Source organism: Poecilia mexicana, unplaced genomic scaffold, assembly GCF_051168715.1.
Source record: "Poecilia mexicana isolate PSO_F unplaced genomic scaffold, ASM5116871v1 scaffold_1, whole genome shotgun sequence".
Classification (NCBI taxonomy): Eukaryota; Metazoa; Chordata; class Actinopteri; order Cyprinodontiformes; family Poeciliidae; genus Poecilia; species Poecilia mexicana.
The window spans coordinates 20,117,349-20,377,217 of record NW_028263370.1 but is presented as its reverse complement, the minus strand read 5'-3'; the positions used below and the strand labels follow the sequence as shown (position 1 = coordinate 20,377,217).

Below are 259,869 nucleotides of genomic sequence, written 5' to 3'. Positions count from 1 at the left end.
AAACAGTCTGCTGCAAGTAATTCACAAAGCAGACAACGTTCGCACAAACCAGCTCTTCAAGTTCAACTTCTGTAGCATAAAACCAAACTTTGGGATTCTGCAGAAGCCAAAATAATTAAATAGTGAAGGAGTCCACTGTAACAACCTCGTTCTGAATGTGTGAAGCCAAAGCAGTTATCAGAGTCCAAGAGGCTTAAATTGGGTAAAAAAATAAAAAATAAAAAAAATAAAATACACAATATAGAGTAAATTATTTTTTGTACAATTTTTTGATCCAATGTTAATCCATTTTTTTATTCTTGCTCTGTTTTGTAACACAAGAAATTACAAGTGAGAGAAAATAATTTCAAAAAGTGGCTTTTATATCAATCAATTGTATGACAGAGTGTCATACAAATTCAGAGATTGTGTTTCATTACAAGAATATTCTCAAAGTATTAGAATAATATGCAATTTTACCAGAAAAAATGTTGTTTAATTAAAAAAAAAAATACAACAGTGCATTAGGGCCACTAAAGATAGAAAAAGTACCAAAAACTCAGAATTTCTGAGAATTATCTCAAACATTTTCTAGAAAAAACCCATAAATTTCTGAGCTCCAAAAGTCAAAAATTAAATTAGAAAATTAGAAGAAAGAACATTTCTGATATCAATCAAAAAATCTTTTGATTTTTTTGGTGGAAATGTATTCGGATTTTCTACCTACCATGGCCCAAATATGCCATTGTAAAAAATGTTTCAAGTTATCAAGACCTAATGTTAACACGATCGAGTCAAAGTCTTGCTGCTTATAATTTCATTCTACTGTGTTAAAGGATCCATTATTTCTATTAAGCATTATATGTAAAACCTACAGAGTATCACTTCACCAATTTATTTTGTGTTGGAGTTCTCACAATATTACAATTCTATTGTTGTATGACTGTATTCTTGTAATATTATGGCTTTAATCTCATCACAATAAAAAAACAAAGAATTTTTTTTTTCCATGTTTTAAAAGACAATTAAAATGTAAAGAACCACAATGGGAAGGAAAGTGAACAGCACTGAGGCCTACTAGCAGGGGGAGGGCAGTCCAAATGTGGGGAACTAGTTCCTAAACCAAATGAATAAATCCAAATAAATCACCCCAAGCACTTGTGAACAGACACTCGATCATGAAGAAATTCCAACACCGTTCACTCACACAGCACACAGATCCAGCCCCCCTCGACGCCACCCACCACCTTCAGCTCTCAGCCTGGAGACAAAAGGGTTGGGGTTAAACAAAGTAAATACAAAAAGAGAAAGACACTACAAGTTAAACATGAACAAGTGCTAAAATGAGGTTACCCCTAACCTCCGACATCAGCCATTAAAAATCAATGCTTTAATTAAGTAATCTAAAAAAAACAAGGCTGCCTTCTGCAGCAAGGCCGGAAGCCACAAAGAACATTAGAATAACCCAAAACAAACAAATTTAGACAAAAAGCACAAAACTAAGGAACCAAACAAAAAAAATTGAGAAAACAAAGCAGAAAAACAAATCAGCAGGGAATCCAGTGAGCTGCAGCAGCGTTATGTCTGCAATGAAGTTACAAATAAGTAGGTGATTTGGAAAATGGTAAAGGATGGAGGAAGCCATTGTCACCTACCGGAGCTGGATGACTCCACCCTGACCAGAGAGTCCCTTCTGGCCAAACAGCAGGAGAAACAGCTTGCCAGTACTGTTTTTTGTCATTTCAAACTGGAGAAACTCACACAGAGAAAATTATCAGTTAGAAAGATGTATTAGACTGCGTTCTTTTTGGCACTCAGGCCCAGCTGAAGACGTTGGTGCTGAGCATCATCAAGCGATTTGATGATCGGCTCAGGCCGGAGCTCAGGGTTGTCTTCTCCCCCGGGCCCGGACAAGGGTGGTGGAGAAGAGCCTAGAAAGGGGGGAACACGGAGATGCTCGTCTGGATGAAGGTGGAGATGGGGAGGAGGTGGGTCGAAGTGCAGCTGAAAAGATGAGGAGCCCGGCTTTGTTGGTGCTTTTGAAGGAACTCTTCCGAGGTGATTGGCTGGACTGGCTGTGTGCCGGTGCTTGTTGATTGAAGCGCGTGGGCGTGGTAATAGACCAGAGGGTATGCTCCAATTGCAGAGGGGTCACACTCTAAAGCCTACCTGGAAAGGTCTATTCAATGATGTGATCCTATTGACTTCATCAGGTCGTGATCTACAGCTTTCACTGGAGCAGTTCACAGCCAAGTGTGAAGCAGCCGGGAAGAGGACCAGTGCCTCCAAATCTGAGGCCATGGTCTTGAGCCGGAAACATCCATCTGCAACCTTCAGAAATCTCTCTAATTTTTCCAATCATCTGATCCCAGACCAGACATCTTTTTCCCCCTCAAGTAACCCAAACTCCAGTGACCCAACCTCTCCTTGTGGCAGATGAACCTCAATTCACTCAGTACGCTTCATTCAGACGCCTTCACAGTCTCATTTCAAACTCCCTTCTTTCCTCTCATCTCCCCTACCTTCAGAACTCAGACAATCCTGATCCAGTTGCTCCAGGACAAGAATTACACACTACACTCATTGTTCTATTCAAAATAAACTTTATTTATCTAATTTAATGGTCTCCAGTATGAGTTCTGTATGTGGTCAAGCTAATAGCTCCCATTATGACAATGTGTTGTGATAACATTTTAATGAATACCTTACTCCTAAAATGGGTGGGCCTTTGTGCTCTGGTTGGAATGAAAGTACCAGCAACCCTAGTTTATGAAGGAGGATTTAATAGAAATGCATGACAATAAAACAAGGCTTCATAGAAGCCTGGGGGATTATGGGTCAAATGAAGGAATATGTCTGAAACTTACAGGTCAACCAAGAGGAATTACAGATGAATTTAAACCACAACACAAAATTATTGCAGGATTTGAATCCATCTTACCTTGGGTTACAATTAACAAAATGTTGAATGGATTAACTATGTTTATTATAACCGACAAAGAATGATACATTTTACTGCTGAAGGATTTATGGCCCCAGGAGAGCAACTCCATGAAATGAGCAGAATGGCAAGACAAAACAGATGTCTAGCTAATTGAATTTTGGCTAACGTGGGAGGAGTTTGCCATATGTTCGCAAATCAATGCTGCACATATATTCCTATGCATACCCCACTAAAACACACATTTAAAATGGAAATGACCAGGCTTAGTAAACTGAAAGCAGAAGTAAAAGATAATGCGGGGTAGGGTTAGGGTTAGATAATAGAACCGTCAGACAAGGATTCTGCATGTTGGTGTTCCCGCTAAAGCCTGAATATGCCCAATTTGGGTTGTCTTGGCCCTTTTATTGCAGCCTATGGGGTTTTCCTTGACTGGGAATGAGAATGCAACCTGTTGAATGTGACAAGTAGCCAATCAGAAAGTGTGGTGACGTAAGAACAGAGGGGAATCCCAAACAGCTGACATATCGCGCAACTGAGAGTCCGGTGGATATCAGAGATGATATGTGGAAATGTTTATTGTTATATGTAAAGGTCATTATTATATATTATTATGTTGATTCAGTTAAAAATGTTAACTGAAAAAAACATATTCACCTCCAAATCATAGTGCAGCAAATAGAGTGGCTGCTCCCGTCGTCTTTTATCCACCGCCTTTTCTTATTGTTACGTCTTTTATCTCTTAAAATGAGTTCACAAACTATCACTATTGCTTCTACATCGTCATCCGTGTTTGGTTATTCTACATTCCCGCTATGTTGGGGTTTTTTACTGGATTATCCTCTGGAATCAGGATGTTCGTGACTGGAATCGGTTCGTGTGGTGTGTTGCTCCTGCCGTGTGGCTGAACATCAACTGATTGAACCTGTTGTACTTTTATCAGCTCTGTGGTCACAGAGGTTTGGAGAATCGGCCCACAATTCTTAAATCTTGCTGTCTAAACCAGACTTAAGACTCACAAGCTCTACTTATCTCCTTTCGACCACTGCCCAAACGCTCTGACTCTGGTCGCTATGGTAACGTTTACATATCCCGAGGCCTGTCACAATAACAAATTTTACTGAGCGATTAATTGTCTAAAAAATTATTGTGATCAACAGTAATATTGTTTCAAGACCTTTTGACACTGATTTAATGGAAATGACGCAGTTGATAAACCCGGTAAGTTTTCAGCTGTACTTTGTTAACGTGACATAAATAGGTTACAATGATTTTCATTCAGTCAGGACTTTACACTGACTGTAGCCACATGCCTCACAGGTAAAGCATTAATTAATGCCTGATTTTAAAATTAGCCATTGTAGCCATTATTTTGTGCCCATGTGGCTGAACACCACACGGTACATTGAACCCGATTGAACCGTTATACCTAGGATTTCTGTCGGCTAATGTGTCTCTCAGGTTTTGAAATTATGGCCCGACAACTCTTGTAGTGTCCGCTGGACATTACACTAAGGAAATGAGGAAGGAAGGGTCAGTGGAGAGACTGGAGTTGAGCCTTTTTTCATTCAGTGTCATCAAGAGAAAGAAAAAAAGGCAGGAAGAGACGATAAAGCTGATAATTAAAATGAGGTCGATAGATTTAACTTATTGTACGATTAATTGATTTATCGTTTATCGCGACAGGCCTACATATCCCTTAAAAATAACATACAGATGCGCCACAAAAACAAACATTTTACTTTTGTGAAAATTTGGAATTTCATTTCGTTTTCATTATCGTGAAAGCAATAATGAGTAATTGGAGCCCTGAGTTTGTTTCTCTGCAACGAGACGGTCCCATCTGGGAGTGATGAGAGACAATAACACCCGAAGTGTTGCTTATATCCACAGCCTGCTTGGTCTTTACGTGGCGAAGCAGCTTGAAGCTTCATTCCCTCATGAGCAGCCGGTCGCCGCATGTTACACAGAGTGGCTTGTAATGTTTGACTCACCTACCGGTCCGGGATAAATCCATCCTCCTTTCTCTTCTCTGAGCCTTTTCCCAGAAGAAACTTTCCAAAGACATCTGATCTGTTTCTTACTCATTTTGCTGCTTGTGGCTCAGTGTTGGCACGCAAGTAACCGAGAGAATCCGGTTAAAGGATTTTCGAAATAATAAATATATATAATAAATATCCAGACTCAAATAATACATAAAACGGAAATATTTAATTATTTCTTGCACGACCCGGTACCAATTGGTCCCGGGGGTTGGGGACCACTGAGTTAAATCATACGCAGAGATGCACAACAAATGGGAGATTTAATTTAATGCTGCTAATGTGGCTTTAGTAGCTCTTTCATTTCGTGTCTATTGAGTGTTTATTAGCTCCACAGAAAGTGTTTTGGTTGCTCAAATTTATGGGACAAGATTTTCAGATCTCTGCACGCATTAACTCTGGCTGACTAAGTCGGCTGATGAAAACGGAAGAATAATACTAAACATAATAATAAAATAAAATAAAACCAGTGTGATGCATGACTATGAGGCGAGTGCGAAAGCTCCTCACCGGACAGAACCTGCATGATGCATGGTTCTTTAAATAAGGCACCGGCCAACAGAGACCACATACATAAACTTTACAGGGAAGACAGAGCCACACACTGAGCAGCTTGTTGAGATGTAAATAGGAACACGTCTGTGAGCATGAGTGAGTATGAATGTGAGGAGAAACTGCTTGAAGAAGGAATACTGGAATTCAAATGGAACAGAAATACCATATGACGGATGGATAGGAGTTATTATCACCTTTTACCAAAATGATGTATCTAGAATGAAAGAAAAATTTGTCTGGGTCCCATCCTGGTTGCAAGCAGTAGCCTTGACCACCCCATCATTAACTATGTGGTTCACAGTTAGTGCTGGAACCCGAATCATGGCCTGAAGGACTAGCTATCAGTGAGCAGCTGATTCAGATTTCATGGCATGATAAGGGTAAGATTACAGTGACCGTTGAAAATGTAACTGACCATGATATTACCCTCTGTGGCCAAACAACATTTGGCCGAATGTATAATGTTGGTTCAGTTTCCCCACTAGAAACTAAGCCTGTGGAGGGTCAGAGACCGCTGCCATTGGACAGTGGTGCCACCAACCAGACAGAGCAGGTCAGCCCTCTAGCAGAAACAGAGCCATGGGATCCACCTGTAGATCTGAGTCATCTGTCAGAGAGTCAACAATCACAGGTAAAACAGATGCTCAGAGAAGAGTGTGATGTGTTTGCAAAACATGATGGGATACACGAATGATCAAAGATTTAGAGATGGACATTCAACTTAATGATAATGTGCCAGTTAAGAAATGCTATTCCTTGACACCTCTGCCAGGAAGTAAAAACATACATACAGGATTTACTCAACTGAGGTTGGATCCAAAAATCCTATTCCTTACAGTAATCTCCTGTGTGGTGTGTGTGAGGAAGAAAGGTGGAAGTCTTCGTCTGTGCATAGACTACAGACTGTTGAACTTAAAAACAGTCCCAGACCGTCATCTAATTCCTAGGATACAGGAAATGTTAGAAAACTTCGGGGGCAATTCCTGGTTCACAGTGTAGGACCAAGGGAAGGCCTACCACCAAGGTTTAATTAGTGAGAAAACCAGACCATGTACAGCCTTCATAACACCTTGGGGAATGTACAAATCTGAGGGAATCCCATTTGGACTGATAAATGCTCCCCAACTGCTTTTCAGCACTACATGGAAGGATGCCTGGGGTAATTCAGAGATAAAGCTTGTTTACCTTACCTGGATGATGTATTAGTGTTTAGTTCCACCTTTGAACAACACATACAACATGTAAGGCAGATTCTGCAACAGAGACAATGAAAGATAGTTAAGGCCAAAGAAATGCAACTTTTTCAAATGAGAAATCTGTTATGTGTTGCATCACATCAACTGACAACAGTTAATAAAGATGGCACAAACTTTGCAATATTGTAATATCTGTTAAATTACTTTCCTTGTTAATTTAACTTTAATCCTAGTTTTGTGGATATCGTTGTTCTGTATTGCTACAAATCTTAAAATGTTGTCAGGCAATTTTTATGTGGCAGGGGTTGTTGCAGAAGTATTTTATTTAAATTATTTCTATTCTTTAAAGTTATGGATAAAACACTATTTTATTCATTTATTTAATACATTGTATTTGTCTTATTAATTTTATTGTTTAAGACATCATGCCTAGTTATTTTTGTTCAAGCATAGGTTTTACAGAATTAGAGCTGCGTGCTATGTGACTTTTTCTGCAGCAGAAGCAGCATCAGTTTTAAGTTGTAACTAGAAGAAGAAACTAGAAGAAACTATGAAACATTTTTTCTGTGCACTAATGCCCCGGAAAATACACACAGAGTGGGGCAAATCTAGTTGTCAAATCTGAAGAACTGTCTGTTTTATGAGTGCAACACAATAAATTGACTGGATGCTTTGTACTAGTAAATACAGCTGGATGTTATAACCTTTTGACCTTTCTGAAGCAGGTGGCATAAAACTGCATTCATCACAGGAGTGACTGCAAGATCAAGTTATTTTCTGTAGTAAGTCAATGGCAGACTACACTAAGCACTAAAGGGAATATTTGGCAAATATCATTTTCTCAAACAGCCATAACCCACGTGTTTTATTTAACACCATTGACTCTGCTTAATATTCCACAGAATGCCTGTTTGGAAGCTTCTTATGACTTGTGTGATGATTTTCTGCGTTTCTTTATTGAAAAGGTTGGTAGTACCAGGGCTCTTATCACAGCTTCTGACTCTGACCCCTCTGTTTCGGTCCCTTGCTCTCCTGCTTTCACTCAGTTTGAGCCTCTGACTGTCTCACTTTTAGAGGACGTGGTTAGCCACATTAAGCCATCAGGTTTCCCCTGTGATCCTGTCCCTCCTCGATTTTTTAAAGATATTTTATCTAGCATAGGGCAGCCTGTTCTTGCAATTATAAATAGCAGTCTGTCCTCAGGTGTGGTCCCTGCTAGTTTTAAACATGCAGTAGTGCATGTTTAAAAAACCTGGCCTTGATCCTACTGTTCTGGCTAATTATCGGTCCATTTCAAAGCTGCCTTTTCTTTCTAAGGTTTTAGAAAAAATTGTTTACTGCCAGCTTACACAGTTTTTAGATGACAATGGCATTCTGGAGGTTTTTCAGTCAGGTTTTAAAACTCTTCATAGCACAGAATCTGCTTTAATAAGAGTTTTTAATGACATCCTTCTTGCATGTGATTCTGGTAACCATGTTGTTCTGATTTTACTTGACCTAACTGCTGCCTTTGATACAGTAAACCACGGCATTTTAATATCGCGATTACACCACATTGTAGGTATTGGTAGCAATGTTCTTAAATGGTTCCGGTCCTATCTGGAGGACAGAACATTTTCAGTGAAAATTAGTGACTCTGAATCACCTGCTGCTTCAATGCCCTATGGTGTCCCGCAGGGCTCAATTCTGGGCCCACTGCTCTTGGTTTTAAGGTGCACAGTGATTTTAAATTGGACAGCCAAATCAGAGCCGTGGTTAAGTCCAGTTTTTATCATTTAAGGCGATTGGCGTCAGTGAAATCTTTTCTTTCCAGGCAGCATTTTGAAACCGTGATCCACGCTTTTATTTCGACTCGACTAGATTACTGCAACTCACTTTATCTGGGAGTCAGTCAGTCGCTGCTCTCACGTCTGCAGCTGGTTCAGAATGCTGCTGCACGACTTTTGACAGGAACTCGAAAGAGGGAGCATGTGACCCCTGTCCTGGCCTCACTTCACTGGCTGCCTGTATATTTTAGGATTCATTTTAAAATTCTTATGTTTGTTTTTAAATCACTACATAATCTTGCCCCGGCTTACCTCTCTGTGTTTCTTCACCCTTACATACCTTATCAGTCTCTCAGGTCAGCAGATCAGTTGCTCTTGGAGGTACCGAGATCCAGAAAGAAGCTCAGAGGGGACAGGGCTTTCTCTGTCGTTCCATAACTTGTCGTTCCCCAAGTTATGGAACGACTTGCCTTTGCACGTTAGAGAGGCCCCTTCACTGTCCACTTTTAAAGCTCGTCTTAAAACCCATCTATTTTACTTGGCTTTCAACTCCAGCAGGATCTAGTTTTAAATTGTATGTTTGTTTTTAAACTGTAAGAGTTTTTATTTTTTTATTGTTATGTTGTGTTTTAATGTACAGCACTGTGTATCAGCTGTGGTTGTTTTAAAGTGCTTTATAAATAAAGTTGGTATGGTATGGTATGGTAAGCATTTTCATGAAGTCATATTAATACAAATAACATTACCTAATTAAAATACTGAAATAAATTTCAATTGCCATTACCTTGTTTCCTTATTGACTGAAGCTAATTTTAAGTTGCTTTTTATGCATTTTTCTGCCTTGCTATTAAACCTTTCCTTCATTGCAGTTCCAGTATAACTGCATGTCCTACTGGCACAAAAAGGTTCATTAGAACTGTTTGTTCTGTTAGCATAGATACTTTATACAGAATGCTGCCAAAATAAAAACCTGAAACATTACCTGCAGTTACAAGAAACAAAGTAACTACATCAATTGACCTTTACACAATGTTCTGTATGAATCCTTATCTCTCCAGGGCTGCTGCTTTATAAACCACAGTTTTCAGCTCAGCACACTTAGAAACATTGCTTGTTTCAGCTTCTTTTCGGTCTGCTTTGGAACAGGTAAGACTTTTTAATATGCTAAAGGAAAATAAAATTAACTGGGAAAAAAGAGTATCTTTGCTTAGAATACACTGCAGCAAATAAAAATATTTAGTGTTTATTGAGTTCTAAAAAATGTTTGAAGAGGACAATTTTCTGATGAATTTAATTTCACTGATGGTGGAGGTGTGTGGCTGTTTGTTGAAATCAAAGATCTGTGGATCTCCAAAGCTGAATTTGTTGATTAATTGCTGGGAATCAGAATTCTGGAAACCAAAAATGTTGTAGCAACCTCATAAGAGAACATCAAAATTATTGGGAATCAGAACTTGCTTTGACGTTTGTTTTATTTAATAACTAAAAATTGAAATCCATAATTTATTATTCATTATTAAAGCCAAGCTCAGTTTCTAATGAGTGAATGCAGAAACTTTACACACAAGGAATGATCACCGACATGCTTATTTCTAATCGAGTCTGAAAATGTATTAACTAAATAGCCCAACTTTACAGCTGAATTATTCTGTGAATAACTTATTTCTTTACCTGGCATGTAACCTACTATTTATAAGACAAAAGGAATATATTGAATAAGAAAATGGGAATTAAATCAGATTAATGAATGAGCTTCAATGTTTGTTTTTCCACATATATCTACTGGCTGAACCTTTTTGTGTTATCTAGAACTCTACTAATGTTTCACCATCATTAACTGCTGCTCCCATGAACAAATACGCTCTAACTCAAAAATGTGATATTTGCTTGCACTAACACATGCAAAAAATAACAGAGATACACAATGTAAAAATGTACATTAAAGTTGAAATGCATGTATGATTTAAATGTGTAATTGTTTCAATAAATATTTAAATGTATTTAATACATGTAATAATTACAATATGCTTAGGGTCAGCCAGACATTCCAAATTCAATGGGTGATAATGCTATACTCTGAAAATGAATGGCACTGTAAACAGATATTTACCCATATATTAAATACATTTAAATATTTATTGAAACAATTACACATTTAATTTATACATGCATTTGAATTTTTTTGTACAAGTCCCGAACACCTCAGGATCTAAAAATAAAATTTAAGGTGAACTATGGCACTGAGCTCAACAAGCTGACAATGAACCCACCTACCTCGGTTAAAAGCTCCATGCCCACGACGCGTGCCTGGTCACACACACTCCCAGAGAGCAAAACGGGAGCACCAGCACAACTACAATCCTGAACCCAAAGGAAGCACAATCACCACAAACTAATCTAAAATCCAACAGAAGGAAAATTACAAAAGTAACCTGAAGACCATTACTTGATGCTTGAGGAAAGACAGGATCACACAAGCTCACACAACGCCATCTCCACAGCTCAAAACAATTGTACGTGTGTGCGCACCCCACACACCTGGCTTTAAAGGGTACGTTGGTGCCGCCCACCACTCACCTTAAAGGTGAATCCGCACCAACATACCACCAGTTTAATTCCTTTTTTTCTCTATCATTTTGCTTCTGACTACAGCGATGCTCCCTCATTCAACTTCAGCTCTTCTTCTCCTAAGCGTTCTCCTTGTTCACTCCTCTGTTCTGTCCTGTCGGATCGGGACCCAAACAGAGTGTGATGCTGCTCCTTTTGCACCAGGATCCAACTTGGTGGGGGAAAGTTTTGATATAGTCACACTGGAGAGGAAAAGAGCTGATGTGATTGATGTGAAGACTTACCTGAGCACCAGCAAAACCTGTAAACTCTGCAGCAACCCTCTTCAAAACCATGTCCTCCAAAAAGTAATTAAAATGCATAAATTAACAGCTGCACATCTGACTTGAGGGATTAACAATAACGTGATTTTTCTTCATTTTAAGCTTCCATCTTCTGTTGTGGACTGGAGTTACGTCAGTCAATGCAGGTCTGACATCCACAGCAAACTTCACACCTCTCTCAGGTAAAGTATTTAAACCGGATTGTGAACACTGTAAAAGTTGAATCATACAATTAAACTAAGAATTACTGAATTTTTTTTTACATGTTACAATTACATGTTCCAATCAGCTGTGTATGTTTATTGGAACTTTATGTGGTAGACCAACACAGTGGATAATTCTGAAGTGGAAGCTAAATATGAAAAATGTGGTGTGCATTTATACTGATATTCTGATAATTATTAATATATTCAAGTGCAACCAGTTGACTTCAAAGGTCACCTAAATAATGTATAATTTTTAAACAATCAATAAAATTTACGTTTATTCTCAGTTAAGTTCACAGTTAAGGTTACAAACATCTTCATGAAGACCAAAGCAAAAAAATGTTGGTAAAGTTTGAAGCAGAGTTAAGTTGTAAGACAAAATCCCAAACACGTCTAGTCTGTCAGCTTAAAGATATCAAAGCTATGGAGGGAGTCTGAGGTTGTGTATTTACTTCTCTTTTCCTGCAGAGCACTGACCCTGTTCTGCAGAGCAGGTCAGCCTAATATACTGTAAAACATTTGGGCCACATTTAGTTGTGTCCACTAACTTCTACATTTAAAACAAGTCTAGTTTATTTTATTTTTTTTTAATCTAAAATTGTATACGTTTTGTTATAGATTTTTAACGTAAATGTGTGAGTTTGTGAAAGATAAACTTACAGCAGTAAGTCATAAGTCTGTTAGAATTTTATTTATTTTGTCAAACCTAAAAGAGTTGAATAAAACAAAGTTTATAAATTAGCACTAAAAACACTAAAAGAAAATAAAACACAGGAATGGGAACTATTTCCCAGAATGCTTAGAGGCATATTTTTGTATCCTGAGATGGACGTGTGTTACATTGATCTGACTCTGACGTATTATTAAGGCAAATGTTCATTTTAAAAAGTTGTTATTCTCTGCTAAAAGGTTTTGAGCAGAATTTATTGTGATCTTTTCTTGCATATTGTGAAATGATCATTTGGTTTAAATTCCAGTATTAAGTTGAAACTCACAGTTCAAGGTTAATACGCTAACAGAACTTAAAAAACAATGTTTAAACAACTTGTCTCTTGTTGTCAAATCAACTTTATGAACTCCAGTTTCTGAGTTAAAAGAAATACAAATTTCTTGTTGATTTTAATTGCATTTTAAAGCAGCAGATGGACTTTCACTTTTAAGTCACCTTCAAATATTTGTTAGACTATCTAGCTACGCTGTAAAGAGGGCGTTCCCTACTGTGTCACATCCTTTAATCTTAGCTTAGAGGGTGTTTTCTAACATGTCATTTCCTTTAGCTTTAGCTTTGCAACTAGCTAGAAGAGAGATAAGAAAAACACATAATTCTTTATTCTCAGCAGGTTATAAACTGTAAGTTGAAAATGTTCTGTCTAGTCAAACCATTTCTGTGTTTGGAGAGAGGGGTTCGTTGCATAGTTCACACATCATGTCCATTTCACTTTGTCTGTTGCAGCAGGACAACTTAACATCTTTAGTCTGTGCATATAAAAACCTGACTCTGACCCTAAAACCGACATGCACACACACACACACACACACACACACACAAACATATTCACACACAGAAAGGGACATGTGATCAAGGACCATCTTGCAACAATGAGTATCAGTTGGACTGTGAATAACTATAAATAATTAATTAGGAAAATTATTAACAAAATAGAAATTTTGATTAAAATTACCAAGGGAAAAAATAGGCAAATAAATACCCATTCACTAAATTAGAATATTATTGAAAAGTCCATTTGTTTCAGCAGTTTTATCACTAAATGAAACATTATATAGAATAATTACATTTATTCTATATAATCATTTATTTCTGTTAATTATGAGGATTTTGAACTTACAAGTAATGCAAACCTAACATTGAAAATTGGAATAACACAGCAAACCAATAAAAATATTTCATAATACAGAAGTACAGGTTTAATGAAAAGTTTGCTTAACACAATATGGAAGCATTTTCTAATTTATTGAATATAACTGTAGCTTATAAATACCTGCCTAATAAGGCTTAGGTATTAAAATAACAATAGTTAAATCCACAATTTCACTAAGCTAGAACACTTTATTACCTAATGAAAAATGAACTGTGTAGATGTTTAATAATAATTACGTCCTTTAAAATGTGCCAACAGCTCTCTGGTTGAGTCTTACACAACCCAAGATACCAATGATTGGTTGGTAAGAAACTGAACATTTCAGAATATTTTCAAATTCAGTTAGAACTGAAGTGAGTGGCATAGTGATAACAAAAATATGGCTTCTTACTTAACACCCTATAAACTACATGTGTTGTCTGTATTTCATCAGGTTGGCTTGAAGTTTGTGTTTGCCGGCCTAGTTGCGGGAGGAACCGGCTCCAAAGCCTACAAGTTTGCTTTACAAAGGAGCAAAGAGGATCGCTACACTTTCAGCATACACAGTGTCGCCTGCAGCCATTATGGGTAGAATGGAAATTAGACTTTTTTCATTGAGTTCTGACAGGTCATGGTTATTGAAATAATTGTCTAATTTTGTCTTGGTGTCTAGTTTTATATTATCAAACACACCTCCCTTAACCTTAAAATTCAAAAGACGGTTAGACATCCTTCCACCTCACTACAACTCCTCCACTAAGAACAAGTATAGAAAGTTCATAAACATCTATGGCACACACTACTTCAGAATGGTGAGAACTTTGGCACACATACACATTGTGAATTAGTTACAGGCATTTTTCTGCAAGAAATCATTTTAAAGAACTTTATACCTGTTTTAGGTTAATCTTGGAGGGCGACTGAGACGACTGATATCTTCACGAAGCTGTTTGTCCTCCCTGAATAGATTAAATGCAAGACAGGTAATAAAAAGCACAAAACAGCAGATTTTTATGTGATACTTCCATGATACTAACGCGCAGGTGTGAAAGTAAGCCAGTACGGCCCAGTATTCCGTAAAATATTCTGGGTTTCCCCACGTTGGGCACCACTTTGTTGTTGGGCAAAAACCCCCTCCCCTCTTATCTCTCTCTCTACTTCCCCTTCTGAGAGGAGGGAGATGTGCTTCCAAACTCCATCTAACGGGTCCGAGAAGCCTCTAACTCCTGAGTATTACTACAGATGAGAATATAGAGGACATTCTGTTTAAGCTGGGCACAATCAGCTAGCCCACAGTCAGCTAGTTTCACAGAGCACACCTGTTAACGGTCGCTCTTTCTCTTTATTACAACTTGCACTTGTTACTGAACCAGGTAGGTTTTAGTGACTTGGGCGAGTCCCAAGGGTGTTTTAGTTTTGGCTAAAAGCAACCTATAAAACATTTTCCACTTTTTCCTCCCAGAATCAAACTTCATAGCTATTTTACAACCATTAAAGAACTTTAAGGTTGTCATAATCGATGTGGTTGAGGTGGTGAGGAAACGCAGGTAGACCCAGGTAAAATGAGAATGATGAATTTAATAATGTAGCTCACAGTCTTGAACAGGCAGCACGGCAGAAAGTTAGCACACAGCTAATACCGGTAGCAACTGGATAACAGACATGTAAACGAGCTTAGGTCGATGCAGGACTTCACAGTTCAACTGCGTACGACCCATAAACAGACGTCAACTGACGGCACAGGGAAACAGTTACAAATGACGAGGATCTGACAAGGAACACAGACAACAGGTGGGGCTAAATACACACAGGGTAATCAGGGGGATACGACACACCTGGGGAGCAATCAACAGGGAGGACAGAGACTCACAGGGAACAGGACTACACAGGGAAAACAGGACTGAACACAGAAGAACTCAAAAATAAACACACAGAAACCCAGATCATGACAAAGGTGACTCATTAATTGAATGTCCACAACATCTTTTAGATTTTCTTAATGCTAATTATTTTATTAGTAAGGCAATTTTGCAAGGGTCAGTACAGCTTAAATCAGTAGCAGAAATAATAATGAAATAAGTAAAATCAATAATCTAGCCTATTTTCCCTAATTCTGACACTGTGAACTAAAAAGGGGAAACTTTGAGGGAGACGGACGGAGTTTGGTATCTTGAACCCCAGAACAGGCCTGATGATGAAAAAGGTGTTGCAGCAGCAGGAGGCTCCCAGTAAAGGAAGAGTACTGACTTAGAGCGGCAGGTCTCGGGTGTTAGGGTGACTTCCTCATGCGTGTAGCGGCCCTCTCCTTCTTGTCTTGCAGCTCTGTAGCTCCTTTCTCCTCGTCTCACGATCTTTCTGGTCCATCGAAATGTAGACGAGCTGATCTCATGGAAGGAATACACCAGTTCTTCATCTTTGCCTTTGTTCTTTATCTTTGTCTTTATCTTCATCTTTGCCTTGGTCTTTTTCTTTGGGGTCCCGAACCCAGCTGGTGAGAGAAATGCAATTTGAAGCCACATGTTGCGGGGCTAACGGGTTGGTCCCCATGCGCAGAACAGTCTTCGGCTCTGTGGCTCCGGCTCTTCTTCAGCTGCAGAGTTCTTTGTCCATCTCGATCTTGGCTCGAAACTGCCTGAAGGATCCAACCAAAGATTCCTCTTTTGCACCAACCTTATAAAGGGTTTATCCACCCTTTTGGTGCATTTGCATTGGCTAGCTTTGTTGCTGTGCCTGTCTCATTGGCTGACTGCTTGGACCGATGATCTCATATCCATCACTGTCTTGGAGACATTATGTCCTGATGTCTGTGCTAATGTCCCAAGTTGCTCAACAGTCCTCTTGCCCAAACTTTTCTTAGGAAAGGTTAAAGTTTAGCAATAAGGCCTTGGTCACCTCCGCTCTCCTATCAGTTCTTCTTTCTCCCTGACCTTTCACCTACCATCTACCTCCAACACAACATCAGTGATCTTTAATTACAGTTACAATGTTAAAATCACATTTATAACTTTTTAGTTTCTCTGATTTATTATTCATTTATAATTTTATAATAACTAGAGGTGTGCCGATCGATCGGTCACCGATCATAATCGGGCCGATTTTCGTGAAAAAGTGCATGATCGGTGATCGGCGATCATTGTCTCTTTTACCGATACCAATCACCTCATTTCGCAGCCTGCCTGTGCAGCTGGTCTCCTCTTTCCTTCACTGCGCAAACGCACAACAACAAATCCTAAGCGATGTGGAACTATAACGCACTGAGTGAATGGGGAAGTTTGCGTGTTGTGGGGAAAATTGAAGCACGTCAAAAATGCATCAACACGACGAATCTAATACGACATAAAAACAATGACATACTTGACGGAGTTTGGCTACATCGAGGCTCACTGCAGTAAAAAAGACATATGGAGGATCAGACAGCAGGTAAAGCAGCGCACTGCTAAAAACACTCACCCGAATTAGCATGACGGTCAGAAAACTAAACAAATAACCCGCAAAATTATTTAAGTCTTCGAGCTGCGATGTCAGACGCTGGTTCTGCTCTCCTGTTGAACCGCTGCTACGCTACAGGTAGTAATATTTGACAGACGGAGCTTCGCTTCTGCTCCACCTGGTAGTGACTCTCACACTGAACCTGCTTAAAGCTGCAGCATCTAACTTAAAAAAATACATTTTACCTACATATTAAAACTTTCGCTGTCCTAACATGAGACAGATAATCTCTAAAAAAAATAATCGATCTCCTCCCTGATCTGCATAATTACTCCGCTCAGTCAGAAAAAGCCAATCAGAGCTAGCAGTAACCAGCTAGCCGCCATGCTATCAGGAAGTTTTCATTCAGTAACTCTGGATTGTTTATTGTATGGATCCTGTTTTTGCCTTTGAATGTTAAGTTTTATACTTGAACTTTTTGGCAATGTTGAGAGGTTTTATTTTGGCTCTTTGCGTTATTTAGCCTCTTCAGAGCCTTCATATGTTTTCAGTCTGTTAAAGATAGTATTATCAATAGCAGTACAATTTGCACAAACCCTGTTTTGTTTAGTTTTCTTCTTGGAAAAAGTTATTAAAACAAGTTTTTGTCTAAATTAAGGTGAATTCATGGTTCCTTTTTCCACATAATGTAACCGGTAGTGTTTATGATAAAAAATAAATAAATAATAATTATGTGATCGGTATCGGTGATCGGTATCGGTGTATCGGCCCTCATGGGTGATCGGTATCGGTATCGGCAGGAAAAAACCTGATCGGCACATCCCTAATAATAACCATTACTTATTAGTTATTCTTATTATAATCATAATGTGTTATTACAGACATTAATGGAAATCTAATTATTTGATACCAAGTTAGTTACTTGTTTCACCTGTAAGTACTTCCACAAGTGTAAGAGTAAGTGCAAATATTTTTATAATCAAACCAAGATCAACCACTGGTTAAACCAATATTAATTATTGGCTTACTTATAAGTTATTATTATTAATGTAAGTATTTTACTCTGGGTTTTATCCAATTACTCAAAATGTTTAGATTTTATTCTTTAAACCTTTAATGCTTTGAAATGAGTAATCTGAACAATTTTTATTCATATGCAGGCTGGAAAATTCCTCCAGGAAACCTGCTCTTCCTGTTTCATGACTCTCTTTCTGCCTATGATTTGTTTTATAATTAAATAGAAAAAAGTAGAATTAAAGCAAAGTTTGCAGGACACAACAACAACACATACAACCAGATTAATTAGATTACAGTTTGACTCTACTGTTGGGGCTAGATGTTACCTATGTACTCAATTTTAAAGGTAACTTTATTCATTGTTATTATTAAACTAAAATCTCCAGCATCGGGAAGTGGGATGAGCTCGACTTTTCTTGACAACTAGGAGAACGGCTGCAATTTGAGTCAAAATAGCTAGTAATAGGAAGTTTGAAACACAAGTTAATCTGTTTGTAAATAGGTTTTTTCTCTCATTTCTTATTGTTTCTGAACTGTTGGTGCTGTGTGATGGAGCCTGTCCCTCTCTCTCTCCCCTCCCGGCGCTCGTAGGTTTCTCAGAAGCCTTCAAACGTTTCTCCGCTATAACGTCTGTCTGCTAATTACAAAATCTCCCAATTAAAAGCAAACAGTGATTATATAGTTGTGTTTCGTGTTATTTTGCTCAATCTGGGTTTCCCAGCCCCGGTCTTTCTGCATGGAGTTTGCATGTTCTCCCTGTGCATGCGTGGGTTTTCTCCGGGTACTCCGGTTTTCTCCCACAGTCCAAAAACATGACTATCAGGTTAATTGGCCTCTCCAAATTGCCCTAGGTGTGAGTGTGTGTATGCATGGTTGTTTGTCTCTATGTTGCCCTGCGACAGACTGGCGACCTGTCCAGGGTGACCCCGCCTCTCGCCCGGAACGATAGCTGGAGATAGGCACCAGCAACCCTCCCGACCCCACCGAGGGACAATGGTGTAAAAGAAAATGGATGGATGGATTTGAGAAAATATAATTAAAGTTTACAATTTATGTTAAAGCTGGTGGCTATACTTACATTTAAACTGAAGCATTAAATTCAGTGAGGGCTTTTATTTTTCTCAGAAGTTAACTTGAACTACACTTGACGGGTTTTCCCTCCGTCTTCCCATCCATGCATCACCATAAGATGTTAAATAAAAACAAAGCCAATGTTGTGATCCGTAGTTTTCTGTGTTTACTTTTGGGTTTTTTCTGTATTTATTCTGATCCTGTTCCCTGTGAGTCTCTGTGATGTCCTGTCCTCCCTGTCTTGATTGATCCCAGCTGTGTCTCATTCCTTGATTACCCTCCCAGTGTATTTAGTCCCACCTGTTGTCTGTGTTCCTTGTCAGATCCTCGTCCAACGTCATATGCTATGTCGCTTGTCAGTCAGTTTTCCTCAGTTGAACTGTGAAGTCCTGAGGTTGCTTGTTTCAGTGTACATTCTTTTATGTCAGTTGCTACCGGTATTAGCTATGTGCTAATTTGCTGCCGTGCTGCCTGATCCTGGAGTGTGAGTTTCTCATCATCATCTTCATCTGGGTCTCCGCGTTCATTCTCACCACCACCAACCACACCCCCTGACAGCCAAGAGATCAGTGTCGTTTTTTTCTGGAGTTTTCTTATGTTTTATTTTTATTCATTAATGGATATGACTTCAAATGTAACTGACTAACTTTAATCAAAACAAATTCAAGTAAAAGTAAAGTTCCGGTTTTGTAAACAACTTAAAGTACAAATTAGGCAAATTGTAAATACATCAATAGATATAAATGTAACTAATTACTTTCCACCCTGTATGGCAGAATATATATATTCTGGCAAGAATTTAAAACTACTTTCACCCCTACTTATATTATTACCAAATACAAGAAGCTGCAAAAATATGAAGTTTATCACTTCCAACAACCTACTTTAAGTATTTCTAGATGTGATTTTTTTTTGGTTTTGTTTTGTCCCTTTTAATTTCCAAGAATTTCTACATGAACATATTCTTCTCTGCTTGTGTCTGGGTCTTTATGTAAATATCTGGTGTAATGCAGCTATTTTTTTTTTAAAAATCTCTTTGCTGTTCTTTCACCCAGATCCACACCTGTTTATCTATGGGTGTTGCTGTTGGCTTGGGGAAGATGAAAATCTCTAATGTCGAGAAATCTTGCAGCAGTGTCCTACAAAACAAGGACTTTGCCACTGGCTTCAGCTCTGGTCTCCACCAACACTTCACAGAGGTTTCAGGAGGAAATGGTTGGTTGGGGGAGTTTTCAATTTTCCAAAATGATTCCATGGGCTACATGAACTGGCTAAAGAGCCTGAAAGAACATCCAGATGTTGTTTCGCACTCCCTTCGACCTCTCTATCAGCTCGTGCCAAATGAGCTTCAAAAGGCAGGGATGAAAGCTGCTATTGAGCAGTATTTGAAGGACAATGCTATGAAGAAATCACCCCAAGAGCCACACTGTGAGGGCAGAACTCCTAATGTGGCCTCTAACTGCTGTCCTCAGCACACCTCATGGGGAACTCTATCAGTGACCATTGTTAAAGGCTGGGATCTATTCGGAGATGATCTTTCACTAACAGAAAGGTGGGTTGATGCAAAGGTAAAAAACAAAGACCTTATGGAACCTGATGAGCACACCTTTTATATGGCTCCTCTTTTGTTCACAGCTATGCCAAGATGTTCTATGGTTCCATACAACGCAGGACCAAAATGATCGAGTCCAATGATCCTACGTGGAAAGCTGAGTTTAATTTGGGCAAGGTCAGTAAACGTCATCACAGATTAGCTGAAAAAGCTCAACAACAGACAAACTGATCCATTTATTCTGCTGATGCAGAATAATTTATAGAGTTAATACCAGCATCTATTTTTGCAAAAATAGACATTCAATTAACAGAAGTGAGGAGAATTGAGTTTTCATGCATCAGTCTTGAAAGAAAGCTGATCTATTCTTTGGTGCCACCAAAACTATTTGTTAGCAAACATTTCATATTGGGTCAAATATAATTTAATATCAGAAATGCATTGTAGTTTCAATTTCAACTAGATGATGTTAAATTATTGATTATGAACTAATTTGTCCTTGAACTTGTTGCTCACATGAACCAGCAGCCACAATGACAAGAAAAGAGCACCTCCCTTTAGGCCCGACTCGTTCTTGTTTCGGTTCTCAGAACCAACCTGGGTGTCTGTGGACATGCGGCTCCCACACTCACTGCTCTGCTTAACCTGTTGTTGAGACAGGAAGTGCTGACCCTCTCTTATTGCTTTTACAAATCAATCATGAGCATAAAAACTTGGCTTTCTAAACAACAAATGTACAAAATGAACCTTCAATGTCAAAGTAAAAACTTTTTTCCCCAATTCTTTTCTCTGTCATACTGATTGCTTAGTTTTTATTTTTAAAAACCCGTCTAAAATAAATAAATCAAATCAAATAAGACAAATCAAAGTATAAAATATGTAATGCAGACAAACTGCATATTCTGAACTTGGGGAATGGACAATCAACTCCATTTCTAGATCCAAGCCAGGCTGCAGACTCTTTATGTTTTGGGATACTGGGTCAGCACCTGCATGAAAAAGTATTTGGTTTTACTTGAATAGACCATGCACATTTCATGGTGTTTATGGTCGAGTACAAATAAAAGTAAAAGCAGAAAAAATCTGAAAATATTTGAACAGAAACCACTTTACACATATATTGTGTAAACAGACAGCCTAGCTGATGTATTTCATATCTTGACTTATTGTGTTTTGACTAACATTACTCTGCATATCAACTTCTGAGATGTGTGGAAAACATTTTTATTTTCTATATCACTAAATAATTTGACTTTGAACGAGAAAATATGCATCTTAATGATCCTCCATTAAAATTTTCTTATGAAGGTTGACACAAACCTGGCTCTGAAGATTGAGGTTTGGGATGAAGATCCGAAACATGACGACCTTCTCGTTCACTGTGAGAAGTACCTGAGCCCTGGCACTCACACTTTCACATGCAACGGAGAGCATGGAAACGTCGAGGTTAAATACACGCTGAAATGTGAGCCATATCTGACTGGAGAAATGTGCAGCCGTTATAAACCATCTCCCTTAGAGAAAGGAGATTGGTGAGTTTTGGGAATGAAAGCATTTCATTTCATCACATAAAATTAACTCACTAAATCTGTTAGAAACTCACAATTTATATTTAATTGCGCAACTTCATTAAAGTCCTAGCCAAATATGCATTTATCATACAATGAAAAAAAGTAAAGATTTTGTGTAACGTTTAATCACAAGAAATAACTATGCTTTAATATATACAACCAGAAATTGTGTTCCCTTTAATGACAATAAAAATGTTGAAACTGCTACAAGTTGTTGGCTTTGTATATTTTTGACAAATCTTGCATTAGTTGTATGAATTATGTGTTACTATAAGAGAGAGAGAGAGATGTAGTTACGTTATAGGATGTGTCACAAAACTATTTGTTCAAGACCTTCTGTATGTAGGAAAGCAAAGAACCAGGGGACAATTTTTCAACCTGATCATTGTTTCCTTACAGTTTTAGTGTTAAAATCAAGAGGTGCTGATGAAATTTATTAATTGGAATCATCTTTCATCATGTAGTCATGTTTGAAACAGTGAAGAGATCTCATGAGCCAGAATGTTCAATGTTTTTATATACATATATATATATATATATATATATATATATATATATATATATATATATATATATATATATATATATAGAATGGGACTCACCCTGAATGGCTAACTGAAGGGCGCACAATCCTGATCCAGAAGGATCCCTCAAAGGGTTCAGTCCCATCCAACTATCGGCCGATAACCTGTCTCTCTACAACATGGAAGCTCATGTCAGGCATTATAGCAGCTAAGATAAGCGGACACATGGATAAATACATGAACACGGCACAGAAGGGCATCGGCATAAATAGCAGAGGAGCCAAACACCAACTCCTTGTAGACCACACAGTCGCCCGAGACTGCAAAACCCGACACACCAACCTGTGCACCGCTTGGATTGATTACAAGAAAGCCTATGACTCAATGCCACATACCTGGATCATTGAATGCTTAGAGATGTACAACATCAATAGGACTCTAAGAGCCTTCATTGCAAACTCGATGGGGCTGTGGAAAACCACCCTTGAAGCCAACTGCAAACCACTTGCACAAGTGTCCATCAAATGTGGCATATACCAAGGAGATGCTCTGTCCCCACTGCTGTTCTGCATAGGCCTCAACCCCCTTAGCCAAATCATCAACAAGACTGGCTACGGATACCGACTCAAGAATGGGGCCACAATCAGTCACCTCCTCTACATGGATGACATCAAGCTGTACACCAAGAGCGAGCGAGACATCGACTCACTGATCCACACCACCAGGATCTACAGCACTGACATTGGGATGTCATTCGGACTAGAGAAGTGTGGCCGGATGGTTACAAAGAGAGGGAAGGTCGTCCGCACAGAAGGGGTCTCACTCCCAGAGGGAACGATAGCAGACATAGAGCACAGCTACAGGTACCTGGGAATACCACAAGCAAATGGCAACCTCGATGAGTTCACAAGGAAAGGAGCCACAGCCAAATACCTCCAACGAATAAGGCAAGTCCTGAGAAGCCAGCTCAATGGCAAGAACAAGATCCGTGCAATAAACAGCTATGCCTTACCAGTAATCAGATACCCTGCCGGAATAATTAGCTGGCCAATGGAAGAGATAAAGGCCACGGACGTTAAGACTTGGAAGCTACTAACCATGCATGGAGGGTTCCACCCCAAATCCAGCACCCTGAGACTGTACACAAGCCGTAAGGAAGGAGGCAGAGGACTAGTGAGTGTGAGAGCCACTGTCCAGGATGAAACATCCAAGATCCATAAATACATCAAGGACAAAGCCTCAATGGACGATGTGCTCAGCGAATGTCTCAGACAATGGGGAACAGAGGACGAGGTGCTGGAGGAACCATCATGGGAGGACAAGCCCCTACATGGGATGTACCACCGACAAATAACTGAAGTGGCTGATATCAGGAAATCCTACCAATGGCTGGAGAAAGCTGGACTCAAGAACAGCACAGAGGCCCTCATCCTGGCCGCCCAGGAACAGGCCCTAAACACCAGAGCAATAGAGGCTCAGATCTACCACACCAGACAAGACCCAAGGTGTAGGTTGTGCAAGGAGGCCTCTGAGACAGTCCAGCACATAACAGCAGGGTGCAAGATGCTGGCAGGGAAAGCGTACATGGAACGACACAACCAAGTGGCGGGCATAGTGTACAGGAACATCTGTGCCGAATATGGACTGGAAGCCCCGAGGTCAAAGTGGGGAACACCCCCAAAGGTGGTGGAGAATGACCGAGCTAAGATCCTGTGGGACTTCCAGATCCAGACAGACAAGATGGTAATGGCGAACCAACCGGACATTGTGGTGGTGGATAAAGAACAGAGGAAAGCCGTTGTGGTGGATGTAGCAATACCAAGTGACCACAACATCAGGAAAAAGGAGCATGAGAAACTGGAGAAATACCAGGGCCTCAGAGAGGAACTGGAGAAGGCCTGGAAGGTGAAGACCACAGTGGTGCCTGTGGTCATCGGGGCCCTCGGGGCAGTCACCCCCAAACTGGAGCAGTGGCTCAAACAGATCCCAGGAACAACATCAGACATCTCAGTCCAGAAATGTGCAGTTCTAGGCACAGCCAAGATACTGCGCAGAACCCTCAAGCTCCCAGGCCTCTGGTAGAGGACCCGAGCTCAGAGGATGAAAGAGACCACCCACGGAGGGTGAGAGGGGAATTTTTTTATAAAAAAAAAAAAAGACAAAGACAACAGGTGGGACTAAACACACTGGAAGGGTAATCAAAGAAACGAGACACAGCTGGGATCAATCAACAGGGAAGACAGAGACTCACAGGGGAACAGACTAATAAACACAGAAAAACCTCAAAATAAATGCACAGAAAACACAGATCACAACAAATATTTGTAGCCCTGACACAATGGTAGCATTGTTGCCTTGCAGCAAGAAGGTCCTGGGTTTGTTTCCCGGCCTGGGGTCTTTCTGCATGGAGCTTGCATGTTCTTCCTGTGTGGGTTTTCTCCAGGTACTCCAGCTTATTCCCATAGTCTAAAACATGACTATGTTTAATTGGACTCTCTAAATTCTCCCTAGGTGTGAGTATGTGTGTGCATGCTTGTTTGTCCTTTCTGTCTCTGTGTTGCCCTGCAACAGACTGGTGACCTGTCCAGGGTGTACCCTGCCTCTCACCCGAAATTTTCGCCAGTACCTCTCCCGACCCCACTAGGGGCAAGGGTGTATAGAAAATAGATGGATGGATGTTATGTGTGATAGTTTGATTGAGCCACCAGTTATTAGCAACTAGAAATTTATTTTATCAAGTCATATTTTATTGGATAAAATATGGCCTGCCTCTCAGACCTGGCAGGCCCAAAAGTATTGTGAGGGTCTGCGGTGAGCACCATAATACCCACGTGTGCCGATGTATAAGAAGGAAGAAACCTAACAGAGTGATTAAATCACCCATCCAGACTATCACAACACCTGCACCATTTGAGATGATCTCCATCAACTAATTGCACTTGGAGAAATGTAAGGGAGGTGAAGAATGTATACTTATTGTCATGGATCACTTCACTAAATACGCACAAGCATATGCAACCAAAGATAAATCTGGGAAAACTGCAGTCAGGAAACTCTTTGATGACTTTATCACACTATTTGGATTCTGTTACAGCTCAGATGACCATAACAAGAATCTTGGAGGACACAACATCAATAACCATTTTAAGCCCTTTAGAGGTATTTATTAAAGCAATGTCTAGGGGAAATGGGCGGCAGCCCAGGAACAGCTGCACCGGCGTCTGTTCCCTTTGGTCCTCCGTCTGGTGCAGATCTCAGTCATGGATTGGTTGGCCCGCTCAGGTCCCAGGGTCCACTCCCAGATACGATCAAGTGACACCTCCACATGTGGTCCATCTGAACTAGCTCCCACATTGTGTTGAGTGACCAACATGCCCCACGACGTGGCTTATAATTTCACTCTTCATGAAACAACTGGATTTTCACCTTTTTTCCATCGTTCTGGTCATGAGCAACTCTGCATGTTGACCTGATCTTTCCTAGGAGATAAAAAAAGCAAACTAATCACATTCCAGCTATGCTGAGAAGTGGAAAAAATCACTGCTGGAAGCAAATGCAATTGCGATGGAAAACATGAAAAAGGAAAACATGAAAATAAGTGCAAATAGAGGACAGAGAAACTGTAATTGTCACATATGGAGTTCCACCCTGATTCCAGATGATCATGTTTTGGTGAGAAACCTAACACCACCAGGAGGACCTGGAAAGCTTCATAGTTAATGGGAGGACATAATCTATGTTCCCAAAGCCCCGAAGTGGCCAAACAGCCCAGTATTCATCGTAAAACCACTGCATGGAACAGAAAGCAAACGAGTGTTACATTGCAACCTGCTATTACCTGGTGGAAGAGCCCAATATAAACAGTTCAAATCCTAAAGAGAAAACTAAAAAAAATAATAATAAAAACAAGAAACCACACAATGAAGATATCCAACCTGCAGATAGGGAAAGTTCCAATGAGGAAGACTACTACGTATGGACTGCAGTAAGACCAGCTGATTCAACTCTAAATGCAGAGGCTGAGTTAGACTTAAGATCTAACTGAGCCAAATGAGGTCTTGGAGGAAGGAGTACAGGAGATACATTCTCAAGAAGAGGAAGTTGATTCCGATGCAGCTGAATCTAATGATGGTCAAAGAGAAGAAGGAGCACCTGGAGAACGCCCAAGAAAGAGGAGGTAGCCCAGGAGAATCTATATTTATGACCGGTTGTGACACCTGACCTTTAAAGTCCTCGAGATCTGCTCCACCAGAGTATAGAGACTCTTGGAAAACAACCCTAACTATTCCAGTCAATCCTCATCCATGTATCATTTTTATGGCAGCACTTTAAAAGAAAGCAGTTCATGTTCATAATCATTTCGTTACTTTAACGGGTTAGTTAATATTGCAGCTTAATCTGAAAAAGATAATAATCCATTGAGATTTGTCTTAATTTATTCTGTCAGTGGTGAGAACAGATTTATGTTTATATGGACAGAGTTTAGACATTTATTTAGACATGAATAAACACCCTAGAGAGTTATTATATGAGAATAAAAGTTAGTTCAAACAAGTTGTTCCAGTCAGAAATTGTATGGTATGTTATTGAAATGTGTGACAAATCTGGGTATATTGGATAATTTCCTTGTCTTTGGTGAAGATTTTATGGGGCCCATCAATATTTCTATGGACTATTCGCCCTTTAGTACTGTAAGACATACATGCAGTATGGAAGATAAGAAGCAAGATGACAACAGTTAATGAAGATGACACAAACAAACACTGCAATATTGTAATATTTGTTAAAATACTGACTTATTAAATTACTTTAAATCCTAGTTCTTGTGGATATTGTTGTTCCGTATTGCTAAAGTGCTTAAAATGTTGTTAGGCAACCTTTTCTTTCTTTGTGGGTAATGTGTTGCACCCTAGAAGTATTTTATTTAAATTTTAAAGTTATGAATAAAACACTCTTTTACTCATTTATTTAATATATTTTATATGTCTTATTAATTTTATTGTTTGAAACATTATGTGTAGTTATTTTTGTTCAGGCGTAGAAGTTTTACAGAATTAGAGCTGTGACTGTTTTTGTACCGGAAGCAGCGTCAGTTGTAAAGTTGTAACTAGAAAAAGAAACTATGTAACGGTTTGTCTGTGCACTAATTCCCGACAGCTCCAGAAAGAACAATTCCAAGAAAATACACACAGAGTGGGTCAAATCTAGTTGCTGAAACTAAAGAAGAACTTCTGTCAGTTTTATGAGTACAACACAATTACTGAATTAAAATACTTAAATAAATTTCAATCACTGTTACCTTGTTCCGTTATTGACTGAAGCTACATTTATGTTGCTATTTATGTGTTTTTCTGCTTCGCTGTTCAACTTTTCCTTCATTGCAGTTGACCTGCCCTAGAACTGTTTGTTCCGTTCACCTAGATACTTTATACAGAACGCTGCCAAAATAAAAACCTAGAGTTTTCACAGCAGTTACAAGAAACAAAGTAACTACATTCAATTGACCTTTACACAATGTTTTATAAACCACAGTTCTCAGCTAAGCACACTTAGAAACATTGCTTGTTTCAACTTTTTTTCAGTCTGCTTTGGAACAGGTAAGACTTTTTAATATGCAAAAGGGAAATAAAATTAACTGGGGAAAAAAAGAGTATTTTTTGAATAGAATACACTGCAGCAAAAAAAAAATTGTGTGTTTATTGAGTTTTAAAAAATATTTAAAGAATATTCACAGACAGTAATGTGGTGGAAGTGTGTGAGTGTTTCTTGAAATCAAAGATCTGTGGATCTCCAAAGCTGAATTTGTTGATTAATTGCTGGGAATCAGAATTCTAACAAATATGCTCTAACTCAAAAATGTAATAGTAGCTTATGCTAACACAAGCAAAAATAAAAAATAACTGAACAGACATACATATGTAAAAATGTACATAAATGTTCAAATGCATGTGTGAATTAAATGTGTATTTGTTTCAATAAATATTTAAATGTATTTAATACATGGATAAGTAATATTCACAATATTTTTAAACAATATTTAACCATTAAGTCTGACTTGTATTCAATTCAGATTAAAGTCCTGTGTTAGCAGCAGATCCTGAATTTATTTTATCTGTCAGTCAGACCCTCTAAATTCAATGGGTGACTATGTGCTACACTGTTAAAATGAATGGTTGTGTAAACAGATATTTACCCATGTATTAAAAACATTTAAATATTTTTGAAACAATCCCGCATTTAATTCATACCTGCATTTGAACTTTAATGTACATTTTTATATATGTATCTCTGATCAGCTATTTTTTTGTTTTTAATTTGTTAGCATAACCCTTTCGGTAACTTTTATTTGATGGACATGACAACTTGACATTAACCAAGAATCGTCATCTGTCATAAATATGTCATAATAATTAATTATGAAAGTGTACAATGTTATGTATCTTTGTGTATTACATTACAAAATTTGGATAATTAATTGGTTAATGTCAAGTTGCCATTACAAAGACATTTTAAATAATGTCAACTTTGCATGAAAAGTGTCATTATTTACTGAATGACATTTAATGACAACCGTCATAAATATTCATGAAGACTCCTTAATGTTTATGGCAATGTCATGTCAAATAAAGTGTATAACTTTATTTGAAGTTATACACTTCAAATAAAGTGTATAACTTTATTATATGTTGTATATAAATAAGTCATAAAAATAACATAAATGCCATGCATTATGTAAAAAACAGTTAATTCCTTTTCTATCTTTTTGCTTCTGACTACAGCGATGCTCCCCGATTCAACTTCAGCTCTTCTTCTCCTAAGCGTCCTCCTTGTTCACTCCTCTGTTCTGTCCTGTCGGCTTGGGACCCAAACAGAGTGTGATGCTGCTCCTTTTGGACCAGGCCACAACCTGATGGGGCAAAGTTTTGATATAGCCACACTGGAGAGGAAAAGAGCTCACGTGATTGATGTGAGAACTTACCTGAGCCCCAACAAAACCTGTGTTCTCTGCACCAACCCTCTTCAAAACGATGCCCTCCAAAAAGTAATTTAAGAACCTTGTATTGCCTTGCTGCTGAAAATGTGCACTATAAATGAAATTAACTTTACCTTTAAGATGTATAAATCAACAGCTGCACGTCTAACTTGATAGATTAACAATAATGTGACTTTTCTTCATTTTAAGCTTCCATCTTCTGTTGTGGACTTCCATGTCATCCCTCAATGCAATCCTGAAATACACAACAGTTTTCATACTTCTGCTAGGTAGAGTATGTAAACGACATTGTCAACACTGTAAACATTGAATCACATAATTACAAGATTTTTTTTTCATGTTACAATTACATGTTCCAATCAAAAGTGTAAGTTTATTTTACCTTTATGAGGGAGACCAACACATAGTGCATAATTCTGAAGAAGCAAAGTATGAAAAATTTAATGTACGTTTATGCTGATACTCTGATGGTTCACAGTAAAAAATGCTGGGTTATTTTCATAACCCAATTTCTGGGTTGAAGCTGTTGGGTCATAGGTTGGGTTAGTTTGACCAAATATTGGGTCAAAATTCATAACTCATGAGTTGGGTCAGAAATTTATCGGAAGTCTACATCTTGCACACTTCTGTTGGGCCAGGAGTTGGGTGGGTAGATTTACCCAAACGGTTGGGTTAAAGATGAAACTTGGAAGAAGCCACGCCCCTCTTCACAAGCCTCCATTTTCAACATGACTGTGAACATTGCATAACGGACTTCTCCTCTACTTTGAAATAAGACATGGTAAGTAAAAAGAAGATAAAGTTTCAACGTTTATAGAATTTTATACATAAATTGAATTTATTTCAAACATGTTTGATATTTATTTTTATGGTTATTTAAAATGTTTATTACGGTAGGTTCCTCTGACAAAGAGCTTCGGTGTTGCTACAATAGGGATGTTGGGGAAAAAATAGATGAAGGGGAAGGGCACAATTTGTCAAGTAAATTAAATTCAGTTTTTAATATAACCTCAATCATATTTGTTCGTAACTTAACATAGTCAAATTTTTAAAAATCGATTTAGTTTTAAAAGAAAAGGTAGTTGACGGTTTGTCCCCTGATTTTTGCAATATGCGCGCGCATCCTTAGCGGGCTGAGGCTACGTGTTCGAACACCAGCAGTAATGGCGGAGGAGAGCGAGCAGAGCTTTAATAATGTGGGTATATTATGCTTTTTGAAAATAAAATAACTTTTGCAAAGTTATTAGGCGATAAATTAGTTGTGTAAACCTGAATTATGCGCTCGGTTTATTAACATATAGCTTAATTACAAACATGCTCGGACGTGTTCGCACTTATCGCTCCCCTCCAGCCGCCGGCTCGTCTCGCCCTCTGTCAGTTGACCGGGCGGAGCGGCTCGTTAAGCCGAGAGAGAACGACCGTCTCCCGGCACATTGCTTTCAAACTCCCGCTGGTTTTAGGCAACGAATTAAAAGCAAAACTAAGACAATATCTAATGTTAATGTTTGCTCATTTTATTATTATTGTTACTACGGTATTAATTACAAATACATTTATTTAAAGTTGGTGCTGAAAGTTATTCAGCACTAAGTTTGTGTTAAGTTTTACTTCTAAATTAAATTATATGTCATTTTATTTTATTAAGTGCTATATTTATTTTTAGGAACATAAAATTACTCTGAACATTTGAAATTGCTGGCTAATTACAAGTTATTTGCAGTTGAGACAGCTATAAGATTTAATTCAGTCATTAAAGTTTGATTTGTGATTTTGTCTTTTCTGATAGATTTTGTAATTTTACATCCAGGATCTTCAGGAGAATTAAGCGAAACCCAAACTCCTCGTTCTCAACGAAGACCTTCTGCATGACCAAGAACATGAGTCTGCTCCCTCAAGGTATTGAAGCTCAGAAGAAATGTTCTCTAAAATGTTGTCATGCTTTTTAGTTACTGTAACATTTTAACACTAACTTATGTTTGATACAGAAGATGATGTAGTCCTGCAGCTGCTGCCAGTACCCCTTCCTGCTCCACCTTACTAATTTGGGAGAAGTTTCAGATCCATCAACCTGGAAATTCAGATGTTTTCATTGATATCCAGCCTGTAAGTCAACCTTCATCTCTGAATAATGCTCAGATTGTTTAAGTGCATCACATTCAATAGTGAGGTTTTGTGTTAAACTAGAATCAGTCAGAAATTAGTTTTTGAGAATGTAGCCCTTTACCTTTAAATTCACTAAAGGCCTGTTTTTGTGCTTCTCTCTCTTGTTCTCAACGAAGATCTTTTGTATGGCCAAGAAGAGAAAGGAGCGGCCGTCTTCTCAACAACATGAATTTTCTCCCTTAAGGTATTGAAGCTCAAGAGATGTTTATAAACTGTTAACATTTAACATTTTAACACAAGCTTGTTTCCCATGCAGACAAGATGATGTAGCCCTGCAGCTGCTGCCAGTGCTCCTCCCTACTTACACATTTGGGAGAAGAGTTTCAGATCCATCAACCTGGAAGTTCAGAAGGTTTCATTGATATCCAGCCTGTAAGTCAACATTCATCTCTGAATCATGCTCAAATTGTTTGCTGTTTATATAAGTTCATCACTAATGGCCTGTTTTTTCTGTCTTCTCTCTCCATCAGGTTGGGACAAACCTGGTGGTGCATCTACAAAATGTGACAACCTGTATGTCCTCATGCAGGGAGACAGGCAAAATGCTAAAGTGTCGTTAAAAATGCTCCTTGTTTAATGGCTGAAAGGTTTACTTGTAGTTTGCTTTAAAACAGACTTTTTTTCATTAAATGTTTTCTAATATGGAGTAACAGATACTTCTGGAGTTGTAGCCAAATGAATTGAAGTGATTTAACTACTTATGTTTTGTAACTTTTGTAAATGAAATTGCTGGCTCTATATATGTATCATGTGGAAATAAAAGAAGCTTTAAATTCATATGTCTTTTAATCCTGTTTTTATATAGTGAAATTTAAAATAATTTTTTTTAACCCAACTATAGTGGTATAATAACCCTTGTGTTGGGTTATGAATTTCAACCCAATTTTGGGTCAGTTTAACCAATTTAAACAAGTCAATTTAACCCAACGTTTGGTTAGTTGCCATGACCCAATGTGCTGGGTCAAACCCTCAACCCAACCCAGTTGGGTTAAAACAACCCAGCGTTGGGTCGGTCCATATTTGACCCAGCGCTGGGTTACGTATTGGGTTATTTTTAACCCAGCAGTTTTTACTGTGTTATAAATATTTTCAAGTGCAACCAGTTGACTTGAATGGTCACCAATAGAATTATTACACACATTTTTAAAGCCTTAAGTTCTGTTAATTATGATGATTTTCAATTTACAAGTACAGTAATGCAAACCTAACATTGAAAATTGGTGTGGGACCCGAGTGGTAATATTCATATAGCTAAAACTGTAGCAAATGTGAGCAGGGTTTTAAAAAATGAGCCTGTTAAGATTGACAATAATTTACTAAAAAATAAGTAAAAAAAAAAAAAAATGCAGCGCAACGTTATGTAGCAGAGTCAATTAAAAAAATGTCTGTTGAAGGAAGTTGGAATGGAGTCTTAGGTAAGGGACGGGGGCGTGGCCTTCTCGCCACCAGCCAACCGATCCGCTGCGGCCACCAGCAGACGAAACTTGGCAGCAATCCAGCCACTCGGTCCTCCACAGCGACCCCCATTCCTGCAGACATACTAGTTCCTGCTCGTTCCAGCTGCTACCCCGGCACCCTTAGTTCTTCCGGCCCCTCTCTCCTTCAACTGCATAGCTACACTTTTTATTCCTAATTTATTGCCGAAGTGGGTCTCTCCGGCTGTGGGTGGTAACGCCACCTCAAAAATAAAACACAAAAAGTAAAAAAAAAAAAAACATGCAACACATGAAACAAAAATAACCCAAAATAAATATAATGGCAAAAGTAAATAACTTCAAAATATCGCAGCAAGCAAATTCTAAACAGTTATTTATTGAGTTATTTTTATGTCAAAAAACAAACAAACAAACAAAAAAACAAACAAACATAAAAATAACTCAAAAAAGGAGGCCACATTACCACACTGGAATAACACAGCTGTGTTGGCAGTAAATCTTCCCGGCCAGCAGGTGGTGGTGTTTTCATGTCAAGTTTGTTATTGAACAGTAGAATGAGTTCAGGAACACATGTATGTATGTATGTATACTGGCACAGGCAGTTCATCAGTCCTCAGTTAAGCATTCTTCATCCTGTTTTGTTGTTTACAGAAAGAACTGCTTGTAATATTTCGTGTTATTTTATTATTGAGGCAACATTGGGCTATATCTGTGGGGATTTATGTTGAAAAAGACTGATGTTTGTAAGTCTGATTGAGATATTTTATTTACACAGTATTAAATATTTGTGCCCTTAGTATTTGCATGATTTCACTACGCTTGTATTATAAATCATGTTTTTCATCTTTATTTGTCATTTCACTCTTTTGGCAGTAAAAGCAACGTCAATTAAAGTGACATACGCTTGTCAAACGTTTAAGAGTTTATCTATCTGCGGAAACACAGTGAGGGCAGAATAACAGGAAACCAATAAAAAGATGTTCTAATACAGAAATGCAGGTTTGATAAAAAGTGTTTAATATCTGTTTAGATGTTATTTTCAAAAGTACTTTTAATCTGAAAACCGAGCCACATCTGGAAGCATACTCTAATTTATTCAATATAACAGTTTATGAATACCTGCCTAATAATTTCTAGGTGTTAAAATAACAATAGTTGAATCAACAATTTCACTAAACTAGAAAACATAACTACATTATTAAAAATGAACTGTATAAATGTTTAATAATAATTACTTCCTTTAAAATGTTCCAACAGTTCTCTGGTTAAAGCTTACACATCCCAAGACACCAATGATTGGACGGTAAGAAACATCTCAAAGCTGAACATTTCAGAATATTTTTTCAATGCAGCCCTGAGTTTTGAAAACAACCCTAATAAAAACCTTGCTGTTTGATTTTGTTTCTTTCACCATTTCATTTCAGTTCATATGTGCTCTTCCAAGAATTTTATTATCTTTTTAGTTTGCATTCAGTTAGAACTGAAGTGATTAGAATAGTGATAGAAAAAATGGCTTCTTCTTTAACACCTTATAAACTACATGTGTTGTCTGAATTTCATCAGGTTGGCTTGGAAATTGAAAAGTTTTTGCTTGACAACTTCGATGTGGGAGGAACCAGCTCCAATACCTACAAGATTGTTTCACAAAAGATCAAAGAGGATCGCTACACTTTCAGCATACACAGTGTCACCTGCATTCATTATCGGTAGGATGGAAAATAGATTTTTTTCATTGAGTTCTGACAGGCCATGGTTATAGAAATAATTGTCTCATTTTGTCTTGATTTCTAGAATTGTATTATCATCCAAACCTCCCTTAAGCTTAGAGTTCAAACAGCAGGTAGACCTCCTGCCAAGTCAATACAACTACTCCACTAAGAACGAGTATAGAAAGCTCATACAGACCTATGGCACACACTACTTCAGAATGGTGAGAACTTTCACACACACACACACACACACACACACACACACACGCACACACACACACACACACACACACACACACACATTGTGAATTAGTTACAGACATTTTTCTGCAGGGAAGCATTTTAAAGAACTTTAACTTTTTAGGTTAATCTTGGAGGGCGACTGAGACGAGTGACATCTTCACGAAGCTGTTTGTCCTCCATGAATGGGTTAACCTCAAGTCAGGTAACAAAACAACAGATTTTTACACAACCATATGTGATACTTCCATGATTCTAATTTATCATGACCAAATACATGAAGCAGCACAAATATGAAGTTCATCACTTTCAACAACCTACTTTAAGAAATTTTAAGTGTTATGTTTTTGTTTTGTCCATTTTAATTTCCAGAGGATTTTTACCAGAACATATTTTTCTCTGCTTGTATCTGGGTGTTTTTTGCAAATGTCTGGTGTGAAGCAGCTTTTTTGAAAAATCTCTTTGCTGTTCTTTCACCCAGGTCCACAACTGTTTATCTATGGGTGTTGCTGTTGGCTTGGGGAAGGTGCAACTCTCTAGTGTCCCACATTCTTGCAATGTTGTCCTAAAAAACGAGGACTTTGCCACTGGCTACTACTCTGAAGTCCACCATCACTTCACAGAGGTGTCAGGAGGAAATGGTTGGTTGGGGGAGTTTTTAACTTTCAAAAATGATTCCATGGGCTACATGAACTGGCTAAAGAGCCTGAAAGAACATCCAGATGTTGTTTCGTACTCCCTTCGACCTCTCTATGAGCTCATTCCAAGCAAACAACAACAGGAAGAGATGAAAACTGCTATTGAACATTATTTGGAGGACAATGCTTTGTGGAACTTACCCGAAGAACCACACTGTGACGACGTGACTCCTAATGTGGCCTCTAACTGCTGCCCTCTGCACGTCTCAAGGGGAACTCTATCAGTGACCATTGTTCGAGGCTGGTATCTATACGGAGATGATCTTGGACCAGCTGACAGGTGGGTTGAAGCAAAGGTAAAAAAACAAAGACATTATGGAACCTGATGAGCACACCTTTTATATGGCTCCTCTTTTGTCCACAGCTATGCCAAGATGTACTATGGTTCATTTCAAGGCAGGACCAAAATGTTGGATCACAGTAATCCGAGGTGGAACACTGAGTTTAGATTGGGCATGGTCAGTAAACGCTATCATCACAGATTAGCTGAAAAAGCTCAGCAACAGACAAATTGATCTATTTACGCTGCTGATGCAGAAGAATTTAAAGAGTTAATACGAGCATCTATATTTGCAAGAAATAAACATTAAATTACCGGCAGTGAGGAGAATTGGGTTTTTATGGTCTAGAACAGAGGTCTCATTCTTGCGACCCACAGGACAATGACTTGTGGCCCCCACCGTGGTATGAAAGTATAATATTAGTGCGGCCCACAGGGTTAGCTGACCTCTGAAGGAAGTCCCGCCCGCTATTCTTCGTTATGGCTGACATTCGGTGCCTGGCTAAGGTACACTGACTTCATGCGCACTATGCTTGTAACAATAGTGTGGCGGATGATGGAACAGTCCAGTACCAGTTGCCATTCTGGTACTTTCTACCATTAACAAATGCCACGATCAAACGCAGAGAAAGGCGACTGCTACCGGGCTGCAAGTCATCCGCTGCGCTGTTGTGTAATGACGTCACGCTTTGAGACGTGCTCCATACTTTGTTAGCTGGCTAAAGACTAATGTGAAACGTAGAACAAGAGCGACGCCATGTGGAATAAACTTAGGGTTAGTGATGGGTCCGGCAACACCAATGCATCGGTGCATGTGTCAAGCCCACAGACCAAAACCCGTGTCGGTGCGCGTATTGGTTTCAGCAAGTCACATGACCGATACAGGAACTGTTTTGTAATTGCATTAAGGTGTCAAACTGTGTTTATAAGGAAGCGAATCTGTCAATCAGTCAAATGCATTTGCCCAACGAATTATTGATATTTTACGAACATTGTCAACTATGGAGCAGCTTCAAAGGAAAGGTGTCCGCAGTGTGGGACCATTTTGATCTTATATTGGAAAATAAATTTGTTTTCATTTTTGTTGTTTCATCCGGTTCTTGTCAATTTCTACTTGATCTATCTGCAGGGGCGCAACTACATATTATTCAGGTGGATGCAAAAATATAAATCAGCGCCCCCCCAAAGGAAGGTACATAAGGGTGAAGGAGCGTAGAAAACATACAGACGCTCTGTTGGTTTTTCAAAATTATTTCATATATAGTGATCCCACGCTATAATGCAGTTCATCTTTCACGGTATCGCTGCTTTGCAGATTTTTTTGTGCAGATTTTTTTTTTTTTCACAGTGTTCTGCGTCCTGATTGACCGTATGATTGGTAAAAACAGTTTCCTCGCTTCTTCTCTACCTGAGTGCCAATAAAGTTACAGTATTTAATACAGATATCCATTCAGGAGATGGAAACTGAAACTTTGAATGCCAGCTGAAAAAAAAACTGGCCAGAATCAGCGCAAAACCCGACCGGAGGCTCGCTTGATGAGATCCATCGCTTTGTCGTAGATACAGCTGTGAATCTCGCGGGGCAGATTGGAGGAGACGCTTTAATGACATGACTACGGACCACATTAAGGTCCGATTGATGCACACACACATCCGCTGATCTGAAAACAGGCTTTGTTCTTTGGTTTCAATGTAGAGTATTTATTTATGCTGTGTAATAATTGTAAAAACTAATTGTAAAAACTACTTCACGGATTTCGCCCATCACGGGTTATTTTCGGAACGCAACCCCTAAGAAAAACAAGGGTTCGCTGTAAATGTAGTGTTTACTACATTTTTTTCTACAGCAGGAGAAGTTTTGTCAAAAAAGCGTAACAGACTAAATTTCAAAATGTTGTAAAAACTTTTTTTTTCATAAGAATTTGTGGAAAAAGAAACAGTCCACGCATCTTCATTCCAAACACATTCACTTAAATTTTCACTTTATGGTAGATGCTCACATTATTTATTGACTGTATATCAAATATATTTTAAATTTAACTGAAGATATTACATAATACAATATATAATATTCAATAAATTATGAAGACTTAAATCTTATTATATAGACTAGGTCATCAAATTACTACGTTGCCTGTAGGAATTTTTAATGTCCAGCAGGTGTCACTATTGAGTGACACAGAATTGACAGTTTTGCTATGTGTCGATATGATACATAACGCCTCATCTACCCATCACTACTTAGGGTGTGTTCACACTGCAGAATAAAGTGACTCACTTCCGATTTTTGGACGTAATGCGACCTATATCTGATCTTTTCATGACAGTCTGAATTGCACAGGTTGGATTCTTTACGAATGCGACCCATATCTGATACGTATCCGATTCAAATGCGACCTAACGTCCAGGACCCATTCATCCGAATTGAACGTCACTGATACTCAACAAATCCTGCGTCCTGATACGTGCAAGTGGGAAGAAAAACAACTATGACGGACTATAATGAGGATTAAGTTGTTAATATGCTGCTCCAGTTGGACAACAACTTAAAATATGTAAGCTAAGCTCCACCGTTAGCCTCCATGTTTACTTCCGCAAACACTGAGCACTTCTTCTTTTTATGGCGGTTGGCAGAACACTTAGAATGCTGACGCAATTGCGCCCTCTACTGCGCATGCGGGACACTAAGTTTGTTTGCCCGTTCAGACTGCAGAACACATACAGGTCGCATATGTGTGGCAGTGTGAGCGGCCCGGCAAAAAAAATCCAATTTGACAAAAAATCGGAATTGGGTCACTTCAGGCTGCAGTATGAACGCACCCTAAATTTTGTCACACCCTCATCATGTCTTTGTCAAAGCCAAAGCCTGCAGTTCATGTATTGGAGAAATAATTAAATGTTGATGACATTTAAGGATATTTTTTAAATGTGTTTTGTGGAATCCTTTATGCGACCTAGCTTCACCCAGACTCTGCCTGCAGTGGCCCCCGGGTAAATTGAGTTTGAGAACTCTGGTCTAGAAAGAAAGCTGATCTATTCTTTGGTGCCACCAAAACTATTTGTTAGCAAACATTTCATATTGGGTCAAATATCACCGAATATCAGAAATGCATTATAGTTTCTATTACAACTAGATGATGTTAAGTTATTGATCATGAACTAATTTGTCCTTCAGTTTGCTCACATGAACCAGCAGCCACAATAACAAGAAAAGAGCACCTCCCTTTAGGCCCGACTCATTCTTGTTTTGTTTCTCAGAACCAGCCTGGGTGTCTGTGGACATGCGGCTCCCACACTCACTGCTCTGCTTAAGCTGTTGTTGAGACAGGAAGTGCTGACCCTCTCTTATTGCTTTTACAAATCAATCATGAGCATAAAAACTTGGCTTTCTAAATAACAAATGTACAAAATGAACCTTCAATGTCAAAGTAAAAACTTTTTTCCCCAATTCTTTTCCCTGTCATACTGATTGCTTAGTTTTGTTTTTAAAAACCTGTTTGAAATAAATAAATCAAATCAAATAAGACAAATCAAAGTATAAAATGATATGTAATGCAGACAAATTGCGTATTCTGAACTTGGGGAATGGACAATCAACTCCATTTCTAGATACAAGCCGGGCTGCAGACTCTTTATGTTTTGGGATACTGGGTCAGCACGTGCATGAAAAAGTATTTGGTTTTACTTGAATAGACCATGCACATTTCATGGTGTTTATGTTCGAGTACAAATAAAAGTAAAAGTAGAAAAAAATCTGAAAATATTTGAACAGAAACCACTTTACACATATATTGTGTAAACAGACACAGCCTAGCTGATGTATTTCATATCTTGTACTGTTGTGTTTTGGCTAACATTACTCTGCATTTATCAACTTTTGAGATGCATGGAAAACAGTTTTATTTTCTGTATCACCTAAATAATTTGACTTTGAATGTGAACATATGCATCTGAATGATCCTCCATTCAAATTTTCTCATGAAGGTTAACACAAGGCTGCCTCTGAAGATTGAGGTTTGGGATGAAGATCCAAAATATGACGACCTTCTTGTTCACTGTGAGAAGTACCTGAGCCCTGGCAGTCACACTTTCACGTGCACAGGATTGTATGGAAACGTTATGGCTAAATACACGCTGACCTGTGAGCCGTATATGACTGGAGAAAAGTGCAGTCGTTATAAACCATCTCCCTTAGAGACAGACGATTGGTGAGTTTTGAGAATGAAAGCATTTCATTTCATCACATAACATGAACTCAGTAAATCTGGTAGAAACTCATAATTTACACTTAATCGCTTAACTTTGTTAAAGACCTACCTAAATGTGTATTTATCATACAATGAAAAAAAATTCAAGATTCTGTGTAACATTTAATCACAAGAAACTACTATGCTAATATGCAACCAGAAAGTGTGTTCCCTTTCATAATAACATTTTTGAAATTGCTACAAATTGTTGACTTCATATATTTTCGATAAATCTTGTATTAGTTGTATGAATTATGACTTATATGCGTTACTGTAAAAGAGAGAGAGACGTAGTTACGTTACAGGACGTGTCAAAACTATTTGGTCAAGACCTTCTGTATGCAGCAAAGCAAAGAACCAGGGGACAAATTTTTCAACCTGATCATTGTTTCCTTACAGTTTTATGGTTAAAATCAAGAGGTGCTGATGAAATGTATTAATTGAAATTATCTTTCATCATGTAGTCATGTTTGAAACAGTGAAGAGATCTCATGAGCCAGAATGCTCAATGTTTCTTTTTTATTGTTATTTCTTACATAAAAAGTCCAGGCACCACAGTTTCACAGTTTTCCATTAGAAGACCTTGTTCTTAATCCTTTTGGAAGACAAAAATGGGAAAAAATCCTCATTCCCTTCTGGCCTGCAATGATTTAGAAAAGCAAAACAGTTTTCTAGCTGTTTGAAGTTGCTTTCAAATCTTTTATAGTGGAATGCATATTTTACTAAATAAATTAGTAGGATAACCACAGCAGCTTCCAGTCCTCTCAGTCCTACCTTTGGGGAAACAGATCCTTATTCTTAAAAACATCCAACTTCCCTTGCTGTTTGCTCCTATGTCACCTGTGTCCTATATTATCTGTAAAATAACTGTCCTAAAATGTTCAAAACTGATCTAAAGTCAGTCTGCTGCAAGTAATTCAAAAAGCAGACAACGTGCACACAAACCAGCTCTTCAAATTTATCTTCTGCAGCAAAAAACACAAACTTTGGGATTCTGCAGAAGCCAAAATAATTAAATAATAATGGAGTTCACTGTAGCAATCTTGCTCTGAGTGTGTGAAGCCAAAGCAGCTATCAGAGTCCAAGAAGTTTAAATAAAATAAGAAAAAATAATGTTGGCTGATGGTAGAAATTAGTGTAAATTTCTAATGGCCCTGCAGTAGGGCTGGGCAAAATAAAATATTTTTTTGTACTCGGTCCAATGTTAATCCATTTTTTTCTTCTTGCTCTCCTTTAAAAAAACAAATTACAAATGAGACAAATTAATATAAAAAAGTGGCTTTTATATAAATCAATTACATGACAGAGTGTTAGGGCCCGGCTACAGAGATTTTGTTTAATTACAAGAATATTGTCGAAATATTAGACAACTATGCAATTTTACCAGAAGAAACATCTCCAAATTAAGAGAAAATTTGTTGTTTTAATGAGAAAAAAATGCAACAGCATATTAGCTATTAGGGTCACTAAAGATAGAAAAAAGTAGTGATGGGTCAGGCAACACCGATGCGTTGCTGCAAAGTGTCCATAGACCAAACCCCGTGTCGGTACACGTATTACTTTCAGCAAGTCATGTGACCGATACAGGAACTGTTTTGAAATGGCATTAACGCGCCAAACTGTGTTTATAAGGAAGCTAATCTGTCAAACTGTCTGTCTCTTGTTCTCATTCAGAACACCTGTGGCTCACCTCCAGTTCTCACCTGCCTGTCCACCCTCCAACCTAGAAAGCAAGACCGATTACTACTCACCCAATCCACAAACAGGCAGCCAACCACCGGAGCTGTGGATGCTCCGTTCACCTCCCCTGCTTCATATTTTAAGACCCAGACTCCTTCCTCCGCATAACCAGTTATCCTGTCCTGCCCATTAATCATCTCCCTGTCTTCCAGTGAGGATCTGGTCCAGACTTGATGTTGACCTCCTGCAGAAACTATTTTTCTGTTGAATAAAACATTTAACCGTGCTTTCCGTGTTATCCGTAGTTGTTGCTTGCAGCAGAGTCATCATGACAAGGGCTGGATGATAAAACAATAAAATCAATCACGATACTGCAACTGAGTATTAGGACCAGGCTAAAAAATATAATTACGAGAAATAAGTCAGAATAAAGGCAAAATATGACAATTTTATTCTCATAATATTTTTGACTTTATGCTTGTGTTACTATGACTTTATTCATGTATTTCTTTGATTTTCTTCTCATAATGTTATAACTTTATAATGTAAATATTTTAACTTTATTCTGGAAATATTTAGATTTTAATCTGGGAATATTTTTGACTTTATTCTCATACCACTTTATTCCCACAATATTACAACTTTTTTGTCCTGTTGTATAATTGAAAGGTGGCTGAACTCTTAAATATAAATATAGGTAAAGTAATACCACAAGGAGACATATATTTTTCTGTTTTGGCCACAGGCGGGCTCGGAGATTTATTTCACTCTTCCACTGATATACTCTTCTCAGTTTCATCAGTATAAAAACCAAAAATCTCCCCGTACCCTTAACATCACCCTTTTTTATACAATCTCATTTTCACTGGTGTAAGTTGGAAAGCTTCAACCAATGGAATCGCACACCTTGATTTACGTAAGGATCCTGGCAACCCCCTACATTGAATGTGTATTGGACTTCCTTGAAAATATTCGAGACCTCTTGACCTCAAGACCTGCTCCATTTCAGAATTGCCGAATAAGCCAATTCATCAGAAATTGTTGCTCCTATCTGTCCTAACAGCATCCTTCCCAAGTCATATTTGGTCCAACTTTGTGCTTCGCATGCAAGGGAAGGAAGGGTGTCAGGTCAGTTTGACCCAACGAGGTGCCAAAAATCCTTTCATGAAAACAACTCCTTAAAATAGTATTTCCGCTCTTACATAATCCCCCTATTCCGCTTTCAAGTGGAATCCTAATTAACCTTAGCAGTTGTTTTTGTTTATTGCTATACTAAGTTTACTTGGTTTCCTGTGAATATAATTCTGTATACAAACCTTTTTAGAAATATATAAAAGTCACTTAACAACGGATTAAAATGAATAGTGGGGGTAAACATTGTTTTCATGAGTAACTTTAACTAATATAATTCCATTACATTGATTAAACACAATTGGTCATTGCTTCCATGATTGTTTTTCCATTTGTACAAGATCAAAAGACCCTGTTGACCTTTTGTTGATTTGTGTTATTTCAGGGAAAAAACTAAATTATGGTCACCCCCCTCCACGGGCAACCACCAGTATCACATGAAAATGGCACAAATGTAATATAATCATGGATCCACACCCAAATCATAGATATTCATGATAATGGTTACTAAATCAACATTAATACATAATCTTGATGACAACTTATGAAGAAATGTCCATAACACACATATAGTTCGGAGTGATTGTGTGACTGAAGTATTGAATCATAATAACCTAAGTCTTGGTAGGCATAATATTGTCGCTTAATGCTTGTGCTCATCCACGCACTCTCTTAAGCTCACATTCTCATTCATACTGTCATATTCATGCACACTCATTCATACTCGCATTCTCACTCATACTCACACATGCTCCTAGTGTATTAAAAATGTGTAGGCCACCCGTGTTATATTGTATATAAATTGTATATAAATTGTATATAAATTGTATAATAAGTATGTGTAGTGGTGTATACAAACAGTGTCTTTCCCATGAGTCCACTTTGTTCCAAACCAAATCAAGTTCTGTTTCAATTCCCTTGAACTCTTCAGACCATTCAACAAACCATAAGCACATTTAGTTCAGGCATCAAATGTCCTTGAGCTCAGCAGTCCGTAGAATTGGTCACGGGTTCACTGGTCCAGGCGGCCTTGTGCTTAATCCGTCTGATGTTCACCGTCCTTGGTCATCGATCTGTATAGAGTCCTCAAGATCCATGTCCTCATGATACGGAGCACACAACACACAAGCATAAAAATAACAATTAGTACTACTACTAGAGTTATTCCTATTTGGGCTGCTAAGGCTCCCCATTCACCTAAGATTTCCTCCAGACTTTTCCATGGCCAAGTGCTCTTCCCTGCATTTTCTTATAACCCTTGTGCGTGCGAGGACTGAGGCAAATGTGCTAGGACTGAGGAAAATGATACAGGTGTGGGGTCGGTTGGACCCCATTTGTAAAGAAAATGGTTAATTCCGATTTCAGTTTACTCAACTTAGTCATTACTGCTCTAAATGTTCCTTTTGGCGAGGTATTCATAGGGATATAAGTGCAGCATTCATCTGCAAACATATGGCAAACTCCTCCCATATTGGCAAAGATCCAATCTAATGCTTGTCTGTTTTTCCATTCTACTTGTTTCATGGAGTTGTTCTCCTAGGGCCATAAATCCTTCAATGGTAAAGATGATCATTCTCTGTTGGTTGTAATAAACATAGTTAATCCATTCAACATTTTTGTTAATTGTGATGCGAGGTAAGATAGATTCAAAACCTACATAGAGTTCATGTTGTGCTTTGAATTAATATGGAATTTCTCTTGGTTGACCTATAAGATTCAAATATACTCCTTCATTCAATCCATAATCCCCCAGGCTTCTATGAAGCCTTGTTTTATTGTTGTGCATTCCTACTAAGTATTTACTTCCTTCATACACTAGGGTCACTGGTACTTTCATCCGAACGAGGGTGCAAAGGCCTTCCCATTTTAAGGGCAACGTGTTGATTAAAACGTCATCACCATGCATCCAGTAGCTGTCTGATCACCTAGGAAAAACAGTGTGGGGATAGTCCTAGTTAAATTTTCACAATTTTGTTCTTTAAATTCCAGATTTTGATACCATACAGGTGTTGCAACAAATATTGGTGTCATTTTAGCATGTTTGAACCAAGATAAAACCCAAGTGACATTACATTTAACTGTTGTATTGCCAACATGTTTTCCTCCATTTGCAAAACATTCATATTCTGGATCATAATCTACCTCATAATTTACTGGAGGACCAGTCTATATAGAGCTAATATTAAATTCTGCACAAACGGATTCAAACTTGTAACCTTCCCATTTATCTAAGTAATGGTGTGAGTGACGTGAACTGTACATTAATCTGCAATTCATACCAGGCATTGGTAGTGTAAAGAATGAAACTACATCGGTTTCTGGAACAAATTTACCTTTCTTACATATTTGTTGTTGTCGTAGTGCACATTCTGTAGAGGTGTATTTCTCTGGAATAACAATTTTTGCTGCTCCAGGAGCAATAGTACAAATTATGCAGTCATTTTGTCTTAATTATTTTTGCAGTACACCATGACCAAGTCCACCATGTATTCTGAATTGCTCTTTGCCAAAGTGGATCTCCTCTTATCCATAAATAGGTCAATTTAATGCCCTGTAGTTTATTCATGGCTCTTGGAGTTACTTTATTGTCCTGTCTTTCATTATAAAATGAAAGACATGGTATTCTTTCATGGTATTCACAACAACCTTCTTTTTTCAGAACATCCATATTTATTTTAAATTGACATTTTAGCCATTTGGTTTTGTGCAGGTGTTTGAATAAAATCTAAATCTTCACTGCTATCGATCAATTCATGTGTTTTGATGACTTTATTAACTTTTGATGGTGCGGTGGTGTGTTTTACTGTCTTAAGCGTCACAATTTGCTCATTTTTGGTAATTGTATTTTTGTCTAGATCTTCTGATGTAAGATCTTTTGAGGGTGTTGTCATTTTAATGAAAGTTGTTGGTTTAGTGATTAGTTTTCCAATTGGGGTGGGTTTTGAAGGTGTTTGGGTGGGCAAGACTTTTCTTGTTAAGAAAAACTGAACTTGTGCTGCTGTTCCTTTAACCCTTGTGTGTGCGAGGACTGAGGCCAATGATACAAGTGATATGGGTGTGGGGTTGGTTGTACCCCATTTGTAAACACAAGGGATAAGAGACGCAGGTGTGACAACTTTGAGTGCATTATTTCCTGGTGGAAGTTTCTCATCATTTTTGATCTCTTCATTAGGTTTTATGGTTGTATGAGCTTCACTGGTAACAGGTTTGATTGTCTTAACAGTGGTAAATGGCTTCAGTAATTGGCTCCATGATTTGTCTCAAGTTTGAGATTTTGTGTTACAACTTAACTCTGCTTCAAACTTTAGGTTTTCTCTTTGTTTGTTTGTTTGGGTTTTTTTGTTTTGTTTTGGTCTTCATGATGCTTTTTGTAACCTTAACTGTGAACTTAACTGAGAATAAAGGTGAGAATAAGCAATTTTATGATGTCATATTAATACAAATAATATGACATCATTAAAATACTTAAATACATTTAATTTGCCGTTACCATGTTTCCTTATTGACTGAAGCTAAGTTTAAGTTATTTTTTATAAATTTTTCTGCCTTGCTGTTAAACTTCTCCTTCATTGCAGTTCCAGTATAACTGCATGTCGTACTGGCACAAAAAGGTTCATTAGAACTGTTTGTTCTGTTAGCGTAGATACTTTATACAGAACGCTGCCAAAATAAAAACCTGAAACATTACCTGCAGTTACAAGAAACAAAGTAACTACATCAATTGACCTTTACACAATGTTCTGTATGAATCCTTATCTCTCCAGGGCTGCTGCTTTATAAACCACAGTTTTCAGCTCAGCACACTTAGAAACATTGCTTGTTTCAGCTTCTTTTCGGTCTGCTTTGGAACAGGTAAGATTTTTTAATATGCTAAAGGAAAATAAAATTAACTGGGGAAAAAAAGAGTATCTTTGCTTAGAATACACTGCAGCAAATAAAAATAGTGTTTATTGAGTTCTAAAAAATGTTTAAAGAGGACAATTTTCTGGTTAATTTAATTTAATTTCATTGATATTAATGTGGTGGAAGTGTGTGGCTGTTTGTTGAAATCAAAGATCTGTGGATCTCCAAAGCTGAATTTGTTGATTAATTGCTGGGAATCAGAATTCTGGAAACCAAAAATGTTGTAGCAACCTCACAAGGTGACATCAAAATTATTGGGAATCAGAACTCGCTTCGACGTTTTTCTTATTTAATTACTACAAATTGTAATCCATAATTCATTATTAATTAATGAAGCCAAGCTCAGACTCTAACGAGGGAATGAAGAAACTTTACAAATAAGGAATGATCACCGACATGCTTATTTCTAATCGAGTCTGAAAATGTATTAACTAAATAGCCCAACTTTACAGCTGAATTATTCTGTGAATAACTTATTTCTACTGGCATGTAACCTAACTACTAATAAGACAAAAGGAATATATTGAATAAGAAAATGGGAATTAAATCAGATTAATGAATGAGCTTCAATGTTTGTTTTTTCACAAATATCTACTGGCTGAATGTTTTTGTGTTATCTAGAACTTTTTACTAATGTTTCACCATCATTAGCTGCTGCTCCCATGAACAAATACGCTCGAACTCAAAAATGTGATATTTGCTTGCACTAACACATGCAAAAATAAAAAAAATAACTTAACAGAGATACACAACATAAAAAAATGTACATAAATGTCGAAATGCATGTATGATTTAAATGTGTAACTGTTTCAATACCTATTTAAATGTATTTAGTACATGGGTATGTAACAATAATATGTTTAAACAATATTTAGCCATTAAATATTGTACCAGAACCAGAACCAAACGAGGAGAAGCAGCATTCAGCTTCTATGCACCACAAATTTGGAACAAACTTCCAGAAAACTGTAAAACAGCTGAATCACTGGGTGCCTTTAAATCTCAACTTAAACTTATGGTTAAATTAGGATTAGAGTTTGGGTTTTGATGTCTTCAATGTTTTTGATGTTTTTAATGTTTTTACCTTTACTTTTTATCTATTTATTAATTTCTTTTAAATGGCGTTTTAAGTAAAACTCTGAGGTGTGAGAATGCTTGTTAAATGGCGTTTTGACTACAAATCTGTAAATTCCGTCCTGTCAGGCGACGGGGCCTGAATAATACCCGTGTTAAACAGACGGCGGAGTCCGGCGACGACAGGTACTTAAATTCCTTAACAAAAGTATGTTTTAATTTTTTAAAATCTTTTTCTTTTGTTCTCTCTTTCTCTTTCTTACTGTTTATTCAGTGTCACATGCTGTTCTTATTTTTTTCTTTAATTATGTAAAGCACCTTGAAATGCCCTGCTGCTAAAATGTGCTATACAAATACAATTTGATTAAGTCAGACTTGTTTTCAATTCTGATTAAAGTCCTATGTTAGCAGCATATCCTGAATTTATTTTATTTGACAGCCAGACCATCCAAATTTTTTTATTATTTTTTGGCTCTGGCAGCCTTTATTTGAAAGTAGCTTGACAGATAAGAGGGTTATGAGAGAGGGGGAAGACATGCAGCAAATGTCGCCAGGCCAGAAATCGAACCTGCGACCACCAGCATGAGGACTAAGGCCTTAATTCATGTGTTGTGCTTTGCACCTGCCCCATCAAATTCAATGGGTAATCTTTTAATAATACTGTTAAAATGAATGGCGCTGTGAACGGATGTTTACCCATGTATTAAATACATTTAAATATTTATTGAAACAATTTTGCATTTAATTCATACATGCATTTGAACTTTTATGTACATTTTACATATGTATGTTCAGTTATTTTTAATTTTTGCATGTGTTAGCATAACCCTTTTGGTAACACTTTATTTGATGGACAAGAATCATCATCTGTCAAAAAAATGTCATAAGAGTTGATAATTATCAAAATTTAAAGTGTTATGTATCTTTGTGTTTTATTATATTACTAAATTTTGATAATTAATTGGTTAATATCAGGTTGTCATAACAAAGACATCTTGAATAATGTCAACTTCACATTAAGTGTCATCATTGAGCAAATGACACTTAATGACAACCATCAAAAATATTCATGAAGAATGAATCATGTTCATCACAGGTGTTATGTCAGTCTTATGCACACCCCTTCAAATAAAGTGTTAACTAATTTTCTTAGATGATGTTGTATAAATAAGTCATAAAAATAAGGAAAATGCCATGCATTATGTAAAAAAACTGTTTTTTTTCCCTCTATCTTATCTTCTGACTACAGCTATGCTGCCCGGTTCCACTTCAGCTCTTCTTCTCCTAAGCGTCCTTGTTCACTCCTCTGTTCAGTCCTGTAGGACTGAGACCGAAACAGAGTGTGATGCTGCTCCTTTTGTACCAGGCCACAATCTGGTGGGGCAAGGTTTTGATATGGTCAGACTGCACATAAAAGCTGATGTGATTGATGTGAAGACTTACCTGAGACCCAGCAAAACCTGTAAACTCTGCAGCAACCCTCTTCAAAACCATGTCCTCCAAAAAGTAATTAAAAATGCATAAATAAACAGCTGCACATCTGACTTGAGGGATTAACAATAACGTGATTTTTCTTCATTTTAAGCTTCCATCTTCTGTTGTGGACTGGAGTACCATCAGTCAATGCAATGCTCACATCCACAGCAGACTTCACACCTCTGTTAGGTAGAGTATTTAAACCAGATTGTGAACACTGTAAAAGTTTTATCACATAGTTGAACTAATAATTACCAAATTTTATTTACAAGTTACAATTACATGTTCCAATCAACTGTGTCTGTTTATTGGACCATTATGTGGTAGACCAACACATAGTGGATAATTCTGAAGTGAAAGCTATACATGAAAAATGTGGTGTGCATTTATACTGATATTCTGATACCGTATTTTCCACACTATAAGGCGCACCTGAAAACCTTCAATTTCCTCAAAAGCCGACAGTGCGCCTTATAATCCGGTGCGCCTCATAAATGGACCAGTATTGAGCCACAGTAGGTCTAGCAACTATGGTAAGCCTGGGATAGTTGTCAGAACGCTGGTTTGTAATCTATTTTTAAAGTTTGACTATCTACCTACCGAACGTCTAGAATCAGGTCGTCTGCAGGTCATTTAGCACCACGTTCTCCACGAACATGCTGTGCGCAAATGGAAAAGGGTCACCATCGTCCGGCCAGGCCCCGGCCCAGTCGCGGAAGGCTCTCCTCGCCGACTGTTTTGTTGATATTCCCTTTAGTGCAGCTCCATCTAGTGGATGCATATCATAACTCCAGCCTCTACTGTAGCGTCTATTCTATGCGCGTTATAATGCGGTGCACCTTATATTTAAAAAAAGTTTTAAAATAGGCCAGTCATTGAAGGTGCGCCTTATAATCCGGTGCGCCTTAGTGCGGAAAATACAGTACTTATTAATATATTCAAGTGCAACCAGTTGACTTCAAAGGTCACCTAAAATAATGAATAATTTAAAAAAAAAAAGCTAGCATGCAGAAGCTTAAGGTTGCTTATAATGACTCTGAGTATTCTGCTCAAGAAACCCAGGTACAGCAGTGCAAGTGAGATGTTTTGTAATGCACATGTCAGAACGTTTCAGGCACTCATGAGGAATGTGATTTACAAGTTTCATGCATCGTTTGTGCAGCTCATTGAACAGTCTTATTGTAATGTTTTCACATCCCTGTGTCAGTGCGCTAAGATTTCCGGCTCTGTGGAATTATTGGTATGTAAGCCTTTTATAAGATTTTTATTTTATATGTGTGTTATTGTGTGTTATGTCTTTGTGGACCACAGGTCTGTTGAATAAAGCTTTTCTCCCTCTGATACTTAATATATTCAAGTGCAACCAGTTGACTTCAAAGATCACCTAAAATAGTGTATTTTTTTCTAAAAAATCAATAAAATTCATCTTGATTCTCAGTTAAGTTCACAGTTAAGGTTTCAAACACCACCATGAAGACCAAAGCAAAAAAAATGTTGGTAAAGTTTGAAGCAGAGTTAAGTTGTAAGACAAAATCCCAAACACATCTAGTCTGTCAGCTTAAAGACATCAAAGCTATGGAGGGAGTCTGAGGTTGTGTATTTACTTCTCTTTGCCTGCAGAGCACTGACCATGTTCTGCAGAGCAGGTCAGCCTAATATACTGTAAAACATTTGGGCCACATTTAGGTGTGTCCACTAACTTCTACATTTAAAACTAGTCTAGTTTTAAATGTTTTAAAAATCTAAAACTATATAAATTTAGTTATAGATTTTTAACCTAAATGTGAGTTTGTGAAAGATAAATTTACAGCAGTAAGTCTGTTAGCATTTTATTAATTTTGTCAAACCTGAGAGAGTTGAATAAACTACAGTTTATATATTAGCACTACAAACACTAAAAGAAAATAAAACACAGGAATGGGAATTATTTCCCAGAATGCTTAGAGGCATATTTTTGTATCCTGAGATGGACGTGTTACATTGATCTGACTCTGATGTATTATTTTGCCAAATGTTCATTTTAAAAAGTTGTTATTCTCTGCTAAAAGTTTTTGAGCAGAATTTATTGTGATCTTTATTAAACTCATTAGCAAATCATAACTTTTGTTCTAATCAAGTTGAAACAAGAATTTTAATTATTCTAGTATAAAAATACGTGGTTACTTTAATTTGATAAGGTGAGTGAAAATAATACAGAAATATGTGTTTTTTAATTAGGTGAAGGCCGTTTTTTTCTTGCATATTGTGAAATGATCATTTGGTTTAAATTCCAGTATTAAGTTGAAACTCACAGTTCAAGGTTAATACGCTAACAGAATTTAAAAAACAATGTTTAAGCAACTTGTCTCTTGTCGAATCAACTTTATGAACTTTAATTTCTGAGTTAAAAGAAATACAATTTTCTTATTGATTTTAATTGCATTTTAAAGCAGCAGATGGACTTTCACTTTTAAGTCACCTTCAAATATTTTAGTGTGTGAAGAATTATCCTTTCTCCAGGCTCAATTCTTGATGTATGAAGTTGAAGAAGAGTCAGTGAGTTGAATTCATGAATTCCATTTACTTGTAAAATTCGGCTCCCATTAAAAGCGGAACTCACAAATACACACAAGGGGGATTACGTCACAGACACCAGGCAAAATATGTTACACCAGTTAAATGAGATGTAAATAAATAGCCAAACACTCAAATATGAAATTATGTTTACCTTTTGCAACAATAATTTATTCAAAAAACACGAACTAAGAAAATAATAATAGTTATCCTGATAAATAAATCAGTAACCAAAACTCTCTCAAAATAAGTTTAGGATAGGTTTAATCCACTTAGCTCATGTTAATAAAGAAACCCAAATGGTTAAATGTCCGAATATTCTTGATCCTTTTTAATACGAATATTGTCCACAAACGAGTTCCATATCATGGGAGAATTTCTCCCTTTTAATCCAAAGTCCCAATCCAAAACGAAAAATCCCAAGCGTCAAAAACCTCCCCCAAAAATGAGGAAAAGGACTGGTACCACCAAAAATCCCCAAAAAGAAACGTAAAGTACAGATCTCACCAGGAATGTCTTTCTTGGCTTCTCAGCCACACCTAAAAATCAGCATGACCTGCCCAAAAATTAGTTTTAAAAGTGGAAACTCTGAATAATTTTACAAAGAAATAACAGCAACTGTTATACCAATCCGATGATACATTTTCTCTTCAATGTATTTTATACAGGAAAAAAACAGCCATAGTGGTTATGTTACATACTAATATCAAAATACAGTTGGTCCATTTCTCATGCTACTTTTAGGAGCTAGCAGGACAAAATGGCCTCAAGCAACAGTAATTCTAATAGTTAGCCTCTATCTATCTACGCTGTAAAGAGGGCGTTCCCTACTGTGTCACATCCTTTAACCTAAGTCAAAAATGTTCTCTCTAGTCAAACCATTTCTGTGTTTGGAGAGAGGGGTTCGTTACATAGTTCACACATCATGTCCATTTCACTTTGTAGGTTGCAGCAAGACAACTTAACATCTTTAGTCTGTGCATATAAAAACCTGACTCTGACCCTAAACCCAGAACCTTCTTGCTGCATGGCAACAGCTCTACCAACTGCACCACTGTGCAGTCACACTATAAATAATTAATTAGGAAAATTATGAAAAAAATAGAAATTTTGATTAAAATTACCAAAGGAAAAAATAGGCAAATACAGACCCATTCACTAAATTAGAATATTATTGGAAAGTCCATTTGTTTCAGCAGTTTTATCACTAAGTGAAACATTATATAGAATAATTACACACCTATGAATTTTTAAAGCATTTATTTCTGTTAATTATGAGGATTTTGAACTTACAAGTAATGCAAACCTAACATTGAAAATTGGAATAACACAGCAAACCAATAAAAATGTTTCATAATACAGAAGTACAGGTTTAATGAAAAGTGTGCTTAACACCGGCTCAGAGGTTGTTATTTTAAAAAGAACTTTTAAATTGAAAACCGAGCCACATATGGAAGCCGTAGTTTATAAATACCTGCCTAATAAGGTTTAGGTATTAAAATAACAATAGTTAAATCAACAATTTCAATGAGCTAGAACGCTTTATTACCTAATGAAAAATGAACTGTGTAGATGTTTAATAATAATTACTTCCTCTAAAATGTCCCAACAGCTCTCAGCATGAGGCTTACGCACCCCTAGATACCAATGATTGGTCGGTAAGAAACATCTCAAAGCTGAACATTTCAGATTATTTTCAATGCAGACCTGAGTTTTGATAACACAAACGTGATAGAAACCATGCTGGTTGATTTTCTTTCTTTCAACATTTCATTTCAGTTCATGTGTGCTCTTCCAAGAATTTTATTATCATTTTAGTTTGCATTTAGTTAGAACTGAAGTAAGTGATTAGAATAGTGATAACAAAAATATGGATTCTTATTTAACACCTTATAAACTACATGTGTTGTCTGAATTCCATCAGTATGATTTTCTAAAATGTCTGGAGTCTGGCAAGTTAGAAGTGGGAGGAACCCACTCCAAAGCCTACAAGTTTGCTACAAAAAGGAGCAAAGAGGATCGCTACATTTTCAGCATACACAGTGTCACCTGCGGCTATTATGGGTAGGATGGAAATTCAACGTTTTTTATTGCGTTCTGACAGGTCATGGTTATTGAAATAATTGTCTCATTTTGTCTTGGTGTCTAGTTTTATGTTATCAGACACACCTTCCTTAACCTTAAAATTCAAAAAACGGTTAGACCTCCTGCCACCTCACTACAACTCCTCCACTAAGAATGAGTATAGAAAGCTGATAGACATCTATGGCACACACTACTTCAGAAAGGTGAGAACTTTCACACACAGACATTGTGAATTAGTTACAGACATTTTTCTGCAGAAAATCATTTTAAAGAACTTTATACCTGTTTTAGGTTAATCTTGGAGGGCGACTGAGACGACTGATATCTTCACGAAGCTGTTTGTCCTCCATGAATGGGTTAACCTCAAATGAGGTAACAAAATGCACAAAACAAAACATGTGATAACGCCAAGGGTTGAAAATAAGCCGGTACGGTTTGGTACTACCTACTGGTAAAAGATTTTGGGTTGGTACGCAGTACCGGGAGAACGGCTGCAATTTGCGTCAAAATAGCTATCAATAGGCAGTTTGAAACGTGAGTTCATCTGTTTATAGATTGCTTTTTTCTCTCATTTCTTATTGTTTCTGAACTGTTCATGCTGTGTGATGGAGCCTGTACCCCTCCAGCCGTCTCTCTCCCTCTGTCCCCTCCCGGCGCTCTTAGTTTTCTTAGCAGCCTTCAAACCTTTCTCCGCTATAATGTCTGTCTGCTAATTACAAAATGTCCCAATTAAAAGCAAACGGTGATTATATAGTTGTGTTTTGTGTTATTTTGCTTAATTAAAACAGCAAGGCACAAATCTGAAACAGCTGCTTAGTAATTTATGACCGGAAATTTCACTCGTATTAAACGATTGTGCATAGTACGCGTGTTATAAATCAAGGCGCTTGCTGATCTTATTGGTGCATTTGATTATTGGACTGGGACATTTACACAGGCGGTCCACAGAGACATCAAAAATGTCGCTTTCACTGGGACAGGGCAAACAATAAATCGCTTATCATTTTAAAATAAAATAAAAATAAAAACTGGGACTCTTGGAGTCCTTAGAGGGGGGTCTCCAGGAGTGCCCCTCCTGGAGACTCCCTTGTTCTACTGGGGGACTTCAACGTTCATGTGGTCAATGACAGTGAGACCTGGAGGGGCGTGGTTGGGAGGAACGGCTCCCCTGATCAGAACTCGAGCGATGTTCTGTTGTTGGACTTCTGTGCTCATCTCGGATTGTCCATCACGAACCCCATGTTCAGGCATAAGGGTGTCCATATGTGCACTTGTCACCAGGACACCCTAGGCCGCAGTTTGATGATCGATTTTGTCATCGTATCATCGTATCTGTGGCAGCATGTCTTGTACACTCGGGTGAAGAGAGGTGCGGCTGTCCACTGACCACTACCTGGTGGTGGCTCCGGTGGTGGGGGAGGAGATCCGCCCGGAGTTCCTTAAGGCTCTGGATGTTGTAGGGTTGTGTTGGCTCACGCGACTCTGCAATATCGCATGGACATTGGGGGCAGTTCCCCTGGATTGGCAGACTGGGGTGGTGGTCCCCCTGTTCAAAAAGGGGGACCAGAGGGTGTGCTCCAATTATAGGGGGGTCACACTCTTAAGCCGCCCTGGTAAGGTCTATTCAGGGATCCTGGAGTGCAGGGTTTGTCGGATAGTCGATCCTCGGATTCAGGAAGAGCTGTGTGGTTTTCGTCCTGGTCATGGAAGACTGGACCAGCTCTACACCCTCAGCAGGGTCCTGGAGGGTTCTGGGAGTTTGCCCAATCGGTCTACATGTGTTTTGTGGACTTGGAGAAGGCGTTCGACCATGTCCCTCAGGGAGCCCTGTCGGGAGTTCTCCGAGAGTACAGGGTACCTTGGCCCTTTGATGCGGGCTGTCAGGTCCCTGTATGACTGGGGTCAGAGTTTTGTCTGCGTTGCCGGCAGTAAGTCGGGCTCATGTCCGGTGAGAGTTGGACTCCGCCAAGGCTGCCCTTTGTCACCAATTCTGTTGATTACTTTCATGGACAGAATTTGTCCGAGGTGTTGAGGGGATCCGTTTTAGTGGCCTTAGGATCGCATCTCTGATTTTTGCGGATGATGTGGTCCTGTTGACTTTTTTTTTTAGCTGAGTCAAAAAGAGAAACTCTCGATTTACCGGTTGATCTATCTTCCCACCCTCATCTATGGTCAGCTTTCAGTCATGACCAAGAGAACGAGATCTCACGGATACAAGCGGCCGAAATGGGTTTTCTCTCCAGGGTGTCTGGACTCTCCCTTAGAGGTAGGGTTAGAAGCAGGGGTGCAACTACATATTATTCAGGTGGATGCGAAAACATAAATCGGCGCCCCCTCCCTGACTCCCCCAAAGGAAGGTACGTGAGGGTGAATGAGCGTAGAAAACAAACGCTCGCTCTATCCGTATGAGCGACCGTATGTTTACCCCCTGGGAACGCCTTAGGATTACCCCGGAGGAGTTGGAAGAAGTGGCTGGGGAGAGGGAAGTCTGGGGCTCCCTTCTCAAGCTGCTACCCCCGTGACCCGACCCCGGATAAACGGAAGAAAATGGATGGATGGATAAAAACCAGGAAAACAGCAGTCACTGAATATTTAATTCAAGCGAAATCAAGACCTGATAAAAGTGCAGAAAACAATAACTAATTTGTAAAAAAAAGAAATAAAACAGTGTGACTGAAGATGAAGTTACTGCACATGCTACAATATAAAATTGTTTAACAGTTTTTATACGTAATAATGTATTAATATTCTAGGCTACTCAAGTAAAACTACAGTTGTTGTTGTTAATGATACACATTTGCACTTAGTATCTTATTAAAATGTCACCTTAGTTACTTTATGATGAGAAAAAAAGTCCAGCTCATCACAAACAAAATGAAAATGTGTTTTTGTCACGCTGTAATGTAAATGAGCACATTTATAAATTAAAAAACAACACAAAATATGTGTATTTTTATTGGGACATTATTTTCCAACATTTTTACTCATCAATGGATATGACTTCAAATGTAAGTGAGTAAATTTAATCAAAACAAATTCAAGTAAAAGTAAAGTTCAGGTTTTGTAAACAATTTAAAGGACAATTTAGACAAATTGTAAATACATCAATAGATATAAATGTAACTAATTACTGTCCACCCTGTATGGCAGAATATATATATTTTTCTCATTGAGAAGTGTTTCTACTTTCTGTGTTATCCATACAGGTATGCAACAGTACAGTAAAATATTAATGTTTTTATTTGTTTTGATTTGCACAATGAGGCACAGATGATTTTCGTCATAGTACCAGCAAGAATTTAAAACTACTTTCATTACCACTGTTGTTATTACTAAATACATGAAGCTTCATAAATACGAAGTTCATCACTTCCAACAACCTACTTTAAGTATTTTTAGGAGTGATTTTATTTTATTTTATTTTTTGTCCATTTTAATTTCCAAGAATTTCTACATGAACATATTCTTCTCTGCTTGTGTCTGGGTCTTTATGCAAATATCTGCTGTAAAGCAGCTTTTTGAAAAATCTTTTTTCTGTTCTTTCACCCAGACCCACAACTGTTTATCTATGGGTGTTGCTGTTGGCTTGGGGAAGATGAATCTCTCTAGTGTCCCGAATTCTTGCATTAGTGTCCTAAAAAACCAGGATGTTGCCACTAACTTCAGCTCTGGTCTCCACCAACACTTCACAGAGGTTTCAGGAGGAAATGGTTGGTTGGGGAAGTTTTCAATTTTCCAAAATGATTCCATAGGCTTCATGAACTGGCAAAAGAGCCTGAAAGAACATCCAGATGTTGTTTCGTACACCCTTCGATCTCTCTGTCATCTCATGCCAAATGAGCTCCTAAAGGCAGCAGTGAAAGCTGCTATTGAGCAGTATTTGAAGGACAATGCTTTGAAGAAATCACCCGAAGAGCCACACTGTGAGGGCAAAATTCCTAATGTGGCCTCTAACTGCTGCCCTCTGCACGCCTCAAGGGGAACTCTATCAGTGACCATTGTTCAAGCCTGGACGCTATACGGAGATGTCGTTGGAGTAACTGACAGGTGGGTTGATGCAAAGGTAAAAAACAAAGATCTAATGGAACCTGATGAGCACACCTTTTATATGGCTCCTCTTTTGTTCACAGCTATGCTAAGCTGCACTATGGCTCCATACAACGCAAGACCCGAATGATTCAATCCGATGATCCTCAGTGGAACGCTGAGTTTAATTTGGGCAAGGTCAGTAAACATTATCACAGATTAGCTGAAAAAGCTCAACAACAGACAAACTGATCCATTTACTCTGCTGATGCAGAAGAATTTATAGAGTTAATAACAGCATCTATTTTTGCAAAAATAGACATTCAAATAACAAGTGAGGATAATTGAGTTTTTATGCATTAGTCTTGAAAGAAAGCTAATTTATTCTTTTCAAACATTTCATAATGGATCAAATATCATTTGATATCAGAAATCCATTGTAGTTTCAATTTCAACCAGATGATGTTAAATTATTGATTATGAACTAATTTGTCCTTCAACTTGTTGCTCACATGAACCAGCAGCCACAATAACAAGAAAAGAGCACCTCCCTTTAGGCCCGACTTGTTCTTGTTTCGGTTCTCAGAACCAACCTGGGTGTCTGTGGACATGCGGCTCCCACACTCACTGCTCTGCTTAACCTGTTGTTGAGACAGGAAGTGCTGACCCTCTCATTGCTTTTTCAAGTAAATCATGAGCACAAAAACTTGGCTTTCCAAACAGCAAATGTACAAAATGAACCTTCAATGTCAAAGTAAAAACTTTTTGTCCAATTGTCCTACAGATTGTTTATTTTTTGTTTTTAAAAACCTGTTTGAAATAAATAAATCAAATCAAATAAGACAAATCAAAGTATAAAATGATATGTAATGCAGATAAACTGCATATTCTGAACTTGGGGAATGGACAATCAACTCCATTTCTAGATCCAAGCCAGGCTGCAGACTCTTTATGTTTTGGGATACTGGGTCAGCACCTGCATGAAAAAGTACTTGGTTTTACTTGAATAGACCATGCACATTTCATGGTGTTTATGGTCGAGTACAAATAAAAGTAAAAGCAGAAAAAATCTGAAAATATTTGAACAGAAACCACTTTACACATATATTGTGTAAACAGACACAGCCTAGCTGATGTATTTCATATCTTGTACTGTTGTGTTTTGGCTAACATTACTCTGCATTTATCAACTTTTGAGATGCGTGGAAAACAGTTCTATTTTCTATATCACTAAATAATTTGACTTTGAATGAGAAAATATGCATCTGAATGATCCTCCATTCAAATTTTCTCATGAAGGTTGACACAAGGCTGGTTCTGAAGATTGAGGTTTGGGATGAAGACTCGTCAAAATCTGACGACCTTCTCGTACACTGCGTGACATACCTGAAGCCTGGCAGTTACACTTTCACGTGCTCATCACCGTATGGAAACGTTATGGTTAAATACACGATGACCTGTGACCCACATCTGACTGGAGAAAAATGCATTGATTATAAACCATCTCCCTTAAAGACAGAAGATTAGTGGGTTGTGGGAATAAAAGCATTTCATCACATAACATTAAATCACTAAATCTGGTTGAAACTCACAATTTATTCTTAATAGTTTAATTTTGTTAAAGACCTAGCTAAATGTGTATTTATCATACAATGAAAAAAAAATTCAAGATTCTGTGTAACATTTAATCACAAGAAATAACTATGCTTTAATATATGCAACCAGAAATTGTGTTCCCTTTAATGACAATAAAATTTTTTAAATTGCTACAATTTGTTGACTTTGCATATTTTTGACAAATCTTGTATCAGTTGTATGAATTATGTCTTATATGTGTCACTATAAAAGAGAGAGAGATGTAGTTACGTTACAGGACGTGTCACAAAACTATTTGGTCAAGACCTTCTGTATGCAGCAAAGCGGAGAACCAGGGGACATATGTCCCTTTTCCACCGGCTCTACTTCAGCAGCCCGGCTCGGCTCAGCTCGGCTCTATTTCGGAGTGACTTTTCCACCGGCCCGACAGCAGGGTGCCGCTTCCTGGTGGTGGGTTGGTAGAGCGTGCCGCCTCCATGCGCCTTAAGCTGTGCTTGCAACCTAATCCGAGTTGTTTGTCTGATACAAAAGAAGAAGAGAGAGCTGAGCTACTTTTTTATAACCTGATTTTTCTGATGAGGACAGCTTATCTCCATCTTGCTGCGGGAGGAAAGCAGATGGCTCAGACGAGCTAACAATGATTTTTGTATTAAACTGCTATGAAACTTGTAATAGTGCAAAATATACATAAGCTAATGTTAGTCAGGGTGTTGCAAATTACTTAAAAATGTCAGAATTCCTTCATAATATATTCCAGTGTGTTTTCACTGTTGGTAAACTGCTCCTGCAGAACATCGTGGTTGTTCGTGCTGCATCTCAGTTGTAGGATGTCTCATCAGTGTCCGTCTTCCTGACTGTCCTTGGTGTTTACCTTCAGGATGTCCAGAGACCTTCACCCTTTTGGGTGCAGGAATCACATGAGTTCAATGTGCTGATGAAACATTTCCAGTGGTGGAGAAAGTACTCAAAATATGTACTTAAGTAAAAGTACAAATACACAGACAAAAATGTACTCAAGTAAAAGTAAAAGTACCACATTAACATTTTACTTAAGTAAAAGTAAAAAAGTACTGGCTTTTAAAAATACTTAAGTATTAAAAGTAAAGGTACTTGCTGAATGCATTACCTAATCACTAATATCATTAAGATCGTATTTAATCGATCGTATTTAATTTTAGTACATCAGAAACATGCCATTTTAATAAACAATGCCACAGATAAAGCATGTTTTTATTGTGTATTATTGTGTTTTCTCTCTGGAACATAGTTTAGACTATGTGATTCTATGCATCATAATTTCAGGGATGATGCAACAGCAACAACCTTCTTTTTCAGAACATCCATATTTATTTGAAATTGACATATTAAGCATTTGGTTTTGTGCAGGTGTTTGAATAAATTCTAAATCTTCACTGCTATCAATCAATTCATGTGTTTTGATGACTTTATTAACTTTTGATGGTGCGGTGGTGTGTTTTACTGTCGTACACCCATCCAAAACCTGTCAGTCCTATAATGGATATATGTCCGATCTTCTAATTTCCTTTGCTGCATAATGTACATTGCATTTATTCTTGCGTTAGGTAAATGAAGGAAAATAACCTCATATGTATTAGGTATCAAACTTCGGCTTCTTTTTAAACAGGAGGTCTGGCCGTTATAACTTGTGTTAGGTTGGCCCCACAATATGGAAAATTTCTTCTTCACCAACACACTGCACCCTGTTCGTGTACTGCTGCCCTTGTTTACATTGTTAATAGTGTAATTCTGTAAAGACAAAATATGTCTGGTGGTCTAGCTCTGATTTACATACCTTGCTAAATTGCAGGTTTGAATATGGCAATACTTTCTCATAACAAAATAGATCTGCAGAAAGAAATTACTAATAAAATATCTTACATATGCATAGTTGTATACTTTATATAGAGATTTTCCTTAGCTTTGATTGTATAGCTCAAAATTTTATTATTTATCATTGTTTATTAAACTCTGAAAGCTGTGTGGCTTTAATATTCTGTCCTAAAATGCGGTTAGATGTGCCCCCCTTTTTATTTTGAGCACCTGCCTCTTTAGTGGTCTCTGCATGGCCCTGCTGTCTCAGGCGTCACAATTTGCTCATTTTTGGTAATTGTATTTTTGTCAAGATCTTCTGATGTTGTAATAAAAGTTTAATGAAAAAAACAACTTTAATGAAAGTTGTTGGTTTAGTGATTAGTTTTCCAATTGGGGTGGGTTTTAAAGGTGTTTGGGTGGGCAAGACTTTTCTTAAGAAAAACTGAATTTGTGCTGCTGTTGCTATAAGAGATGCAGGTGTGACAACTTTGAGTGCATTATTTCCTGGTGGAAGTTTCTCATCATTTTTGATCTCTTCATTAGGTTTTATGGTTGTATGAGCTTCACTGGTAACAGGTTTGATTGTCTTAACAGTGGTAAATGGCTTCAGTAATTGGCTCCATGATTTGTCTCAAGTTTGAGATTTTGTGTTTCAACTTAACTCTCCTTCAAACTTTATGGATTTTTTTTTTCCTTTGGTCTTCATGATGCTTTTTGTAACCTTAACTGTGAACTTCACTAAGAATAAATGTACATATTTAGATGTATTTAGTACATGGGTATGTAATAATCACAACATGGATGGACAAGAATCACCAACTGTCATAAAAATGTCATAATAGTTGTTTATTATCGAAATTTACAATGTTATGTGTCTTCGTGTTTTATTATATTACTAAATTTTGATAATTAATTGGTTAATATCAGGTAACATGTGTTGTGTCATGTCAGTCTTATGCACACCACTTCAAATAAAGTGTTAGCTAACTTTCTTGATGTTGTATAAATAAGTCATACAAATAAGGAAAATGCCATGCACTATGTAAAAAAACAGTTTAATTAATTTTTTTCTCTATCTTTTTGCTTCTGTCTACAGCGATGCTGCCCGATTCAACTTCAGCTCTTCTTCTCCTAAGCGTCCTCCTTGTTCACTCCTCTGTTCTGTCCTGTCGGATTGGGACCCAAGGAGACTATCATGTTGCTCCTTTTGTACCAGGCCACAACCTGGTGGGACAAGGTTTTGATATAGTCAGACTGGAGAGAAAAGCTGATGTGATTGATGTGAAGACTTACCTGAGCCCCAGCAAAACCTGTAAACTCTGCAGCAACCCTCTTCAAAACCATATACTCCAAAAAGTAATTAAAAATGCATAAATAAACAGCTGCACATCTGACTTGAGGGATTAACAATAACGTGATTTTTCTTCATTTTAAGCTTCCATCTTCTGTTGTGGACTGGAGTTACGTCAGTCAATGCAATGCTGACATCCACAGCAAACTTCACACCTCTCTCAGGTAAAGTTACAATTACATGTTCCAATCAGCTGTGTATGTTTATTGGAACTTTATGTGGTAGACCAACACAGTGGATAATTCTGAAGTGGAAGCTAAATATGAAAAATGTGGTGTGCATTTATACTGATATTCTGATACTTATAAATATATTCAAGTGCAACCAGTTGACTTCAAAGGTCACCTAAATAATGTATAATTAAAAAAAAAAAAATCACCTTTATTCTCAGTTAAGTTCACAGTTAAGGTTACAAACATCTTCATGAAGACCAAAGCAAAAAAAATTGGTAAAGTTTGAAGCAGAGTTAAGTTGTAAGACAAAATCCCAAACACGTCTAGTCTGTCAGCTTAAAGATATCAAAGCTATGGAGGGAGTCTGAGGTTGTGTATTTACTTCTCTTTGCCTGCAGAGCACTGACCATGTTCTGCAGAGCAGGTCAGCCTAATATACTGTAAAACATTTGGGCCACATTTAGGTGTGTCCACTAACTTCTACATTTAAAACTAGTCTAGTTTTAAATGTTTTAAAAATCTAAAACTATATAAATTTACTTATAGATTTTTAACCTAAATGTGAGTTCGTGAAAGATAAATTTACAGCAGTAAGTCTGATAGCATTTTATTAATTTTGTCAAACCCGAGAGAATTGAATAAACTACAGTTTATATATTAGCACTACAAACACTAAAAGAAAATAAAACACAGGAATGGGAACTATTTCCCAGAATGCTTAGAGGCATATTTTTGTATCCTGAGATGGACGTGTTACATTGATCTGACTCTGACGTATTATTAAGGCAAATGTTCATTTTAAAAAGTTGTTGTTCTCTGCTAAAAGGTTTTGAGCAGAATTTATTGTGATCTTTATTAAACTCATTAGCAAATCATAACTTTTGTTCTAATCAAGTTGAAAGAAGAGTTTTAATTATTCTAGTATAAAAATACATGGTTACTTTAATTTGATAAGGTGAGTGAAAATAATACAGAAATATGTGTTTTTTAATTAGGTGAAGGCCGTTTTTTTCTTGTATATTGTGAAATGATCATTTGGTTTAAATTCCAGTATCAAGTTGAAACTCACAGTTCAAGGTTAATGGTAACACAACTCATATAATTACATTACTAAATCAGAATACGGCAAAGTCTTTATTATTTAATATAAATTTTTCATTCTCTTAAGAATGTGGAGCTAATTAAATTATGTAAACAAGATCTTAAAGTGGCTCCAGTTTCTCTTGATAGCCAACCTGTTGAAACTGTGGCAAATTTTAAATACCTTGGATCTTAAGAACCACTGCTCCATTTCTGTGTTTGGAGAGAGGGGTTCATTGCATAGTTCACACATCATGTCCATTTCACTTTGTCTGTTGCAGCAGGACAACTTAACATCTTTAGTCTGTGCATATAAAAACCTGACTCTGACCCTAAACCCGACCTAAATTCAAGTCACTCCTTAGTCCTAAACTTAGTCAAAGACAGCACTTCTTATGGGGACTTACAAGGTGAGAAGTCCTAAAACACACACACACACACACACACACACACAAACATATTCACACACAGAAAGGGACATGTGATCAAGGACCATCTTGCAACAATGAGTATCAGTTGGACTGTGAATAACTATAAATAATTAATTAGGAAAATTATTAACAAAATAGAAATTTTGATTAAAATTACCAAGGGAAAAAATAGGCAAATACAGACCCATTCACTAAATTAGAATATTATTGAAAAGTCCATTTGTTTCAGCAGTTTTATCACTAAATGAAACATTATATAGAATAATTACACACATATTATTTTTTAAAGCCTTTATTTCTGTTAATTATGAGGATTTTGAACTTACAAGTAATGCAAACCTAACATTGAAAATTGGAATAACACAGCAAAACCAATAAAAAATGTTTCATAATACAGAAGTACAGGTTTAATGAAAAGTGTGCTTAACACCGGCTCAGAGGTTGTTATTTTAAAAGTACTTTTAATCTGAAAACCGAGCCAAATATGGAAGCATTTTCTAATTTATTGAATATAACTGTAGCTTATAAATACCTGCCTAATAAGGCTTAGGTATTAAAATAACAATAGTTAAATCCACAATTTCACTAAGCTAGAACGCTTTATTACCTAATGAAAAATGAACTGTGTAGATGTTTAATAATAATTACTTCCTTTAAAATGTGCCAACAGCTCTCTGGTTGAGTCTTACACAACCCAAGATACCAATGATTGGTCGGTAAGAAACTGAACATTTCAGAATATTTTCAAATTCAGTTAGAACTGAAGTAAGTGAGTGGCATAGTGATAACAAAAATATGGCTTCTTATTTAACACCCTATATTCTACATGTGTTGTCTGTATTTCATCAGGTTGGCTTGGATTTTCCAAAAGGTCGGGAGTCTGGCAAGTTAGATGTGGGAGGAACCGGCTCCAAAGCCTACAAATTCGCTTCACAAAGGACCAAAGAGGATCGCTACACTTTCAGCATACACAGTGTCACCTGCAGCCATTATGGGTAGGATGGAAATTTTTTATTGGGTTCTGACAGGTCATGGTTATTGACATAATTGTCTAATTTTGTCTTGGTGTCTAGTTTCATATTATCAAACACACCTTCCTTAAGCTTTAAATTCAAAAAGCAGTTAGACCTCCTGCCACCTCACTACAACTCCTCCACTAAGAATGAGTATAGAAAGCTGATAGACATCTATGGCACACACTACTTCAGAAAGGTGAGAACTTTCACACACAGACATTGTGAATTAGTTACAGACATTTTTCTGCAGAAAATCATTTTAAACCACTTTATACCTGTTTTAGGTTAATCTTGGAGGGCGACTGAGACGACTGATATCTTCACGAAGCTGTTTGTCCTCCATGAATGGGTTAACCTCAAATGAGGTAACAAAAAGTACAAAACAAAACATGTGATAACGCCAAGGGTTGAAAGTAAGCCGGTACGGTTTGGTACTACGTACTGGTAAATTTTGAGTCAAAATAGCTATCAATAAGCAGTTTGAAACGTGAGTTCATCTGTTTATAGATTGCTTTTTTCTCTCATTTCTTATTGTTTCTGAACTGTTCATGCTGTGTGATGGAGCCTGCACCCCTCCAGCCGTCTCTCTCCCTCTGTCCCCTCCCGGCGCTCTTAGGTTTCTCAGCAGCCTTCAAACCTTTCTCCGCTATAATGTCTGTCTGCTAATTACAAAATATCCCAATTAAAAGCTAACGGTGATTATATAGTTGTGTTTTGTGTTATTTTGCTTAATTAAAACAGCAAGGCACAAATCTGAAACAGCTGCTTATTAATTTATGACCAGAAATTTCACTCGTATTAAACGATTGTGCATAGTACGCATGTTATAAATCAAGGCGCTTGCTGATCGTATTGGTGCATTTGATTATTGGACTGGGACATTTACACAGGCGGTCCACAGAGACATCAAAAATGTCGCTTTCACTGGGACAGGGCAAACAATAAATCGCTTATCATTTTAAAATAAAATAAAAATAAAAACTGGGACTCTTGGAGTCCTTAGAGGGGGGTCTCCAGGAGTGCCCCTCCTGGAGACTCCCTTGTTCTACTGGAGGACTTCAACGCTCATGTGGTCAATGACAGTGAGACCTGGAGGGGCGTGGTTGGGAGGAACGGCTCCCCTGATCAGAACTCGAGCGGTGTTCTGTTGTTGGACTTCTGTGCTCATCTTGTCCATCACGAACACCATGTTCAGGCATAAGGGTGTCCATACGTGCACTTGGCACCAGGACACCCTAGGCCGCAGTTTGATGATCGATTTTGTCATCGTATCATCGGATCTGTGGCAGCATGTCTTGTACACTCGGGTGAAGAGAGGTGCGGAGCTGTCCACTGACCACTACCTGGCGGTGGCTCCGGTGGTGGGGGAGGATTACCGTCAGACCTGTTAGGCCCAAATGTGTTGTCAGGGTCTGCTGGGTACGTCTGGCAGAGTCCCCTCAGAGGCAGGGCTTTAACTGGCAGAACTTTGAACACGTTCCGGAGGAGGAGTGGCACATTCAGTCTGAGTGGACCATGTTCCGGGCCTCCATTGTTGAGGCGACTTATCAGGTTGTTGGTGCCTGTCGCTGCGGCAACCCTCGAACCCGTTGGTGGAGGAATGCTGTCAGGTTAAAGAAGGAGTCCTATCAGGCCTTTTTGACACTGTGGGACTCCAGAAGCAGCTGATGCGTACCAGCATGCGTACCAGCATGTGGGCTTGGGTGGTTGCTGAGGCAAAAACTCGGGTGTGGGAGGAGTTTGGAGAGGCCATGGAGAAAGACTTCCACATGACTTCGAGGCGATTCTGGTCCACCATTCGGCATCTCAGGAGGGGGAAGCAGTGCAGCACCAACACTGTTTATAGTGGGGATGGTGTGCTGCTGACCTCAACTCGGGATGCTGTGGGCCAGTGGGCAGAGTACTTGGAAGATCTCCTCAATCCCACCAACATGCCTTCCATTGAGGAAGCTGAGCTTGGTAACTCTGAGTCAGGCTCTCCATTCTCTGGGGACGAGGTCAGCGAGGTGGTTGAGAAGATCCTCGGTGGCAGGGCCCTGGGGGTGGAGGACATCCGCCTGGAGTTCCTTAAGGCTCCGGATGTTGTAGGGTTGTGTTGGTTCACGTGACTCTGCAATATCGCATGGACATTGGGGGCAGTTCCCCTGGATTGGCAGACTGGGGTGGTGGTCCCCCTGTTCAAAAAGGGGGACCAGAGGGTGTGCTCCAATTATAGGGGGGTCACACTCTTAAGCCGCCCTGGTAAGGTCTATTCAGGGATCCTGGAGTGCAGGGTTTGTCGGATAGTCGATCCTCGGATTCAGGAAGAGCTGTGTGGTTTTCGTCCTGGTCATGGAAGACTGGACCAGCTCTACACCCTCAGCAGGGTCCTGGAGGGTTCTGGGAGTTCGCCCAACCGGTCTACATGTGTTTTGTGGACTTGGAGAAGGCGTTCGACCATGTCCCTCAGGGAGCCCTGTCGGGGGTTCTCCGAGAGTACGGGGTAACTTGGCCCTTTGATACGGGCTGTCAGGTCCCTGTATGACTGGTGTCAGAGTCTTGTCTGCGTTGCCGGCAGTAAGTCGGGCTCATTTCCGGTGAGAGATGGAATCCGTCAAGGCTGCCCTTGGTCACCAATTCTGTTGATTACTTTCATGGACAGAATTTGTCCGAGGTGTTGAGGGGATCCGTTTTAGTGGCCTTAGGATCGCATCTCTGATTTTTGCGGATGATGTGGTCCTGTTGGCTTTTTTTTTTTTAGCTGAGTCAAAAAGAGAAACTCTCGATTTACCGGTTGATCTACCTTCCCACCCTCATCTATGGTCAGCTTTCAGTCATGACCAAAAGAACGAGATCTCACGGATACAAGACGCCAAAATTGGTTTTCTCTCCAGGGTGTCTGGACTCTCCCTTAGAGGTAGGGTTAGAAGCAGGTGGATGCGAAAACATAAATCGGCGCCTCCTTCCTCACCCCCCCAAAGGAAGGCACGTAAGGGTGAATGAGAATGAGGCTACTCAAGTAAAACTACAGTTGTTGTTAATGATACACATTTGCACTTAGTATCTTATTAAAATGTCACCTTAGTTACTTTATGATGAGAAAAAAAGTCCAGCTCATCACAAACAAAATGAAAATGTGTTTTTGTCACGCTGTAATGTAAATGAGCACATTTATAAATTAAAAAACAACACAAAATATGTGTATTTTTATTGGGACATTATTTTCCAACATTTTTACTCATCAATGGATATGACTTCAAATGTAAGTGAGTAAATTTAATCAAAACAAATTCAAGTAAAAGTAAAGTTCAGGTTTTGTAAACAATTTAAAGGACAATTTAGACAAACTGTAAATATACTGCTCAAAAAAATAAAGGGAACATTTCACTTTAATTCTGTGTGTGGCTCCAAATCCAGGCCTCCATTGGTTAATAAATTTGATTTCCATTGATGATTTTTGTGTGATTATGTTGTCAGCACATTCAACTTTGTACAGAACAAAGTATTCAATGAGAATATTTCATTCATTCAGATCTAGGATGTGTTATTTGAGTGTTCCCTTTATTTTTTTGAGCAGTGTACATCAATAGATATAAATGTGACTAATTACTGTCCACCTGTACGGCAGAATATACATATTTTTCCCATTGTGAAGTGTTTCTACTTTCTGTGTTATCCATACAGGTATGCAACAGTACAGTAAAATATCAATGTTTTTATTTGTTTTGATTTGCACAATGAGGCACAGATGATTTTCGTCATAGTACCAGCAAGAATTTAAAACTACTTTCATTACCACTGTTATTACTAAATACATGAAGCTTCATAAATACGAAGTTCATCACTTCCAACAACCTACTTTAAGTATTTTTAGGAGTGATTTTATTTTATTTTATTTTTTGTCCATTTTAATTTCCAAGAATTTCTACATGAACATATTCTTCTCTGCTTGTGTCTGGGTCTTTATGCAAATATCTGCTGTAAAAGCAGCTTTTTGAAAAATCTTTTTTCTGTTCTTTCACCCAGACCCACAACTGTTTATCTATGGGTGTTGCTGTTGGCTTGGGGAAGATGAATCTCTCTAGTGTCCCCAATTCTTGCATTAGTGTCCTAAAAAAACAGGATGTTGCCACTAACTTCAGCTCTGGTCTCCACCAACACTTCACAGAGGTGTCAGGAGGAAATGGTTGGTTGGGGAAGTTTTCAATTTTCCAAAATGATTCCATGGGCTTCATGAACTGGCAAAAGAGCCTGAAAGAACATCCAGATGTTGTTTCGCACTCCCTTCGACCTCTCTATCAGCTCGTGCCAAGCAGGCTTCAAAAGGTAGAGATGAAAGCTGCTATTGAGCAGTATTTGAAGGACAATGCTGTAAAGAAATCACCCCAAGAGCCACACTGTGTGGGCAAAACTCCTAATGTGGCCTCTAACTGCTGCCCTAAGCACGCCTCAAGGGGTACTCTAGCAGTGAGCATTGTTGAAGGCTGGAATCTATACGGAGATGTTATTGGAAAAACTGACGGGTGGGTTGAAGCAAAGGTTAAAAAAAACAAAGACCTTATGGAACCTGATGAGCACACCTTTTATATGGCTCCTCTTTTGTTCACAGCTATGCCAAGATCTACTATGGTCCCATACAACGCAAGACCCGAGTCATCGAATCCAATAATCCGTGGTGGAATGCTTGGTTTCTTTTTGGCAAGGTCAGTAAACATTATCATCACAGATTAACTGAAAAAGCTCAACAACAGACAAATTGATACATTTACTCTGCTGATGCAGAAGAATTTATAGAGTTAATACCAGCATCTATTTTTGCAAAAAATAAATATTCAATTACCGGCAGTGAGGAGAATTGAGTTTTTATGCATCAGTCTAGAAAGAAAGCTGATCTATTCTTTGGTGCCACCAAAACTATTTGTTAGCAAACATTTGAAATTGGGTCAAATATAATTTAATATCAGAAATGCATTGTAGTTTCAATTTCAACTAGATGATGTTAAATTATTGATTATGAACTAATTTGTCCTTCAACCTGTTGCTCACATGAACCAGCAGCCACAATGACAAGAAAAGAGCACCTCCCTTTAGGCCCGACTCGTTCTTGTTTCGGTTCTCAGAACCAACCTGGGTGTCTGTGGACATGCGGCTCCCACACTCACTGCTCTGCTTAACCTGTTGTTGAGACAGGAAGTGCTGACCCTCTTGTTGCTTTTACAAATAAATCATGAGCATAAAAACTTGGCTTTCCAAACAACAAATGTACAAAATTAACCTTCAATGTCAAAGTAAAAACTTTTCTCCCAATTGTTTTCTCTGTCCTACTGATTGTTTATTTTTTGTTTTTAAAAACCTGTTTCAAATAAATAAATCAAATCAAATGAGACAAATCAAAGTATAAAATGATATGTAATGCAGACAAACTGCGTATTCTGAACTTGGGGAATGGACAATCAACTCCATTTCTAGATCCAAGCCGGGCTGCAGACTCTTTATGTTTTGGGATACTGGGTCAGCACCTTCATGAAAAAGTACTTGGTTTTACTTGAATAGACCATGCACATTTCATGGTGTTTATGGTCGAGTACAAATAAAATTAAAAGCAGAAAAAAATCTGAAAATATTTGAACAGAAACCATTTTACACATATATTGTGTAAACAGACACAGCCTAGCTGATGTACTTCATATCTTGTGCTGTTGTGTTTTGGCTAACATTACTCTGCATTTATCAACTTTTGAGATGCGTGGAAAACATTTTTATTTTCTATATCACCTAAATAATTTGACTTTGAATGTGAACATATGCATCTGAATGATCCTCCATTCAAATTTTCTCATGAAGGTTGACACAAGCCTGGAATTGAAGATTGAGGTTTGGGATAAAGATCCGAAATATGACGACCTTCTCGTACAGTGCGCAAAGTACCTGAGCCCTGGCAGTCACACTTTCACGTGCAAAGGAAAGCTTGGAAACGTTAAGGTTAAATACAAACTGTACTGTGAGCCGTATCTGACTGGAGAAAAGTGCAGCCATTATAATCCATCTCCTTAGTGGCAGGAGATTGATGAGGTTTGGTTTGGGAATAAAAGCATTTCATCACATAACATTAACTCACTAAATCTGGTAGAAACTCACAATTTATTCTTAGTTGAATTTTGTTAAAGACCTACATAAATGTGTAATTTTCATATAATAAAAAAAAATCTAGATTCTGTGTAACATTTAATCACAAGAAATAACTATGCTTTAATATATACAAACAGAAAGTGTGTTTCCTTTAATGACAATAAAATTTTGAAACTGCTACAAGTTGTTGACTTTGTATTTTTTCGACAAATCTTGTATTAGTTGTATGAATTATGACTTATATGTGTTACTATAAAAGAGAGAGAGACGTAGTTACGTTACAGGACGTGTCAAAACTATTTGGTCAAGACCTTCTGTATGCAGCAAAGCAGAGAACCAGGGGACAAATTTTTCAACCTGATCATTGTTTCCTTACAGTTTTATGGTTAAAATCAAGAGGTGCTGATGAAATGTATTAATTGAAATGATCTTTCATCATGTAGTCATGTTTGAAACAGTGAAGAGATCTCATGAGCCAGAATGTTCAATGTTTTTTTTTTTATATTACTATTTATTACATAAAAGTCTAGGCATCATAGTTTCACAGTTTTCCTATAGAAGACCTTGACCTTATGATTTCTGGAAGACAGAAAATCCTCATTCCCTTCTGGGTTGCAATAATTTATAAAAGCAATTCCATCTCTCTAAAAGTCTGTGGAATAGGCAGTAAAAACCACAGCAGCTTCCAGTCCTCTCAGTCCTACCTTTGAGGAAACAGATCCTTATTTTTAAAAATGTCTAGCTTCCCTTCCTGTTTGTTCCTATGTCAGTTGTGTCCAATGTTATATTCAAAACTGATCTAAGGTCAAACAGTCTGCTGCAAGTCATTCAAAAAGCAGCCAACGTTCGCACAAACCAGCTCTTCAAGTTCAACTTCTGTAGCATAAAACTAAACTTAGGGATTCTGCAGAAGCCAAAATAATTAAACAATAATGGAGTTCACTGTAACAACCTCGCTCTGAATGTGTGAAGCCAAAGCAGCTATCAGAGTCCAACAGTCTTAAATAAAAAAAAGTAAAAAAAAAAAAAATACATTGGCTGATGGTAGAAATGAGTGTAAATTTCTCTAATGGCACTGCAGTAAGGGCTGGGCAAAATAAAATATTTTTTTTGTGCTCAGTTCTTCTTTCTCTCTTTTATAAAAAAAGAAATTACAAATGAGAGAAAATAATTTCAAAAAATGGCTTTTATATCAATCAATTGCATGACAGAGTGTTAGATTTTGTTTAGCTACAAGAATATTATCGAAATATTAGAAAACTATGCAATTTTACCAGAAGAAACATCTCCAAATTGAAAAAAAGTTGTATTAATAAGAAAAATTACAACAGCATATTAGGGTCACAAAAGAGAAAAAAGTAGTGATGTGTCAGGCAACACCGATGCGTCGCTGCATGTGTCGGTACGTATTGCTTTCAGCAAGTCACGTGACCGATACAGGAAATGTTTCGAAATGACATTAACGCACCAAACTGTGTTTATAAGGAAGCAAATCTGTCAAACTGTCAGATGCATTTGCCACATGAATTCTTGATCTTTTACAGTGCAGGATCAACTATGGAGCAGCCTCAAGGCAAATGAAAGGTTTCTGCAGTGTGGGACCATTTTGATTTTATATCGGAAAATAAAGTATAATCAGTGATTCTTGAGAATAGGGACAAAACAGGTCCTATGGATAAAGCATGAAATTTGAATAAAATATACACAAAATATATTTTTTTCAAATATCTAACTAAACTAACCTGGGTCATGTGAGCACAACAATGTATATTTTTCTTTTTTTTGCTGAATATTTTTTTATTTTAAACATTGTAGTCGGTGGATGATGCCTGTAAAAGCCCTTGTCTAGGAGCAGAACTCAACACATTCTTATAGTTTAAAACAATTAAAGAAATACTGAAATTATATATTATGACAATTAAGTATAAGTAGTCATATAAATAATTATAAAAGTATCGATAAATTGAATTAAAAATAATTTTTAGATATTTTCCAACTCCGTTAAAATTTGTCCTTAGTTTTTGTCAACACCGTCAGAAATGAAAAGAATGTAAAAAAATCAGGCATTATTGGGGGGCACCAGAACTTCTGAGGACCCCATGACGTTGTCTTTTCTCTTCCTTTGCTAGGAGGGCTAGTTAGCTCCGGTTAGCTTAAGTTATTCTTTAGTTTTTTCTTCTGTTTTATTCCTAAGTTGTTTGTCACAACCATGATGTGTCAACTCCATAACTGACAATTTACAAAACTTTGATGAAATTTTGCGAAATAAAAGCTTAATTTTGGTAAACTGTAAAGATTTCATGGACCTGACGAGCTACAATATGGCCTCCTTCAGAATAACATCATATAAATTGAGGTAGTTTGGCATTTCGTCAACTCCGTCAGATGTCAACTCCGTCAGAGTTTTTCTGACTCTTTCAGTGAAATTGTTGTCAAATCTCACTTAATTGTGCAACTAATTCATTTTAATGTATTTTACATGAATTGCATTACTTCACATGTACCAAGTTTTTCATTTTACTCACTAGTTTGTCACCACCTTCAGTTCTGTGTCAACTCCGTCATGCACTGTCAACTCCATCAGATGGACTTTTTCTTGTTTTTTGTTTTAAATAATATTTATTTTATTTCTTGAGAAGCATTTGTCTGTAAATTGAGTAAAAATATCACTAATGGGGTATTTTAAAAATCATTTTATATTTATTTTTGTCAGATGGTGATGACAAAGTTTTGGGTCAGGTCGATTAAAAATGTAATTTTTTTAAAAAAATTCGCAACTGGGAGCCTGTACCTTAGCATCTTCATATTTTCTAAACATTATTTGTCATATTTGCATACATAAGGTTGAGAAATAATTTAAAAAAAATATGGGAAAATTAAAACCCATTTTGTCCCTATTCTCAAGAATCACTGATTTGTTTTCATTTCGTTGTCGTTTCATCCGGTTTCTACTTGATCTATCTGAATCCAAATTCAGCTGAAATGCTGAGGCATTATAGGGCCAGGCATGAGAATGAAGTCCCAGATACACCTTGGATAAACTCAGGTACAGCCATTCTACAAATTACTCAATTGCTTTTTGTAAATTATTTAATGTAAATGTACCGTTCACTTCATTTTTTTCTACAGCAGGAGAAGTTGTGTCAAATTTTCCTGCGGCCTTGGGGGAGGCGGGGGCGGTGAACAGTCAGATAAGGCTTCTGCATGTTGGTGTTCCCGCTAAAGCCTGAATATGCCCAATTTGGGTTGTCTTGGCCCTTTTATCGCAACCTGTGGGGTTTTCCTGGGAACGAGAATACAACCTGTTGAATGTGACAGGTAGCCAATCAGAAAGCGCAGTGACGTAAGAACAGAGGGGAATCCCAAACACCTGACATATCGCGCAACTGTGAGTCCGGTGGATATCAGAGATGATATGTGGAAATGTTTATCATTACATGTAAAGGTCATTATTATATTTGTTTATTCAGTTAAAAATGTTAACTATGAAAAACCTCCAAATCATAGTGCAGCAAATCCCGTCGTTTTTTATTCACCGCCTTTCTCGTTGTTCTTTTATCTCTTAAAACGAGTCCACAAATTATCCCTATTGCTTCTACATCGTCATCCGTGTTTGGTTATTCTACATTCCCGTATGCTATGTTGGAGGTTTTACTGCATTATCCTCTGGAATCGGGATGTTCGTGAGTGGAATCGGTTCGTGTGGTGTGCTGCTCCTGCCGTGAGAGACGAACCGATCCAACCTGTTGTACTTTTATCAGCTCTGTGGTCACAGAGGTTTGGAGAATCAGCCGACAATCCTTAAATCTTGCCGTCTAAACCAGACTTAAGACTCACAAGCTCTACTCATCTCCTCTCGACCACTGCCCAAACGCTCTGACTCTGGTCACTAAGGTAACGTTTACATATCCCTTCAAAATAAGATACAGATGCGCCACAAAAACGAACATTTTACTTTCCTGAACATTTTAACTCATTTTAACTTGACTAACAGGAGCCCTGAGCTTGTTTCTCTGCAATGAGACGGTTCCTTCTGGGAGTGATGAGAGACAATGACACCCAAAGTGTTGCTTATATGCTGCTTGGTCTCCACGTTGCGAAGCAGTTTGAAGCTTCATTGTCTCATTAGCAGCCGGTCGCCGCATGTTACGCAGAGCGGCTTGTAATGTTTGACTCACCTACCGGTCCGGGATAAATCCGTCCTCCTGTCTCTTCTCTGGGCCTTTTCCCCTTTGCAAAGAAACTTTCCAAAGACATCTGATCTGTTTCTTACTCATTTTGCTGCTTGTGGGCTCAGTGTTGGCGCAAATAACAGAGAATCCGGTTAAAGGATTTTCAAAATAAAAGATCCTCCATACTCAAATAATACATAAAACGAAAATATTTAATTATTTCTTGCGCGGCTCGGTACCAATTGGTCCACGGACCGGTAACGGTCCGCTGCCCGGGGGTTGAGGCCCACTGGTCTTGACGTGATCAAATCAGACTGTCATCTACAGACTTATTTGGCAATACAGGCAACGTAGGGTAGACAACTACCCTACGTTGCCTGTAGGAATTTTTAATGTCCAGCAGGTGTCAGTATTCAGTGACACAGTATCAACACAGTATCAATACAGTTTTTGCTATGGGTCGAAACACGACATGGTGCCTCATCTACCCATCCCTAGAAAAAAGGAGTACATTTCAAGCAAAAACTCAGAAATTTTAATAATAATCTCAAATATTTTCTCGACAAAACAGAAATTTCTGAGATCCAAAAGTTGAAAATTAAAGTAGAAAATTAGAAGAAAGAACATTTCTTTGATTAATCTAAAATTTTCAGATTTTTTTCTAGCAAACTTTTGCTAGAAAAACATTTCAGTTGTGTAACTGATATATACTGGACATCCTGAATATATCTTTCTGCAGAGAAAGATTACACCGAGCATGCTCCAACTGGACCATTCAGCTACACAGCAATGGTTGTTATGCAGTGGTCCCCAAAGTCGGTCCTGGAGGGCCAGCATCCTGCATCTTTTAGTTCTCTCCCTGGTGGTAGTAACAACCTTTTCAGCATGTCAATGTTCTTCTTAGCCCTTCTAATGATCCATCATTTGATCCAGATGAGCTAAACCAGGGAGAGACCTAAAACATGCAGGATATGCCGACCGACTTTGGGGACCACTGTTGTTATGAGAATTTACCAAAGGCGTTTATAGCAGCTCCCCAGCACATGAATTAATTTGCGCGGTCTCGACAGGTGATTTTCAAGGTTTATTTATTTTCTTTGATGTGGATCATCAGTCACCACACCCATCTCAGTCACCATAGTTACCGTGAAAACTAAACAGATACAAATATTAGAATATAAACATAAACTTACAACACAAACAACAAAATAAAACGTACCTCGCTGCTTTCACCGGGGAACACTAAGTGTTAACAGTGCCAAGCACATCTCTGACGGTTTGTTGAAGTAATTCATGTGCCAGCTTTTATAGGGCCTGCCCTCAGTTAGCTACGGCAGCCCTTAAGGTACATAACAAAAACAACTTTACAAAGTGCAAATACAATTAAACAAAACAAAATACAAACCACCAACAGTAGTAATCAAAACAGACAAATATCATTAAACAACTTGCAACATCCTAAATAGTCTACAAATTTGAATAATTTAGATAACTTAATTTAAATGGTTCACTATCCATTACAGCGTTCATTAAAGCCACTATTTCCTGCCGGCTGAGCTTGAAGCCCTTCGACGGGCTGTGTTCTGATAAGTTCTGGATCTCCTTTTCAGAGAAGAGGATCTTCAGAGCCGTGCCCAGACCCTGAGTCTGCACGCAACAGAAAGCTGATTAAGTTGGCAGAAAAGGAAAACTTCTTACACTGAATAGAAGAAAATTATTGACATATCATCAAGTAAACTGTTTCTACAACCTGAACTCCAGAAACTTACATTAAAAGATGTTCCAAACACAAGAACCAATATTTCTATTCATTCTTCCAAATACTTTTATTCTAAACAGCATAATAAATGTTTCAACTGAAAAACTTTATAATACTTTAGACTAGGGCTGTCATATCCACAGACCAGAGTGCTGCTTGTTGGATGTCTGCTCTCTCCTCCTCCTCTTCCTCTTCTTCCTCTTCTTCAGAGTGTGCTGGGCAAGTGAAGCTTCCAGGTGACATGTATTTCCCTCATCAAGGAGCAGTACTTAGTGGAGTGGATTCTCAGCCACAGGTACCAAATGGTTTACTACTACTCATGGTACATTGCGGTCACTGTGTTGTCACAATTTATGATCTCTCTCTGACCTTCAATCTCCTCCTTCCTCGTAGGTTCTCAGTGCTCAGCTTCCATGCTGATTCTCCGGTCCGTGGATGTCCTCCCTTGGCATCTCTCTCTTGTCCTCCTCGCTGCTCCCATTCAGAACACCCGTGGCTCACCTCCAGTCCTCACCTGCCTGTCCACCCTCCAACTGTCCATCTCCTCTGGCCGAGGAACCTAGAACAAAAGACCGATCACTACTCACCCAGTCCACCAGCAAGCAGCCAACCACTGGAGTTGTGATGCTCCTTTCGCCTCCCCGCTTCATATTTTAAGACCCAGACTCCTTCCTCTGCGTAACCAGTTATTCTGCCCATTAATCATCTCCCTGTCTTCCAGTGAGGATCCGGTCCAGACTTGATGTTGACCTCCTGCAGAAACTTTTTGTCTGTTGAATAAAACATTTAACCGCGCTTTCCGTGTTATCCATAGTTGTTGCTTGCAGCAGAGTCATCATGACAAGGGCTGGATGATAAAATAATAAAATCAATCACGATACTGCAACGCAGTATTAGGACCAGGCTAAAAAATGTAAATACGGGAAATAAGTCATACTATTACAAGAATAAAGGCAAAATATGACAATTTTATTCTTGTAATATTTTTGACTTTATGCTCGTATTACTATGACTTTATTCATGTATTACTTTAATTTTATTCTCATAATGTTATAACTTTATAATATAAATATTTTAACTTTATTCTGGAAATATTTTGACTTCATTCTCACATCACTACTCTGACTTTATTTTTGTATAATTTTGACTTTATTCTCATTCCCACAATATTACAACTTTTTTCTCCTACAAGCTTATTCTCGTAATTTTATTTTTTTAATTTGTATATTTTTTACCCTGGTCCTAATACTCCTGCTTACTATACATGTCATCAATAGGAATGGAAATACGTCCAATAGAAATGTAAAGAACTCTTATCCAGAACCGCACAACATTCTGAGGGAGAGGAAAAGCTACTCAACCTCTCACAGCCATCTAAGAAAGATTAGTGGCATCAACTCACACATTTATTGGTTATCTAACAACAACCTGATGAGCGGAGTGAGCCAGAGAGAGACTGACCTACAGCTTTCCATAGAACTGACACTTCCTGCAGCCCACGCAGCTCATAAACCAGGAAATGTTTTTAAAATGGAGCCAGACAGAAAAGGATACACGGATGTTCAGAGTTAATTTATTAAGCTGGTTTAAAGTTGAGAAAGTTAAGGGGGAGGAACTTCTCATGATTGCTGATTATGAGAGAATTAAACAGTTAAAGACTTGCTGGTGTGGGAATTTCTGTTTTCAAAGAATGAGAACTAGAATTAGAGAAATAGAGAAAGATTAATCTTTGTCTTTGTCCCAGATACGATCAAGCTACACCTCCACATGTGGTCCATCTGAACTAGCTCCCACATCGTGTTGAGCGACCAACATGCCCCACGACATCTGACTCCAGCTCCGCCACTGGAGTTAGATCTGGCCTCTGGCTCTCATCTGCAATGAATGGAAAGAGCACTCCTTATTTATGGTCAAGGAGGACACGTGACCATAAGCGCCTCCGAAAATTGAAGACCTTAATTAAAGCATAGTTAACAGGCCACTATGCAACACAGCAGGAGGCCGTCACAGATTCCCATCCAGGAAACACCACGATCAGGGAAGGGAATTTGAAAATAGTCTCTTCAATAAACTCCAAAGTTTATGTGACGTCTGCACAGCTCACCCCTCACCTTATCATCCCCAAGCAAATCCTGCAGATTGTGTCAACAGAACTCTGCTTGGAATGTTGCAAATACTCATGGAGACACAAAAATCAAGATGGAAGGAACATTAAAACAAAGTGGTTCATGCTTATAATTTCACTCTTCATGAAGCAACTGGATTTTCACCTATCTTCCTTCGTTTTGGTCATGAACAACTCTGCATGTTGACCTGGTCTTTCCTAGGAGAGAAAAAAAGCAAACTAATCACATTCCAGCTATGCTGAGAAGTGGAGAAAATCAATGCTGGAAGCAAATGAAATTGCAATGGAAAACATGAAAATAAGTGCAAATAGAGGACAGAGAAACTGTAATTGTCACATATGGAGTTCCACCCTGATTCCAGATGATCATGTTTTGGTGAGAAACCTAACACCACCAGGAGGACCTGGAAAGCTTCATAGTTAATGGGAGGACATAATCTATGTTCCCAAAGCCCCGAAGTGGCCAAACAGCCCAGTATTCATCGTAAAACCACTGCATGGAACAGGAAGCAAACGAGTGTTACATTGCAACCTGCTATTACCTGGTGGAAGAGCCCAATATAAACAGTTCAAATCCTAAAGAGAAAACTAAAAGAAATAATAATAAAAACAAGAAACCACACAATGAAGATATCCAACCTGCAGATAGGGAAAGTTCCAATGAGGAAGACTACTACGTATGGACTGCAGTAAGACCAGCTGATTCAACTCTAAATGCAGAGGCTGAGTTAGACTTAAGATCTAACTGAGCCAAATGAGGTCTTGGAGGAAGGAGTACAGGAGATACATTCTCAAGAAGAGGAAGTTGATTCCGATGCAGCTGAATCTAATGATGGTCAAAGAGAAGAAGGAGCACCTGGAGAACGCCCAAGAAAGAGGAGGTAGCCCAGGAGAATCTATATTTATGACCGGTTGTGACACCTGACCTTTAAAGTCCTCGATATCTGCTCCACCAGAGAATAGAGACTCTTGGAAAACAACCCTAACTATTCCAGTCAATCCTCATCCATGTATCATTTTTATGGCAGCACTTTAAAAGAAAGCAGTTCATGTTCATAATCATTTCGTTACTTTAACGGGTTAGTTAATATTGCAGCTTAATCTGAAAAAGATAATAATCCATTGAGATTTGTCTTAATTTATTCTGTCAGTGGTGAGAACAGATTTATGTTTATATGGACAGAGTTTAGACATTTATTTAGACATGAATAAACACCATAGAGAGTAATTATATGAGAATAAAAGTTAGTTCAAACAAGTTGTTCCAGTCAGAAACTTTATGGTATGTTATTGAAATGTGTGACAAATCTGGGTATATTGGGTAATTTCCTTGTCTTTGGTGAAGATTTTATGGGGCCCATCAATATTTCTATGGACTATTCGCCCTTTAGTACTAATGGACTGTAGACAGTTCTGTAAGACACAAATGCAGTATGGGAGATAAGAAGCAAGATGACAACAGTTAATGAAAATGACACAAACAAACTTTGAAATATTGTAATATTTGTTAAAATACTTGCCTGTTAAAATATCTTTAATCCTAGTTCTTGTGGATATTGTTGTTCTGTATTGCAAAAAATCTTAAAATGTTGTTAGGCAACCTTTCTTTTTCTTTGTGGGTAATGTGTTGGACCCTAGAAGTATTTTATTTAAATGATTACTCATTTTAAAGTTATGAATAAAACATTATTTTACTCATTTATTTCATATATTTTATTTGTCTTATTAATTTTATTGTTTAAAACATCATCCCTAGTTATTTTTGTTCAGTCGTAGAGGTTTTACAGAATTAGAGCTGTGACTGTTTTTGTACCGGAAGCAGCGTCAGTTGTAAAGTTGTAACTAGAAGAAGAAACTATGTAACAGTTTTTCTCTGCACTAATGCCCGGCTGCTGCACAGAGAACAATTCCAAGAAAATACACACAGTGGGTCAAATCTAGTCCTGTCTGTTTTATGAGTCCAAAACATTTACTGAATTAAAATACTTAAATAAATTTCAATCGCCGTTACCTTGTTCCCGTATTGAAAGAAGCTAAATTGCTTTTTAGGCATTTTTCTGTCTTGATGTTCAACAATTCCTTCATTGCATTTCTGGTAGAACTGCATGTTCTACTAGAACAAAATGTTCCGGAAGAACTGTTTGTTCTGTTAGCGTAGATACTTTATACAGAACGCTGCCAAAATAAAAACCTCAAACTTTACTAGCAGTTACAAGAAACAAAGTAACTACATTCAATTGACCTTTACACAATGTTCTGTATGAATCCTTATATCTCCAGGGCTGCTGCTTTATAAACCACAGTTCTCATCTCAGCACACTTAGAAACATTGCTTGTTTCAGCTTCTTTTCAGTCTGCTTTGGAACAGGTAAGACTTTTTAATATGCAAGAGGGAAATCAAGTTAACTGGGGGGAAAAGAGCATCTTTGAATAGAATACACTGCAGCAAAAATAATAATAATAATAAATTATGTGTTTATTGAGTTCTAAAAAGATGTTTATAGAAGACAATTTTCTTATGAATGTATTCTCACAGACAGTAATGTGGTGGAACTGTGTGGCTGTTTGCTAAAATCAAAGATCTGTGGATCTCCAAAGCTGAATTTGTTGATTAATTGCTGTGAATCAGAATTCTGGAAACCAAAGATTTTGTAGCAACCTCACAAGAGAACATCAAAATTGTTGGGAATCAGAACTCGCTTTGAGGTTTGGCTTATGTAATTATTATGAATTGTAATATTTTATTATTAATTAATAAAGTCAAGCTCAGTCTCTAATGAAGGAATGAAGAAACTCTTCACACAAGGAATTATTACTAACAAGTTGATTTCTAGTCAAGTCTGAAAATGTATTAACCAAATAGCCAAACTTTACAGCTGAATTGTTATGTGAATAACGTCTTTCTTTAAGTACTGGCATGTAACCTACTACTACTGTAGAGACAAAAGGAATATATCGGATAATAAAATGGGAATAAAATCAAATTAATGAATGAACTTCAATGGGGGTTTTTTTCCTCAAATATCTACTGGCTGAGCCTTTTTGTGTTATCTAGCCTTTATGTTGTCTTGTGGGTCAAAAGTGACCCACTACCATGTTTAGCTGTAGAAAAAAATACCTTAAACTATCTTTTTTAACTTGAAATTTTATGACTTCTCCTAAATTGAACGATTCATTAGAAAAAGTGATACTTTGTTTATGTTTATGTTTCCATGAGGTCTGTAGACCACTAGGGTACAAAGATTGTCTTATGGGTCATTTTTAACCCGAGAATTATAAAACAATTAAAATACCTGAAAAAAGTTAAAGGGTCAGACACAAACTTTCTCTAATATATACTTATACCCACACACCCAAAGGTCATACACAGACTTTCTCTATTACATACACACACACCTACACACCCGCATATGCACCCATACACATGTCAAATAAACTGGATTGATGTATGAATTGAACTTGTATTTGACCTGCACCTGCAGCTAACCCCTCACATTACACCAGCTCCCAAACACAACAAAAAACAATATCAGACATAATAAAAACAAATTCACTATACAGAATATAAAGGTACCCTAAATCAAAGTACCTCTAGTTGATTCCTTGCTGAAAGTGAGTAGATGTTTGACTGTCCAACAGGTCCTATGTTTTACGTTCACATATATTGTCCTACATAAGATGTTGAACATCTTATATAATTTTGCAGGATGTTAAGCATAAGATGTTGAATATCTTATGTTCAATGTCTTATGCTGAAGTTGTTCTTATTTTGAACATTTTCAACATTTTCTGTTGAAGAATGTTGTATGAGAGATGTATTTTCATAATTCACTTTCAAAACAATATAAAATAATAAACGGTTGACAAAAAAGTTAGTTTGACTTTTTATCCCTTTCACTATAGGTAATTCAGAAGTAATTACTTCACATTTATATAATTATAATAATAAACCCTTATTGTGTAAAAGAAAACTTATGGCAGTTAGTTTGTGGTAAAAAGAAAATAAAATGTAATACTGTTGATTGAGTGCTGTTGCCTTGGAGCAAGAAGGTTCTGGGTTTGTTTCCCGGCCCCGGTCTTTCTGCATGGAGTTTGTATGTTCTCCCTGTGCATGTGTGGGTTTCCTCGCACAGTCAAAAAACATGAATTGGCCTCTCCAAATTGTCCATAGGTGTGAGTGTATGTGTGCATGGTTGTTTGTCCTGTGTGTCTCTGTGTTGCCCTGCGACAGACTGGCGACCTGTCCAGGGTGACCCCCACCTCTCGCTCGGAACATTAGTTGGCGATGGGCACCAGCAACCCTCCTGACCCCACTAAGGGACAGGGGTGTAAAGAAAACGGATGGATGGATGGATACTGTTGATTTTTGTTTTTTTTTTGTATTGTGTAACAAAAACATACATGATAAAAATTTATTAAATTGAGTTAAATTGATAAATAACAGATTGTTCCATCATGCAAAAAAAAAAAAAAAAAAAAAAAAGGGGGGGGGTTCAAATTCAAGTAAGCTGCTTTATTGTGGTGCTTTTGTTAGGGCGGGTCATTTTGACCCGTATGTCAAGGGGAGTAAAAACAATGTTAAGATCGCACAAAGGCGAGAACTGTTTACTAATGTTTCACCATCAATAACTGCTGCTCCCAAGAACAAATATGCTCTAACTCAAAAATGTGATAGTAGCTTATGCTAACACATGCAAAAATAAAAAATAACTGAACAGACATACATATGTAAAAATGTACATAAAAGTTCAAATGCATGTATGAATTAAATGTGTCATTGTTTTGATAAATATGTAAATGTATTTAATACATGGGTAAGAAATATTAATATGTTTAAACAATATTTAACCATTAAGTTTGACTTGTATTCAATTCAGATTAAAGTCCTGTGTTAGCAGCAGATCGTGAATTTATTTTATCTGTCAGCCAGACCTTCTAAATTCAATGGGTAACTATGTGCTACACTGTTAAAATGAATGGTGGTAACAGGTATTTACCCATGTATTAAATACATTTAAAATTTTTTTGAAACAATCCTGCATTTAATTCATACAAGCTTTTGATCTTTTATGTACATTTTTACATATGTATCTCTGATCAGCTATTTTTATTATTGCATTTTTTAGCATAACCCTTCCTGTAACACTTTGACGGTCATGACAACTTGACATTAATCGAGAATCATCATCTGTCATAAATATGTCATAATAGTTCATTTACACTGTTAATCAAAATTGACAATGTTATGTATCTTTGTGCATTATTACATTATAAAATTTTGATAATTGGTTAATGTCAAGTTGTTTCAACAAAGATATTTTGAAGAATGTCAGCTTTGCATTAGAAATGTCATTATTTACTGAATGACATTTAATGACAACTGTCATAAATATTCATGAAGACTCCTTAATGTTTATGGCAATGTCACGTCAGTCTTATGCACACTCCTTCAAATAAAGTATATAACTTTATTATATGTTGTATAAATAAGTCATAAAAATAACAAAAATGCCATGCATTATGTAAAAAACAGTTAATTCCTTTTCTATCTTTTTGCTTCTGACTACAGCGATGCTGCCCGATTCAACTTCAGCTCTTCTTCTCCTAAGCGTCCTCCTTGTTCACTCTTCTGTTCTGTCATGTCGGCTTGGGACCCAAACAGAGTGTGATGTTGCTCCTTTTTTACCAGGCCACAATCTGGTGGGGGAAGGTTTTGATATAGTCACACTGAAGAGGAAAGGAGCTCACTTGATTAATGTGAAGACTTACCTGACCGCTAGAAACACCTGTTTTCTCTGCTCCAACCCTCTTCAAAACGATGTCTACCAAAAAGTAATTTAAGAACCTTGTATTGCCTTGTTGCTGAAACTGTGGAATATAAATGAAATTAACTTTACCTTTAAGATGTATAAATAAACAGCTGCTACGGAGGACCAAAACCGAAATAATAATAAAAGCATAAATATGTATTTTAATAAGAAATAAAAGCATACATATATATTTTGTTTTTCCTTTTCCTTACACTTGCATTTCTGTCAAGTAATGCTCTATATGACAATGTCACCAGGTGACTCTGAACCCCTCCAGTCACTGAATAGATGTTTAAAACAGATAAATGTGGCAAAACTTTCTGCAGCTGAACAGAAACAAAACTGAAGTTATTATTTTTGGACCTAAAGAGGAACAGTCTAGAGTTATAGATCTATAACAATTTCACACTGATTTTGACTCAGTAGGTCACATGACCTTGAAGCTATTGAAGAGAAATACTAAATTTAAACTAAAAAAAATAGGTAAGAATAAAAATGTAGTTAAAATGGAATAAAAATACATGTGCCTCATATATAGCGTTTAGTACACTGATTTCTAGTCTATGTGGCACACAATAGACAATAATATGTTGAAGAAAACATATTTAACATTAAAGTCATTTAAAATATTAACTATGACTTGACACTTTAATAGAGGGTAGTGCGTCTCATGTAAAAGCATGGCTTACCACTTTCCTGTATCAGTTGGTCACAAGTCAAGGCATTTATTAACATTTGTTTGACCAGAGTGTTTGGTTCGGAAATTTGTTGACTATGTGAACCTCCGAGCACTTGAGGAGAGAGCGAGAGAACGGCTGGCCGAAATTAGCATTCATAAATCGGATCAACCTTGAGCTAAACACCGCTTGCTCGGCGGATATTGGACTATCCAATATCCAACTCGTAAACTAACTTCACTGCAGTCGGTAACACAATAAAACCTCCGGGATAAAGTTTGTTTTGGTCTGTGGCCTGCAGAGATAGCACCGAGCGACTGCGTGAGACGTAAATGGGATCTCTGTATGGGATCGTCATCGGTCCCACTGTGTCCTGCAGTCTGAAGCGTTGATGAGAAGTTTTTTTTAACAAAGCTCTGCAGCTACAGATATCTAAAACCGTTGGAAGAAGGTGCTGCAGCTGCTGGATGACCATCGCTGAGCAGTCATGTTGGTTCCAAAGCTCTATTGACCAATAAGAGAGGAGGTGGACATAGAAGGCAGCTTTCCTCAGTAACATAAAGATGCAGCAGAAAAAGAGCAAGCAGAAAAGGGAGAAGCAAAAGCAAAAGACAAAACAAAATATTTACTTTTCTTGACAAAAACACATGTTTAGGGGAAATTAATAAGAAAATATATACAATACGTGACGGAAACTTGTGTAAGGAAAAGGAAAACAAAGTATATGTTTATGCTTTTATTTCTTATTATGTCAGCTTTGGTCCTCCATAAGCTGCATGTCTGTCTTGAGAGATTAACAACAATGTGACTTTTCTTCATTTTAAGCTTCCATCTTCTGTTGTGGACTTCCATGCCGTCACTCAATGCAATCCTGAAATCCACAGCAGTTTTCACACCTCTGCTAGGTAGAGTATTTAAACCGCATTGTGAACACTGTAAACATTGAATCACATAATTTCACTAATTATAGGATTTTTTTATTTTATGTTACAATTACATGTTCCAATCAAGAGTATGTGTTTATTGGACCTTTATGTGGTCTTTATGTGGTAAACCAACACATAGTGCATAATTCTGAAGTGGGAGCAAAATATGAAAAATGTGGTGTGCATTTATACTGATATTCTGATACTTATTAATATATTCAAGTGCAACCAGTTGACTTCAAAGGTCACCGATAGATTAATTACATACATTTTAAAAACCTATTATTTTAATTATGATGATTTTCAACTTACAAGTAATGCAAACCTAACATTGAAAATTGGTGTGGGACCCGAGTGGTAATATTGATATAGTTAAAACTGTTGCAAATGTGAGCAGGGTTTTAAAAATGAGCCGGTTAAGATTGACAATTGATATTACAAGATTACTCAAAGAAAAATGCAGGGCAACGTTATGCAGCTGAGTTGATAAAATAAATGTCTGTGGAAGGAAGTTGGAACTTAGTCTTAGCTAAGGGACGAGGGCGTGGCCCTCTCGCCGGGGTCTTCTTCTCGCCACCAGCCAACCGATCCGCTGCGCCCACCAGCAGACGAAACTTGGCAGCGATCCAGCCACTCGGTCCTTAACGACATCCAGCCCTGCGATCCTCAACAGCGATCCAGTCACTCGGTCCTCCACAGCGACCCCCATTCCTGCAGACATACTAGTTCCTACTAGTTCCAGCTGCTACCCCTGCACCCTTAGTCATTCTGGCCCCTCTTTCCTTCAACTACACAGCTACCCTTTTTATTCCTGATTTCCTGGTTCGTACGCTGCTTAACTAATTGGGAACACCTGTACTGCCGAAGTGGGCGTCTCCGGCAGTGGGTGGTAACGCGACATGAAAAGTAAAACACAAAAAGTCAGAAAAACATGCAACACAGCAAGCCAAAAAAATGATAATAACCCAAAAATAAACATAATGGCAAAAGTAAATAACTTCAAAATGTCACAGCAAGCAAATCCAAAACAGCAAATGTAAAAAAAACCCATAAAATTAACTCTAAAAAGGAGGCCACATTACCACACTGGAATAAAACAGCAAACCAATAGAAATATTTCCTAATACAGAAATGCGGGTTTAATGAAAAGGATGTTTAATACCTGCTTAGATGTTATTTTCAAAAGTAATTTTAATCTGAAAACCGAGCCACATCTGGAAACATACTCTTAATTTATTGAACATAATCGTAGTTTATGAATACCTGCCTAAAAATTCCTATGTATTAAAATAGCAATAGTTAAATCAACAATTTCACTAAGCTAGAAAACATGAGCACCTTATTAAAAATGAACTGCATAGATTTTAATAATAATTACTTCTTTTAAAATGTCCCAACAGTTCTCTGCTTCAGGCTTACACATCCCAAGACACCAATGATTGGATGGTAAGAAACATCTCAAAGCTGAACATTTCAGAATATTTTCAATGCAGCCCTGAGTTTTGATAACTCTCTGATATAAACCCTTTCTGACAGAAAGCATGCTGGGTGATCTTTCTTTCACCATTTCATTTCAGTTCATATGTGCTCTTCCAAGAATTGTATTATCTTTTTAGTTTGCATCCAGTTAGAACTGAAGTAAGTGATTAGAATAGTGATAATAAAAATATGGCTTCTTGTTTAACACCTTATAAACTACATGTGTTGTCTGTATTTCATCAGGTTGGCTTGGATGTTGAAAAGATTTTGTTTGGCAAGTTAGATGTGGGAGGAACCGGCACCAAAGCCTACAAGTTCCTTTCACAAAAGAGCAAAGAGGATCACTACACTTTCAGCATACACAGTGTCACCTGCAACCATTATGGGTAGGATGGAAATTAGACTTTTCTCATTGAGTTCGGACAAGCCATGGTTATAGAAATAATTGTCTAATTTTGTCTTGGTGTCTAGATTTATATTATCATCCACACCTTCCTTAAGCTTAGAGTTTGAAAAGCAGTTAGACGTCCTGCCAACTCACTACAACTCCTCCACTAAGAACGAGTATACAAAGCTGATAAACATCTTTGGCACACATTACTTCAGAATGGTGAGAACTTTCTCTCACACACACACACACACACACACACACACACACACACATTCTCAATTAGTTACATACATTTTTCTGCAGGGAAGCATTTTAAAGAAATTTAAACCTGTTTCAGGTTCATCTTGGAGGGCGACTGAGACGAGTGACATCTTCACGGAGCTGTTTGTCGTCCATGAATGGGTTAACTCCAAGTGAGGTAACAAAACGCACAAAACAACAGATTTTTACACAACCATATGTGGTACTTCCATGATTCTAATTTATCATGACCAAATACATGAAGCAGCACAAATATGAAGTTCATCACTTTCAACAACCTAATTTAAGAATTTTTAAGTGTTATGTTTTTGTTGTGTCCATTTTAATTTCCAGAGGATTTTTACATGAACATATTTTTCTCTGGCTGTTTATGTAAATGTCTGGTATAATAGAGCTTTTTAAAAAATCTCTGTGCTGTTCTTTCACCCAGGTCCACTCCTGTTTATCTATGGGTGTTGCTGTTGGCTTGGGGATGGTGCAACTCTCTAGTGTCCCGAAGTCTTGCATTCGTGTCCTACTAAACAAGGACCCTGCCACTGGCTACAGCTCTGGTCTCCACCGACACTTCACAGAGGTGTCAGGAGGAAATGGTTGGTTGGGGGAGTTTTCAATTTCCCAAAATGATTCCATGGGCTTCATGAACTGGCTAAAGAGCCTGAAAGAACATCCAGATGTTGTTTCGTACACCCTTCGGCCTCTCTATCAGCTGATACGAAGCAAGTATCAAAAGGAAGGGATGAAAACTGCTATTGAACAGTATTTGCAGGAAAATGCTGTGAAGAAATCACCCCAAAAGCCACACTGTAAAGCCAACACTCCTAACTGCTGCCCTCAGCACACCTCAAGGGGAACTCTATCAGTGACCATTGTTCGAGGCTGGGATCTATACGGAGATGTTATTGGACAAACTGATGGGTGGGTTGATGCAAAGGTAAAAAGCAAAGACCTTATGGAACCTGATGAGCACACCTTTTATGTGGCTCCTCTTTTTGTTCACAGCTATGCCAAGATGTTCTATGGTTCCATACAACACAGGACCAAAATGATCGAATCCAATAATCCGAGGTGGGACGCTGAGTTTAATTTGGGCAAGGTCAGTAAACATTATCATCACAGATTAGCTGAAAAAGCTCAACAACAGACAAACTGATCCATTTACTCTGCTGATGCAGCAGAACTTATAGAGTTAATACCAGCATCTATTTTTCCAAAAAATAAACATTCAATTACCAGCAGTGAGGAGAATTGAGTTTTTATGCATCAGTCTTGAAAGAAAGCTGATCTATTCTTTGGTGCCACCAAAACTATTTGTTAGCGAACATTTGAAATTGGATCAAATATAATTTAATATCAGAAATGCATTGTAGTTTCCATTGCAACTAGATGATGTTACATTTTAAATCATGAACTAATTTGTCCTTTAGTTTGCTCACATGAACCAGCAGCCACAATGACAAGAAAAGAGCACCTCCCTTTAGGCCCGACTCGTTCTTGTTTCGGTTCTCAGAACCAACCTGGGTGTCTGTGGACATGCGGCTCAGCACCTGTATAAAAAAGAATGTGGTTTTACTTGATTAGACCATGCACATTTTATGGTGTTTTTGGTCAAGTACAAATAAACACAAAAAAATCTGAAAATATTTGAACAGAAATCAATTTACATATATATTCAAAACAAAATCAAATCAAATTTTATTTGTATAACTCATTTCAGCAGCAAGGAATTTCATAATGCTTTACATCATTAAACACAAAAACACAGAGTTGAACATTGAATAAACAACCAAAAACATTACATTTCCCACTGAGTTGAAGTTCTGCCCTTCAAATTGGCAGAAAAAAAACAGTGGGGGGCGGGGGGAGACACCAACCCCCACCCCTTTTAAAACACCGGGGTAAGCAGACAGCTTTGCTGATGTATTTCATATTTTGTGCTGTTGTGTTTTGGCTAACATTACTCTGCATTTATCAACTTTTGAGATGACTGGAAAACAGTTTTATTTTCTGTATCACCTAAATAATTTGACTATGAACATCAAAATATGCATCTGAATGATCCTCCATTCAAATTTTCTCATGAAGGTTGACACAAGCCTGGTTCTGACGATTGAGGTTTGGGATGAAGACTGGAAATCTGACGACCTTCTCGTACACTGTGAGAAGTACCTGAGCCCTGGCACTCACACTTTCACGTGCAAAGGAAAATTTGGAAACGTTGAGGCTAAATACACTCTGACCTGTGAGCCGTATCTGACTGGAGAAAAGTGCAGTCATTATAAACCATCTCCTTAGTGATAGGGGATTGGTGAGTTTTGGGAATGAAAGCATTTCATTTCATCACATAAAATTAACTCACTAAATCTGGTAGAAACTCACAATTTATTTTTAATAGTTTAGTTTTGTGAAAGACCTAGCTAACTGTGTATTTATCTTACAATGAAAAACAATTTAGATTTTGTGTAACATTTAATCACAAGAAATAACTATGCTTTAATATATGCAACCAGAAATTGTGTTCCCTTTAATGACAATAAAATTTTTGAAATTGCTACAAGTTGTTGACTTCATATATTTTTGACAAATCTTGTATTAGTTGTATTATATGTGTTATTACAAAAGAGAGAGAGAGAGATGTAGTTACGTTAAAGGACGTGTCACAAAACTATTTGGTCAAGACCTTCTGTATGCAGCAAAGCGAAGAACAAGGGGACAAATTCCAGCCACACCCAAGTGGTTGTAACCTCACTTCACAGAATCACAGACTGGACATCTTTTTCCCCCTCAAGTAACCCAAACTCCAGTGACCCAACCTCTCCTTGTGGCAGATAAACCTCAACTCACTCAGTACGCTTCATTCAGACGCCTTCACAGTCTCATTTCAAACTCCCTTTTTTCCTCTCATATCCCCTACCTTCAGAACTCAGACAATCCTGATCCAGTTGCTCCAGGACAAGAATCACACACTACACTCATGGTTCTTTTCAAAATAAACTTTATTTATCTAATTTAATGGTCTCCAGTATGAGTTCTGTATGTGGTCAAGCTAATAGCTCTCATTATGACAATGTGTTGTGACAACATTTTAATGAATACCTTACTCCTAAACTGGGTGGGCCTTTGTGCTCTGGTTGGAATGAAAGTACCAGCAACCCTAGTTTATGAAGGAGTTAAAGATTTAGTAGGAATGCATGACAATAAAACAGGGCTTCATAGAAGCCTGGGGGATTATGGGTCAAATGATGGAATATGTCTGAAACTTACAGGTCAACCAAGAGGAATTACAGATGAATTTAAAGCACAACACAAAATTATTGCAGGATTTGAATCCGTCTTACCTTGGGTTACAATTAACAAAATGTTGAATGGATTAACTATGTTTATTATAACCAACAAAGAATTATAAACTTTACTGTTGAAGGATTTATGGCCCTAGGAGAGCAAGTCCATGAAATGAGCAGAATGACAAAACAAAACAGATGAGCATTAATTTGATTTTGTCTAACGTGGGAAGAGTTTGCCATATGTTCGCAAATCAATCCTGCACATACATTCCTATGCATACCCCACCAAAACACAAATTTAAAATAGTAATGACCAGGCTTAGTAAACTGAAGTGGAAGTAAAAGATAATGCAGGACAGAACATGCATGGAGGTCCTGGAAAGTCTGGAGGTCATTCCATGGCCTTCATAGAAAGGTCTCTATCTTGCCCCAATCTTTTGCAGTCAAAATAGGGTTAACTTTAGTAATAATACTAATTGTTATTCTTCTGCTTATATGTTGTGTACTCCCTATCACGAGAAGATGGATCTTGGGGACTATATACAGATGGATGACCAAGGACAGTGGACATCAGACTAATGCACATGGCCAGCTGGAACAGTGAAACCAGGAATTGTTCAAAGGACAGCCAGGGACACTTTTGATGCCTGGACTAATTCACTTATGGGCTTGTTTAATGGATTAATGAGTTCAAAAGAGCTTTGGATGGAATGAAAGGGACTCATATGGAAGCACACCATTCAGGGTTTCCCTCAGAAAACTTGCTAAGTCTGGTGGTCGGGGCGCTGAGCCTGTCCATTGGCGGTCCACCGTGTTTTTTTATTAACAAAATTACGCTACTCCCCCTCTCCCAAATTTTATTAAATCTAACACAGAAGCTGTTAAAGGTGCTGATGTTTTCAGCAGCAAGAGGGGCCCTTCAGTCCAATTCTGCTCAAGGCCTCATACAACCTTGGACCAGCCCTGCATGATGAACCCAATCGGCTGCACTGCGCACTGAGATGCACAACAAACGGCAGATTTAATTTAATTCTGCTAATGTCACTTTAGTAGCTCTTTCATTTTGTGTCAATGGAGTTTTTATGAGCTCCACAGAAAGTGTTTTGATTGCTCAAATTTATGGGACGAGATTTTCAGATCTCCGCGCGCATTAACTCTGGCTGACTAAGTGGACAAAGCATTTGGTATGGTTTGATGTAACCAGAAAAATAATACTAAAAATATTTATAAAATAATATAAAACCAACATGATGAATGACTATGAGGTGAGTGTGAAAACTCCTCACCGGACAGAACCTGCATGATGAATGATTAGTGCTGGTTCTTTAACCACTAACACACCGGCCAACAGGGACCACATACATAAACTTTACAGTGAAGACAGAGACACACACTGAGCAGCTTGTTCAGATGTAAATGCCGCATGTAATTCTTTTTTCACAAAGATAAAAGCATAGCAGGCCGGCAGGATTATAATACACTGGGGAAAACCCTACCATTTGTATGCACTATTACACATTTTTGTCATACAAGTTATGTGCAAGCAACAAAGGTGGACTACAGCTAGTTAATCCATATAGGAACATGTCTGTGAGCATGAGCGAGTATGAATGTGAGGAGAAACTGCTTGAAGAAGGAATACTGGAATTCAAATGGAACAGAAATACCATATGAAGGATGGATAGGAGTTATTATCACCTTTTACCAAAATGATGTATCTAGAATGAAAGAAAAACTTGTCTGGGTCCCATCCTGGTTGCAAGCAGTAGCCTTGACCACCCCATCATTAACTATGTGGTTCACAGTTAGTGCTGGAACCCGAATCATGGCCTGAAGGACTAGCTATCAGTGAGCAGCTGATTCAGATTCCGTGGCATGATAAGGGTAGGATTACAGTGACAGTTGAACATTTAACCATGATATTAACCAAGTTGACCATGATATTACCCTCTGTGGCCAAACAACATTTGGCCGAATGTATAATGTTGGTTCAGTTTCCCCACTAGAAACTAAGCCTGTGGAGGGTCAGAGACCGCTGCCATTGGACAGTGGTGCCACCAATCAGACAGAGCAGGTCAGCCCTCTAGCAGAAACAGAGGCATGGGATCCACCTGTATATCTGAGTCATCTGTCAGAGAGTCAACAATCACAGGTAAAACAGATGCTCAGAGAAGAGTGTGATGTGTTTGCAAAACATGATGGGATACACAAATAATCAAAGATTTAGAGATGGACATTCAACTTAATGATAATGTGCCAGTTAAGAAATGCTATTCCTTGACACCTCTGCCAGGAAGTAAAAACATACATACAGGATTTACTCAACTGAGGTTGGATCCAAAAATCCTATTCCTTACAGTAATCTCCTGTGTGGTGTGTGTGAGGAAGAAAGGTGGAAGTCTTCGTCTGTGCATAGACTACAGACTGTTGAACTTAAAAACAGTCCCAGACCGTCATCTAATTCCTAGGATACAGGAAATGTTAGAAAACTTCGGGGGCAATTCCTGGTTCACAGTGTAGGACCAAGGGAAGGCCTACCACCAAGGTTTAATTAGTGAGAAAACCAGACCATGTACAGCCTTCATAACACCTTGGGGAATGTACAAATCTGAGGGAATCCCATTTGGACTGATAAATGCTCCCCAACTGCTTTTCAGCACTACATGGAAGGATGCCTGGGGTAATTCAGAGATAAAGCTTGTTTACCTTACCTGGATGATGTATTAGTGTTTAGTTCCACCTTTGAACAACACATACAACATGTAAGGCAGATTCTGCAACAGAGACAATGAAAGATAAAGTTAAGGCCAAAGAAATGCAACTTTTTCAAATGAGAAATCTGTTATGTGTTGCATCACATCAACTGACAACAGTTAATAAAGATGGCACAAAAAAACTTTGCAATATTGTAATATCTGTTAAATTACTTGCCTTGTTAATTTACCTTTAATTCTAGTTCTTGTGAATATCTTTGTTCTCTATTGCTAAAAATCTTGTGGAAAATAGTACCTTAACAAGAGTCTGGATGAGAAAAAAATACATTTATTAAAACTTTGCAAGGTGAGAACAGAAATACAGAGTCAAAGGAGTCTGTCAGGTCTGCTCTGCCTTACAGTAGATTCTGGCTTACTTTTATAGGTTCTGGTCAACAGATCATGATTATTATGCACCAACAATTATGTGGAGCCCAACCCAGATGGTTGTCTATTGTCAAGGAAAGGGGCTTCTTACTTAATGCATGAAATGCAGTCTCAGTTCTGGCCGGGGAAGTATCACCCAGATTGTCTCCTGGATCACAGACATTACCTGCTGTTACAGCACAATACAAGTCTATAGGAGAGCAGCTTGACCAATCTCATGTTAAGATCATGCAGACTCATGATCTCATCATCAGACACAATCTAAAGCACAAAAGAGGTGAAGAGCACATTATAAAATTTTCCATTACAATCTTAAGTTTTTAGGCAACTTTTATGTGGCAGGGGTTGTTGCACCCTAGAAGTATTTTAGTTAAATTATATATTTTTTAAAGTTATGGATAAAACGCTCTTTTATTCATTTATTTGATAAATTTTATTTGTCTTAATTTTATTGTTTAAAGCATCTTGCCTAGTTATTTTTGTTCAAACATAGAAATTTTACAAAATTAGACCTGCATGCTATGTGATTTTTTTCTGTAGCGGAAGCAGCGTCAGTTGTAAAGTTGTAGCTAGAAGAAGAAACTATGTAACGTTTTTTCTGTGCACCAATGCCCGGCTGCTACACAGAGAACAATTCCAAGAAAACTATACACAGAGTGGGTCAAATCTAGTTGCTGAAACTGAAGAACAACTCCTGTCTGTTTTATGAGTTTAACACAATAAATTGACTGGATCCTTTGTACTAGTAAATACAGCTGGATGTTGTAACCGTTTGACTTTTCTGAAGCAGGTGGCATAAAACTGCATTCATCACAGCAGTGACTGCAGGATCAAGTTATTTTCTATCGCAAGTCAACAGCAGACTACACTCATTAAAATACTTAAAAACATTTCAATTGCCATTACCTTGTTTCCTTATTGACTGAAGCTAAATTTAAGTTGCTTTTTATGCACTTTTCTGCCTTGCTGTTAAACCTTTCCTTCATTGAAGTTCCAGTAGAACTGCAATAAAACAAAAAGTTCCATTAGCACCGTTTGTTCTCTTAGCAGAACGCTGCCAAAATAAAAACCTCAAACTTTACCAGCAGTTACAAGAAACAAAGTAACTACATTCAATTGACCTTTAGACAATGTTCTGTATGAATCCTTATCTCTCCAGGGCTGCTGCTTCATAAACCACAGTTTTCAGCTCAGCACACTGCAGCACATTGCTTGTTTCAGCTTCTTTTTGGTCTGCTTTGGAACAGGTAAGATTTTTTAGTATGCAAAAGGAAAATAAAATTAACTGGGAAAAAAGAGTATCTTTGCTTGAAACAATTACACATTTAATTTATACATGCATTTGAATGTTTTTGTATATTTTTACATATCTCTGATCAGGTATTTTTTTATTTTTGCATGTGTTAGCATAACCGTTTTGATAACACTTTGACAGACATGAAATTAACCAAGATTCATCATCTGTCATAAGAGTTGTTAATTATCAAAATTTAAAATGTTATGTACCTTTGTTTACATTACTAAATTTTGATAATTAATTGGTTAATGTCAGGTTGTCATAATAAAGACATCTTGAATAATGTCAATTTCACATTAAAAGTGTCATTATTTTCCGAATGACACTTAATGACAACCATCACAAATATTCATGAAGAATGAAGAATGTTCATGACAGGTGTTAGGTAATATCTATGTAAGTGTCATGTCAGTCTTATGCACATCCCTTCAAATAAAGTGTTAACTAACTTTCTTATGATGTTGTATAAATAAGTCATAGAAATGAAGAAAATGCCATGCACTATGTAAAACAATAGTTCAATTCCTCTATCTTTTACCTTTTGACTACAGCGATGCTGCCCGATTCAACTTCAGCTCTTCTTCTCCTAAGCGTCCTTCTTGTTCACTCCTCTGTTCTGTCCTGTCGCATCGGGACCCAAAGAGAGTGTGATGCTGCTCCTTTTGTACCAGGCCACAACCTGGTGGGGGAAGGTTTTGATATAGTCACACTTCAGAGAAAAGGAGCTCATGTGATTGATGTGAAGACTTACCTGAGCCCCAGCAAAACCTGTAAACTCTGCAGCAACCCTCTTCAAAACCATGTCCTCCAAAAAGTAATTAAAAATGCATAAATTAACAGCTGCACATCTGACTTGAGGGATTAACAATAACGTGATTTTTCTTCATTTTAAGCTTCCATCTTCTGTTGTGGACTGGAGTTACGTCAGTCAATGCAGTCCTGACATCCACAGCAAACTTCACACCTCTCTCAGGTAAAGTATTTAAACTGGATTGTAAACACTGTAAAAGTTGAATCACATGGTTAAACTAACAATGATTTTTTTTGTATATGGTACAATTACATGTTCCAATCAACCGTGTCTGTTTATTGGACCTTTATGTTGTTAGACCAACACATAGTGGATAATTCTGAAGTGGAAGCTAAATATGAAAAATGTGGTGTGCATTTATACTGATATTCTGATACTTATTAATATATTCAAGTGCAACCAGTTGACTTCAAAGGTCATAATAGGTATTTTTCTCGAACCTACATAAAAGAACCACAGACAAAGTATATGAATTTTATGACCAAGCTTTTGCAAAAGGAGAAGACTCCGCCAACTGCTCCTCCGAGCCGTTCACAGAGCGTTCTGGTCTGCTTCCGCGTGAGCAGAACAGCCACAGAGAGCAGCCAGGAAAAACAACAGAGGTCGTAAAACTTTTAACTCAAACAACTAGCAACCCAGTTCCAGGTGTGATATCTGATCTACGGTCTGAGCCCGGTTCAAATGTCGGTCAAACTGTCAACAAAGAAGAGGGAAGATAAACATAAGACAAAATACGACTGCACACAGGCAGTTCCTAAGTTAGGAGGTATTCCGGTTGATAAGAATTTAAGGTCTGGGAAACACAGAGTTAACTGTCCCACATGAAGATGAACAGACAGATGGGGCCTCCAGGTCAGTTTATACACACAGAAGGAAGAGAACACTTTAAACTGAAAATCACAATAATACTGAATGTTAATTAACTATTGATTAACATTAGACTGAATATGAACTAAAGTAATAACAAAATGATAATACCAAAAAATATCTAACAGGTCACCTAAAATAATGCATAATTTTTAAAAAAATCAATAAAATTCACCTTTATTCTCAGTTAACTTCACAGTTAAGTTTACAAAAAGCATCATGAAGAAAAAATTGGTAAAGTTTGAAGCAGAGTTAAGTTGTAAGACAAAATCCCACACACATCTAGTCTGTCAGCTTAAAGATATCAAAGCTATGGAGGGAGTCTGAGGTTGTGTATTTACTTCTCTTTGCCTGCAGAGCACTGACCATGTTCTGCAGAGCAGGTCAGCCTAATATACTGTAAAACATTTGGGCCACATTTAGTTGTGTCCACTAACTTCTACATTTAAAACTAGTCTAGTTTTAAATGTTTTAAAAATCTAAAACTATATAAATTTACTTATAGATTTTTAACCTAAATGTGAGTTTGTGAAAGATAAACTTACAGCAGTAAGTCTGTTAGCATTTTATTAATTTTGTCAAACCTAAAAGACTTTAATAAAATAGAGTTTATAGGTTAGCACTAAAAACACTAAAAGAAAATAAAACACAGGAATGGGAACTATTTCCCAGAATGCTTAGAGGCATATTTTTGTATCCTGAGATGGACGTGTTACATTGATCTGACTCTGACGTATTATTAAGGCAAATGTTCATTTTAAAAAGTTGTTATTCTCTGCTAAAAGTTTTTGAGCAGAATTTATTGTGATCTTTATTAAACTCATTAGCAAATCATAACTTTTGTTCTAATCAAGTTGAAAGAAGAATTTTAATTATCCTAGTGTAAAAATATGTGGTTACTTTAATTTGATAAGGTGAGTGAAAATAATACAGAAATGTGTGTTTTTTAATTAGGTGAAGGCCGTTTTTTTCTTGCATATTGTGAAATGATCATTTGGTTTAAATTCCAGTATTAAGTTGAAACTCACAGTTCAAGGTTAATACGCTAACAGAACTTAAAAAACAATGTTTAAACAACTTGTCTCTTTTTGTCGAATCAACTTTATGAACTTCAATTTCTGAGTTAAAAGAAATACAATTTTCTTATTGATTTTAATTGCATTTTAAAGCAGCAGATGGACTTTCACTTTTAAGTCACCTTCAAATAATTTAGTGTGTGAAGAATTATCCTTTCTCCAGGCTCAATTCTTGATGTAGAAGAGTCAGTGAGTTGAATTCATGAATTCCATTTATTAATATCAAAATACAGTTGGTCCATTTCTCATGCTACTTTTAGGAGCTAGCAGGACAAAATGGCCTCAAGCAACAGTAATTCTAATAGTTAGCCTCTATCTAGGCAAGCAGTAAAGAGGGCGTTCCCTACTGTGTCACATCCTTTAACTTTAGCTTAGAGGGTGTTTCCTAACATGTCATTTCCTTTAGCTTTAGCTTTGCAGCTAGCTAGAAGAGAGATAAGAAAAACATATCATCCTTTATTCTCAACAGGTTATAAACTGTAAGTCAAATATGTTCTCTCTAGTCAAACCATTTCTGTGTTTGGAGAGAGGGGTTCGTTGCATAGTTCACACATCATGTCCATTTCACTTTGTCTGTTGCAGCAGGACAACTTAACATCTTTAGTCTGTGCATATAAAAACCTGACTCTGACCCTAAAACCGACATGCACACACACACACACACACACACACACACACACACACACACACACACACACACACACGCACACACACACACCCACACAAACATATTCACACACAGAAAGGGACATGTGATCAAGGACCATCCTGCAACAATGAGTATCAGTTGGACTGTGAATAACTATAAATAATTAATTAGGAAAATTATTAACAAAATAGAATTTTTGATTAAAATTACCAAGGGAAAAAATAGGCAAATAAATACCCATTCACTAAATTAGAATATTATTGAAAAGTTCATTTGTTTCAGCAGTTTTATCACTAAATGAAACATTATATAGAATAATTACATTTATTCTATATAATCATTTATTTCTGTTAATTATGAGGATTTTGAACTTACAAGTAATGCAAACCTAACATTGAAAATTGGAATAACACAGCAAACCAATAAAAATATTTCATAATACAGAAGTACAGGTTTAATGAAAAGTGTGCTTAACACCGGCTCAGAGGTTGTTATTTTAAAAGTACTTTTAATCTGAAAACCGAGCCAAATATGGAAGCATTTTCTAATTTATTGAATATAACTGTAGTTTATAAATACCTGCCTAATAAGGCTTAGGTATTAAAATAACAATAGTTAAATCCACAATTTCACTAAGCTAGAACACTTTATTACCTAATGAAAAATGAACTGTGTAGATGTTTAATAATAATTACGTCCTTTAAAATGTGCCAACAGCTCTCTGGTTGAGTCTTACACATCCCAAGATACCAATGATTGGTCGGTAAGAAACTGAACATTTCAGAATATTTTCAAATTCAGTTAGAACTGAAGTAAGTGAGTGGCATAGTGATAACAAAAATATGGCTTCTTATTTAACACCCTATAAACTACATGTGTTGTCTGTATTTCATCAGGCTGGCTTCAAGGTTCAAATGTTTGTGTTTGCCGGCCTCGATGTGGGAGGAACCGGCTCCAAAGCCTACAAATTCGCTTCACAAAAGATCAAAGAGGATCGCTACACTTTCAGCATACACAGTGTCGCCTGCAGCCATTATGGGTAGGATGGAAATTAAACTTTTTCATTGAGTTCTGACAGGTCATAGTTATTGAAATAATTGTCTAATTTTGTCTTGGTGTCTAGATTTATACTATCAAACAGACCTTCCTTAAGTTTAAAATTCAAACAGCAGTTAGACCTCCTGCCACCTCACTACAACTCCTTCACTAAGAACAAGTATACAAAGCTCATACAGAAGTATGGCACACACTACTTCAGACTGGTGAGAACTTTCACACACATGTTTGCGTGACTATCTTTGTGGGGACTTTCCATTGACTTCCATTCATTTCTACAGCCTAAACCTTACCTTTACCCTTTTCCTAACCCTAACCAAAACTCAATTCATACCTTAGCCCTAAATCTGACCCCTGACCCAAAAACAGGGTTTCCCCTTGTGGGGACCAGGCTCCGGTCCTCACAAGGAGCAATTGATCCCCACAACGTAGTATATGTCAGGAAAATCGTCCCCACAAGGTATAACAAACAAACGCACACACACACACACCCACACGCACACACATTGTGAATTAGTTACAGACATTTTTCTGCAGGAAATCATTTTAAAGCACTTTAAACCTGTTTTAGGTTAATCTTGGAGGGCGACTGAGACGACTGATATCTTCACGAAGCTGTTTGTCCTCCATGAATGGGTTAAACGCAAGATGGGTAACAAAAAGCACAAAACAACAGATTTTTATGTGATACTTCCATGATACTAACGCGCAGGTGTGAAAGTAAGCCGGTACGGTCTGGTACTATGTAAAATATTCTGGGTCGGTAGCAGTACCAGTAGAACGGCTGCAATAAGGCCAGCAGTCAGAACGGCTGCAATTTGAGTCAAAATAGCTAGTAATAGGAAGTTTGAAACACAAGTTAATCTGTTTATAAATAGTTTTTTTATCTCATTTCTTATTGTTTCTGAACTGTTGGTGCTGTGTGATGGAGCATGTCCCTCTCTCTCTCCCCTCCCAGCGCTTGTAGCTTTCTCAGCAGCCTTCAAACCTTTCTCCGCGATAATGTCTGTCTGCTAATTACAAAATGTCCCACTTAAAAGCAAACAGTGATTATATAGTTGTGTTTTGTGTTATTTTGCTCAATTAAAACAGCAAGGCACACCTCGAAAACAGCTGCTTATTAACATATGACCGGAAATTTCACTCGTATTAAACGTTTGCGCGTAGTACGCGCGTTTTCTTATAAATCACGGCGCTTGCTGATCGGATTGGTGGGTTTGATTTATGGACTGGGACATTTACACAGGTGGTCCACAGAGACATAAAAAATGTCGCTTTCATTGGGACAGGACGAACAATAAATCGCTTATCATTTTAAAATAAAATTAAATAAAAACAGTGAAATCAGCAGACAGTGAATTCAAGCGAAATCAAAACCTGATAAAAATGCAGAAAACAATAACTAATTTGTTAAAAAGAAAATAACAGTGATGCCAAAGATGAAAAAGTTACTGCACATGCTACAATGTAAACTTGTTTATCAGTTTTTATACATAATAATCATTTATAATCTAGGCTACTCAAGTAAAACTACAGTTATTATTATTATTATTATTATTATTATTATTATTATTATACTCATTTGCACTTAGTACCTCTTTAAAATTTTACCTTAGTTACTTTATGATGAGTAAAACAAAGTCCAGCTCATCACAAACTAAATGAAAACGTGTTTTTGTCATGCTGTAATGCAAATGAGTACATTTATAAATGAAAAAGCAACACAAAATATGTGTATTTTTAATGGGAAATTATTTTCCAACATTTTATGTCAGCTGCTGTTGGTCCCTCCTTCCTAATAATCTTAAATAACCATCTCCAAACTAAGCACCCAATTTTCTGTTTTCAATTTTAGTCAGTATAAATTATAATCACACAAAACTGATAAAATTGATATTAACATTTGAGAAAATATAATTAAAGTTTACAATTTATGTTAAAGCTGGTGGCTATACTTACATTTAAACTGAAGCATTAAATTCAGTGAGGGCTTTTATTTTTCTCAGAAGTTAACTTGAACTACACTTGACGGGTTTTCCCTCCGTCTTCCCATCCATGCATCACCATTTGGTTTTAATAAAACCAAAGCCAAAAGATCAGTGTCGTTTTTTTCTGGCGTTTTCTTATGTTTTATTTTTATTCATTAATGGATATGACTTCAAATGTAACTGATTAACTTTAATCAAAACAAATTCAAGTAAAAGTAAAGTTCAGGTTTTGTAAACAACTTAAAGGACAAATTAGGCAAATTGTAAATACATCAATAGATATAAATGTAACTAATTACTTTCCACCCTGTATGGCAGAATATATTTATTTTTCCCATTGTGAAGTGTTTCTAGTTTCTGTGTATACAGGTATGCAACAGTCCAGTAAAATATTAATGTTTTTATTTGTTTTGATTTGCACAATGAGGCACAGATGATTTTCGTCATAGTACCAGCAAGAATTTAAAACTACTTTCATTACCACTGTTGTTATTACTAAATACATGAAGCTTCATAAATACGAAGTTCATCACTTCCAACAACCTACTTTAAGTATTTTTAGGAGTGATTTTATTTTATTTTTTGTCCCTTTTAATTTCCAAGGATTTCCACATGAACATATTCTTCTCTGCTCATGTCTGGCTCTTTATGTAAATATCTGGTGTAAAGCAGCTGTTCTTTCACCCAGATCCACACCTGTTTATCTATGGGTGTTGCTGTTGGCTTGGGGAAGATGAAACTCTCCAGGGTCAAGAAGTCTTGCAGCAGTGTCCTAAAAAACCAGGATGTTGCCACTGGCTACAGCTCTGGTCTCCACCAGCACTTCACAGAGGTTTCAGGAGGAAATGGTTGGTTGGGGGAGTTTTCAATTTCCCAAAATGATTCCAAATCCTACCTGATCTGGCTAAAGAGCCTGAAAGAACATCCAGATGTTGTTTCGCACTCCCTTCGACCTCTCTATCAGCTCGTGCCAAACATGCTTCAAAAGGCAGCAGTGAAAGCTGCTATTGAGCAGTATTTGAAGGACAATGCTGTGAAGAAATCACCCCATGAGCCACACTGTGTGGGCAAAACTCCTAATGTGGCCTCTAACTGCTGCCCTCTGCACGCCTCAAGGGGAACTCTAACAGTGACCATTGTTCGAGGCTGGAATCTCAAAGGAGATCTGGTTGCACAAACTGACGGGTGAGTTGATGCAAAGGTAAAAAACAAAAACCTTATGGAACCTGATGAGCACACCTTTTATATGGCTCCTCTTTTGTTCACAGCTATGCCAAGATGTTCTATGGTTCCATACAACGCAAGACCAAAATCATCAAGTCCAATAATCCAAAGTGGAACGCTGAGTTTAATTTGGGCAAGGTCAGAAAACATTATCATCACAGATTAGCTGAAAAAGCTCAACAACAAACAAACTGATACATTTACTCTGCTGATGCAGAAGAATTTATAAAGTTAATTCCAGCATCTATTTTTGCAAAAACTTTAAATTACCAGCAGTGAGGAGAATTGAGTTTTTATGCATCAGTCTTGAAAGAAAGCTGATCTATTCTTTGGAGCCACCAAACAAATTTTTAAGCAAACATTTCATAATGGATCAAATATCATTTAATATCAGAAATGTGTTGTAGTTTCCATTGCAACTAGATGATGTTAAATTATTGATTATGAACTAATTTGTCCTTCAACCTGTTGCTCACATGAACCAGCAGCCACAATGACAAGAAAAGAGCACCTCCCTTTAGGCCCGACTTGTTCTTGTTTCGGTTCTCAGAACCAACCTGGGTGTCTGTGGACATGCGGCTCCCACACTCACTGCTCTGCTTAACCTGTTGTTGAGACAGGAAGTGTTGACCCTCTCTTATTGCTTTTACAAATAAATCATGAGCATAAAAACTTGGCTTTCCAAACAACAAATGTACAAAATTAACCTTCAATGTCAAAGTAAAAACTTTTTTCCCCAATTCTTTTCCCTGTCATACTGATTGCTTAGTTTTGTTTTTAAAAACCTGTCTGAAATACATAAACCAAATCAAATAAGACAAATCAAAGTATAAAATGATATGTAATACAGACAAACTGCATATTCTGAACTTGGGGAATGGACAATCAACTCCATTTCTAGATCCAAGCCGGGCTGCAGACTCTTTATGTTTTGGGATACTGGGTCAGCACCTTCATGAAAAAGTATTTGGTTTTACTTGAATAGACCATGCACATTTCATGGTGTTTATGGTCGAGTACAAATAAAAGTAAAAGCAGAAAAAATCTGAAAATATTTGAACAGAAACCATTTTACACATATATTGTGTAAACAGACACAGCCTAGCTGATGTATTTCATATCTTGTACTGTTGTTTGGTTCTGTGTTTTGAGTTTGAATTTCTTTCTGTCTAGTCATGTTTTTCCCTGAGTCTCTGTGATGTCTTGATTGATCCCAGATGTGTCTCGTTCCTGTGATTACCCTCCCAGTGTATTTAGTCCCACCTGTTGTCTGTGTTCCTTGTCAATTGTTTGTGGTTTGCACTGTTGGTTGTACGTCCTTCTCCTGTCGCTGCTCATATTGGTTCTTCGTTGACTTCCCAGCTACTTCTGTTTTTTGGTTCTGTCTTCTTGTGGATTATCTTCATTAAACATTATTTCTACATGACATCGTGGGCCCGGCGTTGTATTTCACCACTCACCTACCAAATCAAGAAAGCTGTTGTGTTTTGGCTAACATTACTCTGCATTTATCAACTTTTGAGATGACTGGAAAACAGTTTTATTTTTTATATCACCTAAATAATTTGACTATGAACGTTAAAATATGCATCTGATTGATCCTCCATTCAAATTTTCTCATGAAGGTTGACACAAGCCTGGTTCTGACGATTGAGGTTTGGGATGAAGATCCGAAACATGACGACCTTCTCGTTCACTGTGAGAAGTACCTGAGCCCTGGCACTCACACTTTCACATGCAAAGGAAAGTCTGGAAACGTTGAGGCTAAATACACGCTGAAATGTGACCCGTATCTGACTGGAGAAAAGTGCAGTCGTTATAAACCATCTCCTTAGTGATAGGGGATTGGTGAGTTTTGGGAATGAAAGCATTTCATTTCATCACATAACATTAACTCACTAAATCTGGCAGAAACTCACAATTTATTTTTAATAGTTTAGTTTTGTTAAAGACCTAGCTAGCTGTGTATTTATCTTTACAATGAAAAACAATTTAGATTTTGTGTAACATTTAATCACAAGAAATAACTATGCTTTAATATATGCAACCAGAAATTGTGTTCCCTTTAATGACAATAAAATTTTTGAAATTGCTACAAGTTGTTGACTTTGTATATTTTTGACAAATCTTGTATTAGTTGTATTATATGTGTTATTATAAAAGAGAGAGATGTAGTTACGTTACAGGACGTGTCACAAAACTATTTGGTCAAGACCTTCTGTATGTAGCAAAGCGAAGAACCAGGGGACAAATTCCAGCCACACCCAAGTGGTTGTAACCTCACTTCACAGAATCACAGACTGGACATCTTTTTCCCCCTCAAGTAACCCAAACTCCAGTGACCCAACCTCTCCTTGTGGCAGGTTTATCTGCCACAAGGAGGTTTATTTTCTATATCACCTAAATAATTTGACTTTGAACATCAAAATATGCATCTGAATGATCCTCCATTCAAATTTTCTGTCGCCTTCACAGTCTCATTTCAAACTCCCTTCTTTCCTCTCATCTCCCCTACCTTCAGAACTCAGACAATCCTGATCCAGTTGCTCCAGGCAAAGAATCACACACTACACTCATGGTTCTTTTCAAAATAAACTTTATTTATCTAATTTAATGGTCTCCTGTATGAGTTCTGTATGTGGTCAAGCTAATAGCTCTCATTATGACAATGTGTTGTGACAACATTTTAATGAATACCTTACTCCTAAACTGGGTGGGCCTTTGTGCTCTGGTTGGAATGAAAGTACCAGCAACCCTAGTTTATGAAGGAGTTAAAGATTTAGTAGGAGTGCGTGACAATAAAACAGGGCTTCATAGAAGCCTGGGGGATTATGGGTCAAATGATGGAATATGTCTGAAACTTACAGGTCAACCAAAAGGAATTACAGATGAATTTAAAGCACAACACAAAATTATTGCAGGCTTTGAATCCATCTGTGCTTTTTCTGTGCGCCAATGCTCGGCTGCTCCAGAGAGAACAACTCCAAGAAAAATACACACAGAGTGGGTCAAATCTAGTTCCCAAAACTGAAGAACTCCTGTCTGTTTTATGAGTGCAACACAATAAATCGACTGGATGCTTTGACCCCTTAAACCTCACCCCCTAAATCACCAAAAACGGCTGAAAAGGCATACCCAAATTAAATCAGCTGCTGTTCTGGAATAATTTGAAGTACATGAAAAAGCTTGGTCTTTTTATGAAGAAGACAAGCTAAATGTTCTATTTATGCAGTCAAAAATACTCTAACTGTAAGTAGTTTGTAGCTATTACGTTTGCCACATAAAAGAAAAAAAATAATTTTGGCTTCACCCAGATTTTTCATTTTTATTTCTTGTGAATACACATTGAGTGATGACTGTATGGACTGGGAAATACAAAAAATCTGTAATTTTGGACATGTTCATTTTTCAGTATGTACAGGTGTTGTCCAAGTGTGCCATTCAGAGTCTCCATTTGGCATCTCCAAATGGCACACTTGGACAACACCTGCTATACAAACTTCAAATGGCTGTAACTCCTCAGTCATCAATGATGGCTCTAATGAAAGATAATCATCAGAGGAATCCTCAGGAAGACGCATTATTACAGATAGTGGAAATTGCTTATAATTATATAGATAAAATAGCATATCTGGGGGGGCGAGGAGGGGTTAGTGTACAGTCAGACCTCCTTCCCCTTGCTACAATACATTGTCTGTCCATCCGCCCCATCCATCCGTCCATCCTCCCCCCCAGCACTCAATGGTACGCTAGCCCCCCGCCATCTCTCCTTCAACCCCACCCCACCCTTCTAATGATACGCCAGCCCCACCTTCAACTTTTCTCCTTTGCCTCCCGCCCCTTGTAACGATTTTCAACCCCCATGTATCCCCCCGCTCTCTAACGATACACTAAACCCCCCAACTCTCCCCCCCACCTTCTCTCTTTCTTCTTTGAAACTCCTCCCCGTTCGTTCTGCACCACCATTGCTCTTCGGTATGCTCTACCCACCTTGCTCTAACTGTAAAAGTGGACGACTAAGAGTTTCCAGTATTCTCAAATCAAAACTTGTCAGCACTCTTAGGGCCATAATAATCCACTCCTGTGAGTTGTGAAGTTCTGCCGAAGAAACACATCCAGTTTTGACATGTTCTGACAACGTGTCTCTCCGCGGCTCTCCTTTGGTGAGGGTTAAAAAATACAGCTGGATGTTATAACCTTTTGACTTTTCTGTAGCACGTGGCATGAAACTGCATTCATCACAGGAGTGACTGCAGGATCAAGCTATTTCCTATAGCAAGTCAACAGCAGACTACAATAAGTATTTTGTTATATCATATTAATACTAAAATGACATCATTAAAATACTTAAATAAATTTCAGTTGCCATTACATTGTTTCCTTATTGACTGAAGCTAAATTTAAGTTGCTTTTTATAAAATTTTCTGCCTTGCTGTTAAACCTTTCCTTCATTACAGTTCCAGAACAACTGTTTGTTCTACCAGAATAAAAAGTTCTGGTAGAACTGTTTGTTCTGCTAGAATTGATACTTTATACAGAACACTGCCAAAATAAAAACCTCAAACTTTACCTGCAGTTACAAGAAACAAAGTAACTACATTCAATTGACCTTTAGACAATGTTCTGTATGAATCCTTATCTCCAGGGCTGCTGCTTTATAAACCACAGTTTTCAGCTCAGCACACTTAGAAACATTGCTTGTTTCAGCTTCTTTTCGGTCTGCTTTGGAACAGGTAAGATTTTTTAATATGCTAAAGGAAAATAAAATTAACTGGGAAAACAAGAGTATCTTTGCTTAGAATACACTGCAGCAAATAAAAATATTTAGTGTTTATTGAGTTCTAAAAATGTTTAAAGAATTAAATTCTGGTTAATTTAATTTCACTGATATTAATGTGGTGGAGGTGTGTGGCTGTTTGTTGAAATCAAAGATCTGTGGATCTCCAAAGCTGAATTTGTTGATTAATTGCTGGGAATCAGAATTCTGGAAACCAAAAATGTTGTAGCAACCTCACAAGGTGACATCAAAATTATTGGGAATCAGAATTTGCTTCGACGTTTTTCTTATTTAATAACTACAGATTATAATCCATCATTTATTATTAATTAATAAAGCTAAACTTAGTATCTTATGAGGAAATGAAGAAATTCTTCACACAAGGAATGATCACTGACATGCTTATTTCTAATCGAGTCTGAGAATTTATTCACTAAATAGCCCAACTTTACAGCTGAATTATTCCTTGAATAACTTATTTCTTTAACTACCGGCATGATATTGATAAGACAAAAGGAATACAATGAATAAGAAAATGGGAATAAAATAAGATAATGAATGAACTTCATTGTTTTCTTCACATATATCTACTGGCTGAAACTTTTTGTGTTATCTAGAACTTTCTACTAATGTTTCACCATCAATAACTGCTGCTCCCATGAACAAATACGCTCTAACTCAAAAATGTGATGTTAGCTTGCACTAACGCATGCAAAAAAATAAATAACTGAACAAAGATACACAATGTAAAAATGTACATAAAAGTTGAAATGCATGTATGAATTAAATGTGTTGTTTAAATAAATATTTTAATGTTTTTAATACATGGGTAAGTAATAATCACAATATGATTAAACAATATTTAACCATTAAGTCTGACTTTTATGATAGCAGCATATCCTAGTTGATTTTGTCAGCCAGACCCTCCAAATTTAATGGGTAGTAGTGATATACTGTTAAAATGAATGGCTCTGTAAACAGATATTTACCCATGTATTAAATACATTTAAATATGTATTGAAACAATTTCGGATTTAACTCATACATGCATTTGAACTTTTTTTGTACATTTTTACATATGTACCTCTAATCAGGTTTTTTTTTTTTTTTTTGCATTAAAAAATAACATAACCCTTAGCATAACCCTTTAGGTAACACTTTTTTTGACAGACATGAAATTAACCAAGAATCATCATCTGTCATAATCGTTGTTAATTATTAATATTTTAAATGTTATGTATTTTTGTGCATTATTACATTACAAAATTTTGATAATTAATTGGTTAATGTCAGGTTGTCATAACAAAAACATTTTGAATAATGTCAGTTTTGCAGTAAAAGTATCATTATTTACAGAATGACACTTAATTACAACAGTAATAAATATTCATGAAAACTTAATCATGTTCATGACAGGTGTTATGTTTTATTTATGACAGTGTCATGCCAGTCTTATGCACACCCCTTTAAATAGTGTTAACTAACTTTCTTATATAATGTTGTAAAAATAAGACATAAAAATAAGAAAAATGCCATGCACTATGTAATAAATCATTTAATTTATTTTATCTCTATCTTTTAGCTTCTGTCTACAGCAATGCTGCCCGATTCAACTTCAGCTCTTCTTCTCCTAAGCGTCCTCCTTGTTCACTCCTCTGTTCTGTCCTGTCGGATTGGGACCCAAACAGAGTGTGATGCTGCTCCTTTTGTACCAGGCCACAATCTGGTGGGGGAAGGTTTTGATATAGTCAGACTACAGAGAAAAGGAGCTTATGTGATTGATGTGAAGACTTACCTGAGCCCCAAGAAAACCTGTGTTCTCTGCACCAACCCTCTTCAAAACGATACTTACCAAAAAGTAATTAAAGATGCATAAATAAACAGCTGCACATCTGACTTGAGGGATTAACATTAATGTGACTTTTCTTCATTTTAAGCGTCCATCTTCTGTTCTGGTCTGGGGTGCCAACAGTCGATGTAATCCTGACATCTTCAGCAGTTTTCATACTTCTGCTAGGTCGAGTATTTAAACCAGATTGTGAACACTGTAAAAGTTGAATCACATAATTAAACTAACAATTACAGGAATTTTTTTTTACATGTTGCAATCAAGAGCATATGTTTACTGGACCTTTATGTGGTAGACCAACACATAGTGCATAATACTGAAGTGGAAGCAACATATGAAAATGTGGTGTGCATTTATATTCATATTCTGATACTTAATAATATATTCAAAAGCAACCAGCTGACTTGAGAGGTTCCCTAAAATAAATGTATAATTTTTAAAAAATCAATAAAATTCATCTTGATTCTCAGTTAAGTTCACAGTTAAGGTTACAAACAGCTTCATGAAGACCAAAGCAAAAAAAAAAAAAAATTGGTAAAGTTTGAAGCAGAGTTAAGTTGTAAGACAAAATCCCAAACACATCTAGTCTGTCAGCTTAAAGATATCAAAGCTATGGAGGGAGTCTGAGGTTGTGTATTTACTTCTCTTTGCCTGCAGAGCACTGACCATGTTCTGCAGAGCAGGTCAGCCTAATATACTGTAAAACATTTGGGCCACATTTAGTTGTGTCTACTAACTTCTAGTCTTTAAGTGAAATAAATATAGTTTTAGATTTTTAACCTAAATGTATGAGTTTGTGAAACTTACAATAATAATCCATGTTAGCATTTTATTAATTTTGTCATACCTAAAACAGTTGAATATACTAGAGTTTATAGGTTAGTGCTAAAAACACTGACAGAAGAAAAACACAGGAATGGGAACTATTTCCCAGAATGCTTAGCGGCATGTTTTTGTATTCTGAGATGGGTGTGTTTTACATTGATCTGACTCTGATGTATTATTAAGGCAAATGTTCATTTTGATAAGTTGTAACTCTCGGCTAAAAGTTTTTGATCAGAATTTATGTTGTTTGTTGTTGTTTATTAAATTCATTAGCAAATGATATTTTAATTATTCTAATATAAAATACATAGTTAAATTAACTTGATAACGTAAGTCAAAATAATACAGAAATGTGTGTTCTTTAACCAGGTAAAGGCCATTTTTGTTTGCATATTGTGAAATGATTATTTGGTTTAAATTCCAGTAGTAAGTTAAAACTCAATCCTGTCAAGATCCGTGTTTTTGTGTGTTTATATTTGAGTTTTCTGTGTTCAGTCCTGTTTCCCTGTGAGTCTCTGTCCTGTCCTCCCCGTTGATTGCTCCCCAGGTGTGTCTCATTCCCTTGATTACCCCGTGTGTATTTAAACCCTCCTGTTGTCTGTGTTGCTCGTCGGGTCCTTGTCTCTGTCGTAGTTCGTCACTCGCCAGTAGAACTGTAAAGTCCTGGTTTGTGTTTGTCGTCGTTTGTCTCTCGCCAGTAGAACTGTAAAGTCCTGGTTTGTGTTTGTTCCGTCTGGTCCGTTTTGACAGTTGCTACCGGCATCTAGCTGTGTGCTTGTTCCTGCCGTGCTGCCTGCCTTGGACTGTGTGTGCTTTCTTATCATTAAATCTTCATCACCATAACCTGGGTCTCAGCGTCTCTCCTCACCACCAACCACACTTCATGACAAATCCAAGATTAATGCGCTAACAGAACTTAAACAACTATTTGTAGACAACTTTTCTCTTCTTATTAAATCAACTTCATGAACTTAATTTTATGAGTTAAAACCTAAACAATTTTCTTATTGACTTTAACTGCATTTCAAAGCAGCAGGTGGACTTTCAGTTTCAAGTCGAAACACCTTCACATATTTTATGGTGTAAACTTTAAGTCAAAAATATTCTCTCTAGTCAATCCATTAATTGTGAGAATTTTCAACATACAAGTAATGCAAATGTAACATTGAAAATTGGAATAACACAGCAAATCAATAAAAAATATTTTCTAATACAGAAGTGCGGGTTTAAGTACTTTTAATCTGAAAACCGAGCCACGTATGGAAGCATTTTCTAATTTACTGAATACAACTGTAATTTATGAATACCTATTTAATATGGCTTAGGAATTAAAATAACAATAGATAAATTCACAATTTCACTAAGCTTAACTACCTAATTAAAAATATGAAAATTAACTGTATAGATGTTTTATAATAATTTCTTCCTTTAAAATGTCCCAACAGCTTTCTGGTTGAGGCTTACACATCCCAAGACACCAATGATTGGACAGTAAGAAACATCTCAAAGCTGAACATTTCAGAATATTTTCAATGCAGCCCTGAGTTTTGAAAACACAACCCTGATAAAAACCTTGCTGTTTGATTTTCTTTCATCATTTCATTTCAGTTCATATGTGCTCTTCCAAGAAACAGCTATTTATCTTTTTAGTTTGCATTCAGTTAGAACTGAAGTAAGTGGTTATTAGAATTGTGATACAAAAATATGGCTTCTTGTTTAACACCTTATAAACTACATGTGTTGTCTGAATTTCATCAGGTTGGCTTGGATGTTGAAAAGTTTTTGTTTGACAACTTCGATGTGGGAGGAACCGGCTCCAATACCTACAAGTTTGTTTCACAAAGGAGCAAAGAGGATCGCTACACTTTCAGCATACACAGTGTCACCTGCAGCCATTATGTGTAGGATGGAAATTTGACTTTTTTTATTGAGTTCTGACAGGCCATGGTTTTTTAAATAATTGTCTAATCTTGTCTTGGTGTCTAGATTTATATTATCAACCACACCTCCCTTAAGCTTAGAGTTCAAAAAGCAGTTGGACATCCTGCCAACTCACTACAACTCCTCCACTAAGAACGAGTATACAAAGCTCATACAGACCTATGGCACACACTTCGTGAGACTGGTGAGAATTTTGGCACACACACATTGTGAATTAGTTACAGACATTAATGTACAGGGAAGCATTTCAAAGAACTTTATACCTGTTTTAGGTTAATCTTGGAGGGCGACTGAGACGAGTGACATCTTCACGAAGCTGTTTGTCCTCCCTGAATGGGTTAAACTCAAGTGAGGTAACAAAATGCACAAAACAACAGATTTTTACACAACCATGAGATATGTTCAAGAAGATTTTAAGTTATAGTATATTTTTGGGAAATATCTGGCTCAATCTTCTTCTTACGGATCCCAGGTTCTCCCTACGGGCCGCGTGTAGCCACACAGAAAACAACAATGAATGTAGACGTCACAGAATTACAGAGTTTAACCAATAGAAGACAACTTATGCAAATTACAACAGAAACTGCAGAACAACAGAGACATGCATTCATTTACCTGAGACAAATGGAAAAGAAGGAAGAAAGAAAGAAAGAAAAGCAAAGACATGCAGAGACGTCTTTGGAGAATTGAAAGAGCAAATCTGATTCGTTACTTCTGTGTAGGAAGTTTTATAGTAAAGGAGTATTCTTGTCTTTAATTTATTCAAATAAGGCGTACCTTTGCTCATCCAACCAGAAGCTATCTCTGACCTTTTTAAAACTCCTAGCAAGTCACGATCTAAGGCCATTTGTCTCCATTGTTTAAACAAAGTGGAAGCAGAGATTCTCCTGAACTCCTGCTGTTTTATGGCTTTTCACAAATGAGTGTGAAAAACTGAAACTTCTCCTGATTGTTTCCCACACAGATAAAGGGCAGTTCAAAAGATCTTAGCAAACCATCTGCTATAACTACAGGTAACATAAAGGTCAATAGGCCAGAATAAGTTACTAATTTCAAAACTATAATTAGACTATTTAAATCAAGACATGTTAAGCTTTAAAACTATCATATTTCAAATTTATTTTCTGAACAGATACTTCCATGATTCTAATACCCAGTGTAGAAAGTAAAACGGTACGGTCCGGTACTGAGTATCAGTGAAAGATTCTGGGTCAGTACGCAGTACCAGGAGAACGGCACAATAAGACTGTCAGTCAGAACGGCTACACATTTCACAAAGGTAGTTTGAAACACGAGTTAATCTGTTTAAGAATAACTTTTTTCTCTCATTTCTTATGGTTTCTGAACTGTTGGTGCTGTGTGATGGAGCCTGTCACCCTCTAGCCTCTCTCTCTCTCTCTCCTCCTCCGCCCTCCCGGTGCTCGTAGGTCTCTCAGCAGCCTATAACGTCTGTCTGCTTATTACAAAATGTCCTGATTAAAAGCAAATGGTGATTATCTACAATGAAAATAATATATAAACACCCCATGTCAAATTTAAGAGTTTATGAACATTTGGGTTATGCAATATAGAAAAACTCAAAACATATTTTCAATAATTACTGACAATTAGGTTGTCAGTAATTATTTAAAATTATTTAAAATAAAAGTTTGATTTAAAATTACACACAACTCAAGAGAAATATTCCTTTTGTTCAATAAATGTCAGCAAATGCTCATTTACAGTTGTTAACTCCACATGGCAACAATATTTGACATGGGGTGTTTATATTTTTGTTCAGTATAGTTGTGTTTCATGTTATTTTGTTCAGTTAAAACAGCACAGCACACCTCGACAACAACTGCTTATTGACTTATAAAAGGTGGTGCTTACTGATTGGATTGGTTTGTTTGATTTACAGACTGGAACATTTTACACAGGTGGTTCACAGAGGCATAGTAAATGCCGCTTGCACTGGGACAGGATGAACAATAAATCGCTTCTAATTTATAGATAAAATAATATGAGGATTTCCACATGAACATATTCATCTCTGCTTGTGACTGGCTCTTTTTGTACATATCTGGTGTAATGCAGCATTTTTAAAAATCTCTGTTCTTGCACCCAGATCCACAACTGTTTATCTATGGGTGTTGCTGTTGGCTTGGGGAAGATGAATCTCTCTAGTGTCCCGAATTCTTGCATTAGTGTCCTAAAAAACCAGGATGTTGCCACTAACTTCAGCTCTGGTCTCCACCAGCACTTCACAGAGGTTTCTGGAGGAAATGGTTGGTTGGGGGAGTTTTCAATTTCCCAAAATGATTCCAAGGGCTACATGAACTGGCTAAAGAGCCTGAAAGAACATCTAGATGTTGTTTCGGACTCCGTTTCAATGTTTCGACCTCTCTATCAGCTCGTGACAAACAAGCTTCAAAAAGCAGCAGTGAAATCTGCTATTGAGCAGTATTTGGAGGACAATGCTGTGAAGAAATCACCCCAAGAGCCACACTGTGAGGGATCTACTCCTGATTTGTCCTCTAACTGCTGCCCTCTGCACGCCTCAAGGGGAACTCTATCAGTGACCATTGTTCGAGGCTGGAATCTCAAAGGAGATGTGATTTTACAAACTGACAGGTGGGTTGAAGCAAAGGTAAAAAAAAACAAAAACCTTATGGAACCTGATGAGCACACCTTTTATATGGCTCCTCATTGTTCACAGCTATGCCAAGATCTACTATGGTTCCATATATCGTAAGACCCAAACGATCGTATCCGATAATCCTCAGTGGAACGCTGAGTTTAATTTGGGCAAGGTCAGTAAACGTCATCATCACAGATTAGCTGAAAAAGCTCAACAACAGACAAATTGATCTATTTCCGCTGCTGATGCAGCAGAATTCATAGATCTAACACCAGCATCTATTTTTGCAAAAATAGACATTCAACTACCGGCAGTGAGGAGAATTGGGTTTTTATGCATCAGTCTAGAAAGAAAGCTGATCTATTCTTTGGTGCCACCAAAACTATTTGTTAGCAAACATTTGAAATTGGATCAAATATAATTTAATATCAGAAATGCATTGTAGTTTCAATTTCAACTAGATGATGTTAAATTATTGATTATGAACTAATTTGTCCTTCAACTTGTTGCTCACATGAACCAGCAGCCACAATGACAAGAAAAGAGCACCTCCCTTTAGGCCCGACTTGTTCTTGTTTCGGTTCTTAGAACCAACCTGGGTGTCTGTGGACATGCGGCTCCCACACTCACTGCTCTGCTTAACCTGTTGTTGAGACAGGAAGTGTTGACCCTCTCATTGCTTTTTCAAATCAATCATGAGCATAAAAACTTGGCTTTCTAAATAACAAATGCAGAAAATGAACCTTGAATGTCAAAGTAAAAACTTTTTTCCCCAATTGTTTTCTCTGTCCTACTGATTGCTTATTTTTTGTTTTTAAAAGCCTGTTTGAAATAAATAAATCAAATCAAATAAGAGAAATCAAAGTATAAAATGATATGTAATGCAGACAAACTGCATAATCTGAACTTTGGGAATGGACAATCAACTCCATTTCTAGATCCAAGCCGGGCTGCAGACTCTTTATGTTTTGGGATACTGGGTCAGCACCTGCATGAAAAAGTATTTGGTTTTACTTGAATAGACCATGCACATTTCATGGTGTTTATGGTCGAGTACAAATAAAAGTAAAAGCAGAAAAATCTGAAAATATTTGAACAGAAACCACTTTACACATATATTGTGTAAACAGACACAGCCTAGCTGATGTATTTCATATCTTGTGCTGTTGTGTTTTGGCTAACATTACTCTGCATTTATCAACTTTTGAGATGCGTGGAAAACAGTTCTATTTTCTATATCACCTAAATAATTTGACTATGAATGGGAAAATATGCATCTGAATGATCCTCCATTCAAATTTTCTCATGAAGGTTGACACAAGGCTGGTTCTGAAGATTGAGGTTTGGGATGAAGACTGGAAATCTGACGACCTTCTCGGAAAGTGCGAGAAGTACCTGAGCCCTGGCACTCACACTTTCACATGCAAAGCAACTCCAGGAGGCATTGAGGTTAAATACACGCTGACCTGTGACCCGTATCTGACTGGAGAAAAGTGCAACGTTTATAATCCATCTCCTTAGTGGCAGGAGATTGATGAGTTTTGGGAATAAAAGCATTTCATTTCATCATATAAAATTAACTCACTAAATCTGATAGAAACTCTGTTAAAGACCTACCTAAATGTGTATTTATCATACAATGAAAAAAATGTAAGATTCTGTGTAACATTTAATTACAAGAAATAACTATGCTTTAATATAGTTGCAACCAGAAATTGTGTTCCCTTTAATGACAATAAAAATGTTGAAACTGCTACAAGTTGTTGACTTCGTATATTTTTGACAAATCTTGTATTAGTTTTATGAATTATGACTTATATGTGTTAATATAAAAGAGAGAGAGACGTAGTTACGTTACAGGACGTGTCAAAACTATTTGGTCAAGACCTTCTGTATGCAGCAAAGCGAAGAACAGGGGGGCAAATTTTTCAACCTGATCATTGTTTCCTTATAGGTTTATGGTTTAAATCAAGAGGTGCTGATGAAATGTATTAATAGAAATTATCGGTAACACTTTATTTGAAGGGGGTGAATAAGACTGTCATGACACTGTCATAAACATGTCATAACACCTGTCATGAACATGAATAAGCCTTCATGAATATTTATGACTGTTGTCATAAAGCGTCATTCGGTAAATTATGACACTTTTAATACAAAGTTGACATTATTCAAAATGTCTTTGTTATGACAACTTGACATTAACCAAGAAATCATTACTGATATCAATTTGTTCTAAAAGTATTACTGATTGCACTTTAAAAATGAGGTAACTTTATGTTATTAAAGGTAAAGTTTAAACAGTAATGATTTCTTGGTTAATGTCAAGTTGTCATAACAAAGACATTTTGAATAATGTCAACTTTGTATTAAAAGTGTCATAATTTACCGAATGACGCTTTATGACAACAGTCATAAATATTCATGACAGATGTTATGTCATGTTTATGACAGTGTAATGTCAGTCTTATTCAACCCCCTTCAAATAAACTGTTACCAAATTATCTTTCATCATTTAGTAATGTTTGAAACAGTGAAGAGATCTCATGAGCCAGAATGTTCAATGTTGTTTTTATTATTATTTATTACATAAAAGGTCCAGGCACCACAGTTTCACAGTGTTCCTTTAGAAGACCTTGACCTTAATCCTTTTGGAAGACAGAAAGGGAAAAAATCATCTTTCCCTTCTGGCTTGTGACAATTTAGAAAAGCAAAAAGGTTTTCCTGTTATTTGTTGACCTAACACTGCACATTAGGATTGCTTGTTTGAAGTTTCTTTCAAATCTGTTATATTGGAATGCATTTTACTAAATAAATTAGTAGTATAACTGTAACCCCATCTCTCTCAAAGTCTTTGGAATAGGCAGCAAAAACCACAGCAGCTTCCAGTCCTCTCAGTCTTACCTTTAAGGAAAAAGATCTATATTCTTAAAAACGTCCAGCTTCCCTCACTGTTTGCTCCTATGTCACTTGTGTCCTATATTATCTGTAAAATAACTGTCCTAAAATGTTCAAAACTGACCTAAAGTCAGTTTGCTGCAAGCAATTCAAAAAGTAGACAATGTTCGCACAAACCAGCTCTTCAAGTTCAACTTCTGTAGCATAAATTTTGGAATTCCACTGTAACAACCTCACTCTGAATGCGTGAAGCCAAAGCAGCTATCAGAGTCCAACAGTCTTAAATTGGGTAAAAAAAAAACCCCAAAAAAACAGAATATTGAGTGACTGATGGTAAATGAGTGAAAATTTCTCTAATTATCCTCCAGTAGGGCTGGGCAAAAGAGCTTAAAAATAACATATTTTGTACTAGATCTGATGTTAATCCATTTTTTTTCTTCTTGCTCTTTTGTGAAAAAAACAAATTACAGATGAGAGAAAATAATTTCAAAAAGTGGCTTTTATATCAATCAATTGCATGACAGAGTGTCAGGGCCAGACTATAGAGATTTTATTTTATTATGAGAATATTGTCAAAATATTAGAAGAATATGCAATTTTACAAGAAAAAAAGCTGTTTTAATGTGAAAAAGGAGTATTCCACCAAAAATTCAGAATTTCTGAGAATAATCTTAGAAATTAAATTAGAAAATTAGAAGAAAGAACATTTCTGAGATTAATCTTTTTTTTTTTTGGTGGAAATGCAATTGTTTTTTTTCTACCTACCATGGCTCAAATACACCATTGTAAAAAAAAAGTTTAAAGTTATCAAGACCTAATGTTAACACGGTCGATTCAGTCTTGCTACTTGTACTTTCATGCTAATGTGTTAAAAAATCAAGTAAAACTTGTATCAAAGTATCACTTCACTTATTTTTTGTGTTGGAGTTCTCATAGAATTATAACTTTATTCTCACAGTATTACAATTCTATTGTCAAATGATTGTATCCTTGTAATATTATGGCTTTATTCTCATAAATAACAATTAAAAAAACTGACCCAAATACTTTGTCATAGATTTGTTCTGAATTCAAAACCCAAAAGAAATCAAAGCTGTAAGTCGAGCAAGATGGCTGCCCTCTGCATGGTAATACCACTCTGAAATATGAAACCTAAGGTGAAAAAAAAAATCAAACATTTGATTCATTGCCCAGCCCTGACGTCGAGCTGTCATGTTCATCGTGATCTGATATGATACAAGCTGCAAAACATTAACATAAATGGGAGTCAGAGGACTACCTGGCCCTAATTTTCAAATTCAGCAGCTGCAGCTTTAGGAGGACAGGAAGTTGGAGGAAGCTACCAATCAGAAGCATGAGAAGTGGAAATATCCAGTAGAGAACTTCGTCTAAGCTGTGGCATAAACACATTAAATCAGGCATCCGAATTCGGTAAAAGTCAGCAGACTTCAGCTGATTCAAGGAGGAACTCAAACATGAAGTGCAATAAGCAGTATGCGGGTGGGGCGTCCATCTTGTCCTCAGACATCTGCAGGAACAAGAAAGGAAATTCATCCTGCGACACGACGAATGTCACAGCGATTCATCCGAGGGTTTTGGGGGAAAAAACAGAAAACACCTGAAAAGCTCAACAGCAAAAATCAAAGTCAAGGTTTGGCAGGATGAAAAAAAAATTATGCTTTGATGTTGGGAAAACGTTGCTGAGGTGACTCCCATCATCATCATCATCTGGGCCGGAGCTTCTTCCTCTGTTACCTCTTCTCCTTCAACATCAGGCGGAAGTTGTGCAGCTGATATATACTGGTGGACAACCTGTGACAGCAAAGACAAATTACACTGAGCATGCTCCAACTGGACTGTTTAGCCACACAGCAACGGTTGCTATGGGAACCTACCTGCCAAAGGCGTTCATTAAAGCCACTATTTCCTGCCGGCTGAGCTGGAAGCCCTTCGACGGGCTGTGTTCTGATAAGTTCTGGATCTCCTTTTCAGAGAAGAGGATCTTCAGAGCCGTGCCCAGACCCTGAGTCTGCACGCAACAGAAAGCTGATTAAGTTGGCAGAAAAAAAAACTTTTTACACTGATTAGAAGAAAATTATTGACATATCATCAAGTCAACTGTTTCTACAACCTGAACTCCAGAACAGTTAAAGTGAAAATTAAAAGATGTTCCAACCACATGAACCAATATTCACAGCAGAACATAAAGAGCATAATAAATGTTTCAACTGAAAACCTATATAATACTTTACACTTGGGCTGGATGATTAAACAATAAAATCAATACCACAATGGAGTATTAGGGCCAGGCTAAAACAAAATAAATAAAACTGAGAAATAAGTCATACTATTACATAATATTTTTTAGGGCTGAAACGATTCCTCGAATGATTCGAGTACCTCGATTACTAAAATTCCTCGAGGAAAATTTACCTGCCTCGAAGCTTCGTTAATTTATGTTTTATTAGTTAGCGCACCGTGTTCCGGCCGCGGAGCTCTCACTTCCGCCTCTGAGTTGTTGACAAAAGCTAAGTCTCAGCGGCATAAAGTCCAATCTTCAAGATTGGCCCGTGAGGATTTTATTGATTGATGATAATGCCCGACTTTTTATCGTTTTTGGGGAACCAATAAGCATCCTTAAAATGACTGGGGGAATGCCTGGAGTACGGCAGCATTTCTCCTCCGGGGCTGCTGGTTGAAAGCGAACGGCGGGAAGAGCGCTGAGGTGAGCGGATAGACTGAACAGGGCGGGCGGCTGAGTAGCTGATGCTTACCGTGTAAATGTAGCTTTACCGACGAACCGCACAATAAATTTCATATCCCGGTCTGAAGAAACGGGTGGCGGAGCGCATCGTACATGGCTGGTAGATGAGTTTCTGAGTGTGACCAGTGAAGGTGTCGTAAATATCCCGTATTGCTTCCCCCGTGTTCGTCCCCCGGTCTAACGGTTCGTCAGTCCGCTGGTCTATTTCCTCCCCATCTTACGTTCGTTCATTCGCCCTCTCCTCCCACTCCAGGCGGCATTTCCCGTATTTTCAAACCCAAAGCGTGACAGGTTAGGTGGCAAGGTGAGTTTAATTAATCTATTAAACTCACTGAAGATGAATACATAAACTAAAAGCTGGATTGTAGACATTTTTTATAAGCATATTTGTGAGCCTGCCTCTTTGTTATTAAATTCAATATAATTTCAGATTTTTCTATAACTTTTCTTCTGGTTAACTTAGAAAGTGAGCTATTATTATTACAGGTTAGTTTTCTAAACTACAAAAAAGCAACTGTTAGGGATGCTCAAATATGAAAAATTGGACTGATATTGATATCTGATAGTAACACCAGTATTATGCCAGATTTACCAATATTTCATTTTAGAATTTTTTTTTTATCCGATTACTCGATTAATCGTAAGAATAATCGATAGATTACTCGATTACTAAAATATTCGTTTACAACAGCCCTATTATTTTTGAATTTATGCTCATATTACTACAACTTTAGTCATGTATTACTTTGACTTTATTCTCACAATGTTATGAGTTTATTCTGAAAATACTTTTTATTTTATTCTGAAAATATTTTGACTTTATTCTGGAAATATTTTAACTTTATTCTCCAACAACAAAATGTAAATTAATTAATTCATTTTTTTTTACCCTGGCCTTAATAGTCCGTCATACTATACACACGTGATCAATATTAATAGAAAATACGTCCGATAGAATTTTACTGAACTCTGATCCAGAACCGCACAGCATTCTGGGGGATGTAGGCAGAGGAAAGGCTTCACAACCTCTCTGGTGGCATCAACTCACTCACTTATTTGTTACTTAGCAACAACCTTATGAGTAGAGAGAGAGAGAGAGACTGACCTGCAGCTTTCCCCAGAGCCGACACTTACTGCAGCCCACACAGTCCATAATCCGGGAAATGTTTTTGAAATGGAGCCGGAATTCCTCCTGAATGACAGAAAAGGAGGCACAGATGTTCAGAGTTAATTTATTAAGCTGGATTTATCGGTAAATTAACTTATATTGTCATTTTCTAGTCACATCAACCGTTCAACATGACTTTTAAAAAAAAGTATTGTTCACCTAGACGACCTCACAATGCTCACATGTTCACATGAAGAAGCAAAACTCCGCAGACAAGTCTGGGGTAAGTCACTTCTCAAGAACAACATTACATATGGAGGGTGAAGGGGGTTATGTATGGAGCTGCCGTTTGCTCCTCTGAACTATCAAACATAATCCTGTTACGACTAAGATCTTCCTGGGGGATTGTAGCTGCCTGCCCAGGTCGACCGTCATGGCCCACTGCTGTCAGGGGAAAGGACTTTTAGCGTTATTCTCTGGCAAGGAGAGCTGCTATTCTCTTGACTCATCACAACTGAAGTTGCTTTTCAAACCAAATTTACGACTACCATGCAAACTTATTTACTTCTATACTTAATGTAGCTTTAAGTCTCACCTTTAAAGTCTTGGCCTCTATTTTGTGTCCAGCAAACATGGACTTTTCATCAAAGTGCATTGGGAAACTTCTGGAAGAGAAAAAACCAACAACTGTAAAAACAGGCTCACAATATCTAAAGCAACAGCAATTAATTTAGTTATTGATTAATCTATGAATTATTCTGACAATTGAATAATAAGTAGATTATTCAATTGTCAATAGAAATTGGACAATAAATATTGGAACATCCTACAGATTTCTCATTTAGCCCTTTTTACACAGCTCTAGAAATATACTGCTCAAAAAAATAAAGGGAACATTTCATTTTAATTCTGTGTGTGGCTCCAAATCCAGGCCTCCATTGGTTAATAAATTTGATTTCCATTGATGATTTTTGTGTGATTTTGTTGTCAGCACATTCAACTTTGTACAGAACAAAGTATTCAATGAGAATATTTCATTCATTCAGATCTAGGATGTGTTATTTTAGTGTTCCCTTTATTTTTTTGAGCAGTGTACATAAAAAAAAAAAATTCCTTCCAAGTAAGAAAAACATTTTACTACTTAAAATGCAATGATGTAGCGTTTGTAACAAAGGACGAATTTGCAGCTAAAACGATCAGCCATTTCTGCTTGACGTAACATCAATACAGTGTAGAGCTGATTTGGAGATAATTTTTTAGATTAATGGATTAATAATTGGATAGTAAAAGGTGCCTAATAGTATTTTTTTTTAAAGGAAATTGGACCGTGTGAAGCTAAAACTAGGTCACTTGAGGTATTTTGGGTAGAATATATTCACAGAAAAATAAGTTGTTGTTTTTTATCTTAAATGCAAGATGTCTACATTTTTTGTACATTTTCAGCTTACTACAGCTTTGATGGTGGTGTTCTTTCAGCAAATTATCTTTTTTATAGTTTATCTGCTCCAGTAAACAATTAGCTGATTCATCACAATTAATAATTTCAGCCCTAATCTGCAGCTTCTGAAGAGGATGCAAGTTGAGAAAATTAGCAGCCTTGTGTCAATAATTACCAGCACGTCTGCATGAGATTCCACAAATAATGCACGTTGGTATCAAAGCTAGTGGAAAGTCTGTAGAGATTTCTTACTTGATCTCATTAAAAATCTGCAGCAGCAGCTCTTTGGTTTCTCCGTCCTCAGAGCTTCCAGTGTACAGGTTGACGATCGCTCGCTCGAAGTATGGCGCCACCTTGGAGAGAGCGCGCAGCTCTATGAGGTACAGGAAGTAGAGGTTCTTCAGCCGCCTCGTCCCCTCGCCCTTTGTCTCTGCCGTGTCGAAGCGGCGGCGAAACTCCTGGATGTTTGGGCCCCACGCCGGACGGCCCCAGCCCTCTGACATCACAGACAGAAACCCCTCCATTTAAAGGTCATTATACTTAACCAAAACTAACGAAATAACAAAAATTGAAATGGAGAAAAAATTTCATTAACTGAAATAATTTATGGAGAAAATCTACAACTAATTGGAAATATAACATGTTTATAAAACTAACTAAAACATACTGAAATTACAGACATAATATTCTTCTTTTTTGTGTTTATCAATCAATTTATTAGCTTTCGAACTGATGTGAAACAGATATTTTCCCCACACAAGCAGTTTACGTCAACTGTAAACTTTACGGCATCCCATAATCCTCCTGGCAACATTTATGCTAGTGTGCAAAATGGCGACAAAAAAATTTGAGAGAAAACACCAGTTGGTTATCATTCGACAATAACTGAATAGATTTTTTTTAAAAACGGTGTCTTCTGTTGAGTGTTCATTAACCAATCAATAGAAACATAATCACAATACAATATTTTGACCTTTAAGAATTCTCCACCTAAACACAAACTAAAACTACCTCTGTAAATCCTAAAACGTAACCTAAAACTAAATATTTAACTACTAAAAACTAGCAATCACAGTGTAACAACTGAATTACACAAAAACTCACAACAAAATAAAGGTAAACCATAATGAAAAATCCAAAACTATTATAACCATGCCCCATATAATTAGTTGGCATTCATAACATGAATCTGCTAAGAAAGTCTTTTCTTGGAAAACAAAAAAAGGGAAATAAATTATTGTGAATCTTGTGGATTATGACTGGATTTAGTGTTTTAGGGTGTGTCTATGTTCATACCGTCCAGCAAGAACTCTGCACACAGGTGGATGTTGATGCTGCTGTGAAGGCCCGAGATAAGTCGGTAGAAAACTCTTTTTTCCAAACACAAGCCTGGACAGAAAGAGCGTTTGTTTAGTTTCATCAAACTGCAAACACCAAAACTATGAGGGATTAAATTCAAACCAACTGACCATCTAAACTAGCTTCTCTCTGCCTACTGCGTTATAAATGATCATATTAAGAGCCTGCAGAAATGTGATTGTGAATCTCTGTAGCTTCCAGCTTGATGAAGTGACTCATAGAAAATACTGTCAGGGAAATGACTGTTAGCTTTTGGCAGAAGTTGGCAGCTAAAAATTGTACTCAAGTAAGAGTAGAACCACTTCAATGTATCTTTAATCTAGCAAAAGTAAAAGTAAAAAAAATATTTGGTAAAAGGTAACTGATCAAAACACTTAACATTCAAAAATTACATAATAAAATACATCAAAATATAAAGTTATGTGGAAATTTGGGTATTTTAAATATCAAAATTAAACTAATTCATATAGATAGCATAGTTACAAAACCAAGCAAAATAAAAATGTTTCCAAATCTGTTTCTTTCAATATAAAACTCACAAAACTTTAACAAAAACTGCAGGTGTGTGTGATGATTGTTCTTCTTTCGGTGAAGAGAATCCAGACATTTTACTCAAATAAGAGTAGTGGCACTTTAAAATAAAATTACTGTAGCAAAATTAAAATGTGGCAATGTGAATCAAATAAAATTACTAGAATTAAATGAACTGACCTTCCAGCCACTTGTAAAAGCCTTCCCCTGGCATCCGAAACAGAAGAAAAGATGCTTAATCTGAGTTCACAATTAAAAATGACGTCTTGTGCAGCCAGTTGTTTCACTCACCATCATCGTCTCCTGAAAACAGAGCAATAAAGAAAATAAATTTACATTAATTTCATTAAAACAATAAAATTTAATGAGGAATGTTTCGTTTTGTGGTGGCTGTTTTACCCCATGATGCATTCATGTCAAAATGTACATTAGACTACTAATGTATGAACAAACTACTCGGGTTTTTCAGTCCAATCCAACTAGCATCCCTAACTCTTGTATGCATACTGTTACTAAATACAATTTGTCAAATGATAAAATATAATTTTAATCACCTTTAATCAAAACCCCAGTATAAACAAATTATAAACCCTGGGCTGACTCTTATCTATTACTCTCATTGAGATCTTTGATTTTACTGACTGCTGTCCCCTGCTGGTTTTCCTGCTGAAGTGTTTTTTTTTTTACTTGTCTCTGACCAGAACAGGGAAATTAAAAGTCACTGAATAACTCTGAACATCTAATATGTGCTGATTTTCTGTTTATGTTGAACATAATATGTTTCCTCAGTAAAGGCAGCTCTAAAATTGTTAAAATGACCACCAATTTTCAGTATTCACAAGGCCAGAGATTCTGCTCCAGTCTCAAATGAACATGGTTTCTGTGGCAGTGCTGTCCATGGTGCTAAACTTAAATCAAGTAAAAAGCTAAATATTATTTTTGCGCTGCTCATGGTGGCAGAATGTAAGAGCAGCTTTGTTGCATTAGTTCTAATAATTTTCTAGACTTTTTTTTTATGAGCTTTGGACAGTTATTCTCTTTGGTTCTGAATGCTGTGCAGCTGGAAGGATTTTTGCTCACATCTTTTTTTACTTTTATGTTTGAGCAGTTATGATGTGTAACCATTTACTACTTGGTGCATCTGGTTACAAATAAAAACAAAAGTTGTGTCGTGTTGGACATTATTACTGTTTAGTTTTCTTTCTAATGGGTCTTTCAGGATATTACTGAATCTCTATTAGTGTCACTTTATTATTTAAATTGTATGTTTGCTTTTTATGGACCTGGCAGCGTTTCATTAAACTGTTTTTTAGTTTGCATCCACTCTTCTTGTTTACTTGTTTTTTGTTTTTGTTTTAGAGTTTTAAGAAAGACCAAAGTTAACCAATCTCTGACGCCGTGTGAGATTCCCTCCTGTCTCAAACGCTCCATCAACATCCTGGTCCCCACAAAGCGCTCCGTTACAGGACTAAATTACTCCAGACCTGCCACACGGTTGGCTGTGGTCATGGAGTCCTTTGAGCGACTGGTTCTGACGTCACAGGCCCCCTGCAGGCCTTGCAGTTTCAATACAATTCAACAGTTAATCAGATGATGCAGGTTTACACTTCATCCTGCACCAACACCACCATCCAGGCACTTCAGCCTGAACGTGACCTAGCATGTTTTTATTTATTAATGTAACTGAGTTTAACTTCATGAATCAACAAAATAAGTTGGTTCTTTCATTTTTTTATTATTGAATGTTCTGCCTGTGTCCATCAGGTGATTTTAAACCCAGTTTCCCAGTTTTTGCCTTCCACTTCAAACACTTAGACTTGACTTACCTCTACTGGGAGCCAAAGGGTTCAGAGGTCGGTACACTGATCTGGGTCTGCCACAGAAAAGAAAACATTTATTAAACACACACAGACAAATAAGAAAAACTTAGTTTTGTTGTCAAACATCTAGCTCACTTTAGATGCCCCCCTGTGGCTCTTAACTTGCTTAGTAACTGAGCAATATTTTAAAATGTAAAATTGTAACATTGCCACCAGAAAATTGAATTTATTGTGCAATAATAATGGATGCACTAGGATGCAAACTACATTGAAAGAAATGTCTTAAATTTGGAAACAAAATTGTAATTTTTGCTCTGTAATTTTAAAATCTAAGCAGGTTTCATATGTTATGCGTTATAAAAACAAGCCATTTGGTTTTAAAGTCATGTTATGTTTGTGGCTCTAAGCAAATAGCAAAATTAGCTCTTGGGATTGTAAAGTTTGCAGACCCCTGATCTAGCAGATTTGCTTTCTGAAGCTAAAATTCAGCCTGAACCCTGAATGAAATGTGACAGCACTAATGTTTGGCTGGTCTCACTTGAAGCAGTTTTCCTCATAGATGCTGTTCCAAACCCTCCATGCAGAAGCCCCTTTATAGCCGGTGTATCGCTCTGGATTCAGCAGCAGATCCACATACTCTGCATCTGGAGAGGTTTCATCTGAAATAATCCATACAAGGTAATATATAAATGTTTTGTGGTTCTTATTTCTCCCACCAATAAAGACTTTTTTGGCATTCAAACTTTAAAATATAGTCATATCCCTTAACTACTTTTGTTATTTCAGCTTTTTCATATCTTTTACAGATTTCATATTAGACACAGATGTTTCACATATTAGCATCAACAGAATTATTTCTGTTTGCTGAACATCTTAGTGATGAGAGACAGAATATGTCAGAAATTATTTATTAATGTCTTCATTAATTCATAGGCGAGAATAAGAAGGATTTTACCATCTAGCTCACAGAAGTGATCCTGAGCATCATCGTGCCTCGCCCAATCAGCGAAGGCCTCTTTGCTCTGGTTACTGTAACAAAGACAAACTTAAAATGAATGAAAAGAGACCTAGTGAATGCATCGATCATTAGAGATCCCAAATGTTCAAAATGTTCAACCAGTGAAAACAGAAACGAGACGCTTTGATGAGCAGAACGTCATTAAGATCAGAGCTGAACCCAAAACATGTTGGAACATTTAAAGTAAGTTACCCTATATCCCCATTAAGGCTCAATGATTAATCACAGTAATCTTGATGAATCAATTATTGAAATAATTGTTTGTAAATTAATTGCTAACTGAACTGTACAGACTTTAAAAAGGCAATTTGCTGGGAAAAATATATACTCAGAGCAGTAATTAAGTCCAAGCTGTACAAAATATATTTACATTTTGCATTTAAGATGAGAAAAAAAAACCATTGTAAATGTTTTACACAAAACTCCTCAAGTTGCATAGTTTTTAGCTTCACCCAGTTCAAATTTACTCAAGGAATGCCATGTAATTGTATTTTAGGAAATATCAATTTACTTATTTAAAAATGGAATTGGTTTATTTCCATATTTTAATGAATTGCCAATATTGTATAGAAAACTTAAGTAGCTTAGTGAAAAATCTGAAGAATGTGCCAATTTATACAACTAATCATCAGATTAATCAGATGAACAGATTAATCGATAACTAAAATAATCACTAGTTGCAGCCATATTGGCTTGTAAAGGACGCAGACCTGAGAAACTAGCAGTTAGTCTTCTATTGTTTGAGGATGATTTCCCTTTTCTATAAACTCACTGCCATCTGGCATCAGTTAAAGGAAGTATTACTAATAATAATATCACAACGCTTCACTTAAAAAGATCATTGTTCAGTTTTAGGGAGCGCTAGCTGTGTCAGGGTCCAGGAGACACAGGTACTTGTTTAACCTGCTTCTAAAATCCCTTTGCATTTTGAAAACGGGGTACGCAGCATCTCCAGCAGGAGTCTGACCCCTGACCTGCAGCAAACAGGCGGGTCAAGGTGCGTGGTCTGACCTCAGGGTGCTGTTGATTGCGCCGAGTTTATTGGCCTGCTCACACTCAGCCTCATCCGACATTGTGTTGGCTGCCTGGGAGTACTGAACACACACAAGGAGGTAGCATGTGTTAGCATGAGCTAACAAGCAGAATTTCAACACCTTTAAGTAATCACAAACTGCTTCAGCCTGTGAGTAATTTCTATTTTACAAAAAAAGAACAAATATTTTTGATTTTCAGCTGTTTTGCCTGGACAAACCGTCAAGACTTGAATTTTAATATCCCACCCCTTTTCAAGAATTTAGAGAATGAATCGTTTTCCACCATTATAAAAACAAACAGCTGTGATAATGAGGCTGAAACATGCAGTCTATAAATATTTATATGACTTTATTTAAGGCCCATCATGAACACTTTCATTTGCTTGATTTAGGTTTTGTGAGAAGAGAAAGTGAAGACGATAGCTTTACTTTTTTTTTTTTTTTTTTTAGTTTCTTCCTAGAAGAAGAAACCTGGAAATTCGGGGTCACCAATGGCAGTTTTCCGGCCAGTCGTCAATCTGTCGATGTTTAAAAACCCTGACATTCGAATTTGCCCAATGCTGATTTTTTTTGTCTGAAAAGTTGAAAACTTAGCAACTTTGTTGTTGCTGTTGCTAAGCTGTCAACAGTGGGGTTACGATTGTCAACTTGTGCAGGTGCAGATGTGACTTTGTTAAAGAAATTAAATGAAATTAAGAAAATCAGGGTCGATTTAAAAGTTTCCTCTGGCTTTTTCGTTCTCTAGAATCGATGTGGTTCATTACAATTAAAACAGCCGAATCAGACGGCTAAACTCTGCGCACGGTTGTAAATAGAAATTTATTTTAAGAGGTTTTCTTACCTTGTTGTAATTTCCAGACTTAATGCCAATAGGAACTTTACTCTGCAAAACCAACATCAACAAAGTCAGCACCATATTTTTTATTTCATTCATTAATTTATTTCAAGAGACAAAATGAAACAAGCAGCCATCTGAACATGAGAAAAGATCTGCATACATAACCAAGAACACAATAATTTGCTTGTCACTACTTTTTTGTTTGAAAAGGAGTAAGAAGAATTAACTAGTTCTTCCCCTTATCTAAATTTAATAAAATATATCACTTACCGACTCTAATTATGAAAAATTTGTAATTAAAAACATAACTAAACTTCAGCAGATCAACTGAAAATTGCATGTAGTGATAACTTGCATAGAACTAAATAGTGGTATAAGTTTCCAGTTCATCTGACTGAATATGTGATGCGAGTGTGGGTGAACTCTGACCTCTGGGCAGGGCTCCACATGGCAGTCTTTGATGGAGCAATGTCCATCATCGGGCCAGAAAGGACATGGACGCTTCAGGTTCACCTGGGAAAAAGCAAACATGGAGTCACTGCGTCTACAAGACATTCTGGTGATCACGATGGCTTCCCAGCTAGAATTCAAGACTCACTTAACTCTACAAGTGCTCTACGCTTGGCTGGATATATAAACAGACTCAATGTGCAGAACTGACATGGAGGCTCTTTGTTTTTAAAAGAAAATAAACATGGAAGTTGGTATGGAATTACAAAAGACAGAAAATATTTTTAAAAAGGGGCTTTTATTTCAGTAATCCCCTTGTATTAGGGCCAGACTACAAAATTGGTTGTTTAATTATGACAACATAGTCATAACAGTAGCAGAATGAAGACGTAATTTTACCAGAACATCTCAAAATGATGAGAAAAAAATATTTTTGAAGAAAAAAGGTTTCTGTAGTTATTGAGATCTAACTTCAGCAGCTCTGCGGTTCTTTCTTTGAAATATTCAGCCGTTTGCTCAATTGTTTCAAAGTCCTGCTGCTGATAACAATTTGATGCTGATGTGTTAAAATTTTTTCCTCATCTGTAATACAGATACCAAAGTATAACTTCAAAAGATGCTCAACACACAGTTGATATTTTGTTATTTTTTATGCAGGAGTTTTCGTAAAATTATGACATTCTCCCAATATTACAACTTTATTCTGGTAACAATAAACTCATTATTCTTGCATTATTTTGAAACACGCTTGTCAAGTAAGATGATAGGCTTCCCTCTTAAACCATGGAATCCCAAAGAGCGCATTAGAGAGAAAAAAACTGTAGATTTTTGAAAACTTACATGTTGAAAACAAGATTAATCGAATTATCCTGGATTACAGGCATACTTTTACCTTTGTTTGAATTAGTATGCTCCCACTTATCTTAATGCTATTACACCTGGATTTTCTCACTCTTTGACAATAAATTATATTTCTCTTCTATTTTATTAGTGATAAAACAAAACAAGTGTGATTTCAAAGCCCATGGAAATGCAAAACACAACCTCTAAGCTCTTAGGACATAATCCTTTAAAAAATAAACAACTTTTTATGCCAGTGACGAATGTAACGCCTTCCATTGATTATATTTATTTCCACCTGCTGGATAATGTTTATAGCTCTGAACATAAATTACACTGATTCATAATCCGCTTACCTTGTAGTATCTGAAGTAATCTCTCTCCGCCAGTTTCTTGATGCGAGGATAAATCTTGAAGTTGTTGAAAACGTCAATGCTTTCAACATCACAGAAGCAGTCATCGAGAACCCCTGTGAGCTAAAGCAGAGCACAATAAACAAGGCAAATTAGCTGAAACTTCAAGGAAATTTATTTACTTTCTAAACGTATTATTGTTTTTTTAAGAAAAGTTTATAATAAACTTTAAATCCTACAACAGTAGGTTGATCAAGGCCCATAAAATGTCATAATGTCCTAAACATCTATGAGAATGATAAACTGGAACACAATAGCAAGTGACATATTTAGGAAATAATATGTAACTAAATGAACTGTGAGATTCTAGCATTTAATTTACCAAAAGAGATGGATGAGATATGAGCTGAGTTGTGTTGCAACAGCAGGTTTGACACACAAACCACCACCAGTTTGAACCATCATTAATACTTTCAACACACAAATGTGTTTTCTTATCGGAGCCCAGAAAAACTAAAAGAAATCCCAACCCCTTCGATCAAACATGCTAACGCTGAGGTGAGCCTCAACTGCAACAAAAACCTAAACCAGAGAACATTAAGACGTCCAGCAAATGTTTAGAGAAGGTTGTATAGTTTTCCTTCTTATGAAAATCTGCTGTAACACACCCAGGTCTGGGTAAACAAGTTGCTTTGTTTCAACAAGTGATTTAACAAACTAGAAAACAATTCATCCAAATTGATGCTTAAATACCTGATTCACTGTTTGAGATTAGAAGAACAAGGCTAAGAACATTATCTGAAACTTAAGAAACAAAAATTGCAATAAAATATACATAGATGAAAATGTTTGCATATGGAATAAATTTTTAAAATTCCAATACTGAAATTATGAAGATTAATTTTATTTGTACAGGTAAGTTATTCACACCCCTGGAATATTTCAATTTTAAATTATTTTAATTATTGTAGTTGAACCACTAAGTTTGACTTTGTCAGAAAGTAACAACTTAAAAAAAGTGTTTTGACTTTTGTTAAATGTTCTATTAAGTCAATTCAAACACTTTATTAATCCCAGAGGGAAATTAAATGTTGTAACTCATTTTATCCAAGTTTCTGCAGAGTTGCTGTAGATGCCAATGGCTGTAGTCAGGAGTTATCTCCTGTAGCAGTCAGTGCTACAGCAAAGCTGAGGAAGTCTCTGATTGAAGAGGCTTCACAGCATTTCAAATAATGCAATCTTTCTCAATAATGAAGTAAATCTCTTTATTAGCATTATAACAATAAAACACTTCATATAATTGTGGACCATTCTTTGAATGTTTTCAATATTTTTGATGCATTATCTTTAGGAATGAGCTTAAAGCAGTCACTCAAATTTCTCTACGTAGTTTCTCTATCAAATCAGGACTTTGACTGGGCCTCTCCAAAACATCAATAATACCTTCTGGTAAAATGAAAAAATAACATTTGACCTAACTCTTTAAGAGGTACCAATTTACAACAACCATCAGTTTTTATTCAGAATTATAAACACAAATTCATCCTCATAAACAAACATTTCAATATGACCCCAGTTAAAGTAAAATGCAGTCAAATTCAGTTTGTAATACAAATGATGGCTTAAAAAAAGGCAATCCATCTTCCGGAGAGAACATGTTTAAAAAGCAGAAAAGAACGACTCAGTTTCAACACACAGAAACTTCCAGAAACCCTAAAGTGATCAACATGTGGTTTGAGTGGAGAAAAACACGGAAGAACTGTCTTTTTATAGTAATGAAACTAACTGAGAAACAGAGATGAACTGATAAGGTCTAAGGAAGTGGTACGATTTCTAAGATGATGAAATACATTTTTATATTTTGTACTTTTGAGAAGTGAATGAAAGATATCCTAGAAATCGGCTACATATTGTATTTAAAGGGGATTTCCTGATCAAACAGCAAGAAAGTTCCTCCTTGGATGCTCTAGTACAAATATGACAAACCATGTTTTAATTCTATATAAATGCAGTTTTTTATGCATGGAGAACAACTTTTGATCTTTATAGATCATTTGAATTAGTTTCACAATTATCTTCAGATTTATGACAAAATGTACCTGAAATTTAAAGTTTAAGGCATTTACAATGAAAAATGTGTAATGGTTCCTCAAAAAAAAAAAAAAAAGAAAAATTATTCAAAACTGAGACATATTTTTCCACAAATACACAGAAGCATTTCTAAACAGCCAAATGTGTGAACAGATTTTACTTCTGAGATATCAAGATACTAAACCCCTGAACAAAATCAAAGCGTAACATTTTTCAGTTAGTTCTCTTTAAAGTAGTGGAATGATTATTTATAATGCCTTAAAAACTACTTTCTAAGTGAAAAACAATGTTTATGTATTTTCAATTTTTTGATGTAAACAGAGCAGCAGCAGGACCACATACAGCTTATTTTTGTTATTCACTGTGGAGAACACACACTGAGATAATCTCATCAAAAACGTTTACATTTATGTGATAATCTTCAAACAAGAAAAGCTTTTGAATTCCTGGTCAGATATACGTTGGCTACGCTGCGTCTCTGGCAACTTCTACTGCCTGAATTTGCATCAGATGAAAATCAGTAAGTCAGGGTTACTTAGTGCATTACTGGAAATACTTCCACAGGCTGAAATTATTTACTGAGGTTTCAAAAAGTAACGTATGTTACAGTCATTTTTGTCGACTCACAGGTCAGGTTAGTGTTTCATTTTCAGAATCAAACTGATTAATTACTCAAGAAGCTAACATATGTGACCAACAAGGGATTCTATTAGACCCAAATGAAGAACTATAAAAAGTTCATTAAGCGGCCATATAATAGTACCACATTAAACTCTTTATGAAAACTCAACTTACTTTTTTAGTTGTTTTTTTTGTTGTTGTTGTTGTTGTTTATAAAAACAAAATTTTGAAATTAATGTTTGAATTTATCTTTTAGGAATTGGGAAATAAACTTACAAAACAATCTAAAGACAGCTTACAATAACATTTGTATAACTAGATATAAATAGCACAGGTGTAGCAGACACTCAGGAATACCAGTTTGTCTTGTTATCGCAACAGAAGCATGAAAAATTAAAGTACAGCTGACCTCTGAGTGCAGCAGTCCACTGAAAGCCAGCACCATAATAGAGTACCCAGTTGTTCTCAGCATCATTTCCTTCTTCTGATATTAACAAAGTTTCCCTTTTGGTGGTGAAACTGCTCTCCATATGCTGGGGCAGAGCAGAAGTGTGTCTGTAGGCAGAGCTGTCATAACTAACCAAAAGCTCAACCCCTGATACGGTTCCACCTCCAAAACAACCAAACCCCGCCTAACGGAAGTGCTCTGACTGTAGTTTTAGGGGGAACTGTGCCCTTTATATAGCACTAAAACACAGTAGAGTAAAAACTACAAATCCCATGAGCAGGCACAGGGCAAGATGCGGAAGCAGCCAATGAGAACACACCACGATTTGGACTTGTCCGTGGGAGTGAGACCTGTTTGAGCTGAAATTAAAAAGCATTACACCCACACAAAACCCGAATGCTGTTAGAGACAAAAACAAGGCTTTGTGTGGCAGTGAGGTGGCTCATGTACTGAAGAGTTGCTGCAGCACATCTGGATCAGAGGTTCTGATCCAGAACTGCTTCTTTCGATTAAACAGAACTGAAGTTGGGACTTAGAAAAGTTGCAGGGTAGCAGAAGACCAGAGATCCTGACCTGCACCGTCAATATTTGATATACAAAATGCTGCATGGAGACAGAACTGAAGGTAGCAACGTAATAAAACGCTATTCTGGATAAAAACAAATCTATTTTCACATAAAGCGGCTAAAAAACCCCGTTTGTAGGGTGTCCTTACATGACAGAGGCAGCTCTGATCCGCACTGTCCGACTCGCTGCTCTGGTGCTCGTTGTGCTGCGTTTGGGGTCTCCCGCTGTTCTGTTGAAACCAACCAAAAACTAAGTTCCTCAGAAAGCAGATGGACAGCAGAACCCAGCAGGCTTGTGCAGTTATCCTCCACATCCCTCACGGAGCTGCGCTGCCAATGATGGACGAAGAAAAAAACAGACTTCCGCCTCTCTCTGTTCGACTGCGATCTATGGGCTGTTAGCCACCGGGCTAACTCTAGCTAAAACTGAAGAGTCCGCTCACACTGCATAAAAACACACAGAGGCACGCTGAAAGAACAAAACATGTCTTTCTAAGTCTGTGGCCACCAAATATCCATCTTACTTTCGATTAAAACACACAAATACGCTTCTTCCTTCCGGAAAAACAGTTCCCATCGTTTTTCTTCTTCTACGCTGCTCTACTTTCTTCTTCCTGTTTTTTTATTGACGGTTGCCAAGCAACGTTTTGGTGCGCAACCGCCACCAACTGGAATGGAGTGTGGGACGGGATACTAAATATCTACATAAGTGTAAAACTACAGAATGCAACTTTTATTCAGCTAATAATCTCAATGGTCTGGTTCGAAAAACCTAAACATTACAATGAAAATCCAAAAGCATCAATTTACTAAATAAATCCACAGCCAACAGAAATCACATTTTAATAACAAGCTGCAAGCTGTGGTGCTTTGTCTTCACAGTTGAGTTGTTTCAACTGAATCTCTTCATCTTCGACTCCCTCTGCATCACTTTGTATGTGCCTGTAAAGAAAATAAGAGCAAAGACAAAGTGATGCATTTGAAATAATAAAAAATCTTAAGATAAGAAAAGCTAAAACTATGATGCATAAAGGTAAATTCTCCTGCACAGCTCTGTAATCATTATTTTAATTTAACACTCGTCATTTTTTATGTGTCACAAAACTATAATTAATCTAGGTAAACTGAAAAAAGTATGTTTTTGTCTTAACAATCTTGGTTTATTTCATACTGAAATGATGTAATGTTTGTAAGGAAAAGGCATTTATGAGTTCAGCAGGAGATTCAACAATTTATGGATTTTTATTTATTGATTGATTTTATTTTGTATTTTTATTTTTTTCAGAAACTAAACTCCAAATTATTCCCAGAAAATCTTCCTACTCTTAGATTTTTCTGTAGAGTACACCAAAATTTGAAAGAAAATACTTTGTTCCTTAACCCACACAAATACCAGAGTTTTACACCAGAGGTCTGAAAAGTCAACAAGCCACCTGACATTCACAAAATCAAGCAAATTTGGGGTCAATCAACTGAGCTATAAATATTTCAGCCCCCCAAACCAGCAAAATAATAATAGTAAAATTAAATTATATCAATTATGCTTGATTTTGTTAGTGTTGGAGCTGGGGGACAAGTTATTATTTAGTGACCTCTGGAAACATTTTTTTTTATTATAATGGCACAAATGAAAATCACAAGCCTGCACAAATGTAGAGTTAGTTGATTGACGCTATATTTCAATCAGCTGTGGAGAAATGCATACCTTCTCTCCTCAACATCGAGAATATTTTCTGGCAGATTGATGTTTAGCGTTTCTGGAAGGAGAAAAACTAAGCCGCCACTGATGATTCCAGTCCCAGCGAAGATCACAGGAGGCAGAAGAAGCCAAACATCTTCCAGCAGCATGACCATTGGAGCTAAGGAGCCTCCCAACCGACAGAGACAGGAAGTGTAGCCTAAACCACATTGCCTTCACAAAAAAAAGAAAGAAAAAACAGGTGTTGTGAATTGCTTTTCTGACTAAATCTGACTAAATGTGTACTGCCACAAAGCTCACAGTATTTTTTGACCTTACACAAATATGAACTAAACTTTGACCTGTGAGAAGCATTCCAAGAATGACTGAATTGCAGTGTAAAGTGCTTTAGAGTCCTCTGGACTTGATAAAGCAAGGTAGTATGTACGTAGGCTATATATTAGCTAGCAGATAAAAGCTACATTAGTTAAGCTAATTTTGCTAGTTTGTCAGTAAACACAGACTTTTATCTTAGTATTACACAAAGGTGGGTAGAGTACCAAAATTTTTAATCGAGTAATATTTGTAACGTACTTATATTTTTAGGTTGGATAGGAACGAGGTGAAAGCTAGTTCTAAGCTTACGGCATTTTTATTGTTGACATAGCAACTGTGATGACAGTTAATTATGGAAAGTAACAGTTAAGGATGCCTAAAAGATGGCAGGCAGCTAATAGTGACTATGTACACTAAAGGTTTGAGTTGTAAGCTTAGGATGACGGGTGTTACGGAGTGAAAGCTTCTTCAAACACGACGGAGGCTCCTATGTATTTTACTGAACCTTTCTGTTCAGTTTTTATTGAAGAGAAAAACGGCAACAGCTGTTCGTAACCTAGCAACCAAAAATCAACAAAAGCAAGATGGTGACAAAACAGAACCAGATCCTGTTAAGTATTCTTCAAAATAAAAGACTTCCTCTATTCAAATAAATCATGTCTCACACTTAAATATATTCCACTTCACCTTTGTAATTATATACAATCATGTTCAATACAATTAATAATAATCATCATGTAAATTATGCTTAACATATGATTGTAAATCAGTCACTTATCATGCAAAATATACTGAACAACATATAAGTGTAAAAAAGTCACAACAACAGGAGTTTACCTGAGTACAGTTGGATAGAGTTCAGTTGAGTAGAGGAATGCTGTGGTAAATGCTGCCTCAGAGAAACCTTTTGCCACCACAGCAATGCATGTTCGAATCACAGAGTACTCTAAAAGGAAAAAGGCACATTTCTGAACATTTCCATGCACAGGTATTTATCCAGCTTTTTTTTCCATATGTCAAAGACGAACAAAGAAGTAAATAAATTAACCTAAAGGTATGACAGTGTTTATTCCAATCAGAGCTCCTGTTATGATCAGAAACCATGCCTGGCCGTTCCGACGGCCAATTACATCCAGGATGAAAAAAGTGAGGATTTTGGCTGGCACTTCAATAGCACCATAGATGAACTGAGTGAGGTAGATGCTGACGCCGAATCCTGAGATCTTGAAACTGATCCCATAGTAGAGGAAGGAAACAGCAAACCTTCAAATACAGATATAGACATAGTCAGACTTTATTGTCATTCAGATGTACATTTCAAATGTACATTTTGAGCAAAATTTTGGTGCAAGGCTCCAGTAATGCTAAAATAAATAAACAAGTAATTTAATAAAATGGTTAAGTTGAAACTTTACAGAAACCTGCACCACAGACTGCAGTAGTGCTACTAGTTGTAATAGTAGTAGTAGTAGTGGTGGTATTGTTAAAGGTTGATTTAGTACCAGGACAGCCCAGAGAGGAAAGTGATCTTCCTTAGCTGAGGGGTTCTGATCAGGTCCAGGTAGGTGTGGTTCTTCTCTGCCACTTCAGTGACGGTTACCTTCCTTAGAACCTGAAACAGCAACAGAGTTGATCACCAATATGTCTGATTATCAGTTGATTTATTCAGGTAGATCATTTTAAGCTTAGCTAACTTTGAAACGAGAACATCAAGTTGAATCAAGCATCACTCTGATATTGCCTACTCATCAGGGCTTTACACACATACACACAGATTAATAATTTAATTTCAATGTTTTTTAATCCTATCAATATCTGCTTCCTTTATTACACTTAATTTGCTTAATTTCTTTTTCAAAACTGATCTGCATATGCTTTAAAAAGGGAAGTATTATGTGTTTTCCAGGCACTTAATGCCGTTTTATAGTACAATCAAGTAATTGTTACTTTCCGTTTGTATAAAAATGCTACATATATCAAACATGACTTGATTTTGTAATTTGACACCTTCAAATTGAGCTTCTGTCTCTTTAAGAAGCTCCTAATCTCTCTGATACTCCACCTTCAGCACGTCATGACAATAATGCTCGTCATTGTTTACAACCGTTCTTATGAAAGTTAGACTGAGAAATAGTTTGTGTGATAAGCTCAGCAGATGCGTAGTCCCATCAGAAGTTTGCTAACTGCTGCTACTGCTAGTTTGAAGGAGCTGTGTGGGGGAAGTGTGAGGAATGGTTGCTTTATAAGAGCAACATTTAGGCACACTGAATGGTTGTAATGGGAGATTCAAGGATTTCTCAAACACACATGAAAGAATCAAATCAACACTCCAGTTATGTTTTTGATGAGGGAATAACATTATAACATAACATAAAGCAAGAAAACGTTGATCTTTACCTCAGTGTCCAGTTTGGTTGTGCGTTGATCGGTCCTGTTCATTTTAGCACATTGAACCAAATACTTTTTTGCTTCCTCTGTCCTGCCGTTAGCCAACAACCAGCGAGCGGACTCAGGCAGCCACCTGAAGGAAAACAGAGATTGCTGTCTCTCATTCTTATTGAAACAAAAACTACAACTGCTAAGGAGAAGAACAAAATATCGCACCAACAACAGATGATGGTAACAGCGCAGGGAACAGTCACTGCCAGCGTTAGATGCCTCCAGTCTCGTATAAAATAGGCAAGTAGAGCCAGAAGCATGTTTCCAGCGCTCCACGACAAACTCATAATGGTTCCCGTAAAGGTGCGGTGCTTTATATCTGTCCACTCAATACCTTAGCGTGTAGATAAATAATGGACAAATTCAGTTTAGCACTGAGAAACTCTATAATTATCTTAATACCCATTAAACATGACCAAATAAATGATTTAAAAAAATATTTGAATAAAACTGTTAATGGATAATCTGCTGATAAATTTAAATAGCTCTGTATGAATTTTAAAGTTTGAACAGAGGATAATTTGATGTGAAATGGCGTTGTTACCAAGGACTATTCCGATAATCGACAGCCCACTGAGGGATAAGCCGGAAAGCGCTCTGGAAATGGCAAACATGACGTAGGATGTAGACAAGGCAGCGGTAGCTCCAAACAAGGTGGAGGCAATTAAAGCCACCACAAGCATGGACTTTCGACCAAGCCTGCAACATACACAGAACATAAAACACAAGTTATTATCAAGAGTAGCAACAAGTTTTAATTGTATTATTTTTTCAAACCTCATTCAACAGAGACTCAGGTTCATTTATGTATTGGATTTAAGTAATAACTGCAACATTATCCAAAGTGGTGAAAGTAGAATGACACGAAAGTAAAGAAAAAGTCGATCAAAACAGAATTTTGGGATTAGGACTGAAATAGATTAATTGTGATTAATCAATTATTAAAATAATCGTAAACTGAATTAGTAATTGATTAATTGTTAATTGGATAATACAGAGTGAAAAAGAGGCTGAAAAAACTGTAAATGTAATAGATAGATGGACAGACAGACAGACAGACAGACAGACAGACAGACAGACAGACAGACAGACAGACAGACAGACAGACAGACAGACAGACAGACAGACAGACAGATAGATAGATAGATAGATAGATAGATAGATAGATAGATAGATAGATAGATAGATAGATAGATAGATAGCAGTGTTGTGGTACTCGAAGTTGGTCTTGGTCTTAAGACCGGTCTTAAGACCATTTTTTGATGGTCTCGGTCTCGTCTCGGACTCGACCGCATTTGGTCTCGGTCTTGTCTCGGTCTCGGGCGCTGAGGACTCGGCATTTTATTTCAAGACCAGTCAAGACCGCAACTGTGAAAATATCACTAAACATACAGCATTCTGTCCACTTTATTTGTTAACATCTTTGTTTTCAGTGGATGCAAAACACACCGATTAAAATCCAAGCAACTACGTGTTTCTCCCCCTCCCCCTCCCCTCCCCACCTTTCACTCTCCCTCCTCCTCCCCTCCCCACCTTTCACTCGCGCGCGGCGCTCCAGGACATGCGCAGTGGTTTCCTCTCAGCAGCAGAAAATGTTTGTCTAATCGTCAGTAATATAATAGCGCTGCATAAATAGTAAGAAATCCGATGGCCACAGCTAACTCAGCAGCGCTTCGCTTTCACAGACAGTGGGGACAACGTCTAACTTTTTTCGTCACTTAGAAAAGTAGCTCAAAGAAGGTAAGCTCCGTTAACGTGATGTTATCAAAGCTAGCTGTACAGAGACACATAAGCATTGTGATGAAAAATGTTATCACTCACTGCGCTGAATTATTGTGCGGAGGTGTTGACTGACTTGTCGCATATATGGGACAACGCTATGTCCAAAAGTCTGCAATATAGTGAGGTGACATTCAGAAACAGTCGATTCTTCTCCACGGCTCTTTACTTATTAGATAGGACTGGAGTGTCACTCACTGAGAGCCGTTGTTCTGTCAGATAGCCATACGCTGTCAGGTTAGCATACATGCATTAAGCATTAAGAAATCCGACCGTCAGAGGAGTTGTCAGTTCACCATACGCAGCAAGTTATGATGAACATAAGTCATTAAATTGTTTTCAATGATAACTATATAGATATACATGTGTTGTCATGGTTTCAAAGTGTATTTAAAGCAGGTCTGGCTGCAGCTGGAGTAACTACAACACACGCCCGTGTAAAACTCACTTAACCGCTAAGTCAGGATGCCATACAACTGTTAATAACAAAGTGTATGACAATCTACGTCATGATTCTATGTTGTTGATTAAATGAAATCTTATGGTAATGACGTGTCTGACAGATATAGCCGGTGTTCTATCAGATACCATATGCTGTCAGAATAGCATACATGCAGTGAGTACCATGCCAGCGCATGCGCATTAAGTCCGACCGTCAGTGGAGTTGTCAGTATACGCAACAAGTTATGACGAAAATAAGTCATTAAATTGTTTATAATATGACATAATATGATAACTAGGTAGATATACATGTGTTGTCGTGGTTTCAAAGTGTGTTTAAAGCAGGTCTGGCTGCAGCTGGATGCCATACAACTGTTAATAACCAAGTGTATGATGATCTACGTCATGATTCTATGTTGCTGATTAAATAAAATCATATGGTAATGACAGGGTATATCTGAGCTAAGCCTATGACGATCTGACCTGACAGAACACCCGTTCTTTGTTCTTGTAATGCTCTGTGTACACTGCATCATTATTTTATTTTATTATGTACGTTAATATTTAAATTAACAAATAACTAAAACACAAGAACGAAAGAGCACACAGAGCATGCACATTGCTCTTTGATTGTTTTTGTTCAAAGTGGCAGCTGTAATGTCTGCCATGGTGTCAGACTACCTGGCTTCATGTACTGGGATAGAGAGTGAAAACAGTCACGATGAGCGCCTTCTGTTTGGTTACTTCTTGCTTGTTGCTCCTTGGTCAGTGTTCATAGTTGAGCGTTATTTACCGTCAGGGCATTGCCTCAATTGCTATGTTTAATGGTGCAGACAGTGGTGGATTCTTACATGAGCAATATGGGCAAATGCCCAGGGTGTTATGTTTTTAGGGATGGCACGAGACCATCACACTTTTTAGCACATAAATGGAATATTTAATATTGGTAAAATGTATTAAGTATTTAATATATAGGTGTTTTATGGTAATATGGATCTTTCAGATTATTTTGAGAAGCAATTTCGATCATATTTTACATTTTATTGTGTCATGTAGCTGTAGCTGGTCTTGGTCTTGACTCGGTCTCGACTTCCCTCGGTCTTGGTCTTGACTTGGTCTCGGACCCTAAAAGTCTTGGTCTTGTCTCGGTCTCGATACACTCTGGTCTTGGTCTTGTCTTGGTCTCGAGTTAGGTGGTCTTGAACACAACACTGATAGATAGATAGATAGATAGATAGATAGATAGATAGATAGATAGATAGATAGATAGATAGATAGATAGATAGATAGATAGATAGATAGATAGATAGATAGATAGATAGATAGATAGATAGATAGATAGATAGATAGATAGATAGATAGATAGATAGATAGATAGATAGATAGATGTGCACATCGAAAGCTTCTTTTTCTACACCTCAACCACATTACAAGTAAACTCAGCATGTCCGAAATAAACAGAAATAAAACAGTTAGTGTGTTTCCGGTCATGTGGATTCAGTTTTGTAATCACTGGTATTAGCTAACTGGCAGTTAGTTGTTTGATTCTCATTGCACAGCCACGTGTGCACCCATTCACTCATAATGCTGTTTTATTAGCAAAGAGGCAGCTGACATGTCTTGAACAAAAGTCGCTACTAAATACACAAAACACATGACAGCTGTGTGGAATTGCAATTTTTTATTGCTTGGATGACTTTTTAAGTAAAGATATTTGATTTAGCACACACACATACACCAATTTATTAATTTTCTGCTACATTCTCCTTTACACTAAAACCTCAGTTTTGTAATATGACTGATAAGATCATGTTACACACATCGTGTTTACTGAGAGTGCTAAGATTTCTGTGGACTGTAGTAAAATGCTGCAATGCACCTGATTCATCCCTCATTTTTCCACAAACAATGGGATAGTATTGTCTCTTTGCTTTTTAGTTTTTCCCATAATTTTTTATTTCTAGGTTCCTCTCTTTTTTATTATATGATCATACAATAGAAAATACTTTATTGTCCCCTTTGGAAAGTCTGGCCTCAAAAGGCCTGTGCATAATTGATATATAAATGAAAATAAACACAAATCTTTTGATCAAAATTATCTCCAAGTTTAAAAAATGTCTCAAGATGTCATTCTGCTGGACTTCAAAATCCAAAAAGGAGAAAAAGGACAACATAAAAGAGAACACAAATAATTGAGAACTACATTAGAAGTAAATATGGTTATTAGCTCCTGGAGTACTTTTGGGAAATTATTTAAGGTGTGAAAACACTAATGAGTCGGGAATAAAATACATTTAACAATAATTATTATCAGCAAAAAGGTTCTGAGTTCAAATGAAGAAAAGAGAAAAAAAATTATGTTGAACCTTAATTTTGTTAGTTTTAGCTGAGTGTTGCAAATATTTAAAGTCTGAGGACTATACTGAAACTGTAATTTACTTATAAAATTATTATTGATGTGTGTAATTAAGTGTTTTGGATTAACTTACTTGTCTGAAAGCTGTCCAAAGACAATGGCTCCAAACATCACTCCAAGAAAGAAGTAGGTGGCAAGTGCATGATTCAGTTGCTTGTCGTTACACACCAGATCCCACTGTAAGGAAGCAGAAATGTTTTAAAGTGTGTGACCCAACTTTTCAGTTTCTTAATTGATGATCTCTTTAGGTTTCAAATTAATTTTGATGTCTGTTTGCCCGTTCGGTTTGTTGATCGGGGACATGAACAGTCACCTGGTCTGAATGAAACTGAGGAAAGGTCAAAGGTTATAAAACTGCTGAATTTAAACAGAGTTAAAATAAAGTGACACCAAAAACAAGTATACAGATGCAAAAAAAAAAATACATAAAATAGATTTGGGTCTTGCCTTTTCACTTCTTCATGAACTCAATTTTTTTATTTAAAAACACTTTATTGATCATATAAAGAGAAACTATGTTGCTTTAATTTATATTTTTCAAAGTTTTTCAGTGAGTTATTGTACAGACTGAGTGTAGGATCTCCTGTAGCAGTCCGTATTACAGCGGCCTACAAAAGACACTATGTTGTTGTACGTCTGTCTCATGTAAAAGATGCTGATTCATGACTTGCATTGCCATTTCATCCACTCCTACTTCCATTACTCTTACAAATCTTGACTTTTGATTTAATTGTTTGCCTTAATTAAGAATTTTCATGAATTATGGAGATACATTTTTTCAGAAATAATAAAATTTCCATCCACCCATGCCAGAAAACAGGGATTTGAACCCAGGTCATTCTTGTGTTAGAATTCAAATCTTATAGGTGATAGTGAAAAATATTGTGCTTTAAAACATTTTACTACACTTTATTTATGTTTAATGGGATTCTGGTCCCCATATAAATCAGTTAACAAAATAAATGTAAGTCACATCCATCTGGTTGATATTCATTCAAATGAAACAGTGAATATGTAGAGATCTGCAAAATTCCTTCATAGAAAGTTCATGCCCAGTTCATGTCTTTTATTGTCCCACAAAGGGGAAATTTGTTCTGCAGCCAGGCATTTCAAACAACATAAAAGTCCATGGACGATGTTAAAAACAGAGAAACAGAAGCACCAATTCATGAATGGATGAAGTGGAATTTTATTTCATAAATTTGGGGAGCTGATTGGTGTGAATACAAAGAAGTTCTTTCATCTGTCAGCTGTGTCTCAACTTTTATATAATTCAGTATAAATTATCAACTAACCGGATCAACTCAAACTCAATTCTCTCACATTGATTAGTTACAAGCATTTCCTGTTAACATTAAAATGTTTCTTCTGCTGACCTTTTATGAAAGAAATAAGCATTTTTAAAGTTTTAATTGATTCAAATTTTACCTCAGAGGCCGTTGTGGAGCTAAATTGTGATTTGTCGTAGGTCCACCCATCGGGACAAATCACAGTCGTGTTCTCCCGGCTGAGGTTGCTGGTTTGTGGGGAGCTGTAGACTCTGCAGGAGCTGAGAGAGCCGTCGTCGTGCTGGGGGATCCAGAGGGCCAGAGTCTCAGGGTCGGGGGACCAGGCGCTGTCTTTGCTTTTCTCCAGCTTCCTCAGGGAGCAGTGGTGAGGCGGGGTGGCAGAGATGAAGTTGTGCAGGAGAAAGTGGAGGGGAAGAATGGCACGAGGCAGACACAGGATGGACAATATGAAAAACTGAAATCTGGAGAATCCACCGATGTCGTTGAGTATCTCTTCAAACCTCATGTTGACAAGATGGAGAAAAAAAGGATCAGGGTGCTCTGCTGATCAGATCTCTTCTCGCTGCCTTATATGATCCCTTATTTACAGCATGGGGGCGGGGGGCAGTCAGAGGGAGGGTCTTTTTAGGGAGGTGAGGTCTGCTCTGTTTCTGTCTGCCTTAAATGTTCACTTATTCATTATGAACATACTGTATTAATTTATGTCAGTTTATATATGCAGGATTCACTTTTAACAGAAATCCTAAGGATCATTTTAAAGTTTTCACACTTTTAATTTAGAAATAATTACCAAATCTGATTTTAATTCAATTATTCAACATTTTTTGGTTGGTTTTTGCCCCAAAGCAACCTCTACAATCTACTTCTGTAGATCTGTAAAGGTTCTTGAATTAGTTTAGCAGAAGACATTTCAAGGAATCAAATACAAATCCATTAGTTTAATATTAGTCATGTAAGAGTGAAACTCTTTCATCGGATTAGGATGTCAGTACAGTGCCTGGTATTATAAGAGGAACCAAAGTCAAATTCCTAGTTTCTGTGCACAAACTTGGTTAATACAGCTAACTTTGATACTTTGCAATAAACTAACTGCCATAAACATGTCTGCATTTTCTAGGACTCTCCTTTTATATTTTTGGCATTGTCTCAAAGTTCTGTGAAACACATTCTTTTGCATGTTTTTCACTATTTACCTTTACATTCTTTATTGTTTTGTTCCCATGTTCCACTAACTACCACACAGACTCATTGTGGTGTAGCTGTTTGACTTCTGGATCTTTCATTCTTCCTATATATTCACATGAGTTCCTGTGCTTACAAGGAAATTGACTGAAACGTGAAATTCAATTTGTCAAGTAAATGTAAACAGAAGCGCATGACGAATGCTATTCAGGACTTGGTCACAAGTGCAGTGTTTTTCAAAGGTACTCAAAGAACCCTCCTCCACCAGTTCAAGAAAGTTGAAACCCGCCATGTTGATAATAAAACCATCTCACATTAAATACCCATTTAACAGTTCAAATGCACTTAACAGCATACAGCCGATAAAGACTGGGGAATAGCAATCTTTATAAGTGCAGCTGATCAGGTATGAAGCATAATATGCATGTTTTTGTAACTATTATTATTTTTTCTATCTTCACAAAGACTTTGTGTTGACTTTTCAAGGAATTGCTAGTTAAGGCCCCAAAAAGGCTTGGGCCGCCCCTCTGACCTTTGTTCATTGTCCATTCATCTCTGACCAGGATATGCCTAGCCTAAAACCTAACCTAAACTCAATTTACATCTTCATCCTAAAGTAGTATTTGTTGGGAAAATAGGCCTTACAATGTGAAAAATGCTAATGTATGAAATTAAATTAAATTAAATTAAATTAAATAAGCAGATCTATTTGAAAAATCAAAGATCTGCAGGGATTTATATTTGCCATTATTTTGAGGCTAGTAGACCTAAAGAAAACAGAAGCAGCAAGATCACATCTCAAGAAGGTGGAAGGCAGTAGCAGCATCTTGAGACTAAAATAGGTGGTAACACTTTATTTGAAGGGGGTTGAATAAGACTGACATGACACTGTCATAAACATGACATAACACCTGTCATGAACATGAATAAGCCTTCATGAATATTTATGACTGTTGTCATAAAGTGTCATTCGGTAAATTATGACACTTTTAATACAAAGTTAACATTATTCAAAATGTCTTTGTTATGACAACTTGACATTAACCAATAAATCATTACTGTTTAAACTTTACCTTTAATAACATAAAGTTATCTAATTTTTAAAGTGCAATCAGTAATACTTTTATAACAAATTTATATCAGTAATGATTTCTTGGCTAATGTCAAGTTGTCATAACAAAGACATTTTGAATAATGTCAACTTTGTTTTAAAAGTGTCATAATTTACCAAATGACGCCTTATGACAACAGTCATAAATATTCATGAAGGCTTATTCATGTTCATGACAGGTGTTATGTCATGTTTATGACAGTGTCATGACAGTCTTATTCACCCCCCTTCAAATAAAGTGTTACCAAATAGGTAAATCCTGATGCACCGCAGAGGAGAAATTCTTAGATGCATGGCGCTGATATAAATACATCCAAACATTTTCTCCTTCAAAACACACTGCATCTGATCAATTTCTCCATTTAACTGGAAAGGAGCATTGGAATGTGAATGTCCTCAGAATGAGAGTGAATACCTTATGTCATGTGTTTTATTCAGAAGTTTCCTCAGATTCACAGAAAGATGAGTTCTACCCATAGTACCGCCCATCACAACAATGCTTTGAAAATACTAGATTAAGGTATGGCATTTAACTTCCCAATGGGATAAATAAATCAAGCTTTTTGAAATAATCTTAATCAAACATTTCAGAATCTCATGGAGGTAAAAAAAAAAAAAGTCAAGAAATTATATAACTTTGAGATATCCTGGATTAAGCTCAGTTTATTCAAAAGCTATATATGGCATTGTAGCCTTTCTTTTGAAATTGTGATACTGTGGACTTTCTTTTTACTCTTTTGCAATGGACTTTTTTTTCAGATTAATTAAAAAATTTCCAAGTTCTTCCTAGCCAATTTTCCACTTTTCAAACATAGAAATTCCAAGATTTTTCTAGAAAATTTTTGAGATTAATCTAAAACTTTTTTTTAGCAAAAATTTACTCCTCCTTTTTTCTACCTACATTGTCCCTAAAAGGCAGTCATACTGATGTGTGTTCTTAATAAAGTGAATTTACTAAAAAGAAACGGAGAAAAAAAGAGAAATACGCAGAAAAAGAAAGGAGAAGGCACGAATGAAATGTTTACATAGGTCTCTGCTCTCAGACACAGGCCCCGCCCCCTGTTGCGTCATCAAGTGGCATAAGTGTAGTTGTCCAGGTTTTGGCCTGATTTTAAATATGATTCAACGATCGTTGAGTTTTCTTTTAATTTAAATATGCTGAAATTTTTAAATCTAAAATGAGGCATGTTTCAATTAAAGGTTTCATGCTCTGGTACGGCTTTTCTTCTACCGTAAACACTCTGGCAGAAAAAAAATGTTCAGGCACATCACCAGTTACCAGCGGCGGCACAACAATGGCGGCCTGCTGAGAAGAAGCAGCTGATTGCTGAAGGTGAGACTCTGCTTATATCACCACCCGAATCTGTTTTATTTCCCTGTTTATCTGGTCCAAAACCTTTAAGACTTGTGTGCAGTATTAGGTTTATCAGAAAACCTGGTGTTGTTTAAATGTATCTAAAATATATATAGAAAAATACTGAAAAGGTTCTCTTCAATCCATATCCAAGTTTGTCGTTTTATTGAAAATGTTTTTTAAACCCTCATGTTTTTTAAACCTTTACATCGTGTTTTCTACGTTAAATATAAAAGTTTTAGATAAGTTCGGAAACTAAATTTGCTCCATTGTACAGAAGAAATATTCCCATTGCATAAAGTAGATAACCATTGATCAGAATATTCCTGAAATGTTTGTCAATTCTGTTAAAACAAGAAAATATTTGAATGCTTAATGTTTGTGCACAGCACAGTTGTATTACTTGATACTACTCTTGTAGTGAAGTACCCTTTTATTATTTAATTTCCCTTCGGAATTAATAAAGTATTTTTGAATTTGAATTTTGATTGGTTGGATGAATGTATCTTAGAGCAGTATGACTGCATTTTAAAACCGTTTTTATTAACACTGCGATGACCGCCACTAAATATCAGAATATTATGGTATTATTAGATTCAATGAGCTAGAATTGGGGTACAACATATATATACCACCATATCTTCCCTTTATTCTCAGTAACCTTTGTGTCTGTATGTTTTATTTGTAGGTTTAGGGGAGCAGTGTTGAGTCAGACTAACTTGATAGTTTAATGTTGATTTAATATGTTTAATGTATGACTCTGCTTTATCTGGACGTCAGCTTTGTTTGCTTTCATCATCCTTGTCAGTCATGGGTCTGCGGACGTTCTGGAATAACTACAAAGTCCTGATTGTGATGGGCACAAGTCTGGGACTGATTCACTTGGGTTGGTACAACTTGAAGACAAACCCAGCGTTCCACAACAAAGAGGAGTACATTCCTGAGCCTGGCATTGTTGCATATGTCTCACCTCCTGCTGCTGCTGCTCCTCCTCCAGCCAAAAGCAAGTAATGCACTAAGGTATGTGGCTGCAACATGATTTTGCTCTCTTTACGCAGTTCCTTGTTTGTCCTCTTGATGGCCCAGGCAGCTAAGGTAGATATTTAAGGGGACCTATTATGCAAAATTCACATTTTGCAAATTTTTTGTACTTCCATTTAGGTCTCAACTGTTTCTATATACAGCCCAAGCGCTTAAAAAAACACTCAGCCATTCTTTGGCATTATTGTTTTTTGGTGTCTGGAAAATGAACCATTTCAAAAACCTTCCAAATATAATGTCACAAATCGGCAGGCACTGCCTGTCACCTAGCAACTTCAGTGAAGCCCAGGTCGTTACCTAGCAACCCAAGCTCACCTCCGTCAGGTTTGCTCAGTTAGTCTTAATGTGAACGATTAAGGATGATTTTGTGTGAAACATGTAACAAACATGTTTTGTGCAGCTTATTCTATTCTGACCTGTTCAATGAAAACATAATAGGTCACCTTTAAAGTCAAATTTGCATGAAATTTTAAATTAAAGCTTATTGTGGACTTAAGTTCAAATCTAGTTTTGCTCTTCAAACAGGCGAAAAGTTCATTACTCAGATTGTTAGAAAGCTAAAAATGTTTCTGTCCTGATTTACAGGAGCCAACAGAACCCTGAATATATCAGGTTTTCAGGGAGTTTGTTCCAGAGCTGATGAGCTGCATCACATTATTTAGTTCAGGTCCTGGTAACACTTCAGTAATCTAGTCTTGCAATTGGCTAGCTACTTGGGAATGTATTTGGACCAAGACAGTTTAGTTTTCAAGAGACCACAAGCAGCATTTTAAAATCTATTTGACAAAAAGGGAGCCAGTGTAGTCAATTAAGTGCTGGTTGGTAAAAGCTGGTGTTGTATCCTTATTTTAAGTCTTGCAATGTTTTAAGATGATGTTAACCTTTTAGTAACAGACTTTATCAAAACTACCTTCACTGTCGAACCAAACACCAATATTTAATTAAAATATATAAATCTGGAAGTCCTGAAACTCTCTTTCTGCCTTTCAGCGAGTCACAATGAAGTCTCAGAGCTGGCTGCGTAAAAACTGGCTGTGGACGGCTGGGGGTGCATTTGTTCTGATCCATCTGAGCACGTGGGTCTTACAGAAAGCGACGAAGAGCAGCGTTCGCTCTGAGGTGGAGCTCAGACAGAAAACTGTGGAAGGGAAGACAGAATGATTTCTGGACACTCGAGCGGCACCATCTTTTCTCTTCTTTCAGGGTTTGAGTTGTGAATATTGGCAAAGATGCACAAAATGATCTAATGTGTTTGTAAAAATTTAATTGATTTGATTTTTTGAGTTCATCAACTGGAGTGAAAGTGAGCAACTCATCTGTTATGTACATTTTCCAGTAAAAATATTCTTGGAAGGTTATTTATGTTTTAATCACTTGTTTTAAATATAATGTTTTATTTTGCACCATACTCGTTTTCCTGGTACCTACAATCAAAACATGTACATCTACAAACAAACATATCAAAGACAAATGGACTCATTTCATAGCCAGATCATTTCACCCATTCACCAACTCATTTTGTATCCATTTATTACAAATGGATACCTGTACTCAGTACTCTCCAACAAGGTTTTTTATGAATTAATTTTCCGAATTATAAACCAACTAACTTTTTAAGACAACACATAAAAGAAAAATAATCTTAAAAAGCTCTTGATGGTGAATATTCTATTTTAGTCATATTTCAAGAGTAGAGTGTGTGGAATATAGCAAAATGTAAAAACAAAAAAAAAATCAGTTCTCAAAGTTGACCAAAAACATCCAGCATCAAAAAAGGTGGGTAAAAAATTACCAAAATTGCTAGAGAACAGAAAAAAAGATTAACAGCTTACACATCTTCATAAAAACAGTAAATAAAAAAAAAATCTAACTGAAATTTTTTTTTTTAAATTCTATCTTTGATTATTTGGGTAAATATCTTTGAGATGCCTCATTTTCAAATGCATCCTCTTAAAATGGACACATCAGTACAATTAATGCTGTAAATAAAATGAAAATAAGATTACAGCAGTAAAATATTAAAACTGATCCAGCAGTGTTTTCTTATTGTCTAGTTGTTTAAAACTCTTTGGTTTAATTACGCTACTATGGCTCCTGTTGTTAGTATAATAGAAGTTTGTGTCACACTAAAGGAACTCTAAATGTAATAAAGACATGAGGAGGTTGTAGTTCCTCTGATTGTCATATATAGGTATTTAGATATACTGGTAGAAAGCTAGTTACTGATTTATAAACAAAAATATGCCTATGGCCACTTTTGTCTGGTTTTATTACAAAGATCAGCTTCCGAACGGCTGGCACATCACAACAGCCATGACACCGTCATAAAACAACTGTCTTCAGTCAGAGGCCTCTTCAGATTCGCTGAAAGATCATCCCTGCTCACCCCATTGCCATCCACGAGGACTGTTGTAGATTGGACATAATTTACAACATTTAATTTCTCTAATTTCTCTTTCGGATAAATAAAATACTTGAATAAGCAGGCAGGTGAGCCGAGCATTTAAAGTACTGAGGAAATCCTTTATTATTTTTACATGTAAAAAAAAAAACATTTGTACATCTGACACAATCTTCAAACACGCTTTTAGTATTTTTTTTATGAACATTCATGAATCCCATCATCTTTGATCACAAAAAAGAGCTTTTACAGAACAAGTTCACCTGATGTGAGGAACCAACAGCATCGGACCACTGAAATGAGTCTCTACAGCCGTGCTGATCAAACATTTCTCAGCAGATCGCTCTTCAACTCTTCTCAGGAGGAAAAAGGCTTTTTGTTGTGTAGCTGTTTGCTGGGAAGCTTCCTGCGGTCTTTTCCTGCGTTCCTCTTCCGTTTCTTGCTAAGGAAGTTCTCCAGTTTGCCGCTCTTCTTCAGTTCCTGATACTTTTCGGCCAGCTGCAGCTTCTTCTTTTCCGCTGAGGAGAGAAATAAAGCAGAGGAATGTTTTACCAACGAGTTGTTTTAGCTTTTATGAAACCAATCAAGTCTACATCTAGTCTAGATATCTGAGAAACCGAAGAGATTTTTATGCAATTTATCTTTTCATTCACAAGTAACCACTATTAACGACCAATATATTGCCACAGACGTGATCAAAATCAAAAGATGATACATCTTGTACAATATTCAATAATTTCACTGAACTCTGATCCAGAACTGCACAGCATTCTGGGAGATGTAGACGGCTAGCTAAGCAAGATTAATGGCTCAACTCGCTCACTCTTTGGTTACCTAGCAACAACCTGTTGAGTAAGAACCACCGGGCCTCATAACTGCTGAAAAATAAACAGTGTGGAGTGAAAACTGGATAAAACAGGAAATGTCACGTCAATAGTGTGGCAGTAGTTCAGATATTTAAAAACAAAAAAAATAAATCAATAGTTATAGATATCGTCTGATATGAAACGCTTATATCGTGATACGTTTTTCAGCCATGTCGTCCAGCCCTACTTTATATTCTAACACGGTATTTAAAAGTAGTTCAGCTTCTCTGTCTGGCACCGATCCTTTGTGTACGATAATACTTTTTTTTAAAACAACGTGAATGTGAAAGCACAAGATGTGTGAGGGACAGGAAACAGAACTCTGTGGATTCGCTCTTACATTTCTTGAGGAAAAATGGCCGTTCTCCCCGACTGGCTCGCTCTCGCTGCTGCTTCTTGAACTGCAGCTCTCTCTCTCTCTGCTGCTCCTGGATCTGTCTCGCTCGCTCCTGGTTATTCTGCACAAACACATGGAAATTTAAAGGCTGACCACCATTTGCACTGGGAGCTTAATCCAAACACAATTATTGATTTTTTTTTTTAAAGCCCTCTAAGCCATGTGTGTTAAGTCAAGGCCCAGGGGCCAAATTTGGCCCATCTTAGCTTTTAGTGTGGCCCTGTCAAGAAGGACACATAAAGAGAACCTTCGATATTATTTTAAGAATCAAATGAAAGCAGGTTTTATCTGTATACTGCCAAATAACAGAAATTTATGCACAAACAACAGATTGCTATACTTTTTAACGGTAATTCATAATGGTGAATTTATTGGACATTTTCCACTAAAATGGTCAAAAGCATTTTGTTTAAATGATGGTAACTTTCTTATTTCTACTACTCTTCTGCCTTAAATAGTAATTTAATGACTAGCATAAATTATTAGTAGTAATTTAATATTACTTAATTTTAAATTACTTTATTGAATGCAGAGAAATATTTAACATTTTTAGCAAAAATATTGCAGAATTAAATTTACAGACAAATGTCACATTCTGCAGAGAAACATATAGCACTGTTAAGAACCAATTCAGTTTTTTTTCACAAATAAACTGACAAGTGATAAAAAGACTGAAGTGTCAGGACTTCTTACCAATCTCTTCAGCAGGAACTGCAGCTTCTCCTTCTTGTGGTCACCCTTTGTCCTCTTTAGCTGCTTCTCAATGACCTGCAGGGACAGACTACATGTCACACGTCCTACATAGAGAGACTTTTCATGGCACCTGATGCTGGTTTTCTCACCTCTTTCTCTTTGTGTTTGAGGTCAGTAATAAACTTGTATGTCTTTTCAAAAATCTCTGGTTTGTATTCTCCTGACAAACTGTCAAATCGAGGATCTCTCCTGGTCTGCAGCACAAAAAAAAAACAATGAATATTTTCATGCAAACAGAAGATTTGTGGTTTTGTCAGTGCTGGTTTTACTCACTGATTTCTTGACAGGGATGACCTGACGTAGGAAGGTCGGTGGAATCTTTGCTGAAATTTCCATTGGTCTAAAATTAAAACACACTGTGTGACAAGCTGACAGTGATCAGGAGAGAGCAGTTGCACTTCTAGATTTTTGATTAATTAGGATGATTTGGAAGAACAGACCTGTTTTTGTTCAGCCGTTTCTTACTGCTGACAGGTCGGCATTTTTTGTTGTGGAATGCAGCCTCATTGAACGCTTTAGTTCCCACTTGTTGCTGCAGCTTAATGACATCCTCAAAGGGCATGTTGGACAGTTCTGCATAGGAAGAAAACATCACAAAATGCATCATAATGAGGATTTTTACTGAGTAAGAAACAAAACTGAACTACAGTTAAAACCAAAATAAGTCATAACTAGTTCTGTAACAATACATTTTACTGGCTGATAAATTCTTCCAATAATTATGATGATAAATTATAATATTGTTTTGAGACCATGTTTAAGTAATATATAATTTATTGACAACACCATAATGATACAAGCTTGGCCTCTCAAAGACAAATAACCTTTAATTTTGTAAACACACAACACTGGAACTGGAAGATATTTTAAGTATCCAAAATAAAACAGACCAAAAAAAAAACAACAAAAAAAACACAACAATAAAAACCATATTTAAATGGTTGGTTAAATGGATTAATGGTCTGAAAACTAATAGTCATCAGAAGGAAAATTATCAAGCTCATTTTAATTTATCATGCAATTAATTTATTATTTTTTATTACATATTTTCATGCCTCCAAAAACATTGTTTTCGGTAGGAAAATATGTATCAACGTAAAAGGAGAATTAATTTTGAAAGCAGTTTGTTTTTACTTAGATTTAAGTTAAGAAAAAATAACAGCATAGCAAAAAAATATATTTCTCGTTAGACAATGGAAAAAGCTTTATTGACATTACAATAAGTAATTTTATTGTAATGTCACCGATATCCAAAATAAAACAGGACAAGCAAAAACAATTAATAAAACGGAAATTAAAACCAATGACAATCAAAACCATAAATAAAACACAAACTTGCCCTTCAAAAAATATAAATCATCAGCCACGAAATTATTGAGCTCATTTTATTTTTTATGCGATTAATTGATTATATTGCCACAGGCATAATGGAAAGCCAGCAATAAAGCCATCAGAGATGTGGACTGATACTGGAAAATACTTGGCCAATCAGAACTCAGATCTCATCTATCAGGCCAATCAAAACTTATGTCATGTATAGGTCGGCAGTCACTCTCACCTTTCCTGATGCGTTCCTCTGTTTGCAACTCTGTGCCATCACCAGTATGTTCCTCCTCTTCATCATCGTCATCATCATCATCATCATCGTCGTCGTCGTCATCATCTTCCTCTGCATTAGAGTCCTCTTCTTCTCCTTCTTCTTCTAGTTCTTCATCATCATCTTCTTCATCATTACTCTCCCCCTCCGATACCTCTTCTTGGTTGCCCCCAGAGTCTTCCTGAGCTCCGTCACCTGATTGGTTTTCATCTTCATCATCGTGTCCGCTTAATTGCAGCTCCTCTGCCTCCCCTCCTCTTAGGTTAAACTGAGAGACCTTCTTCTCCATATCAGAGTCTTCCTCTTCGCTGCAACTTACAGTCTTCTTCTTCTTCCGCTTCGCTTCCTGCCGCTGTTTCTCTCTTCTCTTCATCTTCAGTTTCTTCTTCTACAAAAGGCAGAACCAAGAAAAATAAAAACACTGTAAACAGAACCCTGACGATCAGCTGTTTTACCACATGGCTGAAAACCCGGAAGTAATACAGAGATTTTTCTTCTTTTCCGGTGGCAAGCGGCATATTTTAGTGGAGCATCACTGCCACCTTCTGTTCGGGATGACTGCGCATGCATACGACTGATTATTATAGTCAGACTAAGAAAAAATAAATCAGTAACAATAATAGTGTCGTAGGACTGTGAAATAGGAATAAAACGAGAAGAAACAAATAATATTGCGAGAATAAATTCGTAATTATTTGAGAAAATATCTTAAAATACATAAATAAATTCACTGTAAATGGATAAAATTAACTAGCTCTGCTGGTAGTCTTACGCTCATTGTGTTGTTTAATTTTAATGGGATTATTCCCTGAAAAACACCTAAATTTAACAAATGTGTTAATTCTTTATTATTTTTGTCAAATGTTTTTGCTTGAGTTTTATTTTGAAAACAATCCAACATTCGCTTCCGGTTTGAGCGTTTTCAGGCGGAAGTTCGACATAAAAATGTAGCTTAACGTTGCTGCTGGTGCTGAGGAGAGAGCATCCGACCTGCCGCAGGTCTCCACTCATCAAAGCCGTGGGATGCAGCAGGAAATGTCCTGGGAAATGCCGTGAATCACCCGTGAGCTCCGTAGTTTCCCGTCGGTCGATCACTGCCTGAGCTCAACCATGGTTGATTTGCTCCAAACTGCCGCGGTTCCTCCCGGAAACAGACATGATGGACCTGGCTCCCTGTCAAATATCAAAGGGAAGAAATCATCCAAAAAGTCGCGGGCCAGACGAGGCAAACAAAGCAGGAAGAGAAGGAATAAAAGGAAAAGGAACAACAGGACACCGCCACCGATTTTACCACCGGAGGTAGCTACCTGGTTCTGGCCCGGGATTAACGCAGGCAGTTAGTCCGTACTGCAGCACAGATGATAAGAGTCCCTCAAACATGGTGGCGCAATGTCTTCAGGTTTATCTGCTTCCGTGTTTAGAGAGAAACCCCCAGGCTAACATCTCAAACTTTAACATAATCTCTCCTATAAGAATCAGCTATAAAACCCACCAACAATTCAATAATAACAATAATAATAATAATAATAATAATAATAATAATAACGGCCGCACAGTTTGTCATTTATTGTCTTCAGAAAGCATCAGTCAACCTTTCGTCAAGCAGGTTTACACTAATCTATATAATAGCAGGTATTTTTCCAGTCATGTTGTCATCATTAGTTCATAATTACTTCATGGCTTTAAGTTCAGTGTAAGACATCAAGTATTTTCACGGATCTGATCCAAGTGAAGTCATAAGGCTGACCTTCCTTACTGGAGAGAGTTTCTTTTTCTGTTTCGTTTGCTTTCAGGTTTTGCTGTCATACCTTAATGCACAGCTGAAATCATTTTCTTCTCTCCGGTGGAACAGTGATTTTTACACCCTGTGCCTCTCAGCTTCCATTTTAGGGCTGTGAACAGATTTTGTCAAGTCTGTCTAAAGTCGTTCAATTTGTGACTCAAGTGCAATTCAATTCCTCGTCCACGCCTCTGTCATGTTCTTCCCTGTGCAAACGTTTCTAAATTAAATTCAGTTTTAATAATACTCTGTGGTTCCCTGCCTGTGTTCGGAGTTATTTGAGCTGGAGATGCTCACAAGACTAATTTTGAAACAATAGAAAATATGATCCTGCTCGACTGGGCACCACTTTGAGGTTTGATGTGTTAAAGCACTCTACATTTTATTGGTGTAGTGTTCAGTAATTCTACATGTTTTCTGTTTTTGTTTACAGGCTGAAGAAGGAAACATTGAATACAAGGTAATTAAGTTTTTATGTTTAAATGTTTTGATTAGGAGTAATTTTGATTTTAAAATGGCATTTTTAACTGCTCAAGCAGCAGAGCAGCTATCAGTATTACAATTCGTTATTATTTTAAGTGGTAATTGTCACTGCCCCAATCATCTTATTGTGTGAATGTTTAAAGGACATATTTTATAATTACAGCTGTTTTTTCATTTTAGTCACTTGTTTCTCACCAAAGTTGTGTTAACTGTCTTGTCCCAAAGTCAAGAAATGCATAAAAATTATAATAAAGACCATTTTATATCATAATTCTACATTAAAAACCCAGCATCAGCATTGGTAGCAAATAGTGAAGCTAAAGTTTTTTTTTATTATTTTAAACAGTTTTACAGCCTGAAAAAAAGTAAAAACATTTATTAAATGTAGTTTCACACATAAAGTGTGCACTCTAAATCATCTTGTTTACATAAAAATGTTTTAATCTATAAGCAGGTAAACAGAAAACAGTTAACATAATCTTTCAGTTTAGATTTAGCCACTAAAGGCAAAAAAATAATTTTGAAAATCATCAAAAAAGAGTAAAGAATGAGAAATATAAGTATATCTCTCTGGTGATCAGAGAAGCACAATTGAATTCCATTTACCTGCTGCACAGGTTTGTATTTGTTTCTCGTTTTTTTCCAGTTAAAGCTCGTCAATCCCACTCAGTACCGCTTCGAGCATCTGGCCACGCAGCTGAAGTGGCGCCTGCAGGAGGGCCGCGGTGAGGCCGTGTACCAGATCGGAGTGGAAGACAACGGCCTGCTGGTGGGTCTGACGGAGGCCGACATGAAAGGCTCGCTCAAGACGCTAAAGAGAATGGCAGAGAAGTAGGTGACCCCATGACCTCCTTTCATTCGCCTGCTGAAGTTTTATCATAAAACCCCCAAAACATCAACTACCAAGTTGAGAACAAATATTAGTTTCTCTATACAAGTGATTTATAAGCTTACAGAAGTCTATTCTCTCAGCCACATGGAGCCAGTGTAGGGACATTAGAACTGGTTTTATGTTCTCTATCCTCCTGGTTTTAGTCAGAACAGCTGAATTTCTGTGTCAAGCCGTTCAGTGATTAGAAGTTGTCTGAATAATTTATTAGTCAGACCTATGAAGACACTATTGCTGTAGTCAATGCGGTTAAAGATTAACGCCTGGATGAGTTTCTCTAGATCTTACTGGGAGATTAGTCCTCTAATCCTGGAAATGTTCTTCAGGTGATAGACGACAGACTTTGTAACTGTCTTTATGTTGCTCTGAAGGTTCAGATCAGAGTTCATCACTACACCCAGATTTCAGGCCTGTGAATTTCTGTTGATTTTGCGGTCCAATATGGTGATCAAGGGGTGAACCTTTTTCAAAAAAACTTGGTCATTATTGGCTCTAACATGCCAGCCTTAAATATTTTTCTTGTAGAACTGAACCAGATAAAATCGAAACACAGATCTGCTTGTTTGAGCTAATTTACCATAAGGAAATATGCTTATGGTAAGCATATTACCAGGATAAACAATTTTATTTCTAAAAGATTTTGACCTCTGGAGCCATCACTACTGAGAGGTGTACACTTCAAGAAGTGTGTTATAATTTATGAAATAATACTTTGTTTTGCTTGTCTTGTTGAAGGGTCGGAGCTGATATAACGCTTCTGCGAGAAAGGGAAGTGGACTATGGCCTGGACAGAAATATCCGGAAAATTGCAGAGGTTCTTGTCCGAAAGGTTCCTGACGATCAGCAGGTGTGTTCTCTGCAACATTGTGCCTGTAAACATGTCATAATTCTGTATTTCCTGCAAGGGTTGGGCCAAATCTATTTTCATTCCTCAGTTCCTGGACCTGCGTGTGGCCGTGCTGGGAAATGTGGACTCAGGGAAGTCGACCCTGCTGGGCGTCCTGACGCAGGGAGAGTTGGATAACGGCCGAGGTCGAGCTCGGCTAAACCTTTTCAGACACCTGCATGAAATCCAGACGGGACGCACCTCCAGCATCAGCTTTGAAATCTTGGGCTTTAACAGCAAAGGAGAGGTATTCCTCTTACTCAGTGGCTCTTTACAACTTTGGCTTAAACTAAAAAAGAATCAGATAATATTTTTAATAATAACAAACACAGATTTTTCACAGTTTCTTGTTTTATTCCTGCAATATTTGCACTGATGAGGAATGAGACTAAAAAAGAAAAAGACCTAACATCTTTCTGCTGAATTTGATGCTTATCTCTATTTTAAATCCTAAAACTAGAAATAAAATGGTGATTCTTTAAAAACGACAATACATTTCCCATAATGAAGTGGTGTCCAAACTTTATAAACTAAAGTTAAATATTAAATCATTGTAGATACCAAACATAAAAACAAGGTTTTGCACGGTTGTGTTATCATAACACACGCCCACATTTTCTGACTTTTTGGGGTTGATTGTTTCTTATTTGGGCTGAACGCTTTGTGTTTCAGGAAAAGTAGGTCGGTATTTGTGGTTCTAGTTACTCCAAAGCTAAGACAAATGCAAAAGAAGTTGTTAATAAATGGGAATCTATTTTTTGTACTTTATATTTTTCTAAGATATTATATATGCAAAAAATTGTGCTCTACAAGATGAAAAAGTGTCCATATGCATCACAGGACTGTTCTCTTGATTTTACTGACACTGGGAAGCTCCAATGCTGGCCAGATATCTACTTCAAAATGTCTGCAACTACTGCTACTTCCTGGATCCTAACGATCCCACTATTCTGCTCAGGTGGTAAACTACAGTGAGTCTCGAACAGCAGAGGAGATCTGTGAGAGCTCATCCAAAATGATCACCTTCATCGACCTGGCAGGTCACCACAAATACCTGAAGACCACCGTCTTCGGTTTAACCAGCTACTGCCCTGACTTTGCCATGCTTGTAGTGAGCGCCAACACCGGCATAGGTGAGCTGCAAACACACCTGGAGAGATAAACAGACAGACAATGGATGAATAATGGATTTCAACTCTTTATCAATCCGTACAGAGAAGACAGGAGTCAAAATGGATTTGACCACATTTACTGTAATAGGCAAAAATGCACTACTTTAGGCTTCACTTGAAAACACACTGTCATAAAGATGACGTCACAAAATAGCTGTTACAAAGTAATGGTACAGCCAAAGGCACAAACTGTTAACATCAGCTTATTACAAAAACGGGGTACATTTCTGCCAAAAATTCAGAAATTTTCCAGAAAAAAATTGGAAATTGTTTTGGAACTTGAAAATTTTCAAGACAAAACTCCTGAACATTTTCTGAGTTTCTGAAGTTGAAAATTTTGACTTTTCAAACTCATAATTTTCAAAATTTTATCTATAGAATTTCTGAATTCTTTCTCGCAAATTTTCACCTCTTCAAAGTCAGAAATCTACAAGTTTATTTCTGTAAATTCAGTTTTTTTAGTGGAAATTTACTCTTCCTTTTTTCTATATTCAAAAAGAGGAGATAGTTTGGCTAACTGAAATAAAATCAATTAGCCAAACTGAAATAAAATCAATTAGCCAAACTGGGACAATTAAATCAGATTCAAATGTCTCTAAACATTTCATTACCTATAAAAGTTGAGAAAAACAATACCATTACAATTTAAAATATTTACATATTAACATACATTCCAACAAATATATAATAAGCACTCTAAATTAACAGAAGTATACTTAATAATGCTGCAGCAAACTTACCTTCATCCGTGCCACACAGCACCGTGTGTTCGACACATATGGTGCAGAATAACTTCTAGCATTAAAATGGAAATGAAACAACACTACAATGTGTTCTTAGCTCTGTTGCAGTTGCATTTATTCCTTGTTTGTGGTTTTCTCGCTCAGCGCGTTTCCTTTCTTCTGTGTCCAGCTGGAACAACTCGAGAGCACTTGGGACTGGCCATGGCTCTGAAAGTCCCGATTTTTATTGTAGTCAGTAAAGTGGATCTGTGCTCCCGCGGCACCATGGAGCGAACTGTCCGGCAGCTGGAACGAGTCCTGAAGCAGCCAGGCTGCAACAAGATTCCCATGGTGGTGATGAACCCTGATGACGCAGTGACTGCAGCGCAGCAGTTCACCCAGTCTGCATGGTGGGTACCAACTTATTGCAAATAGAAGCAGTTCAGCAAAGAAATATTTTCATAGACTCAGACATTAAAACTTGATTATGACATATTAGGGCAATGTAGATACAAAAAAGTGCATTTCCACAAAAAAAACACAGAAACTGAGAATAATCTCAAAAATTTTCTAAAAAAGCCTTAGAAATTTCCAAAAGCAATTTTTTTTTTAACTTTTAAAAATCTAATTTCCAAGATTTGTTTTTAGAAAATTTCTGAAATTAATCTCAAAATTAGAGGGGGGTTTTCTAGCAACTTTTCAACTTTTCAGACTCAGAAATGTTGAAAATAAACTCAGAATTTTTATGTAAAAAAAACAATATCTGAATTTGAAAAATTTTAAATTTGATAGGAAAAATTTCAAAATTTTAGATTGATCTCAGAAGTTTTCTACAAAAAAGACTTGGAAATTTCAAAAAGTAAAAACAAAAATTTACTTTTGAAAATCAGAAATTTCCAAGATTCTTTCTAAAAAAGTTCTGAAATTAATCTAAAATTTTGAAAAAAAAATTCTAACAAATTGTAAATTTTTCAAACTCAGAAATGTTGTTTTCTTATAGAAACATTTTGAGATTAACCTCAAAATGTATGAGTTTTTTTCTTGTAAATTTACTCCACCTTTTTTGTTTCTGCAATGGCCCTGAGGTCTTGTTATAGATTTCTCACTAAATGTGTTTAATCTGTGTTGCCCTTTGAAACAAATTGTTTTATTGTTACTCTTGTTCGTCTGCCTTTTTGTGTGTGTAGCATCACACCCATCTTCACCCTGTCCAGCGTGTCTGGAGAAAGCCTCGACCTCCTGAAGGTTTTCCTGAACATCCTTCCTCCGCTTAGCAACAGCAAAGAACAGGAGGAGCTGATGCAGCAGCTTACAGAGTTCCAGGTCCACAAACACACACAACATGGACACGAGGTTACATTTCCCTCCCTTTTAGGACTGGGTGATATGGCTAAATCTCTTAAAATCTAAAATCTATTAGTATTTTTGCACAAGATCCGATTTAAGATTTTAATCGATTATTTTTCTAACTTTCTTTTCCAAAAAATAGAAATCACAAATGGCAGAAAATATTTTCAAAAAGTGGCTTTAATCATCCCTTCGCTGAGTTGTGCGGCAGAGTATTAGGGACAGGCTCCACGTTTTTTTTCGTTTGTTTAATTACGAGAACATAGTGGAAGAATATCTTAAAAATTATTAGAAAAAGTTGTTTTCATGAAAAAAAAAAAAAAGCTTCTCTAGAGTTATTAAGATCTGATGTGATCACCCAGCCAGTGTAGTTCCTTTTTTTAAATATATGATGTATGTTTGCATAAATCTTTTCTCAGAATATTATGACTTTATTCTCGTAGTCATGTAATATTATGACTTTATTCACAAAATTGTATTAAAAACAACATTAAAAATCTTAGCCTGGCCCTAATAACCGATCATAACATTTATATGAATTCAAAATCCAAATAAAAAGAAACTGTAAAACATGCTTGTCAAACAAGAAACCTAAGGAGTGCTTCAGTGATAAAAGATAAAAAACCAAATTTCCAAAAATTAAATCTTCAAAAACCCAAAATTTGATTAACTGATAAGATTGATTTTTTGCCCAGCTCTAGTCCCATCAGAGGATGTAGAAGTATAGCTCCAAAAACTAGAATAAATAAAGCTTACATAGGATTTCAGAAAAAAGAATACAGATCGTACTGTCCTAAATGTTGAAAGGTTGGTTTGGATAGGTTTTTTCTCTTAATGAATGAAATCATCCATGTTAAAAGTTGTTTTTTATGCTACACATGTCCAATCATGTGTTTGCAGGTGGATGAGATCTACTCAGTCCCTGATGTTGGGACTGTTGTTGGAGGAACTCTGTACAGGTAAGATGGCATGGTCTAATTAAAGGTTAAATCTTCTAGTTAGCCATTTTGTTGCTAACGCATAGATTAGCAATGCTGATGGATTGTCAGTTGACCTTATTTTTGTCAGTTTAGATTCAGTTTAATTTAATTTATCCCAAAAAGTTTGAAAATAAAACCTTAACACCATCTTTATTTTTTCTGCCAGTGGAGTTTGCAGGGAGGGCGAGCGACTCGTGGTTGGACCCACTGAAGAGGGTCGTTTCCTGCGCCTGAAAGTGGGCAGCATCCAGAGGAACCGCTCGGCCTGCAGGGTGCTGAAGGCCGGACAGGCAGCCACTCTGGCTCTGGGAAACTTTGATCGCTCACTTTTGCGCAAGGTCAGAGGTCATCTAATGTTGGGTTAATAATTAGGACAGAAATTCAGGCTCATTGGTCCGTGTTCACTGATAACCAAAAGGACTGGTGGGCACACTTCTGCTAACCCGCTAATAGAGGAGCAAATTTAGCTCTATCGCGTTTTTGATCATTTTGAAAACATTTAGCGCACATAGCTTTAATGTTTTCTAAACTTTCAGTTGAAAAAAGTTAGACATCTTTGCAGAAGTTTTGGTAGAGTGCACAAAAATTGTACTCAACTAAAATGACCCAAGTAAGAGTAATAAAGTATTTGGTAAAAGTCTACTCAAGTGCAAAGTAACTGATCAAATTATCAATCATTTAATATTTAAAAATTACATAATCAGATGGACCGCATATAAAGTTAAGTGGGAATACTGAAATTTTAAGGACAATAATTTATACAAGTAACAAAACATAAAATCAGGCAAAAAAAAAAAATCCAAATCAGTTTCTTTTAATGGAAAAATTATGAAACTTTAACAAGACCTGCAGGTGTGTCTGTGTCTGGTGAAGTTTTGGTTAAAACCTGTTTGATTTTCATTCAGTGGGTAGAAAAATCCAGAAATTTTACTCAAGTAAGAGAATAAATATTTCATAATAAAATTACTCAAGTAAAAGTAAAAAGTAAAGCATAATAAAAATGCTCTAAAAAATAATTTTTTTTTTCAAAACAGTTACATAAGTGAATGTAATTGAGTAAATGTAGCCGGTTCCTACCCAACTGTTAAGAATTCGTCATAAAATCAGACGTTTATATGCATGCTCTTATTTTGAAATGGATGAAGAGTGTTCCACTTCCTGCGTATTGCAGGGCATGGTGATGGTCAGCCCCAAGATGAACCCGACCATCTGCTGCCAGTTCGAAGCTGCCATTGTTCTGCTCTTCCATGCAAAGACTTTCCGGCGGGGTTCGCAGGTCACCGTCCATGTCGGTAACGTCCGGCAGACGGCTACGGTGGAGTGCCTTCACGGAAAGGTTGGTGGGTTTTCTTATTCGTGTTGCATTTGGAAACACACTGTTAAATCCTTCACTGCTGGTTTCAGGATGAGCTTCGAACGGGGGAGAGGGCCGTTGTTCGCTTTCGCTTCATCAAGCACCCCGAGTATTTGCGACTGAGCGCCAAGCTGCTCTTCAGGGAGGGAGTCACCAAGGGCATCGGTCATGTAACACGTCTGCTTCCCCAAGACCAGAATCTGAACCATGACCAGAATCTGCAGGATTATTAGAGACGATTTCACTGGACCAACAAAAGCTGGCTTTATGCTCCTGCCAAGCTACATGCATATTAACCCACAGTCTAAACTTCACGAAGCTAAAAATATTTGGTTTCTTACTCAAGGTTGCAAGAACAAAGTGCACAAGAAGCTCAAGTGTTGAAGTCCTGATAAGTTCATCTCACTGCAGCAAACATCCACTTTAAATTTCTGACTAATCACACATTAGTTGTTGTTCTGCCCAGATGACAAGTCAACAACAAGCTGGACCACCAAAACCCACGCCAGCCTGGCAAAAGATTGGCCGTCTTTTGCCAGACCTTGGTCTTGAGCCAGAGAAGGGTGGAGTGCTTCCTGCCCCAAGTGGAGGAGTTTCAATATCTCTAGGTCTTGTTCACAGATGGGGGAAAGATGGAGCGGAGATCGATAAACGGATCGCCATGTCGAAAGGTGAAGCTCTCGATTAACCAGTTGATCTACGTACCTATCCTGATCTAAAGTCACAAGCTCTGAGGAGTCACCGAAAGAGCAAGATCACGGATTTAAGCAGCTGAAATGAGTTTTCTCTGCAGGGTGACTGGGCTCTTCATTAGAGAAAGGGTGAGAAGCTCGGTCATCTGGGATAGACTCAGAGTAGAGGCGCTGCTTCTCTTTGTCAAAAGGAGCCATAAGAGGACACGATGGAGGGACTAAGTTTATCAGCTGGACTGGGATTATGTTGGGATTCCCCAACGTAATCTCAACCAGAGAGAGAAAGGCTGGGACTCTCTGCTAAGGCTGCTGACTTCATGGTGGATGGATGAAGTGCACTCTTTCCAAAAAGTTCCACTTTTTCTCCTCCATCCATTGATGAAAAGCAAGTCTCTTCATCCAGATGTGGCTCACATCTGGCCTCTTTTTTCTTCTTGCAGTAGTTTTGGCTTTTAGCTTTGATATGAGTCTCTTCTTCTTCTCCTGTTGGAGGAAATGCTTGCCTACTTCATGCTGCCAGACAGGTTCTACTTAAGTGATTTCTTGATTCAAATTAAATTGAACTCGTTTAATTTTCATTCTTAATTTGGATAGCTGTTTAATACATTAAATATTCCTTACAAAACTGTATTTTGCTTTTACTGAGGTTATCTATCTGATACTAAAATATGTTTGATCTGATATATTTTAGTGAAACTAAAACGCTAAAGCATCAGAAAAACTATTATAACAATTTTTTTGATTGGCCTCAGTTTCACCAACTTCATTAGGATTTTAAAATCAAATCTGATGTTGAAAGCTATAAGATACAATTGTGTCTGAATTAGAACCTACAGCCATTTCACTCAACATGGTTCAATTGTGGTTGATTTTTTACAAAAACTCCTGTTTTAATTTAAAACAAAAGAGTGAAGATAATGATGTCAAACATAAAACCTGTTCAGGAAAATGTTTCCACGTACCAATGACAGGAGGAAGTACTGAAACTAATACGACATATTACAGTACTATTGCTTTGAAGTCTGTATTTAGAATAAATATATTTTAGTACTTATACAAATGAACATTTAAAAATCCTTTTATCTCCTTTTTTCCCTCATTGTCTTCCATTGTGTTGGAATGGATCCATAGTTTAAGGGAATATTTATCCACGTTTTTCAGTTTTGTTACTCATCCATAATGCAGAAACAGTTAAATCTTCATCCACATGTTCATTGTAGCACTTCTCTAAACCTGCGTTTAAAAAAACCCACAAACTATATTTGCATCAATCAATTCAAAGACGTTTTTGTATTTTGAAGGTTGTTGGTGAATCTGTTCAGGCGAGCGCACATTAAATTCAATTTGTACCAGCTGGATCCGAAACACGGACCTCCTTTTTCAAAACAGCTGCAGTGGAAGACGTGTGTTGTTGGTTTGTAATTATGTGAATTAAATGCACACTGCAACTACGCCCAGTTAAGGCTAACCTGCATGCTTGGTGATGGGCAGGTGCTCCACACCTGAATGTGGTGACTTTAACTTATAACCTTTTTTTGTTTTGTTTTCTTGAGGATTTGTGCAATTTGTTAATCTAATCTTGAATGTACTCCATGGTTCTTGTCACTATTGAAATGCAGTCGCTGCTGACTCTGCTCTGTATTCGGAGGGTACATGTGTGCCGCAGAGTTGGCACTGCTGATTCTGCAGAGTGTAGCAGCTGAAAACGGACACAGAGGTTTAACGTTTGCTTTTCCTTATCGTCCCTCAAGCTCTTAAATAAAGAGTTGAAGTTGAAAGCTGAGAATGTGTGACATATCTTACTTTTAACATCCTAGCAACATGTGTTTTTATTTTTAATGTTTATATTCATGCTAATTCTTATGTCTTTGGTAAAATCACCTAATCTGCAGTAAAACAGGACTATGCGGATGGATGAAATGCCTTTAATAATAAAAAAAACAATGTTCAAACCATTTTAAAGAAAAATCTAAAGCAATAACTAGCTATTATTATAGAACAAGCTGCAAAACTTCCCCTCCCACACTTGTTTCTAAATATATATATTAATCAACTTTCTAAAACTAGAAGAACTCCAAAATAATTAAAATCTTGTTTTTTATGTGGTTTTCTGTCTTTGTTGGGCAGCTCTGTTTTGAAAAATAACCACTGTAGTCCATTTTAACGGTGGAAACTGATGAACTATTGTTTCTTCTTTCTCTACAACAGTTCTTTGTGTTGGTGGCAGTAGTTCAAGAGAAATGGTCTGTAATTGTGCTGCTGTTTCTTCTCATTTGAATTCCTTCAAATGGAAATAAATCATTGCTAAGCGAGGCTCCTCTGCCGTGGCTTGATCCTCGGATAGAGCTGGGAGAAAATGAGAAAAAGTTTCTCATTAAAAGATTAAGTTTCCAAATTAAACCAATAAGAACTATTTGAATTTCATTAGAGAGCCTTTATATAAATAAGTAAGACCTGGAAAAGGTTAGAAAGCGTCACAATGTTGAGAGAGGAATGAGTATTTATTAGGGATACTCCAATCAGGTTTCTTCCCGCCGATTACAATACCGATAACCCATGAGGGCTGATCATCAATACCAATCATCACATGCACCTAAGAAAGTGGAGTGGAGTGTAAGCTGCAGTTCATCTTACCCCAAGAAGGTTGCGGGGAATGTATCCTTCATGGTCGCCACATCGAGCCCACCACCATTCTGTCTCGACCTCCCCTTCCTGTTTCAGCACCGTCAGGCAGTCTCCTTCGCTGAAGCCAAGCTCGTCCTTATTTTCAGGCTTATAGCTCCACAGAGCATACACCACCCCACGGTTCATCACTCCCATCTTCTCCTGAACACCTACAGCGGCACAGACAGGAAACTTGATTAGATTAAATAATTTATTTACTGTAGCAGCAATTCCCTAATATTACTGTTTGTTTGTTTGTTTGTGTTCAAAGCTGAACTTAGTGTTTTACATCAGACACCTTGCTGGGCAGCTTTCCAAGTGGTCACACTTGTCTGAGGACATCCTGTTTGCAGCCTCACAATGGCGAGGAAGTACTGTTGATTATTTGTTAGACTCATCTTGGTCTAATGATGTCGAAATGTGTGTAGAGCATGATAAGAGGATTGTTTAAACACCGATTCTGATTGTACCAGTTGTGAATGTTGCCGTTAAGCTCCTTGTTAGAGAACAGCAAGTTGTGCAAAAAAGTACTGAAACACTGAACAGCTGGACATGTACATTCAAAGGTTCAGAGAAGGTCACATTAAGTTCACCTGTAAATGTTCGTAGTGGATTTTAGGTTTGAAATTTAACTCGAAAGCATAATGTCCTAGACTTTTTGTGAGTAGCGTATGTTTAATGCATATCTCACCATAAAGGAACTGGGAGCACTGTGCATAGCCCTCCTCCAATTCCTCACACTTGTCAGCTGCAGTCTGCATGTCACTGTATGTAGCTGCAAACACAGCTGCCCCAGATTCCACCAGGAACTTGCAAACCTGAACATTGTTGCAAGAGGCAGCACAGTGCAGGGGCGTCCTAAAAGGGAAACAGACTCTCATCAACTGTGCTCATGATCATGAAGGTGAAGCTTATCAGAGGAGCTCACTGAAGATCAGACTCACCAGCCATCACTATCAGCAGCATTGACATTGACACCAAATTGAACCAAAAACTTCACTATGTCAGTGTGGCCGGCACAGACAGCATTGTGCAACGCTGTGATTCCCTCATCGTTAGGCATGCTGGCATCATCCACCTGCAATATCAGCAACGTGAAAGATCCATTCATCCATCTCATTCTTCACCCAAATTCACAACTCTAGCCTTGCAAGGGGGCATCAGCCAGAACCGTAACTTACATCATAGATGACTCTCTGGACAAGGTCAAATTCACCCTCCAGAGAGGAATCCAGCAGCAGGGCCAGAGGGCTGAACTGGACACGCGTCCTGTGCTCCACGCGGTCAGAGCCAGGTTTACGCAAGATTGACTGTTTACTCTGAAAGACAGAGCAGAAAGTCTATTACCAGAATCTGTATATTTCCTTAGTGAACAGTAGTTATTTGTGCTAATTGTTTGGTCCTTTATAGGCTAAGGTTTTTTCTACTTTGGTGAAATTGTTCCTCTACCATCATGGGCTGAAAGGAAGGAGAGGAGAGGAAGAAGCCACTGCTCCAAAAGAAACAGAGGAGACCAGATTACAGTTTTTAAACTGGGGACAAAGACCTTAATGCAGCGCAGTTGGTAGCACTGAAGGTCCGAAGCTCCAATCCCAGACTGGGAAGTTTTTGCATGTTATTCTTGTGCATGCATGAGTTCTCTATCTTTAGTCCAGCTTCCTGCCACAGTCAAAAAGCATGACTGTTAATATAACTGATTACTCTAAGTTGATCTTAGGTATGAGTGTGCATGTTTGTGTGTCTGTGTTTAGCCCTGTGATGGACTGGAGACCTGTCCAGGGTGCTCCTCACCAATAAGGGAGTGTAGGTGATGGACGAGTGTATCTGGCTGAGGATTGAAATAGTTTATTAAGTCTTCATTCATCATACAAACTGCCCATTTGAAAAGGGTTGTGGACACCTTGAGAGTCACTGCTTGTAAGGGGAAGAACATTTTCCTGCTGTATTTTTACAACAGCAGAAGCATCTTAACTGGTAAAACTGTTACTCACAAGTGGGGCTGGGTCTTGTAGAATCGGTTGCTGAAAGCTGAGTGTATCATCTGCAGGTTCTTCCTCCTCACAGCTGGGAAAAGGCGGAGGTGGCCAAGTAAACATCTCCTCTGGAAAGTGCTCCTGTTGAGCTGCAGTGGAAGAAAGTTCTTCATCCTTGTCTTCCTGTGGGGATAGAAGGAAAGGATCAGGATCTGGGATCAGGGAAGGTGTTGTCAAACTGTCACTGTTGTGTCCAGCTGACATCAGAACAGCTAAACTTTTCTCTTTCACCCTGGAACTGACATCTTTCTTAATGGTCCTGTCGTCTGGAACTGTGGACTGAACATTTTCCTCTGGTGGACTGATGTTCTTCATAGGAATGGTTTCCATGGCAGCCAGAGTTGTCTGCTGGTACAGAAGCTTCTCAATATTAAATCCACCCGGGCCTTCAGACTCTACAACTGAGCTGCGTTTTTTTAGAGGCCGGGGGGCGTTGTGCAGTCGGCGGCGGAGGCCCTCCAAGTCGGCATCAGAGTTCCTGTGAGGGTTGGACGCGAACGGGAGGAGCTTGGAGGGACTGAGTGGACGAGGAATCGCACATTCTGCTGTATCAGCATCTGCACCTTTGTCATCATTGACAGCAGATGAAATGGTATCAGTCCCAAACTCACAGAGCCCAGATCTCAAGGAGGTGTTCTCTGAGCTGACTGTTTGCGGCCTCTTGCCACCTGGAAGGACTGGTTTTCCGTACACTGCACAGGAAGAGACGGTGATAAAGAGTACACAAAAATAATCAGTACACTTTAAAACAAAGGCTCTATGTCCAACATAGAGCCTACATTTTGGATAATACAATCCAACTCAACTTAATTTTGAGAGTACAGTTAGCCCAAAAAGTATTCATACACCAGTCAAATATGAAATTACACTCCCTAACACAAAACAAAGGAGAGAGAAGCTGGATCGGTATCACCTCGTGGTTTGCTGCGGGACAGTGTGCCCTGGCCTTCTGCTTGGTAGGCTTTACCAGGGGTGGCCTGCTGGGTGTACATCGAATAGATTGATGAAGCTGCCAGAGTTTGGGGTTTCTGAAACACAGGTGGAGGCACATCCATGGGGTTTGGTGTGTAAGGTCGCACTGCAGCTGCAGGAGGACTTTCCTTATTGCTGTGCAGAGGGAGGGTGTTGCTGTGGGAAGACATGACCCCTGGATCCTTAAGTTTCTTTTTCCCAGGAAAGGTCCCTGTCCAAAAGGCAGGCTTGGAAAAGGTTGATGGACCAGAGAAAGGAAATAATTTCGGTTTAGTGGGAACTGCTGGTGGCACCGTTGACTTGGACTGAAAGCAAAAATAAAACACAAACAGAACCATTAAAGTCATGCAGCTGAAAACAATAGAAGTTAAGCAGAAGTCTAGTAAGACCTGGTTATCCTTTAGCTGCGTCTGTGCGGTGTGACCAAGTCGTGAAGCACCAGGGGAAGGAATGTAAGTGTTGTCTTTTAGGGTCTCCACACCTACAAAAGATGCTTTACATTAAAATCTTTGACTTTGAAGAAGCCTTTTTGTACCCTCAACATAATAAACTGCATCTCTTTGGTCCCTTAATTCATTCTATAAACAGTGGTTTTGTTAAATACTGTAGACCAAATGCGTTTTTTGTCTCTCCAGACCAATGGTTGTTAACTTTCCTAACAAGTAATATGTGATACTCGACTGTAACTTCAGAATACTAAAAATACACAGAGAAACAAAGCCTTTACTAAAACTAACTGACCATAGCTTTTATAGCAGAGGTTTGACATATGAGGGCAGCAAGTGGAAGCAACTTGGTTTTCTGGACAAAAGTTGCTACAATTACTTATTTCTGTGTTGAAACCTTTCACCTTTCAGAGTCAACAATCATCTTTAAAATGTCTAAACCAAAAAGGAACAGATCACTATGCTTACTAATGCTTGGTTTGGCTGGTACAGCTGGTGGCTTTCGGGATGAGGCACGCATTGGTAAGGTGGCAGTGCCATCTGGATATGCCGACTTCACCATCGTTTCCTGGCAAGGAAGCACAGCAGAAGGCTGGGAGTTTGACCTAGAGGCGGACTGGATGTATGGCCCCACTGCTGCTACTCTGGAGCTTGGCTCATGTTGAGGGTTGACGCTGTTTAAGGCCACCTGACAAATGATGGCAGAAATCAAAAAGGTGCACAAATACAACAAAAAGCAATGGACTTTCTTTGCTTTGTTGCTTATCTCCTCGTGATAAACAGATATTGTGATACATGTATTATTTAAACTTACTGGCAGGTTCTCTTTCTGCTGCAGGGCAGCCTTTTTCTTCCATAGTCTCCCTTGAAGCTCACCAAGACGTTGGTCCATTGCAACAACTTCCATGTTGTTCTTTTTCAGCCTGTCTTTCTGCTGCTGCAGCCTAGCACTTTGTTCCTGGTTCAGCTTGTTCCTCAGCTGGAAAGGAGGAGGAAGTTAAATCATCAACAAGGTGATGAGTTTCTGCTTGGTGACCTGGGGAAAATCTTAGTTTTCAAGGTGTTACCATCTTGAGCAGTAATTCTGCTGCTTTTTTTAATTCACAGGTACTACAGTCTTATTCACCAACCGGACAACTTGACTTTGAAAAGTAAAAATTAAAAATAAATTAAATTCTTAGGCCTCTAATTCACCCAGCAGCATAGGGCTGGATAATAAATCAATAACTATATATATTGTGATTGACACATAATCAATATCCATAGATAATACATGTGATAAAATATTCTCTGGACTTCGATCCTGACTCGCTCGCTCTTTGGTTGCCTGGCAACAACTTGCTTGGTAACAAGCAGTTTCAAGTTCCCTCAACTTTGGTTACCTAGCAACATCCTGTTGAGTAGCTTGCACAGCAGCAGTTTAAGGTTTCGCCACCAAGCCTCATAACTGCTTAAAAAAAGCAGTTATGAAATAAAAACCTGTGGTTTTATTTCCACAGGTGTGAAATAAAACCTGTGGATCAAACCAAAGCTAAGCCGTGAAGCGTGCCAGAAGCTGAGCGCTGTAAACAACCAACCCCACTGCGAAGAGAGAAGTGCTTAACACGTTTTATTTTGGACATTTAAAGTATTTTCCAGTTCCAGTGTTAAAAGTTCTTTACAAAACTGGTCTGTGATTGGTTTTGGATTATTATGTCATTATTAATATATTACTTGGAAATGGCCTCAAAACAATAATTACTGGGGCAATTTGTCGTCCAGCAAAATTTGTTATCATGATAGGCCAATTGCTGTCACTGGTTTAAACCTTGGCTACAAAACATTTACGTGTCACAATTAACCAGCTTGTTATAATTAAATTATTAGGCACACTCAATAAACTTTTATGACTAAAGTTTCACCTGCAAGTCTTTATATAAGTCCTTTAGCTCGGAAGAAGAGTTGTGAGGATGAAAAGGAAAAGGAGGCTCAAAACGAGCATTTCTTAGTGCCTCCAGCTGGCCGCTCAGCTCCTCCACCTTGGCTGCAGCCAACTCCAACTCGTTGTGCTTCCGCTGAAACAGGCTGGTCATCTGCTCAATCTCCTCCACTGGCACAAACAGAAAATAAACATCCCCAACACACAATGTCACTGCACACAGCAAGTTACTTCCTTTAAGAGATGCTGAATGTGGAAAAGGTGGAGTTGGAAGTTCTCCTTGCCATCACCCTAAACTTTAGTGCCCTCTTTCTCAATAATCAAACAATCTGACATATTTTCCTCACAGATCAATTGTCAGCGGTGAAAAAACGGCTATTTAAAAACAGTTTTAATGCTGAAATGTTTCAGAGTTGGTACAAGAAGGAAAGCCTCTGACCTAATTTGGAGTTTATGTTTCGTTTCTGCTCCACTTGGCCCCTGAGAGCCCGGACCCGTAGCAGTTTGGCCTCCTGGTTGCGTATGTTTTCTTGCAGCTGAAGCAGTCGGTCTTGCCCAGATGCCTCCTGATGCTGCTCCTGCCTCTGATCCTGCAGCTTCAGGTAACACAGCTGCTGCTCCTGCAACATCCAGCAAAAGCCCTTCATCAGTCAATTTACAGGCACATGACGCTGTTCTAGTTTAATATTGTTTTTAACATGAAAAGCAAAAGTTGACTGATTTTTTATTGCATTTACACTTTAAAAACATTTATATTAAATTGGGGTGCTTAGAGCTACAAGATAAAAGTTACTCAGCAACCACTATTACCACTTAATACCTTAAACCTGGGATCAAAATTAAATTATGCGTTCTCTTGTATCACAGCTTCAGAAAGCATAAGATGATCCTGAAAACAGCGGATGATATAAAGCAACAGTGTCTCATTACACACATGATGTGTGGCGCAATAAGCAATTAATTAATTAATCATATGATGAAATAAAATAATTTCCATTCAGTACATTTCCTTGACAATACAGCACACACTCTCCTGCCAACAACAATAATAAACGGGCAGACAGCTGCTTTCCCATAAGATCTACATGTGTGAATAATCTGAACTCACAATATTCTGTATGAACAATAGATGTGTTCTCCATCGCTGAGGTTGGAGAACGGCCTAAACACTGATGAGTGACATAAAGGTCTTCCAGCATTAAATCAGACAATTTCAAATGTATATAATGGGTTCAGTTCAATAAGGCTGAAACTGGGCTGAAGAACAACGGGGTCCTTCGGTAAAACTATTAATAGTAGTCGTATGCATGCTGCAGAGTGCTTGGTGTGCTGTACCTTGAAGGCCAAAAGCTGCTGCTGGGCATCAATCTGCTGCTGCTGTCTTGTTGCCAGATCCTGCAGCTCGCTCAGCGACATATCCAGAGGAATAACTGAGAACTGCAACAGAAAGCTCAGTCCGAGTTTGTAGTCACGTCATCATATTGTTTTTCTCTCTATCCAGCAGTCATTATGCCAAATTACACAACCTCTGGGTGCGTTTCTTTACTAGACTTTATGATGTAGTGTGATATCGATGTTTCTGAATAAATAAAGATCTTACCCCATTCTCTGTGAGTCTTTCCAAAGTAGTTTGGTCTGCAGCTCTGCATCCAGCTGAACACAAAGACAGATTTATCTTTTCAGACTTGCTACAGTGTTAAGTACAAAATACACACAACAAATCAATCATACGTTAAGATATGCTAAAGTTAAAGCAAATCAATACTTAAAAATACCGTGAACAAAAAACACAGATGGAGCAGCCCACTTAATTCCTTCAGCTCTAAGCTGATTACTGCCTGAGCTGCTGGAAATACATGCTGAATCTGTTCTTTGGGAGCTGCAGACCCTCCTGCAGATTTGCACTACATGCTGCTAGATACAGGCACACTGGATTAAGGTTTCATCCAGATCCTGTCTGATTGATCTGATGGTTCTCTATAAACATATTTTCTTTTGAACAGGTTCAGATCGGCATATGGATTATTCAAAACATCTTCATTACATTTTTTGCGCCAAATCTTTCTTAGATAACGAGATCTTAGTCAGCTCAATTCTTGTCACTTTAAATCTGAATAATCAGCTGCTGGCCACGCCCTCAAATTCAACGTTTACACTCACATGTGAAAATGGCGACAATCAAATGCAAAATTATACAACATTATTTGAAAAGCAGAAGTGGGCCTTCCTGTACAGCCAACAAGATGCATGTCCAAATGTCCACAACAAAATGCCTGTTTTGTTGTGGTAAGTCCACAACAAAATGCATGTCTTTTCCAGCGGCCATTGTACGGCACATACAATGGTAAAACCAGCTGACCAAATGTGCTGGAACTCCACTTGGGTTGCTAGGTAACGGGCTGAGCTTGGCTGGGGTTGCTAGGTAACAGTGCAATGCTCATCAATTGTGACTCAACAAAGGTTTTTGTAACGGCTCATTTTCCAAACACCAAAAAATATAAACTTAAAACAAGACTTTTCCAAGCACCTGGGCTGTTTTAGAAGCAATGGAAGAACAAAAACGTGCCAAAATTAAACTTTGCATAATAGCCCCCCTTTCATCCCTTCTTTGATGAATAAATCTGGAAGATAAAAGTAAGATTATTTAATAGTCTCTGGTATATCCAACCTGTTTCGTGTCCAGAGGCTCTTTGGTATCGCAGGATGTAGCGCACCTCCTCTTTCTGCTGGCCCCATCGCTGCAGCACCTCCAACATCGGCTCGTCTTCTTCAACCACACGCTCTGAAAGGTTAGAAAACAACACAGAGACTTTAACATGCAGCTATAAAAATATAACTGCTCTTTAAAAAAGATCTCCTATTGATCTTATCGAATACAGAGAGGTGGGCAGTATTTTTAAGTCTGTTCTCTGAGCTACAGGGAGCAATAAGGACTTTCGAACTGGGGTTATGTGCTCCATCTTCCTGGTTTTAGTCAATCAATCAATCAATCAAATTTTATTTGTATAGCACATTTCAGCAGCAGGCATTTCAAAGTGCTTTACATGATTTTCAAAACATCGTTTGGCAAGTCAAAACGCTAGCAGCAGCATTCAGGATCTGATTGGTTTTTTAGTCAGAAGACGCTGTTGCAGTATCAATGCGACTAAAGAAAAACACATGAATGACTTTCTCTAGATCTGGGACATTAGACCTTTAATCCTGGAAATGTTCTTCAGGTGATAGAAGGCCGACTTTAACTGTCTTTATGTGGCTCTGAAGGTTCAGGTCCATCACTATACCCAGATTTCAGACCTGATCACTAGTTTACATCTGTAATAACTGAAATTGTGCTTTGACTCTAGATCGTTCCTCTTTAGGTCCAAGGATAATAACTTCAGTCTTTAGTTATAACGGAGCAGTAATCATGAAAAGCTGTGGTCAGTATTTATGTAAAACTCACCTGAGCCTCTCCAGGTCTCAGCCAGGTAGCAGTCGGCCTCACCAGGCTCCTTACAGAGCTCCACAACGTCTCTGCACAGCATCTCTGGCATGACGGGTACCTCCGTGATGCGCTGGTCGTTGCTGCCAAGGTGTACGGTAAGGAACATCTAAAAACATGGAGCAAATTATCCAGGAAATGTTTAAAAGAGGTCAGAAAGACTTAGAAAACAATCTACCGTAACTAAAAAGGTTGTTACAGTAGAGTATTTCATATGCTAGGTATGTAAGCAATAAATTAATTAATCATGTGATAAATTGAAACAATCTCAATCATTTCCATTTATTGCTTTTATTTTGCTGCAAAAAACAGTGTAATAAAAGTCTTCAGTCTGGTGCTTTGGCCTCAACTAGCCCTTTTTTTGAAGGACGTTTGTTTACAGAGACATAATTTATTTTATTTGTTGTTTCTGTTGTTTTGTTTATTTATTTTGGATATTTAAAATGTCTTCCAGTTACAGTGTTAAATGTTCATTAAAATTTAACATTTATTGATCTTTGAGAATGTGCTCTTGCATTATTATACCATTACTTGAAAATGGTTTCAAAGAAGAACAATGTTGTCGTTTATCGCAATAACTTTGTGGACAATTTATCGTCCAACAAAATTTGTTATTATGACAGGCCTACAGGTGTGTTATAAAATAAATGTTAGTACTGACCAGTTCTTAGTGTTTAAAATGAATTGTTTGAAAAATGTAAAATAAAGCAATACTTTATTAGTGTGTGGTGGAAGATATCAAACCATAAACCATTTTATGTCAGATTTCTGTTCTTTTTATAGCTGATATTTACGTTATAAAAGCTGCAAAAACACAAAACCACCCAGTAGTTTTACTCTAGTTTCTAGAAATTAGAGAAAACTAACTTTCCAGCAAGGTGTAGGAGTTTGTTTTAGGTAAATAATTCTTTAATTTAGATTTAAAAAGCACCAGTTCCACTGGGAGATTATTTCACTTCTAACAGGGAAAAATGTCTTATGAGTGAAATAATCTGGTACTTTTTAAATCAATATTGAAGGACTATTTAAATAAAATAAGCTCTTAAAACTTAACATAATGATATTATAAGCAAATGTTTCTATTTTGAGTTCTTGAGTTATGTTATAGTTTCCCTCAGATTGGAGTCAAATTCAAGGGGAGATCCAGTTTATGAAGGTAATTTACAGTCTCAATGTTTATAATGTTGAAATTTAGATACATTAAGAGCATCATGCAAAAGTCCATAGCTGCAACTAAAAATGATTTATGTAATCAAATATTATATTGATTATTCTGATGATTAATCGGATAAAAACATTGCCACATTCTGCTGATTTTTTATTTAACCACTTAATCATTTTAAATACAATATTAGAAATGCATAAAAGGTTGCTAATAAACAAATAATTCTTGCCTAAAATGCATTAGCATGACATTCCAGTAGTCTGCACTTTTAAGGAAAGCAGCTGTGAAACATGAGTCAGTCTGGATGCTGCAAAGAATTTAAAATGTGAAACAAAGGACAGTGTCGGAAGTTTGCTTCAAGCAAAACTGTTAACAGAGAAGTTTGTCTCTATTTCCTCAAACTGGTGATATCAGGTTCCTCTATTATAACAATTAAATTAACTTTTGACTGGAAAAAGACACATGTAAGCATGTAAGCTCTTATCAGTCACTTCCTCACCTTCACAGCCCAGAGGAGGAACATTAATGTGCTTTAGTTGATCATATAATGTACGTAGTTTCCCGCGAAGCAATGGTGATAAAATCAAAAATCCCATTAGCTGGGTGATTCATACAACGGAGTACTAGGGCCATGGTAGATGGAAAATAAAAAGAAGGAAAAATTTTCTGCCAGAAATTTTCTAGAAAACCCCCCAGAAATTTCTGAGTTTGAAAAGTTGAAAATTTCAAACTTTTGAAATGTAGAAAATTATAGTTTTTTTCCTGAAAATTTCTGAGATTATTGTCAAAATTTCTGAATTTTTTTCTAGCAAATCTTCAACCTTCAAACTAAAAAATTTCCAAGTTTTTTCTAGAAGATTTCTGGACGTAAATTTACTCCTCCTTTTTAAGCCCACAATGACTCCAATATGCTGTCGAAGCTTTTTAATTCTACTTTTTGATAGTTATTAAACTCCATCATTACTGGAATCTCCCTGGTTTGCTACTAGTTGCAGATAAATCAATCAATCAATCAATCATAAATCAATACTTCCTCTCCTCAGTCCAACTGTTTAATTGATTATGAAGTCTCAATTGTCAGCTAAAAGTACAATCATAGACAGACAGACAGACAGACAGACAGACAGACAGACAGACAGACAGACAGACAGACAGACAGACAGACAGACAGACAGACAGACAGACAGACAGACAGATAGATAGATAGATAGATAGATAGATAGATAGATAGATAGATAGATAGATAGATAGATAGATAGATAGATAGATTTCGTTTAAAGCTCCGATTACAGCATTTAAAAGTTAATATTAGATATTTATGCTGTGAAATACAAAGTTCCTTCTCACCGGCATCATGCTGTGGAACTGGTACCGTCGGTTCGGAAGGCTCCTCCTGTTTGACCTGTTGCAGAAAGGTTCGTCTGGTCCGGTCTGTCCAGATTTTCTCGCGCCTTTATAGAAAAGCACCGTCGATATTCTCGTAACGGGGGCAAAGCCTGGTGTCGGTCCGCGGCGCGGAGGCAGAATCCCGGCCGCTCTGTGACGCGCCCCGACGCTCCTCCACTATCACCGGATCAGCTGCGGACTGGACAGCGGACTGAGGGCCGCAGGAAGCGGGACTGTCAAAATAAAAGCCATCAAGAGTCCGATTATTGATTTAATAATAATAATAATAATAATAATAATAATAATAATAATAATAATAATAATAATAATAATAATGATGATGATGATGATGATGATTCCTCAATAAAATGTGAAGCTTAAGTAGCTTAAAACAACAAATAGATGATAAATTAACTGTGATTTTGAATGTACTTTTTCGTAACTAACACAACAAAACTGAAAATGAATTACTGACAACAACAACAACAACAACAAAGATAGGAATATTACAAATATTTACTATTTAAAAATATTTAATTTAAAAAGACACCATTACTGGTACTGCTATTTGTAGTATATGTCAGAGATTGATTCATTAATGTCTTAAAAATCAGAATTTGGCTTTATTTTTAGATGAGTTCCATTCCTGAATATCTTAAAATAACAGATAAATCAACTGTGATTTTGAATGTATTTATGTTTTTGTCACTTATTCAACAAAACTAAAAATCGGATCAAAGGCAAAAGGTTTACAATAATTTCACTGAATAAAAACTTAGAGTTATAAATTCAAAGTTGTTTGTATATATTGATGATTTTTGTCATTCTTTGTTTTGTTGTTTTTTTGGGGGGGCGGGGGGTTACCTGAAACAGTAAAGTGTAAAAAAATAAAAATTGCTAACAGGGCACATATGTTTCACTGCTCTATAAATAAACAACATTGGTTTGGACATAAAGATGTGACTTTTAGAGAGTTAATCATAACACACTGGAAAACAAAGATTGATATTTATTAAGATGTATCACTTGGTGCATTTTAACTATAACTCATCTAAAGATCTGCCATGAAACATAATTAAATCTGAAACAAATCAACTAATACATCTTCAACAGAAGGAAGGTAAATAAACCAAAACAGAACAATATATAACAGAATGAAAGTATTGTTCCACAGTGGGGAAATTCAAAAAAGTATAGCATAACAAAAAACTACAGTTAATAAAAACAGCAAACCCAGATTTTAAATATCAAAGGAAATTAGTAGCTGGGTAATAATAGCTATAATATGATTCAAGGCACTCTATTTAAAGCCTATTTTTACTGTAATTAGTTTCTCTGGTGTAAAAGTGAAACTTATGAACATTGTGTTCTTCAGCAGGTCCTATCTGTGTTTCAGGAATCATGTAGAAGTCAGAAAAATGTCAGAAATTGAAAGAAAGTTTTCTGCAAACACTAGTTCTAAAATAAAGTATGTTTTCTGACAATTTGGTGCATCCATTCTGCAGAAAAAGCGCAGTTTAACAGGTGTCTTGTTGCTGTGGTAACCGTGACCTCAATACAGACAGATAAGAGCCACTGAGTAAAAATAGAATTAAAAAAAGAATAAAAAATTTAAAAAAGTAAAAATAGAATAGAATAGAATAGCCCTGTCTGTATTTTTGCTATTTTTTTCCACTTTTTATAAATAGTTTGTTGGATTCTATGCACACATATTGTATATCTACTCAACTGCATTTCTTTTCACATTATTATGTTATTTTTAATAGCTGTGCGTTATTATTTGTTGTCTGATGTAATTTTGTTCTTACTGTATTCATATTTTTACCTTTGTGTGAATTGGAGCTGTAAATTAGCTTTAGCTGTAAGAATGTTTCTTTCTTTAAAACGCATCAGCTGGAGACAATGTGTTGTTGCTAAGTTTGTCTGCGTTTTCCCAGTCAAACAAACAAATACATAAATAAATAAATTGTTGTATATGCATTTTCCCAGTTACCTTTGACCTGCTGACGTTACACTTGAATTTCCACATAGTGGGACAGTAAGGATATTTTTATTCTATATAATCACAAGTTCTCATTTCAAACTTCTCCAATCCATGACTGTGTATTAGGGCCATATTGGCGCTTTCACTGTTTGTCTCCAACGGAAGGAGTAACTTTCTGCCAAAAAACTTAGAAATTTTGAGATCAATCTCAGAAATTTGCTAGAAAAATAAGTAAATCTCTGAGTTTGGAAAAGCACAAATTTGCAAGAAAACAACTTGGACATTTTTACATTAATCTCAGAAATTTGCTAGAAAATATTCACCAAAACATTTCAGAAACTTTGAAAAGTCAAAAATTTCCATGTTTTTTTTTTCTTTTTAGAAAATTTCTGATTTCTAATTCTGATTTTTAAACTCAGACATTTCCAAGTTTTTTTCTTGAAAATTTTTATATTAACCTTTTTTTGTATTTTGGTGAAAATTTACTCCTCCTTTTTCCTATCTCCAATGGTCGTACCAATATCATCAGTACCCAGAAGAAACACCAATATTTTCTTTCCAGTTTACGATTATATTATCAGCATTCTTACTCCTTCTTTATTTCATCTAGTAAATGTAAACAAATATTATTTTACATAATTCTTGTAGACATAATCAGAACTAATGCGAACTGCAAAGGTAAAACTGAACGATAACTCCTACGCTCGGAACGGTAACAGAGTAAGACATCTTTCTTCATTAACTATCTTTGCAGAAAAGTAACCGGGGCTCTGCAGGCAGAGAGACGCAACGAGACAAACAGACAGAGTGAGACAGCAGGTGTCATCGCTCGTCGTCTCGTCTTCAGCAATCAGCGCTTTCACTGTTTGTCTCCGATGGAGGAGAAGGAGTCAGGAGGAGGAGAAGGAGGAGAAGGAGGATTTTACCGTTCAGCCAAACGAGCCCGGACGGAGGAAGAGGAGGAGGCCGGTGCCAGGGATCTGGAGGAAGGTGAAGAGAAGGAGGAAGGAACGGGGTCCGCCGAGGAGGATGCAGCGGGGAGCGGATGCAACGACAGCAGGAGCCGAAGGAGGAAGGTTGGTTAAAAATATATAAACCGGGAGAAAAATGTAAAACATTATGTAAAAAGAACGACATCTTCATCTGATTTTGTTTTTAATGAGGCTTATCTGTCTTATCTCTCATACAAATTCAGAACCGTTACCTTAGGATGACTTTTATCACTCATGCGAGAACTGTTTGCGCCTTTATCTGATTTTTATGTTCTTTTACTTAAGGAGCGGAGTAAATAGTTTTGAAATGTTAAAAAAAAAAAAAAAAAAAACAATACACGAAATGCACAAAGTGTCACACTGGGTGAAGCTAAAATTATTTTGACTTTGACTTGTATTTGTCATTCAGTGAACACAAAACGAAATTACGTTTATTTGGCTCAAGGGCTCTTTTACAATTCTACATTTAAGCAAACTTGAAGATTAAGTTTAGAAATGTTGGAAATGTTCTTCAGGTGACTAAAGACCGACTTTGTAACTATCTTCAGGTGAATCTGAAATTTCAACTCTTATATTTACAGCTCTGGACTAAATGAAGAGCCCACTTCACTGAAGCCCATTGAAAACCTTCTGGTTAATCCACCAAATATTGATTTCCATAGCTAAGACGTTAATATAGTTGTTTCTAAATGAATATGAACTTGTTTTCTTTGCATTATTTCAGGTCTGAAAGCTCTACATCTTCCTCGTTATTTGACCATTTCTCATTTTCTGCAAATAAATACAAAATTTATGCTTGTAATTTCAGAGACATGTTGTCAGTAGTTTATAGAATAAAAGAACAATGTTCTTTTTACACAAACATCAAAATATAAAGAGTAAAATTAGAGAAACTGATCATTTTAAGTGGTCTCTTAAGGTTTTCCAGAGCTGTATATTTGGTGGAGAAATGCAGCAATCTTGTACATTGACTACTCTTATCACTATTCCATTATGTTCATTAATATTTAATGTATTTTCACTGTGCATTTTTGTCATAATTCCTTTGTTTTCATGATTTTCACCTAATTTTTTTGCATATAAAATTCTGGAGCAGCATATATTTTCAGACCATTTTACTCTCTAACCTTTAAATAAACTCTGGTGCCTTTAAGTGGCTCTAACTCACAGTCTGGGCCAGCAGAGCGGTAGGCAGAGAGGCAGGCCCATCGTAACTCTGACGGCGCTGCAGAGACTCACACCTTCTGGTGACAGTAAAACTATTCAGCATTAAATCTGCAAATCTGATGATGATAGCTAAATTATCAATTGTTGAAAGAAAATTATAGTAATTCACTGAAAAAACACAAAATCTTACCAAGTATTTATGCCTTGTTTCTAGTGAAAATGTGGAATAAGACAAAACTAACTTAAAATTAACTTTTCAGCAAGACAGGGAATCCTGTTTTATGTAAATAAGTTATTTAAAAGTGAAATAATCTGCTTACTAGTACTTTTTCATCAATATTAAGGAATTACTGACTCCCCTGACATGTTTGAGTTTGACTTTATTGAATGTAGAGTTAAAAAAGAAGAACCAAAATTATTCATAGAAATTTCTTTCTTTAAAGCAAGATGAGAACAAATCCAATAAAGTATATTTACATATTCAAAGAAGTGGGTAAAAGTACAAATTATTTTTAAATCCAATAACCCATCCAATAAATTACTTTTAATGTTAGCTTGGTTATAACATTGTTTCTTAGTTAGAAGTTTCTATATTTTTAACTATAACTGGTGCAATTAATTCATAATTGCGCCAAACCCAAAGTGTGTTTGGCTTCCCTAAAGCTAGATTAATGTGTCTGTGTTTAAATTCTGTATATTTTCCATTTAGTTTAGCAAAGGACTGAAAAATAGTCCCAGCAATTTGCTCTGTCTAATTACACATTAATAAATTCAAAGTGGGCAATTTTACATTGCCTTTATCTGTTCAGATTATCTGCCTGGACTCTGCTTTATAGTGGCAGTTTTATGTAAAATCAACTTATTTAGCTTTACATCATGTTATAATGTTATTTCCTTGTCAAAAACACATCTGGAGTGTTGCCTTCCTTCTTTCCATGGTGACCATTCAGCTGTCCAAAACGCCTGGGTGGACCTAGCTCCGCCTTCGAGGCTTTGCTCCTCCTCCTCAGAGCTGCAGTTTCCAAGCTTCTGCTTCATAAATCACCCCTCCCCAGGCTCCTTCAGACTAGCCAGGAGCAATTAGCAAACACCTGGTGGAACTGTGGTCAGCTGAGCTCATTATAGGAGTGACTTCTCATAGAAACCCTGGTGAAAACGTTGATAAAGGGTTAATAGAGGAACCATGTTGTGATTACTTCCTGTAGAAAGAGAGCAACAGAGGGGTTAAATTACAAAAAAAAAATCATTTAAGTCATATTTGATAGTTACCTGATGATGTAAAATGGCCTGGAAAACACATAGTAATGCTCCTTTAAGGTAGCGTCTCCCGTGCCAGTTAATCTAAATAAAAGTGCTTTCTCAAAATTAAATTAAATTAAACAGAAATTTGTTCTGCTTGTGTTTTTGGAAAGTCTGTCTATTTTGTCCACAGGTAAAAGTTGAATCTCTAAGGTCTAATTTATTTGCAAAGATATTTTTAAAATGAGGGCTAAGATGTGTGAGTATCTATAAATGAGTCTCTGCTTGTTTCTCTTCTTTAGTACAAGTCATTTAAAGCTCTGAGTCTTTTTTAGGAGGGCAACACAACATCTTAGTGAGAATGTGGCTGTGACAGGAAATATCTGCCCTCAGCAGGAAGCAAGGTCGTATCTCTACGTACATAACTGGACTCAATGCAGCCACTCTTAACAGGAAGGTTTCCATGTGTGACCCTGATAGTTGGTGCATACAGCCGAGCAGAGCTGTTTCTCTGGTTTTCTGTGGGGTTTTTTCATGTTTGTGGGTCAGCCAGCTGATGTAGGTGAGAATCATATGCCACTATAACTTAAAGCTAACCCTGCATGCACCTTACCACCAAAACTAGATACCTACATGCACTGAATTTAAAAAAACAACATATAAACTTTTTTTTTACTGACTAACATCAAATCAGAGTAATCTTGTCCTGTTTTTGGTTAGCTGAGACTAGAAAAATTCAAGTTCAGGGCGTCTGAACATCCTTGAAAAGTCTTAAATTGGCTAATCTAAAATTAAGGCCTTAAAATTCATTAAAGTTTTATGTGACCGGACTATTTAATTTTGTATATTCGATGCCAGGCTTTTCTACGAGGTGGTAATAAACATAAACAAATTTATGTAGAATGGTGTAAATCCAGTTATTCACTGAAAAAAATTCAAATTAGTTGAAAATCTAACTTTATAAGATAAAATAATGGTAAATATTAATATTTTAACATTTCAAACTGAGATTCAAGCCATTTTTCTTATGAAAAATTATTTCGGACATAAAGTTTGTGAAAGGAAGGTTTTGTTGTAGGGAGCGTTAAACTTGATAATCATCTCAGATCTCATCTGATGATCTTTTTGCTCGACTAACTGTTCGCACTAGTTTGACCTCAAGTATGCTTGCGACCTCAAGTATTTTTTTTTAGGTGCACTGTTGAGAAATCGGTCACACTTTAGAGCCCTGCACTAGGGAGTTTCTTTAAAGTGTAAACAATACAGCTGCAAACGTAGACAATCAAACAAATCACGTATTGTTCTGATGGTTCTCCATTTTCACGCCGTCGGTTTAATCCCGTCAGTGGGACCAGAAGAAAAAAGTATCAGGTGTGAGTCGACAGGAAGGATGCTACCCGTAACACAACACCTCCTCCCTGGCGTGCAAACACAGGCTAAATAAAGACGCACAACCTTCCTTCCACCAACTGAGGCCTGGTCTCCACGGCGACGGGGCAGCATGTGTGTGTCTGCACAGAGAGGGAGAGTAACCATGGCGACGGAATTCCATTATGTGTAGCTAACCCCGACTGCTCACAAGCAGGTGAACGACTAACGGTTGGTGTTGCTATAGTAACCGGCGTGAGAACAGTTGCTGTTGTTGTTTCTGGTGGTACGGCTCAAAAATATCAGGCAAACTGCACTGCAAAAACACAACATTATTGGTTTAATTTCTAGTGCAAATATCTTTGTACACTTGGAGCTTGATTTAAGTCAATAAACTTAAAACATGGAGAAAAAAAGTAATTGTTCTATTGGTGGATTATTTTACTTATTACAATATATATTTTTTTCCTATTATAAGTGAAATAATATGTCATTGAAACTACCGTAATACTTTTTCATCAATATTAAGGAATTATTGACTTACATCAAACACCTATCTTGCTAAAAAAGTTACTTTTAATTTATTTTTGTCTTATTCCAAGTGCACTAAGATATTTGCAATAGAAACTAGAACAAAAATAAGATTTTTTTTGTTTTTGTAGAGTATTTGTCTACCTTGGTAGATACAACAATTCATCTCTCAAAGGAAAATAGAAAGCTTATAAAATAACTTTAGGTAATGTTTATGTGTGAATGAAGCGATAACATGCACTCTTCATGGATTTTCAACAAAGTCTGCAGTCTAAGGAGAAAAGTACCATTGAATGTGAAATTTTAACAGTTTTATTTGTATACATCTTTGTGTTTAGCTGCTGGTAACTGACTAGTGGTCATTTTGGCACATCTATTTGGGGTTAACTCTTCAGTTTGTAATCCGAATACATTTAATTCAGTTAAACACAACCAGATTTGGATATAAATTCAATAGACAGACAGATTCGTTGCTGATTAAAGATTATACTGTGGAGGTGATACTGTAACTAACGATTATCTATCGTCCAATTATTCTGATGATTAATCGATTAATCAGATAACAGAAAATTTCCAAATTTTGTAATTTTTCATTTAACCGCTTAAGCTTTTTTGCAACATTAGAATGACATAAAAATGAAAAAAATCAATTCACTTTTTACTCTGTATATTCCAATTAACGATTAATTGATTACTAATTCAGTTGATGATTATTTTAATAATTGATTAATCACAATTAATCTGATTCAGCCCTAATCCAATTTAACTGGACTACATTAAATACAGTTAAATACAGTCAGCTTTATATTGGAATACAATTGTGTTTGGTGCAATTTCAGTCAACCAATCAATCAATCAGTCAAATTTCTTGCTCACGATGATATTTATTTTATTACATGTACCTATTCTTTCTCATACAAGAAATTATTTGGGCTTTTTTTGCGAGATCGTTGTTGTCTACATTGTCTGGTCTGCAGACTGCAGGCAGCGAAACAAGAAAGCTCGGCTTCACTGCAAACGACAATGATCTCAATCTGAACCTGCAGCTTTGTCAAGCTGCAGAAAAGGTCAGGCTGCAAAACCCACATGCTTGCATAACCTCCTTCTGACAAAGACAGTGAGGATCTTCTGTTTGTCGGCCGCGCCACCGTGCAGAAGATGTTTCCGCTTGCAGCCATCCTCATTCTGACTCAGTGTTGCATTCAGATTCTTGATGCTCTGCACAAACCTTAAGGCGTTATTTTACAACTTTAAAGACTTCCACACATTCATTCTGTGATTCTCTTAAAGTTCACAAAACTTATAACAAGATATGAACTATAAGTTTATAGATGTATGTTTTCACTAAAGGTTGTGTTGTGCAAAAAGTCATAAAGGTACCACTTGAATGCATACATTATGTTCAATTCTTTTGGTTTAGTTTGATTATTTTTTTATTTGCAATGAGTATAAATAATATTCATTAGATGGTTTATTTTAAGAAGCAGATTTTAGTTCCATTAGTCTTTTTGTCACAATGTAGCATCAGACTTTTTTTTAATTTGGCCTTAACTTGATGATTGTTAGCACATCAGCTCCACTTCATACCAAGCTAAGTTTTAGCTAAAACTCCTCAACTGGGATCATTTCAGCTTCATTTTAGATTCAAATACACTGCAAAAACACGAAATCTTACCAAGTAATTTTGGTCTACTGACCAGTTCTTAATGTTCAGAGATCTTTAAAAAGACAAGATAAAGCAAAACTTCAAGAGTGTGTGATGGAAGATATCAAACCACAGAGCATTTTGTGGCAGATTTATTTTCTTTACATATTTATGAACCACACTGTAAAAACACCAAATCTTACCAAGTATTTTTGGTCTAGTTTCCAGTGCAAAAATGTAAGTGCACTAGAAATAAGAGAAAACTAACTTTCATGTTACTTTTCAGCAGGAAATAAGAGCTTGTTTTACGTCATTAGCTCCTATTGATGAAAGCGTAGTTTCCATTGTCAGATGAAATAATCTGCAAATGGAATCAATATTAAGGAATATTGACTTAAAACAAGTTCTTATCTGCTGAAAAGTTACATGTAAGTAAATTTTGCCTTATTTAAAGTGTACTAAGATATTTGCACCATAAAATAGACCAAAATTGTTGGTAATATTTTGTGTTTTTGAAGTATAGACAGCTAGTGTTGCATACGGCAGCACTTTGCTCATTTAAACAAGTTTCAGAAACAACAGGAACATCCTGAACCTTCGCTGAAAGCCAGTGAAACATGAAGTGAAATGAAGTCATTCTGTTTGAGGAATCTGGAAGTGAAATATGTTTGCAGTAGAATCAGCTGAAGAGTCACTGGAGAAGTTTAATCTCAGTTGTTTCATCTTAAAATGAAAAAACTAACGTCTCAATCACTTATTGTTTTATCTTCTGTGGCCAGTTTTGCTAACTTATATAGACTGTGCATACTTTTTGTTTAGTTTTTATAAGCCCTAAGCCCGCCCTGTTTCTGATAAATAAGATGTGTATTGTTGTGCAATTGTGGTTTTCAGTTGTCAGTGTTTTTGATGAACAGATGGGCAGAAGTGATTTGATGATAACTGCTCACACCAAGAGTTTCTCAGCGCTAAAGCCTTCCTCTGATCACTGAGTTAAATCAAAGGTGTGTGTGTGTGTGTGTGTGTGTGTGTGTGTGTGTGTGTGCGTGTGTGTGTGTGTGTGGGTGTGTGTGTGTGTGTGTGTGTGTGTGGTTATGGGGGTGGGGCGGGCTACTACATTGTCCTTTCTGTTGTGTTTTCTATCTTGTGCAGAGTTTTCATCAGACCTTTGACGTGAAGTTTTCACATTTCGGCTGCAGCACAACGTGCGGTCAGCCTCCATCTCTGCTTTGTGGCTTGGAATGTCAGACATGTTGCTGTAAAAACACACAAAACAAAATAATCAGATATATTTTTGTATGTAGATATTTTTTAGCCAAACCTTGTCAAGTGGAATAATTTGAGCTTCACCTGGATCAAATTCATTTATATTTAATGCAGTAAAATATTTATTTTCGTAGCTAAAAGTTTAAACAATTTAATTATATGCTTTTTACATCATTTCTAATATTGTATCAAAAGGTTTTAGTGCTTAAAAGACAAATCTGTAGAATGTGCTGATGTTTTATTTTATCTGATTAATCGATTAATCATCAGAATAATTGTTAGCTCCAGTCTCAACCAGGTATTCACTATTTTCATTCTTCCTTCTGGTTCTAATCTTGTTTATTTGCTTGAAGCCATATAATATCAGTGCTGGTCTTTGGGTGAACCGTCTGTTTTCACCTACGCTATAAAAACACAAGATCTTATCAAGTATTTTTTGTCTGGTTTCCAATACAAATATCTTGGCACACTTTTCAGCAAGATAGAGGAGCTGGTTTTAGGTAAATCATTTCTTAATATAAATAAAAATGTCCTAGTTCCATTATTTCACTTATAAAATGGGAAGAAATTCTTGTTTCTTAGAAAGTCTTATTTCATTTGCACTAAGACATTTGCAGTAGAAACAAGATTAAAAAAAACTTGGTAGTGTTTGTGCTTTTGCAGTGCACTCTTTACTGTAACTCTGACATTTAAGTATTTCCTCTGTGTTGCTCTGCTTCTTTTTCATCTTGTGTTTCTCTTTCACCTTTACAAACTGGTAAACATTCGTAGCAATCTCATTTTCACTTTTTCTTCTTCTTATTATTGTTTTTCTTATTATTATCACTTATTTCTGTGGAAATAAATGATTCCACAGATTTTATGGCTGCATTGTCGTCATCATGAAAATGCTAACATGCTAAATCTATTTCACATTATTGTTCATCTTTAGCTGTCTTATTCCTTATAAATGTAACATTTATTTATTTTTTCCTTTGTGAAGGACAGTCACCTCATCCCCCCTTCGCCCGTCGTTCATGTCCGAGGATTGTGTGACGCTGTGGTGGAGGCCGACCTGGTGGAAGTGCTTGAAAAGTTTGGCACCATCTGGTAGTTTTTAACTTTAAATATCATTTATTATTGTTTTAACTCATTTTATCCAGTCCACTAACATACTATGTGAACATGTCACTAATCAGGGATGGATAATTCAGTGGAAACATCTAATTAAATTTGTGTTATTGCCTAAATTCATCTCAAGCTAAACTGTTTAGAGACAGAGCTTCTTACTAATTAATCATTTAACTGTCTTTAGGGCTGGCTGATAAATCAATTTTATCAATTAATCAAATTTTTGGTTCTTGAGAAAAAAATCAAAAATCCAGATTTTTGGAAAATCAGGTTGTTGTTTTTTTCACTAATATACTTCTTGGGTTCCCACAGTTCAAAGTGATGTCAGCACACCAGGGCGGCCATCTTGTTTGACAAACATGTTTAAAGGCTTGTTTTTATTTGGACTTTAAGTTTAGGTCAGCCCTGAATAGGAATATTAATCATGCTACAATTTTTTTATTCATAATCATGAGAATACAATTGTAAAGTTGAAATAATGCAATAATAATAATAGGAGAGTCATTTTATGAAAACTCAAACAACAAAAATAACAAAAAATGAAAATGAGCATCTTGTGAAGTTATAGTTTGGTGTAAGTTTTACAGGTAATACTTATTACTTAATAGAAATGCTTAATCTCGCCAATTTAGTTCCTCATCCAAATATCTTAGTACACTTAAAATAAGACACAACTAACTTATAAGTAACTTTTCAGTATTTTTTCTGTTTGTTTGAAGTAAATAAATCGTTAGTATTGATGAAAAAGTGTTTGTTCCACTGGCTGATTATTTCACCTATAACATGGGAAAAGTAGATTGCTGTAAGTGAAATAACCTGCCAGTGGAACCAGCACATTTTCATCAATATTAAGAAATTATTGACTCAAAACAAGCTCCTATATTTCGCTGAAAAGTTACTTTTAAGTTATTTTTGTCGTCTTAAGTATACTGACATATTTGCAATAGAAACTAAACCAAAGATACTTGGTAAGATTTTGTGTTTTTGCAGTGCAGTTATATTACTAAAGTAAAAGTAAAAAAGTACTGTGGATAGTACAGTAAATTTTGCCAAAAACAGTACTAAAGTAAATGTAACTAGTTAGTACCCAACTCTTGATATAACGCATTTTAAATATTTTCTATAGATAAATATAACAAATTGCATGTTTCTGAGTGGATAGAACCAGTTTGTCTGTGTTTTACCATCTGTTTCCCCCCCTCAGTTATGTGATGATGATGCCCTTCAAGCGTCAGGCTCTGGTGGAGTTCGACAGCTTGGAGAGCGCGGAGCGATGCGTGAGGAGCGGAGGCAGCGAGCCCGTCTTCATCGCCAACCAGCAGGCCTTCTTCAACTTCTCCACCAGCCAGAGAATCACCCGACCCACCAACTCAGACGACCCGACCAGCAAAAACAAGGTTCTGCTGCTGTCCATCCAGAACCCGCTGTACCCCATCAGCACTGTGAGTAACTCAAGTTTTCCTTAATGATCTGGACATTTATATTTAATCAGATTTGGTTTAGATCATCCTTTCATGAATTAAAATATCTAAAGATCCAATATATATAGCTGGTTTTAACGCTGTATGCATTGTATAATGGCTGCTACAAAACTGCAAAAACACAAAATTTTACAAAGAATTTTTATTCTAGTTTCTAGTGCAAATATATTAGTACACTTAAAATAAGGCAAAACTAACTTACAAATAATTTTTCAGCATTAAATAATTCTTGAATATTGATAAAAAGTACTAGTGACCCTGGTAGATTATTTAACTTATAACTTTTTTCTCAATATTGTGGCAGCTAGCACTTTTTCATCAATATTGGGAATTATTGACTGAAAACAAACTTCTATATCTTGCTGAAAAGTTACTTGTAGGTGAGCTCTGTCTTCTTAACTGCACTAAGATACTTGCACAAGAAACTAGAGGTAACATACTTAATAAGATTTTGTGGTTTTGCTTTGTGTGAAACATAAATGTGAAAAAGTTGCCAAATATTTAGTTGGGTAAAAAGAAAGATGGTTGTTTAGTCATATGACTAAAAACCATTAAAATTAATTAGATTTACATGAATAAAACTTGGTGACAAATTTTAAGTGTGTGTTTTTTGTTAAGTAAACAGTTTAAAGAGTGTTTTTTGATTTTTTGCAGGATGTTTTGTACACTGTGTGTAACCCTGTTGGTAACGTCCAGCGCATCGTCATCTTCAAACGCAACGGCATCCAGGCCATGGTGGAATATCCTTAAGATCGCTTTATCATTTGAATTTGTTTATTTCAATAATGTAGAAGCTAAAGAAGCTTAGATTACTATTGAGCAGCTAAAGTAAGTAGAAAAAAAATGCATCAAAGGTTTGTTCTAAAAATATTATAAAATAACATATAATTTTTGCAACCCCAAGTGCTTGTTCATTTTGATATAGCTGAAATTGTTTAGATTATCACTGAGCAGCCAAAATAGTAAAAAAAAATTGCAATAATGGTTTGTTTTAAAAATGAAATTTTTAAAAATTATTTTTGTGGTCAAAAAGTGCTTTGGCCGTCATGGTAAAAAGTTTGGACACCACTGTCACATGTGAATGAACAATCTGTACTCAAAAAACTTTTTATTGACATATAATGGATTACTGTTCTCTTTCTATTATAGTTTTATGTTTTGCTTGTAAAATGTAATATTTGTTTTAGGATCATCTAAAGGGTTTGGAATCTCTTCATTGTGGTTTGATAAACTTGGGGGCCCAAAACTACATCCTGCTCAGGGCCCCCAAAAAGCTAGAGATGGCCCTGACCAAACTGTTTTTTTTTTCTTTCTTTCTCTTCCTGTCATGAATCACAGACAATCTTTATTACAGAGAGTTAACAGCTAAACCAACAGAACAAACATGTTTTACATTTGTTTTTTAAGCTCCTACAGCGTGTTTTTGCTATATGGGCTATAGCAAGGCGGTACTATTTTCAGCAGCTGAAACTAATTACCTCTGCACAGGCTGATCTCTGTGTGGGAAACAACACGGTAATGACACAGTCACATCCTTTGGTTCACTCACTTAGCATTGTTTCCATAACAACCAGAAACAAGAAATTGTTTGCTTTGGTGTTGCTGTTGTGTCAAAATAACAAAAATAAATAAATAAATAAATAATAATAATAATAATAATAATAATAATAATAATAATAATAATAATAATAAACATCAAGACCAGCAACTCAAACGGTTGTTTCTCTTCCTTTCCCGATTGGCTGCTTGTCGTTCTGCTGAGTCATCCTTAACAAATGAATCAACATTTCAGTCCGTGGAAGACGCTCAGAAAGCCAAAATGGCTCTAAACGGCGCAGACATTTACTCCGGCTGCTGCACGCTGAAGATCGAGTATGCTCGGGTAAACACACTCACACACTGTCCAGCAGACACGCGCCCAGGTGTACACACATGCATGCATCCTCATCCTTAAGCCCACGCACACACACCCACCCAGAGGTGCTGTGCTCTGTCGCCCCCTGCAGCCCAACAGACTGAACGTCGTCCGCAATGACAACTCCAGCTGGGATTACACCAAACCCTTCCTCCTGCACCGAGGTAGGACAGCTTCAGGTTCTGCTCACACACACACACACTTACACACACACACACACACACACACAATTATACATACACACACACACACACACACATGAGGCTGCTGTCATTTTCTGTGAGTATTCAGAAATGTATCTTGATTTGATGACTGAGATTTTTTGTACGTGTAGAAATTAAATATAAGTATTGATGTTTCAGCCTTGTTTACTTTGCTCTCTGTGTGTTTGTAGTGTCAACAAATAGTTCAAAAGCTTTATTTCTTTAATCATTTCAGTATGAAAATAATGTGGAATCTCAACTTCATTTACGATGGCGTATTAGGAGCATTGTATTTTAGATTAAAAAAGGAGCACATTACTGCCAACAAAGTCTGAAGGAAATGTCTTAGTTTGAAAAGTTAATATCTGCTAAAACAAAATTCAGAAACTTTGAGATTAAACTCAGAAATAGTCTAGAAAAAAAGCTCCGAAATTTCTGAGTTTCAAAAGTCAAAAATGTAAATAAATATGATACATTTTTATGTTTTTTAATATATTTCTGAGATCATTCTCAAAAAAAATTTCCAGAAAATGTTTGACTTTCACACTCAGAAATGTTCATGTTTTTTCTAGAAAATTTCTGAAATTAAGCTAAAAATGTTTGCATTTTTTTCTAGCAATCTTTTTAAATGTCTGAGATTCATATTATTTTGGCATAAATGTTTTCTTTTTCTATCTACAATGGCTTTAGTATAGCATCATAGCTACAACTAGTGCTGAGTGATTGGCTTTATCAATTAATCAAATCTTTAGTTTTTGAAGATTTAAGTTTTTGAAAATGTTTATCTTTTCAAACTCAGAAATTTCTTGTTTTTGTAGAAAAATTCTGAGATTAACCTAAAAAAAAAATTTTCTACCAAATTTTCAACTTTTCCATAGTATTCTTAGAAAAAAATTTTAAATTAATCTTAAAATTTCAGAGTTTTTTGGTGGAAATTTACACTTCCTTTCTTCTCTTTGCATTGGTCATAATGGTCCATTGTTTTCAACTCAGGCTGGGCGAGAAATCGATGTCAACAATTATTCAAACTTTTGAAGATTCAAGTTTTGGAGAATCTGGATTTTTTCCAGGCTCTCCTTGGGTTTCCATACCTCAGAGTGATGGTGGCGCTCCCTGTCTTTAGCTTTAAAAGTTTCTCTTGTTTGTTTCAGATCGGGCGAAGGGAAGGCAGCGTCAAGCCATCCTGGGAGAGCATCCATCCAATGGCTACGGTACCGACTCTCGCTCTTCCTCCCTCCCTGAATGTTTCCTCCTACTCCTCTTCGTCCTCCTTCTCATCCTCATTTGAAATCTCTCATTATCTTTGCTCGTCTTCGCAGGCCCTCACTGCCCCCTGCTGCCACTGCCTCCTAACAGCCGGTACAGGAGAAGCCATGAGCCGGTACCGGAGCTGGTTTCCTACAAGCAGCTCGTCCCAAAGACCTTCTCCTCCACCGTTCCCTCCGCTCTGCTGGCCTCCAGCGCTGTCGCCATGGTGAGCGGCCTCCATCCCAACAAGATGAACTGCAGCCGCCTCTTCAACCTCTTCTGTCTCTACGGCAACGTGGAAAAGGTCTGTCTGAGTTTTATTTATTATTAAGCATCTTTTCATGGGATAACAAGATAATCATAAATAAATAAATTAATTTTAGGGTTTTATGGGTGCTTAAAGAGACAGTATCATGTATTTTCCATCAACATTGCGCCTTTTATAGCAAAATCAAGTAACTTAAATTTGTAGTCAACATTATGTTGTATTATTATTATTTCACTTTTTAATAGATTTTAGGTATACAGTTCAAAAAGCCCATCTAGAGATAAGTGTTGAAAATTAGCTTACACTATAATAAGCACTGTGATACAAACATTGTGCTGTTTTATTCAGTTTTTCTGTGTTAATGTGTGTCAAATAAACCTAATTAAAATAAAAAAAACTGCTACATATATCAATCAAGACCTAAAAAACATTTGACTTTGATATTGGGTCTCTGTCTCTTTAAAAACTCCTGCTCTTTCTGAAACTCAATATTGCTTCTCTATTAACGGTGCAGTTTCTAACTTTTATATAATTTTTTTTTTTTTTTTTTGCATATTTCTGTATTTCCATGTTGTTACAGTGTCATAAAAAATTATCAAAAAGTGAAAAGATCCATCTCCTCCATTTTCTTCCAGAGCTTCTATTACTGTCTGAAGAAATCAAAATCAATCAATCAATCAGTCGGGAGGCGGGGCTTAGTGCTGTCAATCCACCATGTACTCGCTGCTAAATGTGCTAATGATGGAGAAATTACTTACTGTTACAGGAACATCATCGGTGGCTAAGCTAAATAGCATTAGCATTCATGACAAGCTGTGCTAGCTGTAGCACAGCAGAGAAAGGGGGAGAGGGTGATTGACAGCGCTAAGACCCGCCTCCTGTCTCTGATTGGTTGTTTCTAGTTAACACTGGGAGAAGGCAGTTTCTGTTATGATGTAGACAACAAAAAAATATGTAAAAAAAATTATTATAATCAATCAATTATAAAAATATAAGTGACATACTGCAACTTTAACTGTTTGTTTTGTTGTAAATATTTTGAATCTTTTTAACAAGATTACTGTTTCAACCCTAAACGTCCATGTTTATATAAAAATACACTGTATTTTTGTTTTATCTGTTCTTATTCACATCTTGGCCTTATAAAGTGCTTTTATCTGGCCCTGACTGGTGGTGTTCACAGGTGAAGTTTATGAAGAGCGTTCCTGGAACGGCGCTGGTGGAGATGGCGGATGAGTACGCAGTGGATCGCGCTGTGACCCACCTCAACGGCACCAAGGTGTTCGGGAAGAAACTAAACGTTTGGTGAGAACGAGACCCACTCAGGATCCACTCAGAATTTTAAAATACTCATAATTACAATTTCTACCTCACATAAGGCGTCAAAGGTCAACCATCCATTTCAGCCATTCCACCTAAAAAGACTTTTAAAGATTAAAATTTAAGAAAAAAAGACAAAAATCCTGGTTGCTTTAAACAATGCAATTGATTTATGCAAATATATTCATTATTGACATAATTTACTTTGCAGTAATTTTTCATATAAAAATATATTACTGTCCTGATAGAAAAAGAACATAATGTTATCACCACATATTATTAAGTATTATTGGTCTAGTTTCTTGTTTAAATATCTTGGTGCACTTGAAATAAAACAAAACTAATTTTCAAGTAACCTTTCAGCAAGATACAGGAGCTTCTTTTAAGTCAATAATTCCTTAATGTTGAAGAAAAAGTACTAGATCCATTGGCAGATTATTTCACTTCTAACAAAACATTTTTACCCTGTTATGAGTGAAGTAATCTGGAACAAGTAGCTTTTCATCAATATTAAGAAACATTTAACTTAAACCAAGCTCCTATGTCTTACTGAAAAGTTACTTGTACTGTGTGTTAGTTTTACACTAAGATGTTTGCACAAGAAATTAGACCAACTACACTTTTTGTTTTCGCAGAGCGATATTATCTCACATTCTTCAGATTTTTCTGATTGTTTATTTCTGTTTTCTAGTGGTTGGTTTTTGGTTTTGACATCCGTCTGTCCCTTCCCAGTGTGTCCAGGCAGCAGGCAGTGATTCCCAGTCAGGTGTTTGAACTGGCCGACGGCAGCAGCAGCTACCAGGACTTCAGTCTGACCAGGAACAATCGCTTCAGCAGCACACACAGCCACAGAAACATCATCCAGCCGCCCACCGCTGTGCTGCACTTCTACAACGCCCCACCCACCCTCAACCAGCAGCAGCTGCTAAAAGTGAGGACAAGCAGATTAAACGTTGCTTTTATTTGTAAAAATTTCCTTTATTCACCAAAAAAAAAACCATGATCTCTCCTCTCTGTTTCCCTTCAGTTCTGTTCTGAACACAACGCTCCTGCCTTCACCAAGTATAAGGTCTTTGATGCCAAACGTGAGTTAAAAGCACTCATGCACTGCAAAAACTCAAAATCTTACCAAGTAATTTTGGTCTAGTTTCTACTACAAATATCTCAGCACACTTGCAATGAGAAAACTCACTTTTCAGTAAGGTGAAGGAGTTTGTTTTAAGTGATGTTCCTTAATATTGATAAAAATGTATTACCTCCACTGGCAGATTATGACGGTGACAGTTAAGGGCAAAAGTAGGTAGAAAAAAAGAGTAAATTCCAAACAAAAAACAAGGAATTTTCTGAGTCATACAATTTGAAATTTTTCTTTAAAAAATCTTCCAACATTTTGTGATTAATCTCAGAAATTTCCTAGGAAAATTGTGGAAAATTCTGAGTTCCAAAAGTCAAAAATTTTCAACTTATTTTGAAATTTTTGAAGATTTTTTTCTGGCATATTTCTGTGATTAATCCAGACATTAGATTTGTTTTCTGGCATATTTCTGTGATTAATCTAAACATTTGATTTTTTTCTGGCATATTTCTGACTTTTCAAACTCAGAAATTCCCATGTTTTTTCTAGAACATTTCTGATATTAATCTTAGTTTTTTGGTGTAAATGTACTCTTGCTTTTTTTGTGCCTACAATGGCCCAAATATGCCGTTGTAGTTTATTTCACTTATAATATTGGAAAAATACGTTGCTATATATGAAATAATCTGCCAGTTGAACTTGTACATTTTCAACAGTTTAAAGAATTATTGACTTAAAACAAGCTCCTTGCTTGTCTTACTTCAAGTGCACTAAGATATTTTGCACTAGAAACTGGACAAAAATAATTGGTAATATTTTTGTGTTTTTGCAGTGTACTGATTCTAAAATGCTGTAAATATGTGACAGTCAGACTTTTTTCTCTTGTTTTTACAGCCAGCTCTAAGACTCTCTCTGGTTTGCTGGAGTTTGACTGTAAAACTGCTGCGGTTGAAGCTTTGATCGTGCTCAACCACCACCAGTTTAGAATAGCTGGTAAGTGGCAGAGAGGTCAGAATAAATAAATAAACGTCTTGTTTTTTTTGTTTTTTTTTTGTTGACTGTGAGGCGTGTTGTTTAAGACGTCCGTTTCTCTCTGACTTGCAGGCAGCTCCAACCCCTTCACCATTAAACTCTGCTTCTCAACTTCCACGCACCTGTGACCCAGAATATAGATGGTTATCACAAACACACCTGCAGGAGAGATATTTAACTTCTCAACCTGAGAAGGATGAAGTGTTTATTTTATTTTTGAAGTGTTTTATATGATGTCTGCATGATAAAAAAAAAAAAAAAAAAAAAAAAAACTAGCGATGAAGAGAAGCACTACTTCAGCTTTTGCTCACACCTTGTTTTCACCAGCTGCAGACTTGAATCAGAGTTTCAAAATGTTAGAAGAAACCATTGAAGGATGTTTGAATATGAACTGAGAGCAAACAATGCTTGTGATTTATTTTACTACTGAGGGCAGCAGGAAGCAACAAAAATAATCCTCTGGCTAAAAGCTGCAGCTGAAAACTGTTTTAAACACAAGAACTGACAAGTAATGCAAATAACAGCTGAAATCTTTGATTCTGTACAGTAATACACCAACAACATAAGATATGGGCTTTTAGGGCAAACCAGCTTGAGAAAGAAGTGGTCAGTTAACAATCCTGGTTTATAATATGTAACACTGTCATATTTTTAAATAGGTTGGCCCAGCCAACGTTTCTATGATTAAACAGGTTTTGTGTGTAACTTTTTTGTTGTTCCTTTGGTTGTAGATATCTGCTGCATACCTGGGTTACGAAATAAGACGCTAGCAAAAATAAGCAACGCAAACTAGAACTGTTCCGAAAACGGAATGGTGATTAATATTTATTATTTATTTATATTATTGTTTATAAAATTATAAATGTATAAACAATGACCCGTTCGATGTTATCTCGGTTTTTAATTAACTGAGATGAAGACCAAATGTAAAAACTACCGCTGAGCCAAAAATTATTCCACAGAGCCAAAAGTAACGTTCCACGGGCCGTTACCTAGCAACCCTAGCCCAACCCAGCCCCGTTACCTAGCAACCCAAGCTAAGTTCCAGCGCATTCTAGCTGGTTGTATCGCTGTAAAATGGCTGCTGGGAAAGACAAGTGTTTTGTTGTTGGCTTACCATCCAGAAACTACTTGCTGTATTCTTGTTGGTTGTGCAGAAGGGACTTCTGCTTTTCAAAGATGTGTGGTTGTAAAATTGCGCATCTGTTGGCAGCCATTTCCATGTTCGAATGTAAACGTTGAGTTTGGGGGCGTGGCCAGCAGTAGCTTATTCGGATTTAAAGTGACAAGACGCCCTAAAACAGAACAACTGGGCAGGCTAAAATCTCATCTAAGAATAATTTTGTTCACAATTTGTTCATAGAGCCCACAGATCTGTCCTAACCTCCTCCATTTTTATGTTTCTTCTGGTTTAAAAATATTACAGAAGTTTTTGAGGATCCCAGTCAGAATAATTGATTAATGAGAAGTGTATAAATAATTTTGGCATGTTTTTTTTTGTTAAAATGTAAATAAAACATATATTGTCTTAGTATCTTTTGAGAGGTGTATTTGTCAATTACAATCAGAAAACAACTGTGGTTGAATAGAAAAAAATAGTTAAACATTTTGGGTTTAACTATATGTGTGGAAAAAGTAAGTGCACCTTTGCTGTTTGCAGCTGCTGATAATCAAATGTTGAAACTGTTGCAATGACCCAGTAAAAACCACAATCCTAACCTGATTGATGTGTTGTGATGGAGCTTAAAAAATGGAAATTACTAAAATATTTTCATAAAATTAAGAATTGTTTTTTAAATAAAATGTTTATTAAGAACTATCAAGTCCAACTCAAGAGAGAGAAAACTAAGTGGCTTCACATCAAAGGTCAAAGTTCTGATGAAAATACAACCTTTCATATGATTCTAGTTACATTAAACGTCAACCATGATACATACGTACAAAAAAAAAGAAGAAAAACAAGCATTTTCACAATGTTTAGCTTTACATGAAATCCAAACTGGTATTACAAAAGGACTATAAATAATTTCCAAACTAAATGCATCACATAAGGATGATAAAGTGGTTCCCAGTTTCACTCAGTTAGTGAAAAACAACACTGGAGTAAAAACTGTAATTTAATCAAAAACATATTTATTCCACAGGCTTTTAGTGAAACTTTAGTGTCTTAAAGGCGGATCTAACTTATGGAAAATAACGGAGTTCTTCAGCTACCGAGTCTGAAAATAATGCTAAAACGTTATATTTTCCTATAAATCGCCTGAAAGTTAAACAAAACAGGTTTCTATCTTGTTTATTGTGATGTTTCCAATTAAATTAAAGGCAGAGTTAAGATGGAACCACAGGAGCCGAAAACCACAAACAAACTGCAAACAAGTAGATACACTGCAAAAACACAAAATCTTACCAAATAATTTTGGTCTAGATTTTACTGTAAATATCTCAAGTCACTTGAAATAAGACAAAGCTTACTTAAAATTAAGTTAATCAAGAAATATGAGCTTGTTTTAAGTAAATAATTTCTTAAAATTGAAAAAGAACCAGCTTCTTTGGCAGATTATTTCACTTATAAGATGGGAAAAATGTCGTGTTAAAAGTAAATTAATCTGCCAGTGGAACAAGTACTTTTTCATCAGTATTAAAGAATTATTATCTATGGAGTTAAATTGGGGCCTTAAAGTTTGTTCAAAATAAAGAATGAAACAAAAATTATATATATATGAAATTGGGGGGGGAACCTTTGAATTTAAAAAAAGAGTTTAACATTTTTTTTTTTTTTCAGTTTCATATTTTTGACTTGTGAACAAACTTTATGGCCCCAGTTTAGCTCCATAATTGTCTTAATTTTATTACGGTAGAAATGTTAAACTTTTGAAACTAGGACTATGAACTAGAGTAAAATTACTTGGTAAGATTATATGTTTTTGCAGTGTAATAAAGAGTTCAGTAGGATCCTTAACAGAGTAAGTAAAGTATAGAAAATCAACAGACAGACGTTGCAGACACACAAAAAACAGCACTTTAGAGTCCTACCAACGTCTTACAGCGTAGCGTGCATTGGTCATCATAACAGTAATACAACAGTATGTACAAACAACTCCCCGCTGAGGTAAGGTCCTGGAAAAAGAAAGTACACCCTCCTTCAGCTCACTGGTTCTATCTGACAAATAACAGGCTCTAAAATTATTTAACTCTAACCTCAGGTGTTATTTTATTAGCATCTACATGGTAAAGTTTTCCATCGTGGCGTTTTGGCCTTAAAGATTTACCAGAGAAAATTAACTGAATATCAGCAAGTTTGGGCAATTTTCTGAAGTTGTTGTTCCTGGACATCAATTTCTGAAAAAATATAAAGGCACGATCAAAACAATAGAAGTAATTAATCACCCTAAAACTAGGATGTTTATTTTAAAAAAGGGGATTTTTTTTTTATATTAAAGTTGCCCATCTTTGCAAGAGTGAATTAATCCCAAAATGTCTGCAAAATTTACAATCCAAAGAGCAATTTTCACTCCTAGTCCAGTGAGATAAAAATCATTTAGATCCACAACTGTTACGTGACTTTTTGGGGAACGAAATATAAATATCTACACTGTGAAAATACAGATTCTAATAAAGTATTTTTAGAATTTTTAATATTGTTTGGGATGAATTAGTACACTTGAACTAAGGCAAAACTAAGTAACTTTTGAGCAAGATATGGGAGCCTGTTTTGAGTAAATAATTTCTTAATATTGATCAAATGAAATAAAAAAAAAATACTATTTTCACTTTGCAGGTTATTTTACTTACAACAGGGGAAAATGGCTTCCTGTGAATGAAATAATCTGCCAGGGAAACTAGAACTTTCTCATCAACATTAAGGATTTATATACTTAAAATAATCTTGTTATCCTGCTAAAAAGTTACTTCCAAGTAATTTTTTTCTTACTTCAATTGTACTAAAGCATTTGCAGTGAATGTAAAGACAAAAATACCTGGTATTTTGTAGGAATGAGGTTAGATTCAAGCAAGTTTATAACCCGTTTATCATGTCCTGAAACACACAGATTAAAAGAGGCTTTACTTTTATTTCACTACGACTTTAATTTTAAGGTCTGAGAGAATAAGTCTGAAAAATCTTAGTGAATTTGACACATTGAGGTTAAATTAGCTGCAAAAGATAATAGCAAGGTTTAGCAATTAGGCTGGTTTTATATTTAAAAAAAATAACATTCATGTTAAACTTGGGGCATTGTGACTAAATTAAAGACTTTAGAACAAGTTAACCACACAGTTAATTCATTTATCTATGAGCTGCCAGGGGCAAATATTGGGTTTAGTTTTCTTATCTTTCAGAAAAGATGTTTTTGAGAGCAGGGGAGGAATACTTTCAATTAACACAAGCATCTTTGGTGACTTAAAACTACATTATCATGAAATTAGGTTTAAATCAGAGAAGGGAAAGGGATAATCTAATAAATAACAGTATATACATATAAGCACTACATATATTTTTCCAGTTGAGTGGGTCAGAGCAAAACGGGTAGAAAAATAATAAGATAGATGAATATTTTTTTGAGAAATCTGAATAATTTGAATTTGAACCAGTTTTGCAGACAGCACCTTGTGCACTTTAAGGCACATGCACTTCAACACAAGGCTGAACCTCAGATACTTTTCATGGATTACAAATCTCTACGTCAGATTTATGACAAAGTTTCTTTTCCCAATTCATGTTGCATTCAAGGTCTGGGAATAAGAAACCTCTCACCACATTGCAATGTTGAAAAATTATGGAAGAGGATTAGGACCACAAAAAAAAGGAAAAATTCTGACTTTGGATCTCAGAAATCTGAATAAAAAGTCAGAATTCTCTATATAATGATATATTACGGCCATTGTAAGAATAAAAATGACAAAAAATCTCGAAGTCAAAAATTTTACAGAAAGAAAACTGAAATTTTTAGTTTAATCAGACATTTTCTAGAAAATACTTAACATTTTTCCACTTTTCAAACTCAAAAGTCTTAGACTATTGAAACAAATTTTCCCTCAAAAATGTCCTATATTAATCTCAAAATTTCTTTTTTTTTTCTAGCAAATTTTGAACTTTCCAAGCTTAAAAATGTCCTTGTATACTCTAGAATATTTCTAAGATTGATCTCAAAATTTCCTAGTTTGTCTATCAATTTTCAACCTGTCAAGATCAGAAATTTCCTTGTTTTTTTTCTATTCAGTTTTTTGCAGAAATGTAATAATTTTGTTTCTCTATCCATAATGGCCTTAATATCCTGTGGTTTACATATTTATACAATTGTAAATATCTCCATATTCACCCTGTTTTCACCGTTTTTGGCTGTAATTTCATTCTACATGAGTAAAGAGACAATAAATTAATTCACTCAGCCATTCATTAAAGTCTGATGTTTTTTTCTTTTTTCAGTGGTTCTAATCCTCTTACATGAAAAACACCAGATGAACATTTTTGGGATATTCTAGAACACTGATGTGAGACTTTCAGTAATTTTACCAATGTGTTGAAGGGAAATGAAATACTTCCCACTGCTTCTTAGAGGTCTGCAGGTAATTAGTGGACGGACGACGACGACGCCGTGTCTGACAGGTGGATGGCCATGCCAGCGGGCTGCTGGGCGGAGCTCTGGCCCGGGCCAGTGGCGTTGCTGCCCAGGCTTACGGGAGTGGGGCGCGGGTTGAGGCGTGGCGGCATGGGGTTGGAGGGCCGGATGAGGGGCGGGGGTTGCTGCAGGGTGGTTCGAGGCTGCAGGAAGCGAGCCTGTTGCTGGAGCGGTGGAGGCTGGCGGTGTAGCGATGGCGTGGCCGGCAGAGAGGGCCTCAGGAGCGGAGGCGGCTGGTGGAGGGAGGAGGAAGCATTGGAGGACACAGGATTTTGAGCTGAAGAAGAAGAGGAGGCAGCAGGCGATGCGCCGGAAGAGGTGACCTGACCCTGCAGAGAGGAAAAGGAAGTTACTTTAAATGATGGCCAACTCTGAGATAATTTGTTTTTCTGGAAGGAAAGAATCTAAAAGAAACAGCTCATAGGTTCTCATTTCCATGAGAAAACACAAAAATTCACTTATTTTTTTTACGTTTTGATGCTTCCATTTGGGTCTCTGTTGCTCCTCAAAACAGACCAAGACGTTGTTTTGGCAGTACGTCACTTTCCACTGGGGTTACTTAGCAACCCCAGTGAGGCTGAGCCCTGTTGCCTAGCAACCCAAGCAGAGCTCCAGCATGTTTGGTCAGCTGGTTTTACCGCTGTATGCGCTGAACAATGGCTGCTGGAAAAGACACTGCAAAAACAAAATCTTAAAAATCTCACTAAGTATTTTTGGTCTTGTTTCTAGTGTAAATATATGAGTACACTTCAAATAAGACAAAACTAACCTACTAACTTTTCAGCAAGATGTAAGAGTTTGTTTTAAATCAATAATTTCTTAGTGCTGATAAAAAAATTACTAGTTCATCTGGTAGATTATTTCACTTATAACATTTAAAATGTCTTGTTATTAGAGAAATAATCTGCCATTGGAACAAGTACTTTTTAAAATCAATATTAAGAAATTATTGACTTAAAATAAGCTCCTATATCTTACTGAAAAATTACTTGTAAGTTTTGTCTTATTTCAAGTGTAATAAGATATTTACACTAGAAACAAGACCAAAAATATGTGGTGAGATTTTGTGTTTTTGCACTGCAAGTGTTTTATTATTGACTTACAATTCAGGAACCACATGCAGTTGATTGTGCAGTAGGCTCCACTTCTGCTTTTTAAAGATGTATGGTTGCATTATTGCAGAAATGTTTGCAGCCATTTTCACATGCGAGTGCAAACATTGAGTTGGGGGCGTGGCCAGTAGCAGCTTATCAAGATTTAAAGTGACAAGACGCCCTAAAACGGCTCGTTCTAAAAGAACTGAGCAGATTAAGATTCATCATCCAAGAATGATTTTGTACCAAAAATGTAATAAATATGTTTTGTTTAGCCCATAAGTCTATCCTAATTTGTTCAAGGAACCATAATAGGTCACCTTTAAATTTAAAAGTGAAGGTAAAAGTCTCACCTCCTCGTCTTCCTCGTCGGTACTTTTTCCTGAAGGAGTGGTCGAACTGTTCTTCCCCTCTTCGCCTGAGGTGGCGCTGTCTCCATTTGGAGCCTGCGTTCCTTGCTCCGCCTCCCACTCCTGCAGCACCTCCTCCAGGTTGAACCGCCGGCGATAGTTCACAAAGAAGTTTTTCACCTGACCCACGGTTTTGTTCCCAATGACATCAGCGATGGCCTGAAAGTTTTTGCCGTACTTCCTGACTCCTGCAGAAAAAAAGAACAAATTGTTGCTGCGGTCTGCCTTAAAACCATTGGTGTAGAAGAAAAGATGAATTGATGAAATGCTCTAAAAAGACTGTAGGATTGCCTTCACACCACTTTCAGGTAAGGAAAAACAAAAACCAGAAATTGCTTGTAGAAGTTAGCAGAGATGTCATGTTTGATTCTAACAAGAAACAAAATCCCAGGATGATGTTTTATTAAAATTAGTCACATATAAATTTTGTATTTAAGATAAAAAACTTATTTTTGCATAACTGTATTCTACTCAGAACTTCTCAATTGTCAGTTTCAACTTCACCCAATTTGAATTATGTAAAATAAAAATTAAAAAAATATATATCTGTCAACTTATTTTTAACTAATTTATAAAAACCAAAACATATCAACTTTACACTGCATTGATGTTTTAGTCTGATTAAATAACTAAAATAACCGTAAGTTGCAGCCCTAGTTAAATACTTATGAATGTTAGCGGTACATATTCCGTTAAAAGATAAAAACATATTTTTGTGTAAAACTTTCACATCACATCATGTGGCCTATATATGTTCAAATTATTATTATTTTAAGTTAGAGGACACACCCCTGGGGGACGCCGATGCCGATTGCTCTTGAGTGGGAGAAGATGCTGCCCCAGCCTCAAATGCTGCTGTTCAGTCATTTTATGCCATATAAACCTAGCTTTTAGAAGAACAGATCCAAGTTCTTTAAACCCTATAAATCTGAATATTGATCCCAATTTAACAGTTACAAATCCATTTTTACTCATATCGAACAGAGAATTTACAGTCATCCCCATCAAAGCAGCTCATGTTTAATCATGTGGTTCATTTATTTAGACATTTTATTAAGTGCTGTAATTAAAGGAGATGAAGCTCACCTTGAACTGCCAGCAGCTGCTCGTCTGTGGTCCATCGGGCGTTCACCTTCTGGTTGGACTACAAAAATAAGAAAATAAATAATAATAATGAATGGACTTAAATGTGATTGTTTCATCTGGAGGTTGGGTATGTGTTTACTACCTCAGTCAGTCTGTACTCTTCAATCCTAGAATCCAACAGCTGTTTCAGTCCACTGTTCATCTGCTTAGCATTCTGGACCTGAAGAGCAAAACAGAAACACAGAAAAGTTACTTTGACTCTTTCTCCGTGTTTAACATAGTGCCACTTTATAGCACCATCAAGACACTATGCTAACTTCAGATGTTGTAAAGATGCTATAAACATCAAACATCACTCAAAAATAATTTGACTTTACAATTTAAGGTGTTGAAATTGGACCCGTCTCTTTAAGAATAAGTCACCACAACTTGGCTCCTCTATTAACCCTTTAACAAAGTGTTACCAGAGTTTCACTTAGAAGTAGCTTGTATAATAAGCTCAGCAGATGCACAGTTGCACCAGGTGTTTGCTAATTGCTGCTGGCTAGTCTGAAGGACTATCATATTCTTGATTTTACTAATACTTATTGATGTGCTCCTGGAGAAAATAATAACAACAACATTTTCATTAGTACTGTCACAGCCTCATTTTTTTATTCGACATCATTAATTGGAATAATCAAAATTCTTATGATGGTAATTTTTCAGGATAAATGATAAACAGTACAATAAATGCCCCTTTAACAGAGGCAGATTGTTAATAAAATAAGTCGCACACTGAGGCAGCAGTAAAGGTGTCTCAGATACTGATATTTAATTTACCCCACCATGAGAAACCAGTGGAGGTTGGAGAAGAGTGAGTTGCAGCACCCTCTACCTGTCTCTTAAGGGACACCAGCTCCATGTCCAGTTGACGAAGGAGTGTGTTAGCAGCAGAGGCACTACAGGATACAGCCACAACGTCCTCTTGGGTGAGGTACATGCCTTTGGGGGGGCGGCAGCGGGAGCGCTGGTGGTGTCGGTGCTGCAGGGTTTGGTGCTCACGTCGCCCTAACGCCGGCTTAGTCCCCGGCACCACCAACTCGGCCTGGTTCTGGAGGGAAAATGATGCAGAAGATTAGCAAATAAATGGCCTTAAATACTGGGGAAAAGAATACTGAGACAGAGAGAAGTACTTAAGTCATATCGTACGCAACATATTTTGTGTAACTTACAATGCAAAAACACAAATTTAAGGTGAAGATAAAATGAGTTTTAAACACTGAAATCTTTATAAATCCCATTAAACATATTATGATATGTGTATTGTTAAGTAAAATCAGCAAGTTAAAAAAAACGGTGTTTATTTTAATCCATATATGGATTATCAATATAACCAAATAGCATATACACTGAAAAAAAACAACAGGAAGTCCACTCAGAAGGCTAAACACAGTTAATTCATAAATACAGAATCTAAACAAAACAATGGGCATCAACTTCTAGGCCCGAATCGTTTGGGCTCACCTCTTTCTTGGCGTCTTTATTCGGATCATAGTCGCTGTCATTCGCCTCAATATGATTGGCCTCCTCCATTTCCTCCTCGCTGCAACAACAAAGACAGAAACGTTTCAAAAGAGAAACCTCATGAAACGAGAATAAAACAGCCTCTCAAGTCTAACTGATAAGGTTTGTCAAATACAAAAAAAGAGAAAAAAAATATTAAAATGACCAAAATAAAGTCAAAAAATTACAATAATTCTGTAATGTGAGAATAAAGTTGTAACAATATGAGAATAAAGTAAAAATATTTTGAGAATAAAGTCATTACAAAAATTTTAAATATTATGACTTTATTCTAATATTTTTGACTATCATCAATCTTTAACTTTATTCTCAACATATTATGACTTTACCATTGTACAATTTTATTTTTGTAATATTTTCTTTATTGTCTTAGTGTGACCCTTAGATAATAGGGTCACACTAAGACCCTGTTGTCTTAATACACCGCCATGGTCAAAAAGAAACAACAATTTACTTTTTTTTTTTTTTTTACTTTTAGTCAATTATTACAAAACTCAAAAATTAAACCCAGTTGAAGGAATTTACTGTTTACAGTCCAGTATCTGTGGATTCACCTCTTCATGGATTTTTCTGAGGAATACAATTCAAAATTATTTGTGGAAAATGTGCATATTTTTTCTCAGAGCTTATGTAAAATATTATAAAGAAAATGGCTGTATAAATGTAAAGATTCCTTTAAATTTGAGCTTCTTTTCTCAGTTCATCTTATCCATTCACCGTGTGCCGAACTTGACATATTTGTTCACATAAACAGGACAGCAGTACGGTTTTAAATAAAGTGTATTAAAATCTGCAAACATTTTAAAACCCTTATCAGTTGTATTGTTATAGTTTTGTCATTTGTACAGACATGTTTTAAATATAATTTCTGCAAAAGAGTAATTATTCAAATTATTTCATTAATTTAAGAAAAAGTCAGCAAGAGTTCAACCTCTGCGTTTACCATCTTGCATTTAGTGACATCATGGTTGCTAGGCGACAAGACATTTGGATGTGCCTTGTGGTTTGTATGTAGTTAGCGTGAGCAAATATTTTGGGAATCTAACAGTTGATATCTTTAAATCATTTACAGAGTCTAAAGAATTACATTATCAGGTGTTTGAATAAAGAAATTTAACCGTGGATTACAGAAAGAAGTCATAATAGATTTAAATAACTTTAGATTTATCCTCCTGAATCAGCTAATCAAAGAGCTAAGGGGGACTTAGAGCTGTTGACCATAGATTTTCACATTTTTTCTTGAAGTCAAACTGATCGGCTCCATTAACAAACAGTAAGGCGATAGTTGAGTCAGTGAGCAGCACCTGTCGTCCTGGTTGCTCCTGTTAGCCAGTTTGCGGGCCTGCCGGTCCATCAGACTCGTTCTGGAGCGCGTTTTCTTCCACGAATAATAGTACTTGACAAGACTGGAGATGGATTTGTCTGGTAACTGAATGAAACATAACAGGATTACACATGTAGTGCCAAAACAACCCTTCCTCAAGACAGTTATTCTAACATGGAGGATAAATGTAGTCGTCATTTAGATGCCAATCTGTTTTAAATTACAACATTAAAGCAGAATTTAACGCTCCTTTAAAGAGAAGTAATTGCTTAGTTTATACACAGCCTTAAGTTCACCAAATGTTTAAATAATCGCCGATCACGATCATTCAGGACTTTTTTTTCCTGACTGGTTCCCCACTTTCCTTCCATCATTTCTGCAACCTATTCTTGGATGTTTTCTTTGACAGATGTGCGTCTAGGCCTGTTAGAAAAACTAATTTTGCTGGACAATAAATTGTTCCAAAAGTTATTGTGATAAATGATAATGTTGTTTTGAGACCATTTTTTAAGTAACATAATGGTTAAAATAGCATGATAATACAAGAAAATATTCTCAAAAATAAAATAAAAGAACTTTAAATCCTATCTAACATTCAACACTGGAACTGGAACATTTTAAATATACTAAATAAATAAACATAACAGAAGCAACAAATAAAATGGACACTGAAATCTTTGAAAACAAAATTTTTCTTTAAAAAAAGGCTAGTTAAGACCAAAGCACCAAACTGAAGACTTTTATCATCCAGTTTTGGTAAAAAGAGGAAGAAAAGAGAAAAACGAAAAATCAGGCAAATGGAAATTATTGAGCTCATATTAATTTAAATTTTCTCAACAGACTGGCATTCTTTCTGTAATCACAGGATGTCTTTGGACATTGTTGTTTAAGAAATGATCAGCTAATCGCCCATTTAGCAATTATCGTATAGAAATATTTGCTTAGTACTTCAAGGTACCAACTTTTTCTTTTTGTCCAAGCTTTATACAGTAGTTTATATACATTTACAATAAGTCTGAAGAACATGAAACCTGAAGCACAGATGAAGACTAAGAGCTACGTTGGGGGTTTACCATCTGCTGGATGCGATGGAAGCTCTTCCCATGGAAGCTGAAAGCCTGTTCGAACAGAACCTTGTCCTCGATGGTCCACTCGTCTGGGAAAGGCGTGAAATTGGGCAAATCAGCCAGGGACTTCTCTATGTTGTGTTTGTGCCAGAACAGCATACCGAGAGCCTGAATAAAAATCCACAAACACAGATGCAGTGTGTCAACCAACGGCAGATCCAGCAACCGTTTCCCTACATATTAAATAAATAGAAGTTATGCTACTGAAACCTATTGTTAGCATGTTGGCTGACATGTTTGCCAGCCTGGTTAAACCTCAATTCAAGCTTATGCAACATGTTAAATTGGAAATAACCATATCTAGCCATTATCTGTACCCTTTTTCTTGAAATAGAAAACTATTCATCAGAAGTGTTGCGTTCAAAATACTTGCTTGACACAAATAATATAAATACAAAGATAACTATATATTTATTTTTTACCTGCTAAATAACAATGAATATGTGAATGAAAACAACAAAATATTCAGATTTTATTTATGTTCCCATTTCCAGGAACTTTGTAGCTGACGGCCATCTTGGTAGGTATCAGTAACCGTCATGACAGTTGCTACGGAGTTGCTATGAACAACATTAAACAAGCCACATTCTCTTTCTCATGCTAGCTGATCCCAACAGCAGCAATTTGGTTGATGCATCTTTCTCTTGCACACTGGTCAAGAGTGTCAGCATACTTTCTTTTTGTGGTTCAGCTAAGCTTTGCCTACCAAAATGGCGGATCAGTGGCGCGAAACACTTCCGGTTCAGAGTATGTACTCTATTCTTTAAGTAGCGTGGGAAATTAGATGAATCAATGGCAATTTGCAGTTGTTCGGATTAGGTTTCAATTCTATACAAAAGCAAACATTTTCCTTATCTTTGCATGAAGTAACAAACCAAAGTAAGAGATGGAGGTGCAGAGAGACTCACCTGCTCCACATTGTAGCCATGCTTCTCCTTTGCAATAGCAATATATTCATCCACTGTGAAGGGAAAGACTCACTGTTAGTCTGGCCTGGAGGTGCGACCCAGGATCTGGATGAGAGGTGTGTCACTTACATTTGGAGTCGACAATGGAGTGATATGGAGACCATACCAGCATCCCACCGCTGTCTTTTTCTGTGTATTTTATGGAACCTAAATGTGGACAGACAACAAAAAATTTTTTAAAAAATCTCCTTTACAGCTGCTACATACAGTAGATGTAATATTTAAAGCCTCACTGATTTTAAGGGGGGAAACAAAAACAAATAAAAAAAATACTGATATCGCCAAGTCATGCATATTTAATTCCCTTTTTTGATCAATAAAGTATTTTTTAATTTGAATTTTAAGAACAAAGTAAAATATCTTTGAAATTATCAAAAGTAATAATATCAAAATTATAAAAAAAATACTTAATTTATCCCAAAAGGAAATTACATTTCTCCAGTAGCAGTCAAGGTTGCAGCAGATTTGAAGAAGCCTCTGCCTTATGTCTTGTTGTATGAGAGTCTCATGACAGTCATGACATGCTAACAGCTCAATATCAAAGCAGCAGAAGCAGTATTTCAGAGTAACACGTCCTGGATGACACCATTAGTTGTTGATACTAATCCACCTCATTTGCTTTTGCCGCTCCTCTTTAAATCTCTGTCTGCCCGTTAGAAAGAGAGATGCTGGAGTAGGGAATATGAGCCTTGCACATTATGATTCATGGTTTGAACTGAGATGTTAATCAGCTGCTCCAAGTAGTAAAAACAATACCTTGTTGCCATGGTTATGTACCATAGCAACTTATAAAGAAAAATCCTTATAACCACAGAGCATCCAAAGCCAGTTGGAATAATTGTCCAAAAGAAGACTTATGTTATTTACATAAACCATTTTCATTTTGATCTTTAAAATACCAAAATTCCCACGTGACTTTATATTTTTGTCCATCTAATTTTTAAAATACTTAATGATTGTTGTTTTGATCAGTTCATCAGTGCTCGAGTAGCTTTTTTTTTTAACCAAATACTGTTTTTACTCTTACTTGAGTAATTTCTTTGGCTACGTTTGACTTTTACTTGAGTACAATTTTTGGGTACTCTACCCACCTCAGCATAAGATACCTATGACATGAATGGTGAATATATTACATTTAATTTTTGACCTAGAACTTTTTTTTTCTTCACATGGATTTCCATTCTACGAAATGGCAACATAATATTGGAAATTATTTTAAAGAAGGCTTATAAACTAATTTCAAAGATGAGAACATTTTCTGTTAAACTGGGAATTATTAGTAACTGGAATGGCTTTATGAGCGATATTCAGTTTGTTTTTAAAAAGAGGCTTACCAAACCCAAATTTGGATAATTTAAGAGCAATTTCATTAAATTCATTGCGTTTCCGGACAAGTAGAGGTAGCCTCGGTCCACGTTTACTCCTGTATAACTTTATTATATCATAATTAATCAAAACTAACAGAATAAATAGACTGAAAGCAATGCATAAACTCTGCAGTATGCTTCATTTAAAGCAGCTTCGGTCTGTGTTCCCTGTCTATTGACTGAGGCTACCACTATCCGTCACTCGGCGGACACCAGTAAAAACCTCACCGGGCTCAAATTCGGGAATGTTTGCCTGATAATCCGCTCCAACCCGCATTCCAATGTCTGCAAAAGATTAACAAAAACAGTAATTGCACAAGCCGATGAACAAATATTTTTACCAATCAAACAGTCAGCAGGGTGTTCGAGGCTACCACTCACCATGTTCGTCGTCGCTGCCGCTTTCGTCAGAAAAATGTCCGTTAGACGCGTTGGACGGACTTTTAGTCCCGTTTGACCGACCTTTCCCTAAATACTCGGAGCCTTTGTCCATCATCCCCGGCATTTTTGCGATTAAATTTGATCTTTAACGTTCTGTGTCCCGATAAATACGTCAGCTGGAGCGGGACGGATTCGGCTGCGGGTCCCGTACTCGCCGCTCCTTCGGCCGTGTCGCTGTACCGCTTTATACGTTTCTTTACCCAGTGTTTACAGGCACGTTTTATGCTCTGGATAAAAAAATATGTGCGTGGATTTTTGAATAATTATGTTTTAAAATGAAAATAATTTGCCCTAAAGAAATGTATCTTCGTAAGACCTGTAACGGAGGAGGATCTAACTGCTGCGGCGGAAGCTTTCTACGCACAGTCGAGCTACAGTGTGACTCGTCATGTTGGTTGCTAGCTATCACTAATATATCCCTCCGCCTACACTTCTAACCCACACAAACATTTTTAAACCGTAAATTGCAATGAAAAATAACTTTGACAACAATTGAACACACTTTTTTTTGACTAACACCAAAAATAAGTAAATTATTTCGAGAAGCCACAGCAAATGTTTCAAATGTGACTGATAGTTGTTACGGTGGGTCATCTCTGTAAAATGTGAAAACAAATTTTTCCTATTTTTTATACTATTCTGAAGTTCAGCAGTAAATTTCTAAATCAGAATATATATATTTTTTTAATCTGGTTATAATGGTTCTTCTACATCAAACCAGCAGAGGGAGACACAAAACAAAAAGAACCTCATAGTTTGTCTCTTAAATTAATTACACCCTATATATACAAATTTTGCAGTTCTAACTTACCTAAAACAGAAAGGCATAATCTAATTTAACATCAGAAAATGATAAAGAAAACTTCTATAAGTCTTTTAAAGCAGTGTAAGTCAGGGGTGTTCAAAGTGTGGCCTGGGGGCCATTTGTGGCCCTTGGACTGATATTTTGTGGGCCCCAATTGCAGTTCAAGAATGACACAGATTTGTTCGCTGAATATTTTACTTTTAATCAAGGTGAAATTATTACAGACATCATTTTCCAATAATGTTCTCTTTACAATCTAGCTTGTACTATAAGTAGAACCAGGTCTCTACAGGGACTTTTACTGATCATTTATTAGACTCAGCTAAATAAAGCCAGCATTTTAAAAGTGACTCACATCCAGTTCAACCGAACTAAAAAGAATTTGAAACCTATCAATCAATCAAGTTTATTTATATAGCATATTTCATCAACCAGGCAGTTTGACGTGCATTGACTATTGTGTTGGTTCTTTTGTCAGAAATGTTCTTCAGGTGATAGAAGGCTGACTTTGTCAATTGTCTTTATGTGACTCTGAAGGTTCAGGTCCATCACTACACCCAGATTTCACACCTGAAAGTTCAATGATAATAACTTCAGTTTTGTTTCTGTTCAGATGGAGAAAGTGATGGCACTCTCTCTTGCTCCTACAAAAAAAGTCAGGCATTTTTATTTGCTTGATCTTATTTATTTTTTCTTGGCTCATGACGTTTGACTACGATTTTGCCCCATGTGACAAAAGATTTGGACACACCTGGAATCTGGTTTCAGCTGTGAAATCCCCAAGTTTTCAAGTCCATGAGATGGCAGAGTTTTGTCTGCAAGCATCACCAATCCATCCATGAACTATTCTTTGAACCATTCTTTGAACTGTTCTTTGAACTGATTCATGGACTGTCAGTAGTACCAGGCATTGTGGAACTGGCTAAGTCTGTTCCATGATTGGCTTTTTGTCCTCCCATCACTCTCTGTTGCTATCAGAAATGCTGAGTTGACCCTCTTTTTTGCAAAGGCCTCAGCCCTGCGCTCACCCTCCCAACCAGAACAGTTTGCGGCATCCTATTATTCCACATAGTTGTTTTTACATCCTGGCTGAACTTTCCTGTGTGAGAGGATCATATATGTGTGTCTGCAAGGACACCAGGGGCATAACCTAACAAATGTGTGGGGTCAATTGGTAAGGATTTCTCTCTCTTCCGTTCTTTGTGTGTACGTAGGAATAAAGTTGTGTACTGACTTGACAGATGGAAGTGATGGAGATGAAATGTGACTTCTTCTAATCAGCTGGCTGACTCTGGATTTTGTTGAAGTGTATTTTATTTTAGCACTAAGATAAGCAAATTTTAATATTACACAAACATTACTTGAGGTGACACGTAAAAGCAGTTTTCAAATAATTTTTTATATTTAGGCCACACCAACTTTGGTGTACGTGGAAAAAGTAATTGTCCTCCATATCTACTGATTGCTTGTGCTTGTCTTTTAGAGCACCATGGGAAACTTTTCTACCTTTTTTATTGGGTAATTGTTTGAGTTCAGCCAAATTGGAAGGTTTTTAAGCATGAATCTCTGTTTTAAGATGACTTTTTGTTGAGGTGGATTTGCTATTTTGCTACAAATTATTGTCCTGCTGTGTTACTTAATGTGCTTCAGGTTAAAGTCACAAATTAATTAATAGTTTTTTCAATCAAAAAGTCATCCTGGTTATCCCATTCACATTAAAATGGTTGAGTGTCGACATTATATTTTTCTAATTTGCTATCTTAGGTTTATGCCAAATGTAATCTTTCAGAAAGTTAATATTTTTTCATAGTTTGGCACAATCAAGTTCTCCTCACCAATGGTTGCCATTTTTCTCATTTGCATAGAAATGCATTTTTAACACTTAATGACTTTGTTTCTCTTCTGTTTTTGTTAGATTTTTTTCAATCGCGGTCTGATGTGTAGCTTTTGAAATACTTTAGTCTACTTTGTGTTGTCAAAGAGGTTCTACTGAAGTTATTTATTCATCTAAACCTGCCCGGTTGTAGATAGGAAAACTGCACCTAAAAACTGGACCAATCAAACTTAATTAATGTCTGAGTAAGTGGGCCATTATATTTCTACAAAGATCTGGATAGCTTTTTTAGAAGCTCTAAAAATGTATTTATAGTGGGAAAGTGCTACTAAAACAACGAAATGAAGAAAATTCAACTGTAAAAGCTTTGAATTATGTATCCGAGACGTTGAGTCGCTGAACTCGATCCTTTTGTTTAGATTGTCAAATAAGAAGGTGGGCTAGAGAAAGGGAATGAAGCAAAGCAAAACTGAATATTCACAAGAAGAAGACCAAATGTAATTTAAAATGGTTTTCTGCAGGAAAACAAATGACCAATTTGTGAGAAGAAGAAGGTTTCAGGGAGATAGTTTGATGAGGTTTACACAGGAGTCAAAGAAAGGGAGGGAGTGAGCGGGGGTAGCAGGTTCAGCAGCACAAACAATGTTACCCTCGCTACATTTAACATCAAGCCCAGCAGGCGACAACAATGGCATCAGCAAGGCCCTTCCATCTCTAAACATTGCCAGATTTCTCTTTGGCTGTTTTCAGTGTGCATTACAATAAAAGGGAGGTTTTTCTGTTTTTTATTGTGCTCAGCAGGTAACAACTCTTGCAAAATACAAAGGTTGGGCTGCAGCAACTTGGCAACCAGCTGCCAGTAAAGTACAGTGCCTTGAAGAAGCGTTTCCGATTGCTTTTGTATTTGCTTCCTTATCACATTTTAGATAATCAAGTGCATTTTAATGTTACATTCAGATGACCTAACTTAGTACAGAAAGCTCTTTTCAAATAACAATTTCCAATGCAATTTGATCCATTGTTGAAAATTATTACCTCCTACATCCAATAAAAACTCTTGAAATTAGCAGTGACCACAAAGCTTTGGCTAAAGTTACCGGTGAGTTTTTTTACATGGCTTTTCAGAAATTGTGACCCTCAAAACCTTTTGAATTTAGCCACTTTGGCAGACTTTACAGCATCTAAATCATTTTTAAGTTATTACTTTTGCCACTCCAAACCTTTTGTGCATTTTTTGGGCTTGCTGATGCTTTAGATCATTTTTCTCAGCGCTTGAGATAAATGTCCAATATTCACTTTCATTCAAGTGTTATTTAATATATGACTCATGTCCTGTTTTACGCTTATCCTGTGAATTGTTTTATGTCCAGTTCTATGTATTTAAGTGTTTTTCTTTTATAATTTTGTTAAATGTGGTTGACTGTTCTTTTTGTAATTCAGCTTGAAAAGAGCTTTACAAATACAATTTATTATTATTACCCTTTGCCCAAAACTTTTTTCCTCTTCCTAATGGTTTTAGAAAAATATTCTGCTGGCTCTCAGCAGAATATTTATGGCAAAAAACTAAAAATTTTAGTTTTTTGCCATAAAACTAAAATTCAGCATATCAGAACAGAACAATGGTGAAATGAGCCTTTATGTTCTGTCTGGTTGTATACTTGTTTTTCCATTTTTGCCCAGTCTCTTTCTGTTGAATCAAAACTGACTTCAGTTGAGGTAAATGAGGCTTCCAGTGCTTGAATGTTGCTACAGATGGATTGAAACCTCCTGGAAGAGTTGCTGAAGTCATTATGGAGTTATTTTGGAAAGGTTCCACTGCAACATTTATCTTCATTTGGCCAGATTGGCTCACATTTTGGTTCCTGAAGTCTTAGAAGTGTCTTTATAGCGTTTCCTAGATGATTCTGACTTGTTATCATTTACCCTATGTTGTTGGACAGATTATTGTTTGTACAGGTTTGGTAATTATCCTGTGTGGATGGTGAAACTGGTCTAAAAAATCACAACTCGTGGTTATAGAAGTTGGCAGATATGTTTCTACATAGTACCAGATTAGTTTGGAAAGCTTTATTCCTTTCAATAAAACCTACATTTGAAAATGTTAAATATACACATATATATAACACAGTCACTAATATACTTATTAGCTTATTAAATGTAAACATTGGCAAACATTCCTGGTGTTAAAGAATACATTCTCTCTGCATTTGTGAAGAATCGTCACATATTTAAAAAAAAAAAAAACTAAAGAAAGAGAAAGGCAAATACATAAGAGCATATATTTTTTTAAACTTAATTTCTGATAGACCTCTCAGAAATTTAATTGAATACCTCTATGACAAACAAGCTGTTGCATTTGTGGATGAAACCTATAGAAGTGCCAACAAAATGTTATTAAATGTATTTGGATGATGTTGGGAAATCTGAATGTGCACAAAGTTCAAAATAATTAACTTTTCTTCCTTGCTGGAAGAGCAGCTACCTTTATGTATGAGTGAAAATATGAAAACTATAGTGAATTACTTTCCAGAATACATATAGTTGGACATGATTACATTGTTGCTGTATTAAAAAGTTGTCTTATAAATTGCTTGAATGTGGATTTAAGAGGTTAGGTATTAGATATGAGTGATTGCCTGTGATTTCTTGTTCCGGCAGGTTTCCCAAAGGGACTCTACTGAGAAGCTGGCTCACCAAGTCACGGCCCAGATTGCTGCTGCTGATTGCAGGGTTAAAGAGGCCCCAGGTGACCCTCATGAGGAGGAAAAGGATGAAGCGCACAAAAGTAGCAAAGGCCACGTAAGCGGTAAATATGATTTATGTTGCATGATGAAACGCAGAAGTCCATACTAAGAAATATATCCACAAACTAAAAAAAAAAAAAAAAAAAAAAAAAAAAAAAACTGGCTAAAAAGAGAGAAACATGCCCAACTTTACAATTTCTTGTTTGGACTTCCTTAATTCTTTTCTCTTTATAGATGCGCTTATTTCTGCAGTAAAATCAGATCAAATGTAAATATATATTTTGGATTTCATGATTAATTTGTTGTGCCTTATTTCTGTCAAATTAGCATTGATAGCATTCATGACAGATTACATGGCACCCTCCACACTTATTTACATTAAAAATGTGCACTTTATTGCATTAGCATTATCTTTATTGCATTAGCATTATCTAACATTGAAGACATTTTGTGCACATTTTTTGTTCATAGAAGTATTATATCATGTCAACAAATACCTTCTTCTGTTTGTTTGTTTGTTTTGTTTTGTATTTGTTTGTTTTTACTAAATGAGCACTATACTTGAAACAAAAATACCCCAGATTTAGTTTATTTCTGGCACCAGAAGATTCAGATTTGATTGGACTCTAGTATAAACGTAAGCAGGCCAGTAAACCACAGACAGGATTATTTCAAGGATTTGGAACGTAATTCCAAATTATTCATAGAAATGACTGGAAAATTCACATATTCTCTGATTTTTTTTCACATATGGGCAAAACTAAAATGTTATCAAGAAAAAACACCTGGGAAACTAGAAAAACTTTAGTGAAATTGTAGTTGACAAGCTGTTGGCTGATGTTTGCAAAGCAGCCAATCCAGGAGCGCCATTTGTTTTCCTCGGAGCTGATTGGCTGAAACCCTAAGGCAGTTGATGCTAGCTTTTCTGGTAGAGCTAAGTCGGTTTCTACGGTGTGTGATAATGCATATTACAGTATGTTTAACATTTGAAATATTGAAATAGGTCGTTGTAAGCGTTTTTAGAGCAATTATCAAGTGTTCGCTGATTTCAGCTATTATTTGGTGGTTGTAGATTCTTAATCCAGTAAAAACCCGGGGATCCAGTATATTCTGCTCTGAATTCATTTCAGTGGTTTCATTGCGGAACAGCTGCATGCACATCCACAGTAGCCTCTCCAGAGTTACAGTGGAATAAATTGAAATTTGTTTTGTAACATGACAAATTGTAAAAACGTATCAAGGAAAACATTTTTATGCTATGATACGATTCTGCTCTTGCCCAAAATTCTACCCAAGCATCAAACAGGATGTTTATTTTGTTAACAAATATGCCTTGCTTTCCCCTAAAACTAAACTTTTAGTCTCAATTGTTTGTAATGCCTCTTCCTGCTGTGGCTTGCTGTTTGAATTGATATTTTTGCTTTTTGATCATTTCTACCTGCTGCCATTTTGCTTTTATGCAAACAAAATGGCAGACTTAAGTGTTCACTCTTTTCTTCCAGAACCTGCAGCCGAATGCCCCACTTCTACTGAGTTCTTGACAGTGTGGAGTTGCTTATGGAAATCAAAGGAAAGGACAACCTTTGCGTAGCATAAATGCTCCAAAAAGAACTAAAATGCAAGAAATGCTAAACAAAAGGAAGACAGAGAACGAACTGAAGAGATTGAGATCTCCAGACTAAATCAGAAAGCTTTCTTGACCACCCACTTCTGTTTTGACTCATTGGTCACTGTACAGACTGTGACTTTGTACATCTTTCCTATAGATGTGTTGGTAGATCGCCCCCGCTGCCGTTTTCCTAGTTTAACTCTATCTGGTTTGAGTTCATAGGCAGCTCAAACTAGTTACTGATTAAACTCTGTATGTTTAACCCACCACTGTCTCACATTATTCAGTCAATGCTTTTCAAATAGCAATTACTTCACTGCATGATAATGCTTTGCATACCAGTCACTACAACTAATACTGCTAATACTACTACCACCAGGCCTGATAACTAGGAGAAAATTAACTTATATTTACCATTTTGTGCTTGAATCTTTCTTCTTTCATATTCTTCCCCTGCTGTCTCTTCCATATTATTTTTTTAATTTTTTTAATTTTACTTCACCAGGGTGCAGATAATATCCTTCTATAGAAGGCTAACAGTGACATAAATCTCCAAAATTAATGTTATTTAATTCATTGTTACTAATACATTTTAAATATTGCCTAGATATAAATAAATATTTTTTCAATATATTTTAAAGATATCAATTTATTACTTGGAGTGATTAAATTGGTGAATCAAATTATACATATTAAAATCACACATACAAATGTAATTATGTTTTTGTTTCCAGTGATGCAGAACATGTGATGCAAAATCATTTAAGCCTACTACATACTAATTACATTTTCTATAGCAGTGCTGCTTTTTAATTTGAATTTTAATGTATTATTATTATCATCATCATTATTATTATTATTATTATTATTATTATTATTATTATTATTACTATTATTATTATTATTTAGCATAAAGAAAGATTAAAGCGTAACCAAATCAACCTTCCTTTGAGACAGCTTAGCTCCGCCCCTTGACAATTTTTGAAAAATTCCACCAAAGTGGGCGGAGTCAAGATACACAAAGGGGCGTGACTTTGTGCAGCGATGAGTGGAAGGGGTTAAGCAGGGCTATGATCAGAACAAGAGAAAACACTTTTGCCAACTTAATGATTTGTAACTATATTTATCAACTTTTCGGACCCCTCTAGCCACTTTATTTTCAAAAACGCAACCAATGACAAATGTATTGACTTTTTTCTCTCCTATTGGAGCCTTTTGAGACAACAGATGAAATATCTAACACAGTGGAAAGGAGTCCTATTCCAACCTGTGTTCACATCTGCAAATTAAATACACATGCAAAGCTGAGAAATGCTAATTGATCAATAATCACACTCTTACAATTCCAATTACTGACCAACCCGAGGCATCTTTCTTACTGAGATTCTTTTATATTTGAATGCAGTACTCTAAAATAGACATCCACCAAACTGTAACATTGTAACGAATAAGAAAAATTGACTGCAGTACCAACCAGTCAACCCAAAGAGGGCAGCTCTGAGACAATTTTAGGTCAAATGTTGCAGAATTAAATAAATTTAGATGAAAATGTAGCAGAAAAGACAGCAATTTATAAAGCTTATGTAAAAAAAAGAAAGAAAAAAAAGAATGATTATTTCGAGTTTTTTTACTCTTGAAATATGCAGCACTAGATCCATTACAATTTTCACAGTGTTGGGCCTTTTTCACATATTAAATTATGGCACTTTTGAATTCCCATACAGAATGGTTGATCATAACATTGTGTTATATGTTTCGATTTGGCCGGACCTTCCTTTAGCTGTTGAGATTCAGCAGAATCTTAATTTTATTTAAATCTGTTCACCTTCAGCTACAGATCCAAACATTTCCCATTGGACCTGTTGTGAAACCTAGTAAATATACAAAACATATTTTTCACGAAACTGCTGTTTTTGTTATTAGAACAAAGAACATGAAGATGAGAAGTCATTTATAATGGACCCGGAATAACTCAGTTTGTCGCCCCCTGTTGGTTGCCATGACTACTAACATTACTAATACAAATACTAATACTACTACTAATACTACTAATGGCGCTTCGGCTACTATTTCTAATCAAAATAATAATGATGAAGAAAAATAATGCCATAGTGTATGTAAAAAAATCAAAGATGTTAATGGAAATATTATGTGCATTGCATGCACTCAAATTATATTTGATCTTTAAGGTTTTATTTTGTGAAATTATTGCTTTTTTCTCTCTTTTATTTATTCCTCAAAGGAAATGTCTCACAAGAAAATATAAAGTTTTAATTCATTTAAATTTTGTTTTAACAATTTGTACCTAAACAAAGAATCATTACTCTTATAATTATCAGACAGCATGTCAATAATTGAGGTTAGTAACTTTTTCTGGCTTGTTAATTGGGATAGACCGTGCATTTTTGATTTGAATAAAGAAATGAGATGCTCACACAGATTGGGATGATGTTTTAAGCTCAGATTGATATGCTTACACTCTTTTATTTCTCTTATGAGGAAGCTACTTTCATCTGGAAGTGGAAATATTAAACAAATTCAATTAAACGCTTTGTGTAATTAAAGGTATTTTAGGCATTTATTCAGACTGGTAAGTAAAATAATCTTATCTGCTGTGACTTCAGGAGGATCTCACTGTCCTGCATTCTCCATGTCATCTTTTGTGCTGTAACTATGACTAACTTGAATAAAAAGTGACAAAAGAATAAATTGCAGGCCAATTTTGCTTCTCTTCTAAAAAAAATATAATAATTCATGTAGTTCTGTTACATTTCTGTTTACAATAAGGCTGAAAATAAATGAAAGAATTTGGAAATGCATATCAGAAATCTACAGTTAATGCAAAGGCACTGTGAAGATCTATGAAATGTAAATGTTTACTATGTTTACTCTGTTCTTTTCCTCTTATGCCAAATAAATTGATTTTTTGGAGGTGTGGACATTCTTCATAATTTATGAAACATTTCCACATGCAGAAGTCACTGTAAAATAAATAATATCAGTTCAAATGACTCCAGATAAACAAAATAGTCTCATGAGACTCAATATTTAGTCTCCAGTATAAATCCGCAGCATCATTTTGAGGATTCACACGTTTCAATGCTAATAAAATAATTACCTTCCCTTTATTTATATAGCACAGATTTTCAGTGTCAAGGCATGTAAAACAATTTGATCCAACTGATTCAGATACTCTTGCAATTTTTACTCACCATTATGCAAAACAGCAATTAAGCAAAGCATACTTAAATGTAGAGCGCCCTCACTTTGGAATAACCCACCACCAGATCTTTTTGGAAAACATTTAAAAAATATGTTGATTTGAAATAGGATGAGATTGACTGCATCTTATAAATATGTGTTGTATTTGACATTTTTATTATTATGACTTTTTATTTTATTTTATGCTGTCATAGGGGATGATAAGACCATGGTCTTATCAGGCCACAGCCCTCACTTGCCCCCTTCTAGGAGCGCCCCTGCATATTCAAGCTCTTTTAATATTAGAACATCTCCAGGGTGCAAAGTTGGCATGAACTCCTTGAACAGGATCCAAAATACAAGTCTGACCTGGACCTGGGAAATGCTTAAAAAAGTAAATTCAGGACTTTAATCAGCAATATGTGATATTTTCTTACAAATCTGCAGTTTTTGGCAGAAATTTACTCATCTGTGGCCAATTTCTTTCCCCCTTTCATCTCCGATGACTGTAATACTCCATCCTACCATTTCTACAACAACGGAATAAATTTAACTGTATTGAATTTGCAATTGTAAAGGGCAGGAAAAGAGGGAAAGAGAAAGCAACAAGGATCAAAATGTTAGTTGGGTCTCGGGGTGGGGGGGAATTCTCAAAATTTATTAGTTTTTTTCTATCAAATTTTTAACTTTTGGAGCTCAGAAATATAAAAGTTTTTCCTAGAAGATTTCTGAAATCATTCTCAAAATTTCAGATTTTTTTTCTTGTGAGTTTTTTAAACATTTGGAGCTCAGAAATCTACAATTTTTTTGTACAAAAATTCTTAATCTCAAAATTTGTGAGCTTTTTCCTTGCAAATTTTCAAGTTGGAGCTCAGAAACTTCCAAGTCTTTTATAGAAAACGTCATAGATTAATCTAAAACATTATGAGATTAGTCTCAAAAGTTTTGTTTGTTTCTGGCAAATTCTCAACTTTTGGAGCTCAGAAATTTAAAGGTTTTTCCTAGAAAATATCTGAATTTCATCTCAAAATTTTTCTTGCAATTTGTTTTTTACTTTTGGAGCTCAGAGATCTCCAATTTTTGTAGAAAAAAAATCTTATATTAATTTCAACATTTCTGTGTCTTTTCCAGACTGTGTTTTCTAGAAAATTTCTGAGCTTAATGTACCTTACAAGGTTGACCTAGAAATTTCTGGTGGTATTTTCAATTTTTCATACTTTGGATCTCAAAAAAAATTTCTAGAGAATTTCTGAGCTTAATGTAAAACCTTACAAGGTTGATCTAGAAATTTCTGGTGGTATTTTCTTTCAATTTTTCATACTTTGGATCTCAAAAAAATTTTCTAGAAAATTTCTGAGATTAGTCTCAAAATTTTTTGACCGAAATTTACTCCTTTTTTTTATTATTTCTGGCCATGGTTAGGCCCCTCTTGTCACTTACCGGTAGGAATCCAAATAAACTGCTAGTCACGATCCCAATGCAACGTTTACACTCCCACGTGAAAATCACTGCGCATAGCTGCAAAAGTACTACAACCATACATACATCTTTGAAAATCAGAACCAAAAGTAATGTCGCAAGTGGCTTCTTAATGGTAAGTCAACAACCAAGCTCTTTTCCAGTAGGTAAAAACAACTGACTGAACATACCAGAGCTCTGCTTGGGTTGCTAGGCGACGGCTGGGCTTGGCTGGGGTTGCTAAGTAACGGCGCAGTGAGTGGAATGTTACTTATCAGAAGGTTTTTGACAGAGGTGTGTAGAGTAGCTAATAATTGTACACAAATAAGACTACTTCAGCATATTTTACTCAAGTAAAGAAGAAAGCAGTCATCCAAGAAATTACTCAAGCCGGAGTAAAAAAAAAGTATTTGGTAAAAAGGATACTCAAAAACACCAACTGATCAAAACATCAATCAGCTAATATTCAATAATTACATCATTAAACGGACGAAAAGGTTATGTGGAAATGACGTTAATTTTAAGGACCAAAATGAAAATGCATTTTGTGATATAATTACAAAATTAACTTAGGCAAAATATTTTCTTCCAAATCAATTATAAAAATGATGAAACATTAACAAAAAAATTTAAGGTTTGTGACTGGTTACATTTTAGTTGACTTTATTTCATTCAGTGAAGTTAGTCACTGAATGAAGCATCCAGAAATTTCACTTAAGACTATCAATACTTCATAATACAGTAACTCATGTAAAAGTAAAGCATAGTAAGAATACTCTTAAATAAATAACTGTGTAAAAACTCAACTGCTTATATTCCAGACATAAAAGACATGAACTTCTTGCCAAAAACAGCTGGGTAGGTTTTTATTTTAAGTGCTTGAGCTGTTTTTAGAAGTAGTTGTGACCCAAATGGGTGTATAAAAACGTGCAAAATGTGAATTTTGTACAATAGGTCTCCTTTAATGGGAGGCAAAAAGAAAAAATAAGTACACAGAAACAAGATAATAGGGGGTAATGGAAGCACATTTCTGATGAGGCAGCAGCATTAAAGAGCATAGGAACACTTTGGATGCTTTAAAAAACAGTTATATGGAAAAACCAGGCTGCTGAGTCAGCTGTCGCCTTAAGAGCGCTCCAGCAGACCACCGCCGCTCTTTATGACATAACTGTTGTGGCATTTTCATTGGAATAATGGCACGAAACTCAATATGTGACAAGCCTACAATTTCTTAAGCTGAATGTATTAGTCAGCAATGCTGAGGGAAAAAAGGAAGAAAACCTGCAAACTGAAATGAGAATATAAACTAAATCCTGGTATCACTGTATATTTGAATTATTAACAAATTATCATCACTTATAACCCTAGAATTTTTCTTTCATCACTGCTGATTCAGGCAATTCCTGGCTTCTCAAATACATTAAACAAATTAACTCACAGACACTTGATGTGGTATTAAAGATCTGAAATTGTATTTGGCTTTTATTCCCCATTAAACAAGTGCATACATTTACAGCTTGGAGCATATTTTATTGACTTTTTATTTAGTTTTTTAGTCAAGTGCTCAAATTAGTAATTTTCGAGTACGAAGAGCCGCTCTCTGATAAAAACACAAACAGATGTGATAGTGAATGAAAAGTACATACCAATTCATTTTCAAGCATAAACACAAACTATGAAAAAATTAGGGCTTGGCGATATGGCTTGAGAATAAAATCCGATTTTAATCACTTTTGTTTATAAAAAAAAAGGAATTACAAATATTCTACACATAATTTGATGCTGATGTGTTTAAAAATTAAGTATTTCCTTACTTGTAAAACCAGTAGCAAATAATTTCATAAGATGGTCAAATTTCTTCATTTTAATTTTCTCTCCGTTTTTGTGTAAGAGTTTTGCTAATACTACAAATTAATTCAGGAAACAGCGTTTTTTTCTTGTACTATTTCAACTTTATTCTCCTCTTACTACAACTGTACTCTTGTAATATTACGACTTTATGCTGGTAATTTAAAAAAATAAATTTTAGCCTTGCCCGAATATTTTGTAGTAGAGTTAAGCTGAATTCAAAGGCCAAATAAAAAGAAGTTGTAAAACATGCTTGTCAAACAAGATGGCGGCCTCAGGCGTACTGACATAATTCTTAACTACGGAAACCCAAGGAGCAGATTGGTTAAAAAAAAAAAAAAAATCCAGATTTTACAAAAATTAAAGCTGCACTATGTAGCTTTTATAAAAAGTTTCTTTTTACACTGTTGAAACATTTGTTAAAATTGCCAAGATGTGGTGACAGTTTAGTATGAGACAGATAACCTATGAAAAAAAAAAAGTGCTAGCTCGAAACAACCAATCAGAGCCAGAAGGCATGTCTTAGCACCAATTACATGATTGCTCTTTGCTCTGCCAGCAACTAGCAGATCCTGTTGTGAATACTAAGTTAGTTAGCAAACGATAAACGGTTTTCCTGTCATGGTAAGTTGTTTCTCCACTATTAGCACATTGAGTAGCATACATGAGAATGATTGACAGCGCTAAGACCCTGCTCCTGGCTCTGATTGGCTGTTATCGGTGCATTTCTTCAGACAGCAGTAGTAGCTCAAGGAGGAGTTGGAGTAAATCGATCTTTTCACAGATTATCTGCCTCATGTTAACAGTTTTGATACACATGTAAAAAATATATATTTTATAAAAGTTACATATTACAGCATAAAATCGATATATCACCCAACCCTATCCACCTTATTCCTGAGGGGCTTATCGGGGAAACGATTATGGGTGTTACTTCCAGCGGCTAGCGGAAGTAGCAGTATTTCATTGAAATTTCTAGTTTATTTTGCTAGTCTATAGTCATGATGGAAGTTACAGCTCTCTTTTCGGTTATAATACAATATTTAGTAAAACTTGTTTAGGGACACACAGTCTGCTATCAGAGAGCTTCTCAGTACAGACGATCGTAATTGTGAGTTTAATTACGGGGAGCGACAGGAACACGATCGTTACGTTTTGTAACGGAATGACCGTGAGTTAGTGCTGCTAGCAGTTCGTTTCTCTGAAGAACTGACAGTAACAAAGAGAAAAGCAGAGAAGCTGGTCAGAGATCTGAGCTGCAGGTTTGTGCCAACAGTATAAAACACCAGAACTACACAATATTAGTTTGGTGTGATGTGAATTTTTTTCGTTTGAATTTAAATAATAATAAAGTTCATGATCTGAGTATTTATCATGATTGGGCCAGGAAAATTTATTTATAAGACAAAATCAAAAATCTGGGATAATTTAGTCCATCACAACCAGAACCTTGAGGTTCTCTGTTGCTGAGTGTCGCTGCAAATCAGTGGAGAAATGACTGCAGCTGCTGCTCTCCAGACCGTAATACGGAGAATCTCCCCACTGGACTAGAACCGAACCGAATCACACATTAACTTGTTATAGAGAGCAACTTGACACTGGAAAGTGTCGTAAGATGCCCTTGTGGAAGTCGGGAAACTGTTGTGCTGTTCGTGGCTGTTCTCTAATAATCAGACCTAGTTTAATTTGTGGCTGCAGCAGGTGTGTTTTGAACGTGCTCTCAAAACAAAAGCAGCAGTTTTCATTGCCTACCGACAGATACGCAAACAAAAATAATTTGGCTAAACTTGAAGAGAGAACCCAAAATGCTTTGTGTGTCCTCATTTCATTGTGTGGACAAAAAGCCAAAGGAAGAAAACCTGCATCTGCATCCGAAGCAACTGAGTCAGTGAAGTAGCTACATATGCTAGTGCAACTTGAAGAAATTAGACCATTTCTTCAAGTTGTCATCCCTCCCTGCAATAGATGTAGGTCACATTTAAGCTTTGATAGCTGGTGTTCCCACATATTTTATAGCCTAATAGCTCTCACAAAAGCCGGTTAGCGAGTGCTAACATGTAAACAAATGGCGTTTCCGGTTAGCGGCGGAAGTCACGCCCATAATTCACACAAAGCATAATGGGGCGTAGGAATAAGGTGGATAGAACAAACTAAAACAGGTTCCTCGCACTGGATGTTGACAAACGGGTCAACTTGTCGACTGACTGAGCTGGACGTCGGGTAAGTTCAAGGATCTCTCTCTTTTTTCACCCTTATATCTGCAGCCAAGATGGTGGTAATCTCGCCCTGCATGAAGGCCCAGGGCACGTTGGAGCCAACTAGCGGGCACCGCTCCCCGCTCGGACAGTACACCTCCCCAGTGGCACCCTGCTGCCTGATGCTGTCGCACGAACAGGGGAAGCAGAACTTATGGGCGGGAACAGATGGGCACTGGACGAAGTGCGTGTCCTCCAGCCGCTCGTGGCACAGAGTGCAGCACAGTGGCGCGCTGCCGGGCGCCGCAGAGGAGTCTGAGAGGCTCTGTAGCGGCGGGGGATCCATGCCGCTGGATCCAGGGGGCGCAGACCCCTCCCTTTGAGGTGGTCTCCTCTGGGAAGAGGAGGAAGGCGACGCGGGGCTGCTGCTATTCAGCCTGGCAGCCGCCGCGGCGTCTTTGAGCGAGCCGGCGCTCCCTGCGTTGTCGGTGGCATGGATGAGCGCCGCCATTGGTGACCGGACACTCTGTGAGGTGGCAGCTTCAGTAGGGTGGGGTGAGGCAGCAGCTGAAAAGCTTGGCAGAGAAGATGACGGCCATGGCTGGCCCTCGCTGTTGTTCATCTTGGTGCCGCTGCCCTCACCCTCTGGCTCCGGGGAGGCTTTTCTCTTTGCAGGCCGACTTTGCTTCCCTCGGTCTGGAAAAGAAGATTCAAATGATTAAAGGTGATCTGTTATGCTTCTTTGGACAAGTCAAGATAGCTCTATGCAATATACAAAACATATTGATCGTATTTATTTTCGCATAAAATCATTAGAATGAGATTTTAGTCTGCTCAGTTCTGCCTGGTTTGAGCTCCTTTCAGGATGAGCTGTTTTATGGCCTAACGTCACTTTAAATCCAAATAAGCTGCTGCTGGCCACGTCCCCAACTCAACTTTACACTCACAAGTGAAAAAGGCTGTGAATGGCAGAAGTTGAGTCTCCTGCACAACCAACAAGAACACAGCAAATGGTTTCTGGATGGCAAGTCAACATCCAGAACACTTGACTTTTCCAACATACAGCAGTAAAAAAGCTGACCAAACCTGCTGGAGCTCCGCTTGGGTTGCTAGGCGATGGGGTTTCTCTGGCTGGGGTTGCTAGGTAATAGCGTAGTGCACCAAATATGACTTACCAATCTGGAGGTTTTTGAAATGGCTCATTTTCCAGACACCAAAAAACATTAACTTATTGCCAAAGAATAGCTGGGAGTTTTTTCTAAGACTAAGAGCTTGGGCTGTTTTTAGAAGCAGTTGAGACCCAAAGGGAAGCATAAAAACCTGCATCATGACCTGTGAATCATAGGTCACTTTTAATAATCACTACATAGGTAACAGAGTTCATGCAGTTAAGCCAACTCAAATTTAAGACTTTGTAAGATCTTTTATGACCATTATAATTCAAATTTAAGACCCATATCAGAAATGCACAACAGAAATTGATATAATTAATTTTTCAGAGGACAAAAGGTGGGAGTTTTTTGTGACTCTTGGCAGCATTTTTGTGCTTTTCACAGAGCTAGATAGCTGGCTAGTTAGCTAGCTGGCAAGTATTAGCAGGTTGTTACCTCACAGAACACAGTGAGTGAAGATGTCTGCACGGACTCAAACTTTTGTTTGATAGAAAACTCCCGAGACAAAAAGTCTACATAGAATGTAGGAGACTGAATAGTCTTGCTATTTAAATTGCTTAAAATTTAAAAAGACAGGATTAAAAGGAATTTGCAAGTATACTATGTAAAAATGTTTGTTGTGTTAGCATAGTTGCAACATGAAGAAGCTATGACATATTTTGTTTAAGCTCACTTTGTTCACAAACTCATGCCAGCAGGCAAAGGCTGAAATTTTTTTTAGAAATTATTCGTGATCAATCGATAGTTGGAATAATCGCCAGCCAATTAAGTTATCGATTAATCGTTAACAGACTCAAAACAAAGACGTTTGCTTTAAGAACATATTCGGTGCACTAATTAAGCTAAAACTGTACCAAAAAAAAGGATTAAAATGCCTGTAAATACGTTTTATTCCAAACTCCTCGAGCATAAAACCAACTCCTACCTGTTTTTGAAGAAGTGGCGCCAGCCTCATACGCCATGATCCGCTGCATGGCGGCGTGGTCCTTGGTAAACCGTCCGTCCTGCAGCGCCATCAGGTCCCTCACCGTTTTGCCTTTGCCCCCCCACTCCTTGTGGCTTTCTGACATGTCCGACATGCTGTCCGGCCTCTGTTTGTCCTTCAGCTCCTCGTGGCGCTTCCCGTGATCCACGGGACCCGAAACGACCAGACTCATCTGACCTGGGCGGCCGTTAAGCGGGTGAACAGCGGAAATGCCGCCGTTAACCAAAGGCACCAGACTAGGAGGAACTGAGCTAGTCCTGCGGGAGTTGGAGAGCTCAGGTGGATCGTCGGACTTTGGATATCCGTTCGGGATGGGGAAGCCGTTCGTCTGCCTGCCCGCCGGGTACTCCACACCTAAACGGGGTGGCCTCTCAGACAGCGGGTATCGGTCTAGAGTTTGCGGCGGACGGGAGCCCGGGTCCGAGGCGTGGTGGGACTTCCCCGGGCCGGTAGAGCGGCCCTCCGGGAAGCCATGCACCCGTTTCAGCTGTCTTGTAGCCTCTATAACAAACTCGATTCGGTCGGCGCCCTCATAATTGACACATCCCCGGCAAACGGCCTCGGTAAAATCCCAGATGATTGCCCAAGGCATGCGGGGTAAATCGCACAAATAGCAGGACTGTCTTCTGGAGGCAGCAACCGCCGCGGAAGACATGTTGTAAAAGCCCCGGAGACAACGCAGAACTATCCAAAATGTCCGTCTGTTTGCTTCTCGCCGCTGAGAGACACAACTAAGCAGCTGTGAGATTCCGAGTCATCAACGAGCAGCAGTGAAATACTCTCTTCGGGGCCATTGTTGCGGTGTCTGCTGCGCCTCCAAAGCGCGGCTCCACGCTTACTACTCCGCTCTAGCTCCGAAGTAGAAACGTGACGTCAGCACGATCCTCCGCTAACACCTTCTTTTCTTCTTCTGTTTACTCGTTTCTTCGACGACACCTCAGGCGCATGCTCAGTGTTGTTATCAATTGGTGCGCCTCATTTTATTCTTAGGCGAGCAAATCGAGAAAGGAGGAAACTTTTTCCATCTGTCCAGCCACTGTGGCATGCCACGGAAGCCCCCTTTCAGATCCATCAGTGGGAGCTGCGAACCCATTCACTTTGACCATGACACCGATTAGTTGTTTTGGTGTAGAAAGTAAGGAATAACGTCAAAGAGTCGGCATAATATGATGCATTCCAGGTTGTGAGTGTAAACACTCATAGTTTATGTTTCAGTGTTGCACATTTTGTTGATGGAGATTAGTGAGCTGATAAAATCAGATGATTTTGACAAATAATCTCGGGTCTCGTCGTCCATTTCGGAGGAAAGCTCATCTCACTCCGCCTTTTTAGTATTCACTCCCGATTGATCCACCGATGAACTGTTAAGGAATACACCCATTGTTAAGGAGAACGTTCAGCATCCCCTCCCCCACGCGAAATGGCAACGTACAGAGGGTTTAATTTAAATAAATAAATATTGCATAGCCTTTAAAATAACCACTAGGTTAACTATTCAGTCTTCAATGTCTTGTATAAAACTTTAATACATATTGATTGTTGAAGTTTGTGTTCCCTCCATTTTATTTATTATAAAATAGAATAGAATATACTATATTGATCCTCAAGGGGAAATTGATTAGATATCAAATTAATTAACAAGTTAGATATTAAATATATTTTACTGTACAATGTGGGATATGTCCCAACTAAACAAGAATAATTCTTTTTCTCAACAACAATGAAGGCATGGTCCATGAATATTTAAATGGGGACAAAAAAATAGTTTTAATTCAAATTTTGTTCAAATGTATGACTCCAATTTGGACTCTGCTGAAGTTACATATATTTAAATGTATTTTTCTTAATATTTTTACTATGCTGTACTTTTTTAATTTTCCTTGAGTAAAACATGTTGAAGTTTTGCTATTTTACCCACTTCTGCATGGCGGTGATGTCACAGATGGCAAAGAAAGGAGATAAGAGGAAAAGAAGACTCTTTGTTTCCTCTTACCTTACTTTACTTTAACCTCCCTTCCTTGTCCCAGTTCTCATTGCAGGCCTGCAGGAAAATGTCGGCCAGCTGCCAAGAGGGAGTGGCTGTGGAGTTGCACACAACTTTATTGTGCCAGAAAAATCCACTCAGGCTAGACAGAGGGACTTTTTACAAGTTCACTTTTTGTTTACACACTCTCTAAGATCCTCTCCCAAGTTGAGCTTCATAACTCAACTTCTCTGGCTTAATGCTTGCCAAGAACTCTACTGTCATGGCGGCAGAGAGAGGAAAAGAAAGGAAGGTGTAGATCGCCAAGTATGACTCACTCCAGTCGGCCAGATGTGCCACATCTGCAGCCATGATGACGAGTCTGCGAGTTCTGTGCAGCAGAAAAGTTCAAACACATTACAGAGATGTTTGAGATAGTCTGTGTGATGTTTTTCCAGGAGCAAAGATGCTTCTGAATAAAATAAATTTGAAAAAAAAAAAAGATCACTGAGCACCTTTTCTTTCAGCTGAGTTTCCTTAAATGGAAAACTTTTTAAATTGAATAATAAACTGAACTCGACTGCATTATTGGATAAGTATCAACAAGAAGTTTTTTTTATTATTATTTAGCTATGGAAACTAAATAAAAAGGCATTCACTAAGAAAGTCTCAGTGAAGTGACTATTGTTAACTGCAAACCCTCAGACATGACCTGGTGGGCTGGTCTGTCAGTAAAACCTCCTTTACGGGAAAGCAGAAGAGGACAGCAATTGATTTTTAGACCGTTGCTGAGGTAGATAAGATCAGGGGATAAGATCGGCTATCAGCTGATTACTGAACTCACCAAATTAAGAAAATCTGCACCAATAAATTGATTGACATCACAAATCTGGGACAAACTTCCAGAAAATTCCAAAAACAGAGGAGACACTGAGCTCCTTTAAATCGAGGCTAAAAACCTGCCAGATTAGATTTGCTTTTAAATCATAACAAATTAAACATTGACCAACATTTTTACGGCACATGATAAAATGTCATGTCTACTACTGATTTCACAATTGGTGATTGTTCATGTTATTTTTATGGGGGGGTTTTACAGAAAATTACTGATGTAAGAATAAAACAGCATTTGGTAAACAATCTACTAAAGTACTGAGGAACTGATCAAATGGACCAAAGTGTAAAAATATGTGGAAATGTGGGGTATTTTATGGACCAAAATGAAATAATTCATATAAATAACATAATTACAAATGATCAAAAACAGGCAAAAGAAAAAAAAAATCAAAATAATTTTTTTTCAATATAAAGCATATTTATGCTTTATATTGAAAATTTATATTTATATTGAAATATATTTAAATTTAAATATTTTAAATTCACCTGTAGTTGTTGTCAGCTACATATATGTAGCTGACAACAACTACAGGTGAATTTTGGTTAAAACATGTTTGTTCTTTAAGTTACTCACAGCGGGTAGAGAATCAATTTTACTCAAGTAAGAGATACTTCATAATAAAATCATTCAAGTAAAAGTAAATATAAAATATACGGTGCAGTAAAAATACTCTAAAAGGTCATTTTTTTTCAGAAGGTTATTCAAGTAAATGTAATTGAGTAAATGTATTACAGCCCACCTCTGCTGCTGAAATGTGCTACACAAATCAGCTTGACTTGACTTTAAATCAGTGAATACCAGGCAGAGTTCTGGTTTCAGGCGGATCCTCATCTACCTAAATGCTCACTCTGTTTTTCCTGTGTCGCTCCCTTTGTGCCTGTGCTTTTGAAGGAAGGAGCGAAAACCAACTCTGCTGTTCCCATTCGCATCCAAAATGGCTGAGATCTGACACCATGTGAAAGAGAAACTTGGCTTCTCTCAGAGGGATCCTGTTGCTGAGGAAGAAAATAAAATAACCTTCATTCAGTCTGAGCACCAGAAAGACGTATCATCGTCGTCAACACGGCAACAGAAGAGGTACAAGTTGAGAAAGTGGGATAATAACATTCATACTTGTGGTATATAAAAAAAAAATTTTCATGATCGATTATCAAATCTTTGTCTGTGGTAAAAGAACCCACTGAATTAAAAACAAACATGTTTTAACCAAAAATCCACCAGACACAGAAACACACCTGTAGATTTTGTTAAAGTCTGTCAATAAAAAAATCATGAATTAGTTTAACAAGTGGTGAAATCTATATAATCTCCTGGTTGTTTAAAAAGTAATCACAATAAAACATGACCTGTAGCAAAATAGACCGGAATTCACTTAAGGAGATGAAAAAGGAGCATTCTGAAAGAAAGTAAACACACATTGGAGATTGCAAAAGCACTTTAATTTTGGAGTCAGCGGTGTTTGGACATAATGGCGGTTCTTAAATTTAGAGGAAAAAGACAAAAGATTACAGTTTTTTAAATGAACAAAAGGTCTAAGTATTCCACCAAATTAATTACAGAGTGGATCAATGGCAAGAATAAATGTGGAAGGATACTTGAAACTAAAAATAAATAAATTTACCACTTGACAATGTTTGACAAACTTCTTGGGAAATAAATAGTTATTCATTTCTGCTTATCCAGATAGCATTTTTTACATGTTTCCACTCATGCTCGAAATGTCAAAAAATAAGAGAAAAATTCATAATCACCTTTATTCACCTTCACAAATAAACCGTATTATATGTTGACAGAACTACTCCATTATTTGTTTGTAAGAAGATTATGTTTTTTATTTTTATTTTTTGCTGGAATGAATGAAAAATGTATTTTAAAGTTTTTATTTCTTGATTTTGTCACAATTGTATTAAGAGGGACTAATGAGGGAGTATTTGGGGTATCATCATAAAACAAATTTACAGTCTATCTTCATGCTCTTGTACTTAGACACATACAGTTGAAACCAGAAGTGTACATACAGTGACACTACATTAGTAGCTCTACATTGAAGTTATCCAGAGGAACAACTTTTAAATCTAAAACTTATTTAGATTGTACTGGAAACACAGCTTGTCAACGTAAGAATAGTTTTGGTGATTCTAGCTGACCTTAAACAAGAGAAGTTTAGTCTGATTTAGTTTCAGACAGTAAGGAGAAAAGAAGTGTATCTTTTTATCTGTTATATTCAATCGTCTGATTGCAACTATACACGTATAAAAGAATAAATTATTACAGAGCAGTGAACCAGTTGTTTATTGCTATCATTTCTATGGGGTACCAAAATCATTTTTTAGACAACTGGTTCAACAATCCTCATGCAAATACAGCCATGCTTTTATGCTACATTCAGTTGATATATTTTTGTAATTTTGATGTTCTCAGCCTTGAAAGAGGCTATGTGATTGAAACCACAGGGATATTTTCTGTTTATTTAGCTGAAATGGTCAATAGAAAATGCCCCAGAGTCACTGGACTTGAAGTGCGTATGTCTGAGCGACAGCTGGGAGTGATACAAGCCGTTGCTCTGGATGTCCAATGGATTGTCCGAAACCTAGAGTAAAAGACAGAAGGAAAAACTCAGCCTAACTCAAATTTATTTCTACATCACATTTAAAAACAACGCATGTTAATCAGGTCAAAATACAAATTACAAGCAGAAAACTTTTTTTTCCCCAAAGGCATTCAGCCTACATTAACTCATGATGTTAAGGTTTTATTATATAATAATAATAATAATAATAATAATAATAATAATAATAATAATAATAATAATAATTATTATTATTATTATTATTATTATTATTTTTTTTTTTTTTTTTTTTTTTTTTTTTTTTTTCTTAGCACATTTGTTGAAACTGTCACTATGCTGTGATAGTTTAGTATGAGAGAAAAAAATCGATCTACTGATTGGTTGTTTCTAGAACTCACTCGAAACAACCAATCAGAGCCAGGAGGCGGGGCTTAGCTCTGTCAATCGCCTACGCCTCTTTCTCTTCGCTACGCCGCACCTAGCATAGCCTGGTGTGAACGCTAAAGCTAGTTAGCATGACCACCGATAACGGTGGATTAACGGTTTTAAGTTGTTTCTCCGCCATAAGACCCTCCTCCTGGCTCTGATTGGTTGTTTTTTGTTCATAGTAGATCAAATGGGTGGTGAAGGAGATCGATCTTTTCACAGATTATCCATTTCATAGCTGTTACATGGTAACAGTTAACAAATATGTAAAGAACATGTTTTTATAAAAGTTTCATCCTGCTGCTTTAAGGAGTTTTACTTTACCTCTTCAAACTTCTTAGCTTTGTACTGCTCTGCACCCTTCAGGAAGTTTAGCAGTATTATATCGCAAAGCACTGTGCCCTAGAAAACAACAACAATACAAAAAGTAATAATAATAATAAGAAGAATATCAATATATATAACAGAAGAAGAAACTGTAAGAAATAAGGATGCACTGATCCAATTTTTACACTTTTGACACTGATACCGACATCTGAACAATACATTTAAATACACCAATAGCTTCACAAGCTTGGTCAAACGTGTAAAAACAACTTTAATTTGTTCAGTCAGTGAAGTATAACAGTCAATGTAAAAATAAATTATAAACTGAAACTGCCTACAACAATAGTAAAATGTAAAAAAAAAAAAACAGCAACAATTTTTCTTTCAAATGGTTCAGAAAGAGCAAATAGGAATTCTAAATAATGTAAAATAAGCAATGAAGCATAGAATTAGACTAACTAGATCTGTCTTTGTAATACTGGATTGACACATTTCTAGTAAAACCCTAATTAACCAAGATTTTTGAGGCAACAAAAAAAGTCATTTATTTTTTAAATTCTGGTAAACCTAGAAAATGATGTAAGATATAAAACTTGGATAATATTAGTTTAAATTATAAGAGTTTAGCTCACCACTCCCACTGATGTGAACGCTGCCACCATATTTATGATTGTTGGAATCATGTTAAACTTTCCTGCCTAAAAACAAAGATTTTTGTCAATATCCACAGTTTTCCACTCACTTGTTTTGAACAGACATAAACTATGCAAACAGGAAATTTAAATCTCCAATGTAACTGAAAGGTTCCTGAGTTAATTTGGAATAAATTGCTTTTAAATATTAATATATACTCACATTTCCATTGACAATAACATCAAATCGAATGGCAAAAGCTTTGACCAGAGTGCGGTAGTCTGTCCCATTTTCCATCTTATAGTATTTTGCAAACCTGTACAAACAAATACAAACATAGAAATATTTCAATGTATTTACCTATTATACTTAACCTAGATAATAACAAAAACCTTACAATAATATGTGTCTAAAGCTGAATATTTTAGTTTTGCTTTGAGAAAAAAAATCTACAAATAGGCACAATTTTTTCGTAAGTAATTTTGGAGTTACAGGCTACAAAAAATTTATATAATTTAATTCTGATAGTAACTTTTTGCATTAAATGAAAAATAACTAGGTCTAATTTAACTTACATTGTAGGCTAGGTATTATGTATTATCTACACTGTACCAAGAAAATTCTGGGTTCAAAAATGTAATTTTTTGCACCAACGTATGCAACTAAGTTTTCTGGTTGGTAATTATGAAAGAAACTTAAATCACCTGAAATTGTACCCAGGAGAAACGTTGTTCTGCTGCGACATGGCATCGAGTCGGGTGAACGAATACAATGGTTTACATTCATCGTCTGATTTATCCAGATCACACATCCAGCTGATCATTATTCCAATCACTCCACCCTAACAGAGGAGGAATATAAGGATAAACAGAAAACAATGAAAATGCTTTAAAAATCATCCAGATATGTTTTGGTAAAAGGTTGATATTTTTTAGTGTCTGGAAAATGAGCCATTTACTGGGCTGAAACAGTTCAATTTGAAAGAACTCCGCAGTGTTATGATTCATGTCCTGTCCATGCTGTGTTAAGCACTCATTCAGTTCACCTGCCACGCCTGATTGCTTACCTGTTCCACCTGGGCCTGGCCCTACTTAAACACCCCTCAGCCTCTGCTTCCTTGCCAGATTATCGACAGCCACGAGCCAGTAGAGATCCAGCGTTTCCTTCCAAGCCTTCAAGTGTTTCTTCGACCCCTCTTCTGACCACGGATTTTCCCCTCCTGCCAAGCCCCTCACGGATCCCTTCTATTCTGGATTTCTGGACCCTGACCCAAGCTCTGCCTCTTGACCACCGATTACTGCCTGCCCCTCAAAGCTAAGTTTGCTCTCTCTGTCCTCCTGTGTATGACCTCAGCCTGTTATTCAACAAAGTCCCTGGGTGTTGCATTTTGGATCTCCCCGTGGAGATCTTCATTGCCTCCTCAGAACCCTGTTCCATTGGTTTCCTGCATCTCCCTGTCATCGGACCCTCTGTTCCTCTGCTCCACCCGTCCACTGCTCTACAGTGCTGTGTTGATGACCTCTCCTTGAGCAGAAACCAGTATAAGAAAAAATAAACTCTTTCCCTTTTTGTATACTCCTGTGTGTGGTTGAATTTCCGGGTCCCCTCTGAGTGTCCTTACAGTATAATCTGGCCACTATGGACCCGTCACCCACACAGGAGTGGCGTTCCAGTGTTGAAGGCGCTATTAACCGCCTGGAATCTAACATGCAAGAAATGATGTCTATGCTTGATAAACTGTCCTCCTCTCCTCCTCCAAAGAGTGCCTCTTCTCCTAGCCCCAAGGCTTCTAAGTCTGGCTACCAGGTCTCGCCCATTTATGAGCCCCGTCTGTCGCCTCCGGAGGTGTTTAAGGGTGAGCAGAGTCAATGTCGTCCTTTCATTACTCAATGTGAGATTGTCTTTGAACTTCAACCATCATCTTTCCCCACTGAACGTGCTAAAGTAGCCTATGCTATTTCCCTTCTCTCGGGGAAGGCCAAGTTATGGGGTACCGCTGAGTGGCAGAAGGACTCCTTCATTTGTTATCAGTTTAAGGACTTTTCCAAGGAGCTAATCAGGGTCTTCGATCCCGTTCTGCCTGAGAGGGAGGCTGCACGTGGTTTGCTCAAACTCAAACAAGGCAGGAGGCGAGTCACAGAGTATATAATTGACTTTCACGCTCTTTCTTCAGGAAGTGACTGGAACGATGAGGCACTATGTGATGCTTTCTACCAGGGTCTCAGTGAGGAGGTTAAGGATGAACTGTCTACACGGGATGCTCCCAAGGATTTGGAGGAACTGGAGACTCTGGCCGCAAGGATCGACATGAGGCTTCATGAGAGAAGGTTGGAGAGGAGTTCTTTCAGTCGTACTTACCAAGTTGAACGTGTTCCCAGGCCACAGCCGTCAGTCACGCCCCCACCTTTGAGCTCATCTCCCACCTCTCCGGCGGAGGAGCCGATGCAGATTGGTCGATCACGCTTATCCCCACAAGAGAGAGAGCGGAGACTTAAGAGAGGTCTGTGTTTCTATTGTGGGGGAGAGGGTCACCTACTTCGTCTGTGTCCAGCAAAAGGCCAGGCTCAGTAGGAGGTAAGAGGCTCCTGCTGAGTCAAAAGAGATTAAAATCCTCTTCTTTCTCTGTTCAGGCCATTCTCCAAGCAGACCGTCTTACCAAACACCTATCTGTCTTTATTGATTCAGGAGCAGACACTGAGTTCATGGACCGTGGCCTTGCCGAATCCCTTGGTATCCAACTCCTACCCACCTCTAAGCATCTTGAAGTTTTGGCTATTGATGGCCATGTACTTCACCGTGTCACCCACGAAACAGGTCCCATTAAGTTTAGTATTTCCGGGAATCACCATGAACTCATTTCCTTCCTGATAATAAATTCCCCTGGGCTCCCTGTCATTTTGGGGGCCACTTGGTTAAGAAAGCACAACCCCCACATTGACTGGGTTAGGGGCGAGGTGTTGGGCTGGTCACCATCTTGCCATTCCACCTGCCTCTTAGCAGCTTCGGTCCCCAGTACTGTCCCTATCTCGGGACAGGAAACCTACCCTGACCTATCCAGAGTACCTGCTGTTTACCATGACCTTAGGGAGGTCTTTAACAAGCATCGAGCCACTGCCCTTCCACCCCATCGGCCCTATGATTGTGCTATTGATCTGCTCCCTGGTACCTTTCCTCCCAGAGGTCGTCTTTTCCCTCTCTCTGGCCCAGAGGATAAGGCCATGAGGGATTATGTCAGTGACTCACTCAAGGCAGGCCTCATCCGCCCTTCCTCCTCCCCAGCTGGTGCAGGTTTCTTCTTTGTGGGCAAGAAAGATGGTTCCTTAAGACCCTGTATCGACTACAGAGGATTGAATGACATCACAGTCAAGAACCGTTACCCACTTCCCCTAATGAACACTGCCTTCGATCTTATCCAGGGATCCACTGTTTTTACTAAGCTAGATCTTAGAAATGCCTACCATCTGATTCGGATCAAAGAGGGGGATGAGTGGAAGACAGCCTTTAACACCCCAACGGGTCATTATGAATACCTAGTAATGCCCTTTGGCCTGTCCAACGCTCCTGCTGTGTTCCAGGCACTTGTCAATGATGTCCTCAGGGACATGGTTGGTCGTTTTGTTTATGTCTATCTGGATGACATTTTGATTTTTTCTAAGGATCTCACAGCCCATCAAGCCCATGTTCGTTCAGTCATTCTCCGCTTGCTGCAGAATAACCTGTTTGTCAAGGCAGAAAAGTGTGAGTTTCACAAACAGTCAACTTCATTCTTGGGTTTCGTCATCTCTCCCGACAGGATTTCCATGGACCCCAGCAAGACGGATGCCATCAAGAATTGGCCCCACCCACAAGACCGCAAGCAACTTCAAAGATTTCTGGGGTTTGCAAACTTTTATCGCCGGTTCATCCGCAATTTCAGCTCTGTAGCCTCTCCACTTCATGCACTTACCTCATCCAAGTGCAAGTTTGTTTGGGGTAAGGCTGCTACTGAGTCCTTCGAGCACCTTAAGAAGGCTTTCACCTCAGCTCCTGTCCTCCGCACACCGGACCCTTCCCGCCAATTTATTGTTGAAGTGGATGCTTCTGCCTCCGGGGTGGGAGCCATACTCAGTCAGAGGTGCACTGATGGAAAGACTCACCCTTGTGCCTTCTTTTCCAGGAAACTGTCTTCTGCAGAGGCCAACTATGATGTTGGTGACCGTGAGCTACTGGCAGTCAAACTGGCACTTGAGGAGTGGAGGCACTGGCTTGAGGGAGCTAAGGAACCTTTCGTGGTTTGGACTGATCATAAAAATCTGCAGTACCTCAAGTCAGCAAGGAGACTCAACCCCAGGCAAGCCAGGTGGGCCTTGTACTTCAGTCGCTTTAATTTTTCACTGTCTTACAGACCTGGGAGTAAGAACGCTAAACCAGACGCACTCTCCAGGCTTCATGAGATGATGGAGGAGGGTCAAGAGGTAAAGGAGGTGGACTATGTGCTCCCCACGTCAGTACGGCTAGCAGTTTCCAAACTAGAGCTGGAGCAGAGAATAAGAGAGGCCCATCATCTAAGCCCCATCCCTGAGAACTGTCCTAAAGATCGACTGTTTGTTCCGGAGCAGCTAATACCTGAGGTACTGTCATTTTGTCATGAGTCTAGACTCTTCTGTCATCCAGGAGTCACTAAAACCCTATCTGTGATCAGGAGTTGTTTCTGGTGGGAAACTATGCTACAAGATGTTACAGAGTTCATCAAGGCTTGCAGAGTTTGCTGTCAGGCTAAACCATCCCGTCGGCCACCCTCTGGGCTTCTGCGACCCCTCCCTGTTCCACACCGCCCATGGTCCCACATTTCCATGGATTTTGTGACTGGTCTACCCTCTTCTAATAACCACTCTGTCCTTCTCACAGTCGTTGATCGCTTCTCCAAGATGTCCCACCTGATACCTCTTCGCAAACTGCCTTCCTCCAAGGAGCTGGGAGAGATTCTGGCCCATGAGGTGTTTCGCCTGCATGGGTTGCCAACTGACATTGTTTCTGACAGGGGACCCCAGTTTGTCGCTAGATTCTGGAAGGAATTCTGTGGTCTCCTGGGTATCACAGTGAGTCTCTCATCAGGGTTCCACCCTCAAACTGACGGACAAACAGAGAGGATCAACCAGGAAGTGGAGACCAAGCTTCGGATGCTCTGTGAACATGATCCCTCTTCTTGGTCACAGAACCTACCATGGGTGGAGTATGCACTCAATTCTCTCCCTTCTACTTCTACAGGGTTGTCTCCCTTTTACACAGTTTATGGATACCAGCCTCCTGTATTGTCTCTTCAAGAAAGGCCCACTAGAGTCCCATCTGCCCATGCCTCAGCCTTGAAGTGCCAGCAGGTATGGCGTCAGGCCCGCAGGGTCCTTCTGAAGACCTCCGCTGTATGTTGCAGATTTGCCAATCGTCGCAGAGTTCCAGCACCCACCTACCTCACAGGACAAAGAGTCTGGCTATCCACCAAGGACCTCCCCTTGCGGGTTGAAAACCGTAAGCTAGCCCCTCGTTTCATTGGACCCTTCCCGATCTCCAAAGTGATCAACCCAGTGGCTGTTCGGCTCCGCCTCCCCAAGACTCTCAGGGTTTGTCCCACCTTTCATGTGTCCCGTGTCAAACCTGTCTTCACTTCACAGTTGGTACCCTCCTCCAGACCCCCTCCTCCCGCCCGGATGATTGATGGAGGCCCCGCTCACACTGTACATCGTCTCCTTCGGTCCAGACGTTGGGGCCGGTCCATCCATTACTTGGTGGACTGGGAGGGATACGGGCCTGAGGAGCGCTCCTGGGTGCCGGCCCGGCATGTTTTGGACAAGTCCCTTATCAGGGAGTTTCATCGGTCCAATCCTGACCAGCCTGGTGGTCCTTCTGGAGCCGGACCTTGAGGAGGGGGTACTGTTATGATTCATGTCCTGTCCATGCTGTGTTAAGCACTCATTCAGTTCACCTGCCACGCCTGATTGCTTACCTGTTCCACCTGGGCCTGGCCCTACTTAAACACCCCTCAGCCTCTGCTTCCTTGCCAGATTATCGACAGCCACGAGCCAGTAGAGATCCAGCGTTTCCTTCCAAGCCTTCAAGTGTTTCTTCGACCCCTCTTCTGACCACGGATTTTCCCCTCCTGCCAAGCCCCTCACGGATCCCTTCTATTCTGGATTTCTGGACCCTGACCCAAGCTCTGCCTCTTGACCACCGATTACTGCCTGCCCCTCAAAGCTAAGTTTGCTCTCTCTGTCCTCCTGTGTATGACCTCAGCCTGTTATTCAACAAAGTCCCTGGGTGTTGCATTTTGGATCTCCCCGTGGAGATCTTCATTGCCTCCTCAGAACCCTGTTCCATTGGTTTCCTGCATCTCCCTGTCATCGGACCCTCTGTTCCTCTGCTCCACCCGTCCACTGCTCTACAGTGCTGTGTTGATGACCTCTCCTTGAGCAGAAACCAGTATAAGAAAAAATAAACTCTTTCCCTTTTTGTATACTCCTGTGTGTGGTTGAATTTCCGGGTCCCCTCTGAGTGTCCTTACACGCAGACTAAGATCTCATTATCTAAGAATGATTTTAAGCAAAAAATACAAGGAACATGTTTTTATTGACCCATAAACCTAACCTAACCTGTTCAAGGAAGCTTAATAGGTCATATTTTAATGTCACAAGATGTGCAGTAAACATCACAAATTTAATTTAACCCCTATTAAAAAAATGCAATTGCTGTTTTTACCGTGTTTGCCAGCTGAGTGAAGTTTTGCTCTGCATTTTTAAGAATGTCCCCCACTTTGAAGATAGGGCAGTAGATGTCCTTTTCTTTGTTAAAGTTACACTTTTTGATGTATTCATTAGTTATTGATGGAAGGAAGTTCCCTCTGCAGAAAAACAGAATTTATGTTAAATCATCACCACTACATTTGACTGATGTTATTTATATTCTGGGTGAAATAAATCCGAAAGAGACAACTTGAACTAGCCTGGGACTAACACTGATCAGTTATATTCAGTCATAACTAACATTAATTCATAAGTACTAGTGGTCTACTTTCTCCAGTTATAATTTGATCACCTATAATGTGAGTTAATATCAGAATCAGACAGAAAGTAGTATAAAAGGTGTTACTTGGTGTAGTTAAAAGTTGGGAAACGGATGCTGTTCTTTATGAAGATTGTGAAGTTCTCCACATCATTCATGGGTTCTCTGAAAAAAGAAAACAAACACATTATAACTTTTCTAAAGGCTCAGAAGTGGAATTTCAGAAAAAAAATTATTAACAAACAGATTGTCACAACATCAAAATGTTTGATGTAAAGCTTGCAAATAAATGAAGTGTATAAATGATATTGAAATATATAAAAGAAAACATTTCTTCTAATTCTGCACTTATGATAGAACTCTTTATACATTGTAACTTCACTATTTGGTTATTTACAAAGGTTTTCCATCAGTTCCAGGGGTTAAATTGAACAGGCTTGTTTTGAAAAAGTTTATATTTATTTTGATCAGCTTAAAATCTGAAATGCATCTGAAGTTGTTAAAACCGAGCATAATTTTTTCAGCCAATGCAGAATCTAAAACTTTGATTCTGCTTGAGCAATAATGTTTGATCAAATTCGTTGTGCCAGGAAAGCCTTGACAGTAGCTGCGTTTCCATTACAAATGTGTGCAAGTATTCTGCTGATGTCAAAAAAACACAATTTTGCAATTATTTTTTTTCCATTAAATAAGCAATTGAGTTAAAACCGCATGTGAATAAGTAATTAAAAATCATGGCAGCTACAGAGGTCAACTGTTATGATGAGATATATTCATAATTTAGCACTAGAGCTCATCACTTGTTAGCCAATGAGACCAGTTTTACAGAAGAGCTATGTATTCAAAATGTTGGAATGACGCGTAATTTTTTATGAACTGCAATGCTGTGAGAGCTCTGATGGAGCCAGAAAAAAACAAAAACCACTTCGTGTCATCTTCGTTTTTGTTGTTTTCTCCAGTAGTAACATCCAGTGATCATTTGACTCATGTGATGCAAATAAAGTGTTTCCGTTGCAGTTTTGTGAAATGCATCTGTTTCTATACAGCTGAAAACCCACCACATCCTGGCCCAGAAACTTTTTATTAAAAAATGTGAGCTTTTTCAAATTTGCCATGTTCCTATACAGAAAATGTATTTTCACAATTTCAATTTGCGTAAATTCATGGTTAATTCAAACACATTTAGGGTTACATTAATCAATGCAACTAAAGATAAATGCATTGATGAGTTTTTTTAGATTTTGTTGGGACTTTAGTGTTTAAATGGCAGAAGTGTTTTTCAGGAAGACAGACTTTGTAACTGTCTTTATGTGTCTTTGAAGGTTCAGGTCAGAGTTCATCACTACACCCAGATTTCAGGCCTGACCTCTAAGGTCCAGCTGTAACAGCTGAAGTTCTGTGTTGACTCTAAATCGTTCCTCTAAAATAACTTCTTTTGGTTGTGAGTAACTCACATTGTAATGTAGAGCTGCGCATCATCTGCGTAGTTGATGATACCTGGGTGTTTTTCACCAGCAATAATAATGTACCAAAGTGGTTCCTCAAATTGAATACACACATCAATAAATCACTGTGTATATGTAAATATATGACATGCAAAGTGTCGTCTCACGTCTTGATGGTGTCAATCTCTGCAGGACACCACCCTTTAATCTCACACATTGAGATGTTGGTCTTGAAAGGGACGCAGTTTCCTGTGAAGATTCCTAAGCAGGAGTACAAAGAAATGTTAAAAGAACTCCAAAACAAATACTATCGTAATTGTATTTTAAATTTCATATAATAAAAAAAATAATAATTTAACATGTTACCATATCCTCCTGGTCTGTGACGATATTTTGTGCAGTCACTGTCTTTGGTACAGTTGTATTTCTCAGTCTGAATAACATGGAAAGATTTAAAAACGCAATTATTTGTGTGTTTTTATGATATAACGTTTTGTTGCTTAAATGTGTTGTACAAATAAAGTTGATTGATTGATTGATTGATTGATTGATTGATTGATTAAATAATGTAGGATAAGTATTTTACACTATTAATAGATCAGATTAAATGATTATGTTCTGAAAGAACTGCTAACCCAGTACAGCACACAGATTGACTCTATTTAATAACCAGCTGGCAACTTCTGAAGGCAATTAGTTGCACTCAGAGAAAAGGCAGGCTGAATACTTTTGCACAACACACTTTTCCGTTTTTTACTTGCAAAAAATGTTTTGAATCTTGTATAATTTTCTTTCTTCCTCACAATTTCATACTCTCCCCATGACAATAGGGAGAGTAGCACTGTTTCTAGTGCTACTCTCCCCATGACAATAGGGAGAGTAGCACTGTTTCTAGTACTAACTAGAAACAGCCAATCAGAGACAGGAGGCGGGTCTTAGTGCAGTCAATCACCTGCATCTAGCAGAAATTTTCTCTAATGCTCAGTCTAGTTAGCATGGCCACCAATGACGGCGGATAAACTGTAAGTTGTTTATCCGCTCAATGCCATTAGGACATTGAGCAGCACATTCATGAGGTTAATTGACAGCGCTATGGCCCGCCTCCTGGCTCTGATTGGTTACTTTTGGTCTGGAGTGGCGCATTTCTTGGGATAGTAACTCAGGGAGGAAGTGAAGGTGATAGATCTTTTCACAGATCTGTCTCGACATGGTGATAATTTCAACAAATATGTAAAAACATATTTTTTAAAAATGTTACAAACTTCAACTTTAAGTATTTTCTTCAACTGATGATTTGCCAGATGTTTATAAGCTGTTTCCCTCTTTCCAAATGTCTAATTGTGTTGTCTTGTTTTAATAAATCTTATGTATAGCTTGTATTTTGGTCAGATAATGAATTCCCATGTTTGGACACTGGATCCTGTCATTAACATAAAAGTTAATTGAGAAGTGAATTTAACGTCAGCTGACCTCAGGACAGTATCCTTGCACTTGGTTCTCTGTTGTAATCATTTTGGTGATGATGCAAAAGACAGAACCTCCCTGTAGAAAAACCACATGGATTTTGCAGCTCAACCTTTTAATGAATCTTGCTATTAATTACTGAAATGTACCGATAAATACCTGCGTAGGAGTGACGTAGTCTGCAACGTCCATGACTCTGTTGTTGTAGTTTCCAAAGCCTTTGACCTTTGTCATGACTGACGACTCTATAGCTGTGTCTCTCACCTGGTAGGCCTTTTCCCAGATAAACACCCAACTGAAAACACAAGCAGGGAAAATGTGACAAACATTTTGACATCAGATTTAATTGAAATAAATATCAGGCAAAGTGGCTTTTGGAGCCCATTAGCAGGTTGGAAACTGATCGCCCTTAAAATCTCCAGAGTTGGGTAGAAACTATAGTTACATTTCCTCAATTATATTTACTTGAGAAACTTTTTGAAGAAATGTACTTTAGGAGTATTTTTGCTGTACTTTTTACTTTTACTTGAGTAATTTTATTATGAAGTATTTCTACTCTTCCTTGTGTAAAATTTCTGGATTTTCTACCCACTGAATGACAAACAAACATGTTTTACCCTGATTTATTTATTTATTTATTTATTTATTTATTTATTTTTGTTACTTATATTAATTATTAATAGTTTTGGCCTTAAAATACCAAAATTTCCACTTAGCTTTATATTTAGGTTGGTCTGATGATGTCATTTTTAAATATTAAATGATTGATAATTGATCAGCTACTCAGTAGACTTTTTACCAAATACTCTTTACTCTAACTGGAGTAATTTCTTAGATTGCTACTTTTTACTTTTACTTGAGTACAATTTTTGGGTAGTCTACTCTTGAAATCATACTGTTAGATGCAGGGACTCTCCTAGCCTTTTCAGTGCCCTGGGCGAACAACATTCAACATCCCCCTCCTACCTGCTTTTAGTTCAAGCACACTGAAAATGTGTTTTTTATTTCTTACGATGCAGCACGTGTTTATGTCGTGTTTAACTGAAGCATAAAAGCGGCGTGGCTCTTTTGACAGTGTTAAAAGTTAAAGGAAACATATATAGTCATTATAACATTGGTAAATATCGGCTTTTGGTCCAAATTTTTGTATCCCTATTTCATAAACTGGAAGATTATTGCTAAGCATCATTGCTTTAGAGTGATCACTTTATTACTCTGCACTGGTGCACAAGAAAAAAAAAAAGAAATCTGTTATTTTACTCATTTATTTATTTACATTTTATTCAAAAATCATCTTATTTTGTTGGCACCAAGAATGTGACAATGAGATTATTTTTATTTAGGACAATAATAGAAAAAAGAGGAGTTGAAAAATACATTCTGTGGGTAAGGATTAAATTACTTGCTTGGAATCAGATCCAGCTAATGGGTAAATGAGGCTCTTCCTGTAAGACTAATCAGCCACGGCAGACTGATAATAGTTGTGTAGTTAACTAGTGGACCTATGATGACTTAAACAGATTAAATTCAGTCTATAAGGTCAACGTTTACTAATCAATAGATGAGTTTCTCTAAATCTTGCTGGGACATTTTTTCTTTAATCCCAGAAATATTCATTAGGTGATAAAAGACTGTCTTTGTAATTGTCTTTATGTGTTTCTAAATGTCCAGGTCTGCATTTGCTCGTGTGTTTCAGTAAAAAGGTCTTTGTGCTTTGTGTTTTTTTTTTTTTTCAACATTAGTGGTATATCAAAACAGTTTTGAGCACAAATGTAATGGAAACGCAGCTACAGCAATGTGGAGCTGTGTATCATCTGCATCGCTACGGTAACCAATCTTATTACTTATTATAGGATAATTTATTTGTCTCACATGGGAAAAAATAGTTTTCGAACAGAGGATAAAACTCCACAACAACAAAAACAAAACATCCAGTCAAACAAAGTAAAATACATAAAACTAGCATAAATAATTAAATAAATATGAATCAACTTTTCTGACACTGGTGCTTAATGTTAATGTGCGAAAGAAAACATAGATTTCAGATGAAGCTGTATCTGAGTTAGTGGGAGCATATTAAATAAGAAGGACCCCAGGATTGAACCCTGGAGCATCCCAGATGTGTTTTCTGTCAGCTTCAATGTTAAATTATCTAACACACCTAAATATGTAAAACAAAATGCTACAGAGAAAGCTGAAATAGAGTCAATGCTGTCTGACACAGTATTAGCTTTAAAAGCAGCCAATCCAGTTGCCCAGTTCGTTTTCCTTAGCACTGATTGGCTGTAACCCCAAAAGTGGAACACTGTAGAAACTAGCTGTCGTGCCAAGATGGTTTCCACTATAGAGAATTAATACATATTAAGATATACTTGGTGTTTAAACTATTAAAATAGGCAGCTATATGTGTTTATAGAGAAGTTCTCAAGTATTCACAGATTTTAGCTGCTGGCATATGGATCATAAAGCCACAGAGTGACTGTAGCTCAGTGAATATAGTAGTTTCCTTGCAATCTGAACGTTGTGGATTTGATTATACATGATGACTTCCCATTAGACAAGGCAGTTTGACTAGAAAAGCACAACAGAAATTGTCTCCATTTAGCACTTAGTCCATTAATCATTAGCCAGAACTGGAGTATCTCCGCATTGATGCAGGACTGAGTCAGTTCATTCCTAAATGACCAATTAATTCAGTTCAGGAGATGTCTGTAAACCTGAACAGGTCTTATTTCTCTTATAACATGGGAAAAATGTCTTGTTAGTGAAATAATCTGTCAATGGAATAAATATTTTTTTAATCAATATTAAGGAATTATTAACTTGAAAATGTATCTGTCTTAAAAGTTACTCTTAAGTTATTTTTGTCTTATTTCAAGTGTTTTAAGATATTTGCACTATAACTAAACCAAAAATACTTGGTAAGATTTGATGTTTTTGCAGTGTGAACACCTGAAATTTGCTTTCTTTTTAAAACTTTTAACAATGTTGAAACACAATGAAGACAGCATTCTGAAAAGCATATTCTATTTATTTTAATGTCAGTTTCTCTGAAGCTGTGTTAAAGTGAGCGGTTAGGCAAAGCACTTAAAACACTGCTAATGCATTTGTATTGACAGAAATTTTAGACCGAGGAACTGACCCTGCTATAAGCTTTAAAATCTTAAGTGTAGCTACCCATCATTTAATAAAAAGATATTGAAGTATCTGTCTATGAGTAATTATGTTGAAGAGTCAATTTAAACCAGACAAGCTAAAATCTGCAGACATTTAAATGGCTTTATACTCATTTCAGTGAGTTAATTTTTACAATTATTTAAAATTAACTGTTTTAGCAACAAATCCTTTAATTATTCAGGCTTTGCAGTGATTAATGAAATGATTTACACTTACCCAATAAAGTAAGAAATGATGATAAGTTGAACAATCCGGTTGATGATGCCGATAGTCCAGCTTTTCACAACCACCGACTTTGTCGTTTCATAAGTGAAGAAGTTCTTCACACACGACCACATCTTGGCAGTGTGTGGATGGAAAATACAAAAATACAACAAAAACCCGTCAAAAATAACCTAAGTGATTTTTTACAGTGTACAGATTTGTATCGGACAGTCTCAAAGGTAATTCTAAGATTAAAGTGAACACAAAAAAGTCAAAAATAAAATAAAACGAAGCTCTTGTAAAGAAAAAAAGACTCTTAATTAAGCTGTTAATTGGTCTAAATCTCCTCTATCTCACTGACTTCTGTCTCTGTTCTCTTCCTGTTTCTGCAGACGTCAAACATCTCGATGACAAAGAGAATAAATGAGGATCCTTCTGATTCGGTGTTTGTCTTTTATGTGAGCTGTGATCCAGCCAGGCTTTCCTCCTTCTGGCTGTTAACTTGACAGTTCTCCTATAAGGCCAATAATAAGACGCCTCCTCTCTCTGCTGAGTGCGCTGTGGTCGCACACACTCAAATCTATCTGCAGCCTTCAGTCAAAACCATCCAGCAAAATTTTAATCCACATCCTCTCCTCTCATGAGGCTCAAATTTTAGATTCAAACTTTATTTGAGTCACTTCCTTTAATTTTCTGTTTTCTTTTTCATTCTTTGGTCTTTCAGTTTTGAGCAGTTTTGGTTTGAGCCAAAAAATTAAGTTGACAGAATAGACTGTAACAATAATTAAGACAAAAAGATGATTAATTTGGAAAGTTCTGTGTGTTAATTATGAAAAAAAAAACATGCACAGGTAATTTTTAAAATTTAATTTGCAATCCACAAATCCGTTTTTCAAAATGTATTAACTTTAATATTTATTCGATTACAAAATATATTTATGATCTAAGAAACAGAAGGAGATTAAAAATTATTAATGTTAAATTAGTTGTAACAACTGTTATTTATCATCTTCTTCTTATAGTCCAATCATTTATAACTGCAAAAACACAAAATCTTACCAGGTAACTTTGGTCTAGTTTCTACTTCAAATATCTTAATACGTTAGAAATAAGAAAAGACTATCTTACATGTAACTTTCAGCTGGAAGTAGGAGCTGGTTTTAAGTCAATAGCTTCTTAATATTCATTAAAAACTTCTAGTTCCATTTCACTTATAACATGACATTTTTCCCATATTGTAAATTAAATAATCTGCCAGTGGAATTAATACTTTTTCATCATTCCCACCACTTTTAGCATCCAGACTGACTTTTCTACAGAAGTTTGTAAAAGTTGTCCTTTTTTACTTTCTTTTTTCTTCCTTTCCTTCTTTCTCTCTTCCTTTCTTCCTCTTTTTTTAGCTTTCTTCATCTTGTAATCTTGTGACGATTCTCCAATTACTTGATAAACTTTGAAATCGATTCATAAATGTCTCCATCCATTATTACTACCATAAACGGTGCGCTGTTACATGACATCAGCGTTGCATTTAATTAGTAATATGAACGACAAAGCAAAAAAACCAAAAAACTAATAATAATAATAATAATAATAATAATAATAATAATAATAAAGTCGAAAAATAGCATATAACAGTACATAAAGAACAGAAGACAACAAAAGAATCTTGACATTGACGTCAAAATAATAAAAAAATTAAAATAATCCAAAACCAAAACACACAAACTCATGAAGAATAAGCATTGCAGCAAATATATGAGGAAGTCTATAGTTTTACATGCTGTTTATATTGTATTTATCAATAAAATCCTGCTAATTTTAGATTTAAATCCTGCAGAATGCTGCAGTTTTTTTCCTGTTTTTCTTTTTTTTCCTTTAGCTAACGTTTATTTGATTTGTAAAAATTAAAACTTATTTTTTCTCTTTTGCTGAGATTTTTCCAGGACTTCTTAGGATGGTTTCCATTAAACAGCTGCAGTAATGTAGCAGAGGGAAACAGAAACCACAGAATATCCATTAAGAGAGAGAGGTAGACCACACTGAGAGGAGAAGTCGTTTTGTGTAAAAGACAGCTATTAGCGCCATGGATGAGTCTCCACATCCTAATACACACATCTAACCATATCGAGAATATAACATTACACACTTATTCACTTACAGCGCCTTTCAGTCTAATGCCATCAGGAACCACTGAACGCCTCCATTAAACATCAAAAGTTAGGACTGGATAAAAGCCTGTCAGCTGATGGAGTCCTCCTTCTTTTTCTTTCTTTCCTTCTCTCTCTTTCTTTCGCTACCTCATTATTGCTGCAGTCAGGCAGTTTTACAGTTTTAGCTGCATCTTTGGTTTCTGGTTATTGTTTCTCTTTGAAGCAGTGATTTTATCCAGCAGTCAAGGGTCACAATGTGGTTTTTCTTTAAAATTTACATTTTCTACAGTGGTGTAATCTGTATGTGCATTTCTGACTATTAAGACATTTCTTAATACTTTTTAGTAATTTTTTTAACTGCTTTATATTCTTATATTAAATTTTTACATTTTTATTACAATGATTTTAGATTTTTTAAATTATTTTTCTTTTTTCTGTTCTTTCTTTCTTTTCTTAGTTTTTTAGTTTCTTTCCATATTTTTCTGTTCTTTCTATGTGCTTTGTTTATAATTTCCTTTCTCTTTCTTTCTTTGTTCATCTTCTCTTCCTTTATTCCTTTTTTCTTTATCTTCTCTTTTTCTTTTTGTTGTTATTTTGCATCTTTTTTTCCTTTGTTTACTGTCTTTGTTTAATTTTTCTTTGTTTTCTCTTCCTTGTTTTTCTTTCATTTTTAGAATCCACTCCGGTGAAATTAAAATAAAAAATGAACCATTTTATTTTTAACAGAAGTCCCACTACTGGACCAAAACTAGCATATTTCAGACAACATCAACTATAATGTCAATGTTTTTTGTAGCCATGGTATAATTTCTGTTGTTTTTACGGTAAATCAGGGGTTTCCAAACCTAAGTTTCAAGGGCTGGCCTGTCAGGATAACAATTTTTTTTGGACAATAAATTATCCCAGTATTTATTACAATAAACAATAATATTGCTATTTTGAGACCATTTTCTTGTAATGTAAACGGCATAGTAAGTTTGACGATCAATAAATTTCAGTTTTGTAAATAACGTTTTGAACTGGAACTGGGAGAAATGATAAATATAAGTAAAGTGACCATAAATAAAATGGATTAATGTCTGTAAACATAATATTAACCATCAAAATGGAAATTACTGAGCTCATTTTAGTTTATCATGTTATTAATTGATTAACTCCTTATTGCAACAAGTTTAGAAATAAACTCTCTACATAATATAATCTTTAAATCACCACAAAACACTGTGATAAGTCGTTATTAAAATGAGTAAAAGACATGTGGACGCTCATATTCTCACTCATACAAAGCTATAAAAGCATCATTTGAATGCGATCCGTGATAACAAAAGTATTAGTGAGACACAAAAGATGAAATTGCACTACACAGGCCATTCTAAAGAGATTTGTATTGATTTGGAGAATTAAAGCCACAGCAAAGAAGGGGAGGAAGGAAGAAAAGGACTTTGTCCATCTTTTGCTCTCCTACCAGCCATTAGTGACACTCCAGCCAGCATGACCAGCGTCTCCATTAAAGTCAGCACTTCCGTCCAGGACTGAAACTTCAACCAGAGAGGTCATGTCAGTGGATGTTATAATTCAACCACTTTGGGAGAGCTGATGGGAATTCAGATGAACTGCACTGTAAACCCTCTTCAGTGACTGATGGGCTGAGGCTTGTGTGATTTTCTGCCACTCTGATTAGTGCACAAACTTAAAATACCATCAGATTTGTTTAGTGTGTTTATGTATCTCAGATAACAATTTCTGCCACTGTAATAATGCTGAGAGGCTTCAAACAAACGTGCCTCAACTTAATAATTATGGAGCTAAATTGGGGCCATAAGGTTTGTTCAAAACAAAAAGGCCCCAATTTAGTGGCCATATATTAAAAATCAAAAGATAGATTTTTTAAATATAAACAAAATGTATTTTTTTAAATAAAAATAATTACGTTTTTATTTTCAAAAAAGTATGAAAACAATTCTAAAAACCCGTAGGAAACTGAAAAAGACAGTTTTTTAGTTTCAAAATGTTTTGGTCGAACTTTGTTTTGCAGTTTCAGAATAATTTTTAAGCTTAATTTTTTTTTTCTTTTGAATGAATTTTATGACCCCAATTTAGCTCCATAAATCATGGCTTAAAGGTGCAGTACAAAATGTGGCATCATCCTGAAGAGAAATTTATCATGAACAGTGTTTCTTTCTCAAAATTTGTGAGTTTTTTAAAGCAAATTTTTGACTGTCAATAATTATCTATGTTGACTGGTATTGTAATGCTCATACTGTGATGTGATTTTCAGTTTTATTTTCCAGCTCTACTTTAAAGCTGCAGTATGTAAATTTATAAAAAACATATTTTTTACATAATTGTGGAAACTGTCACTATGTCAGGACAGTATG

The 259,869-nt window shown here is 37.0% G+C and overlaps 17 protein-coding genes and 2 long non-coding RNA genes across 27 annotated transcripts; 12 read left to right on the top strand and 7 right to left on the bottom strand.

The window, feature by feature from the left end:
• Positions 1 to 11,133: 11,133 nt before the first annotated feature.
• On the top strand, positions 11,134 to 22,040 carry LOC106903957 (perforin-1-like). The gene is made up of 9 exons (XM_088007673.1): positions 11,134 to 11,394; positions 11,473 to 11,552; positions 13,715 to 13,760; positions 13,890 to 14,023; positions 14,109 to 14,247; positions 14,338 to 14,418; positions 20,008 to 20,504; positions 20,588 to 20,681; positions 21,813 to 22,040. Exons 1-9 carry the CDS (start codon positions 11,134 to 11,136, stop codon positions 22,038 to 22,040), a joined length of 1,560 nt encoding a protein of 519 aa, XP_087863799.1.
• A 7,340-nt stretch (positions 22,041 to 29,380) lies between these two features.
• On the top strand, positions 29,381 to 40,331 carry LOC106903961 (perforin-1-like). The gene is made up of 9 exons (XM_088006251.1): positions 29,381 to 29,641; positions 29,783 to 29,862; positions 34,450 to 34,495; positions 34,756 to 34,898; positions 34,984 to 35,122; positions 35,266 to 35,346; positions 35,623 to 36,119; positions 36,204 to 36,297; positions 40,104 to 40,331. The coding sequence occupies exons 1-9, from the start codon at positions 29,381 to 29,383 to the stop codon at positions 40,329 to 40,331; spliced, it is 1,569 nt and encodes a 522-aa protein (XP_087862377.1).
• LOC148161206 (uncharacterized) lies at positions 30,070 to 32,533 on the top strand. Of its 4 annotated transcripts, none has more exons than XR_015763037.1 (6): positions 30,070 to 30,789; positions 31,380 to 31,489; positions 31,579 to 31,696; positions 31,873 to 31,940; positions 32,013 to 32,128; positions 32,227 to 32,533. It is a non-coding gene; the product is annotated as an uncharacterized LOC148161206 (long non-coding RNA). The 4 variants fall into 4 exon arrangements; XR_015763038.1 differs by having other exon boundaries at positions 30,071 to 30,789; positions 31,401 to 31,489; XR_015763039.1 differs by lacking the exon at positions 30,070 to 30,789 and having other exon boundaries at positions 30,796 to 31,489; positions 32,013 to 32,108.
• Positions 40,332 to 49,405: 9,074 nt separating the features above from the next.
• Positions 49,406 to 59,821, top strand: LOC106903958 (perforin-1-like). The gene is made up of 9 exons (XM_088007630.1): positions 49,406 to 49,660; positions 49,740 to 49,819; positions 53,796 to 53,841; positions 54,108 to 54,247; positions 54,333 to 54,471; positions 54,560 to 54,640; positions 57,819 to 58,315; positions 58,399 to 58,492; positions 59,594 to 59,821. Exons 1-9 carry the CDS (start codon positions 49,406 to 49,408, stop codon positions 59,819 to 59,821), a joined length of 1,560 nt encoding a protein of 519 aa, XP_087863756.1.
• Positions 59,822 to 62,821: 3,000 nt separating this feature from the next.
• On the top strand, positions 62,822 to 71,807 carry LOC106903959 (perforin-1-like). The gene is made up of 9 exons (XM_088007669.1): positions 62,822 to 63,079; positions 63,159 to 63,238; positions 65,429 to 65,474; positions 65,608 to 65,753; positions 65,832 to 65,970; positions 66,059 to 66,139; positions 69,780 to 70,276; positions 70,363 to 70,456; positions 71,598 to 71,807. The coding sequence occupies exons 1-9, from the start codon at positions 62,822 to 62,824 to the stop codon at positions 71,805 to 71,807; spliced, it is 1,551 nt and encodes a 516-aa protein (XP_087863795.1).
• A 13,633-nt stretch (positions 71,808 to 85,440) lies between these two features.
• LOC106903960 (perforin-1-like) lies at positions 85,441 to 91,774 on the top strand. The gene is made up of 9 exons (XM_014968006.2): positions 85,441 to 85,770; positions 87,251 to 87,330; positions 88,752 to 88,797; positions 89,074 to 89,216; positions 89,302 to 89,440; positions 89,559 to 89,639; positions 89,913 to 90,397; positions 90,482 to 90,575; positions 91,565 to 91,774. The coding sequence occupies exons 1-9, from the start codon at positions 85,510 to 85,512 to the stop codon at positions 91,772 to 91,774; spliced, it is 1,539 nt and encodes a 512-aa protein (XP_014823492.2). The 5' UTR covers positions 85,441 to 85,509.
• A 5,979-nt stretch (positions 91,775 to 97,753) lies between these two features.
• On the top strand, positions 97,754 to 106,706 carry LOC106932387 (perforin-1-like). 2 transcript variants are annotated; one of them, XM_088007658.1, is made up of 9 exons: positions 97,754 to 98,014; positions 98,094 to 98,173; positions 101,321 to 101,366; positions 101,500 to 101,642; positions 101,727 to 101,865; positions 102,231 to 102,295; positions 104,320 to 104,832; positions 104,916 to 105,009; positions 106,497 to 106,706. In XM_088007658.1, the coding sequence occupies exons 1-9, from the start codon at positions 97,754 to 97,756 to the stop codon at positions 106,704 to 106,706; spliced, it is 1,551 nt and encodes a 516-aa protein (XP_087863784.1). The 2 variants fall into 2 exon arrangements, with proteins under 2 accessions (XP_087863784.1, XP_087863782.1); XM_088007656.1 differs by having other exon boundaries at positions 102,231 to 102,311; positions 104,336 to 104,832.
• A 4,539-nt stretch (positions 106,707 to 111,245) lies between these two features.
• Positions 111,246 to 118,404, top strand: LOC106932386 (perforin-1-like). Its single transcript, XM_088006241.1, has 9 exons — positions 111,246 to 111,506; positions 111,586 to 111,665; positions 113,768 to 113,813; positions 114,081 to 114,223; positions 114,309 to 114,447; positions 114,536 to 114,616; positions 116,371 to 116,876; positions 116,962 to 117,055; positions 118,195 to 118,404. The coding sequence occupies exons 1-9, from the start codon at positions 111,246 to 111,248 to the stop codon at positions 118,402 to 118,404; spliced, it is 1,560 nt and encodes a 519-aa protein (XP_087862367.1).
• Positions 118,405 to 119,440: 1,036 nt separating this feature from the next.
• Positions 119,441 to 137,643, bottom strand: ero1b (endoplasmic reticulum oxidoreductase 1 beta). 2 transcript variants are annotated; one of them, XM_015011086.2, is made up of 16 exons: positions 137,210 to 137,643; positions 133,338 to 133,457; positions 132,121 to 132,204; positions 131,695 to 131,736; positions 130,831 to 130,913; positions 129,757 to 129,830; positions 129,340 to 129,460; positions 128,808 to 128,854; positions 127,273 to 127,284; positions 127,162 to 127,188; positions 126,388 to 126,480; positions 125,344 to 125,587; positions 124,249 to 124,318; positions 123,651 to 123,737; positions 121,677 to 121,810; positions 119,441 to 121,593 (listed from the first exon to the last, which is right to left on the bottom strand). In XM_015011086.2, the coding sequence occupies exons 1-16, from the start codon at positions 137,372 to 137,374 to the stop codon at positions 121,533 to 121,535; spliced, it is 1,464 nt and encodes a 487-aa protein (XP_014866572.2). In that variant the 5' UTR covers positions 137,375 to 137,643; the 3' UTR covers positions 119,441 to 121,532. The 2 variants fall into 2 exon arrangements, with proteins under 2 accessions (XP_014866572.2, XP_087862364.1); XM_088006238.1 differs by lacking the exon at positions 137,210 to 137,643 and adding an exon at positions 136,456 to 137,163.
• On the bottom strand, positions 137,534 to 149,875 carry slc22a7a (solute carrier family 22 member 7a). The gene is made up of 10 exons (XM_015011085.2): positions 147,578 to 149,875; positions 146,223 to 146,326; positions 142,058 to 142,212; positions 141,679 to 141,847; positions 141,472 to 141,595; positions 140,577 to 140,686; positions 140,123 to 140,337; positions 139,912 to 140,020; positions 138,766 to 138,972; positions 137,534 to 138,002 (listed from the first exon to the last, which is right to left on the bottom strand). Exons 1-10 carry the CDS (start codon positions 147,941 to 147,943, stop codon positions 137,903 to 137,905), a joined length of 1,659 nt encoding a protein of 552 aa, XP_014866571.2. The 5' UTR covers positions 147,944 to 149,875; the 3' UTR covers positions 137,534 to 137,902.
• A 1,033-nt stretch (positions 149,876 to 150,908) lies between these two features.
• On the top strand, positions 150,909 to 152,096 carry LOC148161205 (uncharacterized). 2 transcript variants are annotated; one of them, XR_015763029.1, is made up of 2 exons: positions 150,909 to 151,064; positions 151,894 to 152,096. It is a non-coding gene; the product is annotated as an uncharacterized LOC148161205 (long non-coding RNA). The 2 variants fall into 2 exon arrangements; XR_015763027.1 differs by having other exon boundaries at positions 150,962 to 151,064; positions 151,866 to 152,096.
• Positions 152,097 to 153,125: 1,029 nt separating this feature from the next.
• On the top strand, positions 153,126 to 153,484 carry LOC148161204 (uncharacterized). Its single transcript, XM_088006249.1, has one exon. It carries the CDS (start codon positions 153,126 to 153,128, stop codon positions 153,285 to 153,287), a length of 162 nt encoding a protein of 53 aa, XP_087862375.1. The 3' UTR covers positions 153,288 to 153,484.
• A 1,144-nt stretch (positions 153,485 to 154,628) lies between these two features.
• On the bottom strand, positions 154,629 to 158,642 carry rrp36 (ribosomal RNA processing 36). The gene is made up of 7 exons (XM_015011078.2): positions 158,102 to 158,642; positions 156,984 to 157,116; positions 156,817 to 156,883; positions 156,633 to 156,737; positions 156,484 to 156,558; positions 155,734 to 155,851; positions 154,629 to 155,045 (listed from the first exon to the last, which is right to left on the bottom strand). The coding sequence occupies exons 1-7, from the start codon at positions 158,511 to 158,513 to the stop codon at positions 154,885 to 154,887; spliced, it is 1,071 nt and encodes a 356-aa protein (XP_014866564.2). The 5' UTR covers positions 158,514 to 158,642; the 3' UTR covers positions 154,629 to 154,884.
• A 417-nt stretch (positions 158,643 to 159,059) lies between these two features.
• On the top strand, positions 159,060 to 170,231 carry gtpbp2b (GTP binding protein 2b). Of its 2 annotated transcripts, none has more exons than XM_088006224.1 (12): positions 159,060 to 159,439; positions 160,354 to 160,380; positions 161,050 to 161,234; positions 162,028 to 162,139; positions 162,228 to 162,425; positions 163,137 to 163,311; positions 164,263 to 164,482; positions 165,260 to 165,395; positions 166,320 to 166,378; positions 166,566 to 166,737; positions 167,571 to 167,735; positions 167,804 to 170,231. In XM_088006224.1, the coding sequence occupies exons 1-12, from the start codon at positions 159,251 to 159,253 to the stop codon at positions 167,984 to 167,986; spliced, it is 1,821 nt and encodes a 606-aa protein (XP_087862350.1). In that variant the 5' UTR covers positions 159,060 to 159,250; the 3' UTR covers positions 167,987 to 170,231. The 2 variants fall into 2 exon arrangements, with proteins under 2 accessions (XP_087862350.1, XP_087862353.1); XM_088006227.1 differs by lacking the exon at positions 159,060 to 159,439 and adding an exon at positions 159,479 to 160,275.
• Positions 170,232 to 170,356: 125 nt separating this feature from the next.
• On the bottom strand, positions 170,357 to 182,722 carry LOC106932388 (apoptosis-stimulating of p53 protein 2-like). 2 transcript variants are annotated; one of them, XM_015011076.2, is made up of 18 exons: positions 182,472 to 182,722; positions 179,921 to 180,068; positions 179,147 to 179,260; positions 178,079 to 178,131; positions 177,814 to 177,915; positions 176,918 to 177,098; positions 176,462 to 176,649; positions 175,375 to 175,539; positions 175,029 to 175,248; positions 174,504 to 174,595; positions 174,056 to 174,419; positions 173,386 to 173,834; positions 173,101 to 173,265; positions 172,291 to 172,428; positions 172,054 to 172,187; positions 171,801 to 171,967; positions 171,080 to 171,279; positions 170,357 to 170,791 (listed from the first exon to the last, which is right to left on the bottom strand). In XM_015011076.2, exons 1-18 carry the CDS (start codon positions 182,478 to 182,480, stop codon positions 170,750 to 170,752), a joined length of 2,931 nt encoding a protein of 976 aa, XP_014866562.2. In that variant the 5' UTR covers positions 182,481 to 182,722; the 3' UTR covers positions 170,357 to 170,749. The 2 variants fall into 2 exon arrangements, with proteins under 2 accessions (XP_014866562.2, XP_087862344.1); XM_088006218.1 differs by having other exon boundaries at positions 173,101 to 173,834.
• A 2,546-nt stretch (positions 182,723 to 185,268) lies between these two features.
• On the top strand, positions 185,269 to 203,885 carry LOC106932392 (heterogeneous nuclear ribonucleoprotein L-like). The gene is made up of 13 exons (XM_088006213.1): positions 185,269 to 185,570; positions 193,682 to 193,788; positions 195,014 to 195,251; positions 195,945 to 196,032; positions 197,078 to 197,172; positions 197,297 to 197,369; positions 198,560 to 198,619; positions 198,728 to 198,960; positions 200,108 to 200,229; positions 200,977 to 201,175; positions 201,272 to 201,329; positions 202,214 to 202,312; positions 202,424 to 203,885. Exons 1-13 carry the CDS (start codon positions 185,370 to 185,372, stop codon positions 202,477 to 202,479), a joined length of 1,629 nt encoding a protein of 542 aa, XP_087862339.1. The 5' UTR covers positions 185,269 to 185,369; the 3' UTR covers positions 202,480 to 203,885.
• Positions 203,886 to 204,137: 252 nt separating this feature from the next.
• On the bottom strand, positions 204,138 to 217,654 carry rcor3 (REST corepressor 3). Its single transcript, XM_015011080.2, has 12 exons — positions 217,293 to 217,654; positions 217,140 to 217,196; positions 215,614 to 215,691; positions 215,485 to 215,537; positions 214,523 to 214,684; positions 213,430 to 213,554; positions 212,066 to 212,144; positions 211,437 to 211,652; positions 210,702 to 210,779; positions 210,560 to 210,617; positions 209,417 to 209,661; positions 204,138 to 208,298 (listed from the first exon to the last, which is right to left on the bottom strand). Exons 1-12 carry the CDS (start codon positions 217,414 to 217,416, stop codon positions 207,921 to 207,923), a joined length of 1,653 nt encoding a protein of 550 aa, XP_014866566.2. The 5' UTR covers positions 217,417 to 217,654; the 3' UTR covers positions 204,138 to 207,920.
• Positions 217,655 to 230,453: 12,799 nt separating this feature from the next.
• Positions 230,454 to 236,603, bottom strand: LOC106932393 (interferon regulatory factor 2-binding protein 2-B-like). Its single transcript, XM_015011082.2, has 2 exons — positions 235,144 to 236,603; positions 230,454 to 233,742 (listed from the first exon to the last, which is right to left on the bottom strand). Exons 1-2 carry the CDS (start codon positions 235,856 to 235,858, stop codon positions 233,078 to 233,080), a joined length of 1,380 nt encoding a protein of 459 aa, XP_014866568.2. The 5' UTR covers positions 235,859 to 236,603; the 3' UTR covers positions 230,454 to 233,077.
• A 2,839-nt stretch (positions 236,604 to 239,442) lies between these two features.
• p2rx3b (purinergic receptor P2X, ligand-gated ion channel, 3b) lies at positions 239,443 to 255,932 on the bottom strand. The gene is made up of 12 exons (XM_015011083.2): positions 255,354 to 255,932; positions 252,120 to 252,255; positions 251,967 to 252,038; positions 250,863 to 250,929; positions 250,664 to 250,757; positions 249,139 to 249,216; positions 248,749 to 248,890; positions 242,724 to 242,860; positions 242,242 to 242,335; positions 242,019 to 242,084; positions 241,384 to 241,461; positions 239,443 to 240,654 (listed from the first exon to the last, which is right to left on the bottom strand). The coding sequence occupies exons 1-12, from the start codon at positions 255,473 to 255,475 to the stop codon at positions 240,535 to 240,537; spliced, it is 1,206 nt and encodes a 401-aa protein (XP_014866569.1). The 5' UTR covers positions 255,476 to 255,932; the 3' UTR covers positions 239,443 to 240,534.
• Positions 255,933 to 259,869: the final 3,937 nt, after the last annotated feature.

What these genes read in the sequence shown, in the direction of transcription:
- LOC106932386 (XM_088006241.1), top strand. Translation starts at nt 111,246, where the DNA reads ATGCTGCCCGATTCAACTTCAGCTCTTCTTCTCCTAAGCGTCCTCCTT. An exon ending in AAAACGATACTTACCAAAAA is followed by an intron (nt 111,507 to 111,585) that starts GTAATTAAAGAT and finishes CTTCATTTTAAG; the next exon opens with CGTCCATCTTCTGTTCTGGT. An exon ending in CTGAGTTTAATTTGGGCAAG is followed by an intron (nt 117,056 to 118,194) that starts GTCAGTAAACGT and finishes TTTCTCATGAAG; the next exon opens with GTTGACACAAGGCTGGTTCT.
- gtpbp2b (XM_088006224.1), top strand. Translation starts at nt 159,251, where the DNA reads ATGGTTGATTTGCTCCAAACTGCCGCGGTTCCTCCCGGAAACAGACAT. An exon ending in CACCGATTTTACCACCGGAG is followed by an intron (nt 159,440 to 160,353) that starts GTAGCTACCTGG and finishes TTTTGTTTACAG; the next exon opens with GCTGAAGAAGGAAACATTGA. An exon ending in GAGCGCCAACACCGGCATAG is followed by an intron (nt 163,312 to 164,262) that starts GTGAGCTGCAAA and finishes TTCTGTGTCCAG; the next exon opens with CTGGAACAACTCGAGAGCAC.
- LOC106932388 (XM_088006218.1), bottom strand. An exon ending in AGCAGAAAGAGAACCTGCCA is followed by an intron (nt 175,249 to 175,374) that starts GTAAGTTTAAAT and finishes ATCATTTGTCAG; the next exon opens with GTGGCCTTAAACAGCGTCAA. An exon ending in CGCAGCTAAAGGATAACCAG is followed by an intron (nt 174,420 to 174,503) that starts GTCTTACTAGAC and finishes TTTTGCTTTCAG; the next exon opens with TCCAAGTCAACGGTGCCACC.
- p2rx3b (XM_015011083.2), bottom strand. Translation starts at nt 255,475, where the DNA reads ATGTGGTCGTGTGTGAAGAACTTCTTCACTTATGAAACGACAAAGTCG. An exon ending in ACTACGTCACTCCTACGCAG is followed by an intron (nt 252,039 to 252,119) that starts GTATTTATCGGT and finishes GTTTTTCTACAG; the next exon opens with GGAGGTTCTGTCTTTTGCAT. An exon ending in TCACAGACCAGGAGGATATG is followed by an intron (nt 250,758 to 250,862) that starts GTAACATGTTAA and finishes ACTCCTGCTTAG; the next exon opens with GAATCTTCACAGGAAACTGC.
- LOC106903959 (XM_088007669.1), top strand. Translation starts at nt 62,822, where the DNA reads ATGCTGCCCGATTCAACTTCAGCTCTTCTTCTCCTAAGCGTCCTCCTT. An exon ending in GCACACACTACTTCAGAAAG is followed by an intron (nt 65,971 to 66,058) that starts GTGAGAACTTTC and finishes TACCTGTTTTAG; the next exon opens with GTTAATCTTGGAGGGCGACT. An exon ending in CTTGGTTTCTTTTTGGCAAG is followed by an intron (nt 70,457 to 71,597) that starts GTCAGTAAACAT and finishes TTTCTCATGAAG; the next exon opens with GTTGACACAAGCCTGGAATT.
- LOC148161204 (XM_088006249.1), top strand. Translation starts at nt 153,126, where the DNA reads ATGAAGTCTCAGAGCTGGCTGCGTAAAAACTGGCTGTGGACGGCTGGG.
- ero1b (XM_015011086.2), bottom strand. Translation starts at nt 137,374, where the DNA reads ATGTGGAGGATAACTGCACAAGCCTGCTGGGTTCTGCTGTCCATCTGC. An exon ending in AGTCTGGAAATTACAACAAG is followed by an intron (nt 130,914 to 131,694) that starts GTAAGAAAACCT and finishes GTGTGTGTTCAG; the next exon opens with TACTCCCAGGCAGCCAACAC. An exon ending in TAGAGGCCAAGACTTTAAAG is followed by an intron (nt 123,738 to 124,248) that starts GTGAGACTTAAA and finishes TCTGTCATTCAG; the next exon opens with GAGGAATTCCGGCTCCATTT.
- rcor3 (XM_015011080.2), bottom strand. Translation starts at nt 217,416, where the DNA reads ATGCCGGGGATGATGGACAAAGGCTCCGAGTATTTAGGGAAAGGTCGG. An exon ending in ATAAAGACGCCAAGAAAGAG is followed by an intron (nt 211,653 to 212,065) that starts GTGAGCCCAAAC and finishes TTTTCCCTCCAG; the next exon opens with AACCAGGCCGAGTTGGTGGT. An exon ending in GCAGCTGCTGGCAGTTCAAG is followed by an intron (nt 209,662 to 210,559) that starts GTGAGCTTCATC and finishes TTTTTTCTGCAG; the next exon opens with GAGTCAGGAAGTACGGCAAA.
- LOC106903960 (XM_014968006.2), top strand. Translation starts at nt 85,510, where the DNA reads ATGCTGCCCGATTCAACTTCAGCTCTTCTTCTCCTAAGCGTCCTCCTT. An exon ending in ATGGGTTAACTCCAAGTGAG is followed by an intron (nt 89,640 to 89,912) that starts GTAACAAAACGC and finishes TCTTTCACCCAG; the next exon opens with GTCCACTCCTGTTTATCTAT. An exon ending in GTTATTGGACAAACTGATGG is followed by an intron (nt 90,398 to 90,481) that starts GTGGGTTGATGC and finishes TTTTGTTCACAG; the next exon opens with CTATGCCAAGATGTTCTATG.
- LOC106903961 (XM_088006251.1), top strand. Translation starts at nt 29,381, where the DNA reads ATGCTCCCCGATTCAACTTCAGCTCTTCTTCTCCTAAGCGTCCTCCTT. An exon ending in GTCACCTGCATTCATTATCG is followed by an intron (nt 34,899 to 34,983) that starts GTAGGATGGAAA and finishes CTTGATTTCTAG; the next exon opens with AATTGTATTATCATCCAAAC. An exon ending in ATGGGTTAACCTCAAGTCAG is followed by an intron (nt 35,347 to 35,622) that starts GTAACAAAACAA and finishes TCTTTCACCCAG; the next exon opens with GTCCACAACTGTTTATCTAT.
- LOC106932387 (XM_088007658.1), top strand. Translation starts at nt 97,754, where the DNA reads ATGCTGCCCGATTCAACTTCAGCTCTTCTTCTCCTAAGCGTCCTTCTT. An exon ending in AAGATACCAATGATTGGTCG is followed by an intron (nt 101,367 to 101,499) that starts GTAAGAAACTGA and finishes GTATTTCATCAG; the next exon opens with GCTGGCTTCAAGGTTCAAAT. An exon ending in TGTTTGTCCTCCATGAATGG is followed by an intron (nt 102,296 to 104,319) that starts GTTAAACGCAAG and finishes GGTGTAAAGCAG; the next exon opens with CTGTTCTTTCACCCAGATCC.
- LOC106932393 (XM_015011082.2), bottom strand. Translation starts at nt 235,858, where the DNA reads ATGTCTTCCGCGGCGGTTGCTGCCTCCAGAAGACAGTCCTGCTATTTG. An exon ending in CGCCACTTCTTCAAAAACAG is followed by an intron (nt 233,743 to 235,143) that starts GTAGGAGTTGGT and finishes CTTCTTTTCCAG; the next exon opens with ACCGAGGGAAGCAAAGTCGG.
- slc22a7a (XM_015011085.2), bottom strand. Translation starts at nt 147,943, where the DNA reads ATGAGGTTTGAAGAGATACTCAACGACATCGGTGGATTCTCCAGATTT. An exon ending in GCTCCACAACGGCCTCTGAG is followed by an intron (nt 146,327 to 147,577) that starts GTAAAATTTGAA and finishes GCTTCCTTACAG; the next exon opens with TGGGATCTGGTGTGTAACGA. An exon ending in AAACACTGTCATACCTTTAG is followed by an intron (nt 140,021 to 140,122) that starts GTTAATTTATTT and finishes TTTTCCTTTTAG; the next exon opens with AGTACTCTGTGATTCGAACA.
- LOC106903957 (XM_088007673.1), top strand. Translation starts at nt 11,134, where the DNA reads ATGCTCCCTCATTCAACTTCAGCTCTTCTTCTCCTAAGCGTTCTCCTT. An exon ending in AAGATACCAATGATTGGTTG is followed by an intron (nt 13,761 to 13,889) that starts GTAAGAAACTGA and finishes GTATTTCATCAG; the next exon opens with GTTGGCTTGAAGTTTGTGTT. An exon ending in GATCTTTCACTAACAGAAAG is followed by an intron (nt 20,505 to 20,587) that starts GTGGGTTGATGC and finishes TTTTGTTCACAG; the next exon opens with CTATGCCAAGATGTTCTATG.
- rrp36 (XM_015011078.2), bottom strand. Translation starts at nt 158,513, where the DNA reads ATGAAGAGAAGAGAGAAACAGCGGCAGGAAGCGAAGCGGAAGAAGAAG. An exon ending in TCATCCCTGTCAAGAAATCA is followed by an intron (nt 156,738 to 156,816) that starts GTGAGTAAAACC and finishes TTTGTGCTGCAG; the next exon opens with ACCAGGAGAGATCCTCGATT. An exon ending in AGTTCCTGCTGAAGAGATTG is followed by an intron (nt 155,852 to 156,483) that starts GTAAGAAGTCCT and finishes GTGTTTGTGCAG; the next exon opens with AATAACCAGGAGCGAGCGAG.
- LOC106903958 (XM_088007630.1), top strand. Translation starts at nt 49,406, where the DNA reads ATGCTGCCCGGTTCCACTTCAGCTCTTCTTCTCCTAAGCGTCCTTGTT. An exon ending in AGACTTCACACCTCTGTTAG is followed by an intron (nt 49,820 to 53,795) that starts GTAGAGTATTTA and finishes ATGTCCCAACAG; the next exon opens with CTCTCAGCATGAGGCTTACG. An exon ending in CTGAGTTTAATTTGGGCAAG is followed by an intron (nt 58,493 to 59,593) that starts GTCAGTAAACAT and finishes TTTCTCATGAAG; the next exon opens with GTTGACACAAGGCTGGTTCT.
- LOC106932392 (XM_088006213.1), top strand. Translation starts at nt 185,370, where the DNA reads ATGGAGGAGAAGGAGTCAGGAGGAGGAGAAGGAGGAGAAGGAGGATTT. An exon ending in ACCCTTCCTCCTGCACCGAG is followed by an intron (nt 197,370 to 198,559) that starts GTAGGACAGCTT and finishes TGTTTGTTTCAG; the next exon opens with ATCGGGCGAAGGGAAGGCAG. An exon ending in TAAGGTCTTTGATGCCAAAC is followed by an intron (nt 201,330 to 202,213) that starts GTGAGTTAAAAG and finishes TTGTTTTTACAG; the next exon opens with CCAGCTCTAAGACTCTCTCT.